The sequence below is a fragment of the Rhamphochromis longiceps genome, linkage group LG16 (genome assembly GCF_057381845.1).
Source record: "Rhamphochromis longiceps isolate RC_006_pf linkage group LG16, R_longiceps_female_GT1.1, whole genome shotgun sequence".
Lineage (NCBI taxonomy): Eukaryota > Metazoa > Chordata > Actinopteri > Cichliformes > Cichlidae > Rhamphochromis > Rhamphochromis longiceps.
This window is the reverse complement of record NC_140572.1, coordinates 7,135,519-7,419,195: the sequence shown is the minus strand read 5'-3', so window position 1 is coordinate 7,419,195 and position 283,677 is coordinate 7,135,519. Positions and strand designations below refer to the sequence as shown.

The 283,677-nt window shown below is 40.3% G+C and overlaps 11 protein-coding genes across 23 annotated transcripts; 4 read left to right on the top strand and 7 right to left on the bottom strand.

The window, feature by feature from the left end:
* Positions 1 to 5,359: 5,359 nt before the first annotated feature.
* On the bottom strand, positions 5,360 to 21,755 carry lonrf2 (LON peptidase N-terminal domain and ring finger 2). The gene is made up of 12 exons (XM_085384114.1): positions 20,092 to 21,755; positions 17,691 to 17,809; positions 16,298 to 16,420; positions 15,564 to 15,722; positions 15,007 to 15,232; positions 9,916 to 10,015; positions 9,688 to 9,802; positions 9,317 to 9,438; positions 9,019 to 9,205; positions 8,794 to 8,928; positions 8,379 to 8,528; positions 5,360 to 7,986 (listed from the first exon to the last, which is right to left on the bottom strand). Exons 1-12 carry the CDS (start codon positions 20,834 to 20,836, stop codon positions 7,828 to 7,830), a joined length of 2,340 nt encoding a protein of 779 aa, XP_085240240.1. The 5' UTR covers positions 20,837 to 21,755; the 3' UTR covers positions 5,360 to 7,827.
* A 41,336-nt stretch (positions 21,756 to 63,091) lies between these two features.
* LOC146650512 (uncharacterized) lies at positions 63,092 to 64,594 on the top strand. The gene is made up of 5 exons (XM_085385441.1): positions 63,092 to 63,230; positions 63,362 to 63,474; positions 63,682 to 63,839; positions 63,930 to 64,062; positions 64,136 to 64,594. Exons 1-5 carry the CDS (start codon positions 63,092 to 63,094, stop codon positions 64,592 to 64,594), a joined length of 1,002 nt encoding a protein of 333 aa, XP_085241567.1.
* On the bottom strand, positions 64,592 to 67,155 carry LOC146650511 (uncharacterized). The gene is made up of 2 exons (XM_085385440.1): positions 66,978 to 67,155; positions 64,592 to 66,353 (listed from the first exon to the last, which is right to left on the bottom strand). The coding sequence occupies exons 1-2, from the start codon at positions 67,097 to 67,099 to the stop codon at positions 65,114 to 65,116; spliced, it is 1,362 nt and encodes a 453-aa protein (XP_085241566.1). The 5' UTR covers positions 67,100 to 67,155; the 3' UTR covers positions 64,592 to 65,113.
* Positions 67,156 to 88,157: 21,002 nt separating this feature from the next.
* Positions 88,158 to 92,198, top strand: nms (neuromedin S). The gene is made up of 7 exons (XM_085385148.1): positions 88,158 to 88,395; positions 90,015 to 90,061; positions 90,464 to 90,520; positions 90,759 to 90,785; positions 90,876 to 90,929; positions 91,363 to 91,437; positions 92,166 to 92,198. Exons 1-7 carry the CDS (start codon positions 88,158 to 88,160, stop codon positions 92,196 to 92,198), a joined length of 531 nt encoding a protein of 176 aa, XP_085241274.1.
* A 314-nt stretch (positions 92,199 to 92,512) lies between these two features.
* pdcl3 (phosducin-like 3) lies at positions 92,513 to 96,865 on the bottom strand. The gene is made up of 6 exons (XM_085385147.1): positions 96,710 to 96,865; positions 95,641 to 95,758; positions 95,402 to 95,492; positions 94,585 to 94,728; positions 93,509 to 93,717; positions 92,513 to 93,082 (listed from the first exon to the last, which is right to left on the bottom strand). The coding sequence occupies exons 1-6, from the start codon at positions 96,713 to 96,715 to the stop codon at positions 92,937 to 92,939; spliced, it is 714 nt and encodes a 237-aa protein (XP_085241273.1). The 5' UTR covers positions 96,716 to 96,865; the 3' UTR covers positions 92,513 to 92,936.
* A 3,844-nt stretch (positions 96,866 to 100,709) lies between these two features.
* Positions 100,710 to 121,367, top strand: tbc1d8 (TBC1 domain family member 8). Of its 2 annotated transcripts, XM_085383428.1 has the most exons (20): positions 100,710 to 101,077; positions 106,709 to 106,819; positions 106,976 to 107,094; positions 107,245 to 107,473; positions 107,692 to 107,932; positions 111,824 to 112,031; positions 113,227 to 113,424; positions 113,755 to 113,904; positions 114,092 to 114,242; positions 115,871 to 116,085; positions 116,214 to 116,331; positions 117,901 to 118,186; positions 118,338 to 118,467; positions 118,686 to 118,784; positions 118,916 to 118,984; positions 119,074 to 119,344; positions 119,452 to 119,517; positions 119,611 to 119,697; positions 119,789 to 119,898; positions 120,091 to 121,367. In XM_085383428.1, exons 1-20 carry the CDS (start codon positions 100,951 to 100,953, stop codon positions 120,481 to 120,483), a joined length of 3,378 nt encoding a protein of 1,125 aa, XP_085239554.1. In that variant the 5' UTR covers positions 100,710 to 100,950; the 3' UTR covers positions 120,484 to 121,367. The 2 variants fall into 2 exon arrangements, with proteins under 2 accessions (XP_085239554.1, XP_085239555.1); XM_085383429.1 differs by lacking the exon at positions 119,611 to 119,697.
* Positions 121,368 to 122,683: 1,316 nt separating this feature from the next.
* On the bottom strand, positions 122,684 to 192,794 carry neb (nebulin). 9 transcript variants are annotated; one of them, XM_085383427.1, is made up of 142 exons: positions 192,700 to 192,794; positions 191,849 to 191,949; positions 191,451 to 191,546; positions 188,677 to 188,721; positions 187,883 to 187,990; positions 187,633 to 187,740; positions 187,411 to 187,515; positions 187,211 to 187,315; positions 186,954 to 187,058; positions 176,251 to 176,355; positions 175,497 to 175,601; positions 175,298 to 175,405; positions 174,730 to 174,846; positions 174,291 to 174,392; positions 174,099 to 174,206; positions 173,904 to 174,008; positions 173,688 to 173,786; positions 173,070 to 173,174; positions 172,856 to 172,963; positions 172,648 to 172,761; positions 172,354 to 172,551; positions 172,092 to 172,199; positions 171,881 to 171,979; positions 171,645 to 171,749; positions 171,366 to 171,473; positions 170,963 to 171,274; positions 170,640 to 170,846; positions 170,436 to 170,540; positions 170,232 to 170,339; positions 169,834 to 170,145; positions 169,497 to 169,703; positions 169,312 to 169,416; positions 169,081 to 169,188; positions 168,678 to 168,989; positions 168,349 to 168,555; positions 168,141 to 168,245; positions 167,872 to 167,979; positions 167,467 to 167,778; positions 167,168 to 167,374; positions 166,956 to 167,060; positions 166,750 to 166,857; positions 166,345 to 166,656; positions 166,058 to 166,264; positions 165,232 to 165,336; positions 164,992 to 165,099; positions 164,581 to 164,892; positions 164,240 to 164,443; positions 164,001 to 164,105; positions 163,798 to 163,905; positions 163,288 to 163,599; positions 162,968 to 163,171; positions 162,719 to 162,823; positions 162,413 to 162,520; positions 162,020 to 162,331; positions 161,712 to 161,915; positions 161,474 to 161,578; positions 161,271 to 161,378; positions 160,766 to 161,077; positions 160,467 to 160,670; positions 160,264 to 160,368; positions 159,843 to 159,950; positions 159,427 to 159,738; positions 159,130 to 159,333; positions 158,925 to 159,029; positions 158,499 to 158,606; positions 158,096 to 158,407; positions 157,790 to 157,993; positions 157,513 to 157,617; positions 157,270 to 157,377; positions 156,840 to 157,151; positions 156,426 to 156,629; positions 156,187 to 156,291; positions 155,965 to 156,072; positions 155,552 to 155,863; positions 155,154 to 155,258; positions 154,967 to 155,065; positions 154,736 to 154,837; positions 154,513 to 154,620; positions 154,102 to 154,413; positions 153,900 to 154,004; positions 153,691 to 153,795; positions 153,500 to 153,604; positions 153,268 to 153,375; positions 153,052 to 153,162; positions 151,190 to 151,387; positions 150,849 to 150,953; positions 150,640 to 150,744; positions 150,444 to 150,548; positions 150,228 to 150,335; positions 150,024 to 150,137; positions 149,653 to 149,850; positions 149,222 to 149,326; positions 148,993 to 149,097; positions 148,761 to 148,868; positions 148,533 to 148,640; positions 148,330 to 148,437; positions 148,099 to 148,203; positions 147,903 to 148,007; positions 147,711 to 147,809; positions 147,509 to 147,613; positions 147,271 to 147,375; positions 147,069 to 147,173; positions 146,759 to 146,863; positions 146,354 to 146,458; positions 146,141 to 146,245; positions 145,903 to 146,007; positions 145,681 to 145,785; positions 144,536 to 144,640; positions 143,166 to 143,267; positions 142,940 to 143,047; positions 142,739 to 142,843; positions 142,534 to 142,638; positions 142,338 to 142,442; positions 142,107 to 142,211; positions 141,884 to 141,994; positions 141,665 to 141,775; positions 141,425 to 141,526; positions 141,150 to 141,254; positions 140,531 to 140,620; positions 139,317 to 139,430; positions 138,917 to 139,021; positions 138,283 to 138,387; positions 137,491 to 137,595; positions 136,682 to 136,792; positions 135,873 to 135,983; positions 134,961 to 135,074; positions 134,172 to 134,276; positions 133,974 to 134,078; positions 130,035 to 130,139; positions 129,499 to 129,591; positions 128,519 to 128,611; positions 127,186 to 127,278; positions 126,569 to 126,661; positions 126,148 to 126,240; positions 125,753 to 125,845; positions 125,047 to 125,139; positions 124,461 to 124,568; positions 123,915 to 124,101; positions 123,660 to 123,752; positions 123,312 to 123,452; positions 123,108 to 123,217; positions 122,684 to 122,867 (listed from the first exon to the last, which is right to left on the bottom strand). In XM_085383427.1, the coding sequence occupies exons 3-142, from the start codon at positions 191,523 to 191,525 to the stop codon at positions 122,694 to 122,696; spliced, it is 19,194 nt and encodes a 6,397-aa protein (XP_085239553.1). In that variant the 5' UTR covers positions 191,526 to 191,546; positions 191,849 to 191,949; positions 192,700 to 192,794; the 3' UTR covers positions 122,684 to 122,693. The 9 variants fall into 9 exon arrangements, with proteins under 9 accessions (XP_085239553.1, XP_085239546.1, XP_085239545.1 ...); XM_085383420.1 differs by lacking the exons at positions 125,753 to 125,845; positions 127,186 to 127,278; positions 128,519 to 128,611; positions 129,499 to 129,591; XM_085383419.1 differs by lacking the exons at positions 127,186 to 127,278; positions 128,519 to 128,611; positions 129,499 to 129,591; positions 188,677 to 188,721.
* An 8,830-nt stretch (positions 192,795 to 201,624) lies between these two features.
* arl5a (ADP-ribosylation factor-like 5A) lies at positions 201,625 to 211,350 on the bottom strand. The gene is made up of 6 exons (XM_085384756.1): positions 210,997 to 211,350; positions 205,022 to 205,082; positions 204,727 to 204,874; positions 204,496 to 204,579; positions 203,912 to 204,063; positions 201,625 to 202,259 (listed from the first exon to the last, which is right to left on the bottom strand). The coding sequence occupies exons 1-6, from the start codon at positions 211,040 to 211,042 to the stop codon at positions 202,211 to 202,213; spliced, it is 540 nt and encodes a 179-aa protein (XP_085240882.1). The 5' UTR covers positions 211,043 to 211,350; the 3' UTR covers positions 201,625 to 202,210.
* A 108-nt stretch (positions 211,351 to 211,458) lies between these two features.
* On the bottom strand, positions 211,459 to 245,508 carry cacnb4a (calcium channel, voltage-dependent, beta 4a subunit). 3 transcript variants are annotated; one of them, XM_085383868.1, is made up of 15 exons: positions 245,363 to 245,508; positions 244,433 to 244,745; positions 242,942 to 243,025; positions 224,082 to 224,201; positions 223,232 to 223,354; positions 221,884 to 222,011; positions 221,069 to 221,148; positions 220,853 to 220,872; positions 219,859 to 219,939; positions 216,605 to 216,663; positions 216,407 to 216,516; positions 216,134 to 216,285; positions 215,664 to 215,759; positions 215,338 to 215,514; positions 211,459 to 213,557 (listed from the first exon to the last, which is right to left on the bottom strand). In XM_085383868.1, exons 2-15 carry the CDS (start codon positions 244,493 to 244,495, stop codon positions 213,294 to 213,296), a joined length of 1,557 nt encoding a protein of 518 aa, XP_085239994.1. In that variant the 5' UTR covers positions 244,496 to 244,745; positions 245,363 to 245,508; the 3' UTR covers positions 211,459 to 213,293. The 3 variants fall into 3 exon arrangements, with proteins under 3 accessions (XP_085239994.1, XP_085239995.1, XP_085239996.1); XM_085383869.1 differs by having other exon boundaries at positions 221,069 to 221,145; XM_085383870.1 differs by lacking the exons at positions 242,942 to 243,025; positions 244,433 to 244,745; positions 245,363 to 245,508 and adding an exon at positions 235,887 to 236,258 and having other exon boundaries at positions 211,461 to 213,557.
* Positions 245,509 to 249,816: 4,308 nt separating this feature from the next.
* Positions 249,817 to 263,884, bottom strand: stam2 (signal transducing adaptor molecule (SH3 domain and ITAM motif) 2). 2 transcript variants are annotated; one of them, XM_085384427.1, is made up of 14 exons: positions 263,724 to 263,884; positions 261,644 to 261,728; positions 261,416 to 261,491; positions 260,897 to 260,992; positions 260,560 to 260,706; positions 258,055 to 258,121; positions 257,610 to 257,808; positions 256,643 to 256,737; positions 256,444 to 256,526; positions 256,270 to 256,357; positions 256,096 to 256,150; positions 255,821 to 255,968; positions 253,808 to 253,986; positions 249,817 to 252,104 (listed from the first exon to the last, which is right to left on the bottom strand). In XM_085384427.1, the coding sequence occupies exons 1-14, from the start codon at positions 263,761 to 263,763 to the stop codon at positions 251,909 to 251,911; spliced, it is 1,554 nt and encodes a 517-aa protein (XP_085240553.1). In that variant the 5' UTR covers positions 263,764 to 263,884; the 3' UTR covers positions 249,817 to 251,908. The 2 variants fall into 2 exon arrangements, with proteins under 2 accessions (XP_085240553.1, XP_085240554.1); XM_085384428.1 differs by having other exon boundaries at positions 249,817 to 252,101.
* Positions 263,885 to 265,919: 2,035 nt separating this feature from the next.
* hacd2 (3-hydroxyacyl-CoA dehydratase 2) lies at positions 265,920 to 275,460 on the top strand. The gene is made up of 7 exons (XM_085384474.1): positions 265,920 to 266,120; positions 267,553 to 267,670; positions 268,517 to 268,535; positions 271,102 to 271,190; positions 271,749 to 271,870; positions 273,311 to 273,489; positions 274,699 to 275,460. The coding sequence occupies exons 1-7, from the start codon at positions 265,996 to 265,998 to the stop codon at positions 274,779 to 274,781; spliced, it is 735 nt and encodes a 244-aa protein (XP_085240600.1). The 5' UTR covers positions 265,920 to 265,995; the 3' UTR covers positions 274,782 to 275,460.
* Positions 275,461 to 283,677: the final 8,217 nt, after the last annotated feature.

The window sequence follows — 283,677 nt, the reverse complement described above, 5'->3', positions numbered from 1 at the left end:
GCACTGCCTGATTTAAATCTCTGCAGGAAATGCCGTGGTGACTTACAACGTAAATGGAAATGCCTTTTAACCTTGCACCATATGCCTCCTCGTAAATCCGACGTGCACCTCCTGAGAAAAAACTAGATGTGAAAAAACATTTTAGTTGTTAGTTTAGCTTCTGACATATGCATTGCATGCAATAATACTTAAATTGTTATAAAACAAAACAAAATAAAACAGAAACATTTTTAAACAATAAAAACTAAGCAAGAAATCTACTCTGGAAACTCACTGATACCAACCAAATAAAAACCAAAATTCAAATTAAATAAAAATAACTAGAAAATACAAAACTAAAATAACTCTTGTGTATATTCAAGATTGCTAGAATGAGGATGCAGTTGATACTAGCATGGCTGATAACCGTTATTGCTGTGCAGAAGCTAGCGCGAAGCTATCAAGTCAGTAGACACAAACTAATCACACATGGTTAGTCCATTTAAGTCCATTTAAGCAGACATAGCCCCATCCTGCATATTTATATTGCTTCTGGCTACTTTGTCCTCTCAACAAAGATGGGGTTATAGTTGTAACATGACTTGAGCAATAATTGAAATCTAACCATGTAAGATGTTTAAAGGGAAACTATCTCTCTGGCATCAACCAGATAGTTTGTTACACAGAACCTACTAACTCCCCTTTGACACTGTTTATAAAAAGGGCCAATATTAACACGTCATCAATGACTATTATGGGTTAAGGCACAGTCCTAGCTGCCAGTAGTCCGTCATGCAAAACATAGCTTTTTGGACCCTTGTGCGAAAAGCAACAACTAATCAGAGCAATCAGATAAATGACAAATCTAGTCAGTAGTTACAATGTAAGTAATTGTAAATGCGTACCTATTGGGAAGTCCTGTTTCATTTAGTAGTTTATTGCCTTCACGCAAACAGTTTTCCTACTTTCTTCTTTTCTTCCAGCTTTTGTTTGTATCCTCCCATTTCTCAGACAGGGATACAGGACAATTAGAGCATGTGAAATGGAAACAGTGATAAATATTTCAGTACTGCTGTCACTGCTCTGCAGACGAGCTGCATTATTTCCTGCTGCCATCCCTCTTACAGTACCTGTCAGCAGCCATGTCGCTTGTTAGCTGCATACTGATAACATATCACATCACGATGATATCAGCATCCTCTTTTACAAGTCATGTTGTATAATTTGTTCTCCAGCATCCCTCTAGACTAATGCTGGATGTGATGTGGATACTAATGTCTGAAGTAAAGGTCTGCTGGTTTACGGCTTCAGTCCAGGCTGAAATGGGTCAACTCAACAATTGATATTACCATGAAAAATGCACTAGAGACAATAAAGAGAAAAATATCCTGTTTGTGGTAGTTCTCTGGGTGAAAATGCACTGCTGGTGGTGAGTGGTTGGACTGCTTCAAGCTAATAGTAAAGCAAAATTAACTCAAACAACCACCCACCACAATCAGTGTATGCAGAAGAGCATCTCTGAATGCACAAGACGTCAAACCTTGAAGGAGATGGGCTACAGCAGCAGAAGGCCGCACTTGGTGCCACTCTTGCCAGCTAAGAACAGGAAACTGAGGCTACACCAAAACAAAAATGTAGCCAGGTTAGTTTTAATTTCTGCTGTGACATTTGGATGGTGGGTGTAAACAACATGAAACCATGGATCCATCCTGCTTTGAGGTCATCAGAAAAGGAAGCAGATGATGGTCTAATGGTGTGGAGGATATTCTCTTTGCACACTTTTGGCCCCTTAATACCAGGAGAGCATCGTTTAAAGGTGATGACCTGTCTGAGTATTATTGGTGATCATGTCCATCCACTTTTTACCACCATGTACTCCTCTGAGGGCTGCTTCCAGTGGGATAATGTGCTATGTCACAAAGCCCAGATGGTCTAACTGATTTCATGAACAAGGCAGAGAGTTCACTGTAGTCAAATGGCCTGAAAAATGACTAGATGTCAATCCAACACAGCACATTTACACATTCACTCATTATAAGTTATATATGATAAATAATTATAAGTATTACCATTTAGCACTTGGAAGAACACACTAGTAGGCTGAAACTTAATGACAAAACTTGGTAGATGCACTGTTGTGTCTTCACGAGCCATAAAACCCAATAATGTCCCAATAATGACAATTTTATTTGCAAGTTTGGATGAGACAATTCAAACTTTTTGTATTTTTAAATTGCAGCACTCTATTTACATCTGTTGTTTTTATCCATCAGCAGCTCTTCAGTCAGTCAGTTCAGTTTCCTGATTCTTGTTCTGCAATTTGTCCCCAGTCTGTTTTCTGCAGCAAATTCACTTTGTCTGTTTGTTTGTTATTTTTGTTCTCTTTTCTATATCCATGTCCATCCCTATGCTACAGTTTTACATTTCTCTGGTAATCCAGATGCTAAAGTTTTGCCTCGCTCACTTTGAACTGTCAATCCACGTACACCAAAAAAAAAAAAGGAAAACAAAGAAAAAAAGAACATCAGTTAGCCCACATGAAACTAAACCACAGGAATCTGGAGTACAAGTTAACATATACAAACATACCTTCAGTATCATGTTTTCCATTGTGAAAAGGGGCACTTTAAATAAAAAAGCAAAAAACACAACTTTGATTGCATCATTATAAGAAAATGAGATTCACAGATTTTTACAACAATTACATTTGGGGGGGAAAGGACTACATGGGAAGGAACATAATGGAGTAGCAAGGACAAAGTATGAAGACATCAGAAGGCAAGAATTGGGTCATATGAGCTGCTGTTTCACATCCTGTTGGGGATAAAAATAATTTTGCACTGTGCCCTAAAACTTATGGTCTTGCCCGCTTGATTGAGTCTTTCCTTTGAAGGTGATGAAGGGGGATGACCCAAAGACATCAAAGTATCAACCGCTGGGTGTGCCCTGCTTTCATGTGTTATCTATAGAAGGGATATTTTGGAGATTCCAGGCTGGACATGTAAATTAGGCTGCTTAGTTTATTCTAGACCTGGAAAATATACTCAGACTCTTCATGAGCCTGCCCAGAGTGACTCATGGAGGGCACCGCTCAGTGTTTGCTGAAGCTCGGCTCCTCAGTGTTTGCCCATTTGCAAGTATTTTCTTTTCGGCTTTCTCTCTTAGATTTTCATAATGCATGTTTATCTCAGATGGTTCTTCACCAAAGAGCTTGTCAGATCGCATCAAAGACGTGTGTCTGTGGGCTTTTTTTTTTAGCAATCTCTTCTCACAAGGTAATTTTCCATGTGTCAGGTTACTCATCTGTATCATCTGTATCTGAGTTATGTCTTGCTACCCAACATAATGATGAAATCAAAAACAGCGCCGTGGAAGGGGAAGTCAGAAGGAGAAGTTTCTAACGACGCGCACGACCGGGCTGAACCTGAAATAACAAACAATACCATTTAATCCCTGTGACAAACACACCCACTGCCACTGATCCACACCTTGGAGGTGGAGGAAGTGGCTTTTGTCACTGGACATTCATGTTTGTATTTCTAATGTCATCGGATGGTACTCACACACAGTGACTCAACAACTGTGGCTGTTAATCAGGTCAAACAGGGACTAAGAGCTGGATTACAGAAAAGGCTTTGATCCTGATATTTTCCTTTTGTGTGTATGTCGCTTTTTAAAAGATCTAAGTTTTAGCCTGAACAGTTTTAACTGTTCAGAAAGTAAAAATGGTTTATAAGATGAGAATAAGAGTAAGAACAAATTGCAATTGTAATAAGCAGGTTTTCCAAGTTTTATTATAGGGTGAGGCATAACCATGAGTCCATTCACGGAGCGTTAGCTATTAAATATCTTTAACACCACTCATCACACTGATATTTTTAAACTGGTCTGTTACACTTTATGTACATAATGGCACACACAAATGTCTGGTTTGCTATCTTTGTGGGGACCTCCCACTGGCATAATGCTTTCCCTACCCTAACCCTAATAATCAAAGATGAATGCCTAACCCTGACTCCTACCCTAAACCTAACCATAACCCGGATGGGTCGAACACTGAGCTAACACTCTGCTTGTGTTTGATCTACCACAGCTTCCTCCTTCATCCTCTGTGCCGTTGAAGTCGTGATGTGTAACTGCATGTCAGCATGTCGATGAATTTGAATTTGCAAGATTTGCCATTTCGTTGCATTCAATGGTAAAAGCAGGATTGACAGTAACTAGTTTTACCTCAGCCTAGGCCTCAGTCCCATTGATTACCTGAAGCAGGACATGTAACTGTTGGCAATGCTAGTATGGCTTCCCACCACTAAAGGCCTGTTGGTGTATGAATGAAAAAGATGGCCGGGGTGGGAAGAAAAAACACCTCGTGCTCTTTGAACCTAGAAAACAGGAGGCAGAAATTACATATCTGGACAAATATCACTAGGCTAAGCATATTTATGTTTTCTGACAGAGAACAGGGGGAACAGCTAATTTTCTTCTAAAATGCTGCACTTTTCTTTTCCTTTAAAGGAATCACTATGTGTGTGTTCAGTCTCTGTATGATGTTTCTTATGTGCACTTTTGATCCCTTTGTCCTGAACATGGCACAAGAGAAAGACTCAATATGAAGTTCATCCACATCTCTTAAAAATACCAAAATCTGTGTGCATACTGTGGTTATTTGTGTGGTTGTAAACGATGCTGTTTATCAGATGGCAGTGCTGTCATGATGCTTTTGCAATGTTGACAAAACGCACTTTGTGTTACATCAAAGACGTGTCAGAACATGATGGATGTTCTACATGGATGTGATGATGATGCTACCATATTCTTCTGCCTCCTCTCAGCTGGAGGCCTGTATGAACTCAATGCACCCATGATTCAGCTCACCTGCTATCTTCCAACAAACACTGCCCCCCTGTGGCGCACAGCTGCTAGAGCCAAGCACATCCACAATTCATTTTGCCCAGTGACAGTCACATCGTACAGACTATATAAATAAAACACCAGTGGAGCCTAAGAGGAGAATGAAACAGGTAGATGCTTGTTGTTTGGATTGAGTGAGCCAAATCTGCAGTCTCACTGAGGGAGGAGGATGTGGATGTGTCAGGCCTCGTTCCCTGTTACAACTAGAAATGGGGATTCTCAGGAACCTACTGGGATAAAGTATAGATAAACTACACCCTCTAAGGTTTTAAATATCAGGGCATAATACAAAAATGATCTTGTTCGTAGGAGTTGAAATTACTGTATATGACAACTGATAATATCAAGCAGAAATTTTTTTTTTTTTTTTTAAAATCACCATTGTAGGCGTACATACACTTCATGCCTATCTACCTTACTTTTACGAGATAACAAACTCAGAAACGGCTACAAAACAGGTGGACACGACTGAATGTGCTTTCCTTTATTTGCAATAAAAAATAGGTATAAGAGCTCCCTTTACAAATACGCCAGGGAAATGCAGCACATTGTGAACACTGCTCCCATGCAGAGAGCACGTGACTGCAGTGGAGTCACAAACATTTGAAGAGGAAACGGCAACACAGAGAGAATATGCATTTATATGCACACTGACAATGTAATTATAGCCACGACCTAATCTGCTTAAAAGTCTGCATAAAGAGACTCAGGACGCTCTTTATTATTGACAACTGCTGAATTCCATCTGTAGGATAAATATATAGAAATCTCCTTTCAGACATTTAAGTAGAATTTTCTCATTTACATTCATTTTCTCACTAAGAAAATCCACACGTGCAAAATCATGTCATGAATTTTTAAAAACCTCCATTGCTCTTGTTTTCTTCCCCCCTTTTTGGCATGCTTCATATGTTATTGCTAACAGACACTGTGAGAGCTTGAAATTGTGGGTAGAAACCCAAATTTAACTACCAGGTACAAAGAAACTCCAATTTAAGGCCAATTTAAAAACAAGACAAACCAAAAAAGACAAACAAAAACTTTAAACATTATGCAAATTTGGGTTACAGGATCAATATTGTGCACCGATTTTAGGATTTTTAAATCAACAACTGTTGATGCCAAGTGCCAACAGAAACAGATCTGTAGCAGCAAAAACGTTTACAAAAGAAGAAAAAAAAAATTAACTCTTTGCAATTGTTCACATCGACATGTCTGTCAGGCATCAGAGATACATAGAAAGTGCTTGGGTGATTTCATATCAACATATCCAACTGCTCATTAGAAAAATCCAGGAATTCCATTACAGTGTGCATGTAAATGAACAGGAAGAGGATGAGAGAGAAAGATTGTTGAAACGTTCCTTAAATAAAACATTAAAAAGGCCTTAGAGTTACAATTATACACAGAAATTCACCCAAATTAAATTTGAACATATACATACACTTAAGGGCATAGCAGAGTGAGAGAAACAAACATAAAAATACACAATCAGCCCCTATAACTACATCAGTCCCAAAGATATGCTACATTTAGGACATTAAAAATAAAATATCCAGATCAGCATTATCAGGATGCATTGTTATCTGCTCTTTCCTAAACGCTAGCACGACTTGAGTGATGGAGGTTTAAGCTTTAGTCTTACGCTCAATCGCTCTTCAGAACTAGTGCAGATGTAGAGTTGCACTTGATCTTACACACCGCAGTGTGTGATGGTTTTTAGTGTTAGCATGAGTGAAATCACAGTCTCAACACAAAGGCTTTCATGGCATTCATTCCTTCCTTTCACACAATCTGAGGTACTGATGCTTATGCACCAGAGTTTCGGCTCAGGAAGATTTCAAGCGAGGCATCAGCTGTTTGTCCGCTTTTTTTTATTTTTTATTTATTTAATCCTTACCAAGTGGGCCGGGCAACCTGGCAGAAACACCTGTATCTGTCTTTTTATTGAAGAGTGGATGGAATCACAACGCTGAATCTGACTCCAGAGTAATTTAACTCCAGGGTAAATGGCCAAATTATAAATGTAATGCACACTGATTTTATTCTGAAAGCTCTGACAGGAAGTGTGGATTTGTATCTCCTCTTTTTTGCCGCCTTTTCGGGGTGTTGGTCTGCCCGAGTTGTTCCTCGTCCACCATGCTGTCTTCTTTAGAAAATAAGCTACACCTTTCATGATAAATACTGCATTGTAGGAGTGCGGTCCTAAATGTCACAAGTGAGCCTTATGAAATCTGTATAATATAAAGAAAACAAAAAGCTGATTCTGTATGTGTAGTCTTGGGGGAGGAAAAATATCTACAACCTACAGCCTGGCCAGTACATTCACATGTGCTGCCATCATGCAGTATTTTTGCATTTTCTTTCTTCACACATCGCTGGGGTTTGTTTGTTTTTGGTTCCCAGTCGTGAATCCTGAAGACTGCACAGCTCTGTTCCCATTTTGTTAAACACTGCTTAAAATGTATAGGAAAAAAATCCTCTTGAACCTGAACACACTGCTTATGTGAGAACAGGTTTTTGTTCCTTCATAAAAAGAGCCCATGTTGACCATAATGAAAGCATTCCTACTCAGCTCGATTGATTTTTCCTCCTACAAGACTGAGAACGCCACATCAAAGATCACTGGTTTAGAAGTGTGTTGTGGTCGGGTTCACTCATGAGTAGTGAAGCTGGTTGGGAGATGCTGGATAAAGAAAGAAAGCAGGAACACCTTCATGCCAGCGCTGTGACCCACCTGATACTCTCAGCAGAACTGACAGGCGTTCGGGAGGGCTACGTGACACAGGAATGAGCATCTGAGAATAAACTGACGCAGGAGAGAATGAACGAGTAAACACGTACAAAGTGAATCAGTCAAGGAGCGACCCGACGAATGACCGAACACGTTTCTGAACTGCATAGATGCCAGAGCGGTTCTTCCAAGCAGCTCCTCCATCACCGTGGCCTCTTGCGAGTGACAAAGATGAGGACTCTTCGGATGGCAATGAGGCGATCCTTGAGGGAGGTCATGGCCAGGATTGTGAGCTGGGCACGGTTTTCCAAGGGAAGAACAGCGAGCAGCCACCAGGACCAGGCTGGACCACTGGGACTGGCCTGTAGTACAACAAAGATTTGTTCAATTTAGAAACAGTTTACACAGATTAGAAAAACCTTCAGTGGTCACATGACTTAGCAAAGCCCTAGTTTTCTAATAGAGTCATTTTATGTGACTTTAGAAGACAACTCTTTGTTTGAAAACACACAGCTCTTCTATTTTGCCATCTGCAGCCAAAACAGTTACTCATGTAGGGTATTAAAAAGCATGCAAACACTGGGAACCTTGCCGAATATGAAATGCACACATCCATTCAAGAGCAAAAAGAATTTTCTGTGACTATTCCTGAGATGTTGCTGATTTTCTTTCTTTCCTGCCATCACAAGGTGTTTATCAAACTGCGCCTTTATTTATAAATGAAAATCCGTGAGTCAACACTGCACTTTCAGACCTGTGGGTCCGGGTCTTTGCTGGGAAGGTGTCCAAAGTGGCTGTGTATCTGACTCTTCATGTTGTCTTTCAGAGATGTGAACCAGCCGTTGGCCTGATCATACACGGAGTCGTGCAGCTTCAGAAGCTCTGTTAGCTCTTCCCCCGCCACCTGATCAGACAGACATATTTTATAAGCGTTTTAGAAAAAACAAACAAACAATGACATGTTTTTTTTCCTTTCATATGAAAGGACTACATTTGCCAGTGGCACACTAGCAGAGACTCAGGTTTGTTTTTCTTTGCACTGTTGAACAGTGACAGGCAAAAACCCCCCCGAGCTCTGCTTTGTGCTACTCTGATTGTCAGTAGTGTGATGTAAAGTGTCTGAAATGGTTCTACTGACAGAACATCAGCACATCGCTCCTCACGCCCACCTTCTTGTCTTCCAGGTACTCAATCTTAGCAGTGTTGTAACCATCTCTCTGGCCGTGGCTGAGGACCTTGAACCGTGACACGCCAATGGTGTCAGCCACTGAACGGCCGTCGGGAAAGAACTTCACGTCTCGCACCTGAAACACAGTATTTCATATCAGCACTCATATGATTTCTATCTGACTGCTCACAGGGACGCACAAGAAAATCTGTGAAGAAAGAAATACCTGCAGCATACAGCCATAGTCAGCAAAGCCTTTGAGCTCATCAGCGATGCACATGCCAAACTGCTTGGTACCAGTTTCCATTGAGCGGCGAATCATCAGGCGGTAGCGTGGCTCAAATACGTGCAGAGGGCAGGGGATGGTGGGGAAGGCCATGGTACACACAAAGATGGGCACTTCCTGGTTTAGACTGCAAGAGACACAGTGAAGAAATTGTTACTTTTTGTGTGTGTGTTTGAATAATCAATAGGTTTTCTAAAACAATCGTGAATGTGTGCACGGGTGTGTTAGTAAAACTGACTTGGAAAGCTCCTTCATCTCCTCTTCATGGATTTTCTTCCTCTCTGCCAGCTCATCTCCTAGGTAATGCTGCAGGACTTCCTCCATCAGCAGGGTCTTGTTGTAGCCCCTGCTAGCTAGATACTGTAAAAATACACAATAGCACATTTTCCTGCACATGAGCATTACAAAGAAAAATATTACCGTCAATTTATTATTAAAGATTTTATTCATTCATTCTTTTCCTGAATAAGTGAAACCTGCATTTTTTTTGTCTAATCGACAGTTCAAAACACCTTCCATCACATGCTACATTAAACATTATGAACACAGAAAAGAAAAACACTAAACAGGAGTCACACTGACATCACTACCCTCTATGAACAAGTGTACCTCAGACAGATTCTCCTTGCACAGAGGACAGTTGGGATTGTGGTCCAGACAGCGTTCCAGACATTTGAGGCAGAAGGTGTGACCACAGGGAGTGGCCACAGGCTCGTAAAACAATCTGGACGACAAATGAGCAAAAGCACCCAGCAGAATGCCAACATGACAAACTTGCACACACTAATTTAACAGGTCTTAAGCTGCAAATGCTGAAACTGAACTGGGTGAGCTTACCTCATGCAGAGTGAACACTCCAGGTCTCCACTGTCCAACAGCTCAGCAGGAACTGATCTCCCTCCACAAGCAGCAGTCGCCTGACGGATCTCCCCCTCATCTGCACAATAAATTATCATCCTCAGCACAAGTTTGAGCAAAGCAAGATTCCTCTTTACCTCAGCAGCACATCAAGTACAAACATTAACGTCTGTATTGTTGGCAAAAGTAGGCTCGGGAGTTTTCTTCAGTAGCGGAATAAAATGATTCATTGAAATAAATCATTTTAATTCATATGGAAAATGCAAAATTTGCTTTTCATTGTTTTCTAACATAACTAAAAGACCAAAACTTATTTCTGTAGAGATGAGAAACTGTTTCTAAATGAGCCGATCAAATTTAATGCCTCATCTACTGAATAAGAACGGCCCCTGGCTGGTAAACAGAACAGCTGCAGTCCACCATCGTCATACCCTCTAGAGCAGCTTCTGCTAACACCAAAACTAAAACATCTTAAGAAGAGAGCAGGGCTCTAGAGTGCGACCAATTTGGTCGCAAATGCGACCAAATTTTTCAGTGGTGCGACTAAAAATAAATATTTGGTCGCACAGGTGCGACCAACTGTTCCGGTAACAAAAAAAAAATCTCTGTAACTCTCCGTGTGGTCAACAACAGACACACATTATGCCCCTATCGTGGACTAAACCAATCAGAGATAGTCAGGGGCGGGACCTCTCTGATTGGCCGTGGTCCAGTTGAAAGTGCAGGTGGAAGAGAGAGGTGAGTAGCTTGAATAAAGCGATATCAATTCATTAACGGATTCCACACAAAGACCTAAACACGGAGCGGACCCAACACATCAGAATCAGCTTCGTCTTTCTCGGCTTTCTCACCCGACGGCCTGAACACGGACACGCTGTCGGAGCTTAGCAATTCTTCGGGTCCGCGCTGTGTTTACGTCTTTTTGCGCTGATTCTGAGCTGCAGGTTTTGTCTCTCTCCAACCAAAATTCACCGAGCCTGCAGCAAAAGAAGCAGCAAACTGCGCTTCACATTTGATCAATGTCGTCATGAATTCCCTCTGACTTTTGCTGTTTTGCTTCCACCACGATAAAAATCACACTTCCTGCACAGCTCTCTCTCTCTCTGTACTTCAGGAACAGTTTCCCGTCTCAAATCTGTTTTCTGCATTATTCATTCGCTTATTACCCACCAGTCTAGCGTTGTTTACAGCGCTTTTTCTTTTTTCACTTAAATGACCTCGGACAAGAAAGCCTAATTTCTGCTGTTCAATACTGAAGAAATTTAAATTTCTTAAAATTATGCAAAATTGCAGAATATTTTTAAGGTTATCTGCTATAAAAAGCCAGACCAGGAAAATCTCCTTCATGTTTTCCTGTGTTTTATTCTCAGTTACTTTCACACAAAGGCATCTGCTGTGATTTTCACAATTCTGATGAAGTCTCATGTGTATCAGTACTGATAAATGATCAGAATTATAATATTTCTGACTGTCTGAGGCTAAATTGAATCAAATCAGGACTTTGAGAACCGGAATTGAATGGATTATAGAAATCAGTGATGATACTCAGCCCTAGTGAGCAGCCTAGGCCTGAGAGAAGTGGATGTACTGTAGCTGTGGGTAATAAGAAAAGATCAAAAGAACTATTGATAACTTTTTTGTTAAGTTAAGGCCTGATCTGTCTGAAATTCATAGCCAGTGCTCTGACACGGTGCCATCAATATTTGAATGCTGAAAAAGCACAGTGTATCCAGAAAACACATTATATGCTGCAGTAAATGCACTGCCCAAGTGTCCCCTCTCCCCACGGCCTTTCAGCAGCAGACAGCAGCAAACAGGTCGTCAGAGGAGGCCAAGATGATGATTAAGTTTTTAACATTTTCTACAATATTGACAAAGCACTTTAAGCACAAGTTTGTTAGTTAATAATTTAGAAATTAATATTGTCTGTATGGACTCCCCCCCCCCCCAAAGAAAGTGCACATGTAAAACTGCGGTGTTAAGCGATGCGGTTGAAAAATTTGAGTGCGCCTAACTTTTGTGCCGGTACGCCTAAATTTTTAAAGTTAGGCGTACCGGTGCGCCCATGTCAAAAAGTTAGTCTAGAGCCCTGGAGAGGGAAAAAAACTCTGTTGTTACCAAGAGCAAACACAATGCACTCCTGCTATATGAAGAACTGAGACAAAGAGACACTTATTTTGAAGCCAATCTCCTCCCAGCAGTAGACAAATCATTAGTGTTAACATGCTGCATGTCTAATGTGTCTTAAATGGTACGCTCAGAGGCAAGTGTTGTGCTGAAACTAATTCTGCAGGACAATCAGACACTGTGAAAATGTTAATGAACTCAAACGTGTAAAACGCTGTGTAGAAAAGAACTGTGCAACAGAAAATACTGTTTAATAGTGATTATATGTCCAAAAAACTCCCTCTGAGGAATTTCTCAGCTGTGGTGCTGTATAATGATTATATAAGCATCCAACCTAATCGTACACACCATAAATCCCATATCATAAAGCTGTCATCAATTCAATATACCCCTGCAAGATGTGGGTGTGTTTTGGGGATATTGCACCAAATATGAGGATTTAATAAAATACCCATCTAGATAAGCTATACTGCATAGTAACGCAGGTATCTGTAGATACATGTGAGCCTCATGGAAGAGCTGTGCGTGGCTGATGAATCTTAATGTTTAAGACCACCACAGCTTTCTAGTCCATTACCTAACGAACCTGATTTGCGTGACCTACATTCTGAACATCCGCTTTTCATTTTCTTGACACAGATCTCGTTTTAAATAGTAACACTACATGCTAATGCTATTTGGAAAATTACATGACTGTGACTCATTTTCCTTTCATTATGCAGCCAAGATTTGGGTAAAATTACGCCCTCGTATTTTGCTGTTACACTTGAAATAGAAAACAGCTTTTCGCAAATTTTCTGGACAGATGTGATGACTAAGGATTTCTCAGTGTACGTTCAAATTTAACACCTCTGCACTGCTCAGAAAAGAGGGAGAAGAAGCAAAATGCCAGCAACCTGCTGTCCTAATCCATGATCAATATAACAATAAGAAAAACATAATGTAACTCATCAGTTTAAATGAACCATTCAGTATCTCACAATGTCAGTGAATACACTAAATTACGAAATTAGATTTTGGTCCTGAGTAGTCAGATTAGCTCAAGTTACTGGAGGCTGAGTCAGAATGCTAAAAACCCAAATAAGGACTCCTTAAGAAACTTTTAGAATCCTTCAATATCTGATCTCTTTCAAAGAAACCAAAGAAATTCTTCAAAACATCATTGCTATTCATGTCTTTATGTATGCAAAAACTGTTCTGTACATCAACTGTGGTTCAAATCATGAAAGGGAGAGCATGTGATGATGCAGCACTGTTTGAGCCAAAGAGCAGCATTTCCACCAACTGAAGAATACACTCATTCTCCGAAAGGAGTAATTCCTGGTACTATGTGTTCCATTTCTTTCGCAACTTTAAGCATCCTAATTGAATATGGAGTGCCAATTAGGGCTGGGCCATATTATACCGTTTACGGTAATACCGGTATAATGTTAGGCAACGATAGGAAAATGAAATATCGCGATAGAATATGAGTAAAACGCGCATGCGCAGTGCCTTTGTTTTCATACGCACATGGCCGATTGTTGAGTGAAACAGATGAACCAGAATTGGTTTGTAAAAAATGGTGCAACTTCAGTGATGTGGAACTGGTTTGGTGTTTGTCCGTCAGATACACAACAAAGCACATTTTTTGCAGAACATGCAAGCGGCTGTCCTTATTGTCGTATTTGTCGGACTAAGATGCTCTTAAATCTGGGAGTAATCTGGGTCCTAAACTCCGTATTCTTCAGGTCAAACAACACTGCAGCATCACTTAGAGTTAAAAACTGTCTAAATTCTTTCATCTTTAATAAAACGATCAGCATTGCTGCTTTACCAGGTGTAACTATGAAGTTTAATTTCCAGGCATCCATGAAAACAAAATTTATTACATTTAACGGAGTTAGAAGTTAGCAGGAAGCTAGCGGAAGTTAGCTCGCTAGTTTCGCTAGTTACCTAAGCATGATATTGCATGTTCTGACTGAGAGATTTCTGAAAAAATTCAAACGTACAGCTCTGCTATCACTTCCAACATAAATGAAGACAGGAAACTAAACAGCAGTGACGTTTGTAGGGTTACTGAAGTTGGGCTAGCTGGTATATAATGATGTGCTACGTGATCGCTAGCGACACAGCTATGTTAGCATAACATAAACAGTGAAGCTGGAGGACGAACACTAACACTTTTCCACTTATAAAAGTTAACGTGAAGGTTCTTCATGGTTAGAGACAAATGCAATCGCATGGCAGGATGCTGTAAACGGACCAAACTTCAGTCAGGAGAACAACTGAGATAATCAATCCACAATATGAGGTCAGTCATTAATATACTGCAACAACATGGGAATAGAGCAGCTGCCAGAGAATTCAACATTAATGAATCAATGGTACAGAAGTGGAGGAAGCAAGAAGAATGAGTTTAATAAAGTTTGATTTATCTGACTGCTTTGTTTCGCTTAATGTGCCTTATAATCCAGTGCACCTTATGGTCCGAAAAATACGTACTGCACACTGCAGTTTAATGTTGCAAAGCACCTCTTTTTAACTTCAGTGGATATTATACATGGTTATGCTCAGGATATTTCAGCCCATTTCTACTGGAAATGCCTTTTGGTTAAACTTTCAGTAAGGAATTTGCATTTGCACTGTTACATTTTTATAAAGCTTTAATGTACATAAAAACCAGCTTCTTGTTTAAGTGAAAATAAATGGAAGGTTGTCTTTTTGCACTAGTAATGTTGTGGAGTTGTATTTTGTCTCGCATCAATTATATCGTCAGTTATATCGTTATCGCAAATTTTCAAATATATATCGTGATAAATATTTTTGGCCATATCGCCCTGCTCTAGTGCCAATGATGATAAAACAACCCTACCACAAATATCTACATTTTACCTTTTTCCACTACAGAGGTTAATGTAAAGAAATAAAATTATATTTAACTGAATTATTTTGGTTTCATACCAGCTCTGAGAAGTTTAGAGGGAGGGCTGAAGGTTGCTGAAAGTTCATCACTCTTGTGTTTCCTCTTAAGGCCACCAGGGGGTGCTGGCAGTGCAGCCAAAACATCAGCCAGGCTCTTTGTGCTGCCCTCCCCTGGAGAAGGGTCCGATTTACCAGCAGACAGAGCACAGAGTCTGGAGGATGAGTCGTCCACTGGAGGGCTTTTAGTCACAGTGAACTCTGAGTCCTGGAAACACAAACACACAGACAGAAAAATACGTTAGCATATCAGGTGGATTAAAAAAAAGAAAAGAAAAAGAATGATTAGTTCAAAAGCGCCTTTGTGGAAGATCATATTCAGAATTATAGAGAGTATTAGATGCTACTACAACAACTCTCACTCGAGTAGTTTTGGGGTTGGTTGCAACAGATGTAGTTGTTAAGACCACTTGTATATACATGTATCAAGATTCAAACACCTTATAAATAGCTACTTTTTTTTCCCCTTCTTCCTTATTCACAAGCGCCAACCGCAGCGAGTACTTTGATTTGGCAGATTCTTATACATATACAGTTACCTGTGAGGAGGATGAGCCTGGTTTCTGTGGAAGTGGCCTCAGGGAACTGAGCAAGGCAGGAGGTTTGATGAGACGCGTAGCCAGGCCTCCTTGCAGAGGGTGCAACGGCGTTGGAAGATCCTCATTCTCAAATACAGAGGAGAACAGCTCGCCCAGGACCTTCAAGGTGAAAGAAAACAGGTGGCTAATTAACAATCGCAAAGAAGTAAGCACAGGAAAATTTACCACAAGAAAGTCACCAAAAACAGGATCAAAGACAGCTGTATACTCATTTGCACTCCCCATTTATATCACTCTCAGGAAAACTGAAGAAAGCAGAAGGCTTTAACTTAAAGCACTTACACTTTCTTAAATCATATTTTGAACAAAATCGATTTTATTCCCATTTCCTTTAAAGGGTAGAGCCATATACAGAGAGGCTTTGTAATGACACTGGCAATAGCAGAATTTACAAATGAGAAACCTTCTTTCAGCTGCAAAACTGAGCATCAGCAAAACTAATTATTCTATCACGTAGTTATGTGGGCAGCGCATGGTTAGCGCCGTTGTCTCACAGCATGATCTCCCTGTGCCAGTTTTCTCCAGGATCCCCAGTTTCCTCTCATGCTCCCAGGACATGCAAGTTTATTTAAAAGCTTATCCGACTATAGTTTGTTAAGAGGTTCTGAGAATTATGACATGTTTTAGTCCGTATCAAATTACATATTTCACACCAACAACTGGTTCTGTCTTACCTTCTGAGCTTCCAGTTTCACTTTGGCCCAGTCGGGCTTTAGTGCCACACACAGGAAATACTCTTGTAAGGCTTCATCTTTCCGGCCTGCTTTACTCAGTGCTGTAGCTTTCAGATAGTGAGCCTAAAAATGACAGAAAACTTGTGTTTGATTTTTGAGGCATGGGCTGTGATAATGACATTTCTAATAATAACAAGATTAAACCAAATGTCCCTCCTTTATGACGTTTTGAAATTTACAGTTTAGAGAATTTGTTACCCAGATACACAACTATTACTGGTACACGCACTGACCCCTTGAATAAAGTAATAAAAAGGAACATTTTTTCCTCCTCGTGACATGCAAATTCTAAAAATGTGACCACACGATAATGTGTGTTGAGTGGATGGACACTGGTCCAGGGTATCTGACTATGGCAGAGAACCTGCATGTCACAGAAGATCAAGAACATCATTGTACCATTATTAGTTTCAGCATCTTTTTATTGCCAGAAATAATGACTGGTAATACAGGAAGCAGAATATTTATTCACGGTTTATTTTTATACAGAGAAGTAGGTTAAGCAAACCATGCCACACACCACAGCATTTATAACCTAAGCTAGTTTGCATTACCTGTTCCTAGATGAGCTTTTAACACACACACACACACACACACACACACACACACACACACACACACACCAAAACTTAAACAACAAATTATATTAAATTATAGACACCAACAGCACAGGGCAGAGACTGCAGTATAATAAAGGTAAAATAAGACTGCACGTCCAATTCATCTTTAAAAACCGTTTTAGTTTAAGTTTATAATGATCTCAATCAGGCTTCAGTTTGAGTTCTGTAAGCTAATAGTTCCACATGTTAATAAGACAAATAGAAAAATGCCATTTTCCAAAATGATTTCTGTGCCCTGCAGTATCTAACAGATGTGCTGCACGTTACTGAAGCCAAACCTCGAACAGGAACCACAAAGTCACAGCCGAATATGTGAGCATTTGTATAATAATTGTGGATTAGCAAATTGCAACAAACATTGAAATACTGCAATCTTGCTGGCTTCTTATCCAGAATTTGCCCATTTGTATTTCATCATAAGAGGCCTGACTGTTTGAAGTGATGCTTGTGACCAAAAAGTTACACAATAACTAATAACAATGAGAATGTATAAAAAGGGACTGACAGCATGAAATGGCAAATATAAGTTTGTTTTTGCAACTTTGGTCACATTTGAGCAGCTGGACTCTCAGTGACAACTACTGAATGCTGCAGCACTTAATATGAAATGTGACCATTATCTTTAGTCTTGGTCTTCATTCTCACTCAGGTACATTTAATTTTGTCCTATAAATCACTTCAAACTTTTCCCCAGTTCAAATTGTTCATCTTACCTCTGTCCACAGGGTTTTTAGCCTGCAGAGACTGCTGGCATCCTGCACTGCCTGGCTGAAATTCTGCATCTCCAGGTGCAACTCAGCCCGCTGATGCAACAGTCTGCCTGAAGAGGGCACTGTATACACAGGGATGAACAGACATCAGTTCATTGGATAGGTCTCCAGGCAATAGACTGTTTTTTCTAGGTCTAGGAGAAGTAGGGCAATAATGTAACATGTGGCATGAGACCAGCTACACGTGTTAGAACACCATGTAACTTATGTTAAAACTCTAATAACTGACATCAGCCACACCAGCGGACATTAACATTTAGTCTCATCTGCTTGGAATGCATGCCTACATAAACACACTGCTTCATGCATCACGTACGCAAATTATGCACTTTACTAATGATCAGATAAAGTACACACTGTACCTAAGTTGGACTTGTCGTGCGTTACTTAACCAAACTGTCATCACTGGTTTCTTTGAGAAGGATGAAAAAGTTCCAGCCTAAAGTATATTTAACCCACTTTGTCTGAATGGCTTTTAGTTGTCAATAAGCAAAATAACACTCGCTGTCATCTAAGATTTCAAAGCGACCTGATAGTTAGTTCATAACATAATATACAAGTTGAACAGGTATTCATAATGAAAGAAAGACATTTGTGGAACAGCTAAAAATGGCACATGGTTGTAAAGAAACAGGAAGAAAAGTTTGCAGAAGTTTAGATGCTCAGTTGCCACCGTCTTCTAGTTTCATTACTAAGTGTGTGTATGTGTACACAACAGAGCCAATGTTTCAGTGCAGAAAAAGCAACGCAGTTTCTACAATATCCGTGCAGCTTAATAAGGGGTTCAGAAACCTGGTGTCTGAACCTCTTTGGCAAACTTTGCCCATAGGATCAGGACAATCAACCAAAGTATGACAGTAAACAAACAAGAGGACCAGCCTATCATCAATGTGTGGGACATAATAGTTGAGGGAAAGTATAGTATAGAAAGAACTACATGGCTCCGTTACCATAAAAACCGCAACTAATAACATTTTTTGAGACTCATCATTTATCTGACTGCATTTTCTCCATCTCTTTACACAGATGGAGACCATTTGCAAAAATGTAAGACTATGCTTTACATGCCATACCCTTGCACACCACACATATCAGGACATATTATCTGCTAAATTTATAATTCAATTACATGCAATCCAAATGACAGATACCAGACAGCCTCCTGCTGTCTTTGTTGGGAAAACACTGGCTGGCAGTGACAAAACTGTGAAAGCACTCTGTCCTCCCATCACCATCACCCAGAGTCATTCACAAGACAGAAGGCATGAATCAGTATTGATCTGGGGAGAGAAATGCCTGAAAGGATGCCACAGGGATGGTGCATAGTCCTTTTATCTGAACTGTGATTTCAGAATTTTCAGCTAAATCAGGCTGATCAGTTTTATAAAATGACATTAAAGTGAGAACAGCAGAGAAAACCAAAGAGGAGTCTGAAAAAAGAATTACAATTAAAAGCTGCTTTAATAAGTAGGCCAGATGTGGGAGGGGAAGGAGGAGTCAGTTTTAACTTTCTGAGGATTCAAACTGTGCAACATGATCTTGCCATGGCCCATGATTAATGAAACACACTGGCTGCCTTTATGTAATGTGCCAACATAACAGAACACTCCGTTTTATAATGTTTAGGACAATTTGTCCTTAAAGTTACCAGAAAAATAAATAAATAAAATAAATGAATAAATAAATAAACATGAAGCAAATGAGGGTGTTAAAATAGGCTGTTGTTTTTCTGTTTAAGTACAATTAATGACCAACTACCGTTCACCCAAACGTTACCCAACACTGCTTATCCAACACCATACATAAGGGGAGGAGTTAAGGGTTATGTCAAACCAGAGACAATACGATGACCTTCTTCTAGAAGGACACTGACCCAACCCGGCCAGACAAATCTGATGAATGTATTCATACAGTAGCGACTGAGCAAATAAAATTTTCAGTTTACATAACGGAGATCACATAACAGTGGAAAAACTAAGTGAGGCATCAGGTCCAGAGAACTACATACAGACGTCCCCTCTGCAGCTCTGTGAAAACAGCACAGCCCTGCCAACTATAAAGAGAAAAGCAGCATTAAACAACCGCTTTGCTGTTTCTTGCGTGCACGGGTAGGCTGTGTACTGCTTTGGTAAAAAGGGACGGCACGTCACGTAACACCACACCTCGGTACAATCCAGATAGGAGGGGGTGGCGCCCCTCATCGGTGACACTGAGAAGTTAAGACTTAAAAAGTAGGTCATTGCACAAAAACATTACACTTTTAATTGCAATCTGTCAAGTTAAACACTGGAATTAGCACAGGGTTATCTCTCGGTGCGCATGTAGTGGCTGTGTGCAGTCTTACCTAGATCCACTGCTCCGTTGTATTTCTCCAGAGCCTTTAAAAGATTCTGCTTTTTCCACGAATCCTCTCCTTCGATCCATAATTTCCTAGCTTTACTCTCAGTTGCAAACAGTTTGTCCAAGAGGCCACTGAGTACAACGTTTATTCTCCGGCCGTTCGGCAGTCCTCCTTTCCTGCTCAGATTTTGTTTGCAGTGTACACAGTTTGTGACAGAGTCGTCATCTGTGCAGCGTTTGCAGAAAGTGTGTCCACACTCCACGGTTGTAGGCTCGTGGAGCAAACACTTGCAGAGATGACAGGAAAACAAGTCCAGGGCTTCATCATCCTCACACTCCCCACTATTTTGAAACCCGTCTTCCCCGCTGCTGCTTTTATTGCTCCCGTTTACAGTGGCGTGGATGCCCAGCTCTTTCTCACGCAGAGTTCGGGCGATGGTTTCCACCAGGAGTTGAAGCTCCTCCGGGCGCAGCTTGCCAAGGCTGGCCGCTGTACAGTACGAGTCCAACGCTTCGGATATCCGCCCGGCACAGGATAGCGAGTCGGCCTTCCTCAAACACAAGCCCCTGTCAGGGTGCTGGAGATCTGCGAGTTGGGAGCTATAGATCTCTACGGCCAAGTTGAAGTCCCCGGCCCGGCTGGCCTCTTCTGCTACCTCCAACATTTCAGGGCAGATCCCCGCAGCTCCTGGATTGGAGAGCGGGTGGACGAACGCTTCGCCCTGGTGAGACCTTAGTCCGGTCTCCATCTTCTTCTCCCGACGGGAAAATCAGACGCTTAGAAGACTATGAGAGTCACTGAGAACATGGCACAAGCACACACATTCCCCACCATAAGAAATCATTTCCCCAGTTATTGCACACTATCTTTAGCGTTTTTAAATGTCAACCCAGACTTCCAGTTGTGTCCAACTCTGTGATGGCCATGAGTCCGATCCATAAGACCTCAACCCAGATAAAACAGGGGGCCTGTGTAGCATGGCTGGTCCTCGATAAGTCCCAGTATCTGATGTAGTTTCACTGCAAACACCTGGAGGTTGAAGGTCGGCGTTATTTATTACAAAAACTTTCAGCGTATCGAGGACGTCATCGCTCCCTTTACAACGCGGAGGTAGTTTTATTTATGTCCCGTCTAAAGACAGAAACTTCTTTAGAAGAAGAAAAAAACCACACACACACAAAATGAATCTACGGCATGTTTAGGTACGAACCGGTGGGTAAAATCCAAGGAGCTTAGTAAATAAGCAGCTTAATTTCCATGGATCGTGCTAACTCGTAGTTATGATGGTAAATGTCCGCAATAAAGGTCAGGTTTCGAGCCACAGAAGTCCCATATAGAGTGGATAAATGCTAGACCCACAAGCTCATCATTTCTCCAAGAAGTCACAGCTGATCGGCCGCGTTTATATAAGAGAGCCCGGGAGCAGTTAAGTCCGGGGAGCCAGCTAACGTTACTACTGGCTAACTGGACAACACATACTGCCACTTCGCAGTTTGTTAAACTCCGGAACTCTTTCCGAACCGATATCCCCCAAAAATGTGCATTTACACGACCTCGAAAGTCATTTCTTCGTCTTTTATGGCGAGGAAACCCAAACAAAAATAAAGCTCTCGCCGAAGGTATCCATCTTGGTTGTTAGCCAGCTAGCTTTGAGCTGCTAAAGGTTCTGCTTTGGGATTTCGCATACAATTCGCCGAAGCAGACGCAAGACCACACGTGACACACGAGACAAGCTCCTATTGGCCCTTTATGTGGCTCACTTATATAACTCAATAATATTGTATAACCTTTGCAGATATCGCTGAATGAGTGTCTGTGTGCGTTACCAAAAAGACACTTCACGTTTTTTAAATTTAAACGAGGTCTCACACATGATATTACAAAAATAGCCTCGAGTAAAACAAGAGAACGCAGCTTTCGGTTCTGGTTGAGTTACTTTATTCACTTTAACTTATAGTTTCATCTGTGGGAGTTGATTCATTGTTTTATGTAATGCTTTATATAAGCAGTGTGTCAAGTCTGGTTTTGGATTTAAAATGCGGACGACATGTTATAGTTAAGATCTATTGCTTAAGCCAAAGGGGAAAAAAGTCTGGTGTACGACCTTATCTTCTGGATCAAGTAAAGCTTTTGTTGTGCTGTTAAATACTCCATAAAGCTGTGACCCAATTTAGGTAATGGGAATCCACACAAGGGTGAATTCTTTTAAACGAAAGAAAGGTTGTACAGACCCTGCTGCTAAGTATGCACAAGGACGCGGCCAAGAGGGTCCCCAACAGCTCTAGGTGCATTGGGTTCAAATTCAAATTAAATTTTTATTTGTCACGTACACAGTCATACACAGTACGATATGCAGTGAAATGCTTAGACAACTGCTCGTGACCTAAAGAAAAAAAAAGGCTATGAATAAGATAGGAAATAAATATGAAAAATTAAAAAGGGTCAATTTAACTAGGAAGGAATAAAATATAAATTAAGGTTAAAAATGAAATAACTGTACAACACAAATTAGAATGAAGGGTAAATTTAACTGGGAAAGAATAAGATAAAATATATAAATTAAAGTTGAAAATAAAATAACTGTACAACAAAATACACAATACACAGTATAGAACTATATAAGAATGTATGAAGAAATATAAATAAATATATACACAATAACAGCAGCTGTACAAGTATTAACTGGAAATGAAGAATATAGTGACCAGTGTTGTGCGATCCACATTATGTCTTGTGCAGTGCAAATATGCTAAAATTGATTTAAGTGATGAAGTGAAAACAATGTCCAGAATGTCCAGTGTGTGTAAGAACTGTATGTGTGGGTCAGTACTGTGTGGTGGTGTGATTGAGAGACCGTATCGCCTGCGGGAAGAAGCTCCTCCTCAGTCTCTCTGTGTTGGTATTCAGGGAGCGGAAGCGCTTCCATGATCTGAACAGAGAGAACAGTCTGTTGTTGGGATGGCTGAGGTCCTTCACGATCTTCCTGGCCTTGGTCCAGCACCGCCTGCTGTAGATTGAGTGCAGGTCAGGGAGCTCGGAGCGGATGGTGCGCTCAGCTGATCGCACAACCCTCTGTAGAGCTCGTCTGTCCTGCATGGTGCTGTTCCCGAACCAGGTTAAGATGTTTCCCGCCAGGATGCTCTCTATGGTGCACGAGTAAAAGTTCCTGAGAACCTTGGAGGGCAGTTGGAAGTCTCTCAAGCGTCTGAGGTGGTAGAGACGCTGACGGGCCTTTTTCACCACGGTGTTGATGTGACAGGACCATGACAGGTCCTGCGTGATGTGAACTCCGAGGTATTTGAAGCTGTCCACTCTCTCCACTGGGCACTCGTTGATGACGGGGGTCTGGTAGTTCCTCTCCTGCTTAGTGCTGAAGTCCACTATCAGCTCCTTTGTCTTACTGACGTTTAGAAGGAGGTTGTTCCTCTGGCACCAGTTCTCCAGATTCCTAATCTCCTTCAGGTAGGCCGTCTCGTTGTTATCAGAGATCAGGCCCACCACGACGGTGTCGTCAGCAAACTTGATGATGACGGTGGAGCTGGTAGTGGCCACACAGTCATATGTGTACAAAGAGTACAGCAGGGGGCTCAGAACACACCCCTGGGGGGCTCCAGTGCTGAGAGTGGTGGAGGCTGAGACATGTCCGCCCATCCTTACTGCCTGTGGTCTGCCAGTTAGGAAGTTGGAGATCCACTGACACATAGATGAGCTGAGTCCCAGATGCTCCAGCTTGGTGGTGAGTGTGGAGGGAATTATGGTGTTAAATGCAGAGCTGTAGTCTATGAAGAGCATTTTAACATAATTCCCCCTTCTAGTGTCCAAGTGAGTGAGTGATGTGTGGAGGAGATGAGAGATGGCATCGTCTGTGGAACGATTTGGACGGTAAGCGAACTGTAGTGGGTCCAGTGTGTCTGGTAGTGAAGAAATGATGAAGTCTCTGACCAGGCGTTCAAAGCACTTCATCACTACTGAGGTGAGGGCTACAGGGCGATAGTCATTGAGAGAAGCAGGGTGGGGTTTCTTCGGGACAGGAACAATGATGGACTCTTTGAAGCATGTGGGGATCACCGACTGAGATAAAGAGATGTTGAATATCTCAGTGAACACAGGAGCTAGCTGGTATGCGCAGTCTCTGAGGATACGACCTGGGATGCCGTCTGGTCCTGCTGCTTTCCTGGTGTTCACTCTCTGGAAGGCTCTCCTTACTTCATGCTCGGAGATGACGAGCACGTTTCCGGTGCTGGCAGTATCTTCCTGTCTGCAGCCGTTAGCGCCGCTAGCACTAGCATTGTTGGAGTCCTTAGCTGCAGCCTCGAAGCGAGCATAGAAAGTGTTCAGCTCGTCTGCCAGAGTCACGGCCGCGTTCATCATACCGGTTGTTGGTGCTTTATAGTCCGTTATTGTCCTTAGTCCCCGCCACAGGCTCCTAGAGTCACTCTGTTGGAGTTGTGACTCTAGGTTTATATAATATATCAAATATATAAAGATAAGCAAAGTTATTTTGTAACCTTTGTTTTGTTTTTACCTTCCTCATACACACAGGGAGAAACGAGGTAAACGATTATCAGTGGATGAGACATATACGAAAAATTAGGTCCTAAGCTTGGTTTGCATTCCAAACACAAATCCACCCTGTCTGCTCCACCTACCAAAATTAAACGACCCAGTTGAAAAACGTGTGCCCCAGTTACCTCCTGCATACCAAATGTAGCATGTCAACATTTATTTCGTTTTTGGTGTGTTGTTGATGGACAGGACTGAGATACAGGGAGTGCAGAATTATTAGGCAAGTTGTATTTTTGAGGAATAATTTTATTATTGAACAACAACCATGTTCTCAATGAACCCAAAAAACTCATTAATATCAAAGCTGAATGTTTTTGGAAGTAGTTTTTAGTTTGTTTTTAGTTTTAGCTATTTTAGGGGGAGATCTGTGTGTGCAGGTGACTATTACTGTGCATAATTATTAGGCAACTTAACAAAAAACAAATATATTCCCATTTCAGTTATTTATTTTTACCAGTGAAACCAATATAACATCTCCACATTTACAAATATACATTTCTGACATTCAAAAACAAAACAAAAACAAATCAGCGACCAATATAGCCACCTTTCTCTGCAAGGACACTCAAAAGCCTGCCATCCATGGTTTCTGTCAGTGTTTTGATCTGTTCACCATCAACATTGCGTGCAGCAGCAACCACAGCCTCCCAGACACTGTTCAGAGAGGTGTACTGTTTTCCCTCCTTGTAAATCTCACATTTGATGATGGACCACAGGTTCTCAATGAGGTTCAGATCAGATGAACAAGGTGGCCATGTCATTAGTTTTTCTTCTTTTATACCCTTTCTTGCCAGCCACGCTGTGGAGTACTTGGACGCGTGTGATGGAGCATTGTCCTGCATGAAAATCATGTTTTTCTTGAAGGATGCAGACTTCTTCCTGTACCACTGCTTGAAGAAGGTGTCTTCCAGAAACTGGCAGTAGGACTGGGAGTTGAGCTTGACTCCATCCTCAACCCGAAAAGGCCCCACAAGCTCATCTTTGATGATACCAGCCCAAACCAGTACTCCACCTCCACCTTGCTGGCGTCTGAGTCGGACTGGAGCTCTCTGCCCTTTACCAATCCAGCCACGGGCCCATCCATCTGGCCCATCAAGACTCACTCTCGTTTCATCAGTCCATAAAACCTTAGAAAAACCAGTCTTGAGATATTTCTTGGCCCAGTCTTGACGTTTCAGCTTGTGTGTCTTGTTCAGTGGTGGTCGTCTTTCAGCCTTTCTTACCTTGGCCATGTCTCTGAGTATTGCACACCTTGTGCTTTTGGGCACTCCAGTGATGTTGCAGCTCTGAAATATGTCCAAACTGGTGGCAAGTGGCATCTTGGCAGCTGCACGCTTGACTTTTCTCAGTTCATGGGCAGTTATTTTGCGCCTTGGTTTTTCCACACGCTTCTTGTGACCCTGTTGACTATTTTGAATGAAACGCTTGATTGTTCGATGATCACGCTTCAGAAGCTTTGCAATTTTGAGACTGCTGCATCCCTCTGCAAGATATCTCACTATTTTTTACTTTTCTGTGCCTGTCAAGTCCTTCTTTTGACCCATTTTGCCAAAGGAAAGGACGTTGCCTAATAATTATGCACACCTGATATAGGGTGTTGATGTCATTAGACCACACCCCTTCTCATTACAGAGATGCACATCACCTAATATGCTTAATTGGTAGTAGGCTTTCGAGCCTATACAGCTTGGAGTAAGACAACATGCATGAAGAGGATGATGTGGACAAAATACTCATTTTCCTAATAATTCTGCACTCCCTGTACTGAACTAAATGTAAAACCTCAACCTTTTTCATTTTTACCTAAACCGTGTGCACAAAACTCTGGAGGGATCTAAATGCTAACGTAGAACCCAGTCAGGACATTTGCTACTGCTGTTTGCTCGTTTTGTTATGGGAGATCATTTTCAGGTTTCAAGTAGCACCATTATACCAACATTTCACATTCTAGACATTGTTTTAGGTGTATTTGACCAAAAGTTTGACTGAAAATTCACATGCAAGCTTTTTTTCAAGGCTGTGGTATTTGCCCGCAAACAATACCTTTCAGCTAGCTAAAACAGAATATTATGCTATCACCGAGCAACATGGCTAATGCCTTTCACACAGCTTTGTCTCAACTCCAAAGAACCACAGAAGTAAAAGCTAATAATAATAATTGAAACAATCTTTGAAAAAATGACTTACCAAGCATGGCAAACAACTCAAATATGTAGAGCAAAATGTTCTGAAAAGGCTTCACTTCAGCTTCGATTGGAGCCGTGCTGGGGGCGGAGTCTGTGAATTTACTCTGTTGGTGTCATAGCCCCTGTAGGAGTTCAGAGTTAAGAGGTCAAGAGTTAATGTTTCCATTGAACACCTCCAGATTTGACCTAGAAACACTCATTTTTAACACTCGATTTTAACTACTATCATTTTACACCTCAGAGTTACATTAAAAGAATGTGACTCTACTTAGAGTAAAATTAACTCTACTTTTGCAAGGAGACTATTAACACCAAAAAATTTAACACTTTTGAAGTTGCTGTGTGGCTAAACATATGAGATTTAAGAGTTTCAGCTCCTTTATTTGTCCTCAGCGTCTTATGTTATGTAGACAGTGAGTTTATCTAATAAAATGAAATGAGATGGGATTATGTTTGTTCAGCTCAGAACACTAAAAACATCTACTTAAAATATTGGTGTCATTCCCAGCCTCCCTGGGAAAGTCTATGCCAGGGTGCTGGAAAGGAGAGTTCGTCCGCTAGTCGAACCTCGGATACAGGAGGAACAATGCGGTTTTCGTCTTGGTCGCGGAACACTGGACCAGCTCTTTATCCTCTCCAGGATACTTGAGGGTGCATGGGAGTTTGCCCAACCAGTCTACATGTGTTTTGTGGACTTGGAGAAGGCATTCGACCGTGTCCCTCGGGGTGTCCTGTGGGAGGTGTTGCGGGAGTATGGGGTGTCTGGCCCATTGCTACGGGCCATTCGATCCCTATACAACCGTTGCAAGAGCTTGGTTCGCATTGCCGGCAATAAGTCGGATTCGTTCCCGGTGGGTGATGGGCTCCGCCAGGGCTGCCCTTTGTCTCCGGTTCTGTTCATAATTTTTATGGACAGGATTTCTAGGCGCAGCCAAGTGGCGGAGGGCTTTCGCTTTGGTGGCCTCAGAATCTCATCTCTGATTTTTGCGGATGATGTGGTTCTGTTGGCTTCATCGGGTGAGGGCCTCCAGCTCGCACTGGAACGGTTCGCAGCTGAGTGTGAAGCAGCGGGAATGAGGATCAGCACCTCCAAATCTGAGGCCATGGTTCACAGCCGTAAAAGGATGGAGTGCCCACTCCGGGTCGGGGATGAGTTCCTGCCCCAAGTGGAGGAGTTCAAGTATCTCGGGGTCTTGTTCGCGAGTGATGGGAGAAGGGAGCCGGAGATCGACAGACGGATTGGGGCTGCAGCTGCAGTAATGCAGACGCTGCACCGGTCCGTCGTGTTGAAGAGGGAGCTGAGTGTAAAAGCGAAGCTCTCAATTTACCGGTCGATCTACGTCCCTACCCTCACCTATGGCCACGAGCTGTGGGTAGTGACCGAAAGAACGAGATCGCGGATACAAGCGGCAGAAATGAGCTTCCTCCGAAGGGTGGCTGGCCTCTCCCTTAGAGATAGGGTGAGAAGTTCGGCCATCCGGGAGGGGCTCAGAGTAGAGCCGCTGCTGCTCCACATCGAAAGGAGCCAGCTGAGGTGGTTCGGGCATCTGACAAGGATGCCCCCTGGGCGCCTCCTGGGTGAGGTGTTCCAGGCATGTCCCACCGGGAGGAGGCCCCGGGGCAGACCCAGGACACGCTGGAGAGATTATATCTCTCGGCTGGCCTGGGAACGCCTTGGTGGTGGGGAGAGGGAGGTCTGGGCCTCTTTGCTTAGGCTGCTGCCCCCGCGACCCGGCCTCGGATAAAGCGGATGAAGATGGATGGATGGATGGATTGGATCAACTGAAGGCTTTTCTGGGAGTTTTTAAGATAAACTGATTATAATTGATCACAGTAGTCCACCTTTTGAAATAAACGCATGGACTAAACATCAGTAGAAATACACAAAAAAATAGTCCCTGTTGGGATTTTAGTGAAACAAACTTAAAGCTGTAAATGTCACATGTGTAGCAACTTTCTGTGATTGCACGTGTCTGATGGGGTATTGTAAAACAAAGGAGACTTTTTAAGAAAATAAATGTCACTCTAGCTTTACACCACTCTTGTCCTTTTTTAAAAAAAAGAAAAAGCAGAAAAGCTTCATGCGAAAACCTGTTTTAAAAACATGTCAGCATATAAGATGTCAGCTATGAAATATTTGCTTTTCATTGTGCAGCCAAGATTAGGGTAAAATTAGATGCCTCCACATTTTTTGTTTAATAACAAGTGTGTTTTTCAGTAATTATCTAGAGCAGGGGCTATCAAAGTTCAAAATCACACATCAGACACACTCAGTACTTGTTTACAGTTTCCTAACCATCAGAAAGACAACAGCTATGTCTGTCAATATTAGAGAAGTTTGCTTCTTGGGTGGTTAAAACAGACAAGAAGAGTTTAAACTGAATACAAAAGCTCCCTTTGTGCCCCAAATATCATAGTATGATCATGCACGAGTGTCCTCGTTTCTCTTCACGCTTGAAATTTTATCAGGAGCTGCTGCTGGGCTTTGGAGCCGTGAATCTAGAAGGAAGTGGCGGTGGATGTTTCCTCAGTGTACATTCAAACTTAACACCTCTGTACTACCTAGAACAGAGGAAAGGGAAGCAGCCAGCTCCCAGCATAAGTATAATAACTCAAAGTGAAATATACAGGGTCAATCTCATGTTAATAAAACCTCCAGAATTGTCTTTTCTTTTTGTGCCCTTTTGCAGTTCTGTTAATCAGTTTTGCATTTACACAGGACAATAGGTATTTGTTTGTGATGTAGGCAGATATCACAGGAAAATGCACAGGTTTCTGTAAAACAGAAGACACCATCTAAAATGCCCTTTATGGTATGAAGACAGGTTGCGCTCAGGTGCTAGTGACCCATAATAAAGGTCCATTCTGAAACCAAAGACTCCCACCAATCATCAAATGTAAACACCTACCACATTCACTTAAATCTTTACTTAAAAGACACATATCTGCACGTGTCTTTCCAGATCACAGTTTCCTGATCTGTAACCAACCATACGATTTATAATCCTTGTCTTTGACCACGTTAGCCCAACATGGATTCAGTACTGTAAATTGGAAAATATGAAGGGACATCATAGGATCATCTTTTTTGTCTGTGTCGGTTCTCAGTCATCCTGGTCATCATTGTCTAAGGAGCTTGGAAAGAAAAGTGTCAACTTAAAGTCCAGACGCTTTTCTTTCCATCTCCTTAGTTCATCTCAGTTAATTTTATTAAATCGGGTTTTCAGACTTACATGCACTTACATACATGCAGATGCTTTTGTCAAAAAGGGGAATTAATGATTACAAGCAAAGTTCCATCCATCCATCCATCTTCAGCCGCTTTATCCGGGGCCGGGTCGCGGGGGCAGCAGCCTAAGCAAAGAGGCCCAGACCTCCCTCTCCCCAGCCACCTCCTCCAGCTTATCCGGGGGAATACCAAGGCGTTCCCAGGCCAGCCGAGAGATATAATCTCTCCAGCGTGTCCTGGGTCTGCCCCGGGGCCTCCTCCCGGTGGGACATGCCTGGAACACCTCACCCAGGAGGCGCCCAGGGGGCATCCTTGTCAGATGCCCGAACCACCTCAGCTGGCTCCTTTCGATGTGGAGCAGCAGCGGCTCTACTCTGAGCCCCTCCCGGATGGCCGAACTTCTCACCCTATCTCTAAAGGAGAGGCCAGCCACCCTTCGGAGGAAGCTCATTTCTGCCGCTTGTATCCGCGATCTCGTTCTTTCGGTCACTACCCACAGCTCGTGGCCATAGGTGAGGGTAGGGACGTAGATCGACCGGTAAATTGAGAGCTTCGCTTTTACACTCAGCTCCCTCTTCAACACGACGGACCGGTGCAGCGTCCGCATTACTGCAGCTGCAGCCCCAATCCGTCTGTCGATCTCCGGCTCCCTTCTCCCATCACTCGCGAACAAGACCCTGAGATACTTGAACTCCTCCACTTGGGGCAGGAACTCATCCCCGACCCGGAGTGGGCACTCCACCCTTTTCCGGCTGAGAACCATGGCCTCAGATTTGGAGGTGCTGATCCTCATTCCCGCTGCTTCACACTCGGCTGCGAACCGTTCCAGTGCGAGCTGGAGGCCCTCACCCGATGAAGCCAACAGAACCACATCATCTGCAAAAATCAGAGATGAGATTCTGAGGCCACCAAAGCGAAAGCCCTCCGCCACTTGGCTGCGCCTAGAAATTCTGTCCATAAAAATTATGAACAGAACCGGAGACAAAGGGCAGCCCTGGCGGAGCCCATCACCCACCGGGAACGAGTCCGACTTATTGCCGGCAATGCGAACCAAGCTCTTGCAACGGTTGTATAGGGATCGAATGGCCCGTAGCAATGGGTCAGACACCCCATACACAGCAAAGTTATAGTCTTATATCCACTAGATCAGGGGTCTGCAACCTTTAACACCCAAAGAGCCATTTGGACCCAGTTTCCACGCAAAAGAAAACACTGGGAGTCACAAATACTTTTTGACATCTAAAATGAAGATAACACTGTATATATTGTTTTTTTACCTTTATGCTTTGTGTGAACAACTAAGGTGTGTTGCTTATGAAATCCATGAAGTGCTACAGAGAAAAATACATTTTATTTATTTAATTAACACATTTTGAACTCTTAAAGAAATATAACAAAAGGAAAGACACCCAGCTGAACTAAAATGATCCATGTAGCAAACAAAAACTGTTGTGAGCCGCCACCCTTATATCGCCTTTGGGCTTTTGAAGCCTTGACCTGACTTTTAAAAAACAACTGGAAAAAAATACTATGCTGCTAAAAAATGAAAAATAGATATTTGCAAAATTCTGCAAGATTTGTATAAAAAATGAGCGTTTTGAAATAATAATGACAGGTTTTAGTTTTCTTCTCCTTAACTACATTTCACTTGCAAACCTTTAACCTTGCTTTTCTCTTATTTTCCTTCTGCGAGGTTTTTCGTGTCTTCTCCTTGCGGAGGTTTGTTTTCCCCACGCGCTCTGACAAAAATGATATGATTGGCTGAGAAGTATCACGTGGGATAACAATACACGTAATTGGCTTGCTTTTTCTGTGCATGTACATTGACTACCGTAAAGACAAAGGAAAAGGCTGTGCAGGTTAAAATGACCTTACCGTAAATACAGAAAGCCTAGGCCCTACAGTATGGCCAACACCTTATGTCCTAAACCCTTCGGTAATCCCAGAGCTCACCTGACGCATAATCTGAGATTCCTAAACAGTCAGTCAGTGACTCAACGAGCCAGAATATAATTTCCAGGCAGTCCCCGCCTTGTCAGGTACACCTCATGTCAGAAGCACACAGTACGAAGAACCTTCGAGCTGTTTTCAGTTCCTCACACTTACACCAGTAAAGTAATGCTTTAAATATAAACAGAAGAAAAATAATGTCAAAAAGGTTCAAACTGATGTCACCAGATAAGCATATTGAGATATTATCTGCATGAATTCTCTTCTAGGTTTCCAGCTACATATTTTGCCTGTTAAATACAAAAAAAGAACCCACGGTTCACGGTCACGTTTTCGGGAATGAGGAAGTCTTAAATTAGCGTTAATAATAAGAAACAAGATAGGAACGTCTTCTAAGAATCAAGTGGTGAGTGTCGCTTTCTCTGTTCAGGATATAGCTGCAGGACACGAAAGGAACATGCGGTTTTTATAAGTTGCTGCTTCATTGATTGTGTCGGTAGGTTTGTAGTGAAAAGGAGACGGAGGGATGAAGCAGTTGGATTATCGAGGCAGGAACATGTGACAGCTTGCTCTGCTGTCCTGGGGGCTGGTCAGATGGCCTGCAGTTAGTCTCCATTCTCAGTGGTACAGTATCCCTTCTTTGTCCCGTGTGTTGCTTTCAGTGACACACAACACAGGCAGGGGACAGACAGAGAGAATAAACACTTGAGCAAACGTGACAGGAAACAGTGGCAGCTTTATTAATGCATATAGGGTGATTTTATATAAGATCATAACTCTAATTCACCGAACGAGCTTAATGAAAGATCTCATTTTACGGAAGACATAGGAAGAAAGAGATCTAAAATAGGTTGTGATTGCTGTGAATGAATTTATGTGCTGTTCCTGTTGACTGGTAACCTTTGCAGGGCCTATCTTGCCTCATGAACGTTGGGATAACGGATCCAAAATAACACTGAAGAAATTGTAAGTGTAGTAGAAGAAAGAGAGTTCGGTATCACGATGTCCTCAAAGCAATGAGTCATCTGTCCTAATCTACCATTTTTATTCTGATGTAAACTGAGTCTAATCGACACAGTGTGTTCCCGTGTTTAGCACAGCTGTCAGACCACGTCCAGTTCATGCAAGCCTTGTATAACTGTTAGTTACCTCTTCCTGTCGTCCCTGCCAAGTGCACCGAGTTCGTCATCACTGGCACGTGGCCCTGATACTATTCAGACCCCCCCACACACACGCGCTCGGCTACTGGCTGCCTGGAACCCACACGCACTCACAGCACCACCTGTCTTCCTGCTCCGGTGTGCTACAGTTTATGTGTGGAGTCAGTAGGGGTGAGCTATGAGAGCGGTGAGCGGCAACACGTGAGGTTCCTTCCGCTGGCCTTCACACATGCAGCAGGCTGTGTGTATGTGTGCGTTTGTGTTATTGGATGGCTTAACCACTTTTAGCCCAACTCCAATACAATAACTGGGGTTCAACAATGAATAGTTATTTACGTTATTATTTTTATAGAAGTATTGTGAGCCCCACCACACCACCACAGAGACACGCGTATTTACGCATACGTGCCTTCCACAAAAGGCGAGGACAAGGAAGAAAAATGACATTTCCTCATTCAGTTTTCGGCTGAACAACACCCTTGAATGATTTGTACAGCGACACAGAAATGGGAAGTCTGCACTAATGATGTTTTCATTTCCGTCTGTTTAGATGGAAAGGTGATTACAGGCACTGTAACAGCAACACTGTAGTTTCTGGCTTCAGTCTAGCAAACCGCACCTTACTCTAGCAGTAACTATGCGGTGTTTTGTTGGTCCTTGAAATGAGCAGGGAAATACTGTACTTTAAAAAGCAATACATATCAAACTGAGGTTTTTTTTTCCTGAGTTATTGATATGATGAACAGTTCAGTACCAAAAACACTGTGATAGTTAGTGTCATGGGACCTTACGTTTCACCGCATGGCACTGTATAAACTCTACTAGTTTCCAGATTTGCTTTGCCTTGCACGCCTTTCATCACCTTGTTAACATAAATGAATTTAACATGTAATATAAAGATAGTAAAAACTTCTGTACAAATAAGTATTTACAGTATAATACATTAGTTTTTAATTCAAATACGTTTTATATTTGACATTATAATAAATTTAAAAGAGATATACTGTATAGAACATGAACTACCAGTAACTGATATGAATGCATTTCCTGATGAGTGCACTTAAGGAGGGCGTTACGTTGCACATGCAGATTTAGATGGATTTCTTTTCCTGTAAAGGGATTCAATTATGCTCTCTGAATGCAGCAAATTAGAGTTATTACAACATTAGATCATATATTTGGATTGGAAAAACTCATCTTAAAACCCTGCAAACAGGATAATACTCACCCATTAAAATATTTAAATCACACTTTCCCTGAACACACAGAAACAGCACAAAGTGACTGACACCATTTAGAAAGATGAGGAAAAATGGAATAAATTAGAAACAATTCAAATGTAAATCACTTTTGTGTGTTAACTGGGTATTATACATAATTACTGTCAGGTTTGAATCCAAACACAAGACTCAAAGCTGGCTGAAATAACCCAAACAAATCTTTATTAAGGCTTAATAATGCAGACAGAGAAACAAAGTCCAACATGCAATAGACAATAGAGAACTGGAAAAACATTGCCTGGTTTGATGAGTCTCGATTGCTATTACAGTGTTTGGATGGTAGGGTAGAAATCGGCTAATAGCGTGGGGGATGTTTCCTTTGCACACTTCACCCTCCTTGGTACAAACTGAGCATTGTTTAAATATCACAGCCCACATGAGTATTGTTGCTGACCATGTCCATCCATCTGTGACCACACTGGTCTCATCTCCTGATGATTGCTTCCAGCAAATTAACACACCAGCTCACAAAAAGCAAATCATCTCAAACTGGTTTCTTGATCATGACAGCGAGTTCACTGTCCTCAAATAGCCTCCACAGTCACCAGCTCGAATCCCCATCATGGGAAAATCACATCATGAATGTGCAGCCGACAAATATCCAGCTACTGTGTGACAGCATCATGTCAATATGGACCAAAATCTTCCATCACCAAGTAGTGCTGGGTGGGTAATGAGTGTATGTACAGGCATCGAGGCTAGTTGGAAACTGGGAATAGGAAGAAAATGAGACGTGGCTAAAAGTCATCAAGACAGTAACAGGGAAGGAAGCAGAACTTAAAGCAGCTTACAAAAGACAACTAACTGTCAAAGTAAAACAGGAAAAGTGAACCGACTAAATACAGAGACACATACGCTGGGGAAGCAGGAATAAACCAAAAACAACCAAACCATAATAATTATAATAAAACTTGCAAAAAAGCCCCAATATAAAAGCATTATAAGATCAATGAAACACAGACAAGACCCAAAATAAATCCATCCCTTAAAAAATAAGACTCAAACCTAAACGGAGCTCCAGATTTAGATGTATTAACTAAGGTTACAAACTCAAAAACACAGCTCATCCCAGGGATCATGACAACTACACTGTTGCCTGTAACGATGGCATACAACCAGAAGCTGTCTGTGTACATGTGTCTTTGAGTATGAAGCAGTGGAGCATATTTTACCACAAGATGGCAGTCTGACCTCTGAGGACGCCAGCTGATTCAGACATAGGCAAAGTTTAGTCTTGTGCATGTTTGGCTGTTCTGATATTGTACATGTTTACAGAGAATGATAAAGACTTATTATTCCAATTGAAAGGTGATCAATAAGTAAATCTATTACCAAATAAAATATTGCAGGCTTTATCATTAACATCATTTGATCAGACTTGAAGTTTCCTACATTCAAAGAAGTCCAGGTTTCCCCTTATATTTTCTCAGACAGATGTATAGAAAGAACATTTTTTAAATATATATATTATCTCACTAATCAAAATCGTCTGAAACACAGTTTACTTACATTCATCAGTTTCCCTATTTCTATTTTTTCCCCACTTTTGTCACGAGTTATGGACATTTTAGCCCTTTTTCTTTGATTCCTGCATCATCCTACCACACCTTCTTTAAATATGATAGCTCTTTGAGACCTCTGATCTTGAATGTTACTGTAAAAAACAAAATTAATTGTTATTATTCTGAGGAAGAGACACATTCATGCACATCAGACAAATTGAGGGCCATTGTCCTTGTTATATATTATTCATGTTTCAACGTCTAGAAAGTATTTCCATTGAGCTTTCACGAACATGTTACTATTTCCATAAATGCATCTTGAGCATAAAAAATATCCCTCCAAAAATATTTCGTTGAGAGAAAGCCAGAGCCCCTGGAAATAGCAAACCCTGAAAGGAAATGAATACATTATGAAATTATTTCATTTTCTTTTGCAATTATAACATATTTATAATAAAAACCCGTTCACAAATAGCACAGGTTTTCTGTTATGCTAATTCTGACTCTGCTCATACAACAAAAAGAAAAAACTACTACTACTGATGTAATGAGTGTTTTTCTATGCTCCTACGATGAACTGTAATAGTGAGTAGTGGATACAGTCATTGAGTTGCCAATAAGCTCTCGCACCAATAAAAATACTCAAACTTTTATTGTGCCGTCTGTTATTGATCGACAGAAATTGCTCACAGTCGATTCTTACCAGACAACATGACTGATTCTGGGAAAGTGCTGTTCCTGATGAGGATGCTGTGAGTCACTGTGCTGTGACTGTGTGTACCAGCAGAACTCCGTCAGTAATGTAATGTCTGAAGCTCTCGGCTGTAACTGTCCTGGTTAAAAACAGCTAATACTTCACCGGATGATTGGGCATGATTAAAGGGAGATGCCTTTGAGGAGGTGACTTTGGCTTTCACATTAGTGAGAGCGGGATCTTGTTACTTCAGTGTTAGCAGCCTTGCACTGGCTCCCTGTGCATCACAGAATCCAATACAAAGAGGCACTGTTAGTATTTAAATCCTTAAATGGTCTTCCACCTTCATATGTGGTAGATAAGCTGTGTCCATGTACTCCTTTAAGACTGCTTGACCGCACAGTGTCATGTTTAAGCTTTAATGGATGAGATTTTTGGGCTTGTTTTTCTGGGATTTGTCCAGGGTCCACAGTTCCATGCTTACAACTTTATGGGAACATTTTGAGGAAGGCCTTTTTTGCTCCGGCATGACTGTGCTCCAGACACACTCCAAAATCTCGTAGAAAAACTGCCCAGAAGAGTGGAAGCTGTTATAGCTGCAATGGATTTAAATAACCCATTGCATCTATAATTGGGTTTAAATTATTGGGTTTAAAAAGATAGGCTTGACCTGGGTTAAAGAGAGAGTGTATCAATTATTAATCCAAAGCACACTACATCACATGGAAACTCAGTACACACAAAACAACAGACACCAAAAATGTGGAAATGAATCATAAAGCAATTATCTCCTATGTGCTTAGCTTTCCCCAAAATTTCCCTGCAGTCAGATTTTTAAGAGAAATTTTAATAAACCAGCCTTTTACAGTTCAGATAAGGCCTTAGTTTTTTTCAGGGAAGGGTGAGCCGCTAGTAGAGATTTGTCATCTTTGTTGGTGCATTGAACAGTTAGTAAGATTCAGCCTAGAGCCAGTCAAGAACTATTGTGTGAAAGGACCGTAGAGTTTTGAATCATGACAGTACAGGCTGGTGACACATCACAGCTAATGCCACTGCACTGTAGCCAATCAACTCTTCCTTTCTGAGCTCCCACTCTCCTTTCATTAATTTATTAAAAAATTCTGCCAGAATGGTAACACGTCTGACTGTCATCAAAGTGAGTTTAACAGGCTATGTGGCACCTGGGCCACAGGATGTGGAAAAATCTGGAAAAGAAGGAAATGCATGCTGAAACACTGAAACTGGAATGCTTTAGGATTCTGAAAAAACAAAAACTATAAGAAAATTGAGCATATCACGATGCATGCTCAATCATCCAGGTAAGGAAATTCCAAAAAGTTTATTCTGTTCATCTGGATGTAGAGTTTTCAGTCAGAGAAACGTTTTGTCTCTCATTCAGGTGACTTCTTCGGTTCCAGCTGACTGCAGGTTTCTCCAACCTAATAAACAGTACATTCTCACAATGACTGAAACTAGCGCCACTGATGAAGAATGGGCTGTCAGGTCAGTTTCATTACAATTAATATGCACATTGATCAAAGACCAGCTGATCAGTTATCGTTGATAAATAGTCTTTGATCACATTATTACACAATTTCATGTACAGTATCCTTCTATTTCTATCAAACAGATGAGGATCAGTGTCACACAGAGTGAGGGAGCTTCCATTATCTTTTGAATTGTCCTCCAGAGTATGTTTCAGCTTCTATAACAAAAGTGCTTTTTATTGAAGCTGTAAGCAAAGTGCTTCATCAGCTGGGCCAATATAGTGTTTATGTGCTAAACAAAGATCTGCTTATTGAAAGTACAAATCACACAGCAGGTTGAAGATTTGTGTGATCGCTAAGTCTGTCAAACTGAACTTCAGCCCCTAACCCCAAAATGGTTGCTGGGATATTACCCAAGCAGAATCAAGATGTTCACACACTTCTTCAATACAATCATCTGCAGAAGCTAGTCCATGACTGGCAGTGTGTTTGGGATCATTCCATACATCCGAATCGCCAAGTAACCTAACCCCACTAACAGCATGCCTTTGGACTGTGGGACGAAGCCAATCAGATGCTTTCAGCCCCCTACCCCAAAATGATTGCTGGGATGTTACATGGTGGTGTTGCATGGTGAATTATTTCCATCAATACCACTGACTGAAATGTAGCCTCAAACCATAACACAGCCTCCAACAATGACAATCTGAACAACATCATGATATATAGGGCACCAAACCTGGATTATAAACAAACATGAGGGTGAAATTGAGAATATGTAGAGAAATATGGAGCGTGTTTAGGTGAAATATTCTTTTGTTGTTTATATGTGGGGTGCTAACCACTTGTTAAAAGTAAAATAAATAGTAAACATTGCATAGCTGTGTAATATTTGTCATAATTTTTTTTTCATTCATCATCTGTTTTTGTTCTAGAGTTTGGTAGCCTGTTCATCAGACTTTCATGAACAGTGAGTTCATGAAAGTCCACATATGTAGCGGTACTGTATGAACACACACACAGAAAGTCTCAGTTTTTTGTTAAGTTTTTTCATCCAGCTGCTGCTGGTATGTGAGGTAGGGCTGCATCTTCTTCCACATGTGCCTCTGTCTCACCAGTGGAGGGTGTCGTGTAGGGCTGCCACAAACGATCATTTTGATAGTCGACTAGTCACCGATTATTTTTGTGATTAGTCGACTAATCAGATCATCATCCATTGGACGTAAAACTACAGCTTATTGCACCAGCAGCATCTGCTCTTATATAACTATCATTAGCTTACAGCTTTAAGTGTTTAAGGTCTGTGCTAACTAAAAATAAAGACAAGATGATAGTTTATTAAATTTTAATGAAATTTGCAGATTGTTTCGGTGAAGCTTAATAAACTCCTTGCTATCTAAAATATAACAGGACACCGGAGTATATTCTGGAGCATCTCACACTTCTGATAATCAGCTGTCTGCTTGATGTTTATTCAGCTGTGTAAAAACTATAACTTTAATCTCAGACAAACCGATTTACTCAGGAACAAATAAAATACTAAAAAAAAAAAAAGCCAAACAATAACATTTTAAGTTATCTAAGTGACTCATATATATTTAACCTGAGTAGCGAAAGACGGCGGTGGGTGTGAAAACGATTTGCGGGGAGTCCGGTGTTCTCACGGCGCTAGTGAGCCTAGCCCCCGGCTCGCTAACGAGCTAGTGGGTAACAGATGTCTCCGAAAACGTCGGAGCGCTTTTGAAAATATGTGGTGTCCTGATAAACTGAGCAGATATTTGAGGTTTACACAGCTACATTCTTGCCTGAAAATATGTTAAACGTTTATTTTGTGACCCAGAAAGAATAATAAGAATAATATTAAAACTAACTAGCTGCCGCCATTGTTGGAAACTGCGCTGGGCCGCGCTATGAATTCTGGGACACAGCTGCTTCTTCTTCTTCTTCGGGGTTTAACGGTAGCTGACATCCTTGTACATGCAATGCTGCCATCTTCTGTTTCAGTCCGTTATTACACTCTTAAATCCTGCTACTTATTCCTGCGTCTTTTGTGATCTTACAAAGCTTCAAACGACGCGTCGACTATTAAATCAGTCGTCGACGATTTTGATAGTCGACGTAATCGTGACTAGTCGACAAATCGTGGCAGCCCTAGTGTCCTGTGACTCATGCTGACTAAGTTGCATTGGTCACTGTGTATTAAATGATGGCATCTGTCAGAGGTGCTGCTCGGCTATTAGAGTGATTTACCAGTGAGAGAGATAATCCCATACAGCTTATGACAAAATTTGATCCGAAGTGATTGATGGCCCTAATCACGACCTTTTGACCTCCCGCCCCTCCCCCCCGGAAGCGTGTAATGAGCGTGACGAATCGCATCCGGAGAAGGGGGGTGGGAAACCCCCCGCGTGTCGAATTGCATCCTGAGAAGGGGGGGTGAACCCCGGAAGCGCGCCATCTGTTGCTTTTTTTTTTTTTTTTTTTGGTGGTTTTTTTTTTTTTTTTTTTTCAAAATCTTTATTTAAACATCAGTACAATACAAAATGGAATTAAGCAGTATTACAATAATGGTGATGTACTTACAGAAGAATTGTATGCATAGATAAACAAATACAAGAACAGCATTCAAAAACAACAATAGAAACATGCTAGGGGGAAAGTAACTAATCAAGCCAAAGAATAAAGTGATTGAAAGATCTTGATTTTTTCACAAACACCAATAGTTTTTATAGCTTTTGGGTTAGTGGAGTTCTTAATAGAGTTAAGATACTGTACAAGTTCAAAGGAGAATACATAGAAAGAGGGATGTCTTCCTAAATATTTGGACTTGTGAATATGAAATTTAGCCATTAAAAGTAACAAGTTAATCATATATCTGTTATCAAAATTGAATTGTTTTTGATTTTTGTGCAGACCAAACAAAACATATTTCCAAAACAGTACAAATCCTTTAAATATATTTTCTGAAATAAAAACACATAAGCTCTGCCAAAAATCTTGTACAAGGTTACAAAACCAAAAAAGATGTGTAGTAGATTCCTTGGAAGTTTTACAAAAGCTACAGCTTGTATCAATGTCTAATTTGAATTTGCTTTGAAGATAATCTTTAGAAGGATAAATTCTGTGTATTAATTTATAAGAAATATCTTTAATTTTGTTGGTAATTAAAAACTGATTAGGGAGTTTCCAAACTTCGTTCCACATAATACCATCTGACAGCCGGTTCCAGAAAAAAATAACATATGGTAGCGTGGTTATGGTACTCTGAAATAAAGCTCTAATCGATTTATTGTTGTTTTTAGATTGCTTAGAAAAGCAAATCTTGCCAACAAAAGTTTGTATGGGAGATGTCAACGGCCTGTGGAATGAAGTGATATTAGGTTGATTCTTAAACAGCATACAAACCCCTGATGGTATTGAGCCAAATACTTTGGTATAATCATGACGATTTATAGCTAAATTGAAGTGTAAACAAAATTCTTCATAGGAGAAAAGCATACCATTTGAGTCAAATAATTGGTTGACTAAAACAATGTCATTCCTAAACCAACTATCTAAGAAGAGAGATTTTCTTTTAAATAAAACATCCTTATTATTCCAGATATAATAACTGTGTGGACTAAAGTTATGCTTGTAAATAAGGGTCCAAGCTAAAAAAGCTTGACGATGAAAAGCAGAGATCTTTAACGGGATTTTATCAATATCAAAATTACAAGTAAGGAAAAATTCAGTGCCACCTAACTTAGAAAACATGAACACAGGTATAGCATTCCAAATGGAAGTAGGATTAGTAATTAGATTCTTCAACCAATTTATTTTGAATGTGTTATTTAAAGTGTTAAAATCTAACACATTAAGTCCTCCGTTGACATAGGAGTTCATAAGAACTGTTTTTTTAATGTAGTGTGTCCTATTTTTCCAGATAAAGTTGAAAATTAACTTATCAACCTCTTTTATAAGCTTTTTATCAAGGTGCAATGCCAATGCAGCGTATGTAAGACGAGAGATGCCTTCTGCTTTAGTTATTAATACTCTGCCTTTTAACGACAAATCTCTTAAGAGCCACTGATTAAATCTGTGTTTGAGTTTCTCTAGAATAGGATAAAAATTTTGAGTTATTCTACTTTCCTGGTTCTTGGTTATTATGACACCTAAATAACGAACTTCTTGTTTAAGTGGAATGTTACACAAAGCTGTTTTCGAGCAGTCTTTTATCGCCATAAGTTCACATTTAGGAATATTCAAGTATAATCCAGAAGCTTTGGAAAATATGGAGATTGAGTCAATAGCAATAGAGATTTGCTGTTCATCTTTTAGGAATAATGTAGTGTCATCCGCTAACTGTGTTATGAGTAAATCTTTGCCAATTAGCGACATACCTTTTACATTGCTTGATTTCATATGGTTAGACAATAGTTGGGCAATTAACAAAAACAGGTATGGAGAAATGGGACAGCCTTGTCTTATCCCTCTTTGTATGTTAAATCTGGGTGAAGTACCGTTTGTTAATTTAATACTGCTGTTACTGTTATGGTATAATGTTTTAATCGCTGTAGAGAAGTAAGAGCCAAAACCATACTTATCCAGAGCTTGAAATATAAATTCATGCTCCACCGTATCGAAGGCCTTGTAGAAGTCTAAAAATAATATGAAACCATTGCAATCTATGAGGTCAGAATAATCCAGAACATCTAAAACCAATCTGATATTGTTAGTTATGTGTCTTTTGGGCATAAAGCCAGATTGTGTTTCATCAATAACAGAGTCAAGAACCATCTTAAGTCTGTTAGCTATAATTAGAGCAAATACTTTATAATCATTATTTAGCAAGCTAATCGGTCTCCAATTATCAATCATTAATAGGTCCTTATTAGGCTTCGGGATCAATGTAGTCAAACCTTGATTCATCGTAGTGGGAAGCTGTTGGTTTCCTATGCTTTCTGCAAATACCTCAAGAAGAAAGGGAGACAACTCTTCAGAGAAAGTTTTATATAATTCAGCAGTAAGACCATCCGTACCTGGAGATTTATTATTTTTCAATAGCCCAATTGCAACTTTGACTTCTTCTAATGAGATGGGTTGATCACATAATATAGATTCTTCTTGGCTGATAGATTTAACATTCAGCGATCCTAAGAGATGATTTGCATCTTCCTGAGAAAATGTAGAACTATAAAGTTCCTTATAGAAATGACTACAATATTTAGAGATTAATCTGTAATCCTCTGTTATAACTCCATTTATCATTAATTTGCTAATATTATTTATACTTGAGTGTTTCTTTTCTAAACTGAAGAAGTAATGGGAGTTACGCTCACCTTCTTCAAGCCATTTAGATCTTGATCTGATAAAAGCGCCTTTTGCTTTGTCTGTGTATAAACGATCTAATTTATCTTGTAATTTAGCAAGGTTCATTTTATCCTCTTCAGTTAAAGTGTCAATTCGTTTATTAGATAACTGTGTGATTTGAGAAATTATATTTTCTTCCTCCAATCTTTTGGATTTTGCATTAAGGCTGCCAATCTTTCTTAAATATTTGCCAATTTCAAATTTTAATAATTCCCAGTTATTACCATATTTTAAATCTTCTTGAGCTATAGACCAAAAGTTTGAGATCAGTTCTTTAAGATCCTTTTTCACATCGTCTTTTTGTAATAATGAGCTATTGAGTTTCCAGTATGTAAATTTAACAACAGAAGAATTAGGTAGAGAAGTTAGATTTATTTTAATATATATGGCTTTATGATCTGTTGCTGGAGAAGGCCAAGCACCTACATCTATGCTATTGCTGTCAAAGCTCTCTGAGACTAACCAAAAGTCTATCCTTGAATGTCTCGAGTTAGAATTGTTGCACCAAGTAAACATTTTGGACTGAGGAAATTTGAATCTCCAAATGTCTGTAAGTTTCAGGCGTACCATAACAGCCTTCAATGTGGTATTAATTCTTTTCAAATGTCCTGGAGGAAATTTATCTAATTCAGCATCCATAATACAGTTAAAGTCTCCACCTAGTAATAATTTTGCATTTGGAAATTTATTTAACCAGCTAGATTTTTTTTTTTTCAATCGTCAAAAATAAATGATCATTTTCTAGCTTCGTGTTAAACCCATATATGTTAGTAACAATTAAGACTAAATCATTATATCTTATGACTTGACATATGTAATGACCTGCAGAATCACATTCTGTATGTAAAACATCCCCATTATATCTGTTTTTTAGGATTGATACCCCAGCTGATCGTTCAGTTCCATGAGATAACCAAATAGAATTTCCCCATTGAGATCGCCAAAAACTAACATCGTCGATAGTAGAGTGAGATTCTTGCAAAAACACAAGGTCAGATTTAAGTTGCTTTGCATAAAGAAAAGTGGCTTTACGTTTTAAGTTGTTACGAAGACCCCTAGCATTAATAGAAACAAAAAACAAAGAACACAAGTTGACAAAGAAAAGATATGTATTAAAAAGTAAATCGAAGATAAACTTTTTAACCTAACACTGAGATCAGCACTAGAATATGAGAATGTTCACAGTATAGAGTAAATATATATAAAAAAAACTTTAGACGCCTAATAAAAGCATAACAAAAAAGGTTTTACCTATTTAACAGTAATTTGGCTTTTTGCTAACACCAAAGAGCAATTTAGACAGCCAACTATTAATATCTACAAATATCAGGCACATCAATATAAAGAACACCTTGTAAACAAACCTGAGAAGAACTAAGGGTCAGGGAATATTGAAGAGTTTATGTGTGAACTTCAGCACCATTTACAAAGCCTCGACCTCCAATAAAGTAAGCAGACTTCCCTTCTTCACGTGCTTTCTTTATAATGGGCCACAGCTTCAGTCTGTTTTCTTTGTCCTCTCTCGTCAGGTCTTCAGTAAACCTCAGATGATTATTTTGAAGGAAAGTATTATTCTTGGCAGCTTTCCACACCGCATCACGAATTCTTCTTGAGATGAACCGGATGATGATCCCTCTGGGTCTCGGGTCATTTTGTTTTGGTTTCCCCACTCGATGAGCGATGTCTAAGACCTCTGAAAACTTTTCCTTCTCCGCAGGTAGAACCGTTTGGCATATCCCAATCGCCTTTGCGCGCACATCTTCCTTCTCCAACTCCGGTACCCCATACAGTCTCAGATTCCAACGGCGGTTGTAGCGTTCAACTTCAGAGATGCGTTCGTCACATTTCTGTGTAAGCGTTTCGTTTTTCTCAACCCTTTTCTCAATGACCATAATCTTATCACTTATGTCCTTTAAATCCGTGCGAACTGTTCCTACCATTTCTTCAATTGCGTCACTTCTGGTGTTGATCAGATTAATCAAAGTGTTGACCGCATCAGCTTTCAGGGAATCGTCATCAGAGTGACTGGTAGACAGTGTTGGTTTTTTAGCCACTGGAGGCTTGGAAGGCGTAACTGGTAGGGGTGGAAATTCTTCTTCAACCATCTGCTGACACTCCATTTCTCTTATGTAGCTATGGTCGCTAGCTAGCATGCTAGTTGCATGTGGTTTGCCCGAGTTACTCAGCCTTTTCTGAGCAGATTTCGACATGTTGTTGTTGCAGAATTTGGTTTCAGGTTTAGCAGGTTTAGTGTGTTGATCTTCAAAAAAGTCTTGAAAGTTACAAAGACGTCAAATAAGCGTTGTAAAAATGCTTTATATCTTTCTAGTGCTGAGAGCTCGAAAAGACACTCCTCATCACGCCACCATCTTGCTCGGCCCGCGCCATCTGTTGCTAAGCGTGTCGAATTGCATCCTGAGAAGGGAGGGGGGAAACCTCCGGAAGCGCGTCATCTGTTGTTGGGAAAAAAAGTTTTTAGAGGGAGGGGGAAACCTCCGGAAGCGCGCCATCTGTTGGAGGAGAATAAAAAAAGCAGAGAGGTGGAGTCCGTCACAATTTCTAAGGCACAGACACAAGATGGATTTCCTTCTGCAGCCCAGCAGCGTTCCTGTGTCCGATGAGATCTGCTCTCCCAAAGAAGAAGGCTTTGAATATGACATATTCAAATACAGCATATTTACTATGGAAGGCCTCGATCCGGACCTTATGACCCTACCGGAAATACTCCGGAAGTGTCTAGTCATTTTCAGACCTGATGCGTCATGTTCCCTAAGCACAGCGGTGATGCAGCAGATGATTCTGTGATGTATAGAGAGACAGAGCGGATGTAATTTTACTTTCTTAAGCTGCACCGGCGTTTGTAATGGAAATAAAGAGTGACTTCCTGTAGAGATTTCAATAGTATTTTATTTTCCTATAATACAGACGCTGTAAAAAACCTTTAAGATACACCATAGCTTGTGATGAAAAGAAGAACTTTCTATCCGCTTGTAACCTACAGGCGGCTAACTATCCCTTAGTGAATACTACTTTTCCTTTTGAGAGACTGAAAAACAAACCATAATTGCAGCGACAGGCGATCTTGTTTCTCTCACACACACACACACACACACACACACACACCCCCCCCCCCCCCCCCCGCGGGCCAAGGAGGAGTTTTTTTCTTCAATACTTTAACAATAAGTTTTCTCAATAGATAGAAAATGTTGATCCGCTGAGGAGTCAACAGCCGATATTATCATTGCTTGTAACCCGGTAAATAATTTCGTACATCTCCCCATAAAACAAGTCTTAGTGGAAAAAAGCTCATATTCGAATAAGTTTATTCCCCTCTGTGGGAAAGAGTTTTTTTCTCAGAGTCAACCATGAGGCGAGTTTTGTCAACAGCAAGAACAAAGCCAGACAACTGTTGCCCATAAGGTAAAACAAATATCTGCCTCTAAGTCGTATTTTACCGTTGCAGAATGTGGAAAACAGACGGCGTTCACAAGAAGGCATTCAAAAAAAGGAAATTGGATACCCCAACTCTCCCAACTGCACACACACACACACACACACACACACACACACACACACACACACACACACACGCTTGCATAGATAAACTCTGAATATAGTAGTGGGACTTCAGCTGTTTATGTAACTTACTATCTTAAGACTTTTGTGTCTACAATAATTAGTTTCCTTGGAACCAGATCCCTACCTGTTAATAATTCTCCACTGTACCCATGGTTCAGAAAATTACAGTCAGCCTGCCAGGGACACGTCACTCAGAGAGCTTTTAGAAACATGAGAGGCATCCATACATTTAGAGCACGGGCCTGTTATCAGAAAAAAGTACAAGCCGGAGTTGAATGGTGTTCAGTTTCACCTTCCTTCCTGTTGCTCTATGACGTAGTTTGAAACAGAAACCACAAGTGAGTCAGTCTCGGGTCGAGGTTAGGATTTCCAAAATCAGAGTTCACACACATGTAGCTCTTGATCATATATGTTCATATGTTAACAGTCTTTTTCTTCCCCTTCTTTATTTCTGTGGGAGTCAGGTGGCAGGAGCTCTGTGGAGGTATTTCATCTCCAAAGGCATTGAGTATCTGGACACTGTGTTTTTCATCCTGAGGAAAAAATTTAACCAGGTCACCTTCCTGCACGTCTACCATCATTGCTCCATGTTCACGCTCTGGTGGATTGGCATCAAGTGGGTGGCAGGAGGACAGTGTGAGTAGCTTACAACACAGCAGACATCAGCTATATGATATATATATGAATTTATCAGCATTGCTGTTGATAAAGCCTTCACCGGCTCTGTAGTTTTGTGGTTTATACTGGGTGAGGGCTGGGAAGAGACACAAATGCCTTGGTGGATGCTTCAGGAAGCTAAACCAAACATGTGGAGCTACTTGTCTATAAACCTTTTATTCACTACTGGTTAATGTATTCATTATTGTTGTTTGTTGAGCTTATTTTTTTTTAATAATATGCATCTGCATATTAACAGCCATGCTAGCAACTCTGTAAAGGTATACCACAGGCAGAGGAGCACTTTGAGCTAAGTGCTAATGCCAACAAGGCAACATGTTGAGAGTAATAGCATTTAATCGCTGAAGTTTACTATTGGGTACAATGTTTATCATGTTCACAGTATGTATTTAGCATGATAACACGCTATCACTTGCTAATTAGTAAACACAGGTGCAGCTATATGTATATTTGCAAGTAGATGATTGTGACTGAGAGTAAACTGAGTCTGAACACTGATGAGGAAGCCAAATGACAAATTTCACTGAAACCCACAAGCATAGTATCGTCATATGTAGCTTGGATAGTTTAATCTGGATTCATGGGCCCCTGGACCTACACTTGTTTGTATCTCCCACCCCCTCAACTATTGTCTTTTTATTGGATACAGACAGCAGGAGTTCAGAGCAACTCAGTTTAAGATTTTTTTTAACTATAGTAAGCAGAACAAAATTAAAAACTTATTGTTTCTTCTACTGCAGCATTCTTTGGTGCACATATGAATGCGATGATCCATGTCCTGATGTACCTGTATTACGGTCTTGCCTCCTGTGGACCTAAGATCCAAAAGTACCTGTGGTGGAAGAAGTATCTGACAATTATCCAGATGGTAGGTTGATTTCCAGGGTGGCTGATTTTGAAATTAAATATACTGATTGTAGGGATCATTTGACTGAAAATCATTCTTCTTGCTATGAAAGAACGGTGAAAACACAATATGGTGCAAAAGCATAACTCTTATTCTCTCTTTGGGGCTCAGATTCAGTTCCATGTCACCATCGGTCACACGGCCTTGTCTCTCTATCTCTAAAGACAGAGCACATATCTGAACTACTGGAACACAGAGGTAAGAGAAATCTGTGGAGATACATGCGAAGGATTAAACTATAAATTAGTTAATATTAGATTATTTCTGCCAAGAAAAATGTTGCCTGAGTTGATGTAGCAGTAATCTTGTTTGCGTTGGCCATGTTTCTTTTGGTTTGTGTTACCTTACCTGCTTTTCTTTCATACTCTCTTTAGGTAATAAAGCCACATCTTTACCATGAAGCTACCTTTGGCTCTGGTGTTTGCACTCACCCTCCCCATCATCAGGGCTCAGGTTCCCCACTGGGGCCCGTGTCCAGAGCCTGCTGTTCAACCCCCCGTCAGCCTTAAACAGGTACCAGTGACGATGCAGACTGTGCAGAATATGCTGAACACATTAGGCGTGAATGTCATGAGATACTTCTTCTCTCGCACAGTTTGAAAAGGAAAAAGCTGACACCACAAACATTATCAGAGATTTCTGTTAAACGAGAATTTATTAATATAAATATTGTTTTCATGTGAAAAAATAATTTAATTTATTAAAAGTACTTTTTATTTATATAGTTTATAATATATTTTTTTTTTTTCAGCATTTCAGCATAATCTTTGTTGTAAGTCAACTCAGTACCCAAAGTATTGTGTAAGTAAAGCTTTTCAGTACCTTTAATAGCATAGAAATGTGCATACATTAGTACAATAACTGAATAAATGAAGACAGACTTTTTCCCAGAGGGGAAACTTGGCAAAACATTGTGTTTAATTACTTCCTCAGCTGGTGTAGAGTAGGTTTTTATAAAACACATACCATATATCAGAGTATGTAGATTTATTCATAGTCTGCCGACCCCCTCTTCTTCTTCTCTGTGTTGGTGTTGTTGTTCGTGTGCGTGTGTGTGCGTGTGTGTGTGCGTGCCTTAGAAGTCAATTAATACATTAGCCATACTTAAAAAACATCTGAATTTCATTTAGAACTGAGATTCTAAGTTGTAAGCAGAAATCTTATGCACAGCCAGAAACATGTTTCCCCACTTTCACAATGCTGAGGTGTCAAATCCACAACCCCCAACAAATGGTTTGTTACATGCGGGTGTGAAGGGCAAGCTTTACTTACACAGCCTCACACACAGTAGATTTTTAAAGTTTTTGGGTACAGGGGTTTAGCCACAGATGCAACATCCACTTTTGATAAAGATCCCTCCACCTGTTTATTTCTTAAGAAATTAAGCATCTTTATTAAGCTCTTATTTATAATTGTCTACACAATAATAGACACCGTGTGCTCTGTGACATTATAGTCTTCTACTGCTGCTTCCATCGGTTTGCATTTTAAACTCCCAGCCTTTCAGTTTGTTATGAACAACTTTATATCACAAAATGTTAGAAATATAAAGTGATCCATGCGACTTTTTTATTTTTTTTATTTTTTTATTTTCTGTTTGATGGAAGGACTTAAGACACGAGTTATTTAAACAATTCTAAATGACAGTGTGATGGCCATAGCACTTTATGCGGGTCAAATGTGTTAAGGATAATGTTTATCAATGTAAAATTGCAAAGAACTTGTGGATAGATTATAACATTTTGTAAACAGTTACCTCAGAAGCTGTACTGGTAGATCTATGTATGTAAGGTAAAACTATCCACAGTACTTCCACTTAAGTAGCTAAACACATAAAGTCACCCTTACCAATAATCCGCTGCTCCTTGAAAAAGTAGCACAAACAGACAACTGACTGAGCAATGATAAGTAGAGCTACCCGAGGCCGATACTCAAGCAGAAGAAAATTAAAAGTTGTTGTTTTTGTGGCTCGAAAAATTAAAGAAAGTATGTTTAATAATTCAACAAGACCCGCACCTTCAACACATGTACATTCAAATTCTGGTACAGGCTCATCATTGCTGCTGTTCAATAGTTTTTATCCGTTTGAAAAAGTCATTTTACGGCTTTAATGTTTCCAGCTGATAAGGAGAATGAGCGCATTTTAAATGAGCGTTCAAAGGCTTTAAACATCTGCTTTGTCTGTAACGACAGTATCAAACTACAGAGCATTGTTTTTACTAAAATTCAACATTTTCAGATGAAAATTTGGCTGCTTTTTGTTTTTTTCACTGTAACACCCACCTCAACGCCATTTTTAGGATATTCTTGGTGATCAGTGTTGGTCAAGTTACTTGAAAAAAGTAATCAGTAATTAATTACTGATTACTCCCCCAAAAAAGTAATCCCGTTACTTTACTGATTACTTATTTTCAAAAGTAATTAATTACTTAGTTACTTAGTTACTTTTTAAAAACACGATTTACAACCTGAAGAGGTGATAAAGTGATAGATCTTTCAGCCCAATTCTACTTTTTCTACATAATCCATCATACAAAATGTAATCAAATGGAAAAGTCTCTTTTTTTAACTTGTTTTATCAGTTTTAATCTTTTAACTTTATGCATCAAGCAAAACATTTAATTATATGCAACATTCTCTGACTTGAATAAATTAGTTTAACATTTAAACCTATTTTCTACACATTCCAGCACATAAAATAAAATATTTTTTGTGTTTTCACTCACTCTTTCAAACAGATGCAAGTAAAACACAGCAGAAAATAAATAAAGTCAAAGACTCAGCGGTCCTTTTGCTCTATTTTCACCTGTAAAGCAGGAGCAGGGTAGGCGGAGGGTTACCCTGGTGTAGGTGTGCTGCGGTCAGTTGAAGAATCCGCGCGAGTGTCTCTGTGAGTTTCCCATCACGTCGTAGCTACTCGGTGCTTGCTCGGAAGTTTAGGGGTTTTTTTCGCTGTAAAAAGAAGTTTTCTTCCCACGCACGATGGACGCTAATGTTTTTGTCACTTTTTATGGAATCAAACTCAAAGTAAGGTCAGTACTTCCACGCTTTAAACGCTGCACGCTCATACTCTCTCCCGCACTCGATATTATCCATTGTTGATCTGCACACAGCTGCTGTCACCAACGTCGCACTTGCTTACGTCACTGTCATGAGACATTCTCGCAAAAAAAATCACGGTTTTAGTAACGCAGTAACGCAGCGTTCCTACGGGAAAGTAACGGTAATCTAATTACCGATTTTGCAATAGTAATCCCTTACTTTACTCGTTACTTGAAAAAAGTAATCAGATTACAGTAACGCGTTATAAGTAACGCGTTACTGCCCATCTCTGTTGGTGATCCCACCTTTTTCATATTTATGCTTCTGGCACTGAGGGTATCTGATACGCATGTTGTCACTGTGTTTGTACTACCAGCTGTGAGGGCTCTGCCTTTGCTTTGAGCAGTCTGTTTTTATTTTGTCTCGTGACTGTGTGTGTGTGTGTGTGTGTTTTTTTTTTTGTTTTTTTTTTCAAACGAGATCCTCGTCAGTTTGATTTTGTTACCACAAACTTTGTGTGAAGTTCACAACAGAGGTAAAGAGATTTAAACACCCCAGTTTAAGGAGGCAGGCAGGCAGGGGTTGGACCACCTGCACAGGACAGGTGAAACAGAGAGTGTCGGGGGAGATGTGCAACAGAAGCAGAGGGGACATTTTACTAGATGATAAATGACAGATTTAGGTGATTAAGGATTTGTTGACAAGATTAAAAGACACGTCCGTCAGAGTTCAACAACATTACAGTTTGATTAAATAAAAAGTTTTTAAACTACACAAGGTTCATTTTCTCCTCTGATAGTAAGCATATTAAACATGTCAAGAAAGAAAGAGTATAAAGAAAAATAGTAAATGTGTGTCTAATTAAACTCTTCCTGTGAACCTTATATCATCCTTTAATATGTTCGGTGTTACAAACTTGAAGAAGCACAGAAAAGATCATCAGACATTAATCTAATCAGTTTTCAGCCTTCATTCATATTGAAAAGTTGAAATATGAATGAAGACCCAAGACCCTGCTAGACCCAAGTGCAGCGTTTAACACCGTTGGCCATAACATTTTATTACAGCTATTATTAAATGGAGAGTCCTCTTCACACACTGAGGTTAATTATGAAGCTCCACAGGCTTCTGTGCAAAGACCAGATTTGTTTACATTATACGTGCTTTAGAAGACATAGCATAGCATACATTTTCACTGCTATGCATAAGATACCCGCTTTTATTGGTTAAACTGCCGGGATGTCTTAGACACATAATGAGCTTTAATTTTCTGCTTCTAAGTTCAGATAGAACTGAGGTTATTGTAACGGGGCGTAAAAATCTTAGAAACACTGTGGCTAACAAGATCCTTACTCTGGATGGCATCGCCTTGAGCCGCCTGTTGTAGTGATTTGGCACATTATAAGTAAAATTGAAACATTGTTTGGTAAAATGCTGGTTACACGTTCTAAGAATGAAAAAATCAGTCTTTCAGAGAAAAAATTAGCAGCCTCCTTTGTAAAACTCTGCGACCAACCGTAGCTGTCTGATTTTCACCATGTCCAACCCTACCAGATTGTGGTATGCCTCAGCTATGGCGTCAAAGACTTTCCTTTCCGATTTCAGTTCGTGCAAGAGAGTTTCCGCCACCATGCAGACTTTGACGTCGTCCATTTTGATGTGGCGAGCAATCAGCAGCCGTTGAATGGATGGAATGAAACGAGGGGTGAGGAGTCTTTTTCTGATGCTGTAATAATTTTCAGCGTAAAAGTCATCCTCCAACACTCGCAAACACTCATGCTGTTTCTGGAGGGGTTGATCGGCCATACAATCGTTGCATGTGTCAGTGAGGTACTTGTTGATTACGAGGTTGACAAGATGATACACCGCGGTTTTCACGGTATCGATGAACAAAGAAGATGCCCAACCGTCAAGCTCGTCCTCTTGCTGCTGCTTTTCCAAGGGGCGATAGTAACCGGACGTGTCAGGTAATATTGTCCCCTCGTCCGCAGAACTTTCCTCCTCCTCCGCAGGGTGGCGCAGGGCTGTAGAGGCCATACTTCTCTCTGTTTTTGAGCTAAAAAAAAAAGGTTTGAAGGAATGAGACGGCGGTCTTCTTTTTAAATAACAGAAGAGGGCGTGGTCTGGAAGTGGGTTGATCTTAAAGGGTGCGGGTAGGTGTGGCAGCTATTTTCAAAAACCGTAGAGTCGGCCACTGCGTCTCTAGCAGCTGTAACTTTGGAAAAGAACGGTAATTCCCATCTGTTGGGCTTGAAATTCTCCATGAAAATGGCATCTTCCAGCCCTTCTGCTCAATCAACCATCAGAGTGACAGAACTTGGTACATATTTGGTACTTGGTACCAGGGATACTGAGCAATCTTTAGTCTCTGAAGATCCAGCCACGAACCCTACATTTGAAGATTGGAGTGAAGTGTCAGAGTGGAGCACACCCCCCTCACCACCACAGCTGTGGACGATGGACATTGACAACGAGGAAGATTTTTTGTATTTCGGCGACTCTCCCGACATTGATGAGGTAGACTGGAAATGGCCACCCTTCCAAGGCCCTGAGAGATTACCGGAACAGCTATGGGATAATGATGAGGACTTACCCTATGTACCCACATAATCGGTGATGAATTGTGAAGTTACAATTCTTTTCTGAAAAAGCATTTTTATTTTTGTATATAAATAAATGTTGATGTTGTGCTATGGGATTGTATGTTTCAATTTTACTTATAATGTGCCAAATCACTACAACAGGTGGCTCAAGGCGATGCCATCCAGAGTAAGGATCTTGTTAGCCACAGTGTTTCTAAGATTTTTACGCCCCGTTACAATAACCTCAGTTCTATCTGAACTTAGAAGCAGAAAATTAAAGCTCATTATGTGTCTAAGACATCCCGGCAGTTTAACCAATAAAAGCGGGTATCTTATGCATAGCAGTGAAAATGTATGCTATGCTATGTCTTCTAAAGCACGTATAATGTAAACAAATCTGGTCTTTGCACAGAAGCCTGTGGAGCTTCATAATTAACCTCAGTGTGTGAAGAGGACTCTCCATTTAATAATAGCTGTAATAAAATGTTATGGCCAACGGTGTTAAACGCTGCACTTGGGTCTAGCAGGGTCTTGGGTCTTCATCCATATTTCAACTTTTCAATATGAATGAAGGCTGAAAACTGATTAGATTAATGTCTGATGATCTTTTCTGTGCTTCTGCAAGTTTGTAACACCGAACATATTAAAGGATGATATAAGGTTCACAGGAAGAGTTTAATTAGACACACATTTACTATTTTTCTTTATACTCTTTCTTTCTTGACATGTTTAATATGCTTACTATCAGAGGAGAAAATGACCCTTGTGTAGTTTAAAAACTTTTTATTTAATCAAACTGTAATGTTGTTGAACTCTGACGGACGTGTCTTTTAATCTTGTCAACAAATCCTTAATCACCTAAATCTGTCATTTATCATCTAGTAAAATGTTCCCTCTGCTTCTGTTGCACATCTCCCCCGACACTCTCTGCTTCACCTGTCCTGTGCAGGTGGTCCAACCCCTGCCTGCCTGCCTCCTTAAACTGGGGTGTTTAAATCTCTTTACCTCTGTTGTGAACTTCACACAAAGTTTGTGGTAACAAAATCAAACTGACGAGGATCTCGTTTGAAAAAAACAAACAAAAAAAAAACACACACACACACACACACACACACACACAGTCACGAGACAAAATAAAAACAGACTGCTCAAAGCAAAGGCAGAGCCCTCACAGCTGGTAGTACAAACACAGTGACAACATGCGTATCAGATACCCTCAGTGCCAGAAGCATAAATATGAAAAAGGTGGGATCACCAAGAATATCCTAAAAATGGCGTTGAGGTGGGTGTTACAGTGAAAAAAACAAAAAGCAGCCAAATTTTCATCTGAAAATGTTGAATTTTAGTAAAAACAATGCTCTGTAGTTTGATACTGTCGTTACAGACAAAGCAGATGTTTAAAGCCTTTGAACGCTCATTTAAAATGCGCTCATTCTCCTTATCAGCTGGAAACATTAAAGCCGTAAAATGACTTTTTCAAACGGATAAAAACTATTGAACAGCAGCAATGATGAGCCTGTACCAGAATTTGAATGTACATGTGTTGAAGGTGCGGGTCTTGTTGAATTATTAAACATACTTTCTTTAATTTTTCGAGCCACAAAAACAACAACTTTTAATTTTCTTCTGCTTGAGTATCGGCCTCGGGTAGCTCTACTTATCATTGCTCAGTCAGTTGTCTGTTTGCGCTACTTTTTCAAGGAGCAGCGGATTATTGGTAAGGGTGACTTTATGTGTTTAGCTACTTAAGTGGAAGTACTGTGGATAGTTTTACCTTACATACATAGATCTACCAGTACAGCTTCTGAGGTAACTGTTTACAAAATGTTATAATCTATCCACAAGTTCTTTGCAATTTTACATTGATAAACATTATCCTTAACACATTTGACCCGCATAAAGTGCTATGGCCATCACACTGTCATTTAGAATTGTTTAAATAACTCGTGTCTTAAGTCCTTCCATCAAACAGAAAATAAAAAAATAAAAAAAATAAAAAAGTCGCATGGATCACTTTATATTTCTAACATTTTGTGATATAAAGTTGTTCATAACAAACTGAAAGGCTGGGAGTTTAAAATGCAAACCGATGGAAGCAGCAGTAGAAGACTATAATGTCACAGAGCACACGGTGTCTATTATTGTGTAGACAATTATAAATAAGAGCTTAATAAAGATGCTTAATTTCTTAAGAAATAAACAGGTGGAGGGATCTTTATCAAAAGTGGATGTTGCATCTGTGGCTAAACCCCTGTACCCAAAAACTTTAAAAATCTACTGTGTGTGAGGCTGTGTAAGTAAAGCTTGCCCTTCACACCCGCATGTAACAAACCATTTGTTGGGGGTTGTGGATTTGACACCTCAGCATTGTGAAAGTGGGGAAACATGTTTCTGGCTGTGCATAAGATTTCTGCTTACAACTTAGAATCTCAGTTCTAAATGAAATTCAGATGTTTTTTAAGTATGGCTAATGTATTAATTGACTTCTAAGGCACGCACACACACACGCACACGAACAACAACACCAACACAGAGAAGAAGAAGAGGGGGTCGGCAGACTATGAATAAATCTACATACTCTGATATATGGTATGTGTTTTATAAAAACCTACTCTACACCAGCTGAGGAAGTAATTAAACACAATGTTTTGCCAAGTTTCCCCTCTGGGAAAAAGTCTGTCTTCATTTATTCAGTTATTGTACTAATGTATGCACATTTCTATGCTATTAAAGGTACTGAAAAGCTTTACTTACACAATACTTTGGGTACTGAGTTGACTTACAACAAAGATTATGCTGAAATGCTGAAAAAAAAAAAATATATTATAAACTATATAAATAAAAAGTACTTTTAATAAATTAAATTATTTTTTCACATGAAAACAATATTTATATTAATAAATTCTCGTTTAACAGAAATCTCTGATAATGTTTGTGGTGTCAGCTTTTTCCTTTTCAAACTGTGCGAGAGAAGAAGTATCTCATGACATTCACGCCTAATGTGTTCAGCATATTCTGCACAGTCTGCATCGTCACTGGTACCTGTTTAAGGCTGACGGGGGGTTGAACAGCAGGCTCTGGACACGGGCCCCAGTGGGGAACCTGAGCCCTGATGATGGGGAGGGTGAGTGCAAACACCAGAGCCAAAGGTAGCTTCATGGTAAAGATGTGGCTTTATTACCTAAAGAGAGTATGAAAGAAAAGCAGGTAAGGTAACACAAACCAAAAGAAACATGGCCAACGCAAACAAGATTACTGCTACATCAACTCAGGCAACATTTTTCTTGGCAGAAATAATCTAATATTAACTAATTTATAGTTTAATCCTTCGCATGTATCTCCACAGATTTCTCTTACCTCTGTGTTCCAGTGGTTCAGATATGTGCTCTGTCTTTAGAGATAGAGAGACAAGGCCGTGTGACCGATGGTGACATGGAACTGAATCTGAGCCCCAAAGAGAGAATAAGAGTTATGCTTTTGCACCATATTGTGTTTTCACCGTTCTTTCATAGCAAGAAGAATGATTTTCAGTCAAATGATCCCTACAATCAGTATATTTAATTTCAAAATCAGCCACCCTGGAAATCAACCTACCATCTGGATAATTGTCAGATACTTCTTCCACCACAGGTACTTTTGGATCTTAGGTCCACAGGAGGCAAGACCGTAATACAGGTACATCAGGACATGGATCATCGCATTCATATGTGCACCAAAGAATGCTGCAGTAGAAGAAACAATAAGTTTTTAATTTTGTTCTGCTTACTATAGTTAAAAAAAATCTTAAACTGAGTTGCTCTGAACTCCTGCTGTCTGTATCCAATAAAAAGACAATAGTTGAGGGGGTGGGAGATACAAACAAGTGTAGGTCCAGGGGCCCATGAATCCAGATTAAACTATCCAAGCTACATATGACGATACTATGCTTGTGGGTTTCAGTGAAATTTGTCATTTGGCTTCCTCATCAGTGTTCAGACTCAGTTTACTCTCAGTCACAATCATCTACTTGCAAATATACATATAGCTGCACCTGTGTTTACTAATTAGCAAGTGATAGCGTGTTATCATGCTAAATACATACTGTGAACATGATAAACATTGTACCCAATAGTAAACTTCAGCGATTAAATGCTATTACTCTCAACATGTTGCCTTGTTGGCATTAGCACTTAGCTCAAAGTGCTCCTCTGCCTGTGGTATACCTTTACAGAGTTGCTAGCATGGCTGTTAATATGCAGATGCATATTATTAAAAAAAATAAGCTCAACAAACAACAATAATGAATACATTAACCAGTAGTGAATAAAAGGTTTATAGACAAGTAGCTCCACATGTTTGGTTTAGCTTCCTGAAGCATCCACCAAGGCATTTGTGTCTCTTCCCAGCCCTCACCCAGTATAAACCACAAAACTACAGAGCCGGTGAAGGCTTTATCAACAGCAATGCTGATAAATTCATATATATATCATATAGCTGATGTCTGCTGTGTTGTAAGCTACTCACACTGTCCTCCTGCCACCCACTTGATGCCAATCCACCAGAGCGTGAACATGGAGCAATGATGGTAGACGTGCAGGAAGGTGACCTGGTTAAATTTTTTCCTCAGGATGAAAAACACAGTGTCCAGATACTCAATGCCTTTGGAGATGAAATACCTCCACAGAGCTCCTGCCACCTGACTCCCACAGAAATAAAGAAGGGGAAGAAAAAGACTGTTAACATATGAACATATATGATCAAGAGCTACATGTGTGTGAACTCTGATTTTGGAAATCCTAACCTCGACCCGAGACTGACTCACTTGTGGTTTCTGTTTCAAACTACGTCATAGAGCAACAGGAAGGAAGGTGAAACTGAACACCATTCAACTCCGGCTTGTACTTTTTTCTGATAACAGGCCCGTGCTCTAAATGTATGGATGCCTCTCATGTTTCTAAAAGCTCTCTGAGTGACGTGTCCCTGGCAGGCTGACTGTAATTTTCTGAACCATGGGTACAGTGGAGAATTATTAACAGGTAGGGATCTGGTTCCAAGGAAACTAATTATTGTAGACACAAAAGTCTTAAGATAGTAAGTTACATAAACAGCTGAAGTCCCACTACTATATTCAGAGTTTATCTATGCAAGCGTGTGTGTGTGTGTGTGTGTGTGTGTGTGTGTGTGTGTGTGTGTGTGTGTGTGTGTGTGTGTGTGTGCAGTTGGGAGAGTTGGGGTATCCAATTTCCTTTTTTTGAATGCCTTCTTGTGAACGCCGTCTGTTTTCCACATTCTGCAACGGTAAAATACGACTTAGAGGCAGATATTTGTTTTACCTTATGGGCAACAGTTGTCTGGCTTTGTTCTTGCTGTTGACAAAACTCGCCTCATGGTTGACTCTGAGAAAAAAACTCTTTCCCACAGAGGGGAATAAACTTATTCGAATATGAGCTTTTTTCCACTAAGACTTGTTTTATGGGGAGATGTACGAAATTATTTACCGGGTTACAAGCAATGATAATATCGGCTGTTGACTCCTCAGCGGATCAACATTTTCTATCTATTGAGAAAACCCATTGTAAAAGTACCCGCGGTGTGTGTGTGTGTGTGTGTGTGTGTGTGTGTGTGTGTGTGTGCCTTCTTGCGAACACCGTCTGTTTTCCGCATTCTGCAACGGTAAAATACGACTTTGAGACGGATATTTGTTTTACCAAATGGACAATTGCTGTTGACAAAACTCGCCTCATGGTTGACTCTTTCCCACAGAGGGGGGTGCTTTAATAAACTTATTCGAATATGAGCTTTTTTCCACTAAGACTTGTTTTATGGGGAGATGTACGAAATTATTTACCGGGTTACAAGCAATGATAATATCGGATGTTGACTCCTCAGCGTCATCATTTTCTATCTATTGAGAAAACTTATTGTTAAAGTATTGAAGAAAAAAACTCCTCCTTGGCCCGCGGGGGTGTGTGTGTGTGTGTGTGTGTGTGTGTGTGTGTGTGTGTGTGTGTGTGTGAAACAAGATCGCCTGTCGCTGCAATTATGGTTTGTTTTTCAGTCTCTCAAAAGGAAAAGTAGTATTCACTAAGGGATAGTTATTCGTTTTTTACACATAGGCAGCCTGTAGGTTACAAGCGGATAGAAAGTTCTTCTTTTCATCACAAGCTATGGTGTATCTTAAAGGTTTTTTACAGCGTCTGTATTATAGGAAAATAAAATACTATTGAAATCTCTACAGGAAGTCACTCTTTATTTCCATTACAAACGCCGGTGCAGCTTAAGAAAGTAAAATTACATCCGCTCTGTCTCTCTATACATCACAGAATCATCTGCTGCATCACCGCTGTGCTTAGGGAACATGACGCATCAGGTCTGAAAATGACTAGACACTTCCGGAGTATTTCCGGTAGGGTCATAAGGTCCGGATCGAGGCCTTCCATAGTAAATATGCTGTATTTGAATATGTCATATTCAAAGCCTTCTTCTTTGGGAGAGCAGATCTCATCGGACACAGGAACGCTGCTGGGCTGCAGAAGGAAATCCATCTTGTGTCTGTGCCTTAGAAATTGTGACGGACTCCACCTCTCTGCTTTTTTATTCTCCTCCAACAGATGGCGCGCTTCCGGAGGTTTCCCCCTCCCTCTAAAAACTTTTTTTCCCAACAACAGATGACGCGCTTCCGGAGGTTTCCCCCTCCCTCTAAAAACTTTTTTTTCCCAACAACAGATGACGCGCTTCCGGAGGTTTCCCCCCCTTCTCAGGATGCAATTCGACACGCGGGGGGTTTCCCACCCCCCTTCTCCGGATGCGATTCGTCACGCTCATTACACGCTTCCGGGGGGGAGGGGCGGGAGGTCAAAAGGTCGTGATTAGGGCCATCAATCACTTCGGATCAAATTTTGTCATAAACTGTATGGGATTATCTCTCTCCAGTGTCTTTAATGCACCGTGAGCAATGTTCCCTCTAAGCTGTGCGTGTGCGCAATTGCACACTGCTGGCACGGCCTCTGCGCACAGAAAATCTGTGTTGCGCACAAAAAAAAAAAAACCTAACCTGAATTGAAATTAAAATTAAAACTTTAACAATTCTGTTTTGCAGTGTGAGTCAGTAAGTGACTGGCTGCTCCCGTATGGGATTAGAACAATGCCACCTTATTCCATAGTTTAGCCAATGATGCGCTTCACAATCATATATACGCAGCCAGTGTTGGGGAGTAACGGAATACATGTACCACCTTTTCCTATTTAAAATACAAAATATGAGTAACTGTATTCCGTTACAGTTACCGTTTAAAAAGGTGGTATTTAGAATACAGTTACTTTGTTGAAATAAATGGATTACACTGTTTCCCTGTTTCATATTGTGGCGGGTCAGGACTGTTTGGTTTTGTTTGACAGCTATGTTCTGTTGTTCCAGGCGGCAGCGTTACGGTTGCCATGGTTACAGGGTGACGCTCTCTCTCTGCGTGTTTCCTGGGTTAGAGAGCGCCTTTTTGTTGTTGTTGTTGTGCTAAGCTAATAGGCAGAATGCTACAGGTATAGCTCTAAAGAATGTAGCATCATAGGCAGTGTAGTCCGTGCTGCAGGGAGAATGGACTGCCATGCCCGTTATGTGTCTGTGAGCGAGGGAGGGAGAAAAAGGAAAAGTCGGAGCTGTCATCGAGCAGAAACGGGAGCTGGGAGCATGTAAATATAATAATAACCACTGCAGCCAAGAAGAGTGCCTGACGAGCCCAGTTGTAAGTAAGCTATTAAGACTCGACTGTACGCTGTGTTCGTGTTTTCCTCCGAAACAATAAGTTCCGTTGGAGCAGCCTTTCAACGCCTCTCTCTGTCTGTAGCAAGCAAAGTTGACCCAGACAACAAAGTAAAGCTATTTTTCGGCTACGAGCCCGACACAGAACCCACCGTTAGTCAGAGGTCCCTTTACTACGGTTCGGAGCCGCGGACCTTCAGTAACAGTAATAAATCACAGCAATAGTACATTCACGTAGTTGTAAGCAGCATGATAATATGTTAAGTAATCCAAAGTATTCAGAATACGTTAATCTCATCGAGTAACGTAACGGAATACGTTACAGAATACATTTTGGGGCACACTCTGACAAGCCAGCGCGCACACAAGCCTACATATTGCTCAACTTAGCAGGTCCCGAAGCTATCCGGTTGTTCAGTCAGACGTCACGGATGACGTTGCAGGTATTTCCGGGTCTAAGTGCTCCTCAAGAAACAACGATGGCGGAGCCAGTGACTTTGTTCACGATTACCTCCTTCTTTAGCGAAGTACCAATTAGGGTTAAAAAGGGTCTTAATTCCTTCAACTCTAGTAAAGTGGTCAGTGTAACCGTTCTCCCAGGCGGAATTATAAAGGGAAGTGTCCAGGCATCCATGAAAAAGAAGATTTACAATGTTGAGGTGAGCTAGGAGTAAGCTAGCTAGCCGACGATTAAACATGAGATATTCTGTATTCTGATGTATTTCATAAAGCACACACACGTACAGCAATGCTATAACAGTGGAAGTAAACGAAGATGAAAATCTACATAACATGGAGGTTTTGGAGAGTTAGTAATGTTAGCCTAGTACCAGTTATATTAGCCTAGTTAACCTGGTACCAGTACACAGAGCAGCGCTGCAAGTGTTTGTTAGAATGTTTAGAATCAGAATCAGAAAGGGTTTTATTGCCAAATGTTGAGCAGGTTTACAACATCAGGAAGGAAGGAACATCATTAGGGTAAGCATTAACTTTCTTTCAATGTAGGTGCATGTTGAGGGTCAGTCAGTCAGGTTCAGCTCCTGTGAGTGCCCGATTGGCAATGATAAGTGCCATCATATGGCGGCATTGTTGATTTGGGTGGAGAAGAATGTGTCTCGCACTGACGTGGAATGTGTGTGGAAGAGGGTAAAATCATGCAAAGCAGAAGAAATTACTGCCAAGAGAGTGTCTGTGATGACACCCTCAACAACACAAGGTCAGTTATTTATTTAAAATTTGCCCTTTGAATTAATTATAATAATTATTTTCTTAACTTTTTAAAAAGCATTGTGTTTTATATGCTAAAATTATTATTTATTCAGATTACTAAAAGCTTTTTTTTTTCAGCTGGAATCGAAAGACCTGTCTCCCAGGAGGACAAGGAATGGGCAGTGGCATCCCTATCGAAATTGCAACGTTTTACTGGGATGGGTTGGATTTTGAGTCCTGAATGCTCTCAGGTACTTTGATATTTACTTTAACATGTGGTATAAATTGTACATGTATGTAAACTCTTGTAAACTACATACAGCAGACTGTTTGCTTCCACTGTCCCCACTTTATTTTTTACATGTATTTTATATACTCTGTACCTGACTTTGTCTATTCTGTGGTCAAAATTTCTTGGTTCCATTAAAACCTTTAAAATCCTTTTGCTTTAAATCTAGGCTAAACCAGCCAAGACATTTGATGAAGTGCTGAGGAACCTGGGATTTCCCCAAGCAGAAGACAAGGCTCGTTATCTCTTGGCATCACTGGCTGTGTCTGACGAAGAGAAGAAACAGATTGAGGAAGCAACAGTTGGGCAAACGAAGAATGCATTGTGGTAAGAAAGTGCTTTGAAATTAATTCTGTTAAGTGTTAAGTAGGAAATTTTAGTTAACTGTGTCTCTTAATTTGTGTTTCTTTATAAAAGGTCAGCATATCGCAAGAAGAGAATCACAGCCAGCAACTTCGGTTTGGTCCTGAGTGCAGTCCAGCGGCGCTCATACCCCCCTTCCTTATTTAAGACTCTGCTTGGACAGTACAACCTGACAGAAGGATCTAAAGTAAGTTGTTAGTAAAAATGGTCTGTGCATCTAAGAATTCCTTTATGACTAAGTTGTATTTTCATCCCCAAAGGCATGTGATTGGGGGATCCTTCATGAGCCAAAGGCCAAGCAGTTGTACACTGACTGTACTGGTGCAGCTATCAAGGAGAGGGGACTGTTTTTATCTAACAGTGGCCTGCTTGGTGGTTCTCCAGATGGGACTGTCTCTAATGAGTGCATCATTGAGGTGAAATGCCCATGGTCAGCCAGAGCCAAAACTGTATTGGAGGCTGCAGAAAGTAAGGACTTTTTCCTACAGCTGGATGAGGCAAGTGGTTCCCTGGTATTAAAAAAGAATCACAACTACTGGCATCAGATCCAGGGCAACCTCTATCTCACAGGGGCGAAAAGCTGTCACTTTATTGTTTGGACTCCATGTGACTTTTTCATCTTGCATGTGGATAGAGAACAAACTTGGGCTGTTAACATTGCAGCGTTGGAAACGTTCTACCGGGAAGTTTTTTTACCCCACATTTTATCGCAGCTTTGAATTCATATCAGCATGAGTAATTTATCAGTCCAAATGTTTATAGTTAATTTTAAAACTATTTGGAAATTGTACATTTTTTGTCATTGTAACTTTGTAAATATATTCAGATAAATTCTTAAATTATATTAATTTTTGATTTGAAAAAATAAAATGTTTTGGACAAACTGTTCCTGAAAATAAAGAGTAACACATGTATCTGGTATTCTTCATTTTAATTGAAAATGCATAGCAAGAAAACTAGGCAGTAATCAGGAAGCTGGAATGGAATGAAAAATGTAACAAGCCATTGATAAAAACAGAGTAAAACATTATACGAATCACAAATGAGACCATTCTCAATTTGAAACTATGCAACTAAGTTGTTTTTATGTTGTAACATCCTGAGTATACACACAAAACAATCCACTTAGGAGTTATAAATAATAAAAGTAAACTTATTCAACAGTTGTGTTTTCTGGTCCACAAGTAGTTAGAAAATGACACAATGTACTTTTACCTCTGAACTCTCACAGGTATAATTTATTCAATTTCACGGAGAATAGGTGTTTGTAAATTTGTAAGACACACACATGCTTTCAAGATCTTATTAATATTTTTTTTTAACTGATATGGGATGTGATGCAAAATTGAGAAAACTTTCAGTCTTTGAATGGAACGCTCTACATGTATTCTTGCACAGGAAATCTTCCTGTTGTTGTTCACTTCCTCTTGTGTGAATTGTCCGTTGGTGAGGAAGGACGGAATGTTCAGTGAGACCCCTTCTGGTAGGATGTCCCGAATTGTGAAGCCCTTATCTGCAATGACCATGTCACCTGGTTGTAGATGTTGCAGTACTCCACAGTCAGCTGTTATGGCCTTATCTGAGGCACTTCCACCGTACAAGTTGCTTACAAAGGTTATTACACCATTAGGAGCCACACCAATTAGAGCCTTTAGTGTGGTCCGTCCTTTGTACTGGCTGTACAAATGACTTTGTGTGTCAAGTCTCTCTGTGTTACAAACAGAAACTTCCGTGCAGTCAAGCACAATCCTGCAGTTAGGAAATGGTTGGAAGCAATCTGGCAGCGATGTTTGATTCTTGGCTCTCGAGGGAATGTTGTTTTCCAGCATGCCAACATACAAAATGTCATACAGTGCACTAACAATTGTTGTAAAAACATTAGTTACTGTGCCTCTGCTGCAGTTAAACCTTATTGAAAGGTCTTCATGACCAAAATTAAGTTTAAGCTTGATCAGGGTTAGAAATAACTGGTCAATTAGGGGCATCATTTGGACAGTCCAATCAGAATGATATTTAAGATCAAATCTGGAAAGAAGCGCTTCTAAAAACAGGACAGAAGCAGCATCGGGCAATCCAGTATAGTACTGGACCCTTTCAGGATTGTCAGATATTTGACTGAATGAGAAAGTCTGCTTCTGCTTCTCTACTTGTTTTTTAAGTTTTTCATTCTCTATTCTTAGCATGTCATTCTGAATCTCTAGCACCAGAAGACTTTGGGAAGAACTTGTGGAACTTGCAGTATCTGTCTGTGTAGCTGCATTGTTGGAATGATGTGGCTCATCTGATATTTCACTCTGATTTTCACCAATAGCTGGGACCTGCTCTTTTTTCTTCTTTTTTCTAACAGGGTTGTGGTCATCTGGGAACTGAAAAGACTTCCTGTCGTTCCATGCAAATCTTGTTGGCCCCGCAGCTTTTCCTTGAGGGAAGTGCCAACTGCAGACTCTTGAGTTGCAGTTTGGGGTGAAGTTTTCACGTCTGTGGAAGTGTTTAAAAAGACAGAGAGAAATTTCAGATCATACGCTAGCCCTCCATTAGTTATGATTAATACAAAAAAAAAAAATAGAGATAAATAATAGAGAGAAGCTTCTTTCATCCAGATGAGAGAAGCTTCAAGAAACTTAAAACTTAAAGAAGTCCAGATGCTTTTCTTACACATCGTTGTACTAATTTGCTTTTAAGCTTACCAGAAAGATAAGTACTGGCAACCTTTGCTAGCTATTTGTTGGTTAGGTCTTTATTTTGGTAATTAACTGGCACATAGGCTGGGGATTGTAATGTATTTTCTTACATAGACATCGCTTTTTGGACGTAATTTTTATTCCTCTGAGCGTCGAAAGCTAACTAAGGTTCATATATATAGCGAAGTGACCCTTAGCTCTCAATCTTTGCTTGGAGAAATAAAAATGACTTCAAAAATGCAACAACGTCTTTGTATTAAAAAAAACACAATAAAATCCATTGTCTATATAAGTACAATTACTCGTAAAAGCCAGTTTGTCTTTTAGTAGCGGGTTTTAATTGTTCATCACTAGCTATATTAGCTAGCCCACTAGCTCTTATCTTACAAATTTATTCATTCACTTACGAGTTGTAACATACCTTATCAACTTCAGCCACTTCCTCTTCTCTCTCTTTTCACAAGGAAACCGGTAAAATGACAGATTAGACTGTTGTTTTGAGCCAGATTGGTTAAAACAACCAGGAACACAGCATTGTGTCATATTGAACACAGGAGCGTTTAGACCCGGAAGTAGGATTCGTCGGATTCGTCGCGTCATCACTGAACAACCGGATTGAACGGGAGCGGTCTTTTGTTTACGCGCCAGAAGTGAGAGAGCCCGGCGATGGAGGACGAGTACTCATTCCTGCAGAATCGAAGGAGGATCCTGAGTGCCTCAAAAGGAAATTCAGAGAAATGTGCAGCCCTCAAACCAATGTCACGATGGAAAGACACAAGTTCAACACGCGGAATCAGAGGACTGGCGAGACTGTTGAATCCTATGTAAGTGATTTACGGATTAAAGCAAAAAGCTGCAGATTTGGTGATCTGAGTGAAGAACTAATAAGAGACAGACTAGCAGAGATGGGCAGTTGTAACGCGTTACTGTAATCTGATTACTTTTTCGAGTAACGAGTAAAGTAAGGGATTACTATTGCAAAAACGGTAATTAGATTACCGTTACTTTCCCGTAGGAACACTGCGTTACTAAAACCGTGATTTTTTGCAAGAATGTCTCACGACAGTGACGTAAGCGAGTGCGCTGTTAGTGACAACAGCTGTGTGCAGATCAACAATGGATCACATATCGATTGTGGGAGAGAGTATGAGCGTGCAGCGTTTAAAGCGTGGAAGTACTGACCTTACTTTGAGTTTGATTCCATAAAAAGTGACAAAAACATTAGCGTCTGTTGTGCGTGGGAAGAAAACTTCTTTTTACAGCGAAAAAAACCCCTAAACTTCCAAGCAAGCACCAAGTGCGCAACGACGTAATGGGAAACTCACAGAGAAAGTCGCGGATTCTTCAACTGACCGCGGCACACCTGCACCAGGGTAAACCTCCGCCTACCGCAGTGCTGCTTAATAGGTGAAAATAGAGCAACAGGACCACTGAGTCTTTGACTTTATTTATGTTCTGCTGTGTTTTACTTGCATCTATTTGAAAGAGTGAGTGTAAACACAAAAAATATTTTATTTTATGTGCTGGAATGTGCAGAAAATAGGTTTAAATGTTAAACTAATTTATTCACCTCAGAGAATGTTGCATATAATTAAATTTTTGCTTGATGCATGAAGTTAAAAGATTAAAACTGATAAAACAAGTTAAAAAAAAGAGATTTTTCCATTTGATTACATTTTGTATGATGGATTATGTAGAAAAAGTAGAATTGGGCTGAAGGATCTATCGCTTTATCACCTATTCAGGTTGTAAATTGTGTTTTTAAAAAGTAACTAAGTAACTAAGTAATTAATTACTTTTGAAAATAAGTAATTAGTAAAGTAACGGGATTACTTTTTGGGGGAAGTAATCAGTAATAAGTTACTGATTACTTTTTTCAAGTAACTTGACCAACACTGCAGACTAGTTTGTGGCATCAACAATGACAATTTAAGGAAAGTGCTACTGCGTGATAGTGATTTAACGCTAGCAAAAGCCATATCTGTCTGCCAGATTCATGAAATGACTGAAGAGTATAATAAAACACTTGCTTTTCCTCAACAATCTGCATCAAATGTTGATGTGCTCCAGCCCACATTTACAAGAAAGCACAGAGGAGATAAAATGAAAATACAAGGAGACAGGTCTGAAACACAGCATGTCACTAACTGTACTAACTGTGGGGGCGCTCATGCTGCAAAAAAGAGCAAATGTCCAGCTTTTGGGCAGCAGTGTCATGCATGCAAAAAGTGGAATCATTTTAAGAAACGGTGCAGAGCTGTTCAGCCTACCCAAAACGTAGCAAGACACAGAAAGTCAGTTCATCATGTGGAACCAGACCAAGCTGATGAGAGCGGAGATGACACATTCTACGTTGATGGTGTAAATCTGCAATATGCAATCCATGCGACTGATGTGCATGTGGAACACAAAGAGGAAGTTTTTGTCACCGTGCAGATTAATGGGATTCCTGTTGAAATGAAGGTGGACACAGGTGCTAAATGTAATGTGCTTCCCAAGAAAACGGTTAACATTATAAGAGCAGATAAAGAAATGAAAGCACACCCCAAGTCCGTTAACCTAGTAGCATTTGGAGGCAGCAAGATTCAAACCTCAGGTGTAATTAAGCTGCAGTGTTTTCTGCATGGGCAGCCACATGTGCTATCATTCTTTGTTATTAATGAAGATGTTCAGCCAATACTTGGACTATGTGCATGCAGAGAAATGGGACTTGTATCATTCAGCAATGACGTCCACCAATTGAGCATGTCTGCAGATGACCTGTCACAACAGCTTATCACAGAATACAGCGACTTATTTTCTGATGAGCTTGGGAGGTTGCCAGTCACCTATCGCATGACACTGAACCCAGATGTGAAACCAGTTGTTCGCCCAGCACATCGCATCCCTTTGGCCATGAAAGACAGGGTCAAGGCAGAGCTGGTCAGGATGGAGAAATTAGGCGTCATTACTCCCGTCTCAGAGCCGACAGACTGGGTGTCTTCCATGGTAGCCACCAACAAGAAGGGCAAAGATGAAATCGGGATATGCATAAATCCTTGAGATTTAAACACTGCTCTGAAAAGACCACACCATCCCATGCGCACAGTAGAAGAAGTGGCTGCAATAATGTCAAATGCTACTGTGTTCTCTGTTTTGGATGCTAAGAACTTTTTTTGGCAGGTGTCATTGGATCAAAAATCATCCATGCTAACCACCTTCAGCACTTGTTTTGGTCGTTTCAGGTTCCTCAGAATGCCTTTTGGTCTTAACGCTGCCAGCGAGGTGTTTCAGAGAGCCATGGAGCAGATATTCGCTGGGTATCCATGTGCCATCATTGTTGATGATATACTCATTGGCGGAAGAACCATGAAAGAACATGACGACAACCTGAGAAAAGTCCTTGATCGTGCCAGAGAAGTAAACCTGCGACTAAACCCATTAAAGTGCAAATTCCGGCTGAATCAGGTCAGTTATGTCGGACACATTTTCACAAGCGAGGGGCTTAAAGCAGACCCTTCCAAAACAGCCACAATCAGAGAGATGCCAGTTCCAACAGATGTCCAAGCCCTGCAGAGGTTCCTGGGGATGGTCAATTATCTTGGAAAATTCATTCCAAACTTCAGCCATCTGTCAGCTCCTCTGCGACAGCTCACACACAAGGACAGCGAGTGGATGTGGGACACACAGCATCAGACTGCGTTCGAAGCACTTAAAGAGCACATGTCTAATCCACCTGTTCTGTCATATTATGATGTCAGCAAACCTGTGACACTAACGTGCGATGCATCACAGTATGTTCTTGGTGCAGCTTGCTTACAGGAAGGGCGACCTGTGGCATATGCTTCACGTACTCTGACAGACACTGAAACCAGATATGCTCAGATAGAAAAGGAGCTGCTGGCTGTTGTTTTCGCATGTACAAAGTTTCATGACTCCATTTATGGCAAGCCTGTGGTCGTAGAAACAGACCATCAGCCACTGGTCACCATACTAAAGAAACCTATTCACGCTGCACCAGCCAGATTACAGAGGATGCTGTTAAGGCTCCAAAAATACAACATCACCCTCACATATAAATGTGGAAAACACATGTATCTGGCTGACACACTGTCTCGTGCTCCCAACAGCTCCACTTTCCAGCAGCCTGAAGAAGAGGACAACTTTGATGTCATGACGGTGAGCTGCACCTCTTCTTCACGCCTGGAGGAACTTAAAGGACACACAGCTGAGGATGAGACACTGCAAGCGCTCAGCTCGTTCATCAAACATGGTTGGCCACAACGACTCCACAACCTTCCCTCAGCAGTTCATCCATATTTTCCTTTCAGGGATGAGCTGATTGTGGATGATGGCATCATTCTTAAAGGTTCCAAAGCCGTGATCCCAAAATCACTGCAAGGAGACTACATCACCATCATGCACAGAGGACATGATGGTAGAAGCTACCAAGCGGAGAGCACGGGGGATCGTCTTCTGGCCGTTCATGTCAAGAGATATTGAACAAACAGTTACTTCCTGCTCGGTGTGTAACAGCACTAAACCTCATCAACAAAAAGAGCCCCTTCATCTGCATGAAGTTCCAGAGCTTCCTTGGTCAACTGTGGCTACAGATATCTTTGAGTGGCACTGTCAGCACTATTTAGTAGTAGTCGACTCATACTCAGGATGGTTTGAGATTGACCTGCTAAAGGATTTGACATGAAAAGACACTTCTCAGTTCATGGTGCTCCACACACTCTGATCTCAGACAATGGCAGGCAGTTTACAAGCCAGCGTTTCAAAGACTTTGCTTCACAGTGGGACTTTCAACATGTCACCAGCAGTCCAGAGTATCCTCAATCCAATGGGCTTGCTGAAAGAGCAGTGCGCAGTGCTAAACAGCTGATGGAGAAATCACACAGAGATGACACTGATGTATTTCTCAACCTGCTGAACCTCAGGAATGTTCCACGTGATGTGAACCTGGGTTCCTCTGCAGAACGACTTCTATCCAGACAGACTCGAACTACGCTCCCAATCACAACAAAACTGCTCAAACCACAACACCTTGAATCTGACAGAGTGAAAGCCCAACTACTCAACAAGAGACTGACTCAGAAGGTCTGTTATGACAGATCCAGCCGACCACTTCCACCTCTCAACGAAGGACAAGTAGTGAGGTTACAGACCCCACAGGGTTATGACCGCACAGGTGTGGTGAAGGAACTTTGTAAAGAACCTAGATCCTACCTGGTACAGTCAGATGGAAACACTTACAGGAGAAATCACAGACACATATTGCCTGTGTCTGAGCCTGTTACTGTTCAGAAAGACACTGATCATCATTATGATGGACTGCAGGTTGTGGGTGAAAACAATGATGTAGAACAGTTTAAAGACAGCACTCATGTTGAGAGCTCTTCTGATGTTTTGCATTCTCCAAGACCTTCCAAGAGTGATGGTGTTTACAGGACACGCTTTGGTCGTGTGTGCAAACCAAATCCAAGATATAGGGATTAATTGGGTACTAGTTAAAACACAGAACATTTTCAGGTTTGATGTTTGAGCCAACAGTAACTGATGTCCACGCTTCAAGTTAAATTCTGTTTGAGGTGATTTTCAATAGTAATCATATTTAACTTTATACAGCAAAATGATATTCTTGTCATGTTTATTTCTTCCATCTGGTTGCAAATTTAAATGTTCCTAAGGGTCAGCGTATGTCACCTTTTATGCTGTGATTATTATTATTCAGTATGCATTAAACTTTATGTCCGGTTGGGGATGTACTAAAGAAGGGGGATGTAGATAACCTGCTGTTAGTTTGGTATTTTGTTCTAATCCGCTTGCCGTACCTCCGTGTAGGTGTGTGTATGTTTTGAGTGGTATAGGCGCCATTCCGTTATTGAATCCAAGCATGTAAGTTCTCTGCTGCTGTGCTGGTTAATAAAACCACGTTAACTGAGATTACTGCTTCATCATTATCATACTGGTGAACATACAACACTTCCCAACACTGTACGCAGCTAATCAACGTCGTTGACGTCCTTATATGCCGACACCGGTGTTTTAGCTTGCAAAGCGGCGTGGCTGATGTGCAGTGAAGCCACGTTAATGACAACTAGTGATGGGCTCTTTTTAGAGAACCGGCCCTTTCGGCTCGGCTCACTAAAAAGAGCCGGCTCTTTCGGCTCCCAACCAGCTCTTCAGGTTGTTTTGTTGCTCTAATTAATTTATTATTAACAACAATATAAAATTATGCACAAAAGGAATTACTAATGTAAATAAAAATGTGGTTTTATTTATATATGTTTATATATAAATTTTTACGGTGGCCCCTAGAGACAAGACACGTACAAACTCCAAAACATATTTCTAGCGTTAACTGAACTTCCAAAACAGCTACCTATATCACTTAAATTACACAATTGAAAGCATGAAAGCATATGTGTATTGTTTGTGTATTTATACACAAGCACTCATATATTCAAATAATAAAAAAAAAAAAGTTAATTTACCTGTTACTACCACACACCAAATCCGGTCTTATGTAGCCACTAGGTAACAAAAGCTCAACACTGCCCCCTAGCATCCTGGAGCACTTCTGTTGTGTTTTGTACGTGTTTTTGACTGTGAAGGTTCTCAGTCAGGTCATCGTAGTCAAAGGAGCTTGCAAAGAAAAGCGTCTGGACTTCTTTAAGATGCTTGAAGACGTTTCACCTCTCATCCGAGAAGCTACTTCAGTTCTAAGGTCAAATGGTGGAGAGTCCCAGATATAAACCTAGTGGGAGTGACCCCCCACAGAGGGACAAAAGGACCCCCTGATGATCCTCTAATCGCCTGAGCCACCTTGACTACGTGTTTTTGAGTTTGTACGTGTTTTGTCTCTAGGGGCCACTGTAAATATACTTTTATTTATTCACTCCACATAAAATGTAATAAATAAATCATATAATACAAAAACTAACTATTTACATTTTCAACTTTTAACTATTTAAATTTTCAGCTTTTTCCTTTTAAACAAATTTAAAGTGAAACAACACAAAACACTGCAAATCACAACACAATTAATTATAAATTAAAATATGAAAACAAAAAGAAGATGCACATTCTCTGTCATATGGACCTGCATGAATAAACTTTCTGAATCCTTTATCATCCGCAAATGAAAATAGTTGTGGATGATTACTATACCTTTCTAATGTGACGTTGTTTTTCCTGGCTCTCTTTCTCTCTCTCTCCCTCCCGCTCTGTTCCTGTGCTACTGCTAGTGTAACTACGCCCCCCCCAGCGCAAAGCACAAGGCTCGCGTGCGGAGTGAAGCGGAAAAAAGTGTGAGAGAGAAAATAAAACACCAACGGCTCGCGTCGCTCTAAGACCCGTTTCGTTCGCGACCGACACATCACTAATTACAGGGTGTACAACCATTGGAGATGTGAGCAGGACCGACGGAACAATTGACGGAAAAAGTGTGGACTTTATACCAGTTTTTAAATTGTGTTGATAGGCCTCGTAAAACCAGAGTTATGATAAAAATATCTGCAATGTTTGGTTTTCTTCCCGAATACTATCGTTGTTTATATTTACTGCGGGAAGAAACGGTAGAAACGGCGTTTTATAAGGAAAGCGCTCAAAGCCCTCTCCGCCTGTGAGCAAAAACAAAAACAAAAAAAACCACCCTAGAAAAATGTACCATGTTGACCAATCAAAAAATGATATGGCAACATGGCATTTAGTTGTTTAGGAAGGGGGGAAATCTTGTGTAGTTAGTGTGTAGTGTAGTCAATAGTTTTGTTGTGTGTGTCAGAACAATGAGGCGACTGCTGAATGTTACAGGTGTTACAGGAGTGATACATCTCCTGTTGTCAGGCCTGCAGGTATCAGACTGTTGTTCTCCTTTATCTCTTAGTGGACAAATTATTTTTTGGAGTGGCACAAATGATTTGTGTGGCATCAGATTTGATGCAGAACATCTGATTGTTCTGTAAATAGTTCAAAATATTTATTTAAAAAACCACGTTGGCTGCAGTTTTAGGTAAACAGCTGCAAAAAACTTTGTTGTTTGCATAACTCAGTTACTTTTTTGAAGAAGTAACTATATAATTAATTGCCCAACATTGGTCATTATATACTGTATTTTGCAGAGAGAGACTTACAGGACTCTCTCCCAGACCAAAGACTCATACTCATAATACAAGTCAGAGCTTTATAAAAAAACAAAACAAACAAAAAAAAAAACCGAAAGAAAGTTGTGTTTTCAAAATTGGAATTCAAGTTATTTTTACTTCCAATAGTGTTAACATACTACACAGGTCATAAACAAGATTATTTTTTTACATTTTCATTGTAAGTGGACTGAAGCAGTTAATTAAAAGTAGTAGTTGATCATTTTAGTAAACCATGTAACTTGCATGGATTAGATGTGACCACGGTGCACACGTCTGCTGTTGCTCACAGTGGTCCGACACATGAAAAATTAGAGGGAACATTGACCGTGAGTTAGGTCAGTGAATTGTGTACTGTTCTGTAACTTGATCAAGTACTTATTCAGATGTTCAGCCACAGCCACTTTGTAAAGGAGGATAATTAGGTTTGTTTTAATTAGGACCACACATGCAATAAAGAATAAACATCGCTGCCCTGTGGTGTTGAAGTAAATGTAAATGTGTGTGAAGCTGAATGGGCGCTGAATCCACAGAGCTGAACCTCCAAACATACAGGTGTTAATGCCTTGCTTTTGCTTTATGTCGTCAAACTCCAATGTTTGTGTAATTTTCTTCATAAGAAAGATGCAAAGCCAGTCAATGAAATAATCCTTTAACACATTAAAGGATATAACAGTTCATATAAACTCACCCTCCACTTTGCAGGCCATATTTTTGTAGTTTGACCTTGGTGGGCCTAGTGTACTATTAAATAGCCAAGTGTAATGTCTTTGTATCACTGTCACGGTCTGGCTGGCAGACCGTGGGGGTGTAGGGAAGGAGGACCCAGGCGCGGCGCTCTGTATGTAAACAGTGCATTTATTTACAGTGTATAAAACTAAACAACAATAAATCCCCGTGCTTTCCCCAGACTCCCGTGTCGTGTCTTCTCCCAGTGTTTGTGCTCTCCGCTCCCGTGTCTCAGCACTCCCCCGTGCTGGCTGCTGTCTGGCACTCCACCCCTCTCCTGGGGACACAATAGAAGCAGCCGTCAGGACACATAGAACCGTGGGCATACACACACTAACCAAGCACAACGGGGTGACTAACGAGAAGTCTCAAGCAATGATCCCAGGTCGGTGGGAGCTCCAAGACTCTCCTAAGTAGCTCCCCCGACGAGGCCTGATCAGCAGCAGGTGTGTGGCTTCAGGCGTGGCCAGTCCGTCAGCAGGGCCACACCCACCAGGCCTGAAGGCGCCCGCAGAAACACATACACACACACACACACAAGCAGGGAGAAAGACAGCAACACCAAATATACATACAATAATAATAATAATATAATTCATAACTGCTCAGGGATCCTGGGTCGCTCAGACCCAGGATCCCTGACAATCACAGCCTTATAAATACCTCCTTTCCTTCTCTGGCTTCAGTGGAAAATGTCATGTGATCAAGAAAAAGGGTTTCGAAAAAGCCAAAGGACCTACATTTTTTGATTAGTTATATACACCCACTTTGCTCGGTACACCTGCTTAGCCACTTGTTGAACAGGTACCTACCGTGGCATGGTGCCTGTTAGGCCGGTCTGACTATTTTAAACCAGCTGATCTACTGGGATTTTCCCACAGAATGGTTCAAAAAGAGAAAGCCTGAGCTTGTAGGAGGACAACAGTAGGTCAAACAACCACTTGTTACAACCAAGGCATGTAGAATGCACAACACATCAAACAACATTTGAAATACAGGGTGGGCCATTTATATGGATACACCGTAATAACATGGGAATGGTTGGTGATATTAAAGTCCTGTTTGTGGCACATTAGTATATGTGAGGGGGCAAACTCCTCAAGATGGGCCGTGACCATGGTGGCCATTTAGAAGTCGGCCATCTTGGATACAACTTTTGTTTCTTCAATAGGAAGAGGGCCATGTGACACATCAAACTTGTTGGTAATGTCACAAGAAAAACAATGGTGTGCTTGGTTTCAACGTAACTTTATTCTGTCATGAGTTATTTACAAGTTTCTGACCACTTATAAAATGTGTTCAATGTGCTGCCCATTGTGTTGGATTGTCAATGCAACCCTCTTCTCCCACTCTTCACACACTGATAGCAACACCACAGGAGAAATGCCAGCACAGGCATCCAGTATCTGTAGTTTCAGGTGCTGCACATCTCGTATCTTCACACCATAGACTATTGCCTTCAGATGACCCCAAAGATAAAAGTCTAAGGGGGTCAGATTAGGAGACCTTGGGGGCCATTCAACTGGCCCACGACGACCAATCCACTTTCCAGGAAACTGTTCATCTCGGAATGCTCGGACCTGGCACCCATAATGTGGTGGTGCACCATCTTGCTGGAAGAACTCAGGGAACGTGCCAGCTTCAGTGCATAAAGAGGGAAACACGTCATCTTGTAGCAATTTCAAATATCCAGTGGCCTTGAGGTTTCCATTGATGAAGAATGGACCCACTATCGTTGTACCCCATATACCACACCAAACCATCACTTTTGTTGTTCCAGCAGTCTTGGAGGGATCCATCCAATGTGGGTTAGTGTCAGACCAATAGCGGTGGTTTTGTTTGTTAACTTCACCATTCACATAAAAGTTTGTCTCATCACTGAACAAAATCTTCTGCGTGAACTGAGGGTCCTGTTCCAATTTTTGTTTTGCCCATTCTGCAAATTCTGTGGCCGATCTGGGTCATCCTCGTTGAGATGCTGCAGTAGCTGGAGTTTGTAAGGGAGCCATTTGTGAGTAGCTAATATCCGCCGAAGGGATGTTCGACTAATGCCAGTCTCCAGTGACATGCGGCGAGTGCTACGCTGTGGGCTCTTGCTGAATGAAGCTAGGACAGCCACTGATGTTTCTTCATTAGTGAGTTTTCTTGCGTCCACATTTTGGCAAATCCAACACTGAACCAGTTTCACGAAACTTAGCAAGCAGTTTGCTAACTGTAGCATGGAAGATGGGTGGTCTCGTAGGGTGTCTTGCATTGAAATCTGCTGCAATGACCCGGTTACTGCGTTCACCAGATATCAACACAATTTAGATCCGCTCCTCACGTGTTAACCTCTTCGACATGTCAATGGCTGTGAACAAAGAGAAACTTTTAAATAACTCATGAAAGAATAAAGTTACGTTGAAACCAAGCACACCATTGTTTTTCTTGTGACATTACCAATAAGTTTGATGTGTCACATGGCCCTCTTCCTATTGAAAAAAAAAAAGTTGTATCCAAGATGGCCGACTTCTAAATGGCCACCATGGTCACCACCCATCTTGAGGAGTTTGCCCCCTCACATATACTAATGTGCCACAAACAGGACTTTAATATCACCAACCATTTCCATGTTATTACGGTGTATCCATATAAATGGCCCACCCTGTACTTGGGGTTCAGCAGCAGATTCTCATTCTGGATACCACGCCGGTCAGCTGAGGCTAAAGTTAGCAAAAGGTCAGTAAAACTGTGCAAAAGAGGGATGGAGGGATGTAAAACCATTCTTCCAAAAATATTAATTAATTTATTTTATTTATTAGTTTGATGATTGGGACTGAGAGTAACATGTCAGTCTCAAGTCTCCCTTACACATGCAGCTGGGTTGAGAACTGCAGACTGTGCATACGATTCGCATCATTTTCATTCTCTTCAAACTCTTTAGCCAGCCTTCAGCCGCACCCTATGGATGGGGCTGTGTCGCTAGAAGAGACCACTACAGACACGATGAAAATGTTTCATCACAGGATAAACGCAATTACCCTCCTTTTAAGGGGACAAGTAGAGCCAAACCATGTGAGCATAACAGAGGACCAGACCCATGGTAGAGGTTACGGTTTATTAAATTCCTTTTTTCTTGTTTTCTGTGTTCAACCACAGAGTTTACAAACTAAAACCAATTGCTTATATTTCATTGTTAGATTCTCATGACAGCTCCATTTAACAGTGACAAGTAGGTCAAAGTTAACACTGTGAGTCCCAGTTTATGCTGCTAGCCAAAGAAAAATAAATATTTTCAGTATTTTGGATTTTATAACTTTTAGAAAATTACTGTAGCTCTGCCATGTCCCTTGAGGTGTCATCAAACATTTCCAGCTTCATGATGTTTTTACCTCTTGTGATAAGAAGTCTCTTAAAATCAAAAGAATAATAGAAACAATAGCAACTTTTGTCTCCTTTCTAAAGCATCAAATCATGTTACTGTGCACATCCTCGAGCAAAATATATATATATGTATAATTTGATCACAGGTCACGAAAAAGTGTTGAGCAATGCCCTTTAAAGTGTATGTGTTTTCAGGTTCCCCGAGGAGCACTTGCGCTGCATCGACCATGTGAGATACGACACTGTGGGTCATTTTAAAGGTAATGCCTGCTGGCGGGGCAAGCTGAGTTATGGGGTTAATAAGGAGAAGAGCATTGATGGGCCTTAACAACAGTGTGATGTGGACTCACTCGTTAATGCCAGTGTGTGGTAAACACCCCAACAGAAAACAATGGAATATCAAGAATCTTTTTTTCTGTTAAACGCTGACTCTGGAGAGGAGCTTCCTGTTGTTCTGGTTGGTTTGAAAGGCAGACAAACAATTTAAAAGATCTTTGGAGCCTCTTAGGCCTACATCTTTATTTCTTTGCAATTACACTTCATCGATAACTAAAAGCAGAAGGGAAGCTCAACAACGGTTTGCAAATTCAGTCTCAATTTGGCAACCATTCTGTTTCACTTTTGTGACCAGCTGATCACACGCAACCAATCCAATCCATTTAGGCATCCAGACATGGTGAAAAGACGGCCTGCTGATGTTTAAACTGAGGATCTTCACGAGGGGAAAAGAGTGATGTAAGTGACACTGAACAAGGTTGGTGCCAGATGAGCTGGTCCATGTATTTCAGAAAATGCTGCTATGCTGGGATCTCATATATATTGTATAACCATTTTTAAGTTGGCCCGAAGGAGAGAAAATATCCATAAGCTGCTGGAAAGGTAACTGAAGCTCAGGATATGCTCTTCTGTATTCTGTTGTTACAAACAGTGTTGGTCAAGGTACTTGAAAAAAGTAATCAGTAACTAATTACTGATTACTTGACCAAAAAAGTAATCCCGTTACTTTACTGATTACTTATTTTCAAAAGTAATTAATTACTTTTAAAAACACGATTTACAACCTGAATAGGTGATAAAGCGATAGATCTGTCAGCCCAATTCTACTTTTTCTGCATAATCCATCATACAAAATGTAATCAAATGGAAAAATCTCCTTTTAAAACTTGTTTTATTAGTTTTAATCTTTTAACTTTATGCATCAAGCAAAAATTTAATTATATGCAACATTCTCTGACTGGAAGAAATTTGTTTAATATTTAAACCTATTTTCTGCACATTCCAGCACATAAAATAAAAATTTTTTTGGTGTGTTTACACTCACTCTTTCAAATAGATGCAGGTAAAACACAGCAGAAAATAAAGTCAAAGACTAGCGGTCCTTTGGCTCTATTTTCACCTGTAAAGCAGGAGTGGGGTAGGCGGAGGTTTACCCTGGTGCAGGTGTGCCGCAGCGGTCAGTGGAAGAATCCGCGAGTTTCTCTGTGAATTTCCCATTACGTCGTTGCGCACTCGTTGCTTGCTTGGAAGTTTAGGGGTTTTTTTCGCTGTAAAAAGAGGTTTTCTTCCCACGCACAACGGATGCTAATGTTTTTGTCACTTTTTATGGAATCAAACCCAAAGTAAGGTCAGTACAGCAGCAGAAGACTGGATGCCACTCACATCAGCTATCATCAGGAACCCGATGAACTTCATATGGGTTCACAAAATTGGACAGTAGATAATTGGATAAGATTGTTCTGATAGATTTCTGCTGTGACATTCTGGTGGTAGGGTCGGATTTTGACATAAACAACATGAACACATGGATCCGTCCTATCTTGAATAGTGAAACATACACAGCACGACGCTTAGATATGGCCCAACTGTGTGATGCTATCATGCCAATAAAGACCAAAATCTCCGTCGAATGTTTCCAGCAACTTATTGAATCTGTATCACAAAGAATTTTGGTAGTTCTGAAGGCCAAAGGAGGTCAAACCTGGCAGTAGCAAAGTGTAACTAACAAAGTAGCCAGTGGGTGTAAACAGAGCACACTGTGAAACTGGCGCAGAAGTCAGCGGACATCTGGTGGGTGGATGAGGTTCACGCTTTGCTCTCCATTCTGCTTTGTTCTTTCTAGTCTCCAAGTGATACAACGCAAGAAGGGTGCTCTGTCTTTGTGCAGTCATACGCAATCAAGCACCCATAACCTTTAGGAGGTTGTAGCGATGTAGCAGCAAATCAAACACATAGCCACACGCGCACACACACAAACAGAGGCAGCAAGCTTGGGTTATCCAATATAAAAGCGTCTCAAGAGATTCATAGTAGTGAAGCAGCTGTTGCAACAAACCAATCAGCCTAAATGCTATACTGGGAACCTCGAGACTGCAGGACACTTCTTCATTGGATCACACCGCCGTGTGCACCCATAGGCAGCAGCTGTACCGTCATGGCACAAACGTCAACCTACGACCACGGGGAGTTACATCACTAGTGTTTGGGATGCTAATGGGCAATTTTTGTTCAGGGAAGCATCATGCGCCATACTGCCATGAGAGTGTGACACAAATATTTCTGTCATGTATGTGACGGGTAGTGTTCAGAAATCTTCGTGTTAGTGCTGAAAATTCAGCTCTGATGTTTGTTAATGGGTGGAACGATAGAGAGCTGCATTTAATTCTCACCTCAGTGAGTGAAAAATCAGATCAGGTGGTGATACAGACGTGAATTCCTCAGAGGCTGAATAGTATCTGTCTCACTTGTTTAATAATATTCAGTGGATCATGTTACTTACGGTTCGCTTTCTACAGGGTAGTGAAGATAACAATAAAAGGTTTGAAAGATGGAAAGAAAATGATGAGCTATAATGTCTCCTGATTCATTGGATTCAGGTTTCAAATATTCTAATCTTGCAAATAGTGGCTGTCAGAATTACACTGTGAAGCTTTTGGTAGCAGCTAGCAGCACTCTGGAGGCCTCCTCTTTACTGTAAGAGTCACACATGAGAACATATTCAGTGAGATTCATATTCTTGAATTGGTTTCACCTTATTCCACCGATGATCAGTTACAACAAAGGCTGAACACAGAGTGACAGCAGGCTGCTGGGGATGGATGGGTGGAAGAAACAGAATAGTTTCAATAATCTCACATAATCGAATAGTTTATGAGGAAAAACATGCTTTTGAGGCTTCAAGTATACAAATAATGCGCAACAGTCACGGTGAACTGGAGTTTCATTTGTTTACAAGAAAGCAGTGATACAGCTTTAGAGATCCTGTGAAATTTTTAATTTTGACTTCCTGGAAGAAGCAATCCGTATTTGTGACCTCATGCTGCAACGTGAATTCATTAATTTTAATGGGTCCGGTGTCGCTGACAAGCATGTCCACATTTGGAAAAACTCCTCAACCCCCTGTAACATGGAAACTGATTTTTTTTTTTTTTTCGGACACGATCTATTCTAAATAAAACTGGCAACAGATAAATAGAAACATGATACCAAACTCATCGAGTTTCTTTAATCAATATGGCCACAAGCACTGAGTTTAAAGGGTTTCTGGACAGACAGAAGAATCCAGTAGCTGAGGGTTTGAAGTGAAGATGTCCTGTGGTGGACAAGGCCTGTGTATATGTCACACAGTGGAAATTTGTATTTATCTTGTATATTGTTTTTATTCTGATTTTTAGTGTTTATTTATGAGTGTTTTATTTGCATGGTTTTATTCTGTTTCTATTGCATGGTTTTTAGTGTTTTATGTGACATGGTTTTTATCCACTGTGGACTGGCTGCACATGGGACAAATTAGCTGATAGGGACCACCTGCTGAGGCAGGGGTGTGTCCAGAGGTGGCCTATCAGCTGTGTAAAGACCTTTTAAAAACAGGCTAGCTGGGCACTGAAAGAGAGAGGCCCCAGACTGGAAGGTTAATGCGAGATGGCCAGTGTGATGCGGCGACCAAGTCCTGACCTCATGGAACGGCAACAGTAAGAGACAACGCGTGTGATTGGCAGCAGGGCAGAGGTTTACCTGCTGATGGACCCATAATGAACATGTGGCCTAATTATAGCAGGGGGGGTTTAGTGAATGTAGAAAATGGTAGTTTTATGGGTTTTAGAATTGTTTTTAGTAGAGAGCAAACATTTTATGTACATTTTAAGGGTGTTTTATTTGTGCTCCCTGGCCTAGTAATAAACTGTTTCTGATCAGACCTGCTCCCTCTCTGTGCCCGTGGTATCTGACTCGCTTGCTCCCCCTTGTATTTTAAAGAATCTTTCTTTTTAGCGTGACATTCTGGCGCGACCGCTTTAGTGTCCGCCGCGCGTTACATTAATGTAACGCGCGGCGGACACTAAAGCGAGTCAGATACCACGGGCACAGAGAGGGAGCAGGTCTGATCAGAAACAGTTTATTACTAGGCCAGGGAGCACAAATAAAACACCCTTAAAATGTACATAAAATGTTTGCTCTCTACTAAAAACAATTCTAAAACCCATAAAACTACCATTTTCTACATTCACTAAACCCCCCCTGCTATAATTAAGCCACATGTTCATTATGGGTCCATCAGCAGGCCAGGAATTCCTCCTTTAGAGCAGAGTCCACGCCAGCCCCGTCTTCAGCAGACAAGAAAGAGCCACCCATCTTCTTGTCCTTCCGCTGGCCCATCACTTCCCAGCCCGGCTTGCGTTCTGCACCCGAATCCATAATGTGACCACCGCCACAGCTCCCCTTGCGTCGGTGTCCTGCAACATAACAAATAGGGGCCAGAACAATGGTCCCAGAAGCGGCCCTGGCTCATGCCATGGTGACCCTCTCCCAATCCAGCTGCACCCAGTAAACAACAGTAGAGACCCTACTCACAAATGCAGGCAGAGGTAAACCTCTGCCCTGCTGCCAATCACACGCGTTGTCTCTTACTGTTGCCGTTCCATGAGGTCAGGACTTGGTCGCCGCATCACACTGGCCATCTCGCATTAACCTTCCAGTCTGGGGCCTCTCTCTTTCAGTGCCCAGCTAGCCTGTTTTTAAAAGGTCTTTACACAGCTGATAGGCCACCTCTGGACACACCCCTGCCTCAGCAGGTGGTCCCTATCAGCTAATTTGTCCCATGTGCAGCCAGTCCACAGTGGATAAAAACCATGTCACATAAAACACTAAAAACCATGCAATAGAAACAGAATAAAACCATGCAAATAAAACACTCATAAATAAACACTAAAAATCAGAATAAAAACAATATACAAGATAAATACAAATTTCCACTGTGTGACATATACCACACAACCAGTGATGAAGACAGTTAAGTAGCTGCATATTTGGGACTTCAGTGAATATTTTTCTAGAAGAACCAGTAGAACCATTTCACACTGTCTGCTTTTCCTGCACTGACACATTTCAATGACATTTCTAATGCTTGAAGTTTGAATTTTCATGTTTGTTACATTTGTGTTTCTGTTCCTCTGTTATTCTGGTATGATATCATTTTTTTGTCCTTTTGAGTTTAGCTCCTACATCAATTTTATACTAATTATCCTCTCCTGCGCTTCTAGTGCCCTTTCTGCCTTGTTTCAGCACATCCTTCTTGCCCTCTTGTGCTCACTCTTCTGCCATTTTTTAAATTTAATTTACTTCCAGCCAAGTTCTTCTCCTTTCCGTGTCTTGCTGTGTAATTATTAAGTGTATATACAGTCCTGTCTTCCACACACCTGTTGTAGGTTAACATTTTGAACTTTATTTTCAGAATGATTAAAATACATGCCTCCTATTTGTCTGCATCATGCAATTAGATGCCCAGGATCATATAAAAAGAAAACCCAAACCTTCTCGTGGTCTATTTCTAGGCGGCAATCATGCCTGCACATGGAGACGATAAGATTATGTGACAAAAATCTATATTTCTTAACATAAAAAAAAAAAACTCCAGTAATGTCAGAACCTGGCCACAACTATATAGAAAAAAAGAGATTATGGCAGACTGAACAAAGAGAGCATCTGACTGGCACATGCAGAACAGAGTCAACGTTGGAGCGCCACAGATCACGAGGGAATTCATTACAGAAAACTTAAAACAACAAATGAGGAGGCTGTTTCTATAGCAACTGGTAAGAGGGGATGCCATTGAGAGAGGGTGGAGGATTGGTGATACTGTGATTGGAGCCAGGTGTGCCAGATAGGTGTGCCAGATGGGCAGCCATAGACCAGCCATGGAGCACAAGCACAAGAGAAAGGATCAGAACTGGAAGCACAGGAGACCACAGACTGAAAAATATGGTTTTGCATCCTAAGCTGCTACATTATAGCTACAGCTCTGCTTTAACAGATATGATTTATCTAATATATCAGTCTCTACTGCTCATTTGGGGTGGCTGTAGCTCAGGTGGCAGAGCAGATCAACCGGTGGTTCGATCCCAGGCTGCTCCAGTCTGCATGCCAAATATCCTTGGGCAAGATCCTAACCCCATGTTGCTCTCTGATGCATCCATCAGAGTGTGGATGTGTATGAATGTTAGATACTTAGCAATTAAGCTTAGAAGTGAATGGGTGTGATTGGGTGAATGAATTAGTTGTATAAAGCGCTTTGAGTGCTCAGACAGAGTAGAAAAGCACTATATAAGAACCAGTCCATTTACCATTTAGGGAAAAACACTACCCACCCAACCCCAAACAGAAAATAAGAACTATCTTCTGACTGTAGCCCACAAATGTAGATTACTGAAAAATGTGATGATCATTATTTTCTGACAGGGTGAAAAGTATGGCCACCTCAGCGAGACTTAATGAAACACCTGTCTGTTAGCACAAAGATGTGTGTGACAGATAAAAGCTGTACCGAACCAGAGAGCAATCACCTTGGCGGTCACCGTGTCAAACCCCAGTATCCTTATTTTATTTTAAAAGTAGTAAAAGGCAATGTTAAAGTTACATAAGTCATCATTTTTGCAAATTTTCTTATTGCTATATCACTGTTTGCTACTCAAAAACTTCATTAGCTTGGTATCATAGTTTTTTGTGTTTCCTTTGAATAGCAAAGGTAAAACTGGTACGTACATACGTGTTACCTAAACTGAAAGTACAAATGAAAAAATAACCATTTATTTCTCATCAGATCCGTCATTGCTGTATGTTTTAAATCAAGCATTTGGTTTTTGCGTAAGTGCCGTGGAATGGAGCATGTCTATTTTTCAAAATGAGAAACAAATCAACTGTTTCTCTGTGATTCAGTCATTCCCATTTCCTTTGTTTTTGTACAAGGCAATCACACAAGATGACCCCTGATTACCAGATCTTCATATACGCACACTTGAAAGATTCAAGAGTAAACAATGTTTGAGTTTATTGCTTTTTCCCCCTTCCCTTTGTTGCATGACAAAGAGGCTCAATCAGCAGGTTGAGTAGACTTTTCATTTGATAATCACTTAAATTATGTTTAAGGTTTAAGCTTTTCAGTCAGGGTTTATGTAAATGCACTGGTACCCACAGTCATGCAAAACAGAATAAAAGCAAAGCTACAGAAAGATAAAAACATATTGCAAAACAGCAAAATATGAATGCACAAAATTAGTATTTGTATCATTGAAAAGTGTCCGTCTTTCTTATGCAGATTTCTTATGAAGACTTTTAAGCAAAAGGTATTAAAAACAATTCAGTTTTATTTATACAGCGCCAATTTACAGCAACAGTCACCTCAAAGGGCTTTATATTGTAAGGTAGACCCTACAATAATACATACAGAGAAAAACCCAACAATCATATGACCCCGTATGAGCAAGCATTTTGGTGACAGTGGGAAGAAAAAACTCCCTTTTAACAGGAAGAAACCTCCAGCAGAACCAGGCTGAGGACAGGGTGGGGCCATCTGCTGCGACCGGTTGGGGTGAGAGATAATCATAGATTATCAAAAAATATTAGATCATTTTTGTCTGTAACCTTTGGTTTAATATATTCCTCTCTGCCTGTCTACAACGAAAGTCTGTCTATCACAGATAACAGATTATCTGCTTCTTGTGGGACAGATTTTTTTCATAAAACCAAAACAATGAATAAAAAGAGGTTAAAAAACACAGCAGAGGTTCAGAATCGGGTGTTAATCACCTGTGAGTTGATCGCTGGAAAAAAAAAAAGGAAAACCAAAACAATGAATAAGAAAAAAATTAAGTGTTTCCAGGGTGTAACAATGCAGATTCACCTTTATTAGTAGGTTTTGGTACAAAATCTGGTGTCAGTGTCAGGGGAAATATGAGTGCAGTGCTCTGCCTCCAGTCTACTCGATCAGAACAGTTAATCCCTGAAAGAATAACATACAGTGTCCACGTCACAGCACCACCTGACACAAGGTGTGCTGCTTAATCTGTTAAATAAAACAACAACGTATGCAGGCTTCAGGTCTATCTATCTATCTATGAATGCTTACTTCAGGAAGCTTTAGCAAGCTTTAACTTGCCCTGTAGCTTCTCATAGGGTTTTCAGTCTAACAGATGCCAGGCCAGTCTTACTTTCTCAGAATAAGATTTAGCTGAAAAATTAGACTTCCCTAGTTGATGAAACTCTTGTGTTCAGAAACTTTTAGAAGCTGCTGAGGCTTCTAAAGGGGTTTGAAACAAGTTAAAGCTCAATTCTTGGTTTTCCCGAAGCAGAGACTCATTCCCTGACATTTCCAGATTATCTTTGAAGTGACAGGAATATTGCAAGTCCAGGGTTGCCAGGATTTAACACAAGTCATTTAGAAATAATGTGTCCTGTAAGAACGTACTACAGCATGTGATAACCCAGCAGAAACAACAACATGCTGTTTTAGGTTGTTTTAAAGCAGAACTTTTTGACTAAAGCAAACATACCATATTACTCAAGCTCATACAAATCTCCTCATATGAAAATTAATCACCGTCCAATCGCATCCCAGTAACATTTACATCAAGACCAGAACAGGAGAGCATGAATCTTCATATTCATTTATAGCTGCAGATCTTTGGAATCACCTGAGAGTGTCCATTTGTTTCTGTATCTTAATTAGGCGATATGTGAGTACCTCATACAGTTATCATTCGTTAATAACGATTTCCCAGCAGGAGTTCACATTAAATGCTGGTAATCTTTTTAACATTTAATGCAGTTTATTGGCTGTTTTTCTTAATCAGATTCACCATCCACTTTCCTTTTCCTGAAGGAGACCAGTCATATCTTTGTTATCAACTTGACGTCAGTCCACGCAGCAAAACAGCCCAATACTCCCAGAGCTCAACATTCCAAGTGCTCTGTATTTTTCCAACTCTACGCCCTGTGAGTGGAGCGAGAGAGAGAGAGGGAGAGAGAGATGGAGGGAGTGCAAGGTGCGTTGGAGATTGCGCAAGCGGGTTTGCTGATGCTCAGATTGGTGTGTTTGTGATTGGCCACCTGAGGAGATGCATGTCAGCCAGCAAAGTTGCGTGCTTTTAAAGTGCTGCGGGCAGAGGGCAATGCATTCAGAACACTCACAGCTGTTAGGAGACGAGACCGGAGAGCAGAGCCACGTCAAGCAGACCTTCCTCAAACACAGAGAGAAAAAAGAAGAAGAAGAAAGTGGAGATATGACTCTGTCAGCTGTGCAACAACTTTTTCTGCTGTGTTTATTCATTTGCTTTGGATGTTGGAGCACAACAGGTGGGTGAAGCATGATACTGAGTCAGATACATGTAAACCAGCACCATCGTCAAGGTGCATGAGTTGTTTTTGGCAGCTAAAATTAATCATGCTCTAAAAGTTGTTTTCAGTGGTGATCGCTTATAAGCAAAGTGTAATTTTGAGTGCATTTTTTAAGGTTTTATATCTTTATGAATGCGCCTGTAAGTTATGAAGCCAGTCGTACATTTAGTGTAAGTTTTTAAAATAATTATTTATGGTATACTAATCCTGATGCAAGAAGTGGAAAATTCCAGCTCACTATATAACAAATAGGCTTCATCACTGGTTTCAGGAAATAAGGAATATCTGAGTCATAGTTGTAGGACTATTTCAGCTTGCACTTAAACTCTCAGTATATGTTAAAAAAAAAAGCAATGCATAGGTGGATTCAGAGGCAATTAAAGAGGGACTAACACCACAATGTAACACAACGTAGCCAACATTGAAATGGTTAATAAGTTCTAACTCAATCATTCATTGTCACTGAATGATTTATCAGTGCTGTATAGATCCATAATGAGCTAATAAATATAGGTTGATGTGCTTTGTACTCAAAGATGCAGTATCTTGCGCAGTCTTTTTAATTAATAAGACTTCTTCACTGGATATTTTAAACAAAAGTATAAAATTGGTATGTAGTGAATGGATTGTGATGTAATGAATGGTGACTGGTGATACACCAAGATGTGATAGGCATAATGTATGATTCTGATTAATAATAATTCTTCATAAATTCCCCTATAGGTGATGTTAGCTCAAGGTTATCCCACTTTTTTAAAAAAAGTCATAATGTGTGCAAGTGCAAAAACTGGTACAATATGTACAGTCTTACTCCAGTCTGGGTGCTCTGCTCAGACTGGGGAAATCTTTTATAAATGACTCATTGTAAGAGAAAAAAATGCATTTATTATTAAAATTTAGTACCAGTAGAATTATATCAATCTAAAACGTACTCTATTACAAGTACCGATCCCCTATTAAAATGATTTATCAAATAAATTTCCCTTCTAAATGAAGGAGTGTGATACCTGGATGGAAAGCATTTACCTGACCTCATATTAAAATGTTGCGCTCTGTTTTAACTCTGAAACGCACAGTGACGTAAGCACATCTATGCAGACAGCAACATGTTAACATGGAGAAAATTGTAAATGAAATGATACAGAACCAGTGGATGTCGGTCCAAATAGGTTTTTTTAATGAGATCTCTGAAATTCATAACACTATCTCCAACCTGTATGTTATTATTCTGAAATGTTTCTTTGACAGCTTAAAGATGCTTATTGAGGAAAGCTTGAACGTTTTCAGCATGTCGTTCGATAACAGTCACTCATGAGCAGCCCGAGCCTCACAGTCATATGTAGTATTGCATCAAACATACACCAGCAGCCTCCTCATATTAGAGGCATAATAATAATATGAAATTTGAACACATAAAAATACAATAAATGACGATACAGGACTTCTAAATTATTATTTTGGACTACATATGCATGACATCGTGGTATCAGTCCAATTACAATATTACATTTATTGAATTATGCTGCCCTACTATAAAAAGATCGATAAGTATTAACATTATGTGTATCTTTATCCAGATGCCAGTCCTCTTGATCAGTGGGAAGACGGCATAGTGTTACAAAAGGTAGTGAGACTCTTCATTTACAATCATCCCTCCATCACTGAGGCATTTTTCAAAGTCTCTACAATTTTTGTTTTTGCTGTTGTTATTTTCCTCCTAACTTAGTGGATGATCCACTCATTCTGGTCTACATTTCTTGTGTAATTAGCACTACTTATTGCCAGTTTGATGAACAGTGTCATCTGCACTCAGCCACACATTCGGTGCTTTGAGCAACTCTGTGACAAGAAATATACAGACACTTAGAAGTTTGAGTACAAATGTTCTATTTTACTTTCAAACAGTGTTGATGTTGTGTTTTATGGGAAAATAAGAAGTAAGAATAGAAAAATCACTGGTCAAAGGTATTATGTTGCATTCACTGCCAGCTTTCAAGCTGTAAATAAGTGTACTGTTTGTCTGCAGGTGCGAGGGATCAGAAGTGATGATTTGAGTGGTGTCTTGCGGAGAGACCAGAATGAGGTAGGCAAAAAGTTATGGAGTGGGCAGGTGAGCCACCGAGTCAACAGGAAGACAACATGACATGATACCACAATACCCAAAGGAAGTAACAGAGCTGGAATCATTGTGTGCTCTCTTACGTTTTGCTGAATTATTGCTGTTTTGCCTGTTTACTGTATTCAAGAGTCAATGGAGGCAGGATAGAGTGTGAGAACTTTAATTCTGTTATTAATGCCTAATTGTTTTCCTTCCCCCACAGGAGCAGGTTCAGAATGTCTTCAAAAGAGTAGGTTTTCTTCCCTAGTTGTCTTTACACTTTTCCATCATTTCTGCTGTTTGTTCAGCACCAGCTCACTGATTCTGCTCCCCCCCCCAGTTCCTGTTTCATTACTCCAAAGCACGCAACTCTGTTGGAGCTGTACAAAAAGAGGTGAGCAAATGAGCAAACCAATCAAACTTAGTGTCTGATGTTTCCATTTATTTGTCATTTTCGAGAGTTATTGCTTTAATTTAATGCAGTGCTTAAACTGCTTTTGGTCATTTCAATTGGCAGCATGGGTGGAAAAGGAGAACACAAAACATCTGCTTTGAGGCTTTCAGGTTGATTATGAATTTTTATTCAAAACCTGTTGAAGTGAACGAATCTAAAGACTCTTTTTTTCACCCCCGAAAACGGCATACAAACCTAAGTAAGTTTCAGTTTCAGAGCTGGCCATTTGGATGCTGTCGGCTCGCTCGCAGAGCTGATACAGCATGACAGCAGGTGGCAAATGCGACTTTAAATACTGAAATCTGGAGCGAAATTCTGGTCTTTTGGCCTACTCAGCAGATCCTCATGAAGCTCTCTCCCTTTCTTCCTCCAGTCTCATTCAGTTCACCCTCTCATGCGACTTTCACCAAAGCTTTCCCAGAGGAGAAAGAAGAAGGTGGTACTTTTGGTGAGAACACAGATCTGAATGCTTTTAACTGATTTTTTTACTTGGAGATTTCAGAGCAGGGTTATGAATGAAGCGGATAGAAAAACTGCAGACATTTGAGGTCATCTCTCAAGCTTAGGGACTTTTAAAGCTTCCTACTTAACAATTGGAGGTAGTAAACTGTTTTTGGCTGGTGAGCCATTCACGTTAATCAGTGTTTGCAAGCTGAAGGGGTTTTGAGCTGCTCAAGCAGGAACTGTTTATTGCTCCCATAATTCATTTCATCTCACTAAAAAATGTCTAAGTAGGCAAAACAATACAGTTAAGAAACTAGATTAAAATTTGGGGAAATAAATGTTTTTGGCACAGCACACATGAAAAAGTTGCCCAAACTGTCCTTTAGCCCCTCTAAAATTGACTCCATACACTTCAGAGATATAATAAATGCTAAAACTATGGCGCTAAAGTGAAAATGTGCATTTTTTCCATTATTAAGACTAAAAACAGCAGAAACATTTTCATCTCTTCTCTGCACATACAGCAGACATTCTCGAAAACACACACACGCACACACCCCATACTTTCCACTCATTTCTCTTCTGCCTATAAAGACTTAACCTTTTCAGGTAGTGAAGAAGTAGTGAACCAGTGATTAAGAATTAGCCAGCATGTATCACTTTTAATTGCATTACTACTCAGGTTCAATGTAGTGACTGACTCTTTCTCTTCATCTCCTGCTAATTAAACAGAAGATTCGAGGTCTGCCAGAGGGGATGTTGTAAAAGGAAACAAACAAACACACACGTATCAGAAGAAGAGCAGCTGGCAGATCCACCTGCGGACATCACACTCAAAATCAACTGATGGACCACGCAACAGCATCTGTAACTTTTTTGTTAACAGAAACAATTTGATTGTATAGCTGGAAAAAAACTGAAGTGTGTTGCTAAAGCTGCCGTGTGTCTTGTTGCTTGCAAATGCAAAAAAATAAATAAAAAATTGGTGTCATTGGACGGAAACTGTCACCAAGCAAATTTGGCAGATTGTTACACAAGACATGAGTATCTAAAACAAAACAACACAAAACCGTCACTGATCGCTGTGGCAAAGAGGTGAACTCACATTTAATTTACCAGAATTAAATGTACATGTACATTTTGTGACATAATTATCATGAAACAGTATTAAAAAAAAGTTAAAACTCGTCTGTGATGCTTTTGTGAGGACGTAGTTGATACAGTTCAATGTTTATTCAAATTACAAAACAGTTGTTGTTTCCCCTGCTGAAATGTACTGTAGGATGATCATAATGCAGGTTTGACACTTTCCAGCAGCCCAGTGGCCTGTCCAAATACAGGACTGATCCAGTATAAGAGCGCCACCTACATGGTTACAACACACAACGCACATGCTGACAAAGGAGAAGCCGCCCCCTCTGCTCGGTTTTAAGGTCTTCGCAGTGTTTTCCATGTAGCTGTCACACGGCTTTTGTGGTTGAAGTTACAGGTGTTTACTTTTTTTTAATCCTCATCCTCTGAGTCACTGTCTTTTCGTGTAGGAAGTGAACTTCTTATCGATGACATTAACTTGTCTTCGATTTGTTTCTTGGGGTTTTCCTCCAGGTCTGTCTTCACGGCTCCAGTTTCTGATAACCTCCACTCCAGCTCTGATTGGGACACACAACATGAATTATAGACACTTCAATCGCATAACATGAGGTATAGCCGATGCAATATCGCTCAACAGATTGACAAACTGCAGCGTCCAAAGTTACATGCAATACACTGAGATGTACTGAAAATAAATTCATAACTCTCAAACGAGCTTTAGTGACTTAATAGAATTCTAACAGTACCTATCATTAAAACCAAACTGCCTGACTAAAAGTGCAACTGCTGAAAAATGAAAACATGACAAAACAAATTTCAGATTAAATGCCAACACCTGTGTACCTACTTCCTGATATTTTCCAGTTTAAAACAACACAAAACGATCATTGTATCCACTCAGAGATAGGTCTGTCAGGCCTACAGTCAGTTAGTTAGTTTTGTGCTTAAAAAATGTTCGGTTTTGTCAGCAAGTCGCCTCTTACCTTCAACTTTCAGGTTCATGCCCCCAAAGACCAGAGGACCGATGAACTGGGCCTTCATCTCGCCCTCAAAGTAAACAAAGATGGTGGGCAGGTTGTGGTCGGGGTAGTTGGGGATGCAGGTGGTGGAGATGGACTTGAGGAACTTGGTCTGAGGGAACTTCCTGGCTAATGTGCTCAGGTGCTGGTTGATGAGGGTGCACAGAGGGATGCTGGTAAGGGAGATGAATGGAGAGAAAACATCAGACTGACCTGTTGGTGGTAAACTTTGTGACAACAGTTGCTCATTTTTAATGTAATGTCAGTTAATGTTAATGTCAGTAATTGTTTCCTGCCCCAAGTGAATGTGTGTGGAATATGAAATAGACAGCATCAGATCAGCAGTACTGAATGGTTATACCAATACGAATCACATTTAGGCACAGTACTGGGGACGTGAGCCACAACGATGGCCCAATGGCATTAATTATTTGGCCAGTTAGTTAATTACAAAATCTCCAGATTGCCATTGGCTAACTGATCCCTTCTTATTTTATCCAAACTACAAAACACAAAAACAGATATTCAAACAGCAACCAAGTGCATGAAGAAAAGAAAAAAAATACTCATATCTAAGCAGAAGCATATAAAGAATGGAAATAACACATTATCAAATAAATTTGAGGTAATTTAACAAATCAAAGAATTTAATTTTAAGAATTACAAGACATTGTATTTTAAACAGCAACGGTTTGCAGTTTACCTGCTCAAAATACCAGGATCACCTCCAACCATGAAGTGTTCTGGACTTAGAACAGCTTTTCACATCACCAAAAATAAATTCTCTCTAACTTTGAGAGTAGATTTGTTTGAGATTTTGTTCAATAGCATTTTAATTGCTGCAATATATAAAACTGGACAAACATAATCCGACTGTTCAATTAAAACATTTTAATGATAACAGCAACCTGGAAGTGCTAAGTCTATTCAAAGAAAAAGCATGTAAAATAACTGAGATTAATGGTAAATATACCCTTATAAACACGAAATGAAAAACTTCACTCGATATTTTCCTCATTCATGCTTACTGGATGACCTACCCCTGCTTGTAGAGGTGCAGCACCACCCAGATGCCATCTCCAGCCTTGTTGACCTCTTTGACGTAGTCCTGTCCAGAGATTTCTGCCACCTCACCGAACACATTCTTCATCTGGGTTGCTTTCCATTCGGCAAGACGCTTCTGTCTGCAAGGAGACGCAGCCTAAAATGGTAAATGGCCTGTATTTATATAGCGCTTTACTAGTCCCTAAGGACCCCAAAGCGCTTTACATATCCAGTCATCCACCCATTCACACACACATTCACACACTGGTGATGGCAAGCTACATTGTAGCCACAGCCACCCTGGGGCGCACTGACAGAGGCGAGGCTGCCGGACACTGGCGCCACCAGGCCCTCTGACCACCACCAGTAGGCAACGGGTGAAGTGTCTTGCCCAAGGACACAACGACCAAGACTGTCCAAGCCGGGGCTCGAACCGGCAACCTTCCGATTACAAGGCGAACTCCTAACTCTTGAGCCACGATCGCCCCCTACATCAGTACCCCGACAAACTCACATGACTATCAATCCACAATAAAAGTTTAAGACAGAGATTTTCTTCTCTAGCAAAAATGTTTTCTTTTTCATGACCAACAGAAAATACTAAGTATACTTTTAACTACCACATTCTAGTTAAAATCAGCTTTTCCCAAGATAATTTAACAGTACCTCACCAAAAAAATAACAGATCAAGAGGTCTAATGGGTGCAAGCAGAAGGTGTAAACAAACAGGCAACTAACCACCAGCATAAAGCTGAAATTATTTATTCTTGTTCCACTCTACTTGAGTTGTGCTCCAGTTGTTGTATTGTTTACCTATACATCTCAATGGCTGCTTCATCTTCCTCACTGAACTCATCTTCATTTTCCTCTAGCTCTTCCAACGTCATGTCCTCATATGTTTTAACTGATCAGAGAAAAAAAACCCATTAACATATCAAATAATACATCTGAATATTTCATGTGCATTTAACTGGTATTTGCAAACTATGTTAGGTTGGATAAAAATTTGCCTTTTGCAGTTTAAGCTACAAAGAATGACTGATCTCTCTTACCAACAGACTGCTGTTGGAGGGCCAGCTCCTCCTCTTCATCCTCCTTAGGTGTCTCCTTGGGAGGAAGAATTCCTTTCTTTCTCAGAATATCATTCCACTCTGTATCTTCATTTGGGTCCTAAAGAGAAAAGAAAAAGGTTTCTTTTAATCTGGGTTTTCATGTGATGTGAAAAAACAACATGACATTTCCAAGGTCAGTCTTTGTGCAAACAAATTACTTCCACGAGTTAACTTGATCTAACAAATAAGCTAAGATAGTGCTATGGACTAAGATAAGGCATGTGCACTCTATGGGTCTGGATGTGTTTTATAGTTGCTTAAAGTGAATGTATAAGAGCTCTGCTATACTCCTATTTGATCACAAACTGAGTGGATTTGTTTGCAGATCATATTTTATGGGCACTCATTGGGATCATTTTCTGCGAAAGAAAAGCCTCATGATCCGTGAAACGTCCCTACTAGATTGGTCAATAGATCCCCTTTGATGTGACTTAGCAAGCTGATACCCAGCTTTGGGTGACTGCTTATCTTTATAGCCAATGTTAGAATGAGTGAATCCAGATAACGGAAACACAGCCCTGGGTATGTTGAACTCGCTTCGTAGTATAGGCTCCAGGTCGTTATAAAGTTAACATCAAAACATTATTTGTTATTTACCCTTTTAATAAACACTTATTAAACTCAAATAAACTATAAACATTTTTAAAAGACTACAGGTCACTGGATTTATCAGTGGTTAAAAGTTTTTACATTTTCTTTTATCGTTTCCACAAAATATTTTAGCAAATCTACTACCATATAAAAGTCTTCGTGTGCCAACGTTTATTTTTAGTTTGACAGTAATCGTCTCAACTCTGGTCCAAGACTATTCCGAGACCTTTTAACTGGTTTGAAGTGTTACAGGGCTAGCTTGCTAGCTAAGTGTAAAGCTATTGAGTGCTCAGAGACACTGCTGGCTAAATATCTAGAAAATTAAGTCGTCACGTTACACGGCTTTAAATGACATTAAGTATTCTCATTCACAGCCGGTACGCTGTGACTTTTAACAAACTAAAGAAGGTTTACCAACCTGCATTTTGACTGATAAGAGTTCTCTGAAATCACACCACTGTTCCCCTCCCAGACGCGGAAATAGAAGGAGCGCAGCCAAATCGATTCCGACAGGAAACAAAAACCTGTGACTGTTTCACATGCGCACAAAAAATACCCAGCATTAAAATAGCCCCCTGTAACTATCTATATAATGTCTCAAACATTTACTGAACTAATTTTTTTTTACTGTGGTATAAAAACAAAAATTCCTGATTTTAGAAGGACTGGGAAAAAAACGCTTCACGGGGAGGACAATAATAACAGAGACACCAAGTTCCTGTTGAGGCGCAATATGCCCATATAAGGAATGAGAGCGGAGCATTCCATTTGTGGCTGCTGAGAGCGAATCCAAACAGGTGCCGCGCGCGCGCGCGCGCGCACACACACACACACACACACACACACACACACACACACACACACACACACACACACACACACAAAGAGTACAATATTTACTGTGGGATGTAAAAAGGGCACACAACGCAAAGCCTCTCAAGTGTAGGCAAGGCAAGGCAGGGCAAGTTTATTTGTATAGCACAATTCAACAACAAGGTGATTCAAAGTGCTTTACAGAGACATTAGAAACAAAAACAAATAAAAAGCATGATTTAAAATTAATTAAAACAAGCAAACAAACAAACTAATTAACAAACAAACAAAACAGTATATAAAATCAAAACAGATAAAATCAAAACAGATAAAATCAAAACAGATAAAATCAGTAGTTAAATGTAAGTTTTGAAATTTAAGCTTAAAAGTGTGGATTTGGTGCTTTATTCAAATGCAGCTGAGAACAGGTGAGTCTTCAACCTGGATTTAAATAAACTGAGTGTTTCAGCTGATCTGAGGCTTTCTGGGAGTTTGTTCCAGATATAAGGAGCATAAAAGCTGAATGCAGCTTCTCTGTGTCTGGTTCTGACTCTGGGAACTGATAAAAGACCAGATCCAGATGACCTGAGGGATCTGGAAGGTTCATACTGGGTCAGGAGGTCACTGATGTATTTTGGTCCTAAACCATTCAGAGCTTTATAGACCAGCATCAGAACTTTGAAGTCTATCCTCTGACGGACAGGCAGCCAGTGTAAAGACCTCAGAGCTGGACTGATGTGGTCCACTTTTTTTGGTCTTAGTGAGGACTGAGCAGCAGAGTTCTGAATGAGCTGTAGTTGTCTGACTGATTTTTTAGGTAGACCTGTAGCACATTACTAAAAAATTAGTGAATAGGTTATTAGCGATTCATATACGGATAGGTGCCACGTTATGCACACAATAACAGTAAGTACTGGTGTACATATTTTTTTATTCACAGATTTTCATAGATGTTTGCATGAAACTGGTAACACAGTGAGATCCTTCCGCTTGACCGCGGTCATTTTGTTTACTTAACTTCCTCTTTTTCTTCTTCCCCTTCTTCCTCAGCTTTACACCACTGCCATCCATCCGAGCTCAAAAATAATCACATGTGACTATATATGAATATAGATATATTCTTTTTGCTGGTCTGTCACTGTTAAAGGAGGGCGGAAAGCGAACTACTCAAAGCCCCAGATTCACCCTATAGGCTATCATTTTATTTATAATTTTATTTTGGGAGCTTCATTAATGTCAACATTGCCTGTCAAGTTGCACCATTAAAATATCCCAAAATTGAAGGTGTGGTGTTTAACAGATGTGCCTTAGAAAAAAAAGGCCCCAGGTTTGATCACAGGAAACCCCTTTGGGCTTACCTCAGGAAGGGCTTCCGGTATAAGGACAAAAAAAGAGAGTCCCCAGTCAAAACATGTCGAGCGACCCCTTGTGAATAAAGGAGCCGAAGTTTTATTTTCAAATGAATGGGTTGGTTTATTGGCCCCTTAAAAAAATCTGTGTTTAATCGAGTTATCATAAAGGTCGTTTGTGCTGTGGGGGTGGTTCGCTTCAAGCACATTCTGCCCACAAAAGAGTTATTTTTATGTCATATACTCTGTTAATTTTAGAGGTTTAGAGTTATTTAGATCTGTTGTGAAACTGTTCATTCAAACGCCCACCGCTGCAACAGGTTTTGTTCATCCCGGGCAACCTACAGTTAACCTTAAGCCAAGGATCCAGCAGATTGTTTGATAAAACAAGTACAAAGCGCAATCGCAGTCTGCAGTGACACAGAACAGGAGTGAAACTTTGCGTGGTTCAGTTTCAACCCACACTGTGGGAGTGTCAGAGAGCGTGGGTTTTAATGGAAGCAGGTGTGAAGTGCACCTGCCGGTGGATCTGTCGGGATAATATATCCTATATTATCTCTCTATGTGTTCCTTATTACACATTTCCAGTGTTTATCATCCAGGTCCTATACAGGATACAGGATACATTACAAGTCCTATAACATAAAAAGCTGTTTTCCACTCCACTGACAGTCTTTCAGTGTGTCACTTTTCACAGAAACTCTTTTTTTTTTACAGACCTGAGGGCTGTTTCACGCGAAGGTCCAATCACAGAACGGTCACTGGCTCACTACCGGAACTGGCGGAAGGGAAAGTTGGTGAAATGCGGAACAGGACAAAATAAAGTGAAGAGCTCTCACTCTGACCCCGTTTTTCACAAACTGTGCGCTTTTTTTTAAAACTTATTAATCAAAGTACAAGTGTTATAGCTGTGTAAGTTACTAACAAACCACAACTACTTTCCAGCTTTTACCTGACCACCATTCACAAGTTAGACTCTGCAGAACACGTTACAGTCATTTTCACTTATTTATTAGCTCTTTGGCTCAAAATCTGCTGCGGCTGATCTCAGTAAATCTAAGTTTCCTCTCTCATGTGGAAACTTATGCAACAATTGGCAGATGTGGTTAAAAGAGTTGCAGGAGAGCCAAAGATCAAATCCAAAGCAGACTGTTTTCATAAGAATCTACTGTAGCGGGTTAATTTATTATTTTTAAATTACAGTAAGTTTTTCCTGTTGAAATTGTTGAATGTTGAAATTTGACATTATTTTATATTAAATATTGAAGTTACATGGCACAGCTGGCTAAATAAAGGTGGGAGGTGAGTTTAATTCTGTTAAACTGTTTTTATTGTTTCTTTGACTGGATCGTGTGAGTTTGAAGAGGAAAACATGTGACTGAGAATATTCTGCATAATAATGGTTTTTCTTTTTTTTAAAGCAACATTTTGGCTGTGGCTATAGTGGCTAAGTTCAAAATTATTCCACAAACGTCACATCGACAGCTGCACATTAACAAATACTCTAAAGCAGGGATGTCACACTCATTTTACATCATGGCACACATACAGCTCAGTTTGAGCTGAAGTGAAAAATTTAAAAAAGTAGTGCAGTTTCAACAGTACATCTGAGTTTTTCTACATGATAAAAAAAAAAATGCTGCTCTTGAAGCTAAATGAAAGAAATTTGTCAGTTTGGCTCTTTCGGCTTAAATTGTAATAAATAAATGTGTAAAATTACACCAAAGGTTCTGGTAACTAATTCCTGTAAATATAAAACAGTTTCTAAAAAAGTTTCTGTTAATTCACAGAAATTATTATTATTGTTACTTTTTTAAACTTTGTTTTTGTTTTTGTTTTTTTTCAAAAAAAACAAACAGAAAACTACAGAAATGTCTATAGTAGAAAAAAAGCTGGACATTCTGTGTCATTTGTTTTTCTATGAATTATTTACCTTGTGTAGTGTGAATGACCATGAGAGGGTCTTTATGAGTAGGAAAAGCTGTAAAATCTGTGAAAATACAATTAAAAGTGAAAATATCTATGCTCTCCTTCTTTCTTCCAAAGCCATCCAATGGGCCGGATTAGGGTCTGTCCCGGGCCCATTCTGGCCCACGGGCCTTCTGTTTGACACCCCTGCTCTAAAAAGACCACTGTGGTCCATGAGTTATATTTTTATGTTGTTTCATTTTCAATCGTAACCGCTCCGCTCTGTATGTAAAGCTACGGGAAGTCGATTCAGCCACCGAGTGAGTCATCGTCTCTTATAGGCGATCTGTGAGTCGTGTGTACAGCTGCTGTGTGTCTGGTGTGTGGGAGCAGACGCGGGGCGAGGAAGTCCGAAACCTGCAGCTGTCAGGAGCGCAGGATGGCCATGGATAAAGCCGAAAACCCGCCGCTGTAGGAGCGATCGGGCCACCCCCGAGCCGAAAAACAGGCAGGTAAAGTTTATACTTCCCCTCTGTTGCAGAGACCGAGTCGGCAGAGGGCTCACTCCGGTCCCTCCCTGTTAGAAGAAATGTGGCTAAACCCCGATGAAGTTCTGCTCAAAAATGTGCTGAAACTCTGGGTGACCGAGAGGAGCAACGACTTCTTCCTGCTGCAGAGGAGGAGAGGCCACGGCGAGTCCAACAGCAGGATCACAGGTAAACAATAAAACAGTCAGCTACTGGAGCAACAACACCAAACAAAGGGGAGGCCATGCTGCCAGCACAGGCACACACACAGGGAGAGGGACAGGTAAAAGCACGGGTGTGTGGCAGATAAAACAGGTACAAGCATGGACAAAGAATGGCAACAGGCGGGGTCACAGGTAAACAACTGGGTGTCCAAAGAAGGGGTGTGTTCAGGACGGTTCTCTACAAAGAAAGATCAGTGTACACGTAGATCTGTTAAATCAAAGTTCAGCACATGCCTGGATTATAGCAGCCACGAGCAATCAGGAATGCCCCCGAGCCGCATACCTGTAACTCACACCTGCTCAAACTCTGCATCCTCTGAAGGGGACGTTAAACTACACCCACGAAACGTGCGGTTAACTCATGTTTACCACCAGACCACAAACGCATCCATTTAAAACAGAGCACTTGTGTTACATTCGGACAAAGACAAATGCCTCACAAGACTCTCACAAATCGCACGAACTGCGATCTGTGAGAGTCTTGTGCACGAACTTGTGAATCAGACTTAACCTGTCAAACAGTGAAAGGACAGAAAAGAAACTGGGGCAAACAAACAAACTGATTCTGATGTATGATTCTTTCTTACGTGATTTTTTTTTTTTTTTATCCGAGCATTTGCTAAATGTCTTTGCTATAAAACATAAAACACACGTTTGTTTCAGTGTTTGTCAGTATTGTACAGATCACAGTTGGATAACCCATTTCCTGCTATTCCTGGCGCAGTATTCTTTGAATTCTTGTGGTGACAATAACCATAAACATCACAAGAGCATTGTTGGCTGTTTTTAAAATTTCTTTTTTTATTGGACTTGTGTTCTAACCTGTTATGAAAAATTCCCCAAACAAAAGCCAGCTGAATTTGAACTCTGACCTATCACTGTAATTTCCTGTAGGAAACAGGCTTTGTTATGCTGTAGGGTCCTATTGTGTTAGCTGTTACAGAGGTGGCATCGTGCTGCTGTGACACTGCTGTCCTTTCTATTCTTTAGTGATTTTTCTATAAATTTCTGACCCCACACTTGTTGCAGCGGCTGCAGCTTGGCCTGTTTTCTGCCTCCTCCGTCTGGTTTCCTCTGTGTGTGTATTGCGTCTGTGTAACAGGCTTTGCAGGCGCACTGGACGCTTTTTTTTTTTTTACATTAGTTGATGTTAATTACATTAAAGCGAGCATGTGCCTCATCCACTGTCTCCTTTTTACGATCTGTCTTCTTGCTTGTGGAGCTCTTCTCATAAAACGGAATAAGTGGGACTTCCTGGCTGGAGTTTACTTTGTGTTTGTTCCTGCTGTTCCCATAGAGAGAAGACAGAGGGTCAAAGGGTCAAGTCCTGCTCTCACGTCGTTTACCATTAACTAATTCAGGAACTGTAGAAAAAAAGCCACGCGGCAGAGTCTGTTTAGTGGCTCAGATTGGATTTGCTTCATGTTTCCACCTATTAATTAAATAGAAAGGCGAGTTGTGCATGTGGTCTCAGAACTCAGCTGTACAAACGCACTCTTCTGCTCTTATCACCGGTGACTACACTCTTCCAGCTGGATTTCTGAGAAGGGCTGGGTAACATCTGCAGCTGATCAGCCCGTTCACATGTTTCTATTTCAAACTAATGCCTCTCTCGTGTTGTTTTTAGTGTTTCCTCATCCGATCAGCGAGCCTCAGTTCACCACTCCAGCCTGAGCACAAGAAAATGATGTCCCGTTTATTAATTTTGATGCATTCAAGAGCAGACAGAGATCACGGCGTCGTGGATGTGAAAGCAGACGTCTGTTTTGCTTTGCTGCGAGCCTCCTAAAGGTCGCCTGCAGTCATCATGTCTCCACAGCAGTATTCCCCTACAATGTGACCGTTAGCAGAGAGAGGCAATGATTCACCGTGGCTCCGTTTTATTTTCTGGAAGCTTCACCAGTGTAAACCCCGCCTGGGTTTGTGGTGACAGATGGATAGTTTTGTGTTGCCAGGCTGCCGGATTTGCAGCTTCAGGCAGGTCAAGTTTGAAGCTAAGATGTGGTTTACATTTGGCTGATCGTCAGAGCTGTCTGCTGGAAAAGACTTATCTTTATATTTCTACCCCCTCATCTGCTGAGCGTTTCACCAATATGGGCTCTAAAGGGCTCATGAGCTGATGTGCGGCCTGAATTTGATTATTATTAATCAATTAACATAAAAACAACATCGTTTCTGAATGTTTCTCATGTCCATTGAAATACTTTGTGGATTTATGACTCTCTTTGGCACAGTCATGAGGCCTCATGGCAGGTTTTACAGGCTGACAAGCCTGAAGTTGTTGAACTATACTGAACCTCTTATAAGCAAGCATGCGAGTTCCTTTTCTGTTCATGCAGATTTGTTTTTGTGTCTGCGTGTGTGTACCAAACCAGAGAAGACACTGCTAAACACAGAGATAGAGATCTGGTTGCCCTCATCTTTTTCAGTCATAGCTTTGAAAAGCAGGGCTGTGCTCAGCTCGGGTGGGCTGATCTCACTTATAATGGCGTCTTTGAAAGATAAAAATTCTTTAATAGATTAAAGCAAAGCTGGGTTGTAAAACGTGAAAGTACCTTAAGGGGAAAAGTCCCAAACTTTGTCTTCTAATAAACCTTTTAAAAGTATTAGAGAAAAGTTAGACTAAGGGGCTTTGGGGTACTATGAGCCAGACATATTGGATTTGATGGCTGTGTTGACCTATTACAAATGAAATGCATCCATTTGGTCCTAGTTGCTGAAAGTGTCATTTTTAATGTCGACTGTCCTTAGTTGACTATGGTTAAGTGCGCCTGCAGGCCTGCAGAGAGGATGTGGCTACACAGCTCTGTGCGTATCTTATCACGATCAATACTTTGCATTAGTCCCTGTATCCAGAGGTTTTGTGCGATTTCCATACGTGTTATTTTGGTTATAGTATTCTAAATGGGTTTGATAGCCATCAGTGTGGGTTGTTGAAAATGTGAAACCTTAAGGAACCTATTTTTTTTATTATGTTTCAAACTCTTATGATGGGTGTGGTACTGCTCCTGAAGCAATTCAAACTTATAACCCAGTTTTTCATACAAACCAGGTTCTGTGAGTCTTTATTTTTATTGCATTGTCATTATCTATTTTCAAATTGAAGAATGTGTGTAGCTACTCTCTAAGACCTCTGGAGTTCTCTTAGGTCATTTGCTATGTTTATAATGGCGATTAAGCTATCACTTTCTTATTTATCATAATGATTTTATTGTTTTCTACTCTTTCAAAGTTTGATGGACTTCTTGATTTCAAGTCAGAATATTGTCTGCCTCAGTGTGTGCTTTTTGCACAGAGGAAATACAGAATAAAAGTGGCACCAAGAGTGTAGTTATTTGGAGAGCATGATGCAGATTAGCTATGGTTCAGGAAGATGAAAACCTGATGACAGTAGCCCTATTGAGACCCGATGAAAGCTTCAGGCAGGACGTGGAACCATGTGTGCCTGGTCTGTTTCTATTTGCCTGACGACTGCAATGCACGGAGTCATTCAAATTTATGAGGGTTCGGGGCTCAATTTTAGCTTCAAGAACATCTGTGGAGTTGATTGCAACTGTGGAGATGCAGATTTCCTGCCGGATTTTGGTATTAAAACTGAACTGAGCAACTGTTTCAGTCGTCTGCTGAAGAGATGGGTGGATATTACATGCCTGATTACATTCGAAGTCCCTCTGTTTTTAAATGAGACTCATCAAAACCGTAATAAGGTTGGCTTCGACCTCTCTGCTGTGCTGGATGTGTCTTAAGTGGTAGTTTTTGCTGCTCTATTTGTCTCTTTATTGTGATTATGCCTTTGAGGGAAGCTAATCTGCATGCTGCCTGAAAAGTTTCCATTGGAACCAACTACGGTTTCCTCATCATCTGAGCCATATTTTATAATAGGCAAACACGTGTAGTGCTTCTCATAGACAGCAGACATGATAGGCTTTATGATAACTCATCTAAAGCATACTAGCGGAATTAAAATCAACAAAATATTGGAGTTAAAAGCAGTACCAGAATTTAAAAATATGCAGTGCATGCAGTAATGTGCAAATGTTTTAAACCGTCCCTCATTTCTTCATATTTTTCTAGAAAAATGAGAAATGGGTGGAGTGATCATTGAAACACATGGGAACACAGTATATAAGGTAAAAACAGAGTTTGTACACATGCAACTCTTCGATAGACTTTCTTGAATTTTCTTTAAGTAGTCTTCAAAGCTCTTCTTTAGACGTTGGCTGCCTTTTGTTCAGTTCTCTGCTTCAATAATGTTGAGGTCCAGACTGTGGGGAGGCCCATTGTGTGTTTTTCTGCACACTGCACTGTCAGTGTGTTCGGGATCATCGTCATGCTGATAATGAAGCTCTTGGCAGTCAGTTTTTTTCCAGATTGATGCTTTCAAACTTTAAGTTGGTTCTTTGCCAAGTTGTTTGTCACGTGTATACACAACATTTGTTCATCCTTTGTGTTAAATGCCCTTTTTGCATTTGAATGATTAATCCATAAGGTCAGCATTAAACGGATTAAGAAACAAGCAAAAAAAACCCCAAAACAAAACAACTTCCCTCCTGAAAAGGGTCAGGCAGAATGACTGGACTGAAAATAAGTTAAAAGCAGCAAATATCCAAAGAAAAACTTTAAAAGACCTTTAGAAAGCTTTGAGAACTATTGCTCAAGAAGAACATTTTTAAGAAAGAGGGGTGGCTCAAGACTTCTACACCATGCTGTACAAGCAGAGCAAGTGCAGGCACATTACTAAAAGGCTGTGTAAACATATAGGTCATTTGATGGCTTTTGAAAGACTCCATGGGAAAAGGCATTAATTGCTCTGGTGCTAATACTGAACTGACAGAAGTTGGCCAAAAAAGATGAAAATGCTACATTTTCATCATTAATATTACCAATGTTAATGATTATCAAGAAATAAAAAAATAAAACCCTTTGTAATTCTAAAATAAAACAAAAATATAAATTAAAGGAAAGTGGATGGAGTGAAATCATGCGATGGAAAACCGTCAGTTAGGCTTATTGTGTATCCTGAAATTGGACACTGAAAAGTCCCTGCCATATGCAGTGAGTGTAATCTGAGATAAAGACCAGAGATGTATAAAACTCACCAGTCTTGTCCTCTTGGTGTTGGAAACAGCCTCTCTGGATGTTTCCAGTTTCTCCTTCTGTCATGCAGAAGTGAAATATTGCTGTCTGTTCGAGAGCTCTTCAACCCCGTCTCACTCCGCTGACAGGGAGACTGAAGAGTGGCATTAGTACACTTGTGAGATTGTGTTTTTCTGGTTGTTGTAGTTGAGGTTTATGTGATATTCAGTGATTATTTAAGCAATAGATGTGTTAGATCTTCTCAGCGTGTATGTGTCCATCACCTGCTGCTTCACTGCTGTGAGAGTTTAAAAGGCTGCAGACAGTATTTGAGCTCTTTCGCTATTTCTTATGTCCACTGATGGCTACTTTGGGGTTCATTATGGCTGCAGCAGGTTGCAGTATTTTTGCTAAATAATTCAGAGATAAGAACAAAATATTAACACTCACCAGGAAATGACTTTTCACACGGCAGAATTCCCACTGATTACTGATTGTCTGTGCTTTGCCATCTCTGCAGGGCTCCTGGTGGGGGCGCTTGACAATGTTCTGGACTCCACTGCCAGGGTCACTCCCTTTCGCATCCTCCTCCAAGTTCCCGGCTCCCAGGTCAGCTGGATCATTGCCAGTGGTGAGCTGAACCCTTATGCCTTTTTTTTGTTTTGTTTTCATCTGTGTGCCTGTTGTGATTTGCAGCCTTGGGAGATTCCTGCATACTCGGTTGCCTTACCTTGACTCATTTGACCGGCCGGAGATGTTAAATTCTCTCATTCTTTGCTTTCATCAGGAGCTGCCATAGAAGAGGTGAACAAGCACTGGGACTGGCTGCTCCACAACCTGCTTCACTCTCTGTCTGTGTTTGAGAACAAGGAGGATGTTGCCAGCTTCGTCAAAGGAAAAGTCAAGGTCTGTAAATTGCCGGCATAGTCATAAAAACTCAGAGAGGATGAGTTTTAGATTGAAAGATGTGATTTTCTCAAAGATTTTTAAACGATGTGGTTGTGAGCCCATTTAAAAGTAGGCTGAAGTAATGACTCCAGCTTTTGTCTTCTGCAGGGCCTTATCGCCGAGGAGGTTCAGGGACGCCAGGCGGCCCAGGAGGATGACCCGGGGAAGTTCAGGGAGGCGCTCCGGAAGTTTGAGGTTCACTTTGGCCTCCCCTCGTCAGAGAAACTGGTGACGTACTACTCCTGCTGCTGCTGGAAGGGCCGGGTGCCTCGGCAGGGCTTTCTCTACCTCAGCATCAACCACATGGCCTTCTACTCCTTCCTGCTGGGGAAGGAAGGTCTGTACTCCAAAGTGAGAGCTCTCATTTTCGATCTAAAAGACTGCACTTGTTCATCAAATTGGTAATAACGGTACTCAGACTTTGGCATTTGGAGAAACTCACATTCTCTTTTAACAGTATTAGAAAAGCTTGCTGTGTAAACTATAGTGAGTGCGAGGTGGCTCTAAGCTCATACACTCAGTGGGATTTTATTCTCTTCTTCCTTCCCCCTTCAGTCAAGTTTGTGATTCCCTGGGCAGAGGTAACACGGTTGGAGCGGGTCTCCACCGCTTTAATGCCGGAGGCAATTCGGGTCACCACACGGCAGCGGCAAAGGGAGTTCTCCATGTTCTTGAACCTGGACGAGGCATTCGGAGTCATAGGTCAGCTGGCTGACATTGCCCTGAGGCGGCTGCTGGACAGCAAAGGCCTAGAGCTGGACCGAGTGCTGCAGCAGCCCGCACGCATCACCAAAAGGTCAGTGCCGGTTCAGGTGTGTGCTAACAATACAAACAGACAGTGAGTTTCTTAATGTGAGATTAAGCAACATTAGGAATAAAACAAAGTTATCCACAGAAAGAAGTTCAAACCTTTGCTCACTTCACTCTAATCCTCCCAAAAAGTTAGCAAAGAACTCATGTTGAATACCTGTGGTAAACACTGTTGCTGTACTGCTTTTTTAGTCAGGTCCTTGTAGATTGGGGTGGGCAACTCCAGGCCTCAAGGGCCGCTGTCCTGCAGGTTTTAGATCTCACCCTGGGTCAACACACCTGAATTACACGATTAGTTCGTTACCAAGCCTCTGGAGAACTTCAGGACATGTTGAAGAGGTCATTTAACCATTTGAATCAGCTGTGTTGGATCAAGGACACATCTAAAATCTGCATGATACCAGCCCTCGAGGCCTGGAATTGCCCACCCCTGTTGTAGATCCTTTCAGGCACGAGTCATTCAAATATTGCAATTATGCTTCTCTCATAAGCCTTTGGTGAGTCAGCCTGAAACTCACTACTTCCCTTTTTACACACAGCAGTATTACTATGTAGATTCCTGCCTGTGCTAACCCACTGAGTCAGGAACTCGGTTACTCGCTTCACTCACAGTCTCACTGCTTTGCTAGTCCAGCATGAAGGCTGCTGAGCTCAAAGCATCACAGAGCCCACGCAGATCTGCTCAGTATGATGGAGCAAGCGGAAAATTTAAGCTAACACAGCCTCCCTGACACACCTGCTCGGGATGCTGCAGTATTAACAGTATTACTGAAGAATAAGAAATAAGTAGGTTTTATAGGGTAAAAATAATGGAATTAAAAAGAAAAGTCTGCTTAGGCGTTAACCCTGCCGTTTCACAGCACAAGTTCAGTATCACAGGAACAGTGTGACACAGCTCCACTCCTGTAGCACTGCTGGTGCAGCGGTTTTTGTGGTGGGTGTGTGCATGTGTGTGTTTGTGTGCGTGCATGGCAGGGGGCAGCTTTCCAAAGCAACAACAAACATGGCGACAGAAGTTGTGCCGTGTTCTTTTGTGTATCTGTGTTGTTGTGTTTTTTTGTAATGCAGGCATACACTTTGTTTATTTTTCTAAAAAAAGAAAGAAAGAAACAAAACCCAAACAAACCTCAAAACCATTACAGGAAGTCAGGTTCAAAGCTTTATCTAAAAAAAAAATGTGATGTGGTGTGTTATCCCGACTGGATAACACACCACATCACAGTAGTTGCTTTATATGTGTGTGTCCATGCATGTGTTTGAAGAAGAAGCGGAGGAAGGAATAGAGCTTGAAAGTACAGAGGGTCCAGAACGGGCAGGATGATGAATAGCAAAAGAGGAACTGAACGTGTGGTGATGAGACTGAAATCACAAGTGGCAGATGAAGGCAGCCAAATTCACAAAGAGAAAAAGAAATGGGACTTCCCATGGACGTTAGTATTAACATACTTCTTTGCTGGGATCCTCTCTTCCTCATTCATAGCCCACTCATAAAAACATCTGCAGTAATTCAGTTTCTATTCTATTTGGACTCTTTCTATATATATTATGAGAGGTCACATAAATCTGCACGCCAGTCGCTGTGCTGTGTTTCACATTTGAATGGTAAAAATGGTAAATGGCCTGTATTTATATAGCGCTTTATTACTCCCTAAGGACTCCAAAGCGCTTTACATATCCAGTCATCCACACATTCACACACTGGTGATGGCAAGCTACATTGTAGCCACAGCCACCCTGGGGCGCACTGACAGAGGCGAGGCTGCCGGACACTGGCGCCACCGGGCCCTCTGACCACCACCAGTAGGCAACGGGTGAAGTGTCTTGCCCAAGGACACAACGGCCGAGACTGTCCAAGCCGGGGCTCGAACCAGCAACCTTCCGATTACAAGACGAACTCCCAACTCTTGAGCCACGATCGCCCCTAATGCACATGACTAATGCACATGTCTCAGGATGTGAGAAGTAAGCCTCTAAACATCCAAATAACAGGGCAGAATGTTAAAAATGATGCTCGCGCTTTAAACAAATGTAGTGTAAAGTGAAAGGATTGTGTTATAGCATATATACAGACAACGAACAGTTATTGTCTGTTGCATTTTAGTCGTGCTGAGGGGTCTTCTTTTTCAGATGGGAAATAAAAACATTTGGGTCAAAATAGAGGACAAAGAGCTGTGTTTAAAATTGAATTGATCTCCTCAGGGCACAACCAGCCTGTCTCTTGGCAGTTTAGAGGTTGGAGGCAGAAACTCACTTCAAATCTGTTTTGCATCTTCAAGAAGAAAGCCTACGTTTCTGCGAAAGGAGTTAAAAAGCAAAAATAGATTTCTTGCTTTTGCGAAAGGGTGACCAGACATCCCTGAAATACAACGCAAGCGCTCTCACCGCAGCTCTGAGGTCGGTTTGTTTTACCGACCAGATGGAGGTGCTTGTCACTGAAGCGTGGAAGTGTAAGACGACTCTCCTACAGACACATGTTCGATAGACCTGCTTCACACCAACATCTTTAACGTGGAAGAGCACAGTCGAATTTGAATTTCGGATTTTCTTTAATCCACACAGGGTCAAAAGTACACAGACAGCCTCTAACATACGTGGCGCTGAAGGTTCTACAATGTCTTTTAACTTCACAAGGCTGAAGCCTATTAATTTCTCATTGGTGAAGTCACTATTGACAAGTTATTCAAGCTTGACCGAAACTTGCAGCTGCCCACATGGACAAGCCAAATGAATTCTGGGGAAAGTTTTGTGGTCAAATGAGACAAAGATTGAGCTATTTGGCCACAGAAAATGTGTTTGTGCCACCACATGTGGAGCATGGTGGTGGTAGCATCATTCACTGGGGCTGTTGTTGCTACCCGTGGTCCTTGTGCACAAGGTGGATAGAATAATGCAGAAGGAGGACTTCCTCCCAATTATTTAACTTCAACAGCTAGACGGTTGAAACTTGGACACAGTTTAGTGTTGAAGTATGACAGTGATACCTAACATGCATCAAAACTGGTTTTTGAACTGACGCAGTGGGCTAACGTTAATTTCGATGCTTCAGGAATGGGTTTCCTGGCCTGTCCAGTCATTACACTCTGCAAAAAGAACAGTTCAAAGAAATCATTAAAATTACAACCACATTCATGATGAGTATATTTAAAATTCTGGCCTCAACTGTTCTGTTATATTTATTTACAGAGCCTTAAGTGATGTGATTTGTCATGTCTGTCATTGGTAAATGCAGCTTAAATAGAAAACATGAAGAGCATTTGCACTGGGAAAGGATAAACGGTGAGGAAACAAGGGCGCTTCTCTTGTCTTGGAAAATTATAGGGTGGGATTGAAAGCTCTGCAATAAACTCTGCCGAGCAGCACTGCACTTAAGTGTTCTATTCTTGCACTGCAGTCGATTATCACGCACATAGCAAGGCCGTGCTACAGCTCCTCTTTGTCTTCGTTTAATGTGACGTTGACACAGTCGTGCATCATTGAGCGCAGCGCGTTTGTTCAGTGTTGAGCGTCACTGTTGCTGTTGCCGTTCACTGGCACAGCTTCTGTACTCCATTTCAAACAGCTGATACGGTTTTGGTATTTTGGAAGCTGTTAATATACAAGTTTAAGGGCTTTAAGGACCAGAGCTTTATTCTGTAGAGATTTATCTGTTTGCCAGAAATGTGAAGATTTGATTTCCCAGCCAGACTAAGAACTGTTTATATGTCCCTGTGTGTAGTTTTAGTGAAAGTGAATGAGACGTAAATATTTTTTGTCCTTTTGGACCCGTTTCCTCACTGACTGAAGTTTTTGTAATGTCATTTGCTTTTGCTTTCACTCCCCCACCTGTCTCAAACTGCCTCATTGTCTGACTCTTTCTCTAACGATCTCCCCCTCCCAGGATCCTAGAGGAGCAGGCTATTAGGGAATATGTTCTGGCTCTGTTTCGACTCCCACGGAGTGAAAACCTCTATGAGGTGGCCTCCTGTTCAGTTTGGACACCACACGCCCGCTGCCACACAGCCGGGACTCTCTACACCACCGACAGTTATCTGTGTTTCTCCAGCCGAGAGGAAGGCAACCTCATCCTGCTCATACCCCTCTCAGAGGTACAGTACTTGCCATTTAGCACATTATTAGAGCTATTACATACTTCCCTCCCTGACATTTATAACTGTGGCCTGCAGATGGCTCTCATAAAGTACAAAAGTTCAAGTTAAATCTTTAAGTGTCTCATAAAACAATAAACATAATGGACAGCAATCCAGGTTAAAATGCATTGTAAATGCAGCCATGTGGCTAATTAAAAGACTGCAGGTGTCTACAGGAGGTGACAGAAGGCCCAAAAACCTTTGGTCCCATGTCATGTGACAGTTAGTCGTGACTACCTGAACATAAATGCACTTGTTAATGAAAAGTCTGGCTTCATCTTTGCTGTCCCTATAAGACAGCTTTCACAGGGAGTCTTTGTTTATTCTGTCTGCCGTGGTTAACCGGTAACATGTGGACTGATTTCATGTGGTTGATCACGTGGCGCCCTGCAGAAGGAAATGAAAACACACTGTATACACTTTGTTAGCTCTGTCAGGAATGTAAAGGAAGTGGCTTTAGTAGCACTTGTCTCTTTGACACAAATTAACAGCCAGATTGCAAACTGTAAAAAAAACATGAAGGTGAAAAAGACAAACTTTAAGCATTTTGGGGGAATTCAGTCTTTTAGATCCTAGTTTGTAATAAAGTCTTTGCAGTTCATTGTGAAAGGAAGAGAGTATCAATTCAATTCAATTCAATTTTATTTATATAGCGCCAAATCACAACAAAAGTCGCCTCAAGGCGCTTCATAGATACAGAGAAAAACCCAACAATCATATGACCCCCTATGAGCAAGCACTTTGGCGACAGTGGGAAGGAAAAACTCCCTTTTAACAGGAAGAAACCTCCGGCAGAACCAGGCTCAGGGAGGGGCGGGGCCATCTGCTGCGACCGGTTGGGATGAGAATTAGCCGGTGGTTCAATCTGTTCAGTCATTCATACTTTCTAATCCTGTGTTTTCTATTGAAGCATTGTCTTTCACAAACCTAACCTACCCCTCTGCTCCTCCTGATTCTGCATACTTCGTACGTGGCTGCAGTGTTGTTAGTAATTTCAGCCTCTTGGATTCCCACTTTTGAAGATGTTTCTCTTCTTTCGATTCCAGCTTGAGCAGCAGGAGCCAGTCTGCATTCCTGCTCTGTTTTTGCACAAAGAACAACTGTGTGTGTGTTATGATGCGTTACCACTTCTTTTGGCCATTTTTGTCACCAGGTTTTGTCCATAGAGAAAGCAGACAGCACCAGCGCGCTGCCCAACCCTGTCATAGTGAGTATTCGGACTAAAAAGGCCTTCCAGCTGATTGAGCTGAACGACAGAGACGAGCTGGTTGAGAACATGAACTCCAGACTTCGAGCGCTGCAGTGGAAACGGTCCATGTTCCGCAGCAGGAAAGAGGGCAAGAGGAGCGTGGTGAGTGGGATGTTTAATTGGGTGGGACCTGCCATTTATACGGATAATGGAAAATGAAACAATGCAACAACACAACAGAAAGAACTAGTCAGTAATGTTCAGTACACTGGGTTGTTACCAAAATCATAAAGACAAACGGTTGCTAGAAGCACTTTATGATGTTCTCTCTAATCAAAGTTAAAATGCCATATGTGGAACTGGAAACATTTCCTGTATGACGGCTAAGGGAAGTACTGCAAGCACTGTTCAGCTCTAATTTCAAAGGGATCCAGTCAGAGAAATATTGTTTGTAATTACTGACGTTTCTTTTGTTCCTCACATTTTCCACAGAGCTCCCCAACACCTTACTACACCTTCTATTATGACACTGGGTACTCTGATGAAGAAGAGATAGAGGAGCATGTCCTGCGCAACACTGTCAACAGTGAAGCTCTCATGACGGCCTTCCACCAAAATCAACCAGGAACCAACAGCAACAAGGTGGGAGGAGTCTGAGACACTGTTCATCTAAACCTGTAACTTGATATATAAATAACCAATCGAATGAATTCAGAGTCACTTCAGATCTGATTTAAAAGGCTCGTCTCTCCCTAAGAGTTAGAAAAGAACAATATCCATCAGCTGAATGTAGTAAGTCAGGATCAGGAAATGTGTGTATTTGTGTCAGAGCACGAATCAGGTGAAGGAGCGGCTGTGGGAGGATCATTTCTCTGAGTTCGGACGTGGCGTCCACATGTTTCGCACAGAGAAGATCCAAAAGCTTGTGGCCATGGGGATACCAGAGTCACTGCGAGGGGAGCTGTGGATGATATTTTCAGGTATATAAATATATATGTGTATACAGTTGTGGTAATAAGTTTACATAGCCTGGAAGAAGTTATGCTTTTTTGTTTGTTTTGTCCATTTTTCAGAAATAATGATAATACAAAAACGTTACTTTCACTCACGGTCAGTAGTTGGGTTAAATCATTTATGCACAGCTCTGTTTTCCCTTTTTAAATCATAAAGACAACAGAAACAAGACCCTGATCAAAAGTTTACATACCCTGGAAGTTTTGGCTTGATAGCATAGGACCACGCAGATAGCATCAATATCACTGAGCTACTGTAAAGAGAACAGGAAGTAGAGGCATTTTGCATTTTGTATGGACAGCTTTATCATCTGAGAAAATAAAGTACCTCATCCATAACTACCACAAAAGACTTCAAACTGTCATCAATGTTAGAGGAGGGAAAACACTATAAGAACTATTTCAAATATCTTAATAACAGACCGCTGCACACGGTCTGTGCTGCACAAGTGAAGCATCGTGTTGGTTCAAGGAGGCCATGCACTCTTCTGATACCCATCAACACGTCAAATTAGCAGAAGTTAATTAGGCTGTTTTAGCCTGCACGCAATTGTGGCACATCTGCAAAACTGGAACATATTTCCTACATGCTATGTGAAAATTGGGGTGTGTATACATATACATACCCCAATGTTTCAATTTTTGTATTGAAAATTATGCAGTTTAATGTGTCATTGTACTCTGAAATAAAAGAAATCATGGAATTAATTTATTGACCAAAATGTAATCTAAACTTTTGACTCATCAAAGTCGCCACCTTTGGCAGATATAACTGCCGTGGTGTTCTTTCTACAACAGGAATATTGTTCAGAAAGTTCCTCTCATATCTGTCGCAGATGTTCTCATTGATGTGCGGCACTTGTAGGTTGCTTTGCTTCCCCTCTTGTGTCCAGTTCATCCCAAACCAGCTCGATGGGGTTTAAGTGCTGTCTGCTCCATGTTTTCAAGCTTATCATCTTGTACTTTTTACCAGAGGTAATTCTGGCCTAGCTTGGACTCATGTTTTGGGTCATTATCTTGCTTTCGGATGAACCCCTGCCCAACTAGGCTCATACCAGAGGGTATTGCATGGCGCTGCAGAACGCTGTGGTTAATTATGAGCGATACACTGATGTATCTGCTGAGTAAAAACACAGATGTGGTAGGCCAGCACACACAAAACAAGAAGACACACTTTGAGATTAAATCTAAGTCTCACTGTGGTCCTGGCCCCAGCAGGCAATGAATCACTGTAAGGGTCCCCACAAGTATGGAATTACAGGTGTGTGTGTGTCTGTGTTTAAACCCAACCTGGGCTTCACATCCTCTTCTCTGCATCTGTTGTTCCTCAGGCAATGGCACTCTTTCAGTCAGTCAGATTTTATTTTGGTGTGTGGTCTGTTCCTCTGCTCATTCTCACTTCCTTTTATCCAAACATAGTTCCTGTGTGCCGCAAAGAATAACTAAAAATGAAACCAATCGAAGGTAAAAGGCACAGGTGTGCAGAATAATTTTAACCTGGGATTTTTCTTATAGCATATATATATATATCGTTGGGGAACAAAACTGGGTAGCAGGTCATTCTCCATTCTCTAATTCCTGTGTGGTTTGTGCAGATGCATCCTCTGACCTAGGGTCCCATGAGGGCTACTACGCCAGCTTGGTGCAGAAATCAATGGGCCATAACAACCTGGCCACAGAGGAGATCGAACGGGACCTGCACCGCTCACTGCCAGACCATCCCGCTTTCCAAAACCCAACGGGCATTGCTGCACTCAGGCGCGTCCTCACTGCGTATGCTCACCGCAACCCAAAGATCGGATACTGTCAGGTAAGCAGCAGTATTAGTCATTTTTGTAATGGTGGCACTTATAGTGTAATACTAGAACCACTCATGTGATTCAAGTGTTCATCCTGACTTTAAGATGCATGTGTGAATTTTGCTTTCTCTCTCACTAGTCTATGAACATCCTGGCATCGGTGCTGCTGCTGTATGCTAAAGAGGAAGATGCCTTCTGGCTGCTGGTGGCCGTGTGTGAAAGAATGCTGCCCGACTACTTCAATCGCAGGGTCATAGGTAAAGAGCCCAGAAGCTTTATTTGCTTGCAGCCACGCTTTTAAAAAAAGCACATAAGTGGTTACTGTGTTGCTGCTGTTACTGTGGTGCATGTACCGTTTCTGAGACAGGCTTTCAGAATCCGGTTGTTCAGTGATGACGCGACGAATCCTACTTCCGGGTCTAAAGTAGTCTGCGTTTAATATGGCTTTTGTGTTGTTAACATGTTTAATGTTATGTATTTTCTTCTATTTGATCTCAAAAAGCTCCTAAAACAGTCAGTGATCACTGTTGACCTCCCTCGGCTTTTATTACCGCTAATCATTTATTTAAGCTCAGTTTTTAAAACCTTAGGATGTAACTACAGCCCAGCCCATGCAGCAGTATATGAATGACTAACCTCGTATTGTGGATGGATTATCTCAGTTGTTCTCCTGGCTGAAGTTTGGTCCTTTTACAGCATCCTGCCATGCGATTACATTTGTTCCTGACCACCGAGAACACTCACATTAACTTTTATCGAGTGGAAAAAAAGTTAGCTTGTTTATGTTATGCTAACATAGCTGTGTCGCTAGCGGTCACGTAGCACATCATTATATACCAGCTAGCCCAACTTCAGTAACCCTACAAACGTCACTGCTGTTTAGTTTTCTGTCTTCATTTATGCTGGAAGTGATAGCAGAGCTGTACGTTTTAATTTGTTTCCAAAACCCTGCAGTCAGGGCATGCTATATTGTATTTAGATAGAAGCTAGCGAGCTAACTCCCTGCTAACTTCTAACTCCGTTAAATGTCATAAATTCCGTTTTCATGGATGCCTGGATGTTAAACTCAATTGTTACACCTGGTAGAGCAGAACGCTGATCATTTTATTAAAGATGAAAGACTTTAGACAGTTTTTCAACTCTCAGTAATCCCATAGTGATCGTTTGATATATGGACCTGCAGCGGAGTTTAGACCCAGACACGGCTAGTGACGTCAGACTGAACAACCGGATAGGAATTATTTCCTGTGTTTGCAAAGGTGTTTATTTTTGCCCTGCGTGTTGCATTTGTAGCAATTTCCTTTTCCTTTTAATGTCCACATGTTTGTGGGCGTCACTTATTTTTGAAAGAACAGTGATTGTGGTCTGAGACTCTGTAGAAGCATAGATTCACAACATTACTTAAAAAAAAAAATTAAAGTAAACAGTTTCCACGTTTCAAAAGAGGCAAAAAATCCCCACAAAAACCATTGATATATTTATTCTGGCAACAACCTGCCTCTAGTTAAAACACGGAAACCACATTAACATTACTTATCTTTACAGAACACAGCAGCTATTTAGCAAAGAGAAGTAAAGCCTTACTATAAAAATCTTTTGTGGAACTGCAGAATAGCACAGACTGAATAGCATGTTTATGCTGCCATCTAGTGGTCAGAATGATGAAAAAGCCATATATTAAGGAAAAATGGGCATCAAACAGGTCAGACTTATGAGAATCATAACACGTCTTGAATATATTTAACTTGGAGAAAAATTTGGACAGGCTTACATCCAAGGCCGTTCTTTGCCCCAACACTGTCTGACTCCACCGCCCTCTCCTGCAGGCGCTCAGGTGGACCAGTCTGTGTTCGAGGAGCTCATCAGGGAGCGTCTGCCAGAGCTGGCTGAACAGATTCCAGACCTTTCCACCCTCTCCTCTGTGTCCCTGTCTTGGTTCCTCACCCTGTTCCTGAGCGTCCTGCCGTTCCACAGCGCCGTCTGCGTGGTCGACTGCTTCTTCTTCCACGGAATCAAAGCCATCTTCCAGCTTGGTCTGGCTGTGCTGGAGGCCAATGCTGCGGAGCTTTCGTCCAGCACAGATGACGGGCAGGCGCTTATGATTCTCACAGGGTAAGTTTGCAGCTTGCTGGTAAAGCAAAACTCAAAGCATTGTGCCACTGATTGACATGAATGCTTTGTGCTTTTGTCTGCATTGTATGGTTTATAATTGTATGTGCACGGGTGGAATTTAACACCTCGTTGGCTTTCCTATGATTCCCAGTTTTCTGGACCAGGTTGGAAATGTAGAGTGCCCCGGTTTTCCGTCCTCCTCGCCTGCTGCAGAGGAAACTAGCTGCAGTGTCGCTAAGAGGCACACAAACATCACTGACCTCATCAATGACTCCTATATCGTAAGAGATGCACATTTTTTGCCTGATATTTGCCTTAAATAATTAGTTTGTGCACATTGTGCACCAGCTCCTTTACTTGTTTTCTTTCGCTTCCTTTTGTTAGATAAGTGAGCTTTTCACCTCTGGCTTATTCAACTACATTTTCGCCCTTCTTCATAATCCTCATTTAGTCATCACAGTTCATGAGATATCTTTCATGCTGTGCTCTCTGACCTCAGAAATTCGGAGACCTGACAGTGCGGCAGATTGAGCAGCTCCGCTGTCGGCACAGAATCCAGGTGCTCCAGGCACACGAAGACACCACCAAAGAAAATGCGGTGAGAAGACTGACACAGAATCTCAAACATCTTTAAAGCTGCTCAAAAGAAGCTTGAAGGACACAACAGTATTACACATACCCAGCTCTCAGCTGTTTACAATGCTCCCTTTTTTTTATGCGCCTTTACAGTTGAGACTGGTGTCGCCAGATGTTTCCATCCCTGCAGAGAACTTGGCCGACATCTACGATCTCTTCAAGGTTATTTTCCTTCCTTGCTGGCAGACTAATTGATGTGCGAAAGAGACCTTAAATCATTTTGTTTTCCTCTGTCCTCCTCCTCCCTGCAGACGGAGCACTTCATCACTCTGTACTGGGGGGACAGCAGCGCGGCGGCGGCGGCAGAGGCAGCAGCGTGGCACTACTGTGACTCGAATCGCTCCTTTATAGAACGGCAGTATCGGCTGGACCGACCTCAGTTTAAAAGCCTGTACGGGCTGCTGGTGCCGTGGCCCGATGTCTCCAACCAGCACACCGACACGCTGGCCAACCGCACCTTCACCCTCCTGGACCAGGACTGCGACAACCTGGTTACCTTTAGAGACTTTGCCAGCTGGCTGGGTAGGTAGAGGGAGGACAGGCGGGGAAATGGAAAATGCATAAAGCTGAAATAAAAAGAAGTTTCACTTTGCTCTGTCTCCTCATGTTTTTTCTGTTTTTTTTTCCAGACACGCTGTACTTTGGGGAGCTGAATGAGAAAATAAGGCTGCTTTACTGCCTTCACATCCCTCCAGGTTATTCATTATGTGAATACGATGACGAGTTATTGAGCTCTACTCTCATGTCGGCGATTTATTGATTCCTTTTGCGTTTGTTCGCATCTGCAGCTCTGACAGAAACTGAAGATGACCCCTCGGTTATGAAGAGCCCCCTGCTGTCCACAAACAGACCTCTCTATGTTAATCTGCCCCCTCGTCAGTGCAAACACGCTCCCTCGTCACGTTATTGCACTTATCAGGGGGATTTACTTGTGAGGCTGAAGAACTCTCTCTCTTGTTGTTTTAGGTGATGACAGTGAAGTGACAGATTACCAGGATCAGCTGAAGCAGATGCTCCAGGATCTGGCCACAGAGAAGGAGAAAGATGTGGAGAAGCCTCTGCCTCTCATGAACCAGGTATAGGAGTCGCATGCTCTCACCTTTCTTGTGTAAATTCAGAGTTTTGTTGTTTTTTTGTTTTTTTTTAGATGTATGAAAAAAGTCAGATTTCTGACAAAAAGTCAAGACAAAAATATGTATTCTGCGTTAAATAATCAGACAAACATGCAGAAGTTTGTTGATTAACTCTCTTTGTTCCTTCTTGTGCAGTCGGAGTTCATCCAGTTCTGTAAAACGCTCTACAGCATGTTCCACCCGGAGGAGAACGAGCTCTTCCAGGCTATCGCCACAGTCACCAGTCTCGTGCTGCAGATCGGCGAGGTCGGCCATCGCGGTAAAATCGCCGGATCAGAGGCCAACAGCCAGGAGGGCTTGACGGCGGCGGGCGGGGTCGACGCCCGCAGAGGCAGCAGGAGTTCGGCGACAGCGGACAACGAGTGGACGGTGAGCTACGCTCAGATCCTGGCCTCACTGCTCACGGAGCAGGCGCTGGTGAACTTCTTCGAGAAGCCTCTGGATTTGTCGGCCAAGATCACACAAGCCAAGGAGAGTCAGTATCAACAGCGGGCGGGTTTGCTCACTCTGCAGCGAGCGAGCAGCTGACTCGAACGTGAACAGCAGGCTGCGAGCTGCAGCAGTGTCGTGTGATGCTGAAGAGCCTTAATGTAACCTGTGATATTTGTCGTGCTGATAACACGACTGCTGGGTTTCTTTCTAAGCCCTCAAACTGCTCTGACCTCTGACTGAGGACAGAAAGATGTTTTCTGTGAACATTTTTGAGAAGAAAAATGTTCCGGCCAATTCCAGTGGTTGACTCACTGGATCCGGGCATACGATTTTTCATTTAGTCCATTCTGGGCCATGGGAAACTTTACTTATTACCTTCTTGTGTCACCAAAAGGATGCCTGCAGCTCAGCTGTGTTTCAGTCCAATGATTTGTCACCACTTTGTTGTGTTTTAAAGTGTTTACTGGCTGTGAAGATAACGCTCTACGCTTCGTCTCACTCACTTTCTCATCAGAAATCTGCCTTATTTAAGTTTTACCTGTAAACCTTGCGATCAATGATTCAGCATTAAGGACAAATCTAGCATATGTACGGATAGTGTTTTTTTTTTAATGACTAATTTTATTACTTCTATTTCGTTAACATTAAATGTTTTCGAACACACGCTCTCTGATTAAAGATATTTTTGAAAGCTTTTTCAGAATACTGGAAAAATAAATCAGCGTTTAATGAAAGCAGGAAAAAAGATGACACATTTTAAATAAAAATGTTGGAGGAAAATCACTTCTGTTTTCACTTCTTATTAAGCAAAATTAGACTGGCAGCAGCAGGATTCACATCATTGTTCAGCCTCAGACTTTTATTTATTTTTTTAAAATGTTTTCAGTGTTGGGAGATTATTGGTTCACTGCCGTGCTTTGCCTTTCACCCAATAGTGCTGGATTTTTTATAACTACAAAAATGTTTATCAGCCCATAAAAATAAATCCAAGTTTTCTTTGATCTTTACTCATTTTTCTCAGCTCCTCAGTCCTCCTGCCTGTGACCAGGACTCGAGTCGTTTTTACCCTCGATGTATGAAAGACGCGTGACACAGCTGGAACATACAAACCAAGAAGCTATTGCTTTGTATTCATACATCTTGAGTTTTTAATATGATCAACAGACTGATGATCAAGCTTTCAGCTCCAAGGTGAAGTGTGTAGGATTTAAAAAACACAAACAAACTGTGAAATGAAATGAGCTCTGCTATTAACACATCCTCATCTGAGATAATAAACCACAGCTGTAATAGGCAATAAGGAAACAATGGACATGATGAAGCTGTAACCACACAAATATTTAATCTAAAATTCCTGCTCCAAAGCAAACACGTCTCATTTAGTCATTTCCCCGTTTCCTCCCCCGTCTTTTCGGCCTGCCACCTCCTCAGAGGGGAGGGATTAATGCAAGGGGAGGAAGTGAGGAAAAGAATGAAGGATGTAAGAACCGATAATTGAGAAGGGCTCGTGTCTAGACTGTTTTGTATTTGGCTCGGGGAACTTCTACCGTTCGACTGGTGCAGTGAAAAGAGTTTTTAGCAGTGATCTAATGAAAGAGTCTGAAATGAAGAGGAGGAGGCAGAGCGGTGCAGGAACTTGGTGTGCTTTATTAGCTACTGATTGAAGGTAGAGGACGTGCTTTAGCCAGGACCTAAATAATCGGGAGAAACAAAACACACATTTTACTAGTGGCCAGCCTTCGTTATAAAGGAGGGAAAACTGAGGCTTGGCGCAGAGAGCTTCTCATGATTTCATCATGGAGGAGGTAGATGGTGACTTACTCCTTTCTAACGTTCATATTTTCTCTACATGGACTCTCCGTTAAAAGGGTTACATGAAACTTTTCGAGCCCGTTGTGTTTCAGAGAAAATACGTTGGACAAAAAAATGATAAATAACGTAAATGAAATGTTTGAAATGTACAAAATCAAAGGGCCAGTTTGTGTGTTAGCCTCGCTTTTCCAGGACAGGAACAGAATAGTTAAAACAATCTAACACGTTGTCATTCGTAGTAGGCACATTATGTATAATCAGATCTATTTATATGGGTCATGGCATGAAGCTAATATCACATCCACAGGGAGCGGGGGCAGCAGCATATTAATGATGACAGACTCCACGAGAATCACAATACAAGTAAAATACAAGTACAGACACTACAAGCTACACATTGCACTAAGCCACAGCTGTGATCACAGGAAGACCGATGAGTTTGCCCTGTGGATGCATCGCGCCCACTACGGAGGGACCGTGGGCGGGCTCTGTCTTTAGATTGCTTCAACGTAGTTGGCTGGCAGCATGCCGGTCTTGCCGGTACGCTGAACAGTACCGTACATCCAGCCTTCGTCGATGGACTGCACGTTGACGATGACGTCGCCGTCCTTGAAGGACACCTCGTCACTGTCGGCTGCGGTGTAGTCATACATGGCACGCACGGTTTTCTGAAGGAAAGAGATGGACACACTTGACAAACAAGCAGAAATTTTAAATTCAGCTTCTTTTCTTCAGGCCATAAAATAATGTAACTGATGTACTAAAATAATGATAATCCCACTGAACGTTTCAAACCTGCTTTACCTGACCACACCAAGCATCACCTGTAGCATCACTCCCCACAGGAGAAAAGTTAAACCATGTAAAGCGAATGGAGTGTATGTACAATATAAATATATGTTACTAACCCCGGTAGTAGAGGGGTGTGAGGGAATGGAAGAGACTGTGGTCTGCTGGGTGGCCACTGAAGATGACCTCTGCTGCAGCTCCACGGTCTTCACAGTAGCATGCTGGTAGCCTGAAGATGTTAAAATAACAAACAGATTAAGTAGAGGGGAAATTATTCTTCACTCTCAAGTGTATTTGTTGCTGTTTAGTCTGATGAGGGTTACCAATAGAGGAGGTCATGAAGCCATTGCTGTAGAGGGACATGTGGTGGTCAGCATCCTGGGACACCTCAGACTTCTCATCAGCCACGCCGCTCAAAGCGCTGGTGGAGCGGGAGTGCTCCTTGCTGCGACGCTGAGCTTGTACTGTCAGAACAGCATTAAGACATTATTTCAAATGCGTATTATTTATTTAACTATCAGTGACACACCTGCTTCACACACGAGAAGCAATACATAATCCTTTGCCAGTCACTTAGCTTCCCTGACATTTAATGATAACTTTGAATAAATCCATCGGGAGCATAACTAAAGCTTTGGCTCTCTGAATCGATCCTCTAGAATTTCAATCACCTGACATCATGTGCAGACTCCTGGACTGGATGTTGTCCTCAGCGGGGTCGTAGTCAAACACAGAGCCGGGGTTTGTGCGCCACACACGCAGATCTGAGGAGATGAATAGATCAGCCGATAACAGTCCGTATTACAGTTTTGCTTCAGGTATGTCTCTCCAGAATGTAATTTTGAGGTATTTTGTCTTTCAGTTTTATTTATTTTTTGCTAACAAGCTAACAACTCCTAAAGCTTAGTGCTTGCTGTTGTCGTTACCAGTGATGGTCTCCTGGTCGTGCTCTATGGCACGTCTCCTCTCCATCTCCACCACGCGCCTCTGGATGCCACGGTAGCTGATGTCGCTGAAGTCCTGCGTGTTCTTCTTCACACGCTCTGTCACAATATCAGTGGTGGTGGGAGTGAAGCTGCCCTTGCTCTTCTCAAAGTCCTCGTGGTATCTCACCTGAAGTGCACAAATACAGTAAGTGAAGCTGCAGGGCGGATGGACCCATTTTGCACGAGCCAACCAAACTGGCATCGATGCCAGCCTCCACTTTAACTACTTAAAATACTAAAATGTGTTGTCTGTCTTTTTTCTCTATACCAAACCCATTATTTCTCCATTATTGAATCAATTCTAATTTTAGTTTGTCTTTGTGTAGCAACATTGTTTAAGACTGGCGACCAGATTCTTGTTTTGAATCATTTTGAGATGATGAGGTGTCAAAGAGTACTGAAGCCTTACTCTTCAAGTAGTCAAGTAACAACGAAAGCACTTTTCCACTTAGAACAGAAATTAATCAAACAAGCACAAAAACTTACCCCAGAAATGATACGCTGAGTCTCCCTGACGCGCCTCATCTCAGGTGTGTCCAGAACAAAGGCGGCTTTGCCCTGGACCTGCTTGCGGAAGCTGTCAGAGTACAGAACCTAGAAATGACAGATCAAAAGTAGTAAGGATCTAAAATATTTCACACTCCCAAACCATCATTCAATAGCTGTTAGCATCCACAGCACAAGAGGTGTGGTCAGAGAGACTTAATGCCAAGAGGACACAGGCAGCTGCTGGGATGAGCTATGGCACTACTGGGATGAATTAGCAGGGAGACTTTTATTAAGTGGGCGAATTATTAAAAGGAAATAAAGTTATTTTCCAATCTTCAGTGGGAGACCGAAAGGAATAAGATCAAGTGGGAAAACAGCAGGAGAGATTAGCAGTGATGATGTGCACAGGCACACCACAGCTGGAGGTATTAAACATATTTTAAAAAAAAGAGAGAGTGCAGTCAGGTGAATTAATACGATTAACAAGAGCCAGGGGGACACATCAGAGTTAGAGAAGGGTTAAAAAGAGGTAGGAGTAGAACATTTCTTCAGCAGAACATGTTCTACAGGTTCTGAAAGGTACCGAGCTAATGTTTTCTTGGTTCCTTTTCACCCGCTCCATCTCTGGAGTAAACACCACAGGCGTTCCCTTGGCTGAACTGTCTTTATACAACACCTACAGGGCAGAAGCACAGCACCCCGAGGGGCCAATCAGAAACTCAAACATACAGACCACGCACACCTATAGGACTGCTTTCATTGACAAGGAGGAGTTTTCTGGAAATATCTGAGATTGATTAAACTCAGAGAGGTCATTTCTTTAGTTGGTGGCATTTTTTTGGTATATTATTTTGGTATATTTAAGCAGCGTCTGAGAAATTGGTCCTATAGAGTGATCCATCCTGGTAGCTCCTGCTGAGCAGCCAGGATCTCTGCTGTACGTGGAGACAAACATCCCTAATGCTTTAGCAGGAGATTTAGCTGTGAAGTGGAAATTAAGAGCAGCACACAGCAGCTTAATGTGAAGAAAGATGAGCTGCAGGTTAGAAGATAGTAGACTCACAGACCAAAAAGGAAGATTTTATTCAGTTTAGGGGACTGATGATTGAGGATTAAAATAATAAAGAGAAAAAGGCAAGGGTGTAAATTAGATGGATGGGCAGTCTGGGCCCTGGATGGAGCTTGATGAGATGAGCAAGAGATGATGAGGAAGGGGGAAGTGTATGATAGGCATTATTATAGGACTCTACTGTTCACAGTTAGGAGCAAACGTGGTACGGTTCCACTACCGAGCTGATGTGCTTCTGGGTTTCTTTGACTCGCTTCACTTCAGGGAGATCCGGTATAGCTGTTCCTCGACCCAGAGAGTCCTTGTATTTTATCTAACCAAATAAAATTTGGGGATTCGTGCAGAGAAAGTACAAAAAAAAGTAAGTAACAGATCAATAACAGAAAAACACGCAGACAAAAAGCCACAAGCGGCACCAAAAATCACAGCAGAGACAGAACATGAAATTAAACACACATCGTTCCCTAAAAAATAAAGAAGCAGGTTTATGTTAGACACACACAACAACTACTGGGAAGATCTACTGGAGGCTAAGGAGAATTGTTATAGCACTGTTTGAGGTGGAGGGATGAACGGATGCAAATCGGAGACTAGGGGTTCACTGCAGTGGAGTACCGTGCTAATATTTTGCTGATTGCGTTTAACTCTCTCCATTTCTGGCGTCTCTGATATTGATGTGCCTCCTCCCACGCCTTCTTTGTATTGATGCTTTGAATAAAACAGCACAAAAAAGTCAATTATTGTTGTAACACACTCAAAAGATGATTAGTTTTCAATTTAGGAGGGAAGGAAGGAATTTCAAAAAATTAAAAAAGACAGAAAAATTCCAAAGCGGAGTAATAAGGAAAAGGGAGGGTATTTTTGTCTCGTAAAAGGAAATGACGTATGGAACATGGTTAGGATGTAGGAGGGGAAAACCAGCGCTAAATACAGGAAAGGTAAAGTTTTCTAGATAAGTAAGATGAGATCAGAGGGCGTTTGGGGGGAGTTATTATAAGGAAGTCATATTAGGGTCACTGCAGTCTTTTTCCTCTACCAGGCTGATATTCTTCTGGGTTTCTCGGACCCGCTTCACCTCAGGCAGATCTGGTATGGCTGTGCCTTGACCCACAGAGTCCTTGTACTGTATCTGCCCATTGCACAAGTTACACAGGTGCAAAATCAGACGGTGACAAACAAAAGCACAGTTTGTACTGTAGACACATACACAGGCAGCTATTCATAAAAACAACATGAACACCTGAAATGAGAGGATACTGATTTCCAGACATATTTATGTATATTTAAAGGGACTAATGTAAAAATATGCAGGTTGTTTTCAGCGTGAGTGATGTTTAGTTTAGTTTATTACTTCAGGGTTCACATGAAATTAACAATGAGTTATTACGCAAGCTCTAAAAGTCCCCTGTGGATGATAAACTGTGAATTATTTTACAGTGGAAACAAGAAAAGTCCTCTAATGAGTTATAAAAATGAAATATTAGCACGAGGACAGATATCTGTAAAAAGAAAGTTGAATGTAAAATCATTATTTGAAGAGATTAGATGTGATGGCAGGTCTGGTTTTATTCTTTGATGCTAGAGGAGGAGGAAATATGGAGGGAGGAGTGGCTGAGGAGTAATGAGGTAGGGCAGGGTCACTCTGTTGAGTACCGTGCTGACGTTGCGCTGGTTGCGTTTAACCCTCTCCATCTCAGGGGTCTCGGGCAAAGCTGTTCCTCCTCCCAAATCCTCTTTGTACTTAATCTTACACGGACGAGGAATCAAAGCATAAACGAGTGGTTAGCCTCACCGAGCGCTAATTTACTTATCTTGCACCTTTGGGAGCACACGTCAACAAAAGCACACAGAATGAGACAAACATCTATACAAACATTTAACAAAGAACGCACACATTTCAGGTGTTGACTTCAGAACAACTGAAATGAAAAGGTTACTGATCATATCGGTTTTCAGACGCAGGTGCATGTGGGTGATGCTTAGTTTAGTTTATCACTTCAAGGTTCAGATGAAATTAATTATGAGTCTGTTAAGTCCTCACAGTCCCCTGTGGGCGATAAGATTCAAAGTATTTCACAGTGGAAACACCATCTGTTTACACTATATCACCAAAAGTATGTGGATACACAAATAATACAACCGTGTTTTGTTGAGACTGCATTTTAAAAGCATGGACATTCATGTGTTGCATTTACTGTTGTGTTTGCAGGGATTTGCTCCACATCAGCCACAAGACTCTTAATAAGTTCAAACGCTGAGCCTGCATGATGAGGTCTGGGTTCTGTCAGGGTCCAAATATAAAAGGCTTTTTTTCATGTACCCAATTCTGTTAAGTCCTCTAAAACAGCGGTCCCCAACCTTTTTTGCGCCACGGACCGGTTTATGCCAGACAATATTTTCATGGACCGGCCTTTAAGGTGTCGCGGATAAATACAACAAAATAAAACTAGCACCGGTACCGAAAAAAAGAAGATTTATTCATAACACACGTGAAAAGACCCAGGAAAACAGAGTTAACGATAAAAACGATAACAAAATAACGCTGAAAACCGATAAAAACCCTGAAAACCATACATTTCACACCTGAGCCTCAACTCTCGCGGCCTGGTACCAAACGACTCACGGACCGGTACCGGTCCGAGGCCCGGGGGTTGGGGACCGCTGATCTAAAATGAACAAATGTGAACTAACAGTTCCAAACAAAGGCACAATAAAGTCTCCACATACTTTTGGTCATCTAGTTCTTAGCATCTAGGGATTCTTTCTGGGCTCCAAAAAGATTCTTTAATAAATCTAAACAATTAAATAATTAGAATGAAAAACAGGTTTTTGTAAAAACAAAAACAGTTGAATATATAATTATTATTTGGAGAGATTAGATGTGATGGCAGGTCTGGTTTTACTCTTTGATGCTAGAGGAGGAGGAAATATGGAGGGAGGAGTGGCTGAGGAGTAATGAGGTAGGGCAGGTCACTCTGTTGAGTACCGTGCTGACGTTGCGCTGGTTGCGTTTAACCCTCTCCATCTCAGGGGTCTCGGGCAAAGCTGTTCCTCCTCCCAAATCCTCTTTGTACTTAATCTTACACGGACGAGGAATCAAAGCATAAACGAGTGGTTAGCCTCACCGAGCGCTAATTTACTTATCTTGCACCTTTGGGAGCACACGTCAACAAAAGCACACAGAATGAGACAAACATCTATACAAACATTTAACAAAGAACGCACACATTTCAGGTGTTGACTTCAGAACAACTAAAATGAAAAGGTTACTGATCATATCGGTTTTCAGACGCAGGTGCATGTGGGTGATGCTTAGTTTAGTTTATCACTTCAAGGTTCAGATGAAATTAATTATGAGTCTGTTAAGTCCTCACAGTCCCCTGTGGGCGATAAGATTCAAAGTATTTCACAGTGGAAACACCATCTGTTTACACTATATCACCAAAAGTATGTGGATACACAAATAATACAACCGTGTTTTGTTGAGACTGCATTTTAAAAGCATGGACATTCATGTGTTGCATTTACTGTTGTGTTTGCAGGGATTTGCTCCACATCAACCACAAGACTCTTAATAAGTTCAAACGCTGAGCCTGCATGATGAGGTCTGGGTTCTGTCAGGGTCCAAATATAAAAGGCTTTTTTTCATGTACCCAAGTCTGTTAAGTCCTGTAAAATGAACAAATGTGAACTAACAGCCCCAAACAAAGGCACAATAAAGTCTCCACATACTTTTGGTCATCTAGTTCTTAGCATCTAGGGATTCTTTCTGGGCTCCAAAAAAAAATTAGAATGAAAAACAGGTTTCTGCAAAAAACAAAAACAGTTGAATATATAATTATTATTTGGAGAGATTAGATGTGATGGCAGGTCTGGTTTTACTCTTTGATGCTAGAGGAGGAGGAAATATGGAGGGAGGAGTGGCTGAGGAGTAATGAGGTAGGGCAGGGTCACTCTGTTGAGTACCGTGCTGACGTTGCGCTGGTTGCGTTTAACCCTCTCCATCTCAGGGGTCTCGGGCAAAGCTGTTCCTCCTCCCAAATCCTCTTTGTACTTAATCTTACACGGACGAGGAATCAAAGCATAAACGAGTGGTTAGCCTCACCGAGCGCTAATTTACTTATCTTGCACCTTTGGGAGCACACGTCAACAAACACACAGAATGAGACAAAATCTATACAAACATTTAAAAAATAAAGCACACGCATTTTGCCTGATTACAACACTTTGAGCAAAGCGTTTCACACCACAACGTCTGCACTAAGAGTTTTAAGTAAAGGTTAAAGTATAGAACCAAGGGTTAAGAGTTAGTTACACAAATTAAAAACTGCTTGTTTTGCAAAGTTAAAAAAAATAAAATAATTTGCTCTAAATAAAGAAGGGCTGCATATCAAGGTTTGTTAAAAAATGTGGAACGCCAAACCCAAAAAAATTAATTCAAAGAATTATGTAAAAAATGTGATATTAGAAAAAGTTAAGAAAAAATATTACGGAGTAGATACCAAGCTGAAATTCTTTGTATTCTCTTTAACACGCAGCATTTCAGGAGTGTCCTTTACAGTAGACACTTTGCCCTTTATGTTTTTAAGGTCAGCCTGGTATTGAAGCTACAAGGAGAAAAACAAAAGTGCAGTTAAGATGTTTCACAATGAAAAAGAGGTCAAGTCTTCACGTATATCCCTGATTAAGGCACAAAACTAACTGGAGTAGAACATTAAAACAGTACATACAAACAGAGGCGCCTCCAGAATTTTTTCATAGGGGTGGCCATGTGGGGGCCACAACTAAAAAAATGGGGTAGCACAGCAAAAACAGAATTTCCCGTTTTATTATGCAGTTGTGAAATATACAGTGGGGCAAAAAAGTATTTAGTCAGCCACCGATTGTGCAAGTTCCCCCACTTAAAATGATGACAGAGGTCAGTAATTTGCACCAGAGGTACACTTCAACTGTGAGAGACAGAATGTGAAAAAAAAATCCATGAATCCACATGGTAGGATTTGTAAAGAATTTATTTGTAAATCAGGGTGGAAAATAAGTATTTGTTCACCTCAAACAAGGAAAATCTCTGGCTCTCACAGACCTGTAACGTCTTCTGTAAGAAGCTTTTCTGTCCCCCACTCGTTACCTGTATGAATGGCACCTGTTTGAACTCATCATCTGTATAAAAGACACCTGTCCACAGCCTCAAACAGTCAGACTCCAAACTCCGCCATGGCCAAGACCAAAGAGCTTTCGAAGGACACCAGGAAAAGTATTGTAGACCTGCACCAGACTGGGAAGAGTGAATCTACAATAGGCAAGCAGCTTGGTGTGAAATAATCAACTGTGGGAGCAATCATCAGAAAATGGAAGACATACAAGACCACTGATCATCTCCCTCGATCTGGGGCTCCACGCAAGATCTCATCCCGTGGGGTCAAAATGATCATGAGAACGGTGAGCAAAGATCCCAGAACCACACGGGGGGACCTGGTGAATGACCTGCAGAGAGCTGGGACCAAAGTAACAAAGGTCACCATCAGTAACACACTACAACGGCAGGGAATCAAATCCCGCAGTGCCAGACGTGTCCCGCTGCTGAAGCCAGTGCATGTCCAGGCCCGTCTGAAGTTTGCCAGAGAGCACATGGATGATACAGCAGAGGATTGGGAGAATGTCATGTGGTCAGATGAAACCAAAGTAGAACTTTTTGGTATAAACTCAACTCGTCGTGTTTGGAGGAAGAAGAATACTGAGTTGCATCCCAAGAACACCATACCTACTGTGAAGCATGGGGGTGGAAACATCATGCTATGGGGCTGTTTTTCTGCCAAGGGGACAGGACGACTGATCCGTGTTAAGGACAGAATAAATGGGGCCATGTATCGTGAGATTTTGAGCCAAAACCTCCTTCCATCAGTGAGAACTTTGAAGATGAAACGAGGCTGGGTCTTCCAACATGACAATGATCCAAAACACACCGCCCGGGCAACAAAGGAGTGGCTCCGTAAGAAGCATTTGAAAGTCCTGGAGTGGCCTAGCCAGTCTCCAGACCTCAACCCCATAGAAAATCTGTGGCGGGAGTTGAAAGTCCGTGTTGCTCGGCGACAGCCCCAAAACATCACTGCTCTCGAGAAGATCTGCATGGAGGAATGGGCCAAAATACCAGCTACTGTGTGTGCAAACCAGGGCCCTGTGCTTCGTACGTCGCTTACTACATCCAAGATCAAATGAAACATCCAAGACCAAACCATCGCGCTAACCGTGAGCGCGCTAATCCGGTTCCCCGAACACACCTGCTGTTGACGATTAGTACAGCTGGACGCAGTAATGTGACATCACTGGGTGTCGTAAAAGGGGCTACGCATCGATAGTAGAAACATTGATCGGCAACCCTCTGATTGGTCGGCGAAAATGTCGACGGAGCGCGCTCGGCTTGGTATTTTTCGGCAGCAGAGCAAGAACTCTTGAGTGAGGGATTTCAGGAGTTTCAGAGTTTAATCAGAACGCAAGGGAACACTGCAAAGGCTGCAAAAGCAAGGAGAGAGGGCTGGCAGAAAGTTGCTGACAAATTAAACTCGTAAGTAATTTAATAATAACAATAATAATGGAGTGGGTTTATATAGCGCTTTTCAAGGCACCCAAAGCGCTTTACAATGCCACTATTCATTCACTCCCACATTCACACACTGGTGGAGGCAGCTACAGTTGTAGCCACAGCTGCCCTGGGGCAGACTGACAGAAGCCAGGCTGCCATATCGCGCCATCGGCCCCTCTGGCCAACACCAGTAGGCGGTAGGGTAGATTTATCATATCACACTATATTATCCAATATTATATTACATTATATTATATTATAATATGTTATATTATATCCCCTTTCACATTAGAGCCACAACAGGACCCACTAGAACATGGGAACAAGTAAAAGTGAAATATAAGAATATGCTACAGAATGGTAATATTTATCACTTATATTGCTTTTCGTCTCTTGGAAAGAGACCCTGAAATAATCTGTTTGTTTATAACAGCAACCAAGAAAAGGGCAGAGCAACAAAAGACAGGTGGTGGTCCTGCACCCCCTCGTCAACAAGTTGGTTAAGTAAATAATATCCTCACGGGAAAATCGATATCTCTCTATGAGCACACTGTCGCGCTGAGCTAAAGGATCCTGTCTGTCCCGCAATATACGCTGAATTCTGGAAACTCTCCTTATCAATCTTGCACCTTCCGCAATGGGTGGCTCGCGTATACGGACAGGACATGGCTGCGACAGGCTTCCCAAATCCACCTTCGCTTTTATAGCCGTGGTCTCTCATCTTGATTACACGAAGTAATTTACAATTGCTACTCTGAAATATGAATTACATCTGTAATAATCACATACATGTAATAGAATGTTAATAGTACATTTCCCTTTTTTAGGGAATGACCTGTATCTATCTGTGTGAAATCAATAAATGGATCAGGTGCTGCATTGTCTTTAGTTACATTGATGTTATTTATTTATGGTGAAACAGTGGTGGAATATCGCTGTTGCTTTCGTATGAATGACGCGGGCATACCTGCGTGGCCGCGATCTAATCCTGTTTACATAAAGTAAACCTGCTCCCGAGCAGGTTTACGCTTACGGCTCTGTTGCTATGACAGCAAGTCCCGGATGGGCTTCGGGGAACCGAACGATCCAGGATCACGCGAAATCGTCAACAATCTCATCCAGCTAACTCACTTAGCGCGGTACGAAGAACGGGCCCCAGGTAAAGACCTATAGTAAACGTTTGACCTCTGTTATTGCCAACAAAGGTTATGTTACAAAGTATTGAGTTGTATTTTTGTTATTGACCAAATACTTATTTTCCACCCTGATTTACCAATAAATTCTTTACAAATCCTACCATGTGGATTCATGGATTTTTTTTTCACATTCTGTCTCTCACAGTTGAAGTGTACCTCTGGTGCAAATTACTGACCTCTGTCATCATTTTAGGTGGGGGAACTTGCACAATCGGTGGCTGACTAAATACTTTTTTGCCCCACTGTAGGTTACTTGAAAAATATGGCAAATAACATAGAAGGAAAAGAATAATTATGCCTAGCTTAGGTCTCTGTGAAAACCAAATAATATTATGAAATCCATAATAATCTGTTTTAAACAGGATTAAATGAGTAAATATATGGTGTCTTCCTCTCTTTTGTGCCCATGTTTATTAGAATTATTACCAACATTGGACAATCTTGCTGGGTGGGGGCATTCGGTGGGGGGGCAGCAAATTTTGAAGTGTGGCTAGTGGCCCCCTGTGGCCCCCCCTTGGTGGCGCCCCTGCAAACATATAAAGTACTGGAAATATAATTTTACAGCAGCTATAAAGACGCACATAGAGACACAAGATGCTGAAAGAACCTCAGTCAGGACGTGCTGACCTGTCCGGACGCGGCGTAACTCCTCGTGTGTTACTTACAGTGCTGAAGTTCTTTTGGTTCTCGCGGACTCGCTGCATCTCTGGAGTATCCAGGACTGGTACATAGTGAGACATGGTCTTCTCAGCCTCCTCTTTGTATTTTTTCTGTTTGGATGATAATACAATTTGTGATTTTTTTTATATATGCTAATGATTTATCCTGATGAGAGTGGTGGCTGGGTCAGTTCAGTAACCTACCTGGCTGACGATGTTCTTCATCTGCTGAGCATGGATGATGTCAGGGGTATCGATGACAGTTGTGTAGCTGGCTCTGTCCATCTCAGCGGTCTGCTTGTACTTAGACTGGAAAAGAAAAACAGCCAGTCAGCACTGATCATAAATGCAGCGGAAAATATTAACAGATGTTCCTTTTAACACCGGACGTGTGCTCATAGTTTCACCAAACGTTAGTTTTATTTATTGTACCATTCTAGCCTAGTTCTTGTCTTCTGAGTTTTTGATGCCTGTTTTTATGTTCGTGAATACAAATTGACCTGAGCTGTCATTTTGTATTTACTCAAGTTCTTTCTTTGACTTTGTTATTTGTGTTTACTTCCTTCACTGTTCCCTTGTATCTGTGTGCTGTCTCTATATTTAGCATTTGTCTTTTAGTTAGTTCCCATTTTCCTCAAAGCTTGATTTTTCTTTGTGCATTATGTAAGTTTACTTCCAATGTTGTCATTGTGCTGACTTTTTTCACCCGTGTCTCATTCCCCACATGTCTCCCCTTCCCTAATCAGCCTCAGCCTAGTGTGAAGAAATAGCCCTCTCATCAGCCCAGTCTTACTCTGTCTAGTCTAAATGTTCGACTTTTGTTACTCTTGGAATCTTTTCAGTCCAAATTAACCTGCAATCACTCTGATTTTTTTTGTCTTTTACATAAATAATTAATTCATAATACCTTCATTTCATATCAGGGGCCTGCAGCTCACATTCTGGAAATCACTGCTCCAAGAAAGCGATGCAAAAAACATTTAAGATTCAGACCTGACTGAGGATCTCCGTGGCATTCCTGGCTCTCATAAAGTCTGGGGTGTCTGTAGCCAAAGCCAGCATTCCCTTGCCCTTGATCTCCTGCTCCAGAGACTTTTTGTACTCTCTCTGTAAACACCAAAAGTTAAAATTTTTACACATGATAATGTTACTCTAAAAAAAACACAAAACGGGGTTTCTACTCATTCATACTGAAGAGGGCTGCAAAACCAGAAATCATGAGGGGTCAGAGAATAGAGAAAGTTAGCAGAATCTACGTAACGGATGTGGTAACAAGACTGAGTGTGAAGCTTGACACAGAACTGAAAATAAAACAACAGCAGTCAGCAGTTAGAGACATGACATAAAATAGACTATTTCTACTTCTTCAGTTTGTTCATTAAGTCATCATACATCTATCTTGCAATCTACAAATCAACCTCAAATGCACTCAGAGTATATCTTTTCAAAAACAACACTACCAACAACAACAAAACAATTAAGAGATCTGCAAGCACCGGGATCACTTATGAAAAAAGATAAAGTCATTAAAATTCTATAAAAATTCAACATTGCATGTTTGACTTGAAAAACAAGAGAAGAGAAGATATGCTTTGGGTACAACTGAGGCTGATTTTTGTAGGATTCATAACACACAAATAAATATGAGTACAAGTGAAAATCATGGCAAAATTAAATAGGGTGCAGATGAAGGTTAGGTTATGGTCATGAAACACAAAATACAATGATGGGAAATTAGTGACATAAGAAAGCAGGGACAAGAGGACGAGTGAACCCAACAGTCTCACTTTTAGTGCAATGGTGAAGCTTAGTTAAGAGGGGATAGGATTCATGAAGAGCGAGATTGTTGGAAGTCATTCGGATGAGAGCGTGATGTTGTTCGCATCACCTCTCGGTCAGTCGTACCTCACACAGGATTTGAGTGGCATTTCTTGCTCTCAAAAGCTCCGGAGTTTCCTCCAGTACAGTTAGACCTTTACCCTTCACCCCCTCCTCTAGATCCTTCCTGTACTCTTTCTACAGGATGGAAGAAGAACAGAGAGACTGCAGAGAAGGGCACACAGGCAGGCCAGGCCAAAGCACACAGACAGACAAACGATACAGTCGGCAAGTTCTGCTGCTTGCCTTTAAAAAGCTCAAAGTCACCAAGTCTTTCCAAGTTACGCAGAGACACATTCACTGCTTTTATGTATTATCATTACAATCGGTGATATTGTTACAGAGAAAACTGGAGACGTTGGTGATTTTGGCAGGATTCTAATGAAAAAACAAGTTGAAACACATTTAATCAGAAAGAGCAGAAACAAAATCTTCATTAAAACAACAAGGAAATCAACAAGATGGGAATTCACATCAGCATTTCACCCTGTTGTTTCACACAAATGATTACATGCATGCAGTCTTGTCACATAAAGTTGGTGGTAAGCTACTACTTGGTGAAGGACTGTAAAATGAAGATCTATTCAATATTAGTTGAGTACTTTACTGCTAGGAAGACACATGATGGCTGGAGGATGGGTAGGTCATTATTATTCTGTAGACAATCATGCAAAAGTTAATAATAAACTAATAATACTGCAAAAGACAAACTGGGAAGGGCTAAAAAAAGTGGTGAAAAGAAAAAGAGACCGATTGTGATGTTGTCTTAGTACGATTATGAAGCTTGGGTGAGGTAAATAGGAGACACCATCAGATGTAAGTTGTCCTTTAGTTACCTCACTGGCTATTTTGGTGGCGTGTCTGACATGAATCATGGCAGGGGTGACCTCCAAGCCTGAGAGGTTCTTTCCCCTCATGTACTCCTCAAAGTCCTTCCTATAGTCTTTCTATTGGTCACAGAGATAACACAAGGGACAGACAGAGCTCAGATAACCACATGCAAGCAGTGCTGGTTCACAATGCAGCTCCCTTCATTCTTGTTTGCACCATTCTGCTCATGATAGCACCCATAACTGTATATCTGATGTCTGTAAATGTGTCTGAGTGCATGTGTGGAGGTGTAAGAGGTGTTTGTTGTGAAAAAGGAACTACACTAGGATATCGTATTGTAATTAAAATCTATAAAGCAGGCTCCAGGAAAGAGGCCAAACACATACTTTACTTTGACATCTTCACAGGAAAATAACCTGTCATAGCATTAAGTGAACAATACAGAAGTTTCCGGGTGAGTTTCCTTTCAGCGCATTTTACACTGCCACAGTATTACAATAGGACGACTGTAAAGAGCTACTGATGTGAATTTTCTGCAATTTAAAACATTTTGTGACTATAAAATTACTGAATTGCAGTTTTGGTGTAATAAAGTTACTAAAGGCATTGTAAAATGTTTTTCCATACTTTAGAATCATTCTGTAAGCATAACATAAACAATGGCTTTGCATCCAACTAGCAACAAGAGGCAACACAATACAAGTTAATATAGCGCTTAAGGAGGCACTAAAGATTTTAAGAGAGGTCTGCAATGGGAAAACGTACTGCATCTGTGCGTACTTCATTGGCAGAGGTTAACAGAAGGCTTATTTACCTGACTCTGCATGTGCTGAGCCTCCTTAGCAGTCACATATGTGGGTGTCTCAAAGTCCAGCATAGGTTTGCCCTTCTCCTTCTCATACTTCTCCTTGTATTTCACCTGTAACGACCCACACAAACATACTCAACTGTCTGCAAAGGAAAGACACACTGTGGGGATATCACATGGTTTCCATTCATTTCTGTACGCTGGGAAAATCAAACAGAAAAGCTGTAAGGTGTATCCATCCAGTAAGATTCAAGACAAGTTAAATTACTGTAATTAATGTAAATGAGAACAGAAAAGAAAAGCTTGCACGGCTCTTCACTGCGACTGATTATGCAATCAAGGTATTTAACAGTGACTTGATATGAGAAATGACTCCCTGGAAAGAAAACTATAATACCAAATATGCTATATCATAAACAATTACAAAATGAGTATTTTTTGTTTTTATTTTATTTTTTATTTTTTTAAAATATCAATTTTAACAGCATTTTTAAAACACCCCATTAAAATTGTTACAGTATAATAAACATAGAAAGTATTATCAATTCAGTTCAATTCAATTTTATTTATATAGCGCCAAATCACAGCAACAGTCGCCTCAAGGCGCTTTATACTGTAAGGTAGACCCTAAAAATATACATACAGAGAAAAACCCAACAACAAACCCAACAATCAACCTGTGAGCAAGCACTTTGGCGACAGTGGGAAGGAAAACTGTCTGACACAGTTGAAACCCACAATAGTGTTTTTTTTACTGTGTCGAGTGCTCGTTGCCCCACGGGAGTATGAACCACTTACGTTACTTTGAAGTTCAGAAGCCTCCTTGTGATGGAGCTGTTCGGGTGTGTCGGGAATCATGTGGTAGTGACCCTTACTCTCCTCAAATTTCTTCTTGTAGCAGTACTATGGGGGATTCCCAGTAAAGTAAGGCAGCTCAGTACAGCGAATCATTACTTAGCAGAAAATCCTCATAGTTTATGATAGAAAGAAACATAATAGCATTTAAACATAAGGGTTTTTAAAGTTATGTTAAAATAATTGTCAATCTACAAAAGGCAGGAAGAGGAAGTCGGTGTTAAGTGAACATTAATAAAAGACTAGTTTTGTTTGAACTACGGAGGAAAAAAAGTCACTGAAAAGGTTAAGAAGTAGAGGTTATAGAGGGTGATAGTATTCGGGGTCAAAGGTCAAAAGTGAGATGGGTAAAGATCACTACCAGATGAGGTCAGAGAATGATGGATGTCTTTTATGATGGAGCTTAGTGCATAAATCCATGAGATGGTCAGCAGTTTGCTACATTTTGCCGATTGTTACTGTGAGGTGATGGAAACAGAGTTCAGCACACTGTGCAACGAAACCAAACTCGCTCGCTGCAGCTTCCTGTTTGGGAATGTGAGAGGGTTAAAGGTTAATAGTCACACAGGCAGCTTACGTCGCTGGACAGCTTGCTGGTGCTCGTGATGTGCTTCATGGACAGGGACTCAGCCATGTCGGTCACAGGTTTGTGGATCTTCTTCAGGTCACCCTTGTACTTCACCTGTGTGTTATATTGACAGCAGTCACATTAATTAGACACTATGGTAATATATAATGGGCGATATTTGTTTGAAATGGTGAATTTCACAGAAATGTAAAGAATTACTAGGATACATTTAGTTTGTCTCTGTTCTAGTAACAACACCAGGATGCCAAAATCAGATATTGCTTTACTCCCATAGATAAACCAATCAGACAAACTATACAAAAGTATAACAACTGTGGAAAAAATGAATGATTTTTTTGGCCTATGATAAAAACGGTGTGAAGTGATGATAAGATACGCGAGCACCCACCTCACTGGCCAGCACACTGGCTTCCTTGAGAGTCTTGTAAATCTTACTTTCCTTCAGGTCATATTGAGGTTTCTTTCCTTTCATCTCCTTATCAAACTTCTCCTTGTACTTCACCTGTTCATTAGCGTAGGATATGTGTACAAGTTAGTTTATGTATTGACTGAGAGGAAACCAACATCAGCCGACGTCTCCATCATAGTAAAAAACAACTGAAGGACAACAGTTTTTGGATTTGATTAGTGACTCAGATTCCTCGCAGATAGTTTTATAAAAGCTTTGCACAGGCTCTGCGCCACATTTTAAGTATTTAATTTGTTTTTTCTTTCATAAATATGTTGAGCAGTAATGAAAAGTGTGTAATAGATTGGTTGCAAATGTAAAACTGATTCTGATGCATTTATTAACTTTAAAGTTGATCAAACTGATCAGACAAGATGCTTTGTACTGTAAACATAAGCAAATAAAGCATCCTGTAATTCACATAAACACAAACATGAACTTCATATATAATAAAATATATATGGAAAAGGTAAGGCGGTGTGGTTGTGGACGCAGGTCAGGTGTGGTTTGGCTCCACAGGTCAAACCACTTTAGAGTGAAGGCAGAACACAGGAACACGTTTGAAAAGGTGTGCTATAAAAACATGTGTATATCTAACAGGAATTGTGGCTAACTTTTCACTACTGTAACCGTATTCCAAACTTTTAGGAGGGCCTACACCACCCCTTAGGATTGCGATGAAAATGGAGCACAGCACGGTGAACTACTGGACATACACATGTTTTTAAGAACAATTCAAGTTCATTTTTAGAAAAGCCTTTTGTCACATTCAGAAACAAACAGACATGGAGACTTAAAGGGAAATAATGGGAAAAATCTGAAAAGACAGTTTAAATAAACACATAGTATTAGCGCCAGGCAGCTAATGCAGTAACGCTGTTCTCTATGCTTAGCAATGAGGCACATCTTGTAATGGAAATATAAAAAAAGCAGAGGGTGGACACTGCAAAGAAAAGAAAGAGCAAATCAAATAGGAACTTTGTAAGATTTGATTTGTGAATCAATATTTTCTCAAAAGTTCCAGATGTTTATCTTAAAGGCTCAGTGAACCCTGTATTCAGCCAGTCTGTGGGTCAGCAGGAAGGGGGACAGAGAGACAGAGAGGACAGACAAGCAGCAGCAGTCCGTCAGTTTTAGGGCATAAACCTCCTTACATCACTAGTCACCGCACTCATTTTCTTAATGTGGCGCATCAGGGGGGTATCATAGGAAGCTGCTCCATGGAGGGAGGGCTTATCCTCCACCTACAAAGCGCAGTGAGATGGAGGGATGAGAACACACAGACTAGGATGTTATGGAAGTAGACAGAAGAGGAAAGAGATTAAGGTTGAGAAGAAGAGTTATAGTATTGAAGGATGGAGGAAGAGGAGGACAGGTATAAGGATGGTGGTGGGACATGTACAATGGTATGGTTAAACATCTATATCTACTTTCATGGAGTAACATGGATTATAATGCAGGATGGCAGAGGAAGCGCAGTGGAAGAGCTGCTAGTTGTATCATTAGGCCAACACGACTGCTGCTAAGCATCTACCACAGCACTACTAGTCTGCTAATATTAGCTTGTGGAAGCTGATCTGACAGTTAAAATCCAGGCAGCTGATCTTTCCAACTGGCTGCCACCTAAATAAATAATTAAATGAATGAATAAATGAATAAATGAATAAACAAGGGAAGCCTTTTCTATGAGATGACAATCGTTGCGACCCAGTGGCAAAGGAACCCGACTGTCCAGGGCTGGATGAGACAGGTGAGCAAATTCATTTAGTGTACCTGGCTTGTCAGCTTGGACACCTCAGTTGCCAAAGCGATATCTGGGCGGTGGGCTAGAGAGCCTCCACGGCTGGCCTCTTCACGTGCTTTCTCACGGTAGCCAATCTGATGGGCACAAGACCCGACAAGAGTCAGTTGATCATGTAGAAACTACAGTACAGGGATGGGTACTATAGGGATGCTCCTTTTTTCTCTTCTTTTGTCTTGAGTTGAGCCTTTAAACACATTTACATGTACTGAGCTGGTGAGTCAGTATCAGTGTACTTCATGGTTACCTGACTGATGAGTTTAGCAGCCTGGGTAGCCTTCTTTATGTCAGGACGGTCGACTACAGTAGTGTAGTGCAGGCTGGCTTTGGCATCTTTCTTGTAGGCCACCTGTCCAGTTGGACAAAATTGGAAATGCAATATAGTAAACCTGACTTCCACATCCACAGACAACTATGAAAAGCTGAAAAAATTACCCCCAAGTCCAACTACCCCAACTGTTTTAGCCCATTTGTGGAAATGACTCACATTGCTCTGATTTTTGGCCACGTCCATGGCATGCTGAACATCAGGCGGCACAATCATGTGGTTATATATGGACTTGCCCTTTTCCTTCTCAAACTTTTCTTTGTACACTTTCTAAAAAGATAGAACAGCACATCAAGCCCAGCTGCAAACAAACAGTCCAGGGTTACACGCTGGCTGAGCTCATTTTGTGAAACGCATGTAATAGTAAGACAGTCATACCCCGCTGACAAGTTTGTTGACTGTCCTGCTGTGGGCAGTATCACGAGTGTCGGGCAGGGTGGTGAATGAGCCGGACTGCATTTCCTTCTTACTGGCCTCCTTGTATTTGCTCTGATGAACAATAAAATAAAGAATAAAAACATTTAAAAACTCATAAGTTTTACCTAAGGGTATACTATATATACCCTATAGTACAGTTAATTTTTTGCTGAACAGTTCTTACCTCTGAGGCCAGAACACGCACAGCCTTGGCATGGAGAATTTGAGGAGTGTCCAGGACAGGCATGTAGTGTCCCTTTTCCTTCTCATACTTCTGTTTATATTTCACCTGGGATGGGCAAAAGAAAAAAGAAGCAGTTTAGGACATTAAACATCACATTCTTAAGCATCACTATCTGGCCTTTAGTAGTTTTAACTAAATATGGTGTCTCTAATAAAGAATGGGGAAACTTACCTCACTGGCCATTTCAGCATTCTTCATGCACAGTAAGGTTAACTTGTCATCGACCACAGGTATCACGCAGCCCTTCATGATCTCTTTGTCGTACTTGTACTCAACCTGTTGGTAAAATATGGCGGTGAAAAAAAGAGAGCAACAGTGCTGCATGTTGCTAAAATGACACACATTAAAATAAGAGGTCCCAACTCACATCGCTCTGCTGCAAGGAGTTCTTGGCAGCATTGACAAAGTCGGGCCTGTCCGCTGTCCAGATCCACTGGTTCTTGGTTGCTTCATACTTCTTCTTGTAGTCAAGCTAGAAATATAGCAAAATAAAACAGAATCAAAAACTGGATGTTAGCACAAATTTGGGTTTAAAAATGTCATTTGAAAATTCTGGCACTCGAGATGCTCACATTGGTGATGTTCTTGTAGGCCTCCTTAGCGGCACGGATCTCGTGAGCTTCGGGGTCAATGTTGATGTGGGCCTTGCTCTTTTCATACACCTCTTTGTACTTCAGCTGCAAGACACATAAAATATACAAAAGTACATTTTGTATTTTGGTTTCCTGTGCCAGTGTATGAAAGAATATTTTAAAAGTGCAGTGCAGACTTACATTGCTGGTGATCTCCTTGACCTTCTTCATGTGTTGTTGGTGTGGAGTGTCATAAGGTAAGGTGTAAGCCTTTGCCTTGGTCTTGTTATACTCCATCTTGTAGATGATCTAAGCAGATGTAGATAGTAACAGGTGAAATTTAAACACAAAAAAACCCACTGCTTCTTCACAAGTTCTTGTAAAAATCTAAACATAATAATAAAAACCTTGCAAACCCAACACTTACATCACTGATCTTCTTGCTGCGTTTGTGGGCCTCATACTCAGGAGTCTCCAGAACAGAGGTGAACTTGTCCTTGGCACGTTCATACTGCTCTCTATACTTCCACTGATAGAACAAGGATAATGTGAAAACAAAAGAAAGTTAGCATCATGCAATGAAATTGCTGCTGTATTAATTTGCTTGTCTTTATGAATTTTTTTGTTGTTGTTGTCTTTATGAATATAACAAGCAACTTCTAAAGTGGTAGAAAAACTGTCCAAGAAAACATCGAAAAAGTCTTGCAGACACTATACATGTACAACCCTACTGCAGATTTTAAAAAAAGTCCTATTTCAGCTTCTTAAGAGTCAGTTGAGATGATAGCGCTAATTTTAAAACATCGCTAGCGTTATAGCATATTATAGCTAATTTTAAGGAAAAATTAATTACTTTTTTTTTTCTTGGATAGCTTTTAAACACTATCGGAGCAAGTTGGCTAGCATGTAGTTATAATTAAATCAATATGCAACATCGACTGAGTGAAACAAAGCAATGGAAAAGCTTATAGGCATGCTCGATGAGAGACGTGCACGTGCACAGAGGGATGCATTATTCATGTGACAATAAAGACAGTTAAATGCCTTACCACCATCATGAAAGTCTGCAGTGCCCACATGGTTTAAGATGTTGTATGTATGTATGTATGTATGTATATATATATATATATATATATATATATATATATATATATATATATATAGAGAGATATATGTATATATATATATATATATATATATATATATATATATATATATATATATATATATATATATATAGAGAGAGAGAGAGAGAGAGATATATATATATATTATATATATATATATATATATATATATATATATATATATATAGATATATATATATAGATATATAGATATATATTTGATTTATATATATATAGTTTAACATAAGAGAAGACTCTGTGATTGCTATTTTGGTCAAAACTAACAAATTCCAGGAGAAGCTATAATGTACTAAATTTTACTGCATTTCTTTAGATACCAAATTGCTCAAAGGCAGTTGGGCAAACAGTGTTAAAGCTTCGGTAATGAATTGCCCATGAAGAAAAGCAAATGAGCGATGGAGGGATTAGAGCATGGAAGAAGGATGGACTATGTGGGAGTTAAAGCCACTTTTAAATGGAATGACTGGATGGAAAGATTTTCTGCAGGATGGGGATTTTATGTGATAAGACCTTGTCCACAAACAGCAGGGAGGAACAAAGTCACCTCCATCTATGACTTGAGTCTTATGATATATAACACATGGTCTATTTTGTGCCTGTTTGTGGACAGAGATCAAAGTTATCATGCTTCCCTTCTCTCTTTGTTTACCTTACTGCCCATAGTGGTCTGGTAAAGGGCTGTGAGGATGTCAGGGCGGAGTAGCTCATTGCAGCCACCCTTTAGTAGATCCTTTGCTCTGGATTTATACATTTTCTGTCCACATACACAATGACATACACACACACACACACACACACACACACACACACACACACACACACACACACACACACACACACACACACACAGCATGCCATAGTTGAGGACACAAAAGGAAAACAGCAGTAACATGGGGGAGGACTGGAGAAGAACTCCGGATCCAAGTGTGACGATGGTGCTGTCTGTCCTTATCTGTGCCCTCAGAGTGACAGGGATGATCATCTACAGCGAGTGTGAGACGATCGGCTCAGTGGATTGAATTGTTACTGTGCTAGTGATTAAACTGTCATTTCTGATGGAGCAGATGAAGGACAACACTGCATAACACTCAGCATTCCAGCTGCTGTTTGAGTGGCAGTTCAACAGCAACCTGTGTGGGACAAAATGAAGAAACTGATACAAAAGGGAAATAATTTTTTTTGAGTTGGGAGCTCTATAAATGCCATGCGATGTCCACCATCAGCAGTCCTGCTGACAACCTCATGCACCGGTGTCAGGGCTCTTCGGGGACCAGACCGGAGGTGGCAGGCCGGTGGTACAACGTGACCAGGGCGTTTACCTGGCTCATCTTCCTGTTCTCCCTGGCCAGTTGATATCTAGGATCATCTGTAGTTATGGTGAACTTATCCTTGGTCTTCTCATAGTCTGCTCTGTAAGCCCTCTGCTCAAAGTGTCAGAAGGTAGTTAAAAAGGAGTCCCCAGAGAACAAAATGTTTCATCTCGCGTCATGTGGATGAAACATTTTAAGAATTTAAGGAAGGTAAAAACTGACTGATGTAAAGAACAAAGGGAAACATTTTAAACACTTGACTTTAAGGGTAAACACAAAAACAGTCAGTGATAAACAGTGTAGGCAATTATAAAATACTACAGTGAATTCCTGTTTTTTTTTTTTTACCTCCACGCTGAGAGTCCAATAGAGAAGCACAGAAAAATAGAAATGTGGTTAACTGTTTCATTTGATTTACAAATGCGTTAACAAACTAAATCCAATTTTTATTTATTGCTGGAGGTTAAAGAATGACGGGACTCACATCGTTTATGAGAACGGAGGCTTGCTTGGCGGCTTGGAAGAATGGAGTGTCGCTGGTATACTTGAAGTTGCCTCTGTTCTTCTCAAAGGAGGCTTTGTACAGTCTCTGCAGACAAACAATACAACTTTTATTAAGAAAATACAGAAACTATACCTCGATACTGCAAATCATAAACAGGTGCCATATAAATAAAAATGAAGCTTAATGTCACTGATGCTTTACCTCACTGTAGAGCGTCTTGTTCCTCTCAGCCTGCACCAGCTCAGGTGTGTCCCATACAAAGCAGCCAATACCCTTCAGCCAATCCAGGTCCTCCTTATACTTGACCTAAAAAAAACACATAAAATGAGATTAAATTAAATTGAAATGTTGTGTAGTGTCTCAGTGCTCATTGTACTGAATACTCTTTAATGAACTGTAAACATTTTACCACACGGTGAATAAAGTCACGAGTACTCACGTCACTAACGTTACCGCTGACAATCTTGCTGAAGAAGAGTTCGGGACGATCGGGGATGGACTTCCAGGTCCCCAGAGAGCTAATATACTTCTCTCTGTATTTAACCTGATAAGAGAGGAAAAAAACAGTAGATGGAGATGCAAAAGCTCAAAACATGTACATTTATAAAGACATTTATAGTTAACAATGAGCCAGATCATTTCAACTCCCGACCTCGCTAATGTCATCAGTGACCCTGCGATGGTAAGTGATGTCCAGAGCATCCTTGACTGTGTGGTAGTGTCCCTTGGAAAGCTCAAAGGTTTCTTTGTAGCGCAGCTGAAGAAACGAAGGAGAAAACGTGTCATATACATTCATCAAACACACATAATGTGATTTATAGCATCTACAATTTCACACTGACTTGTACAGTATTTGTGGTAAAAGGGTAAAATCAGATAAACAGATAAAGAATATTTATATTTTGACATGGGATAAAATTCACTATTAGTTAATGAAATCTCTTAAATTTGACCGTTTTCAGTGGAAAAATTATTAACAAACAGTCTGACTCCTATAATTCCTGAATGCATAACAGTTTCAAACTAAATCACAAGTTTCCTAAATGAGCAAACTCACATCACTGGACTGCAGGTAGGACTTCTTGGCACGGATCAGGAGAGGTGTGTCAGCAATGGCAGTGTACCGGTGTTTCATCTTCTCATACTGTTCTTTGTATTTGTTCTAAGGGAAGAAACGATTGAGACAACACCTTAGAAATTGGCTTCAGAGGAGACTGCAATTGCTGTAATTTCAATTATTTTGGCAAAGTATAAGAGTATATAGAAAGCAGCTACAGTAAATAGTGTAAACAAAATAAAATACAAACAATTTTAGGTTGAGGTTTCAGTGACAGCGGCATTAAATGAGAACGAAGGATCAGACTTACATCACTGTAGAACACTTTCATTTTTCTAGCATGGCCCATATTTGGAGTATTGATTTCTGGAGTGAAATGAGCTCTTTGTTTGGCAGCCAGATCTACGTACTGGTACTGTAGCAGAAGGGAAAAAATATTGATTAGATTATCAGGAAAGACACACACATACATATAATAGATTCAGTTATTCATGCTGTTTATTTGAGCTTGCCTGGTTAACCAGCTGCTGGGCCCACTTGACTCTCCGAATGTCCACAGAGTCTGCAGTTGTGGTGACTTTGGCCATGTCCTCCTTGCTCTGAGCTTTGTAGATCAGCTGGAAAGAAACAGAGCGAATGTCAAAACGTGTGGCTTTTGTTTTTTAGAATATACTGCAAGCTCATTTTTGTTTGGAAAGCAGATCACATGAAGCTATAATACGATGAAGCACATTTAGGAAACCAACTCACGTTGCTCATGTGCGTCTTCAGCTCAGTCACACGCTTATACTCAGGCGTGTCCAGGACCACAGAGAATTTAGCAAGGTTCTTCTTAGCCTCCACTGGATAGCTCACCTATAAGAGAGAAAAAATAGTTTATATGAATGATGCAGATGCCTGAATATGCATTGGAAAGGAAAAATAGGAATCCATTCTATCCAAAAAGACGTACCCTGAATTTGGTGACGTCGCGGACACGGACCATCTCTGGGGTGTTATACAAGAAGCAGCCAATGCCTCTCAGCCACATCAGGTCCTCTTTGTATTTCAGCTAAAAACACAAAACAATTAAAAAAATTATTTTAAAAAACATCTTCAAACTCCACCTTGTAGAGGTTTTGTTTTAATTTTATTCTTTACATACGTCGCTGGTGATCTCATTGACGTGGTGGTAGTGCATGAGCTCAGGCGTTATGGGCAACGATATCAGCTGGCCTCTGCTGTTGTAGTATTTCTCTTTGTAGCACAACTAGGGTAAGAAGGGAACAAAAAAAGTCCATCTTACAGCATGAATTTTTTAAAAAAAGGACATGAATGTTGTAATCTGTGGGTGCCCGTACGTCACTGAGGTGCTCCTGGTTCATCTTGACTTGTTTAATATCAGGAGTGTCATAGGTTGTGTGGATCTTGTCCTTTTGCTTGTGGTAAGTCTCACGATACAGACGCTGGAGGAGCAAGAAACACATGCACAGCACTGTTTTATGCAGCATTTAACATCCATCACAAGGAAATGAAATATTAATCTAAAACAGTGGGTCTGGCTTAAGTATAACAGCTGTGTGTCATCTTACTTCATTGATGATCTTGTTAGCCTTCCTTGCAGTGACAAAGTTGACACCCTCTGGGTGAAGAGTGTAGCCTTTAGCCTTCACCATCTCATAGGCCTCCTTGTATTTCACCTGCAAGGATAAAAACAAAAGTGTGTCATTCAGAGACATCAAATTACCGTAAAAATAAAAAAGTTCTGATCTGCCCAAGCGTGTGTTTGACTTACATTGCTGGAGACAACAGTGTTCAACTTGACCTGCTTGATGAGGGGGGTGTCATGAGGCAGTGAATAACCGGTTGGCATGAAGCTCTTGTTAGCTTCTTTGTACCAGTTCTAAGAGAAGTCAACACACATGATGAGAGATGTTGTTAAAAATTTTAAATATTGATACTATACAATATATGATAATAATTGTTAAACAATCACACTGAATATGAAGGAACGTTATCTTACATCACTCTGGATGTAGTTGGCCAGACGGGCTCTTTCTGTTTCAATGGTAACAGCAGGAGCGGTGTTGGTGCCCTTGATATTGGCGTTGTAATCATAGCGGTAGTGCAGCTGGGAAAACAAATGGAAAAAAAAGATGAGATTTGCGATCTTACTTCTTTTCGTTTGTAATGTACAAAGAGAGTGTTAACAAACTACTGAGCTAGCATGAATCTAAGACAATAAAATCCCTTACGTCACTCAGGTTCTGAGCGTTCTGCTTGGCGGTCTCGTACACTGGAGTCTCCGTCACCACTGAATATTCTTTGAAAGCATCTTTGCCTTTGGCTCTGTACTTGTTCTAGAATCAAAAATGAAGCATAGCAATCATTTGTTAGGACAAAATCCTTATAAAGGAGATGAACTAAAGTTAGAAACTTAAAACAATGAAGAGGATGGAGAATGAGTGTGTTGCTTGGGCTAACCTCACTCTGAAGATTATCAGCGTTCTTGACACGGAGGATCTCTGGCGTGTCCCAGGCATAGCAACCAATACCTTTGAGCCAGTTCAGATCATCCTTGTAGAAGATCTGGGGAGAGGTAAAATGTTGTGGCTGAAATTAGTTTCAGTGCATAGGATTCAAGAATGTAGCTATTTGATTTCTTTTACATACAATAAGGCAACAAAACATCCTGACCTTTCATATTTTTTAAGAAATAAACAAAAAAGGAATAGAAAAAAACTCAGTGTGGTTTAACTGATTTTCAATATTCTCACAAAAATGAAAAACAAAAACAAATAAAATAAGAAAAAATATAAAATGTAAACATATAGGATCATAGCACAGAGAATGATAGAGCTGACAAAATAAGCAATAACAAGCACAGAATATCAAAGCTGAGGACTGCTACTTACGTCGCTGAGCTGTTCATTGACTTTGCGTGCCTGCACGTACACCTGCATGTCAGGCATGCAAATCCACTGGTGCAGATACTTGCGGTAGTTGATCTCGCTGACGGCATTCTGGGTACTACGGGCAGACAGGATATCCAACATGTCTGGGGGGATGTGGTTCTTGGCCTTGGTTTTCTCATAGTTCTCCTTGTACAGACGCTGCAATGATGGAAAAACAGATGGTTCTTTCAGTTGTCATATGCACAATAAAATCTACACAGGGATGCATGTTTTTGTAATATAGAGCTAATCAAACAACACAGCCGCTCTATTGCTCATCAAGAGAAATGTCAATATGTGGAAGGTGTAAGGGCAAAACAAATGGAGCTTACATCTAGGACGAGTTTTCCAGCTTTGACGCAACGAGCAGTTCCAGGATCGTCCTCCAGTGACTTGGGCAGGCTGTAGAGAGATTTGAACTTCTCGTAGTCCTCCTTGTACTTCACCTGAACGGGAGAGAGGATTCATATTGCCTTGTAAAGATCAGAAATTGAACATCATCATAACAATAATATGAAATAAAAATTGAAACGTACATTGCTGAGAATAATCTTCTGCTGTTTAGCGTGCTGCAAGGCGTTTGCGTCATGTGGAATCTGGTAACTCTTCGCTTTGATTTTGTCCCAGGTAGAAGTGTAGTTTTTCTGTTGATAGAAAAAGCCAGAACGTCACCATAAACATGTCATTTACAGATATCTATCACTTCTTATCAGTGACAGGAGGACAGACATTTTTACTGGATCTCCACTTACGTTGCTGAAAATGTATTTGAAGTTTTGGCATCTGACGTAATCGTGGGTATCCAGAACCGTGGTGTAGATGTGCTTCTCCTTTTGATAAGTCTCTCTGTAGTTGAGCTGTCAGTGATGAATGTTTCATTAATCCACTCAGTATGAGTTCAAAACTGAAACACTAATTTTGTAGTTTTTAAAAGTGCAGCTCACTCACCTCACTGGCCCAGGTGTGGCCCAGGACAGCAGTCACATAAGACGGGGTGTCTGTCACAATGGAGTAATTGTTGAACTCCTTCTTGGCGTTCTCTCTGTATTTAAGCTATACGGGAGCATATTATATAAGTACATTATCAAACACAAATAGAAAAAATCCAAATCCCCATAAACACACACACAATTCAGGAATCACATGTTTTTACTCACATCACTTTGCAGGTCATAGGACTTCTTGGCACGAAGAATCTCTGGTGTGTCCCAAACGTAGCAACCAATACCCTTCATCCAGTTCAGGTCATCCTTATAGAACACCTATCAAATGACAATAAACCCAGACAACATTATATATTTGCTTGCAGATAGAAACATCTATTAATGTGGGACGTGTAATAACATTTCTGGCGTTTATATAAATACAAAGATAAAAGATTTTGTATAATGTCTAGATAATGCTTCATGTAATACTTCATGTAATACAAGTTTGTACGGGATCTCGCACAACAATCAGGCACAACCAGGCGGCAGACGTGCACAGAAGGAGGACCTACATCACTGAGGATTTCGTTGGTCTTGCGGGCACGGATGGCGTCCTCCTGTTCAGGGTGGCAAGTCCACTGGTGCAGGTAGGTGCGGTAAAGAACATCACTCAGCATGTCCTGGCACCGCTTAGCTACCTGGTTAGCGATGATGTCGGATGGGATGTGGATTTTGGTTTTGGTTTGATTGTAGTCCTTCTGGTAGACCCTCTGTTTAGACACACACGATAGAAACTTACTGATTAGCGATGCAAAAGAGATTAATTTGAAATAAAGTTTACACGTATTAAAAAATAAGTTCAATCCACAAGGGTAACTAAAACACTTTGATAAACAAATAAACGGTCAGAATACATATCTATTGACCTTAGGATGAGTTAGAAACAATAATAATTAATTACCAATTTACACAACCGCCCCCTTCTCTATTCTTATATGCAGTCTATGATCTCAAAAATAAAATTAATACATTGAGACTTATTGATTCTATATACTTGTAATACACATATAGTGGCATCTAACATATTTTATTAATCACCATGTTTTTCTTTCAGCTACTCCCTTTAGGTATCGTCACAGCGGATCATCTGACTCCATCTTACCTTGTCCCCAGTATCCTCCTCTGTCACACCGACTTACTGCATGTCCTCCCTCACTACAACATGAACCTCCTCTGAGGTCTTCCTCTTTTCCTCCTGCTCGGCAGCTCCATCATATGTACTGTCCCTTATCGGCACGTAGCCAAACCATCTCAGCCTTGCCTCTCTAATTCGACACCAAACTACTCGACTAGAGCTGTTCTTCTAATATACTCATTTTTTTTCCATCTATCCATCAGCGTCACCATTCTCCAAATCCTACATCACAGCAGGCCTCACTGCTGTCTTGTAAACCTTCCCTTTCAGTCTTGCTGCTATCCTTCTGTCTAATGTGTTTTATTACCTCTGCTGAGGAGGTTATGTTTCAGACATATAGCACAACTTGTGACAGACAGACAGACAGACAGACAGACAGACAGACAGACAGACAGACAGACAGACAGACAGACAGACAGACAGACAGACAGACAGACAGACAGACAGACAGACAGACAGACAGACAGACAGACAGATAGATAGATAGATAGATAGATAGATAGATAGATAGATAGATAGATAGATAGATAGATAGATAGATAGATAGATAGATAGATAGATAGATAGATAGATAGATAGATAGATAGATAGATAGATAGATAGAATTTTATTTCGGACATGCAAATATAATTGAAATAACAAGAGAAAAAACAACTTAAAAATCATCAAGTTTTCATGTATTTTTGTAGAAGCTCTTTTATTTTAAAACTTTGCATAAAAATTCTGCTGCCTTTGTTTGTATTGTCAACATTTAGGAAATTATACTGTTGTATCTGGATTCTGAATATTACATTAAAATTTGTATCCAGTTATCACGTCACATTTGAGCTCTGACCTCACTTTTACATTTCACATCTGCCTTTCTTGCAGGTGGGCCCCAAAATGTGTTATATCTTTTAATGATATAATATGTATTATATAGTACTATGAGTATCATAGTATTATATAATAACTTCATATTGTTCCTACATAATGTTTATACAGTCAAAACATCAACATCTGTCATGCTCCCTTTATTTGTATTTTACTGCACTACAAAGTTCTCATAGTATATTTAAAAACAACAAAGAAAACCAAATTATTAGATACAAAACACAACATTGTTTCCTTAACAGTAAATACTGTCCAGAGAGTGAGCTGCCTCTTTGAGTGCCTGTTGTTACTAATGGTTTCTTATTTCTCAGTGCATTGTGTAGTGGTGTAGTTTTTTATACTGTACTATATTTTGTAGTATCTCACCAGTGCCTTGTTCTTTTCCTGGTCTCCACAGCGCATCACTTCAGGGAAGTCCACCAGGGTTCCAGCCATGTAGTGACCTTTGGCCTTTTCGTGGGTATCCTTGTACTTGACCTAATGGTGTTTAGAATGATAAAAATTGCAGTAGTGCAAGAATAAAATATATCATGTTATTAGATTTAATTTTATCACAGTTCTAAAGAAATATAAGACACTCACATCACTAGCAATGTCCCTGCTCTTCTTGGAGATGACCAGTGGGATGTATTCATGGTTCAGCTGGTAGCTTGAAGCCTTCGACTCGTCCCAGTTTGATTTGTAGAGTTTCTAAAACCACAAAAGGTATGTGCAAAGTTTAAGAAAAGCCTGGCACAATACATGTATATAACACAGAACTTACAATAAATAAATTAGAAATCTAGAAAGGATTTGATTATTATTTTTACGTTACCTCACTGATGATCTTAGCCACCTCCCTGCTATGGGCCAGTTGAGGAGTATCATCTGAGCCAATATAATGACCCTTTTCTGCATTGAAAGTCTCTTTGTACTTCAACTATTAGAGAAAAAATAACTTTTTTTCAGATCATTGCTCACCGGTTTTCCGATCGAGAGTCATTTTAAATATTAGATTTTGCATACATCACTCAGGTTGGCAGCATTAATCTTTGCCAAAACTATCTCTGGCCGGTCCACAACCAGGGTGAATCTTCCAAAACCTTCTTGGGCAGTCTTCTTGTAAAGTCTCTGTAAATAAAACAGAGCAGTGAGGCAAGACACAATGACACAACATGTGATTAAAAAAACCAACTGAAAAAGAGGCTGAATGTCATGTAATGCAGTAAACATACATCATTGAGAATCTCCTGGGCCTTCTTGACCTTCACATGTTCAACAGAGTCAGCTGCTACCCAGCCACAGCCTCGGAGCCATTCCAGATCTGACTTATAGACGTGCTAGAGATCGAAAGCAAGATGCATGTTAGGAAGTCAAGACAGACGTTTCTGTCAGATTATTATGTCAATATGATTAATAGTTACAAATGTGCTTTACATCGCTTTGCAGATCATAGGCTTTGCGAGCCTGGATAACATCGTTGGAGTCTGGCATGCACGTCCACTGGTGCAGGCGAGTTCTGTAGTTGTCGTCGTTGACTTGGATCTGGCATTTCTTAGCCAGTTCAAACTGCAGCATGTCCACTGGCAGGTTGAACTTGGTCTTGGACTTGTTGAAGTCCTTCTTGTACAGAGCATCGCTGGCGATCTTGGCTGAGTTCAGAGCCAGCATGAGCAGAGGGTCGTCTTGGACGCTGAGAGCACCAATGTGGTGACCGACCTGCTTACGGTATCCCTCCAGGTATTTATGCTACAAGACAGGCAAAAAAAAAAAGAAAGAACTTATTTTTACCACATTATTAAGTTGTCAGTTAAATCAAACCTGATTAAATTTTATCCTACTACTTACTTTGCTTTGCACTTTAGTTGTCTGGATGCACTGCTTGATTGGTACAGCATCTGGAGGCATGAAGTATCCTGTAGCTTTGACCTTATCCCATTCTTTGGTGTACAGTTTCTACAAAAGATAATGTATCACTTATTTTGCTAATAATAAAGCAGGAACTGCACAAGGCTGAAATTTGCTGAGTTAAAATATGCAGAAAATGCATCATATATGCCATCAGTCTTACCGGGTGAACATTCTTCGCCACTTCTCTGGCTGTGGCAAGAGATGGTGTGTCCACCAATGAGTACTTGGTCTTGTCCTGGTGCCAGGCCTCACGATATTTAGCCTGAGCAACGTGGGAGATCAAAATTCAGCTACCTGGAATTTGCCACTAGCACTATTTTGCCACACGGTTCACATTAAGAACAAAAAGTCAAAACCAAGCAGCATTTTGATGACAGGCAATCATCCCCACCTCATTCAGGACTTCAGCAGCATTCCTGGCACGGACTAAGTCAATTCTGTCAGCTGGAACCATGAATTGCTGTGTATCCAACTTGATCCGATAGCCTCTCTATACAAGAAAGAAATGGAAGAAACTATTCAGTGTGCATACACATACTTTTTATTTGTTTTTAAGTCTTAGTGAGGTACAAACTTACATCAGCCAGGATCTTCTGCGCATGCTTCACCTTCAACACCTCTACGGACTCATGTGGCATCCATCCACATCCACGTATCCACTCCATATCAGCTTTGTAAACAGCCTGAGAAAAGAAAGCAGGCAGATAATTTATGCAACTGTACACTATAGGACAAAAGTTGAAACATTGTTACTGGATGAACTGGACTGAAGAGTGAAAACAATAGTATTAGAGGAAAAACTGTAATGTATTTTATCCACTGTAAAAACAGTAAAAAGTGTATTTGGCTGCCGAATGAGTAAAACGAGTAAAAGGATTTACATTTAATAAATGTTTATGATCTGTTCTCTACTTTCTGACTACACTGACACTATTGATTGGTAGAATACTACCCACATGTGCAACTATAAACTTACATCACTCTGGAGATCGTAGGCCTTTCTGGCCTGAACCACATCATTGGAGTCTGGCAGGCACGTCCACTGGTGCAGGTGAGTTCTGTAGTTGAAGTCGTTGACTTGGATCTGGCATTTCTTGGCCAGTTCCAGATTGAGCATGTCCACTGGCAGGTGGAACTTGGTCTTGGACTTGTTGAAGTCCTTCTTGTACAGAACATCACTGGCGATCTTGCCTGAGTTCAGAGCCAGCACGATTAGAGGGTCGTCCTGGACACTGAGAGCCCCAATGTGGTGACCGACCTGTTTTCGGTATCCCGTCTTGTACTTGTACTAAAGGGAGCAGAAATTAAAGGTTAATGCAAGTAGGACTAGACGTAGTCAGCAAGTAGATCATTTCTTAATGTTAATTTTGTTTTGTTTTTTTAACTTACATCACTGATAATATCTCTGGAAGCTTTAGCCTTTAGCACAGAGATAGCATCCTCCTTGATATGGTAGGCTCCTGCTTTCTGGTCATCCCATGCCTTTGTGTACAATTTCTGCACAGAACAAGAAATAAAGTTTTTAAAAAATCAACAAATAAATCAACAAAAATTGTGCGTCTGCACAGACAAGTTAAAAAGTAAACACTGGTAAAGTAAACACAAACGTACATTGCTGATATTAACAGCGTTGGCCTTGGCGAGTTCAAAGGTGGGGGTGTCGGGTGGCACATGAATGGTGAGCTTGTCTTTATCCCAGACTTCCCTATATTTTCTCTGTCAGAGATAAAAAAAAAAAAAAAAAAACATTAACTGCTTCATCTTATCCACTTGAATAGATATTTTTATCAAATATTTGGGTTTCACAATTTAAAAAAAAATCCAAGAAACTACAGAAAGATGTTACTCACATCACTGAGGTTTTCAGCATTTTGCTTGGACAAGACAATAGCTGGGAGGTCAACGACACTGGTGAACTTGACCGTACTTGGGTGTTGGCGGTAGAGCCTTTCATTGAGGACAGTCTGGGCATGCTTCACTTTGACGACATCTATACAGTCCTGAGGTGACCAGCCGCATCCCCTGAGCCACTCCAGATCAGCTTTGTACACAGCCTACAAACACAAAAATCAGTTTGAACCTAATTAAATACAGAATTTGTTCATGTATGGTTTGAATTTGACAAACTGTGGGATGACTCAAAATGGATGTAAAAAGGTCTATTTAATCAGTTAGAGACAGATAGAGGCTTAAATGTTCTGAAAATAATTGAACAATCGATTAAAATCCAAAAAGTGCTTTCTACAACAATAGCATGTACTTACATCACTCTGCAAATCATAGACTTTTCTAGCCTGCACAACATCATTGGAGTCTGGCAGGCACGTCCACTGGTGCAGGTGAGTTCTGTAGTTGAAGTCGTTGACTTGGATCTGGCATTTCTTGGCCAGTTCCAGATTGAGCATATCTACTGGGAGGTGGAACTTGGTCTTGGTCTTGTTAAAGTCTTTCTTATAGACATTGTCGCTGGCAATCTTCCCTGCATTAGCGGCCAGCATAATTAGTGGATCATCTTTCACACTGAGAGCACCGATGTGATGGCCACACTGCTTGCGGAAACCAGCCTTGTATTTGTACTGGAAATATGGATAGAAATAATGCATCAGTTTCAAAATAAATTCAAAAATAACCCTACATTTACTGTGGTGAAGCAACAAAAAGACAAACTGGAGCAAGTGGGAAACATAAACTTACATCACTGATGATGTTTCTGGAAGCCTTGGCTGATATAACAGAGATTGCATCCTTGGGAAGGTAGTAGCCTTTGTTGATCATTTCCATATAGCCTTCACGATAAAATTTCTGGAGATAAAAGAATAATGCTTTTAGGGTCTCATGTTCTATACACTGTAATACAAAGAGCAGTACCTATGAAAACATAATCATTTGTACCATGCTAACATGTTGTAAAACCTATGCAAGAAGAGACTGTATTACCAGACTGGTGTTGAGTTTATTCTGCTGGGCCAAGATGATCTCTGGGGTGTCAGGCATTACATGAATGTTGGTCTTATCATTCTCCCAGGCAGCAATGTAGGCTTTCTGTAAAAAGCAGATTAATATACTCAGTATACATAAAATGACTCAAAGCCCTACAAAATAAAAAGTTAGTGTCATTGGTGTGACACAACAAGAACCTCATATACTTTTGATGCACTACTTTTAAAGACCTGGCTCCCACAGAACAATAATGGATAAGATGTGCTATCTGTACCTTGTCCATAACCTGGGCATTGGCCTGAGCAAGGGCATATGGCATGTCAGCTGTATTAGCAGTGAACTTGAAGTTGCTGGGATGCTGACGATACTTTCTCTCACTCAGAATCTCTGCCGCTTTCTTGGCTTTCTCCACATCAATTGAACCAATTGGCACCCATCCCATTCCCTTGATCCATTCCATGTCAGCCTTATACACAGCCTGCAAGCCGAAGGAGAAGAAGAACCACAGGTCACAGCTACAGATAAGCCACAGAAGACAGAGACTGGAGCTAATATTCAGCAAAAAGTGATAAGTGCTCACATCACTCTGCAGGTCATAAGCCTTTCTGGCCTGAACCACATCATTGGAGTCTGGCAGGCACGTCCAGTTGTGCAGGTGAGTTCTGTAGTTGAAGTCGTTGACTTGGATCTGGCATTTCTTGGCCAGTTCCAGATTGAGCATGTCCACTGGCAGGTGGAACTTGGTCTTGGACTTGTTGAAGTCCTTCTTGTACAAAACATCACTGGCGATCTTGCCCGAATTCAAAGCCAACACGATTAGAGGGTCGTCCTGGACACTGAGAGCCCCAATGTGGTGACCGACCTGTTTTCGGTATCCCGTCTTGTACTTATACTGTGTGGCGAGCAGGAAGGAAATCAAAGTTAAGACAATAAATTTAAGCAAATAAAGTCAATAACAGAGAAGGAAAAACAATGTCACCTACATCGCTGATGATTTCTCTTCCATGTTTGGCAGCAACGACAGAGACAGCATCGGGCTTGAGGTCATAGCCCTTTCGGAAAATATCCTCAACGGCTTCCTTGTATATTTTCTGAAGGAAAGAGAAAATAAATAGTTACATTTAATCTGGGAATTCTCAAGCTAATTTTAGCAAGTCATATGTTAGCAAGTACACAGAGGACAAACTACTATTCCCTTCAATATGCCACTCTTGTTTTTTTTTTATAAACTTTTCAAGAATCACATATTTATATTTGATAATAATCATTGAATCATTTCAAATGCAAAAATACAAATTGAGACATAGGAGAATATTTTTATCTGCACATGAAGAAAAAAAACCCCTAAAAAAATCAATTTTATCTACTTGGATTTTATTGTCCTAATCATTTGTGCAGACAAAAAGTACCTGGCTGATGTTGTAAGCATTAGCTTTGGCAAGCAACAGCTCAGGGGTGTCAGGGGGCACATGGACCTTAATCTTTTCAGCATCCCAAGCAGCAACGTAGGTTCTCTGTGGTGGGAAACACAAAAGACAGAATGAAACAGAAAGTGCAAACAAGAGGACTTAACAGAAGGCAAATCAATGGAATTACAAATATATTACACTTTACCTTGTTCATGATATCAGCATTTGTTTTGGCTAAGACTAAAGGCATGGAGGTCATGTCTGTCTTATATTTCAGTGTGTCAGGTCTCTGCTTATAGAGGCGGTCGCTGAGGATTTTTGCAGCGTTCTTGGCCTTCAGCACGTCCAGTGATCCAATGGGGATCCATCCAACACCAACAACCTCATCCAAGTCAGCTTTGTATACAGCCTAGAAAAGTATACATGAATTCGAACATCAGAACACAAGAATAGTGACAAAATCAGCAGCATGGTTCACTGAGTATCCCGCAAAAGGACTTACGTCACTCTGGAGATCGTAGGCCTTTCTGGCCTGAACCACATCATTGGAGTCTGGCAGGCACGTCCAGTTGTGCAGGTGAGTTCTGTAGTTGAAGTCGTTGACTTGGATCTGGCATTTCTTGGCCAGTTCCAGATTGAGCATGTCCACTGGCAGGTGGAACTTGGTCTTGGACTTGTTGAAGTCCTTCTTGTACAGAGCATCACTGGCAATCTTGGCTGAGTTCAGAGCCAGCATGACAAGGGGGTCGTCGTGGATGCTGCGAGCGCCGATGTGGTGACCAACTTGCTTACGGTATCCTGTCTTGTACTTGTACTGGATAAAATTAGCCGAAAAAAAATTTATGTTACAAGTAGAACAATGCTTAAATTATGTTAAAGTGTCAGTAAACAGACACTTGGTACAGTATGACCACTTACGTCACTGATGATTTCCCTGGAGGCCTTAGCAGCCTTTACAGAGATTGCATCCACAGGGAGGAAATAGCCTTTCTTGATAGTTTCTTCATATCCTTGTCTGTATAGTTTCTGCAAAATAAGACATATGCACATTTTTTTAACTAAACTTCAACCTTTACTTTAACTTTCAATGTTCTAGTTTTGGCACCTAATTATAAAGTGATAAGGTTTGCTTAAGGGATCATATTCGCCAAGTCTACTGTAAGAATATCAGTGTGCTAGTAACTCAAGCCAAAGCATTCTGAATGAAGCTTAATGTCTTAATGAGTACACTTAACTCCTAACAGGTATTTTCCATTTTTTTGAAATTATTATAAATATTGAAAATATTTTGAAAGTATTCTTGTTGACATAATAAATCATGCTCTGAAATGATACTAACTTTGCTCATGGTTATTGCATTTTGTTGTGAGAGGACGATCTCAGGAGTGTCAGGTTTAATGTGCAGCGTGGTCTTGTCCTTCTCCCATGCTTCAGTGTAGAGGCGCTGGAAAAAACACAAATAATGCAGCGTTAATTAATGATTCTGACAAAAGTGATAACCAGATAGAAATGGCTTTGAAAGTCTTTAATGAAGAATTCTACCTTGTTCATGGTTAGGGCGTTATTCTTTGCCAGCACAAGATTCATGGCATCTACTGGGCTGGTAAATGGAACTTTGCTGGGATGCTGGCGGTACTTCGTTTCACTCAAAACTTCTGCAGCCTTCTTAGCTTTCTCCACATCAAGCGAGCCAATGGGGACCCAACCCAGGCCCTGGAGCCACTTCAGGTCAGCTTTGTAGACAGCCTGACATACACGGCAGAACAGCCTTGTGATATACTTTTAGTAGCACAAACACAGAATTAAAAAGCAATAAAAAGAATCATGAAAACAACTATTACATCACTCTGCAGGTCATATGCATGTCTGGCCTGGACCACATCATTGGAGTCTGGCAGGCACGTCCACTGGTGCAGGTGAGTTCTGTAGTTGAAGTCGTTGACTTGGATCTGGCATTTCTTGGCCAGTTCCAGATTGAGCATGTCCACTGGCAGGTGGAACTTGGTCTTGGACTTGTTGAAGTCCTTCTTGTACAGAGCATCGCTGGCAATCTTGGCTGAGTTCAGAGCCAGCATGACGAGGGGGTCGTCCTGGATGCTGCGAGCACCGATGTGGTGACCGACCTGCTTACGGTATCCTGTCTTGTACTTGTACTGGATGAAAAATAAAATATTATCATCAATATCTTTGAACAGTTTTATACATTGTGTATGATGAATTTTATTGATTATTATTTTCTTATACATTTACATATTACCAAGCCCTTTACAGTGCCGTATCAAATCTATTATACCTATATCGCACTATTATTTATTCTTATGTAAATAATTCAGATTAAAGACACACATCACTGGCAATGTCCCTGGAAGCTCTCGCCGCAATGACGGAAATGGCATCATTGCGCAGATCATAGCCCTTCTTCTTGGAGTCTTCATATGCCTGCTTGTACTTTTTCTGTAAGGAAACACAATGATCCAACAGATGGAAGTTATATGCATTTAAAATTCATAAGTGATGTGAGTCTTTCTACACCACAAATGCCTACATACCACACTGTAGTTAACGTTGTTTGCTTTGGCCAGAAGGACATCCATAGCATCGGGCATGAGATGGATCTTTGTCTTCTCGTTCTCCCAAGCTTCAATGTATGCTTTCTGCAGTAACAAAAACAGATAATGAGCAACTGTTTACATTACTACTTGTAAATGTATATATACATTTTATAATAACTTAATTTAAATACAACATCCAGTATGGCTGACGTAGATTTCAAATGGGATTTCATACCTTGTTCATAACCTGAGCATTGGCCTTAGCCAGTACTATGGGCATGTCTTCAGTGGATATTTTAAACTTGTAGTTGCTCGGGTGCTGACGATACTTTCTCTCACTCAGGATCTCACCAGCTTTCTTCACCTTCTCAACATCTAATGAACCTATTGGCACCCAACCAATACCCTGCAAAATCTTCAGATCCTCCTTGTACACAGCCTTGAGGAAAAAAGGATTTATTATGATTAAAAATATTCTAAAACTGGAAAATATATTTATTAATTAACATGATTATTTTACACCACTGAAATTCAAAGACTCACATCACTCTGCAGGTCATATGCATGTCTGGCCTGGACCACATCATTGGAGTCTGGCAGGCACGTCCACTGGTGCAGGTGAGTTCTGTAGTTGAAGTCGTTGACTTGGATCTGGCATTTCTTGGCCAGTTCCAGATTGAGCATGTCCACTGGCAGGTGGAACCTGGTCTTGGACTTGTTGAAGTCCTTCTTGTACAGAGCATCACTGGCAATCTTGGCTGAGTTCAGAGCCAGCATGAGCAGAGGGTCGTCCTGGATGCTGCGAGCACCGATGTGGTGACCGACCTGTTTACGGTATCCTGTCTTGTACTTGTACTGTGAAAATAATGATTGGAGTTAGCGGGGTCTGATATTTAAATATAAAAGTTTATCATTGTTCAGATCCAGTGAGCTTACATCACTGGCAATGTCCCTGGAAGCTCTTGCTGCAATGATGGATATGGCGTCATTTCGCATATCGTAGCCCTTCTTCTTGGAATCTTCATATGCCTGCTTGTACTTTTTCTGTTCATGATCACAAAAAACAGATTTTAAACATGTAATAAAAACAAAAAATAATAGTGTTCAGAATCATGAATACTTAAATACCTGCCTTGACATCTTATCAAGATATTAATGCAATAAATTCAATGATCTGAATTAATTATTCAAAACAAATGTTTAAATTGCTTAAACAGTAAAACGTTTTAATTTCCTACATACCACACTGTAGTTAACATTGTTTGCTTTAGCCAGAAGGACATCCATAGCATCGGGCATGACATGGATCTTTGTCTTCACGTTCTCCCAGGCTTCAATGTATGCTTTCTGTAATCATGGAAAAATGTAAACACTATCAACCATGAAGCTGTGCACAGAATCATTTCTTTACCATGTCAGCATTAGTACTTCACCAGAGTCATTCTGTATTAGTTATACTTTGCTGCATTTTGAGTGTTATTGAATTTTTACCTTGTTCATAACCTGAGCATTGGCCTTAGCCAGTGCTATGGGCATGTCTTCAGTGGATATTTTAAAACCATATTTGCTCGGGTGCTGACGATACTTTCTCTCACTCAGGATCTCACCAGCTTTCTTCACCTTCTCAACATCTAATGAACCTATTGGCACCCAACCAATACCCTGCAAAATCTTCAGATCCTCCTTGTACACAGCCTAGAAAAAAAGAAAGAAAGTGTTGTGGCAAAAGTTGGCAGATATACAAAAAACTATATGTAGAAATATAGAATATAGAAACTGTATATATATATAAATTATAAATATATACACACATCACTCTGCAGGTCATATGCATGTCTGGCCTGGACCACATCATTGGAGTCTGGCAGGCACGTCCACTGGTGCAGGTGAGTTCTGTAGTTGAAGTCGTTGACTTGGATCTGGCATTTCTTGGCCAGTTCCAGATTGAGCATGTCCACTGGCAGGTGGAACCTGGTCTTGGACTTGTTGAAGTCCTTCTTGTACAGAGCATCACTGGCAATCTTGGCTGAGTTCAGAGCCAGCATGAGCAGAGGGTCGTCCTGGATGCTGCGAGCACCGATGTGGTGACCGACCTGTTTACGGTATCCTGTCTTGTACTTGTACTGGATGAAAAATAAAATTATATCATCACTGCCTTTAAACAGTTTTATACATGCTGTACAATGGGTTTTATTATTTAAAAAAATTCATGTATGCATTAATAAGCCCTATAAATCAATATCAAAACTAATATATTTGCACTATTATTATGATACAATTAGTATATTTTTTTATGTAAATAATTCAGATTAAAGACACACATCACTGGCAATGTCCCTGGAAGCTCTCGCCGCAATGACGGAAATGGCATCATTGCGCAGATCATAGCCCTTCTTCTTGGAGTCTTCATATGCCTGCTTGTACTTTTTCTGTAAGGAAACACAATGATCCAACAGATGGAAGTTATATACATTTAAAATTCATAAGTGATGTGAGTCTTTCTACACCACAAATGCCTACATACCACACTGTAGTTAACATTGTTTGCTTTAGCCAGAAGGACATCCATAGCATCGGGCATGAGATGGATCTTTGTCTTCTCGTTCTCCCAGGCTTCAATGTATGCTTTCTGCAGTAACAAAAATGAAAAAAAAAAAAAGACAAAAAGTACTTACATTGTGACCTCTGTGTGAATTTTACAATAACTTAATTTACATACAACATCCAGTATGGCTGACGTAGATTTCAAATGGGATTTCATACCTTGTTCATAACCTGAGCATTGGCCTTAGCCAGTGCTATGGGCATGTCTTCAATGGATATTTTAAACTTGTAGTTGCTCGGTTGCTGACGATACTTTCTCTCACTCAGGATCTCACCAGCTTTCTTCACCTTCTCAACATCTAATGAACCTATTGGCACCCAACCAATACCCTGCAGCATCTTCAGATCCTCCTTGTACACAGCCTGGAAGAAAAAACAAAAACCAAGAATGATTTGCAATGATTGAATCTGGTGGACAACAAAAACGATATATAGTAAAAAAACACGAGTCCTGCAATATAATAATATTTTCATAATATAAATTATTAAAATATACTCACATCACTTTGTATGTTATACGCATGTCTGGCCTGGACCACATCATTGGAGTCTGGCAGGCATGTCCAGTTGTGCAGTCGGGTGATGTAGTTGAAATGGTTGACTTGAATCTGGTTCTTCTTGGCCAGTTCAAAGGCCATCATGTCCACTGGCAGGTGGAACTTGGTCTTGGACTTGTTGAAGTCCTTCTTGTACAGAGCATCACTGGCAATCTTGGCTGAATTCAGAGCCAGCATGAGCAGAGGGTCATCCTGGATGCTGCGAGCACCGATGTGGTGACCCACTTGCTTACGGTATCCTGTCTTGTACTTGTACTAAAAAAGCAATAGTGTGACGTTTAGTCACCAAACAGCATATTAGAATAAATGTTCACATAAAGCAATACAGCAAAGAGAATATAAACTGACACTTACATCACTAGCAATTGTAGTGGAAGCTTTAGCAGCTTGGACGGCAATGGCATCGCTACGAAGATTATGGCCCTTCTTCTTGGATAGTTCATGATCCAACTTGTACAGTTTCTATAGCAAGAAATAATGTCAACAAGGAAACCATGTCTACCTTCAAATGGACATGCTAATAGTATTAGTGTAATTGTTTCCCTAACTGTCATCCATATCATTACAGACAGGAAACTGCATATTATACGATACCTCACTGTAGTTCTTCCTGTTTTCCCGTGCCAGAACAATGTCCATTGCATCAGGCATGACATGGATTGAAGTCTTGTCTTTTTCCCAGGCTTTGATGTAGGATTGCTAAAGAAGCAAAATGTAATTATCGGCTTCACATAAAGTAAAGAGAAAGTACTTTTCAGTTATATTCATGACCAGTGTTGGGAAGGTTACTTTTAAAATGTAACTACAGATTACAGATTACATGCCCCAAAATGTATTTTGTAACGTATTCCGTTACGTTACTCAATGAGAGTAAAGTATTCTGATTACTTTGGATTACTTAATATATTATCATGCTTTTTACAACTACATGAATGAACTATTGCTGTGTTACTATTACTGAAGGTTACTCGCCATACCAATACCAACTAGATTTTTAAATCTTGATATAAAATGAGTAACAGTAGGTGGACATTAGGTAAGGCTGCACTTATTGCAGCGATCTTGTATAGAAAACTGTTCCGCGCATATATAAAACAGGTCCGCGGCTCCGAACCGTAGTAAATGGTAACATGTGCCGCGAGATTGAGACACGGGCATTAGAGGCTCTTAATGCGTGTTTTGTTTGGGTTTCCACCGGCGTGGAATTACCAGAAATATAGAGTTCATAGTCTTATGAAACAGGAAAAGACTGCCGTGTAATCCATTCATTTCAACAAAGTAACTGTATTCTGAATACCACCTTTTTAAACGGTAACTGTAACAGAATACAGTTACTCATATTTTGTATTTTAAATACGTAACGGCGGTACATGTATTCGGTTACTCCCCAACACTGTTCATGACAGATTCTCTTCTGTACCTTATCCATAATCTGGTTGTTGGTAGTGGCCAGTGTCAAGTCCATAGAGTGCATATCTTTGGTGAATTTGAAGTTGGTAGGAGGCTGACGATACAGTTTCTCATTGAGGGCCTTCCCTGCTGATTTTACTTTCTCAACATCCAGCGATCCAATAGGGACCCATCCTATTCCTTTGATGTAGTGCTCATACTCACTCTTGTACTGGTTCTGCGGGGAATACACAAATGTTTATTTCACAGTGGTAGCAATTGTGTAAAATTGTTATCTGTTCAAACTTTTACACATACATCACTGGCAATAAACTGCATGTTACGAGCAAGTTCCAGGTTCATGGCATCAGGCAGGAGAGCATTAGTGTGCTGAATGTGTCTGTATCCAGCCATAGTCTGAGCAGCAGAAGCCTGCTTGGCATGGACCACACTGAGCATGTCCACTGGGGAGTGATACTTCAGCTTGGCCTTGTGGTAGTCCTTCTTGTAGTTCTTGTCACTCTGCATCTTTGCCAACTCCATGTAGTGAACCAGCAGAGGATCGTCCTGGAGGCTGCGGAAGCCAACATGGTGGCCTCTCGCCTTCTCATAAGCCAATTTGTACTTGTACTGTAATAATAAATACACACTTGGTCAGCATGTGTGATGGGCTGTAGGAAATAAACCCCTTGACTTGCTACATTTACTTTATTTTCTACTTACGTTGCTGGCAATGGTGGTGCCAGCCTTGGCAGCCAGAATGGGGATAGCATCTGCTTTGAGGTTGTAGCCTTTATTAGCCATCTCCACAACACCAGCTTTGTAAAGTTTCTGAAATTACATATGACTAAGGTAAGTGATTTGCATTATTAACAGCCTAATAAATAACAAGACTCAGCAGGTTTATTAATTTGACGGATTCCCCTTACATTGCTCATATTGAGGGCATTAGCCTTTGCAAGGAGAATCTCAGGAGCATCTGGCATAATATGAACAGTCAGTTTGTCCTTTTCCCATGCAGCAGTGTATGCTTTCTGCAAGAAAAAATCATTAGAAAAATCAAATAATAGTGTCAGTTCTGAACAATGTTTTTGACAATATTGTGTGGCTTTGTTCTCCAATTAAAGTTAAAAGATTTCACCTTGTTCATGATCTGATTGTTGGCAGTAGCCAGAGTCAAGTCCATGGAGTCCATCAGCTTGCTGTACTTGAGGTTGGATGGATGAGTGCGGTATTTCTTTTCACTAAGAATTTGACCGCCAACTTTAGCAGTCTCAACTGAAAGTGATCCAATAGGGACCCATCCTATTCCTTTGATGTAGTGCTCATACTCACTCTTGTACTGGTTCTGAGGGGAATACACAATTGTTTTTTCACAGCTATGCACAATAAGGGCAGTAACTGTGTAAAATTGTTATCTATTCAAATTGTTATACATACATCACTGGCAATAAACTGCATGTTACGAGCAAGTTCCAGGTTTATGGCATCAGGCAGGAGAGCATTAGTGTGCTGAATGTGTCTGTATCCAGTCATAGTCTGAGCAGCAGAAGCCTGCTTGGCATGGACCACACTGAGCATGTCCACTGGGGTGTGATACTTCAGCTTGGCCTTGTGGTAGTCCTTCTTGTAGTTCTTGTCACTCTGCATCTTTGCCACTTGCATGTAGTGAACCAGCAGAGGATCATCCTGGAGGCTGCGGAAGCCAACGTGGTGGCCTCTCGCCTTCTCATAAGCCAATTTGTACTTGTACTGTAACAATAAATGTGCACTTGGTCAGCATCTGTAATGGGCTGTAGGAAATAAACTCCTTAACTTGCTAGATTTGCTTTATTGTCTACTTACGTTGCTGGCAATGGTGGTGCCAGCCTTGGCAGCCAGAATGGGGATAGCATCTGCTTTGAGGTTGTAGCCTTTATTAGCCATCTCCACAACACCAGCTTTGTAAAGTTTCTGTGAAAACATATACAATGACAGAAAGGTCACGCTACAGTTAAGGATCATACATATATTATATAGCCATGGCTTACAGCATAATGGTTAGATAAGATATAGATGTTAAATCATATAAATAATTGAATAAATAATAATAAATATAATTTGTAATGCCTTACATTGCTCATGTTCAGAGCATTAGCCTTCGCCAGCAGAATCTCAGGAGCGTCTGGCATGACATGGGTGGTCACTTTGTCCTTCTCCCAGGCTGCGGTGTATGCTTTCTGTAGGTCAAGAAATCAGTGAAAGGGGTCAATCACAATTTTTATCACAAACAAGACTATCTCTATTTTGAGACCCTATACAACACATCTGAAAATACTGCACCTTGTTCATGATCTGGTTGTTGGCACTAGCCAAAGCCAAGTCCATGGAGTCCATCAGTTTGCTAAACTTGAAATTTGATGGATGAGTGCGGTACTTATTTTCACTCTGAATCTGACCGCCAACCTTGGCAGTTTCAACAGCAAGCGAGCCAATAGGGACCCATCCAGTGCCTTTGACAAAGTTATTCCAGTCAGATTTGTAATCATTCTGGAAAAAAAAGTCATGACGCAAATTAGTTCCAAAGTAAAGATAAATGATCTTTTGTAGTTCAAATCTGGTTTTTATTATTTTTTTAAAATGGCATACATATGACTATCTTTGCTACTTACATCACTTGACTGGAGGTTCATGGTTCGACACAGCCGCAGGTGCATGTTGTCAGGGAGAAGCAAGTAGCTGTGAGGGATCTTCTTGTATCCAGCCATTGTCTGAACAGCAGAAGCCTGCTTGGCATGAGCCACACTGAGCATGTCCACTGGGGTATGATACTTCAGCTTGGCCTTGTGGTAGTCCTTCTTGTAGTTCTTGTCACTCTGCATCTTTGCCAACTCCATGTAGTGAACCAGCAGAGGATCGTCCTGGAGGCTGCGGAAGCCAACATGGTGACCTCTCGCCTTCTCATAATCTTTTTTGTACTGGACCTAAAGAAAAAAAAAAGAAAAAGTGATGTGTTGATTCTTTCTTTTTTACAGTTAAATTTAGTTAAATTTATTACATGCATTTATTACATACATTGCTGGCAATATGCCTGCCGTGCTTGGCATGCAGGATGGGAATAGCATCAGGCTTCATGTCATATCCCTTGGCAATGTCTTCCACCCACTTGTGCCTGTAATGACTCTGCAAATAAACAGCAAAGTGTTACAACAACTTTTTGCACAACTATGCTCATATACACCTTGAACCTCAGGAAATTGCTATTGCTTCAACTTGCATATTCAGTTAAATAATTTGTGCTCTAACCTCGCTAATAGTCTGGGCATTAAACTTAGCCTGGAGAAACTCGGGGCAGTCAGATGGCAGATGGTAGGTGTGCATGAACTTCTCTCCAGAAGCTTTGTATGTAGTCTAGTCAGAAAAAAGAAACAACAGTGAATGTTTAAAGAATCTCTACATAAGTATCTTCTGTTAAGAAAAGGGATTCTTACGATGTCCATCTGTTTAGTGTTGGCCATAGCCAGAGTCATGTTCATGGCATCGGTCTTGCTTGTATATTTGAAATTACTGGGGTGCTGGCGGTAATTTCTTTCATCCAGTGCAGCTTTAGCGGTTTTGGCTTTTTCAACATCCAGAGAACCAATAGGGACCCATCCTATACCTTTAGAGTAGCTGTTGTAATCTGACTTGTAGACATTCTGTGGGTATTTAGAGAAAATCTAAATTAATCAAAGGTCATAATCAAATATATACATATATGTAATGCTATATATGTTGTTCCAGGATGAGACCAATATATAAAGATAATAAGATGAAAAGAATACACACGTCACTCTGAATCTCCATCATGTTGCGACACAGCCGCAGGTGCATGTTGTCAGGAAGAAGCAAGAAGCTGTGGGGGATCTTCTTGTATCCAGCCATTGTCTGAACAGCAGAAGCCTGCTTGGCATGAGCCACACTGAGCATATCCACTGGGGTGTGATACTTCAGCTTGGCCTTGTGGTAGTCCTTCTTGTAGTTCTTGTCACTCTGCATCTTTGCCACTTGCATATAGTGAACCAGCAGAGGATCATCCTGGAGGCTGCGGAAGCCAACGTGGTGGCCCTTTTCTTTCTCATAGGCCAGCTTATACTTGTACTGTATTAAATAAAATGCAATATAAGTAATATTATTAAATGCATTAACATTTAAAAATTATTATGAAAAGCATAATTCCAGCTTACATTGCTGGCAATGTTTCTTGAAGTTTTGGCTGCTACGATGGGAATGGAATCCTCTTTCATGTGATGTCCTTTGAGCAGATCTTGGCGGTGAGAATAAGTGTAATAATTCTAAACAAAAAGATAATCAGCGATATTGTTACAAAAACATTCACAATTAAATTTCTTTGTATGTTTCATATGTGCTTAAATCAATCTGCAGCTAACCTGGCTGATGTTGGCAGCATTGTATCTGGCTTGCAGAAATTGGGGGGCATCAGGAGGGAGATTGTAAGTGTGCATGAACTTCTCTCCGCTGGCTTTGTACTCTTTCTGTGTAATTACAGTGAAGGCAAGAATTTATTTCTTCTCTGAAAAGGACTAAATTTTAGATATGTAGCATAAGTCATTATTTTGTTTTGTCCTTCTCACCACATTCATGATCTTAGCATTGGTCTTAGCCAGCTCCATGCTCATGGAGTCAGTAGCACTGGTGAACTTGATGGTTTGAGGGTGCTGTCTGTACTTTTTCTCATTCAGAGCTGCTGCTGCCGTTTTGGCTTTTTCAACCTCCAGAGAACCAATTGGAACCCAGCCAATACCCTTGACCGAGGTCTCATAATCCATCTTGTAGTTGTGCTGAGAAATAGAAAAAAACCCAGAAAACAAGAAACTATTGTCAGACCAAATACCATTTTTAGAGAGTCCATACGGTTTATATTGCCATTAAGTCACAAGCATTGTTAATAACATACATCGCTGGAATTGTAGTTCATGGTGCGAGCAAGTTGCAGACCCATAGCATCAGGGAGAAGAAAGTATTTATGGTGGTGCTGCTTGTAGCCAATGTAGGTCTGCACTGCTGAAGCATGTTTAGCCTGAACCACACTGAGCATGTCCACTGGGGTGTGATACTTCAGCTTGGCCTTGTGGTAGTCCTTCTTGTAGTTCTTGTCACTCTGCATTCTGGCCACCTCCATGTAGTGAACCAGCAGAGGATCGTCCTGGAGGCTGCGGAAGCCAACATGGTGGCCTCTCGCCTTCTCATAAGCCTTTTTGTACTGGACCTAGGAGTTAAAGCACATGGAGCTTCCCTAGTTTTTTATATGTAACAATTATTTAAAAAGTGCAGCAAATTTGGTCTTTCAGAAAACTTACATCACTGGCAGCATGTCTGGCAGCTTTGGCAGCAACAATAGGGATGGCATCAGGCTTCAGGTCATAACCCTTAGCAATCAGCTCCTGCCAAGCAAACTTGTAGTAATTCTGAAATCACATAAAACATATAAACAATGTTTAAGGCATGTATCCATTATAGCTTTACGCAAACATGAACAGATGCACACACATACTGTGGCGATATACAGTTATATAAGTTTTAAAAGTGAGTTGAAAAAATATTTTATTTATTTAGCTTTTTTTATGTGCATTCGTCACCTTGCTGATGTTGTAGGCATTGCACTTGGCCTGAAGGAACTCTGGGACATCCGGGGGCAGAGAGTACTTCTGATGGATCTCCTCTAGACCTCGCTTGTAGAACAGCTATAAAAGAATAAATGTAACAGAGCAGAAATTAAAAGAAAGTAAGAGCAAACAAGAATCTTCCTAAAAGGGATCTTGGAAAAATGCAGAAGGAATTCGTTCTCCAGTATGAACAGTGACACTTGACTCACATCGCTCCTCTGAAGCTGGTTGACTTTGGCCTGCATCATGATGGGGTGGTCGTCGATAGATGTGAATGGGATCTTGTCTGGGTGTGTTCTGTATTTTTTCTGAAGGAAAAGAGTAAATAAATATTATTATTTTAATGACCTATCAGCTCTGAAATATGCATTTTGTTATTACCATGAGAGCAGATGTAAAGAAGCCATGTTGCACACATACCTCATTGAGGATCTCTGCAGCTTTCTTAGCCTTTTCCACTTCCAATGAGCCATATGGGACCCATGGAGTACCTTTGGTGTAGCTGTTGTAGTCAGCCTTATACTCATTCTTTGGTGCAGAGAAACACACAAAACCAAAACAAATGTTGATGAATATTTAAGCCCACAATAGCACATCAGGACATGTTTTCATATTATGATGAAAAAAGCAGAACTTTAGCAAAACTGAGCAGTTGGAGTCTCTAAAGTCTGTTTGGACTTACATCACTCTGGATAACGTTGGCTTTCTTGGCCAGATCCAGCAGGACGCTGTCAGGTGGAAGGAAATAGTTGGTGCTGATGCTCCTGTAACCAGCCATGCTGGAAATTGCCTGGGATTTCTTAGCCAAGGTGACTGACAACATATCCAGTGGTGTATGATACTTGGTCTTTACTTTTTCATAGTCTTTTTTGTATTCACGCTGTGAAGATATAAACAAGAGATTACTCAGTTGCCCTTCTTTTTAACCCCCATAAATTAATATTTATTAAAAATATGACATCAACTAATAACTTACATCACTCTGGATTTTGGCCAGATGGACAGAGTGCAGCATCTTCGGATCGTCGTTAATACTGAGGGCTCCAACCATCTTTCCCTTGTTCTTCTCATACTCCTTTTTATATTTAACCTAGTAATGAACAGAATTTATCATGGATTAGAATACATAACAGGTACTGCAGGTAATTTATCTGTTGAAGCAGTTGTTGAAGTAGGATACTTACATCACTGATGGCGTTTGTGTGAGCACGGGCAGCAAGGATTGAGATGGTATCCCCTTTGATCTCAAACTTTTTCGCTTTGGTTTTCTCCCAATCATACTTATAGCAGTTCTGCAAGAAGAAAGTGTGCCATTCAGGAAATTGAAATCGACAGTATGAGAAATCAAAGCTGATACGAGTTAAATTTTAGAGATATGCAAATATCGCAGTTACTTACATCACTGAGGTTAAAAGCGTTAACTCTGGACTGAATGAAGAAGGGGTAGTCTGGGGGTAGACTGTTCTTCATTTTTATTTCCTCGTACTTTGCCTTGTAGTTTAACTGCAGAAGAACAAAATGGTAATATTATTGTGTCAGTACTGCTCAGGGTATATTTTCTGATAAGCTGTTATTTGACTTTCTGTCACTGGAGGGCAGTAGTGTGCTATCAGGGCTCAGAGATGGTGACAGTTGCTTTCTCCACCTCCCCAACCCCTGTCTGATCACAGGGTTTATTCTGGGCCAACTGAATGCTTGTTTCTATTTATACTACAGAGAAATGGCTCTCCAGTTTCCATGGCGCCCATAGAAAGACAGCTGGGCTTCATAGATGATTGAGCAAATTTAAAGGTGATCTGCATATCTAGGAGAATTGGATTGACACAAGCTGGTGATTGCAAGAATTCCAGGCCATAAATGGACACCGAGAAAACAAAATAGTCACATTAATGTTACTATTATATGCAGGTATCACCTAAATGTTCAGTGCGTGTTTGTTAGCTTTACTGTACCAGTTTAAATTCTAGACTTTCCTACATTAGCACCAAGAGGAAGTGGTCCAAAAAAGGTACATACGTCACTTAGCTGTTTGGCGTTGATGGCGGCTTGAACTTGAACTGGTGAATCCACCACTTGTGTAAATTTCACTGTGTCTGGATGTTGCCGGTAAACTTTCTGAAAACCAAAGGATCAAAACAAAAATAATAATTGTCCATATACATATAAGAAATCCAAAAAGAACCTGGATCCATTTTATTGCAAAGAACAGTTTTATAATCAGCGACTACTCACATCGTTGCATTGATGAAGTTTCTTCCCAGCTTCGTATTCAGGCGTAAGTGTTTGAGGAAAGAAGCATCTAGTTTTAATGTCTTCATAATCAGATTTATATAGTTGCTGTGAAATACAAAAAGTAAATATTGTGTTATGAGGAAAGGCTTGATGAGGAATATATTAATACATGCTCAAATTTTTTAATGCACAAACCTCATTTTTCATTTCCTCGACTTTCTGGCAGTGAAGCATATAAAGGTCCTCATAGCTTCCAATGTAGTGGCCCTTCACCTCATTTTCATACTTATTTTTGTAATGTGCCTAAAAGAAAATCAAAACGTGTGTTAAAAGAGAAACATAAGTGGTTCATATTCAAAGAAATTTTAACTCAACGAGCTCTCTTACATCAGAGAACTGCTTAAGTACTGAGTCCATCTGAAACTTGGGCGTGTCACAGTAGTTGATGCTGAAACCCCTGGATTTCTCATAGCTAGCCTTATATACTTTCTGGAAAGGAAATGGCAAAAACAAAACAAAGTCAAACAACGATAAAAAAAATATATGAGCAGCTACATACATACTTGTGGTACAGGAAAAACTACAGGAGAGTAATTGCAAACAACAAGCAAACACTATGTATTTCACTTCCACTTATCCAATTCAGGGTCGTGGGGAGGGGCTGGACTCTATCCCAACAATAACAGGGCAATTGGCCCGGTAATTTAAGCAATAATTAAACAACCGCCTAAGATTTTATAATTTAGTTTTCCTGAAAAGGCAAAAGGTCTATCTTTTGTCACAGAAGAAAAATAAACTTTCTGCACAGGGCTTTTTAAACACCTACATCACTGAGGATAGTGCCAGCATATCTGAGCTGCCTCAATAGAGGATTCTCTGTGGCGGGGAGCGTGTTGTAGTCAGACTGTGCTTTTTTCTTCTCATACTCCTTCTTGTATTGGACCTAAAGACAGAAACAGATCACTGTGAGTAAAAAAAGAGAGGAAAGTGTGATAATGAGGTGTGTTCACATGGTTCAAAATGATGGCACAGTTGGTTGGCCAGCTAAGAAGTGTGTCTTTCGCATTTCTTGAAAACGATGCATGTTTCCCCTGTGTGTGAACGTGTGGGTGGCTATGAGGTGCAGAGCAACTGAAAAGCTTTGTCACACAGACTCGCATTTTATTCCTGCGTGCTAGTAAAGTAATGTGCATGGTGACAGTAAACCAAATGTGGATCTCTCAGTCATGCAGTGTGGGCACAATACAGTGTATCCCTGCGTCAGAGTGGACTGAGTCTCTTGACTCACACACTGCTCTGAGACATGGGTCAACTCTCTGTCGTGTCTTCCGCATGAGATCGGGCCTATAAAAATACTGTGTTACCTTTGTGTTTATGCGTGTTTTCGCGCTTACCTCACTAGCAGCAATACGAGCCTTCTTGTTTGCATCATAAGTGGGTGTTTCTGTTTGCATGAAATAAATTTGGTCTTTTGTATCCTCATAATGTTGCGTGTATCTTCTCTGAAAGGAAAACACACAACAGTTATGTACAGAAAAAGGACAAAGAAAAGCAGAAATCTGAAATCCTTTCCTTTAAATAGTGAATTCTTACGTCGCTGAGGTTCTCCATTGCCACCCTGGCAGTCGCCACGTCGAAGTAAGGAGTCTCACACCACTGACCCTTTACATTTTTATTGTAATCTTCCTTGTACTTAAGCTGTGAGGAAAAGATGGCAATTAACATAAGAAGGTTTTTTTTTTATTAAAGGACAAATGAATAAATCTCATATGTTTATATAAACACATTAGGAATGATTGGAATTCCTGTCATTGTTAGCCTCTCCCACCCAGCTTAGTGTTGCTACTAATATCAGAGAGCAGGTGGACTGATCCCTTTCTCAGGGTTGGTTGGTGTCTGGGGCTCCTGCTTCAGTGCTTACACTGTGCAAGGCCCAGTTTTCTGACTCTAAAATAAGCAAAGATATTTATTACTCCCATGTCTAGTTAGGGGATGAACACTGTTAATCCTAGAAAAGTTGATGAGTCTAGCGAAAACAGATGCACTATACAGATAGATGGATAGACTATACAATGGATTAAATAATTGTGTACTGGTCTCATATTGAATTTATGGTATTTTGGATTTTGATCTAAACTAAAACTGCACTGCCCCAATCACTGCTCACTGTCTGTAGTGCATACTCCTCTACTCTTATTAACTGAAAGCACTGAACATTGCTTTCAGTAAGAGTTTGTGGACTTAAATATCTGATCTATGTATATTTCTAGCTTAATGACAAGAAAAATTCATCAGTATATCTACCTCAGTCATATTGGTTTTTGTTTGATTTAAAATTGTTACTTACATCACTGCGCTGTTGGGACACTCTCTTGGCCAGCTCCAATTCAGGAGGATCAGGCAAGGAAGTATACTTAGCCTTGCGCTCATGGTGGCCCTTCTTATAGTGAACCTGTCAATCACAACAGGAGTTAACATTTACTAAGACGCTCAATTCGTCAACATCAATACCTGACTTTCATGCACAGTTTGCCTCTACCTAAATAGACTGGTAATTTCCATGCATCGGGAAAAAAGTTTAACAACACAGAACCCAAGAGGAAGGAGACGTACAGATAACAGCTGTAATAAGAGCTTGACCTGATATAGCACCATGCACGATATATAATTTTCAATATTAGGTATTTACCGATATAATCAAATTAAAACATTAAGAGATGGAGGAAACACCCTCCAACGATATTACGAGTTTTGAGTCTTTTCTATCTTATCACCAGAGGGCGCTCTGCAACTTCCTTGTTAGCAACGTGTTTGGAACAGCACAATCACACCAACCAGCTGATCTGAGCAGAGCGTAAGGTTTTGTTACGCGACTTGTCATGGCACTAAAATATTATTATCTTTAAACTGCAGTCACATATTATCTTAATAACAACTCATATGTAACAACACACAACGAATGTTGGAGAAAATTTTTTCCTGTGTCTGAAAGAAAAAAATACTGGCCGATTCTTAAATCTTGGTCATCACCAAGTATCATCGTCACTGATAGAGGATAAGGTCAAAAAGTATCAGATCGATACTTTGTGATCCTATCTGTACGGAAGAGGATTAGTACGGGAGAGGATTAGGGCAACCGGGGGGGGGGGAGCGGGCATGTCTTTTTTTCTTCTTTTCTAGAATTCTGATGTAACCCACCTAAAATCTGCCTCATGAAAATGAACTGCTGTTCCCCAAGAATGTCAGTAGGTGGCACTATGAGATTGTTTAGTGCTTGTGAACTTGAGTTGAGAACTATAGAGAAGGAGAATAGCGCTAAGGCTACGTATGCTGGTCGGAGCTACTCACAGAGTTTTTCCTTAACCTTTTTCTTGAACAAGGATTGTGTGTGAAGACACAAATTGGATTTTACTTTTCCGCTTGTTGGGAAACGCGGACACTTTTTGTTGATGCTGATGTACCTCTGTTTTTGTGTTTTTTGTTCATTTCCGGTTGGTTTTTTTGTTGGAGTCTAAAGTTGCGAGCCAGGATTCCGGATCCCCAGCTGCGATGCAGGAAAGATTTCCAGCCTACTTAGAAGTGACAACTGCGTTACTTCTTGACAGATAAGCTTATGAGATCTCAGAACAATACACTACCCGGGTAGTACTACTAACATTAACACTATACACACACACTCACACACCTGAACTGAAAAGACTGAAAAGAACTCTGAACACTGAACTCTGAACTCTAAAACTGAATACACAGACTGACAAATATGGACAATTGGAACTGTTGTGAACTGTTGAATGACTGTTTTTGGTTTTGTTTTGAATAAATGTTGACTGTTCTTTTAGCTGTGTGTCATTCGCTCCTTAGTCGATTCCTAGAGGCCATAAGCCTAAGATCCTAACTTTCTCTACATTCAGTAGTGGTAAAGTATCGTGTGTTACATAGTACCTTTTCGTGGCGAGCCAGCCAGGAGCGATTAAGACACAGCTAATATTGAAATTATAGCATTCTGCAATAGCATAGTTAATTTTGAGATTGTGATTTATTGTGATAAGCTTTCAACTAAGACAACATTGAAAAGAGATGGATTTGGTACAGAATTACGGGGTGGATTTTAAACGGTCCATCAGTATTACTGGAGTTACTAGTTTCGATTCTGATGCTGATATTATTGCTTCCTTAGAGAAGTATGGGGTGGTAACAAGGATTCTGAGGGTCCCAAATGCACAACCAGATTGTGGGGAAACTGTTATTGCTGAGTTTGAGTCAGAGATTACAATGGGGGATAACGAGTCAGATTTTCCCCTTGAGATTGAAAATGTGACCAACAAGAATGTAAAATGGCAGGCTAGTCGCATTGAAATGCCAGCACTCCATCAAACTCCAGACCCTGTTTTGGCTGACTCAAGTGATGAAAGTGTTGACAGTTATTCTGACCACAGTACTACACCCTTGATAAAGACAGAAAAGTTAAAGTACAACCACAGACGGCCCCTTACATCCCAGCCAGTCACCCATTCAACTAAATCTCAGACTTGTAGAGTTGTTAAACCAAAGACTACTCCAACCAGACTTCCAGTGGTGACAGATGAAGTAACAAACCCACCAGAGATACAGCGTATAGTAGTGGAACATGTAATCAGAAATGACTCTGTCGCTACACATGGCCAATCCAAATGGTTACGCTCATTCTCAGGCCGTGTGCCAAAAACCCCCGGAGAAGTGGATTTTGAAACGTGGTGTTTACATGTTGAACTAATGTTCAATGATGGCACTCCAGTTGACATTCAGCGGAGGAAAATACTAGAGAGTCTTCTTCCCCCAGCATCAGATGTTGTGAAGCAACTTAGTTATTCAGCACATCCACGAGAATATGTCAGGCTGTTAGATTCTGCATATGGTCTTGTGGAGGATGGTGAGGAGATATTTGCAAGGTTCCTGAACACAAATCAAAATCCAGGTGAGAAAGCTTCTGATTACCTACAGAGGCTGCAAGCTCTCCTTAACACTGCTGTAAGCAGGAATGGTGTGATTCCAGCAGATGCAAGTCGACATTTGCTAAAGCAGTTCAAACGGGGTTGCTGGGACCATAACTTGGTCCTGCAACTGGAACTAAAGAAAGAGACCACGCCTGAGTTTGCAGAGCTTCTGCTAGAGCTGAGGACTGAAGAGGACAGAAGGGCTTCTAAGCTGGACCGGATGCAACGTCATTTTGGGCCTACCAAGATAAAACCAATTGCACACATGCATTCTGTCCCTGACTTCCCACATCACACTGACCCAAGTGCAAGTGTATTGCAGGCCTATATCTCTGAAACTGAGAGTCTAAAGAAGCAGGTTGCAGAACTGCAATTGCAACTGATGACAAAACCATCTAAAAAGCAAAGAAAGCGACAAGTTAAAGCAATGGAAACAACACAAGAGCCACCCGTACCTGTAATTGAAACTCTGGTACACCAAATTCCACCACGAACCCAAGTGAGAGCTGAGCCCAAGGCTTGGTTCTGTTTTAGGTGCGGTGAAGACGGCCACATAGCCAGGAACTGTGAAAATGCTATAAACAAGGCTGTGGTTGATCAAAAGTACAAAGAACTAAAAGCCAGACAGGAAGAATGGAAAGCCCAGCAGCAGGGTCAAGCTTTAAACTGGAGCAGGTTCCGGTAAGGGGACATACGGGAACCAAGAACATTCACAATAGTCCCAAGTCAGAACAGAGATGTCAAAGTAAACAACAACATGCTGAATCCATTCCGAATCACCTTCCAAATAGATTAGTTGGATCAAGATCTCTTGCAGAGGTTAAGATTGGGGAACTATCACATGGTTGCCTCATTGATTCAGGGTCTCAGGTTACCACAATTTCAAAATCATTTCAGTTGACCCACTTACCTTCTCATCCTCTTTTGCCATTAAATGATCTGTTAGAGGTTGAAGGTGCTGCAGGCCAAATTGTCCCTTATCTTGGGTACATTGAAGTTGACATCACTTTCCCACAGAGTTTCACGGGGAAGGACAAAGTTGTAACTATTCTAGCTTTAATTGTCCCAGATCACAGAGCAAATTCGGAAATTCCAGTCCTCATTGGTACAAATGCCCTTGACGTCTTGTATGAGGACTTCAATGAGCAAATGACCATTCCTGAGCATTGTGCTTACGCCCCTCTCATTAGACATTTGCATGCTATCTACAGAAGTAAAACAAAAACTGATAGTTTTGTGGGGACAGTCAAGTCACAATGTAAAACCAACTTAGTAATTCCAGCTGGTCAGAAAATAGCCTTAAATGGTCGTGTCAGAAATGTCTGTGCAGGCCCTGGATCCACTCTTCTAGTCGAACCCCACAGCCAGTCCAGCCTACCAGGTGGCTTGATATTTTCCAGCTATGTAATGTCAAAGCCACGACAGACATCCTTCAAAGTTCCCATTCTCCTAAAAAATGAGACAACGCATGATATCATTCTGCCAGCTCACCGTCCTTTGGCAGCGATATCTGTCCCACTTTCAGTTTCTCCTGCGAGGTCTGAATGTATGAATCGAACTGGAAGTTCAGAGCAGAAACATGCTCAGTGTTACACCACCCACGAAGTACAACCAAGTGACAAAATCCAGTTCGATTTTGGTGACTCACCCCTGTCAAACGAGTGGAAAGACAGGATCGCCGAGAAGCTGAATTCCGTGTCTGATGTTTTTGCTAGGGGTGAACTTGATTATGGTCACACCACAGTGGTGAGACATAAGATTCGGCTCTCTGATCCAACGCCTTTTAAACAAAGGCCAAGGCCCATTCATCCCTCTGATTATGAAGCTGTCCGCCTTCATTTGGAGCAGCTGTGCAACAGCAACATTATTAGAGAGTCCGAGAGTCCATTTGCTTCACCAATTGTAGTTGTGAAAAAGAAAAATGGGCAGATCCGCCTTTGTGTGGATTACAGAAAGTTGAACAACCAGACGATCAAAGACGCTTATGCCTTGCCCAATATAGAAGAGGCATTTACAGCTCTGTCAGGATCCAAATGGTTTTCTGTTATGGATTTAAAGTCTGGATATTACCAGGTAGAGGTGGAAGAAGAGGATAAACACAAGACGGCTTTTGTCACACCCATGGGGTTTTGGGAATTCAACAGGATGCCCCAAGGAGTCACTAATGCTCCAAGCACTTTTCAAAGAGTTATGGAGAAATGCATGGGCTCCATGAACCTCAAGGAAGTACTGGTCTTTCTTGATGATCTTATAGTGTTCTCCAATACTTTGGAGGAACATGAAGAAAGGCTCCTGCGAGTTCTGAACAGACTAAAAGAATTTGGTCTCAAACTTTCACCTGAGAAATGTCACTTTTTCCAAAAGTCAGTGAGGTATTTAGGACACATTGTCTCAGAACAGGGAGTGAAGACTGATCCTGATAAAATATCTGCCCTCACCACATGGCCCAGACCCACAAACCTGTCAGAACTGAAGTCATTTTTAGGCTTCACTGGCTATTATCGCAGGTTTGTCAAAGACTATTCTAAAATTGCTAGGCCATTGAATGATTTGACAGCTGGTTATGTCCCTGCCAGGAAGCTGAAACACCACAAATCACCGTCAAACGGCGACTTGAACAGTCCTTTTAATGAGAAATGGACTCCCTCATGTGAGGAAGCTTTCACGACCCTCATTGAGAAGTTGACATCTGCACCAGTGCTTGGGTTTGCTGACCCCAGAAAAGCCTATGTTTTACACACCGATGCCAGTTCACATGGACTTGGTGCAGCCCTATACCAGGAAGAAGATGGTCGGTTAAGAGTCATTGCCTATGCTAGCAGAGGGCTGTCTAACTGTGAAAGAAGGTACCCCACTCACAAACTTGAATTTCTTGCGTTGAAGTGGGCAGTTACTGACAAGTTTGCTGATTATTTGTATGGAGCTGACTTCACTGTCATGACTGACAATAACCCACTGACCTACGTGTTAACATCTGCTAAACTTGATGCAACTGGACATCGATGGCTTGCTGCTTTGTCGAATTTCAATTTCAACATACAGTACAGAGCCGGAAAAAGAAATCAGGATGCGGATGGATTATCGAGACGGCCGCATGTTTCTGTTGAAACTGATGACAGTACAACTGCTGAGGATGAGAGAGTAAAGCAATTCATTGCAAAGTTTACGGAAGAGGGAAATAGTGCAACATTTCCAAAGGATGCTCTAAAAGCTGTATGCGAGAAGCACCAAGTACACATATCTCCTGACACTACTTACCACTACTGCTACTACTTACCTGCTGCAGTGGAGTGTTTGGCAGTGGATGCAAGTGCGATACCTGACGAGTTTGTTCAAGCCGACATTCTGACTGGTACTAGCACTCTTCCTCAACTCTCCCAACAAGATTGGGCTGCAGAACAAAGGCGTGACCCTATAATAAGCAGAGTCATAGACCTTGTCCATACAGGAAAACGCCTTTCCTATCGTCTTAGGCAAAAGGAGGAAAGGGAAGTCCAACTCATGTTAAGAGTACAGGATCAGTTGTCCCTAATAGATAATGTCTTGTACCGGAAACGAGTGAGCCAGGGCCAGACTCTTTTTCAACTAGTGCTTCCGAAGGAGTACAGGGAAGTAGCTCTTGAAAGTCTTCATGATGCAGTAGGTCACATGGGATTGGAAAGAACTGTTGACCTTGTGAGAACACGTTTCTTTTGGCCCCGAATGTTCCTAGATGTTGAAATGAAAATCAGAACATGTGAAAGGTGCATCCGCCGCAAGGCTAGAGCTGAGAAATCTGCCCCACTGGTAAATATTAAAACCAGTCGACCACTTGAGTTGGTGTGCATGGACTATTTGTCTCTAGAACCTGATAGCCGAGGAACAAAGAATATTCTGGTGATAACGGATCACTTTACGAAGTTTGCTGTTGCAGTGCCAACTCCAGACCAGAAGGAAAAGACCGTTGCCAAGGCCCTGTGGGACAAATTCATCATTCACTATGGCATACCAGAGCGGTTGCATAGTGATCAGGGCCGTAATTTTGAATCTGCAGTCATCAAAAACTTATGCCAAATGTTAGGCATAAAAAAATCAAGAACAACCCCCTATCATCCCCGTGGTAATCCAGTAGAACGGTTTAACCGTACACTGCTAGGGATGCTTGGAACACTCCAAGAAGACGACAAACTAAAATGGCGTGATCATGTGCAGCCATTGGCTCACGCCTACAATTGCACAAAAAATGACACAACTGGGTATTCACCCTATCAGCTCATGTTTGGGAGACAGCCAAATCTTCCAATTGATGTGGCTTTTGGACTTAATGTGAGTAGGCAGGACAGTGTAACTCACAGTGAATATGTGAAGAAGCTCAGGGAAAGCCTACAGGAAAGTTACAAACTTGCTGTGGAATATAGCGAGAAAACTGCCCTACGCAATAAGTCAAGATATGATCTAAAAGTGAGAGAATCCACCTTGGAGGTTGGAGATCGTGTTCTTGTCAAGAATGTTGGAATACGAGGGAAACACAAACTAGCTGACAGATGGAGTCAGACGGTCTACAAAGTTGTAAAACAGCTCAATGACTCTCCTGTATATGTTGTTGCTCCACTCAAGTCAGATGGGCCTGAGAGGACACTGCATAGAGACTTACTGTTACCGTGTGGGTTTCTGTCATGCTCAGCGCCAATCGAACCCAGTCATGGAAGCCAAGAGAAAGAGACACCCAAAGGCGACACCTCCAAAGAGAATCCATTTTCTGAAGTTGAAGGAGACTATCATTATCTGGGTGATAATGACATTGTGGATTATGACTTTCCAGTAGTTTACGAAGAAGTCAATTACCCGGCTTTCATTACTGTCAGTGAAATCCCCAAAGCAACTGAGTCTGTGTCAGAACAAAGTGTGGACCGGGACGAGTCTGATCTAAACCCTGCAGTAAAGGAGTTTCATTCTGCACCCGTGGAGCTGGATGAGGGCGATGGTTCACTTCAAGGTTCTAGTGGAAATGACATTGGAAATGACCCTCCAATGAAAGAAACAGGTGTTATTGTTAATGAGGAATATTCATCTGTTCATGATTCATGTGCTGATATAGATCCAGCTACAGAAAATGATGTTGAACCTTTGGAAAAGGTTATTGACGTAACTCAGGAGCAGTACCAAACTGAAACAACCGGGTTGTCGGATGGAAAAGAGGGGAGTGATAGATATGGATTGGAGGCAGAAGTTGCTAAAGATGAAAAACCTCCAGAAACAAGAGAAATCAGGCGGTCAACTAGGAACAGGACTGAACCTAGCAGACTAACCTACAACACCTTGGGAAATCCCTTAACATTAGTGATGCATTCTCTTTTAAACAGTCTTGATCAGGTTTTTTCACGTGCCCTTGACTCAAACCCTTCCCCATGTGTTGGTAGAGTAAAAACCATTTAAAGTGACTGCTGTCATGCAGGGATGCATGCCCATTTAGGGGGGGAGGGATGTAACCCACCTAAAATCTGCCTCATGAAAATGAACTGCTGTTCCCCAAGAATGTCAGTAGGTGGCACTATGAGATTGTTTAGTGCTTGTGAACTTGAGTTGAGAACTATAGAGAAGGAGAATAGCGCTAAGGCTACGTATGCTGGTCGGAGCTACTCACAGAGTTTTTCCTTAACCTTTTTCTTGAACAAGGATTGTGTGTGAAGACACAAATTGGATTTTACTTTTCCGCTTGTTGGGAAACGCGGACACTTTTTGTTGATGCTGATGTACCTCTGTTTTTGTGTTTTTTGTTCATTTCCGGTTGGTTTTTTTGTTGGAGTCTAAAGTTGCGAGCCAGGATTCCGGATCCCCAGCTGCGATGCAGGAAAGATTTCCAGCCTACTTAGAAGTGACAACTGCGTTACTTCTTGACAGATAAGCTTATGAGATCTCAGAACAATACACTACCCGGGTAGTACTACTAACATTAACACTATACACACACACTCACACACCTGAACTGAAAAGACTGAAAAGAACTCTGAACACTGAACTCTGAACTCTAAAACTGAATACACAGACTGACAAATATGGACAATTGGAACTGTTGTGAACTGTTGAATGACTGTTTTTGGTTTTGTTTTGAATAAATGTTGACTGTTCTTTTAGCTGTGTGTCATTCGCTCCTTAGTCGATTCCTAGAGGCCATAAGCCTAAGATCCTAACTTTCTCTACATTCAGTAGTGGTAAAGTATCGTGTGTTACACTGAGATTAAAGTCAGAATTCTGTGAAAAAAGTCAGAATTCTAAGAAGAAAAGTGAGAATGCTGACTTTATTCTCAGGATTCTGTGAAAAAAGTCAGAATTCTAAGAAAAAAAGTCAGAATTCTGAGGGGAAAAAAGTCAGAATTCTGAGAAAAAAAGTCAAAATTCTGTGAAAAAAGTCAGAATTCTAAGGAAAAAAGTCAGAATTCTGAGAAAAAAAGTCAAAATTCTGAGGAAAAAGTCAGAATTCTGAGGGGAAAAAAACAGAATTCTGACTAATCTCAGAATTCTAAGAAAAAAGTCAGAATTCTAAGAAAAAATGATTCTGTGAAAAAAGTCAGAATTCTAAGAAAAAAAGTCAGAATTCTGAGAAAAAAAGTCAAGATTCTGAGAAAAAAAAGTCAGAATTCTGAGGGGGAAAAACAGAATTCTGACTAATCTCAGAATTCTAAGAAAAAAGTCAGAATTCTGAGATTAAAGTCAGAATTCTAAGAGAGGGGGGGGGAGCGGGCATGTCTTTTTTTCTTCTTTTCTAGAATTCTGAGATTAAAGTTGGAATTCTGAGAAAAAACTCAGAATTCTGAGATTAAAGTCAGAATTCTAAGAGAAAAGTCAGAATTCTGTGAAAAAAGTCAGAATTCTAAGAAGAAAAGTGAGAATGCTGACTTTAATCTCAGAATTCTGTGAAAAAAAGTCAGAATTCTGAGAAAAAAAGTCAAAATTCTGAGAAAAAAGTCAGAATTCTGAGGGGGAAAAAACGGAATTCTGACTAATCTCAGAATTCTAAGAAAAAAGTCAGAATTCTAAGAAAAAATGATTCTGTGAAAAAAGTCAGAATTCTAAGAAAAAAAGTCAGAATTCTGAGAAAAAAAGTCAAGATTCTGAGAAAAAAAGTCAGAATTCTGAGGGGGAAAAACAGAATTCTGACTAATCTCAGAATTCTAAGAAAAAAAGTCAGAATTCTAAGAAAAAATAATTCTGTGAAAAAAGTCAGAATTCTGACTAATCTCAGAATTCTGACTTTAATCTCAGAATTCCGAGAAAAAAGTCAGAATTCCGAGAAAAAAGTCAGAATTCTGCGAAAAAAAATCAGAATTCTGACTAATCTCAGAATTCTAAGAAAAAAGTCAGAATTCTAAGAAAAAAGTCAGAATTCTAAGAAAAAAAAATTCTGAGAAAAAAGTTAGAATTCCAAGAAAAAAGTCAAAATTCTGAGAAAATATTCAGAATTCGGAGAAAAAAAGTCAGAATTCTGAGGTTAATCTCAGAATTCTGACATTTTCCTCAGAATTCTGGAAAAGAAAAAAAAAATGATGTGCCCACTTTTTTTCCCCAGTGACCCTAGTCCTCTTCTGTATATCTCATATCAGTTGGGCTCTAATTGTAAATTGTCCTAAATGTAAGTTAAACTGTGATGTATGACACATCCGAGTCAGCACAAACAAGTGGACACTGAGAGGAACATTTCAACATCTTTACACACACCATACGTGTTTTGTAATTAACAGTGTGGTAATTGTCAATTGTCTTGTAACACTACAAGAAATAACACTAGTAACTGTCTAAAATAGAAAGCTCTAGGTGGTGTAATTCTATGTTATAATTTGCGTAATTTTATTTGTCTGTATAAAATGTTTTTGTTCTTTCAAAAAGCAATTTAATGATGCAGAGATAGTTAAAATGTATAGATTTGAAGAATTAACAACTTATAATATAGTATATATCATATTATAAGACATATCAAAACAGACACATTAAAGCAGAGGCTGGCTCAATACAGTGTTTTGTTTTTTGCAGATATAATAACCACAAACACACATTGAAAGTCTGAATAACACGACAGATATAGATAATAAATTTTACTTACATCACTAAGGACCTCCTGAGCCTTGGCCACCCTACGGAGCTCAGGACTGTCACTGTAGGGGTAGTACATGGTCTTATCTTCATCCCAGGCCTCGGTATAAAGTTTCTGAACAAGGTGTAACGTTATCACTTACTACGTGAATATAAAACATTTTAACAGATATTATAGAATTGTTAAATTATGCAATTATGTAATTTGGAATTTTTTTTAAAACTTTGGACTTAAAAGTCAGCCCTTGAATGCTACACTGGACTTACTTTGCTGTAGTTAGCAGCATTCTTCACAGCCTGAACCAGCTCAGGAGCATCAGGAGGCAGCAGGTACCTGTCCTTGGTCTCATCCCACTTCTGTCTGTACAGAACCTATAAGAGATAACAACAGCATTTGTGTTATACAATCAGCATTAACGTCATATTTATTCATTCTCTTTGTATGTTGGGAGATTTGGGTAACTTACCTTGCTGATCAGCTCAGATACATGCTTGACGTGGGCAATCTCTCTTGCTTCACCGTCGTACAAGCTGGTTGTCCGAGCTTTGTTTCCCTCCATACGGTATTTAACCTGAAGATAATGCATGTTATTTCAAATTATTCCTCAGTAAAGCAAGATCCAATCATATTTGAGACCAGAGGCATATTTTTATGTTTTATAGTGTATTCATCATATCTTAAAGAGTACCTCGCTAAGCTGCTCCTGGGCCTTCCTGATACGAATCATTTCAGGCGTATCAGTAACGATGGCAGGCGGTGTCCCTTTGGACATTTCATAAGCCTGGCGATACTTATTCTGTCAGGGACAACGGTCATAAAATTTAAGTAAGTAATTAATGTCATACAAAGCAGGAAAACAACCAACAAGTAAAAGCAAGTAAAAAGTCAAATAAATGTGTATATATACATGCAAATAAAAACTCAAACTTGTTTCTTACGTGGCTGAACTGCTCCAGCATCTTCTGGCTATGGGCCAGGTATGGAGTCATGAACTTGGAAGTATCCACCTTGACCTTCTTCCTTACTTTCCTGGTGGGCAAGCCAGACTGGGAGAGGACAGAAGAATACAATTAAAGACCAAACTAACACATGGATCTCGTTTTATTGATTACGGTAGGGGGAATTGCCAGGAAGGAAAACGACAGGGAAAGCAAAAGGACTGGTGATACTTTCAAAAAGCAAACTTCTAGATATTTAATTACACTTCAATGCAAATGTGTCGACTGGACAATGATCTGATATTTTCAATATGAAGCAGGATTCCCACTGCTCTAATTACTCACCTCGAGTTAGTGAAATTATTTAATCATCAATGATTTATTCTATTTGGACAATGGAGATTTTGTATACTAAGGTTACGCCTGCTGAAATGTAAATGAATGAAAGACAAACCCAAGGCAAGCACTTACACCTACATTTTAAATGACTTGCATGCAACACAACATTGAGCAGCACATATCCACAAAGGTTACACTACCATATTATATTTGTTGGCCAGCAAAGCTGCAGGAAACCAAATTACAAAAGCCATGTGTTGTCTTAGTAAAAATGTTGAATCTTAACATATTTAACTTATTATTTAGCTCTAAAAACCTGCCAAAGCCAAACAAGACAGCACATTATCTATACTCTATATACACATGCAGGAAAGAAGGGGGATGCACCATAAGCCATGGGAGACAAGGGTCTCCTGCCCTGCTTGAACCGTTGTGCCTGGGAGGAGGTGTTTTACCTGTAAGAACTGAGTCTTGTGCTCAGTGACAGTCGTCGTTGAAATCTGCTCAACATATTACAAATATAGGAAACACTCTGGTTTTTCAAAATTTCCAGGACAGATTATGGGAGAAACAGCAAAATATTTGTTTGGATTGAGGGTGATTTTTCCACAGCTCTGGCATTCATCAATTACTGCCACTGCCACTTTCAGCACTACGAGTAAGAAATCACTCTACACTGTATCGTGTTAGCAGCTGTTCTAGCAAATGCCCCCAGGCAGGCTAATAAGTAGAAACAGAGAAGGTTGTCATCGGGGATTTTTGGTGTAACCTACTTATCACCGGTCCACTCAAATAGAGTCACCTAAAGGAGGGGCAAAATTTCCAAAGGTGAAAATAGTATGGCTGCTGTCTAATTAAGCTTATTTTAAACAGAGGATAAAGAAGCATTAATATTCTATGTGAGCCCGAACAGCCTGAATCTTTGATCGTCTGACCAAGTCTAAAAACACTGCATACTCACATGACAACTGTTCTATTCTTATTTGTTATTTCATATACAAATGCTTTTGTTATCAGTTGCTACAGGACACAACAGTACACAAGCTGTTTGGACAGCTTTGTAATCTCCACGGCTGTTCACACATAGGTCTTATGGGTTTAAAGCACTGATTCAGCCAAACAACAAAACAAGAAAAAAACAAGAAAAAAGCCCCACAATTTAGCTCTAACAAAATCAATTTATACAGGATGTTTTTATTCTGTTAGCTCGGATTTTGAAATATCTCACCAAAGAGCGTTCTACCTTCAACTTAATATAATGCGGGGGTGCTGTATTTAGTTTCTGAGGCTTACATATAAATACACTAAATAAAAGAAAAGTCCCACTCACCTCAGTTAATTTAGAATTTAGAGGGTTTTCTTTTAACTTTTTGTAAAAATGCAAATGTGAATTTTTAAATGTAATTTCTAGTGACGACTTAGTCACTGACAGCCTCTCACATACATCCCCATCCAGGAATAGCACTTCTAATTTCTAACTTCCTTCTTCTTAGGATGAAGAGCGTTTACATAACATAAGGTTGAACATTAAGAGACAAGAGACCTTAAAATTTAGGTTAAATGAAAGAAAAGCCAGAGCTGAGAAAGAACATCTCAATCGTTTTTATCAACATTCGTAAGCGGCTTCAGTATATGAATCTCTCAGACAGGAGAGAACCATAGGTGTAGATGAACCACTGTAACTAAGCATCCCTACAGTTCAATGCAAAAACACTCCTTGTCTGCAGGCCACATTCTTCCACGCATCCACCTCCCATAAGCGAATTTCTAGCACTGTGATATTAACCTGTTCCAGCCTATCAGGGGCTGATTTACAGCACAGTGGCCCGTCTAATTTTCTCCCCTCCCTTTCCTCCTTCCTCCACTCTCTGCCAACGTGCTCCAGAAGTCCATTTCTAAATTTGCCTGAATGCCAGATAGAGAACTGTACACTTTGCTCCTTAATGACCTGAGAATTGAAGTCATTTTTTTTTTCCTTTTTAGCGTTTATTATTATTATGATATAGAAACAAGTAAGAAATTTGAAAAGAAATAACTTAAATAATGAGTTTTTCAATGTTTATGTATTATGTATTAAACTAATCATATGTTTTATGTCTGACCTGGACAGCACTATGTTTCTCCCCATTCTGTAAATTAAATACGAAGCCATCTTACATTTTATTGAAAACAATGCATCTTTTCTCCGCAGTACAGATGAAAGTTCTAGTGAAATCAGAGTGTATTGATTTTGAGTGTAATTATCTTTCCTACCTCCCAAACGATTTACATCTCTTCACAAAAGGTAGTAAATCTGTTTGAAACAGTTGATATGTTATATGGGAGTTAAATGATTTTTTAAAAAATGTTTGCTTGGTTTGGATATTCTGACAACCAAGAGCAGTCATTCAGACTCCCCTATAAGATATCAGCAATATTAAGTTTGAACAAATACCAGGCTAACTTTAATCCTAGTTCACCAGGAAATATGGGATTAAATGTTAGCCTTCTGCTTTCACTCTTCCATCAGACACTGTCACAGAGAATGTAAAGGGACAAAAGGGACTCTAAAAGCAGCAAAACTGTGATGAAATCATGGGGGATGTGAGCACTCAATCTGGAGAAATATTTCACATGGGAAAATAGTAACTTCCAGAAACTGGCACACCCCCAAACTGCATGTAATCCAATCTTTGCGTGTCTATCATACACAGGAGGGACGCTATGGGGATTTAGGTGCAAATAGATCATTGCAATATATATTCCTCCTCAAGCAGTGTAGTGAAATCAAATGCTGGGATCTATGGAAAAAAGTCACTTTACATGTCAGACTTGTACGATTACATCTGCTTTACATGTGTTGCTGTCTGGCATATGTCAAAGGCTCAAGTAAAGGTATTTGCAATGCCAAAAGGACACAAATAAAATGCAACATTATATAATTAATAGAACTATTTTTCCATAATTGACTGTTAAGGGCAATCCAGGCCATCAGAAGGAGTCCATCTGAAACAGGATATACCAGCAGTCATGTATGTCTCCCTCCATGAACTGCTGACTGTAAGAGGTATCGTCACTAACCAAACTATTCATAGGGCCTTCCACTGGACTTGGAGATCCCACACTTAAATGTATTAAATGATATCACAGCTGAAGTTCTATTATCCAGATCAAAAGCCAAAATATAAAAAATGCAACAAGAGTACTTTAGGATTTAGTTACATGTGCAATTAAAAAGGGATCCACTTACCCTTTCCACAACCTCCTCCTCCTCCTCCTCCTCCTCCTCCTCATATTCTTCATATTCCTCTACAATTTCTGTCATTTTGAGACGATTTGAGAGATTCTACACAAAACACAGATCACATTTTCAGGTATGCGTTACTCTGAGGGAGTAATATATATATATACATATATATATAAATTAAAAAAAAAAACACCACAGTGTAGTGAAACATAAATGTTCTACGTGTTCTTTCAAAATAAAATCAAAAATTTTAAATGGGATATAATGGGACTTAGAGAAGATAGGACGGCTACACCAGGGATATTTCAACCCTCCTCTTTTTGTATATGTAATATTTATGTAAACATATATATAAACTATAACAGCAGCATATTGGCGTTTAAACAATGTCCTTGCCATACCAGCAAAGGTGTCTCGCAGTAATCTCTGACAGTAAGGAAGCTTCACTTTCCATCCAACAGGGCCTCAAACTGACAGTCCAACTCTGTGATTTGCCCAATTCCTAAACAAAACAATAACACAATGTGTAAAACACTTTACAACTTATTCAATGAATAATTAAACAGGGAGATCTGCAGAGTTTACTGTAATAGGTGAGACACTGACTAATTTTAATAGGCATCTGATTTTTGAATATGTGACTGCCACCCTTCCTCCCTTATGTGCTACAACACAGTTCAAAGGACTGTGCCTCCTGGCTGAAGGTTGGCGACAGCTGTCCAACAGCGCTCCAGCTATTTGACATGTAAGCTAATGCCACAGCCTGATTGGCTGACTCTGTTTAGCAAATGGAGATGCAATACCTTCTGAGGCTGCAGGTTAAATATAGGATTGCATACTAACTACCTTTTTTAGTACATGGATGCTCTCCCTTTGTATTAATATATCTATATTTTCTCTGCAAAAGAACTAAAGAAATCGCCAGAATCATAGAGGTAGAAGGATGAAAAAGCCAGAAAGCTTCAGAGACTATGGAAAGAAAACAAAAAGATTCAGACTCCTGCTGAAATTTCAGATACATCCAAAAGATGGCCTTGTCTCAAGTGACTTGGAGAGTCTTGTAGTTCTGGATTGTTTGGTTACTCCTTCAATGTGTAAAAGATTGTTCACACTCCTTATTCCTCAGCAGGGTATTCTTGGATCCAGATGGCAGCCAAGGATGGAAAATATGGATCTCCAAGCAGATGGAAAGCCATGCAGGGTGCAGACAACATGGATATTTGTTGTTTTTTGTATCCTTTCCTTTGCTTACCGGTTATGTTAAAGTTTATTGGTCTCCCAAGCCACCAAAGCCTCCCCAGCTTCCCTCCAGAGAAACGCTGGGCGACAGCACACAGCTGCGGTTTCTACCCAGGTTATCATGTGGCTGACACAGCCAATCACAGAGAACTGCTCTCGAGTTTCAAAATCTAAATATACCTATCTGATCCTTTCAGAAAAGAGCACCTGTTGAGGGTAATGCATCAGCGGTACAGTTATGAGGAAGGCAGTGGGCACTGGCAGTGGGGTCTCAGGAACACAAAAGTAAAGCCAGACTGTGACAGTGCTACCCAGTGCGAATGGCTTTGTGACAGACGTAATGTTGACAAGCAGCAATTTTCTGTAAAAGATATGGAAGTATGTATGACCAAGGCGTGAGCCGGCGAGGAGAAGGCTAGCTTAAAGCAGAGCATGGTTCTCAGTGTCAGATCTGTTGAGGTCATCCATCAGCTGATCCTGAGCTGACTACATCCTGTTAAGAACCAAGTCAACATCAAGCTGAGGATACAAACCAAGAAATGAGCATATGCCTCCAAAAAGTACAAATTAAAAATGAATAGCTACTCGAAGGTGTTGCTACTACACCACCAATGCCCCTTGAATCAGAAATAAGCCTCTTAGAAATTAAAATGTCTAAGAAAGACTTGATTAATGTATTGAAATTATGACTGAGAACATCTAAATAATATATTTTTAAATGATTTTTTTGCATTGCAATCCTTTAAAATACATCTTTCCTGTTTTACTGCCATGAAAACAGTTTTAGGATTTTTAAATTCATTGTATTCCTCACTGTCACATGTTTTTGTGCACATCAAATGAAGACATTTTCAAAACATGAACAACCATAAAAGTGCAAAATATTGCAATTCCTATTGCTGAAAATACATTTTAAACCTTGTTTGGAAGTTTGAATTAATGCTTAAACTGTAAGCTGTAATGGCCAATTCACCAGCTGCCCACTGCTTTCTATTAAGTTAAAAACACCAAGAGAAGAAATCAATATTTCTGCCATCACAGGGGCAGCTCTAGATGTCCTCCTTTTTCATTCTATAAAACAGAGTAATATAGTTTAGCACCTCAAAGGTGAAGCAGCTGGTACTTTTTTTAACAGTGAATTTCCAGGCCGGTACAGCAGAACACTCAGGTGTCGTGTGAGCCACATGCAACAAAAAAGAAAAAAGCATTTTGCTATTATAAATAAATCAAGAACTATTTCTGGACCTCAACCATACAGCTGAGGTCCAGTGGTAGCTATAATTAACACAGCAATTCACTGTAAATGTATAGAAGACCAAGAAGTACCCTGCATTTTCTGTTCAGATGATGTGCCTCTATCGCTCTGGTATTTTATATCATTACTCTCACTCACTGCACCAGGAGCAGGGTGCTACCCGAGGACGAGATGGACAGCAGCAGCTGAATATCTCCTCTCTCGCTCAGTGTGCCTCTCTCGAAAGTGGTGGTGACCCTCCATTCTCTTATGAACTGGATGCTTGCTGCTTGGTCCTCATTGCCAACATCACTGCCACTAAAACAAAACAACAACTTGAGTGAGCTCACTTTTCCAGTTACCCCAAGAGATATCTACCCATGGTATATACAGGATCTGATGAGGACAGATAAAAATATTCTAGGCCTTATATTTCAGTTCCAAGTTCTGATTTTTTTTTACTTTTTTTAAAATTTTGGATATTTCTTGCTTGTCCCCATAGAGTGAAATATATTGCTCCTGAGAAGAATGAAAAACAAAATATAGTTATTAAATATAGTTTCTTATTGATTTTCTAAATCTAACAACAAACAACTGTTTTAATAGTTGCAGTTTCTTTTGGAAGCGTGTGCACTATTTAAATTTCAGATTTTATGGTGCATCGAAGATAATTATGATTCTGCCATCCCAGTGCCAAAGACACCCAAGGAGGTGGCTATGTGATGCATAGTCATTGGACAAAAACGACTGATGACCAGTGAAACCAGAACACAACAGCTGCAAGACAGACAGCTACAACACAAACACTGCCAAGGGTCAATGATAAACCACCAGCACCTAGGATAAGTATGAAGCCCAGTGAGGTAAGAGCTTAAAATTAAACTAGATGGTCAGTCATAGAGGGACTTTGCCAAAAAGATGCAGGTGATATCACAAATAATAACCTATCAAAATGTATAAATGATGATATATATACCCTACTTTTTCTAGCTCTATAAGACACATGCAATAAGCTGGTTGGTTCTTGTAAGCAAGAGCTGGACTGATTTAATAATAAAATTTTTATTCTTTTTTGATGATTGAACAGTCAATATTAGCATCATTGTTGTGAAGACACTCACTGACCACCTGTTCAACTGCTCATTAACACAAATGTCTAATTAGCCGTTCACGTGGTAGTAACAAGTACTGAGACATATAGACATGGTAGAAACGACCTGCTGAAATACAAAGAGAGCATCAGAATTAAGAAGAAAGGTGCCAGATAGGCTGATCTGTGTATTTCAGAAACTGTGATCTACTGGGATTTCCCCACACAACCATTCAGGGTCCATAGAGAATGGTCTAAAACAGAGAAGATATGTAGTGAGCTGCAGTTTTCTGTGAAAAAATGTCTCTCTAATGCCAGACGTTAAAGAGTAACGCTCAGTCTGCTTCAAACTGATAAAAAGGTAGTAGTACCTCAATTACCAGTCTTTATAATCAAATTATGCATAAGAGCATCTCTGAACACACAGTGCCTTCAAGCAGCTGGACTAAAACAGCAGAAGACTACATCGGGTGGAGCTCCTGTGAGCGAAGAACAGGAAGGGGAGGCTACATTTTGCAGAGGCTCACCAAAGCAAGACAAAAGAAGAATGGAAAAATATTGTCCGATGAGCCTCAATTTCTGGTGTATTAGAATTTGGTTTAAAGAACATGAAAACATGTCTCCATCCTGCCTTAAATAGATAGTTCAGGCTGACACACTTTGGGCCCCCTACCTGAGTGTTGCTGCTGACCATGTCCATCTTGATGTTTCGCGCAGGATAATGTGTCTTTTCACAAAACTCAGATAATCTCAAATTGGTTTCTTGAATATTGCAGTATGCTCACTGTACTCAAATGGCCTCCACATTCACCAGATCTCAGTCCATCGGAGCTCCTTCGAATGTGGTGGAACTGCAGATTTGCATCATGGATCCACAGCTGACAAATCTGCAGCAGCTGTGTGATGCTGTGATGTTAATATTGACAAAACCTCTGCGGAATTTTTCAGCACCTTGTTGAATCAATGCCACAAAGAATTAAGACAGTTTTGAAGACCTAAGTTGATCCAACCCAGTACCTGTAAAATGTACCAGCTTTCAAACACACTTCTGCGGGAATTGCAGTGGCTGGCACATACTCAAAATAAAGTGAGGACACTGGTCTGTTATTCTGCACTGTGTATTTATGAAATGTTTAGTGCTGTCTACACTATTTATTGGTATTTTGGTGAAAGGGCTTTATTTTGAGTTGACATGCCCACCACAATAAAATCTGCTTTTAATGAAACATGTACAGTCTGACAATATGAGAAGCTATAGACCAAAGTCACCTCTGCGTGAGCTTTAATAACAATGACACATCTGTTGAAACATTTGCATCATTAAATAAACAAATCAGCATAGGTATGAGAAAAGTGAAAGAGTATGCAAAGCACATGAGTCCATGTCTCTAAATTTTCCTAATTTTATTATATATACAGGGAGTGCAGAATTATTAGGCAAATGAGTATTTTGTCCACATCATCCTCTTCATGCATGTTGTCTTACTCCAAGCTGTATAGGCTGGAAAGCCTACTACCAATTAAGCATATTAGGTGATGTGCATCTCTGTAATGAGAAGGGGTGTGGTCTAATGACATCAACACCCTATATCAGGTGTGCATAATTATTAGGCAACGTCCTTTCCTTTGGCAAAATGGGTCAAAAGAAGGACTTGACAGGCACAGAAAAGTCAAAAATAGTGAGATATCTTGCAGAGGGATGCAGCAGTCTCAAAATTGCAAAGCTTCTGAAGCGTGATCATCGAACAATCAAGCGTTTCATTAGTGATGGCCAAATGAAGCTTTCCGAAGCACTGAAGCTTGTATTGAAAAACGGTTCATTACTCGAAGCTTTTCAACACAGTCCTCTCCGGTGACATCTGGTGGTGAAAATTTTGAAGAGCAGCTTGAATCTGCAAAATAAAACGGACTGCTCAATTATCACTGCTCACTCAAGAGTGGAGTTCTCTCTGATATTGGGCCACCGTTCCGTTGCTTTGAACATGTAATTGGTTTTGTTTTCTCGATTGGGGGGCTGAAAAAAATGTAATGCGTATCTGCGTAATACATTTTGATCAATAAACTTTCCCTATTTAAACATGCACTATGGTGTGGCCTTTCTTTGCTCATAACTCCTTGATGTTGGTAAATACAATAAGTGAGCAATATATATAATATACATATGAGAATGCACAGCACATTATGGAGTATGCCCCTGCTGTGAAGTCCTGCCTCCATCTACTTGTCGTTTAATCACTGGACAGCTGGACAGGTTCATACAAAATATTAGATGAGGCCAATTCCTATACATATTTTTGACCTAGGGGTGGGATTGATTGTGAACTGGAAAGGGAAAATGCTTAGGGAGCTGAGTACGGCTGCATCGTTACTGATTTGTAGAATCATTTTGATTCGATACAGGATCCGATTCAATTTGATTGGAATCTGGAAAGTTTTGCCTCAGTCAGAAATATTACAATTCTGATCATTTAACAGTATATATCCATAATTTCGTATCTATTAAAAGAAAGCTGACACATGTGAGACTTAATTAGAGATGTAAACAGAGAGTTATGAAACCTGCAGCTGCAGAAGCCAGCGAAAAAAAAGAGGCAAACACAGCGCGGACCCGACGACACATCAAAATCTGACTCTGACGCGTCGGGTCCGCGCTCTGTGTTCACGTTTGTATGCAGAATCCGTAAACCTGCTCCCAGTTACTGTTTTAGCTGTATGGTGTTTGACGACATGTTGTGAGGTTTAACCTGAGATGCTGGCGTTTCAGGCATAATAACGTTAATTTACAAATCGACACGGGATTTTAATGAATCAATATCACTTTATTCAATTTAGCATGGATTGTAATCAGAAAAGCGATAATCAAAACCCACCCCTAATCAAGAACTTGCAAAGTAAAAACATGATCTATGTCAGGTAGCCCTTTTGTTATTTACATTTAAAAAGAGGATTAGTGTTACTGTGCGCTGGCTGAGTCTGTTTCTTTTCTTAGAAATAGTTTCTCCTGCCCTGGAGAAAATCCACTTGCATGGAACAGAAGAGGCTGTGGAGTGCAGGAACTACACTGCAAGCTGGTAGATATGCAGGTATTCCTGGGTCCTGCAGACTATCACCTAAAAACAATAAACAAAATGATTTTCTAAACTGTAGCAATGTAATGTACGTATAGTGTCAAATACATTGTTGTAGTCTTCATTAGCTTTAATTCACATGGAAGTGTTCCTAAAGTCATATGCTGTAATGATATTTACATTATGAAAACATGATTTTGGACATTTCAAGTTTTTCACTTCGGCAGATAAAATGAATTGAGCAAAATCAACTCAAAATATTCCCACACGCCAGAACGTCCTCTCTTCCTCGCTGGCTCCATATCTGTCAGTGGAATGATCACCTCTTCGCTCTCTGTCACCATCAACACACTCCACGAATCCCGTGGATGATTCACTTCCTTATATCCGTTTGAATCAGGTACCGAAGCAGTTACGTGCGTAATGAAGCTTCGGACGTCACTGGTCACGTGACTTTTGCCAAACGAAGCAAGCCTCGACACAGTGCTTCTGAACCAGTGTGTTGTTTTTTTCGACACACGCTCCGGAGCGTCAGCTTCAAGCGGGCCATCACTACGTTTCATTCAAAATAGTCAACAGGGTCGCAAGAAGCGTGTGGAAAAACCAAGGCGCAAAATAACTGCCCATGAACTGAGAAAAGTCAAGCGTGCAGCTGCCAAGATGCCACTTGCCACCAGTTTGGCCATATTTCAGAGCTGCAACATCACTGGAGTGCCCAAAAGCACAAGGTGTGCAATACTCAGAGACATGGCCAAGGTAAGAAAGGCTGAAAGACGACCACCACTGAACAAGACACACAAGCTGAAACGTCAAGACTGGGCCAAGAAATATCTCAAGACTGGTTTTTCTAAGGTTTTATGGACTGATGAAATGAGAGTGAGTCTTGATGGGCCCGTGGCTGGATTGGTAAAGGGCAGAGAGCTCCAGTCCGACTCAGATGCCAGCAAGGTGGAGGTGGATGGAGTCAAGCTCAACTCCCAGTCCTACTGCCAGTTTCTGGAAGACACCTTCTTCAAGCAGTGGTACAGGAAGAAGTCTGCATCCTTCAAGAAAAACATGATTTTCATGCAGGACAATGCTCCATCACATGCGTCCAAGTACTCCACAGCGTGGCTGGCAAGAAAGGGTATAAAAGAAGAAAAACTAATGACATGGCCACCTTGTTCACCTGATCTGAACCCCATTGAGAACCTGTGGTCCATCATCAAATGTGAGATTTACAAGGAGGGAAAACAGTACACCTCTCTGAACAGTGTCTGGGAGGCTGTGGTTGCTGCTGCACGCAATGTTGATGGTGAACAGATCAAAACACTGACAGAATCCATGGATGGCAGGCTTTTGAGTGTCCTTGCAAAGAAAGGTGGCTATATAGTTTTTGAATGTCAGAAATGTATATTTGTGAATGTGGAGATGTTATATTGGTGTCACTGGTAAAAATAAATAATTGAAATGGGAATATATTTGTTTTTTGTTAAGTTGCCTAATAATTCTGCACTATAATAGTCACCTGTACACACAGATATCCCCCTAAAATAGCTAAAACTAAAAACAAACTAAGAACTACTTCCAAAAACATTCAGCTTTGATATTAATGAGTTTTTTGGGTTCATTGAGAACATGGTTGTTGTTCAATAATAAAATTATTCCTCAAAAATACAACTTTCCTAATAATTCTGCACTCCCTGTATATCCAGAGGTTAAAGCAGGACAGAACGATCCAGAATGACATTCCAGCTTTTCCGCTTAATGCATAATCAAATAGGTGAGTTAAATTTCAGTGTGCTGCAGCCTGGTGTTGTTTCCAGTTGAAGGCATGGAAAATGTAGTCAGTAAATTACAAGCAAACATTATCCCACTGTCTTGCTGACACTGTCAACACAATATAATGCCTGTTATTCATTCAAGGTGCAGGTGAACATAAAGTTGGGATTGTGGAACTTCAACATATAGTGAACATAAAGAGAGCAACTGTGCTTAAAGTGCCGTCTCCCAGGGAAGAAAAAAAAATAGTGATGGCCACCAGTGCTACTTCCTAGTAGATGCGCCTATGGAGTAAATTAGAAAATGCTATGTTATTTTCAAAAAAGCTGACTTCTGACCTTGAGGTTGAGGTCATTGAGATTCAAACTCACAGGGATTTTTAGTAGCTGGACCTATGGTATGAATTTCAAAATCCTATGTCGCCTCATTCTCAAGTTCTTGCATTTACAAACTTGGGTGTCCAGGCTGCCTGCCCCCCTGGCAGAGTGACAATAATACCGCATGAGCTATTGGCTGAGGGGTAAAAACATCTGAGAGTCAGAGAAAGACGTCAGTAAGTCAATGAGAGGACAGGAGAGGAATTTATATATCCAAAAATATATATACCAGCTTCTAAAGTGCGGCATCCCTGAAAAAGCTAGAAAACCACTGGGATAAATAAATGTAAAATCTGCCACGACAGTAGATTTAATATCTTCTTACATGTTGATAAATTGTGCTGTCTAAATCTATAAAGAGTAAAAGTAAAATTCAGAGTCAACAGAGCACGGGTCAGCAGATCACAGCATGCTCACAAATAAAACACATTTACGGGAACAAAGAATATAAATTATTGTTAGAAGTTATTCTTTTTCACATGCTGTACTCCTTCACCTGATCTAAGGGTTTAACTCCTAAGTACAGCTCGTGTCTAGTGAATATGAAGTGTCTGTGTTTATTTTTAGATTTTACTACATTTGCAAATACTTTCCATTGTGCAGGTCATGTTGGACTTCACTGCAATTAAATTGGTCAAGACTTACCATACAGAAAAGCATCTTACTGCTCTTTGGTTTCGCTCCAAGAAAGACTATTTAGTCTCTTTTGAAGAACAGATTAGAATAAAAACAAGTGAAGAAGTGCAGAGCTGGGTGAATTAGAAAAAAGTGGAATTACTACTTCTGGTGACACTTTCAGGACTTGTTATAGCAGTATTTGCAAACTCGTGGAATGACTAATGCTTTAAATCACCTCAATGTGACCTCAGCGCTACAGATATCCAAACATTTATTTAAATGTCCGAGCCAAAAAGATAATCAAGTCAAACCATGGCAAGAAATTTGGGAGTCAGTTGAGGTCAGATGTCAAATTAAACCAATGGAAGAGGAATGGAAACCCTATAACATAGACTGGCTTTGGTTTCTGTTGGTTTTAATTTTTCTGTTTCAGTTGTGACAACCCTGCCATGCAGTCCTTACACAACTGTGTCTTTTCCTCTTAATCAGGCACTGTGTGCTGCCTACATTTTATACCTGGTCCCTTCTTCTCTTTCTGAATCCCTCTGCCTTCCTACACTTTGGCTGTCTCTTCACTGTACTTCTGTAGGTGCTCGTCATCGTCCCTGAAAAGCTTCAGGGACCACAAGCTCGTGTGACGCATTCTGCCCCCTAAAGGACTAAAAAAAGAAAACGTCCAGTCACACTCACAGCATTCAATATGGTTCACAGATGTCTCTGGAAAAAGCAGATTCAAAAGAGTCGCCAGAAAGAAATACTCATTCATGACACAATGCAATTCACCTGAAACAAATAAAAAGACTTTATTTCAGTGATTATTAACAAGGACTGAAAGGAAGAGGGCACACTGTGATTCTACCCTCCCCTCTGCATGTTTCAGTCGTCATCAACCATAATCGCTTGAACATTCTGCTGCAGGCACCAAGTTTGAAGAGAATACTGGACTGTTCACACAGAGAGGCAATTAAAAACCACCGCAGCCAGTTCGGTAATACTGCAAGGCCACCATGGGCTAGACTCACACGTAGCTCAAGAATAAGTCCATGTAGAGTTCCAAGGCAGATACGTTGCTGACCTCTGTGTTTTGTTCAAAGGAAAACCGTGCAGAAATTTCATTTTAAATAATTTGAGTCTCTTTGTTGTTCAACGTCCTTCTGGAAAGGTAATGTTTTTTTTTTGTTCTCAGTTCAGATGACTTTTGTAAAATAAATTATTACAGAAGTACATAAAGTTCTGGCAGCGGTCTGTCCATGTCAGTTTCACAAGGAAGAGGAGAGGGCCATCCATCAACTGACCTTACCCCCATCCTCATTTTCATATCTGGAGGCAAAAATAAGAGAGAAGGGGCACACTCCTAATGAACGTTTTCAAAGTCATCATCTCACACGCAGCCGTGACATCATCCACTCAAGACCCTGGCACAACCTACAGGTTAAAAAAGAAAGAAAGACATTGGTGGAAGAGAGTGGGAGAGAAAAACAAAGAGAAAAGCATTAAGATAAAAAATTTTATACCGTACAAGAACAAAAGTTTAAGGGAAACTAATTGCTAATACTCTGGGCCTGTTACTGGTGTTATTTAGTAAAAGAATATGAAAAAATATTTAAAGTAATCACAAAATACTAAGTCTGCTAAATTTCACCCTTAATAAGCATCTCTTATTTTGCACCTGATGTGGCTCTGTGGTAGGTGTTGCTAGGAGTATTCAAGTGCATAACTGGCATGAACTGAAAAGAACTGAGCACCAGCGCCAAAGCTTTGGCTCTGTCCTATAAGTCATCATTAAGCCCCCATCCCAAATCTTTACAGCCAAGTCACACATATCGTGGCGATCGTGGCTCAAGAGTTGGGAGTTCGTCTTGTAATCGGAAGGTTGCTGGTTCGAGCCCCGGCTCAGACAGTCTCGGTCGCTGTGTCCTTGGGCAAGACACTTCACCCGTTGCCTACTGGTGGTGGTCAGAGGGCCCGGTGGCGCCAGTGTCCGGCAGCCTCGCCTGTCAGTGCGCCCCAGGGTGGCTGTGGCTACAATGTAGCTGCCATCACCAGTGTTTGAATGTGCGTGTGAATGGGTGGATGACTGGATATGTAAAGCGCTTTGGAGTCCTTAGGGACTAGTAAAGCGCAATACAAATACAGGCCACTTACATATTTCCGCAATAATACTGGTATCTTGATAAAACAGATGTTTTGTGTATTATTATAGGTAGCTAATTTATTTTATACAGTTGGCTGATGGGTTTGTAGTCTTTCATCAAATTTGTACACAGAGATCTTTCCATAATTAACATGATGAAAGCTCTAGGGTGCACAAAAGCCTCTGCATGTTTTTTCAGTAGTACATATACGCGGTTCTGCTACAGCTCGGCTTTAACTTTCTATTATCAGATCTGTGACACTATATTAATACGTTTGCCAGCAGTTAAAGGGACTTATTGCTGCAATTTATAAATACCTGCCGTGTCAAACAGCATGCAGGGAAAAGGAAATAGAAAAAAGAAGGACCACTGAGTGCATTTATGCACAAAACAGTAACTTCGTTAACGTACAAATGGGTTGAGGCTTGAAGCTAAATAATGTTTTGTGTCCTCCAAAAAGACACTGTTAGGCTTCCTGAGCTGTCAGATTTATCCACATACAGCCCCCAGCTATTTCTAACTGAAGAGAAACATATTGATTCTACTTTAGCTGACTCTCATTGATCTGAATTGCTGTTTCTGGAGAGAATCACATGCATGAAAGCTGCGCTTGTAATACTGTGGCTGGTACATTATTTGCTTCCTCATTGGGTCTGCTTTGTTTATGACTGGCTAATTTGTGCAGCTTTTGGTAGAAGGAGAGTCATTTCTCAAATGAACAGGCTGCCTCTTTGTTAATAAATGAGAGCAATGTTAGTAGATCACCCTCACAACTTTCCACTCCCTCCAGTGCAATTTGGAGATTTTAGCTTCATGTTAATTTGCCCTGCTTAGTAAGTCTGACCCTTCATCACATTTTCCCTGCATAAAAGCAAATACTATATAATTATTTAATGCATACGTAAATTAAATTTTCCTCATATAACAAGTTTATATCCTCACCCCTCTCCTGTGAGGGCACAACAGGCCTGGATGTGCCACTGGTGGTCTTTGACGGAGGTAAGCTGGAGGCTCTGGGAGATCTCAGCCACAGACATGCATCCTTTCACATCCTGCTTATTGGCAAAGATCAACAGTCCTGCCTTTCTCAAGTCCTGGAGGCCAGAGAAGAAACATCAACAGAGAAGCCAAGATAAGGAAACATTTGTTTGCTTTATGTGTATTTTTAACACTGTGATGAGTTAACAGTACAGACAAAATCTCATTTACTGAAAAATGACTGATAGCATCAACTCAGAAAGACATTTCATATTCAGTGTACATACAATGAACCAGAAAACAATAATATTGCTACACACTTAAGTATATTTTCAGTAATATTTGAAATTTAAAAATGAAGCACCTTGAGATCAAGTTAATTTCTACTAGATTCTGACATGTGACAGAGCCTCATAAATAATGACTGCTGCATGGGACACATGGTTTCCATTATTTCATACAACAATCCATTAATGTTAATTTGAATATATCTAATAAAATTACGTTATAATTATAAGGATCTTTGTCACTTTTTAAACGGTACTCACTTCATGTGCTAGCATTCTGTAGAGTTCTTCTTTGGTTACTGAGATCCTTTCTCTATCCGTGCTGTCAACCACCACAATTACAAACTAGTCGTAGAAGAAAGGGAGAAATAATGGACAAGTAATTAAATAACAACCCCTGCCAAACCACAGGCACAGTCATACATAACAGCACTGTAAGGGGAAGTTTTCAGAGTTTTCTTTCATTTAGTCAGAGTGAACATAATCTCATACCTCTGTGTTTGTGTAGTATGTATTCCACGATGACCTAAGAGACTCCTGGCCTCCGATGTCCCACATCAAAAAATGAGTGTTGTTGACGACTATCTCCTCCACATTGCTCCCAATTGTTGGGGATGTGTGTACCACCTCATTCATTGAACTATTAACATAAAAACAATCTTTAGGTTCTGTTGACAAGCAACATTTACAGAATAGCCACGACTATTTTTAATAAATTATATGACTTGAGGAAAAAAAAAAGGAAATATAAAGACGCTTACTGTACAAGTCAGATTTGGATACTTACAACTGATAAAGAATTGTGGTCTTGCCAGCATTGTCCAGGCCCACAATAATAACCTTGTGCTCTGAAAGGCAAAAAGACAAAGAAATCACAGACTAACAGGGACATCAATATCTGGGTTTAATTGCTAAGGACTAACTGATGTATGGCTCTTATGTAAACAAAGTGGTTGCTTCAAAAAGATGTCTGAATTGAGAGAATCAAACAATGAACTTTTTACTAATCCATACCGTCCTTTGGTACAAATTGTGTAGCTTCACACATCTAGCATCAGTGGGACATTGTGATGCTGCGAACAGTGTACCTTCACAGCTACAGATGAGTTAGTGGGCGGTTTAAAGCAAGCTTGTAGAGTCAGGCTGCAGCCATCAGCGGCTGTGGATATAACATACAGACGTATCTTTCTAATGCACAAAAAAGCTTTAGTGAAAAAGATAAACAAGAAGTGACAGCTGGGATCGATTTCCATCTTGCTGCTGATACAAACAGAAGGCAAGAAGTCCAATAGCAGACACAAGCATAAGTCAAAGGTAAGGTTTTAACTTTAGCCTAGAGTGAAGGAACAAAGCGCTGATTATTATTTTCTTAAAAAAAAAAAAAAAAAAAAATTATGAAAAAAATGATGTTCCAATATTGCTGGTTGGTATAAGAGTACATTTGGTATACTGGTCATAATTTCTTGAATAACAGGAATTTTTCAATTTCTATTATCTAGATGTATGGCTTAACTAGAGCCTGACCAGTAGTATTTGCTGATATACTGGTACCAGTATTTATAATGGCCAATAAACGACAAAAAAAAAAAAGTAAAGAAGGGACAAGAGAAACATCATTCAACCGTGTTATGAGTGTTGATGTGAGGGCTGCAACAAGTAGTAAACTAAAAATATTTGAATATTTAAATAGAGTTTTATAAAACCATGTAAATGTTTATTAGGAACAACAACATACTACAGCACGTCCTTGGGCCAGTATCAACTGCACTGTCTGCCATAACTGCACTAAATAGTAATGTGGCCCTAGAATGAAGGACAGAACAAGGGTAAATGTAAGGTGAATAAGATTATTATAATAAGTAAGTGAATAAGAAGAAAACTGGGGCAGAGACTTTAAAAAGCATGACGGCACAGAAAAATGTTGAATACAGACTGGGTAAAGCTTTCACATTTTTACATTATTATGAATATTATTGTGAAAGTTGTTCTAGAATTTGTCGATGCAGTTTTCTGCAGAATAATGAACCTCTGTTCATTTTTACTTCTGAGAAACTCACTGCTCTACTCAGTTAAGTTACTGGCCTGTCACCAGTTAACCTAGTTAGTTACCTAATAAAATCCTCCAGTTGTTTCTTTTTTAGTAATGCTTACTTTTATGAAACATTTGATGTCTTCTATGTTCTATTATTAATAAAATATGAAGTCATGAGATTTGCAAATCATTTTCTATTTACATTTTACAAAATTAAGTAACTTATCTCTATAAGAGAGCGAGATGAGGACTGAGGAGGAACAAAGACTGGTTGATGTCATTAGAAAAAAAACTAGTACATGACAGAAAAAGCATGCACTACCTTCTATTTGTATTAAGCTGAGCTTAACAGACTTATCTTCGTGTTTTGTTTATAGAAAAACTTGCGTCACAGGACAAATACACAAAGCCTGCATTAAGTCTCTCTTTCCTATGACTGTCTCCGGCGACAGTCATAGCAAAGAGATGAAGTACTGTTGAAATATGGGGAAAGCCAAAAACTGCACTTCCTCCACTTCCGTAACATTGATTCATTAGTGTTGAATTCTCTCGCAGCTGCTCTATTCCCATGTTGTTGCAGTATATTGATAACTAACCTCGTATTGTGGATGAATAATATCAATAGTTCTCCTGACTGAAGTTTGGCCCGTGTATAGCATCCTGCTATGCGATTTCATTTGTCCCTGACCACCAGAATCCCTCACGTTAACTTTTATCGAGTGGAAAAAAAGTTGGCGTTCATCCTCCAGCTTCACTGTGCTAATGTTATGCTAACATAGCTGTGTCGCTAGCAATCACGTAGCACAACATTATATACCAGGTAGTCCAACTTCAGTAACCCTGCAAACACCACTGCTGTTTAGTTTTCTGTCTGCATTTATGTTGGAAGTGGTAGCAGAGCTGTACGTTTGAATTAGTTTCAAAAATCTCTCAGTCAGAACATGGTATGTCATGTTTAGGTGGAAACTAGCGAGCTAACTTCCTGTTAACTTCTAACTCCGTTAAATTTAATAAATTCTGTTTTCATGGATGCCTGGATGTTAAACTTAATTGTTACACCTGGTAAAGCAGCATCGCTGATGATTTAATTAAAGATGAAAGAATTTAGACCGTTTTTAACTCTTAGTGTTCGTTTGACTTTGGGACCTGAAATGGACGGAGTTTTGGACCCAGACTACTCCGCGAAGCTCCTCACTACGGCAGCCGTAATGCTCTGACAATCCATCAAGCAGTGCAGCTTAACAAAGTTGTACTAAAACATTTTTTAACAGATTTCTGCACGCCAAAATCGGTTCGAGGTCAGTAAGCACAACCAGAATTCATACATAAGGCGCACTCTCGATTTTTGAGAAAATTAAAGGATTTTAAGTGTGCCTTATAGTGTGGGAAATACCTTATACAGAAGAAAAGAATATATCGTGATATATATCGTTACCGCACGTGCTTCAAATTATACTGTGATATGGATTTTAGGCCATATCGCCCAGCCCTACTGCAGCTCTTCCAACTACAGCATTATCTGTACAAGCTAGTCAAGTTCGAAAACCCTGTTATAGTTTTGTTTATGTAAATGTAGATGGAAAACCCAACCTGTGTTACTCTGAATAAACTGCTATCATGAGATAAAACAGCCACTTAAAAGCTATAACATTTCATTTAAACTGGATACATAGACAAATATCAGCCTGTCGGTTGAGACCTATTGGCTCTTAAGTTTTAAATACTCCTATGCCTTTTAGCACATATGATCTATAATCTGTTATGCTGAAGAACACAGAACATAAAAAGCGTTCATTTGCTTACACTAGAGAAGGTGAAAATAATTTGTGTGCTCTGGAATATTTTTTGGAAGACAGCGAAGAAAGGAATGCCTATTATATCATATTATTGTATCTAGATCTATTACCACACTCGGTTTTTGCATGGATCCCCAAACTAACCTTTGACAAAACAACTTGTAATTCAAGGAAATCATAAAAAGTCCATAATCAGTGTGTAATCATGTACAGCTAAGCCTTCAGCTAACAAAACTAAACCTCAAAACTGAGGAAGCGAAAACTTTTGCAAACAGATCTGTGCAAGGTGAAAAATGAGCTTTATATGTGCATTCTACCACACACAAAAATGTCATGTCATGTCAACATGCCATGTATGTTAATGTGCTTCTGTTCTTCCACTGGGTTGTCTCAGTCAGCTGGGTAAATGGTAAGACTTCTGAGATTTGGAAGCGCAGCTCTGAGGCTACATCCAGGGATGACAATAAAAGCTTTTCAGGCTTCAGGGACAGGATGGGTACAAGAAAATAAGAGCATAATTTAGAATTGAACAAATGGCAAATGTCTGGTCCTGTGACTCAGATGCATTATTATAGTATTGTCTGGCCACAAAACAGCTTATATGCATCTTAACATTACTCCTACATGTTTCTGGCCGTCAGGCAGGTAATTAAAACACTACTCCTTACAGGGATTACTTTTTTGTGTAGGGGAGACCGGGGATAGTTGTAACGTGGGTCAGTTGTAACACTTCCAATTTCTCCAATCAGGGCTAAGTTTCAAATGATGTGACTCATCCTGTGCATGCCCAATTCAGTTCTGCTATCACATGTGAAAAATCAGCACATTTGTCAAACACAGACAATTTAACACGAAAAAAAGTAATTTGTATGCCAAAAAGTTTTTCTACTTTATTTCAATTTCTAATAGCATTATTTGCTTTTCAGTTAAACTCATCAAACTTAAATTGTGTTATTTGTATGTCTATGGGGATATATTCTGTGTAGGTCTTTAGTGCTAATGTTTTAGCCGTTGGCTGTAATGTTAGCTAGTTCATGGCTATAGGAGTCTGGGTCAGTTGTAACAGCAACAGTCTGGGTTAGTTGTAACAATAATGCAGATGTTACAACTTACCACACTATTACTTTAACTTATATTAAACAAGTTGGGGCAACGACATCAGCAGAGAGAGGTTCACTGGTCGCATTTATATATGCGGTTAATGCCATTGGCAACACAATTCCTCCACTGTTTGTGTTCCCACACATACATTATGCAGACCACTGTGTCAGAGATGGACCAGTAGGAAGTACTGGTAGTGGAAATAAATCAGGATGGGTGCAAGAAACAGATTTCCTCATCTTTCTGAAGCACTTTGCAAACCACACCAAGGTAAGCCATGATAAAAAGTAATGGAATTGCGATGCTGGTGAACAACTACATTTTTTCAGCTTCATTGTTATGTTCAAAATTGGTGCAAGAGTTGTAGGTTATGATGCCCACTCAGCCAATGAGGCCAACCTCGAGGAAGACCAACCAAAATTAATGAAATATTCAGTTGCAGAAAATTCCATAACTTGTCTTTTTTGGGGGGGTTGGAATATGTTCAAAAGCTAGATTTCTGCATTCTGTCACACACACACAGAGCTACATAAATGGCTCTAAGTGCATTCATGTGTTGAATAAACAAAGATTACATGTTTTGTTAGTACCCTTATTTCATTGTGTTACATTTCACCCCAGGATATGTTACAACTAACCCAGACTATGGGGTTAATTGTAACATTTCACTCTTTGTGTTTGAGACCATACCATGCAATGGGTATTGGGAAATTGTGCTGCAGAGAAAATAGCTGCACTATTTTATAGCCGAGACATGCAAATACTTTGCATTACATTTTGAATCCACTACCTTAAAAGAGCTCCAATTTACAGACAGAAATGTCAAAAATGTTACAACTATCCCCGGTCTCCCCTACATGACGACATTCTCTAACACATCAGTGTAAAGTCTCCCATATGTGTTGAGTTAACTTGAGTTAGAGTGAAGCTAGGTGACTGCAAAGACCTGTTTTATGTTATGATTCACATTATTTTCATACACATTAAAGTATTTAATGATCCTTTGTGCCCCTACAGAAGAGACCACACCCATCTGGTTAGACCTGTTTTATCGCAGGATAAGTGTGATCACTCAGAACATATGTATTTGCTGTGATCCTTCCCTCTAAGTGGACAAGCGAACCCACACAACTCACCAACGAAACGGTTCCCAACAGAGCTGCTGGATCCCCTTACTCTAGGTGTCAAGGGTTCAGATTCTTCCTTTAATTTGTCACCTATCAGAAAACTCCTGACACTAATCTGATAAGATTAAGTAATCACACTGGCAGTACAAAGTCAGTGTGATTCAGTCTAAAGTCAATCGCCTTGTTAACTGGAGAATTTTGCTGATGTAGCTGACTTCTGTGTGCTCTGTTGGTGTAGCCATCTCCAGTCTCAATGCCGGTGTCAACCCGGACTGAACACAGCATCACACTGTACCTCGGGGTTCAGGTTACAGAGGTTTCGCAAGGACCTGTTTACGGATTCAAGATCACTAGCCAGGAATCTACTTGGTTTTGCCTATCTGCGCTCTAGAACCCGAGAGCATAAATAATCTAACACAAAGTTAATTCAGAAATGGAGCGCCATGTTCGCAGAAAAACTATCATCTTTGCCGGTCCATTGGTGAAATGCTGACCATATCGTTAAATATAAACGGTAAACCATGAGGTAACTTTTAAATTCACCGACAATACCAATAATGAAACAGTAAACGTCCCGTTAGGGACAGAAACTGGTTACACGGCTAATTATGAGAGAATAGACCAGCGGGCCTTCTCTGACCACGGAGCCCCCTTAGCTCCTACACCTTCGACAGTTTCATGATGAATGCCGCAGCACCATTCTTACCTTGGTGGTTAAAAAGCCTCCATAACTTTGTAAATAGTATTCCCATGGCTGACGGTGATGAATTTCGATGCCAGCTTGTAATAGTTCGATGTACCTTAGCTAGCCAGCCTTGTTGTTCAGTCCTGCCAACTTCAACTAGCTAGCTAACTTGCTAACTACAACGACGATGACCTGTCAAAGCATTCAAATACAACTGCCATACTTATATGAACTGACTTCTACTCTACATGACCTACGAGGTGAAAATGTAGGTCCGACGACTGATTTACTGTATGAAACAAAACCGAAAACGCTTAACACTGTCACTTGCTAGTTCGTATCAGCTGGCTGTTGTGAAGTACCCTGCGCTGTCAATCTTGCGCATGCGTGTCTAGTATCTTATGGAGCGCTATAAGGAAGGAAAAGCATTTATTATATTATATTATATGATATGAAAACTTCATACACAACAGGTTTAATAATTATTAAAAACAGTAACAGGTAAATTATTTTTTATGAATATTTCTATAAGCAAAAAACAAAAACACCCCACTGGTATCCATACAACAGCATAACAGCAGTTTATTTCATTACAGTTGTAAAATGACAGTGCACACAAATTCTAATCAATGCATCATTCTCTCACAGGCAGTATTCAAATCTTTTAAATCACTGCTTATGCTCCACTGTTTTGAAACTACAACAATAAAAGCTACTGTGTAAGGAAAATAAGAATGGAAGCCTGCTCGTCAAACTTCCCTCTCCAGAATCACAGCACAATGAGATCTCTGGTCTATGACCTGAAATAAAACTGAGCTTTTCAATATCTAAATATTAAAATACAATATACAAGGATGTCATGTAAAAGGTAATGCTATTTAATCCCATATTAGCTGGTAGCGTACATATAAATTGAAAGATGGGGGAGAACTGGCTGCTCAACATTTCCATAAAAGTAGCATGTAAATGACACTATTAACAAAGGCAGTGCAGTCCTGCCCAAGTGCTTTTAGACAGCTTCTTACTTATCAGTAGTCTTTAATAAAACTCAAGGAGAATACACAGAAAAGCTGTAAATGACAATATAGAAGAGGTGCATGTTAAATTGCTACTCAAGGAAAGTGTTTAGTGTTACTTTATTTTATAAAACCTTTTACTAATATATTTCTTTGTCTGATGGTTGGAGGGTGTAAGCAAGGCTTTTATATAAAATGACATAAATGGAATGTAATTTATTGTTCTGGAAATTGAACCTTACACAAATTAAAATTTCTTTCCTTTGATTATTTTTCAGTGTATTATATATGGAAGCCCTCAATATAAATCACTCACAAAAACCCAAAGTCTTGCTTATTCCATGTCCTACGAAACCCATGACAGACAACAGCAGTTAATTGACGCATGGCATGTGAGAAATGCGCTGTTGTGACCATTTTAAAGACTTCTGTGCTGGAAAAACAGCTTCTTTTTTTTTTTTCAAGAAACAAAATCATAAAATCACAAAAATAACATAACTCTCAGAATCACACTCCCATCAGGGGTGAGAACATAAACGCTACACTTCTAGGTCTAATTGACCTCTCATTCCTGAGGTTGTGGAGCTTTGAAATGTATTAGTATCTGCATGATTTTTCTCCTTTTCTGTCATATGATTTATGACAAAAACAGCGTTTAAAAAGAAAGGGAACGGGAAGCTACTGCATGAACCCTGAATTAGCCATTCATGTCACTTTAAAACAATAGTTGTAAAACTCAGGATTCTGGAGCAAGCTTTACAGGACTTATCACACACATCAAGGACAGCGGCACATTAAAGATGCATTAAACTCTCCTTCTACCATCTCCTGGACCCGTGCAAACAAGTTCTGCGCTGATCATCACTGCTGGATGCTGTCTGGCACTGGCCTGAGTCAGATGGTCCCTGTAATTACAGTCCTACCTGCATGCTACAGTAACAGCTGAGACAGCGGGAATGGTCCAGAAGGGCCTAGTTTACTTCACTCACATGTCATACTGGTGACATATTCAAAAAATGTCCAACTTTCCCTCTTAAATATAACTTTACTGATCTTGTGCTACTTTCATATCCAGTACCTTGTTCACATCAAAGCAAGAGCAGGATTCTTATTTTTGGGTTCAAATGCTCATTTGTCAGGAGCCAAGGCCAAAGTAGATATGAGGTACTACACAAAATAAAAGGTGGTTTCAGTCCTCGTGAATGTAAGAGATTTATCATGTAATAGCAAACTTTCCCCTTGTGTTCACGGTGGTCGCTTGAAGAGACACAGGCCTATACTTTGTTAACAGCAGGCCACAGCTCAGAGCCGGTGCCTGGAGTCCTGGCTATAGCCTCCCGGGGATCCTCGGTTACGGTGGGGCTTATAAGAGTCCTGGTAGGGGTCCTGGTAGTCCTCCTCCACCAGAGGAGAGTGGTCCCTGCTGTGCTGTGAGCCTGAGGAGAGACGGTTGCGATTCTTCCGTGCCCGCTCGTTATGGCAGTTCTCATCGGCAGGCACTAGACTGCGACGTTCAACGGGCGAATGGTCTGTCGTCGTGTGGTTGCTGTTCCGGTTTCTTTGGGCCTGTTTGAGAGAAGTAATGCTGATTTCAAACTGCGTTTTGCTTTGTTAACACTCGAACAGAATCAACATAACTATGCATTTTTAATATGTTTGCATTAGAGTCCAACAGATTTATCAGTGGGCTGGTATTATCGGTCCATATCAGATATTTGATGATTGAAAAATCCAAGAAGTAAAGATGGGAGAAACACCCTTCAACACTTCAATAGTTAGTGCTGAGATTTTATAGTTTGTCCACCAGAGGGCACTTTGCAACTAATCTGAATGGAGCCAGACAGAGTGTAAACGAGTAAATAAAAAAATAAAATCATATCAAATAAAATTGTTTGTTACTCATGGTTATTTTGAGTCTTCTTCATTGGTGTCCCCGTGAAATATATCACTGTAGATACCAAAAGGTTGATTCTGTTCATCTGGACGTAGCGTTTTCAATGGGGCAAACGTTTCGTCATTCATCCAAGTGACTTCTTCTTCTTGATCAATGGTCATGAGAATTTGCATATTAATGATTAAGGAACTGACCTCACAGCCTACTGTTCATTAAGTGGTCTAGGTTCTGTTTTTGTGCAAATGTACTGTTTAATGATGATGTGGAAACAAAAGCCAAATGACTCACCTACGTTCAAAAAACACTAGAATCTGTGTAAAAAACATGCCAGCTGCTCTGGAGTCATGAATCAAAGTTTAAAGTATTTGGCTCCAACTTGAAGCAGATTGCCTAAAGGCTAGAGAGTACTGCAGAGATGAGAGTCTACAGGCAAGGTAAAGGCTCTGGTAGAGGTTCTTTGCAGTTTATGGACATCATATCTGCTAATAAGGTGGATATAAGATAATATTCATATCTGTATTTCAGTGCCATCAGTGAGTCATCTCATCCAAAATCAGTGCCAACATACAGCTAAACTCAAAGAATTATCATCAGACAATAAGAACGAGGAGTTCTGACCCCCACAGAGCCCTGATCCCATAGCCTTGGATTATATTACACAGAAGAATGAAGCCGATTCTTGGAACAAAAACAAACTACCTGCCAAGTACTCGGAAAAATACGTACACCTAGGAGGTCAGTTTGTCCTAAACACAAGTGTGATGTTTCACATGCACTTTTTCACAGAACTTTAAGTTCTTTTACAACTTTAGTTATTAAAGGTTCTATAGTTTCTTCACTTACAGTATTGAGGAAGTTACAATTACAATAGATTAAAATGTAAAAAGTTTTAAAATAGTGTTAAACCCCATTTCACTGTTAAACCATCTTGTAAGTAGGTACCAAAAATTATATTTACTTTATTTCACTATACCCTAACTACTACTAACCTTTAGGTGCCTGGGCTATACTGGGGATTTGGGTAGATAATGGACTCATCTGTTGTCCACTAAAACCTGCTGTGGATATTTTTCCAGCATTGAAAATGTGACAACAAACCATTATAACTCACTCTAAGCATTCAAGGCTTCTGATCTACATCAGTAAAGGAGCTGCAAGCTTTTTACTTTAAAGACAGCAGGAGGGCCTTTGTTTCTCGAAAGATTTTAGTGTGGCTTTCATCTTGTTGCTAGAACATTTTACTGCTAATACCATGCACCTCAGCTATGGCTTTAGGGCATAGTGCATTATCAAACGCTGAGTATTCACACACTGAAATGATCCAAATTTCCTTCTATCCGGCAGGTTGGTAAATCGAAGTCATACATGACTGAAATCTGGGATTCTGTAAAACAACAATGAGAAGAAAAGAAACCCGGGACAGTTTTTTGCTCTTTAACTTCAGAAATTCACCTGAATGGCAGCAGGATACGGGGAGAGAGCAGTGGAGCCCAGATTGCGTCCCAGGAGGGGGTTGAGCGGCATGGAAAGCGAAGTGTGCGTCGCACGCCAGTACGCCTCCAGGTACTCTGCCAGGTGTTCACAAGCATCTTCAAGCTGGTTCTCATCCAAAATAATATCAAACATCTCCTAAGGTTGGAAAAGAAGAGAGGAAGGTGTAATCTGCTGCTGCATTTGGATTTCTTTTCACCACTTGTGATTACATCATGAAACCTAACTTAAGGGAAGCAACAGCTTCTAAGTTAATTTAAAAAAAAAAAGGGGTGATGATTACTCACAGAAGGACACTGTGCTAGTTTCTCTGCTGCAACAAGCTGCACATTCAAATGTTTGCTTTGAGACTTCCCTCTTGATTTGATCAGCCTCTGCAAGACCTGTGGGTGACACAAAAACAGTCTAAAAATTAAGAAACTAGAAGACGAGTCGTAGCAGGCCCATGGAAATTGGACTCTGTTACATGTAGGTTTGTGACAAGAGATTCTTTTCTAGAAAATCCAGCCAACACAAGCAATGGCACGCCTGTCACTGCTCCAAACTCACATTACAGTCAAGACTATGACTTTCTCTCACTGCCTGAAGGGTTTCTTGGTATTTCACAGCTTACACTGACACTTGGCATGTTGTCAAGTACAACACAATAAAGTTTTTTGTCATTGTTTTTAAATAATATCAGTTTAAAAAAAATTAACATAATATATAGTATCCTGTTAGGCTAATGTAATTAAGTAACTTAAGCTTTTAATCTCACCTTAGGCGAGGACACCTTAACATGGACGATAATGGGTGCTAATGAAGTCTTGATGAGCTGCGCTGGGTGGTTAATGGTGTCAGCATCCAAAACCACCAGCTGTAAAGACCTGGCCAGCTCAAAGATCCTCTCTATTTCACTCTGGACCTCAGCTACAAAAAGTAAAGAATGTACGGCAGAGCAAATATGAATAAGAAACAATATGCAACATATTTACGCTCCACATCACCTATAAGACATGCGCATCATTGAGTGAGTTTCCTGTAGCTTTACCAAGGCTGGAGCGGGTGTTGGATCTCTCAATGATGGCCCTCTTACTGGGGTTGTTTAGTACTGACCTCTTGGCCAACGATATGTCAGCTGTTACCCTCGTGATGGATATCCTGGAACAAAAACTGTACGCGTCACACAGAGCACGGCCAGCACCTCGATGCAGTATATGACAGACTCTGCTTCGCTTTCACTGCTCACCTCCCATCGAACCTGTGCTTCAGGAAGTCAAACAGCGCTTTCTGCATCATGTCGGTGACCTGCAGCAATGGGGAGCGCAGAAGGCGGCGCAAACAACATGGACATGGGGAAAAGAGGAAGAAGAGAAGAATAGATTAAAACATTAATCTAATTAAAGGCAGGGGGAATAGGGAAGGCTGTCAAACTTGTTACTGTCACGGTCCCCGAGTCTTGCACCTCCCTGAGCCTGGTTCTCCGGGAGGTTTCTTCCTGTTAAAAGGGAGTTTTTCCTTCCTTTCCCACAGACACCAAGCGCTTGCAGATAGGGGGCGTTGTTTGATTGTTGGAGTTTTCTCTGTCTTATTGTAGGGTTTTGCCTTACAATATAAAGCACCTTTCTGTGTTCGCCTGTCTTGTCTTCTTGTCCTCCTCTGTGCCAAGTAAATTCTATTACCCTGTTCTGTTGTGTCCCACTTCCTGTTTTATTTTGGTAATGGTTGTCCTCTGCATCTTGCAGTGAGTGTTACTTCCCCTGTCTCATATGCTATTGTCTTCAGCTGTGTTTAGAGCTGCACCTGTTTCCTGGTCATGCACCACTTCTCGTCTATATATTATGTCAGTCTCCTCTTGTCCTATTTTACATTGTTTGCATAGTTGTGTGTTCTCTAGCATTGTTTTCCATGTCCTATAACTACCCTGCACTGCTATTTAAAGCACTTTGAGTGATCAAGCAGAGTAGAAAAGTGCTATATAAGAATCAGGCTATTTACCATTTGCTAACCAGTAGTTAATCTCTGAACTTCAGCATTAAAAGGCTCGCTTTAAGTTTAACTTCAGCATCCACTTGTCTGCCTTTGAGTCTGCAAAATTATCCACTACCCACACAGCACACCCAATGGCAGTACCAAGCAAGCAAAAGGTGGCTATAGAGGCTCATAACATGAGCAATTTTATGCAGCTATGGAGCAGAGCAGGCAGTAAAAGAAGCTAGCCCCCCATTATTCATTCTGATGGTCAGTCTCTGGCTGAGCCACATTTTTACATTACACACTTGACCAAGCTATAGTCTACCCTGTGAAAAGCTTTTTTTTTTTCCCATCCTGGCTGATGAACGTGGGTCACATTAAATAAAGCGATCAAAAGCTTCAGTGAGCGATGTCGCAAAGACGAGTGCACAGGTGATAAATTTGGGGCAATCCCTCGGTGTAGCTTTGAATATATAGGCTTGGCTGGTGAACATGCTTGCAGCTCTGAGGCCTTGAACTGAAACAGAAGTTTAAGTTCACAAAGTTACCCTCAAAGACATACACTTATACTTCCCAAGGTCTTTGACTCAGAAAAGAAATACATGGATTCGTGAATAAAATCAGGCAAAGGCGACTATTCGATTGTGCCAGTTGTCGCTCTAAATTGGTCAAAGTACACTGACAGTCACATTGGGTTGACAGGGGCTTCATGGCCATTGGGCTGTAACACAAAGCAGTTGTAAGGAATAAATAGTCCTATTAAAATGTCAAAATACATAAATGCTCTACTCACATTTGAGGTTCTTATTTAAATTTACTTAAAGGGACAGGTGAGGAAAAAGAAACATTTTCCGTAGTGCTCTTTATCCATCTATATTACCACTTTTGAAGATATTTAGTCTCCCCTAAAGACTATGAAGTGTACATATGCCATGACGAGAGGTCACACTTGTGTAACTGTGTAAGCTGTTCCATAGTTTTGGAGCTGAGGTGCTGAGGTGTGAGTCCCCCTTTAGATGGGTGCCAAGAAAATCCTTATCTGTGGACCTTAAAAACTGGTTTGGAGAATAGGGGTGAAGTAGATCAACAACACAGAGCCTCACCTCATTTAATAATGGGGTGATATGGGAAGATTTATGAGAGTGAGTTAAAAGCCTTGCAGTAGCATTTCGGGGAGATGTGAGGTCATTAATAGATGCTTTAGACAGACATGAAAACAGTGCATTACAATAATACAAGTTGCCTGTATTTTATGTCACAGTAGTAGATAGTAGACAAGAAAGTTGGCTGTGAACGAGGGGCAATGACACATAGGAAATGGGCGGAATCAAACCCAGACCTCTGCCGTGCATATGGATCACTTACTCAACCAAATGAGTTTTAATTTTTTAAAGGAATTTTCAAAGTGCATCTTTTTGTGCAACAGTACAACTGCACAGAGCTTCATGCAACCTTGAAATATTGCATGTGACACCTATTAATTACCACGTGATTACATGTTAACTCTGTGGCACTGGCAAAATAAATAAATAAATAATATTATTGCTCACACATAAAAAAAACAAAAAAAACCTGTAGGGTACTGCATGAACAGATAAACTACAGGTTTGGGACATGAAAAGTATCTCAAGGCATGGTACACATTATTTTATGTTTCTAATTTCAAGCGATGCTCCACTTTTTCAGACTGATGCAGTTTAACCAGAAGGTTGTTACCACGGCAACACCAGGATGGGAGACAAGGACTGTGATTCCATGACAACTGACTTCAGCACTCCCACCTTCCACAGCATCCTTGGCCTCCTTTATGCTTTGCACTGTCGTTCCAACCAATTATCAACGAGCAGTTTGGATTTGGATGCTGTTACCCCGGGAACGCTCATCGCAGAATGAATTAACTGGGATTGAAATTCAGTAACTTACAACATGATGTAATATTCATGTAAGGCATGAGTCTGCATGGCCCATATGGACGCATGTTAAGGCAACTCGCCCTGCTGAGTTCTTTATCCAATAGATTTAAATTCCCGTTCCTGTCCAATAAAGATTGCAGACATGGTCTGAGGTAATACTTGGTTGCCTTCTTTGTTCATTCTGACTGATGAAGACACACTGCTGTCGAAATGTCAGCCTGATTGCACAATTAAAAGCTGTGAATTCATCAGCATGCTCCAGCCCCTTCTGTCCTTTCAAAGTTTGCTCACACTGGGAAGCACCCAATACAGTATTCTGCTGTAAAACGAATGTCACGCCACAGTCTTAGATTAAGGATGTCCTCACTAAGTAACAGTGAATTTGAATGAAGAGCACTATCAGACTTGTTATTTCCAAAGTGTTACTTGTTTTTAATAGGATCCCATAAGGATACTGAAGAATCTGCGTCTAGAACAAAGGACTTCTGAGTGGTCTCTTTCACCAGGACTAGTGAATTCATCCTTCATGATAAAAACGACTCATTTATTTGTTCATCTTTTGTGGAGGAAAAAAAAGGCAGAGTCAGCCTGCTGGAGGAGCAGCAGTCTTTCTTACCTCATAACCTTTCAGGGAGGGTCCCACCAGGACAACTGGCCTCATGGAGGGAACCACGTCATATGGCGGAACATGCTCAGCCTGGAGGTCCAGAAACACAGAGATAAAGTCAAGCTCTAATATTTTTAGCATTTGTTTCCTAAAGTCTGAAAGCAACCCAGAACTCTCCCAGTGTGTCTGAGTGTAAGTGGAGAAATGCTTTAACCAGTGCCAGCACCAATCCAGAGAAAGATGTTGAAATCAAAGATTTTAAACAACTTCTGCTTCGTCAAAACTGTGAATTAAAGATTAAATAGTAGTAAACACTGATGATGCAAAACCTGCTCTGAAGTTCACAACCTTAACTGGATGGTTGGGAATTTTTCCTTCCCACTGTTGGGTTTTTCTCTCTATGTATTATTGTAGGGTCTACCTTACAATATAAAGCACCTTAAGGTGACTGTTGTTGTGATTTGGTGCTGTAAAAAAAAAAGAGAAAAAAAGGAAGAAGAAGGTAGAAACTGATAAACTAACATATTATAATTAATACGATTAAATGACTAAGAATGCGGTGAATCAATTTAATGGTCGTATTAATTGTTTATGTAAACAAGGGAAGATCAAGATAAAAGAAAATATAAGATAAAAGACAAAGAACAGAGAGAACAGTGTCTGTAACGAGGAGGCGTCCTCTTCATTTGAGATGCAGTCAAGCAATTTCTTCCACTTTTTTAAGAAAGTCTTGGATCTTATGCAGGAGTGGTTGGTGTGTATTTGATCACACTGTCTCCAGCATGGCCGATGTGACTGGCATCATTTGCTCATAGCATAAGGTTCCAACACACTTTAATGTTAAATAAAAAGTTTGCCAAAATTACAGAGTAATCTCCACCGTCCATATATGTACGCAATGTATAGATCTGGTCTTTTGTTTTAAAGGGACACAAAGCCTTTTTCTAATAACTGACAGTTCACCTTTAATTACATAAATAAGCAAATAAGCTGTCACACTCACCACTTTCTGTTTCTGCTTTCCTGAAAAAGAAGAGAAATGTGTAGTAAGTGCACACATTTCTATCAGCTATGTTAAAGCCTTATTTTACTACAAAAGGTTAAAAAAAGATGCTCCTACTGATACACAGATATAACTGCAAAGCAGAAGACAAGACCATCCCTTGTGAATCTAACAGTAGCATTTGCTATTATAAATAACCGGATCTGTGCAACCAACCTGCAGAGTTTGGGTTTGGTTTGAACGTTCCTGACACCATCTCTCCCAGACTGGAGGAGGAATTCCCACTGGATTTACTGCTGGATGGATAACACCGGATAGAAAGAGCAGTGTTACTGTAAAAGCTAATGGGATGATTTCATCTGTCACCACCACCGCCCACGAATAAACTCACTATCTCCTACAGTCATAAACTGCATATTATACTATGTTCTTGGATTTAAATAACATCAAAGAACTGGTGAATCAGTGATGTGTCTGTAAAGTAAGGCAGACTTCTACTGAAAGATATAAATACATACAAGACAAAAGCGATTGCATTAATCAACGACTGGCGTGCAGTTTGTCGATTGTTCTTTCACTGTAAATATATATGACCTAAATATGTCATCATTTTTCTTTCTGTACTATTGTGATTACATGGCTTTGTGATAGAAATCACAAAGTACCTCACAGTGACAAGTGCTTTTTTTGTATTTTATGGTAACTGCGAAAGGATAATAGTACTCAGCACCATTAATCGTCTCGGTGACTACAACCCAGCATCCCATCTGATGGAAAATTCTGTGGTGGCTCTGATCCAGGTATACCTCCGAGAGCCTGGACCACACAGCACAACTTGGATTTCATCCACCTGACATCCTGCTTATCTGCCAGCCTCTACTCATCCCTAAAGTGGCTCGCTCTCAGTACAATCCCAAACCCTTCAAACTCTCTTTATCCCCTTTGATCCATGTCTCTTCTCTGCAATATCTGTTGCTGCTGCTGACGCCTTCGCTCTGCCGCACTCATCCAGCCCTCCTCCTCCTGCTCACCCAGGGAAGCGTCCTCTCTTCTGTTCCTGTTGAAGGCGGATGTTCTCCAGCTTCAGTGGGCTGGGAATGAACCCAATGTCACAGCCCTCTTTCACCAGGCGTCCAATCCACCAGTCATTGTTGTATTTCTGAAAAACAGAACGAGAAAAGTCTCAGCGACAAAATCCCAGAATTTAAATTAGTCCTTAAGAGTAATCCATTGTAATTAAGTGAATTTCCTCTGTATCGGTATGCAATACAGCGAAACAGCTTCCACATTACAAATATCTCTGTCCATAAAGATACCTTTATCACTGTTCATGCTGTAATTACAAATAACAGTGTTCAGTAGACTAACACAAATATTTCAGAACGCTGTGTACTAATAATACAAAGTACAGACAGGATCCTTTTTTTATTGGCTGGCTGGATTTCAGTCAGGGCAAACAAATAAAGAACGGTCAAACTGACCTTAAAGCAGACTGCTATTTCTGCTTTTACAGGCGTCTATGATGAGACACATTAGTGAGCCCTGCACCACACCAACTGTACAAAACCAGAACATCAACTCATCCGGCTCATGATCCAACTTAAGTCACAGGTTGATGTTTTGTGTGTCCAGACAGAAAGTTGTATTGATTTGCTTTAACTAGTTGTTGTGAGAAGCCTCACAAACAATCATATCAGGACATATTAATGGAGTTTAACTCAAATCTAAGGAGTGGCAATTTTTGTGGAAATGGAAAAGCGCAGGTAAAGATGATAGAGAGTGTATTTACTCCAAGGCCTTGTTCAGACTATCAGCTTAGATATGTTTTTTGCCCCCACATACAATAGAATCACAGCAAACTACGCTCCTGCTCCTGGATTCAAACTCTTAACAGCTTAACAGGAAGCAATGTATGAAACTGGGAAGAACAACAGCCTGTGCACACACAGCAAAAAAAACAAACAACTTGTTTGCAGGCACTTTGGGGGAAACCTATGTGATGGAAAGCTGCATCTTAATCATGGCTATATAGCTACAGATGCTCAGGTTGTTACCATGACAACCCATACAGATACATTAATGAAATCTGGACGCACATTCAGTCTGTTAACTTAAAAGCTACATTTTGAGCATAGCTCTTTTTATGAATATCAGATTAACTTGTGACTCTTTTCTTGGCTCTTGCAATGAAAAAAAAAAAAAACAGAGATAGGTCACAAGCTCCATGATGGGAAAAGTTGTTACACAGAGAGTAGCAAAATAGCTAACATGAAACTCTTTGTTTAGTTAAAAAAACACTTTCTCCTGTGGTTAAAAACTAAACTGTGCAGGCTGAATTGAATCCCCCCCCTACAGTGCCACACCGCAACTGAATTGCACCTCTTTGATGTGGAGGAAGTCCTTGGCATCAAAAGATACAGCCGTGCCAGCCACGGGAACATCCTCATCCAGCGCACCACAGTAACTGACATTGGTCTTCACTGCAAACGCAACTGCTTTAGTCTGCAAGACAGAAAGGAGGGACGAGTTTTTGTAGCAATAACCATGTATATTAGCAGTGAATAATTTGGTTCAGACAATCACAGAATGTGACATTTTGTACAGCACCAGCGTGCCCATCGTGCTCCAGCATCACACATGCAGAACGAATGGCCTGCAGTGAGGGGTGGGCACTGCTGAAGAGAAGCTATTTTAGACCTCCTGACAACAGTGGCTGGAAGACAGCATCAGTAGTGATCACACCACATCTACAGCAGGTAGCAGGGAAGCCTCATACCAAGGCCATAAAACCAAAGTATTATTATTATTATTATTATTATTATTATTATTATCATCATCATCATCTGCTCCTGCGCAGTGAATGAAGTGATCAAATTGAGTGATCTTAATGCTTAACTGTTTAATTTCACCATTATTTCCTAAACTGATGCAGTAATAAGTGTCACGGGTGTTTTCCTAATGTTAAAGGCTACATTTCACTGAAGTACTTAATTGCATTGTTGTGTTTGTTTCATGTAACTTATTTACGGTGTGAATGTTGGCACACGGTGTCACTTTTACAATGTTGAAAACTGTAAAAGTTCAGAAACAGTATGGCAACCTTTACACAGCCATTAACACAGATTAGCAGGGCAACCAGTGATGCAAAATCCTTTTTTTTTTTTTTTTATGTGATATACAGCCAGTTATGGTGCTCTGTTACCCATAAACAGCTCCTAGTGAAACTGACCTTTGCTCTCTCAAGCTGAACAGTGGCCTGCTGCTCCCTCTCCTGCCGGCCGCCCTCCTTCTCCTCCTCCAGGGACACATCTGAATCAGATGGTCGGCTTGTGTAGGAATCAGCTGAGCCCTGAAGAAAAAGAGTACACAAAACGTGGAAACAAGCCAATAGCACAATAGATGCAGGTACTAAGGATAAATAACCACATGGTGACATAACTTTCTTTATGCCCTCCAGATTAAATGTGACATCTTTGTTGTGCAATTTCATGTGTCCTGCACAGACAGATGCAGGGCTTGGCAAGAGCCTATTTCTTAAAAATATAGAGACAAAGAGATTTTTATGGAAACCCAGGTGTGTGTGTGTGTGTGTGTGTGTGTGTGTGTGTGTGTGTGTGTGGGGGGTGTCATATGTGATTAGTTGAATTACTTTCCATGCAAGATCAAAGGCTGACCCATTCTAAGATGACGGTTGCATGAATAGCTGAAAAGATTCAGAAGCTATTTTTTATTTCAAAGGATGAAATCGAAACAGACCACGGCAGACCGAATACAAATGTCAAAAATCTTTTATTCCCTTGAAAAAAGGCTCATTACTATCACAGTAACATAATTTCAAGTAAAAGTGACAAAAAAAAAAGGACATTTGAATAATATGATGTTCATCTCTTATTTTCTTAGGGGTAACGCACTATTTAAGTCATAAGTATTGTTTTAAAGGAATAGTAAACAAATGCTCCCACCCACCATCCTTCTCAGATTTGGAGGAGAAAACTAAAACAACCTTAAGTCATGCTTTTTGTTAAAAGAAATATAACATTCAATTTATGAAATATAATACATCACTTATTTTGCTTTATATGGTTCATAGGCTCCCCCCCTTTTATCAGGCCAATGGTAGGTCCAATTCAGGTGCATAATCCTAGCTATAGTGGCCACTTTAGCATCAGACAAGGCTGGCTGCCATAAATCTGTGTTGAGTATAGGCTGTCAATTAACTGTCTACCTCAGCTGTCAATATAGCAGGTGTTCATATCTATTTACTCTGAAACTTTTCACTCTTTGTGAAAAGAGTCTGATGAGTCAGTGAAGCTCACTTCTGTCAGATGAGAGTTAGAAACTGAGGATATCCTGAAATTTTCTGTTGGTAAGTGCAGGCTTTGCTGCTGTTAGCCTCTGTTAGCTACTGTTAGCTACTGTTAGCCCTCATTAGCCGCTGTTAGCCTCTGTTAGCTGCTGTTAGTAAAAGTTTCACATGATGTGAGAATGTAATCAAACTGTCTATCACAGGGAAAGTGTGAGTTTATACATTGTCTGTGTAAAGTTTACTTTAAGACAGACATGAGAACAGTACTAGGTCTCTTATCTTAATTCTGACAGGTAAGTTCAAGTTAAAATATTTCTTGAAACTAATTTATTTTAGTTTTTTTCTGTAACTTTTCTAATTTTATTAATGTCCACATTTTTGCTCCATACTGTGTTTTTCCTATACAGACACCAGGAAAAGTAGAAATTGTGCATGGTAAATATAAGGTTTGGGGGATTAATCGATAGAGACAGTTGAGAGAGGCGCCAAGTACAGGAAGAGATAGCAAGGTCAGTTGGTTAGCTCAACCAAGGGATTCCCTCCTTGGGGCATCAGTACCAATGTGGTATTTTTGTGTCGCCCCTTTTACCATATTTGGGTTTGTGGAGAGTTTCAGGCTAATTCTTGTCTGGCATTATTCTTAAGTATGTGTGCCTGTATATAAATATAAAGTCTGCTTCAGGCTGAAGATCAGTTTGATCACATGTCATAACTGTCACTCTGCAGCAGAGTCAGTGTTGGGCATTTTAACTGCTGGGCTAGAGGAGCAGTAAAAACACCCACCCACTTATTCAAGGCAGATAAAATGATTGTGAACTACAACAAGAGCAAGATTCTGACCAACTAGCTGAAAAAAAAATGTGTCAACATAATTTGAAACAACAGTCAATGCTCAGCTGGGAAGCACATTTTCCCACAGCAGAGAATTATTACAACATCATTGCACTCAACAGGCTCCAGGCATCAAATACAGTGAGCTGCCCATCCTGCAGTGAGGGAAGCACACTGCAGGATATTTTGCACAGCTGATATTTTGTCCTCCCTTATGGTATTAAGAAGGATTAAGAAGGAATAATTACTGAAGCAATTTGCAAACTTGATTTGGTGGGAGAGAACATTTCACTTGTGTGAAGCAAGTTCTGTGGGAGGAAAAAAGTGCTTTTGAGTTCATAGACACAGCAAATAAATTGCCAGCTGGCTTGGTGAAACAGATCGCATCTGTGTTGCTGTTACAGTAGCAATAAAGGCAAAGAATGGCAAAATGGTGTTTTGCACCAAAGAGCTTATGGATAAGTTCAATTTAAATGGAAACTGGGGCTGATGTTCTTGTAACAGCCATGCACTAAACAATAAATCTTTTTGGGTGCCAGACCTCACCAGTATCCTGACTAGAGTCATTACAAGGTTCCACCAAGAGCCTGTCGCTACTACTGCTAATCAACACCAGCAAAGCTCTAGTAATACAAAGGATGGTTTGGACACCCCACCAATAAAAGGCATCCTATCCATTGTGACTTACATCTGTGATTCACTGGGAATGTGTGGTTTTCCAGCAAAAGGATCGTCTAAGATCTATGCAGGCCATAGCACAGCTAGCATGATTTAATTCTTGATAAGCAGTGGTCCAATTCAATGCACAGTTGATTTGAAGTTGCCCAGTCTCCAGTTTGTTCCTGTTACCTGTCTGCTTACTTGTTGGCTACCCTGCAAGCCTCTGTGCCACACTTCTGGGAATAAACCATTTAAAACTATTCCTGCCTTCCTGAATATTTAAGGTGACTATATCAGCTTAATGCTATAGGCTCATGAGAGTGAAACAAAAAGAACACACTTCTTGCACATGAGTTGGGATAATGGACCTGGAATACAAACCCATCAGTCATAACAAGTGCTTTCAGCCACAGTGTACAAGGCCTCTATTTTCAAACAGGGCTGACTTATAGTTTGCTTACACTGTCAACTCACAGCAGTAATGCAAATCTTGGCTCTGAGGACGTCACCTTTGGCTGACCGGTACTGTTACTGTTTGTAATGCCATGTGGGAGAACTGGCAACAGTTCAATTTGCTACAACTGCACCATGGCAGAACAGAGTGCTTGAACACTGTGAAATCTTTTAATTATAGTGGTAATATAGTTTTTGAATACACTGAATTTTATGCAGTTGAAAAATGCATTGGTGAAAAAGTGTTTATTTTGAGTTAAAAACAGACTAGTTAACAATTACAGGGACAAATAGAGGAGTTACTAAACATTAAAAATACCAATATGTGACCAAAAACAGACACTCACACACTCCAGAGATATGGAGGTTATTAGGTTACATGGTTGTTATTGATTATCTGTAGGTGTGAATGTTTCTCTAACTCTCTGTGTTAGCCCTGGGACAGACTGGTGACCAGTCCAGTTCATACCCCACCTTTCACCCTATGGCAGCTGGTTAAGCCCCCCTCCCCTGAGCTCTATAAGCGGAAGCAAATGGACAGATGGATGCTCCTGTTGATGCGCCAGGGACCAGTATTGGGCAGTTTCCAGGGTTTTTAACTTGGACCAGTGAGCAACCAGTCAGCCTTGCATACAACCCAGTCTACGCATGTGTAACATGCACACATGCGCAGCCACTAACACGGCGTTAGTGTAGACGCTCTTCACTGTAAGAGACAATGTAGAAGGGGCCTGTAACAGCAAACCTAATCAGACACCTGAATTATAACCTACCCAACTGAACATGGACATTTTGAGTTAAAAAGGCAAAGTAGCCAAGGCTAAAGCTAGCAGCCTCTGTATGAGCAAAGAATCAAAGCAGGCGAGAGGAAAATTATGGACACAAGTAAAACAGAGAAAAAGTCAATGTCCTGTTATGTGATGATTCAATAAAATGACTATATGTTACAATCCCTTATAGTGCATTCCTTCAAATGGAGAAAGTCTTGAGGGATGGCTACTATGAGGAAAGGCAACCCGGAAACTTTACCAGCGGGACACGTCGTTGTGTGCCTCAAATTCACAGGGTGTTTCGGTCTTTTATCATAAGCTATTCTGCCATTTTTTAGTTTCTTTTTACCTTCCTTGGTTAGGTTTAGGGATTAGAAATCTGATCTAGATTATAATATTAAATATTTGGGACACTTCATCAGTAGTGGATGTAGATCCCATGAGATTATAAACATTACTAGAAATTGTTTATTTATAGAGGAAATTGTTACTTTAGCAACAAAACTATTAGAACCAAACCTTAGAACCATTTTGAATGCTGATATAATCCATGCAGTTTTAAAGTCTTGCGATAATTGAAATCAACTTTAATTTTGATAATGCTTTACAGTAACTGCCTAATTAAGCAATCAGAGGCATTTTCAAGATACTACTGCGACTGAGAAATGCTTCAAGGACTATTTTATATAAACAGCCACAGCATTTTAAAATCCTGTGTCGTCACTGTGGATAAAATAGTGATGTTCTAAACCAAAAAAGTCCAATAAATGGCCAAAGCAACATACTGTAACTTTGCCTTAGCAGACTTGAACAGTACTTGAGATCACAGCTAATATGTTGTTAAATTGAGAAGAAAACATTTACTGAGCAAAATATCAGTCAGTTACCCTCCTTTGGTCTTTGAAAAGCTTCCGAAAACAATCCAAACCCATACAGTAATCAAAATTATTGTAGGTGCAGATGAATAATTACATAAGCATGGACACTGGACACGTGTCTTACTAGCAGGAAAGGTCTAACTCAGTGCACTGTATTAGACTGCATAGAGTCTCTGGGGTTCAAATGTTAATTTCTGCTAATCAGTGCTTTCCATTCAGGGTAGAGGCAATGTACTATGTTCTGTGGCCTGCAGGCTGCTGTGCACACCCTTCTCTCCAGGGTCATGAGCCAGTTATTCTCCTTGTCACCAGCATTAAATAAGGGAAATGGCTGAATGATGAGACGGAACATAGCTGCTAAAATAGTTGCCACCAGCAATGTCAATATCATTTATGATTCACTGGCCTCACAGTTCATGTAACCCACCTGCCTGCAGGCATTAATAAATCTCTTTATTTGCAAATCTGACTGCTTGTATCTGTCACTTGGACTATAGTTACAGGAACAAAGCACTACAGACATTCAGTTAACGCGTACTGTGAAAATGTTATGCAATATCTGAAAAGACGACTATGCTACCAAACCACGTGGTATGATGTAATGTATAATGAAGGAGTAATGACGTAATGCATGAATGTATTCATTCATTTTAATGACTTCTTTTCTTTCATATCGCTGTTCATCAATCAAAGCAGCTCATTTCCCACCATGTGACACATGAAACAACATGTGTCCTGATTAACATCAAAACAAATGAAGAAATATATGATAGCAAAACAAAATCCTTAAAACGTGTCCATCCATCCATCCATCCTCCCTCTTCCACCATATCCCAGCTACCATAGGGCGAGAGGCTAACACAGAAAGACAGACAACCATTCACACTCACATTCACCCCTATGAGCAATTTAGAATCACCATTTAACCTAAGCCCACTAACAGCATGTTTTTGGATGGTGGGAGGATGTCAGAGTACCCAGAGAGAACCCACGCAAAAACAGGGACAACATGCAAACTCCACAGAGAAAGGCCCCGCCCAGGTGGAGTTAAATATCTTCTTTCTAAACAGTTAAACAGTATTGTGCCCCGGAGTCGTCATGCCATCCATCCACTCAAAACAGAACAAAACTCAGAATATCATGTTCCTGTGTGTGCCAGAAATAAAGTCACAGAGAACAAACTAACACTCCGATTCTGTCTGTCAGCTTCATTCAGACACCATGATATTTAATAACTGGGGAAACTGTGAAAGCAGATGTCAGGAGATGATGAATGATTGAAAAAAAGGCCGATAATTAATACAATAAAACACAATACCTCATTTCAGTCTTAATACACGCTAATATTCATGTGAATGTGCTCAGTTACACCAGTTTAAATACAGACATGCCTTGTTGCTTCATACCAGTATGTCTCCAGCTCATCAACTCAGGCGGATTCAGCATTCAGTTCTGCCGAGTAGCCAGCTGGTGGATGTTCAGAGTCCTGCAGTTTCGGCTAAATGGGCTGAAAAACTGGACTTTAGCATAAATGTTTACCTAGCAGATGACAGGACAGTCTGTTCCCCCATGGATGCTGCCAGACGCTCTATTTAAAACAACCTATCCATGCAGGACAAGGACTGAAGAAGGAGGGTGCAGCTATGCCATATTATAAAAAGAGCATCATTTGTCTCATCTTAAAATGTCATATGTGGTGAAGAAAGACTTTTTGAGCAAATGTCAGAAAATAGTTTGTTTTGGGAATATCTTACTATCGTTGAAATATTACAACTAGATGCCAAACGCACACCGCTATTCCAGTTTCATCTTAAAATATGTGAAAGCTGTGATTCTTCACATATATATGACAACGATGGTGCAAAGCTGCAGGCAGCATGACACATGCTTATAAACCCTTGACTTCTGACTAAGGCGTGATGCACTGCTTCGAGGCCGTCGTCATCAAGATCATCTGGCATGACAAACAGAACTCTCGCTGCATGTGTATGTATGATATTACATATGTGTTATGTAATATAACACATGTGTAATTATGTTTTATATTAATGTAATTAACGTACGTTAATGTAATTATTAACATGCTAATAATTGCACGTTAATAATTACATTGCACAGCATCTTGGTCAACTGAGGTTGTTTCAAATATGCTATATAAATAAACTTGGAATTGTCATGGTTTGCTAATGGGAGTGACTGATAATTCACTCCCATTGTCTTTCAGAATAATTCAGAATTGTCTTTCCAAACTTTTCCATCAAATGCATTTTTTTTTGTTATGCATTCATCTCTTGATATGTTTCATCTATCCATTTTCTGCTAATTCCTTTTCCAATTTAGGCAGTCTAACCCAGCCGTCTCAGGGTAAAAGCTCACAAACCCATACCACGTGGACACGTCAGTAGAGATACAGAACAGAACCATTCGAGCTAATGTTCATTTCTAAGGTTAGAATCACCAACCAACTTACCATGCATGTCTTTGCCCTGTTGGAGGGAGTCAGAGTACAAGGAGAGAACCCATGTGGCACATGGAGAACATGCAAACTTGACACAGAAAGGCTGAGCGGTGGATTCAGAATCGGGATATTCTTGCTGTGAGGGAACAGTGCTCACTACCGTGCCACCCTCTTTATGCTCACTTACTCCAGGAGGCAAGGAGGCTCACCCAACTGTTGTCAGGGATCGACTCGGGGGACAGTGGCAGATGGGGAGTTTGACTGGGTCAGTACACCTGAGAAACTTTGATGCAGGTTTGCTATGGTGAGCTCATGGAGGACACAAATCTCGCATGGAGCAGTAGACAAAATCTTGTTTGGATACTGATTTCTTCATATTTGTTTCTCTTATATTTCCATCCTGTCTGTCACTTGTGAAGCAGTTTGAAATGCATTCGATTATTTTTTAAAGTGCCTTAATTTTTTTAGTTGAATGTCTTTGTCCCCCATTTGCAACCTTTCAAAGAGATTATGAAAAGATGTGTTCCTATCCTGAATATGGCCTTTTTGGGAGCTTGAAGCATGGGTTTGGTGACTATCACTCCCACTGGACATCAAAAATTAAATGAAAATGTGTAACAGGGCAAAATGTGTAACAGGGCATTGGTACTAGAATAAGTCTTTGAAGTCAACCTGCCAGGCTGGACAGTGTGGATTAATGTCTTTGTCCAGGGCTTGCAGGCGTCTCCGCTAATGATCCATTCAGAGCCATGGGAGTCTTTGGTTGGTACAAATAACTGTTATTTACTGCCTCATTACAAATGAAATCTATAGCTGGAAGAGTGGAGAAAAAGAAATAAAACCACCACACAGCTGCCCACTGCAGAGTATCACCTGATGTATGTTTTTTTCTTTTAAAATAACAAACTACATCTTTTTGTAACACAGAATAATGTACATTTTATCTTCAACATGGAGGCTGGCTTTGTTTATAACATGAACCTATTGTTTTAAACAGTAGCTTTACTTTTACATTATATTATAATGTAAAATAACAGTTTATTTTTCATACCCTTGTGCACGTTTATTGGAAGCAATCATCTCAAAAGTAAGAATAAAAATCCAGTTGTTACTAGTAGTAGTGTTTTAAAATCAGGCCATATTACCTCAGATCCCTACATCTGCCACTTTACAAACCTGAAGTTATTAATGCATGACAAAGACGTCAGTCAACACAAGGCATGTCTAAAATTACTGTCATGCACATTACACAAGCAAAGACTCCTACCCCCCGCTTTTCGTTTCTGCACAAACTGTGGCTCATTATCGAAGTGTCAAGTGGCCGGTCTTGAGTCCGTCATGCCACACTCTAACCTTATCTGTCCAGATGCCGAAGCTCAGTCCGTTCTCCCATCTCCAATCATCTTCCTCCCCTGACCTATGTGACTATCAGTCCCAGACTGTAAGACGAAAAGCATTCCCTCCTCAGCACACTCAGCTGGCACCAACACTGCATCCAGTAGCTTTAAGGGATAAACGTCTCTAAGTTCTTTGAAAACCTGGCCCACTTTGGGCCTTTAGCTCCTTGTGTACTCACTCTGTTAGATATACCTGTTCACTTGCTCATGAATGCAAATATCTGAGCAGCCAATTCAATGCATTTAGATGTCATCATAAATATCTTGTTGAAGTTAACTGAATTGAGCATGGCATGATTGTTGGTCGCAGTCTATGGGATTTTCCTACAAAACCATTCAATTCAATTTTATTTCTACAGCGCCAAATCACAACAACAGTCGCCTCAAGGCGCTTTATATTGTAAGGTAGACCCTACAATAATACATACAGAGAAAAAAACCCCAACAATGATATGACCCCCTATGAGCAAGCACTTTGGCGACAGTGGGAAGGAAAAACTCCCTTTTAACAGGAAGAAACCTCCGGCAGAACCAGACTCAGGGAGGGGCGGGGCCATCTGCTACGACCGGTTGGGGAGAGAGAAGGAAGACAGGATAAAACACATGCTGTGGAAAAGAGCCAGAGATTAATAACAAGTATGATTCAGCGCAGGGTTTTGGGTATACACCTCTTGGGTTTACAGAGCATGGCCAAAAAAAGAGAAAATAGAGTATCGCCCTCAGTACCATCTCAGCACCCTTTAAATGCCAGAGTTTGCTGTACATTTTGCTTTTGCTTCCAACAGGATGTGTCCTGTCACAAAGTTCAAATAATTTCAAACAGGCTACTTTACCATGAGTAAGTTCACTGTACTTAAACAGCCAAAAAGCCAATAGATCTCAATCCATGATGTATGCGGTGGAATGGGTGATTTGTTGACAGCGACTGCAAAAACTGTTTGATACTGCGATGTCAAACTGGACCAAAATCCATGAGCAAAGTTTCCAATACCTTTTTGAACCTGCCCCACAAAGAATTAAAACAACTCTGAAGACGAAAAATGGATGAAACCTTTGAGTACCAAGGGGTCCAGTGAGTGTATAATGGAAAGACTTGGTTTAGAAATAAACAGTGTCTTCTTCAGGCGCTGCTTCCACGTTTGCACTACTATTTGCAATAGTAAAACTACTATGAGCCAGCGCAGAAGGTTTACTGGGCTTTGTGTTTTTCATAATACCTGTTATAAAGGTGAGTCATGCAGTGAACAATACTGTATGTTTGCAGAAGGGTAGAAAGTGGTTTACATCACTACCAGAAGCTAGGGAAGGACAGTGACTCTGCAAAAAAAGAATAATACTCATATGGAAGTTTCCACCAACTATGACTCTAAATATTACATCATCAGATAAAAATGGATCAAGGCCACAAAACGGAAAGTCCTGCATGTTCTGCTAAACATTTTTAAAATGGACCAAAAAGCTGCTTTCTGGGTAGTCTTGGGTAAAACACTTGTTCTGGATTTTTAATTTGGAGTGTTAATTTTACTTGACTAACATTTCTAGTGAAACTGTCCGAGGGCTGGAAAATGTTGAGCTTTGGAAAAGAAGGAGTAATCGTCAAAAAAAAAAAAAAAAAAAAAAAAAGGTGGGAAGGTCATAAACGCCAAACACAGAATATATTCGTGTGTCAAACAATGTCACTCCAAAACTCTTACTGAAAATAAGTCACACAAGAGAGCCTGCAGTTTAATGTATGCTGGAAATGAAATGAATGACAAGTCTGTGTGACATTCCTGGCTTTAAAAAAACAAAACAAGCTAAAGATAAGTGCTGATAGCAAACCACAGGGTCAGTAAGGTCAAAGGTGTGTTCTGTGACGCTGCCAGTACAGCTAAATATGGAACAATGTGGAACACAGCAGCCCAACAGAGTGCATGAACAAGTTCTCCAGGTTTGATTTAATAGTACTTATTAAAGTACACAGAACCAAAGGCTGCCTGTATTGACAGAAATACTCATTGACTGATTCACTGTAATTGACCAGCAGGATCAAACGTAGTGTGTTTTTGACTTAGTAGTAATGAAGGACTGAATGGATCCAGTTTTATCCTGTATGAGACAGTTTCTAGAGAGTACTGGGATTTTCCCGAATCCATTTCCCGAGCAGTCTCACATGGGAGTAAACTGTCTTCAGGCTCATTAGTTATTCTGACGTATAATAATAATAAAAAATAAACATGTTATTTCTGGATCTTGCTGTACTATCAGCTAAGAGAGTAACTAAATTAAGAGAGTTATTTTGGGCACTCAGAGCTTTTGAGTGTAAGGCCTGAAATTTGAGTTTTTGGAAATAACTCCCAATGCAGGAAAGAAACAACAGCAAAGAGAAGCTACTAATACCACACCACCTACAAAACTTGGCACATAAAAATGAACACATTTTTCAAAGTCGCAACAAACAACAACGCAAACACAGAAGATCTCTCTGTATACGCTGCAGACAGGACAGAACATGCTAACTCTACTTTTTAGTCTTTATGAGGCAGCCGGTATCTCAGGTGGACTTATGGAAAGGTTCTGACAGATTCTGCCTCAGTGGGATTCCCTCCCTCCTCCCCACCCGGCAGCAGTTTCTATATTCCTTGCCTTTGTAAGCATTTTTCTCTGCTTCTGCAGATTTTTCTTGCTGTCTGCCTCTTTGTATTAAAGGTGCCTACGCACACTTATCTGTGGCAAAGATGAGAATTCCCTTAATGGCAACGTGTTTCTCGAACATAAAGGCATTCATGCTGCGAGTGACGAATGTAACAGTTGGCACGCATCAGCACATCAGCATCACGCAGATGGCCGTAGTGAATGCTGATTATGTTTGTTGGCCTTTTCAATAAACCATGATGATGTACAGTGGGGTTTGATAAAGGTGGAGGCACACAGGAATCATGCAGACGTGCTCACAATGCTCATAAACAGAGGCAAACAGCATGCATACCGGCCAGTCAGCCATACATGGTAAAGACAATACTTTTCAGCTTTGCAGACAGCCGGCCCAGACAGGAGGAGAACTGGCGTCCAAGCTGATAGTATCAGTGAGAAAACTGTATTTTTCTTTTTGACCGGTTGAGGAGACATGCACACAAATGCACACTCACACACACACACCTTCCTCTAACTCCCCCGAGGTGAGTGCACGCTCAGCCCACTCAAGTCTCAACGCATTCTGTGGGAGTTTATGTATGGATCAAGCAGCCACGACGGAACAGAACAGCGTGGTTTACAAGTGCCAGACGCCACTCTCCACTCACCGCCTCCGAGTCTTCAAATCCATGAAGGTACAAGTTATCGTACATGGAGGAGTGAGGTTCCCAAAAATGAGCTCTTCAGTGCAAAAATAGTTCGAAACGGCTCAAGATCAACCTGTTCTGGAGAGGATGGATGATGAGGATAGGGGAGTGACAGAGAGCACCAGCAGTCTCTTCCTCCACATGAAGGTAGATGAAAAAGAACCCAGATCACAGAAGAACAACAGATTTATAAAAGAAAAGGGAAAAAAGCTGGAGTCCAGTCTTCTCCTAATGCTGAATTAGATGTTACTGCTCCCAGGTCAAACAAGTGTTGTTTCCCATTATAAGGCAAGCTTGGCTATCCCCAGAGGCTGAGCAGACCTGGCATTTCATCTGCCTTCCAAGCTGAGATTGCACGAGCCAATCCCTTCCCCAGCACTGGTTGATGACAGACGTGAGATGCAGGCTGCCGATTGGCCGATGCAGGCTCCAGTCAGCCCGGCTGGCTGTGAATAAGGAAGAGAGAAGAGAAAGAGGCGGGGGCGTCTGCAGCCTGAGAGCATCATTAACCAGCAAGCCGTGTCAATCCTGTCCTTGTATGTGAGCATGAGGTAATCTTTCACACTAAACACCGACATTTAATTTGCACATGCAGAACGGCAGCAAAGGCAAACAGCTGAGTGATGATACTTAGAACGAGAGGCAGACTCGATGCGATCGAGCCGCTGCTCCGCTACAAGGAGCGCCCGCATCTTTACAGCTTCATGAACACACCGGAGCCGTAAAAATCAATCTGTAAATATCTGCTACAGGGAGAGTGATGGCAGAGGAGATCAATCAAGAAAAGCTAGAGAACTTCAAATCTACAGTTTGACACCTTTCATGGACAGCATCTGTTGCTATTATAACTACTTTACATGTGAAACAACAGTGCATTTAAAAAATATAGATTCCTATTTTAACCATCCCATAATTACCGCAGGATGTTAAGCTACAAATTAGATAAAGACTTTGAATTCATTGCTGTACAAAAGGTTTTCATTTGTGCAGCTGAAAGACTGTTTATTTTCAGAGTAAACACCTCAGAAATACAAACATACATGAAAATCATTAATAAGGTAAATTACAGTATTTGTTTTGCAATTCATATTTCCCTCCTTTGGCTTTGAGCTTTAAAAGAAATTCTTGATACTATTCACAATAATAATATAAATTTCCCTGTTAAAAATACACAGACACACACACGTTACACAAACTCAGCAATGATCCTACTCAAACAAGTTTGGCACTGGGACGTTGCCATTTGTTTGGCATAGTAGAGCAACAGCACCCTCTCTTGATCCGATAATGCATCTTCATCAACATCGCCACGCTTTTTTCCTTTTCCTTTTTTTTAAGCTTGCTCAGAACAAGCTCTTCCCAAAACATCAGATTTTTTTGTGTCTATCCTGCACGTATTTTAGTGGAGGCACAGAGCCGGGTGCTACATCCTCATCATTCATTTAGATATTGCTCTGTGTCTTTATTCTGCACAGCAGCTCCCAGAAGACCCCCTCTGGCCCGTGTGGAACAGTAGATCAAAGGGAGACCTTTCAGAATAAAGGTCATTTTATTCAGGCTGAAGCTGCATGAAATATCACATATAAGGGTGCTTTTTTTTTTTTTTTTTAAAGAAAGAGAGAAATAAAGAAAGATGGGAAGCAAAACAGAAAGAGCACAAAGGGTGAAATATGCTTCTGGAGAAAAGTGGGTCCGAGCTGCCACGTAGATCTGGTGGTATAATTAGATATCACGTGTAACACGACAGCTCGAGCAATATTACCTTACTGAAAATAAACACATACGCACACAGGCTGCAAAAATGACAAGAAACTGAACTAATAATGGAACAAAGTGGATAAGAGAGGCACAAAGAGTTTGTGTTCTTACTCATATCTCGAGCTGTCACTGTCATCCATTTGAGTTCAGTTAGATCCTTTAAAAATCAGAAAACCTATCAGGGTAGAAACAGGTTGAACATGTGAGAACTCGTTTAGGCGTTTTATGTCTCCAACACACGCTGTGCCCAATCAAGAGACAAAATGTAACATCCCAGAGAAACAAAGTGCAAGAAATGTCAGACAAGCCAGAAAGGAACTTTAGTTTCTCAGCTAGAAAGGCACTCCAACTTGCTCCCACTCCTTTTGCCATTTTCTAAATTAAGCATGCAATCATTTCCAACTGATAACAAAGTACCTTTCATTTGTAATTTATGAGATTGTCTCCATCATCTACTCAGGAGGTGCTGACAAACTAGCGTGCAATACCAGCTGCGAGCGACGGCAGCGGTGGCTTGGCCCATCAAGTAATTCACAAATTAAAGGCTGTTGAGTTTAGCCATGTGACCTACATAAGGCGGATTAGCAGTGTGAAGTCTCTTCCTTATCACTTTGCAAGCTGCAAGCTGAAAGATGAGGTTAAAGAGTTGCCTCTGTTTGATGTATCGTGAGTCGGCAAGGCAAATTAAATTTCCGGGACGGCATTATAGGTTTATCATTCTCACAATGAATTCAATCAATTAACTCTGCGAGCCTTACATTCATTCATGATTCCAAGATTTATTCATGTAAAGCAACGGAACAGATTTAGAGAATGAAAACACGACGATCCAGGACGTGAATGTGAGATAAGAAATTAATTCAGGCGACGTAACAGAGGCAGTCAGGAAATTCGGCTGTGACTAAGAGGTCATTTTCTGCTGAGAACATCTATTGGTCCACCAAAATTCATCACTGTACTCTTGTTGTGTCCTCAGGACATCTCAAAATAAAAGGTCTGCTACGTGTGAAACCCCTTTTCTTCCCGTCATTTGGATGTCAGCATCAACTGAATTAACTGTAAGTAAGAGACAGCTAGAGTAGGAATTAACTTGACCTAGGCTTATTAATTCCAACACCAAGAAAAAAAGATCATCTGTGCCTTCACCTTTGAACCATGATAAACATAAATTGCTTGGTTTGGGGTTTTTAAATATATACATATATGTTTATGTCTGTGTTATCAAGACAGACTGGTTTTAATAAGCTCAGAGTTCCCCAAATGACAATTATTCTGCTTTGAATAATTTAATTCAACATTATTTATATGGTGCCAAATCACAACAAGAGTTGCCTCAAGGCACTTTATATTGTAGATTAAAAACCCCACATACAGAGAAAACAACAACAATGAGATGACTCCCTGTGAGCAAGCACTTGGCGACAGTGAAGGAAAAACTCCCTTCTAACAGGAAGAAACCTCCAGCAGAACCAGGCTCAGGGAGGGGCGGGGCCATCTGCTGCAACCGGTTGTTGGTGCTTTTTACTCATTTTTTGTTAGACAGCATAAACCCTAAATTAAATTACATACATATACTTGCTGTTAGCAGCACTGTAAAATTATTCCCACTCATAGCACCTATCTTTAATACATATGTGTAGAGAAGTGTCTATGTTATAAGTAGTAGATTCCGGTAGAACTGAAAGACTAAAAAAAAAACAACGAAGATAATGAGAGCTGTACACAATGTAAATGTGGGACCTTTGAAGGAGATGATCTTTCTTGTCATTTGCTACATATATATTGTTTCATATTAATATGAATTCAGGAATTCCTGATAAAATCCCAACCATAGTTCAGAACTGCTGAATGGCCTACCCGAGTACAGACCCAGCTAACCTCAAGAGTTCAGAACCCCTGTTTGAAGGGGGAGTTAACATTTCTTATTAAGAGGTCAATGCATTTAACAATTGCAAAGACCTCCAAAGATGCAAACCAGCAGCTAGTCTTAAAAACAAAACATAATTAGATGCATGAGGGTCAAATAGAGCCAGCCGAAGAAAGAGGTGCGATGAATACAGACAGCTGCAAAACGATTTTGAACAGACAAAAGAACCTGAAACTGTGTACAGAGACAAAAACTGAACAGAAACAGATGACAAATTAGCATAAGGAGATAGAAAATTCACATTACAAGAATTGCTACAAAAATGCTAAGTGACCAGAGAGAAGTGCAAACTGGTTGCAAACAGATGCAAATCCAAACAGACAATAAAAAAGCTGAATGTTTCGTCTTCTGTGTCTATCTGCATCTTTAAGTTGTTGCTATGGAGGAAAGGTTAAAGGCCTTTTTACAAGTCTGTCTTATAAATAATCCTTTCATGGACCTTAAAGCCTGGCTCAGGATTCGATCAGGTATCCACTCGCCAACAGCACACATAAACATCTGTGTGTAGGTGCTCTGCGTACCATCTGGGAGAATCAGTTTTTTACCATCTCGGCAGCAGATCTGTTCGGTATCACATGCAGTGACTCAGACTCGTCATCCATATCTCCTGGAACATAATGTCCCTGTATTGTGACACAGCCGTCCATTGGAGCAAACAATTAATTTAAGTCATTTTCTCTCATTTTTCTTTGTAAGACAAGCACCAGAGGTCATTCAGAAGACGGCAGACCCCACCTCGCCTTGCCCTGATCCCTGTGGTCTCCTAGTTAAATGCACTATTTTCTGCCAATCTTTGGTTATTACACAGATGAAAAATTTTGTATTTGTGCTCCTACTGGTTTGAAGTGGGTGAAGAGCAATATTTATATTGCATTCTGGTGACAGTTGGATTGCTGTTTGCTTATGCTGCCAACACAACCTGTCATATCTTGTTAAACCACACCCACACAGTAAAATGAACATTATTCTTTCTTTTTTTCCAATCGTAATGTCATTGTAAAGTGAAATACTGCAAGGTTACGAGTGATGTAATGTTACTTCAAAGTAATTTACAGTAAATTACTGACATCTGGTATCACCATCATTTTACTGTACTGTACAACGTGATCTGTCTTTGGAACCACAAAAAATGATCAGACAGTAAATGGCTGCACTGAACTGTGACACTGCAACTTTTTTGGTCTTTCTTGGACTCTTAACATCACATAGCCACATTTGAACTGGCCTAAGATCACAATTTGCAACAGAAAAGGCTAATATTTAAAAACCAAATTTTGAAAACGATACAAAAATTGGTATTCGCATGGATCACGCCTAATCCTTTTCTCCCTCGTTGCAGAGCTGAACAAACTAACATTAATAACTCCAGAGTCCAGGGAAGATTTATAATGTTGACCATGATTCTGTAATGTCCACAAATGATCTGTAGAGGAGGAACGTTCAATAAAAACATTCGATATCTACCTCGGCTGCTGTAAAGAATGCCTTCATCTCACTTTTTTCTCCTTTCATTGAGTTTTTGCTGTAAAATAAATAAAAAAAAACTGTTACCTTCTTGTGAAAAGAAAGGAGGCGGCGCAGTTTTCTGCTAATCAACCTTGTCAGCTTGACCCCTGTTGTTGTTGAAGGCTGTTACTATGGATACACGTGGGCATCAAAGAGAGAGAGCCCACTCCTTCTCTTCTTACCTGATGACGATCACACCGGTGATGACACAAATCACAGCGGGGGCGTTACAGAAATCTCTGAGTGTGTAATAAGTAAATGGAGTGGGCAAGAGCTTTCATTTCATTCCACTGTCCTTGTGCTTTACTTTTTGCCTCTCCTTCTTTTTGTCTACTCTTTCTTTCTTTGAGGTCTGTCTGCAAAACTGTCTTTTCCACCTTCTTCACTTCCTGTGAGTCATATTATTACTCCAGTGTCAAGCAGTAGGCATTCACTAATTAATGGATGATGTTTACACTGAACACAAACTGCATTCATTAGTGTGCTGCTCAATAAAATACAGATCTTATATTTTATTTACATTGCTAATCATCTGGTGTTATGCTCAGTTTTGTTCAAATGGAATTATGTACAAAAAGATGATTTCTGTGACTAATGAAGGGCTACACCATCATAACTGACATCTGATGATTCAGTTCTTTCTCCAACTTGATTTGGCCTGATTTACTGTATCTCCAAAGAGCACGTGTGACCAAGTTTGTTTGAGGTCAGGTTTGAAAGCATGAAAAAGGGAGAGAAAGAGTGGGGCTTTGGGACAAAGGTAGTCACAGATGAACTATTCTTGTATCTTTGTATGGCCTCTGCAGCCTTGGTTCCCTTGGTAACTTGTCAGCAGGATGTCAAAGTCCATGGTAAGCACTGTAAAGTAGTCTGGCGCAAGCACATTATGAATTAAAGAAGGGACTTAAGAAATTGAATTTTGTTTTCACTGTGACATATACAAAAGAGGCGGTGCATCCAAACAGTGTTGCCTGGCGCTGCTCCCGTGACTCGTGAAAGTTTGGTAGATGACTCAAAAGCAGGTCAGTTAGCTAAATTCCCAAGTGAGACCAAATCAAGGCCATCTATTCCCTGGACTACAGCAGAACATCTTCTAGACTGACAACATGTTATCTGCTGCCACAATGTTTTCTCTTCACATTGGAGCCAAACCCATATGAGTCTAACCAAAAGTTATGTAATGATGGATTGAGGTCAGAAATCAACAGTGGTCCAGAGATGAGCTCTCAAACACACTTCATTCCACCAGGGAAATCTTCAAACAGCAAGTGTTCACCACTCACTGTCAGAGCTGGGGTTTGCATCAATTATTAGTCTTAAGTGCTTCATAGTGTTGTTTATAGCTCTTTAACTCCTTTCCAAAGGACCTGGTAGGCTATTAAGACACAATTAGGATGTTTGCTAAGACCATTAATCTCTGGCTCTCTTCCACAGTGTCTTTTGTCCCGTCTCCCTCCCCTTACCCCTAAACCAGTTGCAGCAGATGGTGACCCCTGAGGTTTCTTCCTGTTAAAAGAGAGTTGTTCCTTCCTTTTTCCTAATCTGACAGTTGGGGTTTTCTCTGTATTATTGTAGGGTTTTTTCATTACAATATCAAGCACCTCAAGGCAACTGTTGTTGTGATTTGGTGCTATATGAATAAAACTGAATTGAATTGAACTGAGTTGCTGCCTAAACTAAAGACGCTTGTCATATGTGTTGTAGCCAGGTGCAGCGCTACATGGTGAAGCTTTCATCAGTATTAACCAGATCTATGCCTCGACGAAGCAGAAATGCAGTCAGGTTTATGCTTGACCTCTAAAAGTTCAAGTTCGTCATGTCCTACCTGTCTGAGGATGAAGCTGGTGGAAGTGGTGCTGCCATCGGACCTCTTCAGTCGACTGCGTCTGGAGTAAGTCCCCCTGTTAGCCTAATGAAGGCAAAACAGACCCGCGAATGAACTCTGCTCTTTTATTTTATATTTGTGATTGTATTTTTGTTGGCCCTTCCCTTTATTTATCCCCCTCTCCTCTACAGGACAAACCCAAGGGCACCTTCCTTTCAGTAACCCCGTTAAAACCAGCATCTCAGTCTCTCTGGTTAAAGTGACGTTGATGCCAACCAGCTGTCTCTTGTCTGCTGTGATGACCTGATTATAAGAAGCCGGTCTTTTAATGCTTTCTCGGACTGTCACACTAAGGTCTATGATAAGTGCAGCTTTGCGTGAACACTGCCCCGATGTACGGATTCAGTTTTTTCTGACCTATTTTCACACACAAGCAATTTGTTTAAGTGCAGCGAGGGCATACTTCACTTGAGCAGGAAATGAGGTGAAATATAGTAAATGGTTGCAGCGCTTGGCTCTTATGACACTCTTGCGCCTGGTATCATATCCCTTTGTGACAGCAGAGGGAGGAATATCACTTTCAGTGATCCCATCTTAATTTTAAATTGCAGGCATGGCCAAACTATAACTTCAGAAAATCACAACACAAAGCAAAAGTGCCTTTGCTGTGTATAACGGTCTCTAACGAGGCCACTTTGCTGAGTTCTGTATTTACACACATTCTGTAGTAGATAATGTTTTATTTGCCTGATTAATGTACTGAATGTTCAAAAATTTCCCCCCACCCGGAGTAAAATCCTTAAAGTTAGTGACGTCAGCAGTTCAAAAACACAAAGAAATGTGATTCAAGCCCGAGCCTGAACCATCCTGAGCAGGATGAATTTCTGACCACAACTATTAGGCTACATAGTCTTGGGAAAATTAATTATTTCATTGATTATTATGCTTCATAATATCTGATTCCTATCTGATTCTTTCCTGGTAATCAAATAGCAGCACTCCCATTCATTACATCTAAGTGCGCACACAGTTACATTAACAATCTGCAAATGTTGTAACATTGAAAAAATATGGGAGGGGGTAAAGTACCTCCCTTCTCTGGAAAAGTTTTTTAAACTACCTCATGCATCACGAGCTGGGCTCCGTCATAAAGTGCTTAATAATTGAGCACCTAATTTCATTCCTTTTTGAATAAATCAAATTCACGCCACGCTGCAGATCCCGTGCAGTCTCAGTTTGACTAATAACACCTCGAGGACTAGTTGAAGATAATGAATGCATCCTCACCAAGACAACGAGCAGGATGACTTTTTTTTCCTTCCAATTATTATTATTATTATTATTATTAGGTATGTCATCGTAGTGTGGAGTAAGGGGGCTTCATTATCCCCCCGTGCATATTTGCATATATTTTAAGATTTGTCTTCATCATTAAAACATTTGCTACAGATTCTCGCTGTTTCACGTCATGGTTTTTTTTTCCTTTTCTACCTGAAACACGGGCTTCTGCATCCCCTCTGCTATCCCGTGACGGGTGTAGATGTGCCGGGACATCTCAGCCAGTTCGTCGGTCCAAGGCGGAGGCTGGCGCTCGGTGCCACTCCACTGGAAGTGCCGCTCCTCGGGCGGCGGACAGTGAACCGCCGGCTCCAGCTTTACTCCGATTCACGCCAGCAGAAGAGAAAAGACTTGGACGGCAGCTCGGACGTGTCCTCCTGCAGATCTTTACGGAGTGGACAGGGCACGTACATCAGATGTAGCCCTCCTCTTCCTCCCACACGCATCACACAGGGTTACAGGAGTGCTGCGTTCAAGGACGAAGTAGAACTTGAGAATTTCGTACACTCAGCGTGTGTCATTTGGAGGGCAGCCGTCAAAAGTCAAACTCAATTAGATAATATATTTAAAAACATTCACACTTGTGTTTATGTCACATGTAAAAAAAACAACATTTTTTATAGCCTACTTTATATATGATATTCAACTTAACTCTATCCTCCACAGCCAGTGTTGGGAAGGTTACTTTTAAAATGTATTCCATTACAGAATACAGAATACATGCCCCAAAATGTATTCTGTAACGTATTCCGTTACGTTACTCAATGACAGTAACGTATTCTGAATACTTTGGATTACTTAATATATTATCATGCTTTTTACAACAACGTGAATGTACTATTGCTGTGTGATTTATTACTGTTACTGAAGGTCCGCGACTCCGAACTGTAGTAAAGGGACCTCTGACTAATACGGCGGGGTCCCTGTCGGCTCGTAGCCGAAAAATAGCTTTACTTTGTTGTGTGGGTCAACTCTGCTTGCGAGAGACAGAGAGAGGCGTTGAAAGACTGCTCCAACAGAACTTATTGTTTTCGGAGGAAAACACGAACACAGTGTACAGTCGAGCCTTAATAGCTTACTTACAACTGGGCTCGTCAGGCTGTCTTCTTGGCTGCAGTGGTTATTATTATATTTACATGTTTCCAGCGCCAGTTTTTGCTCGATGACAACTCGTACCTTTCCACTCCCCTTTTTCTCCCTCCTCGCGCTCACAGACACATAACGTGTATGGCAGTCCATTCTCCCTGCAACACGGACTACACTGCCCGTGATGCTACATTCTTTAGAGCTATGCTTGTAGCATTCTGCCTGTTAGCTTAGCACAACAACAACAACGAAAAGGCGCTCTCTCACCCAGGAAACACTAAGTCGCAGAGAGAGAGAGAGAGAGAGCGTTGCCCTGTAACCATGGCAACCGTAACGCTGCTGCCTGGAACAACAGAACGTAGCTGTCAAACAAAACCCAAACAGTCCTGACTCGCGACAAAATGAAACAGGAAAGTACCGCAGTGTAATCCATTTATTTCAACAAAGTAACTGTATTCTGAATACCACCTTTTTAAACGGTAACTGTAACGGAATACAGTTACTAATATTTTGTATTTTAAATACGTAACGGCGGTACATGTATTCCGTTACTCCCCAACACTGTCTACAGCAGGGACGTCAGCCTCATTTTACTTCCTGGGCCACATACAGATCATTTTCATCTTAATTAGTCAGTGGGCCGAACAAGCGAAACTTCCTTTTCTCTTGGTGTGAAGATGTTTAACTACACATTTAATCTAGTTTTATATACATAAAAAAAGAAGTGCAGTTCTAACAGCAAGTCTGGTTCGTCTACACGATAAATAAATGCTTTTGTAGTAAATGAAAGGAATCACAAATAAATAAATGTGCCGTAAACAGGTGCGGATCTAGAAGGGTGGCATGGGGTGGCAAGTGCCACCCTAAAATAATAATAATAATAATAATGGATTGGATTTATATAGCGCTTTTCAAGGCACCCAAAGCGCTTTACAATGCCACTATTCATTCACTCTCGCATTCACACACTGGTGGAGGCAAACTATGGTTGTAGCCACAGCTGCCCTGGGGAAGACTGACAGAAGCGAGGCTGCCATATCGCGCCATCAGCCAGCGATGATCCCTTGCCACCCCAAGTGCCACCCTAGTTTTGCATATGACAGTGTTGTTTATTAAAATAAGATAGCATTAACAGTTTGAGCGTAGTTGCAGTCAACAGCGAATATAAATGCTAAAACTTAATATATTGCATAGTGTTTCCCCCCCCTGCACCATTAACAAATGGTTCAACCCATAGCAGGACCTGCTTTTTTCTTGTTTTCAGTAGCAAGCAATGTTTATGATCGTGCCAGAGCACATTTTGAACAACACCATGGGAATTTTGGATTTTACACAGGTGGTTGGATGTTAAACTCTGGAAATGGAAGGAAGATGAGTGTTATTAACCCTCTGTGGTCCACGGACACGCTGCACCTCCAAATCACATGACTGATATAAGCTGACATAGCAACAAGCTGCATTCAGCCCACTTTGAAAGTTCGGACTTCAAAGTTTTTTAATTTTAATTACAGGCCAGTAAATCCAGAGTTATGATAATATATATGAGCCACGCTTTTTTCTAAATACTGTCATCACGTTTGTGTGCGTGTGTTTTAAGCATTTTCTAAGGACAGCGCGAAAACAGTAAAGAAAGGAAAAAAGCCACCTCTTTCCTATCGGTGGAAAAATGTACCATGTTGCCCAATTTAAAAAAAAGTCAACACGTGGGATTTGGTTGTTTAGGAAGAGGGAAAAGTTTTAGGAGTGAAGGTAACAGCAGCGAGACAGAGCGAGCGAGTGAGAGAGAGAGAGAGAGAAATTTTGATGTGGGAGATTTGTGACGTTTAGTGTGGAGTGTATACTTAGTGTGTTGTGTTGTCTTGTGTAGTTGTTCTGTTATGTAGTCGTTTTGTTTTGTGTGTCAGTGAGGGCACTAATGAATGTCACAAAGGCACATTTGCAACGTAAACACTGTTACTAAGTAGAAAACCAGCGGAGTGATACACCTCCTGTTGTCAGGCCTGCAGGTTTATCCCTGTGCTCTTCTGTCTTTTGGTGGACAAACTTTTTTTTTTTTTTACTGACACACATCATTTGTGGGGCATCTTATTGCGACACCTGATTGTTCTCTCATTTTAGTTTCAGTAATATTTTTAAATGGTTGTACAAAATGAAAAAAACGGCAGGTGTATTGGCTGCATTTTTAGATAAATAGTTGTATATGTTTACAAAATGTACAATTTATATTTGCATTTCAAGTTATAAAAATTTACTCAACATGTCTGTGTTTTTTTTTTTTTACAGTAAAAAATACTACTAGGAGCTTAAGTTCTTTGTGTGATTTCAGATCAGTAATACTAATGCAGTATGTCAGTCAAAACAACTACATTCAGTTGAGCTGAATGTAGTTGTTTTTTGCCTGTAAAAAGGCAATTACAAGAAAATGGAACAAGATAGACCCACCATCACAGGACGAATGGATCAAAATTATAGATGAAATACAAACTATGGAACAATTGACCTACAGAATAAGAACTCAGGAAGATCAATACCATAAAAAGTGGGAGAAATGGACTGAGTACATAAACCCAACAGGTTAAAGACCAACATATTGATAATGAGAAATGATCAAACTGTAGAAACAAGGAGATCCAACATGTTTTTTTGTTATCCTACCTGTTGTATTTATCTTTTTGTTGTTGTTGTTGTTGTTTTGTTGTTACCCCCCTACCCCATGTATAATGTTTAAAGAAAAACAATAAAAAGAAAGTAAAATAAATAAATAAATAAATTCAGTTGAAAAGAGTTCTGAAAAGAAAAAATAAAATTAAACAATCTGAGGGTGAAATACAAACGTAAACTCAAAAGGAGTCAAAAATGGCCGGTTGTATTTTAGACCTCAGTGGGTTAATCCAACAAATCATGAAAAATTAGGTTTACATTTTTGTTCATGACAGTGCAGATTTCTGACATTTTGTGTAATTTAAGCTGTAACAATGTGATTGTTTTATAACAAAAAACAGTGAAACTTAAGTTAGACTTGTGTTTGTAAATGAAGCACCTCATGTTGTGTAACTTTCTGGATTTTATACTTATTGGCTACATATTTATTTATCATACAGGCTATACAGTACATAAGGTCAAAACTCACATGTTTTATGTAACTAAAGTGTGTAATTATGTGGGCAACAGCCAATAATTAAGTTATAGACTTTATTTATATGAAAAACTTGTATACTTACTGCATTTGAATCATTTTAACCATATGTAACCACCTGCATGAGTGGGTTTTTTTTTTTTTTTTGGGGGGGGGGGGGGGTTTCGATTTAGCCACCCCATTTGATTTCTTTGCCACCCTCATGCCACCCTAAGAAAATTTCTCAAGATCCGCCCCTGGCCGTAAATTACTGTTCAGACTCTCTTGCAAGTCCAAAATCTATGCCCTCCTTCACATTATTTCAAAGCTGTTCAGTGGGCCGGATTTGAATCTTTGCTGACCGATCCTGGTCCCTAGGCCTTATGTTTCACACCACTGCTCTACAGATTTAATTTCACTCTGATTTCTCAGATTGGTCCATACTTTGATGCCAGGTTCTTTATCAACTTTTCAGAAGCTTGCGTTTTACAAATGGTCATTTTTGTGATCTATCTGACCCACAGACAAGCAACAAAATGAAGGTGGCTGCAGTAAAGTACTGATAGAGCACCCTCATAAGGTATATAAAACCACAGTAACCTCCATAAAGATCGACCACGGTCCTACTTATTATTTATTCTTATTTACCGTTTATTATGGCACACTGCTAGAATGACTCAGTCATGAATATTCAAGTGTGTTTTCTCCAAATGTTTTCATGAGAAGTGGTAACTGTAAACAGGTAAAATTATATGCTAAACTAAAATATTCCAATAAACACATTTGCAGCCCTACGTAATCACTTTCCACCAGTTTCGTGCCGCATTCTTCACTTAAAAACAGGCCAATTTTCAACTCAAAAATATCTCACGAGGACAAACAACAGATGAGGGAATCTTCTCAACCATCCTCAGCAGACCAAGGCACCAGCTGTGCTGTTTTCAGACAATCTCGAAAACATTTATTCACACTCCCACGTATCCTGGAAGAGCAGGCAAGAATCTGACTTTGCAACTGAAGAACAGTTTTACCTGCACTTTGCTACCCATAACCATCTCTAGCATTCACATAACCTCCAGTGTATCCAATAGAAAGAAAAAAAGAAGCTATAAAAAGGCCAAGTGCAATTAATAAATCATGTCTTCTGGGTAGAGCATATTATTGGATTGCACGTGTCATGCAGATGAGGATGTGTGCAGGGAATAGCAGAGGCTAATTACTGTAGGTGGACAGTTTCTATTTTAATCACCCTTCTCTTAATTGTACAAATGTAATTACTTCAACAGCTTCAGAGGAATCGGCGCTAAAAGAACAAAATCAACTTCCACACACGCCGTTTCTCTTATTTCAAAGTATATTTATTGAAGAATATTATACAGTTTGCTCTGTTACAAAAGCAGTTTTAAAATCCTGGATGACACAACGTTTCCTGGGATATTTCAAATATAAACAATTATACACGTCCAGAGGATTCAGAGACAGAAGTCGCTTCCCAACGTTGTGTTTGATTTCTACAGAAGAACAAGGCATTCAGTGGTAAAATAAAATGTTTACAAAGCTAAGGTGCAATGCCAAAGTCACTGACAAATCCAGATATTTTACATCTAATATACACTGCCTTTAACATTAGAGGTGCTTAACAGAAATTGAGTTCTGGCTAAAGTTAGAAGTGTGGAGTTACTGCAGCAGCCCAAAAGACTGTATGAGAGCTCTTAATTTAAGTGGAGGGAAAAACATCTATTTCTTCAGTTTGACTAAAGATTTTTTTGTGTATTTAAAAAAAAAATTTTGTCGTTTACATTTTGCCAAGAAAATAAAAGTAAAAGCAGAAGCCCAGTAAAAATAATTACCCACTTTTTTCATGTCTCCACACACACACATATATATATATATATCAAAGTACAGGCAATGCTGATGACAATTATGACGTTTTAGTACATACACATTAAAGAATGTGCTGTGGATTTGCATAAAACATAGAAGAGACAGAATGATGTTAGAACCATGAAGAGATGCAGCATTTTACCAGACTACCAAACCCATTCAGACGTTTATCTATTATCCATTCACTCAAACCTTTGAAAATCAGTGTCGCTTTACATTGACAACGAACCTCTTCTTGGGAAAGTATTCAAACACACACAAACATGGAGAAAAAAAAAACAAATGTGCACACACACATACACATAATTAAATATGTCAAATGTAATCATAGAATGCACAAGGCAAAGAGTCTATGGGAACGTCATTTCTGAATTATTTACAATGTTAACATATCTGACAATTGAGAAATAGAGTTTGCACTTCTAAATTCTGTTAGAGACACTGATCAGCTACAGCGTTGGTGGCTGGTGATGAGAACAGTGAAATGGGAGATCTGGCCTTTTAAGTACCTGCACATGTTTGTGCTGAAGAGAGCACCTGAGCTGGAACTCACGAATTCAGTCTTTGCAGATGAATAAACTACATCAGCTGAGTGTTGCAATCAAGATGATGATCAGGATAAACGGCTCATACCTTCATATGAATCCACTTGCAGACTTAAACAAGAAAAACAAACAAACCAGTAACTGTTCCATTTTCCTTGCCTACATTACAACATATGATTGTGTTTTTATTCACATTTACTCTACATGCTTGCAGGCTGTTTAATTTTTTTGCTGGCTTTCTCAGCGATCCCTCTCAGGAAAGAGATTTTGATAGCCACACTTGTGCACAAGACTTGGACGCTGCTTGCATTTCACTCTCAGAGCTACAAGGAATACTTTACTCGATTTTATTCCAACTTGAGCACGTTATCGCACCGTCGATGTATTAGGCTTTAAGGGCTGCCAAAATGCTGCGTCTGCAGACAAGGTTGTGTGAACAGATCATAAACAAAGAAGAAAATAACATTTTATCTCATCTAGGCTAGTGTGGACTAATCCTCTTTAACCAATAAGAAGACTCGCAGTTCAATTCCGAAACAGCATGGTGTTGATGTATTATTTGTAATATGCTAATTTCCTAAACAAATTAGACAATGACGGCTTGTTGCATGGTCCTGTACAGCAAAACCAACTCTTCTTCGTGCCGACTGATGATGTTTGAGAAAACCAGCATTGCTTTGAGTCACCCATGATAAACGAGGAGACTAAGAAAACTCTCGGTGCCGTGTTAAGCCTCACATACAGTAGCCGAGTTTTGACTTGGATGCATAGCAGACCTGCGTTACATACACGCATCAGTTATTTCAGCTTTCCAGGGGGTGTCCTGTTCGGCTTGACAGGCACAAAAAAACTAAACAAAACAAAAAACAAAAAGCCAAAGGAATTTTCCTAAAGCAATAACCTGACACACACATGCGTGCTAGGTAAACCAAATGAACACACAACTAGCAACTGAAATATCTGAAGGGTGCATCTTCTCAGGTCTGCCCTGTGTTAGTTTTACAGAAGAGGCTGCTGATAATATGCTGCCTGCTGCTGCTGCTGCTGAGGAGCCTGGTGAGGGGGAGCTGCTACAGGATAGGACACAGGAGGCATGCTGGAGTTGTGGTAGGCTGACATATCCATGGTCATGCCTGCCTGAGGTGGGTAAGGAGCTCCTGTGGCTTGGCTCATGTACGGAGCGTTCAAACCACTGCTGTGAAATAAATCCACAAGTGACATTTAGGTCAACAAATTCATGAATCTATCATTTCAATACATCCTCTAGAGAAATATGATTGGTAGGTAATATGATTTTGTTAGTAGTGATCAAATTCGGTTTTCTAAAAGAGTGTTTCCATAGTAACACATTGGTGTGAAAAAGTGTTTTTCCTCTTCCTGATTTCCTGTTTTTTTGTGTGTGTGTGTATTTGTCACACTTAAATGTTTCAGATCATCAAACAAATTTAAATATTAGATAAAGATAACACAAGTAAACACAAAATGCAGTTTCTAAATTAAAGTGTTTATGAACACCCAGGCCTGATTGCTGCTACACCTTTCCTCAATGAAGAAATCACTTAAATAGGACCTGCCCGATCAAAGCGGAGTAGACCAAAAGATCCTCAAAAGCTAGACATCATGCCACGATCCAATAAGAACAACATAATCTCAGTCTACAAAAGGTTACAGAGACATTTCTAAAGCTGTGGGACTCCAGCAAACCACAGTGAGAGTCATTATCCACAAATTGCGAAAACATGGAACAGCGGTGAAACTTCCCAGGAGGTACCGGCTGACCAAAATTACCCCAAGAGCGCAGTGACGACTCAGCCAAGAGATCACAGCAGACCCCTGAACAACATCCAAAGAACTGCATGCCTGCAAGTTCATGACTCCACCATAATAAAGAGACTGGGCAAAAATGGCCTGCAAACCACTGCTGAGCCAAAGGAACCTAAAGGCTCGTCTCAGGTTTGACAGAAAAGATAAAGACTTGGGGATTTTGATGATCCCCAAAGACTTCTAATAAAATACTCCGTTGACTGGCGAGACAAAAGATGAACTTTTTGGAAGGTGTGTGTCCCGTTACATCTGGCGTGAAAGTAATACAGCATTTCAGAAAAGGAACATCATACAGTAAAATATGGAGGTGGTAGTGTCATGGTCTGGGGCTGTTTAGTGCCTCAGGACCTGGAAGACTAGAAAACACCCTGAAGAGAATGTTCAGCCATCTGTTTGTGATCTCAGGCTGAAGCTCACTTGGGTTCTGCAGCAGGACAATGACCCAAAACAAACCAGCAAGCCCACCTCTGCATGGATTACGAAAACAAAATGAAGACTTGGATTTAGGTCAGGATTTAAGTCCTCACCTGAATCTGATTGAGATGCTGTGGCATGACCTCAAAAACGTGGTTCATGCTGAATTACAACAATTCCGCAAAGATGAATGGGCTAAAATTTCTCCATGGGGCTGTAAAACCGCTAATGGTGGCCCAACCCGTTATTAGGATTAGGGGGCAATCACTTTTTCACACAGGGTCATCATAACTTTGTTTTTTTCCCCCTTAATAATAAACACCATCATTTAGAAACTCCATTGTGTTTACTTATGTTATCTTTGTTTAAATGTAAATTTGTTTGATGATCTGAAACATTTAAGTGTGACAAACATACAAGAGAAAGGAAATCAGGAAGAGGGCAAACGCTTCTTCACACCACTGTATATTTATGAGAGAAGAAAAGCGTATCACAAGTTTTTGTTATTTTCCCTTGTGATGTGACGGCTATGTCAGTGACAATTACACTGTTCATTATGATGTACAAATTAAAATGTTTTTGGTGATTTGGAGACACATCAAGTGATTAAAAATCTGACTTTCAACGTCCTCGTTAAAAGGGTGGAGGTGTTATTCTTACCTCATGTAGGGCGGCTGAGCAGTTTGGCTGTTGGGTAAGGTGTTGGGTGGAGCTGAGACATTTGGCGGTAGTGAGTGTAGAGGTCCAGGCTGGTCGCTGGGCAGATTGTAGGGCTGTGCAGAGGGGATCTGAGGCATGGATGGGGGAAGATAAGGGGGTGCCGCTGGTCCAAGGTAGCCCTGAGAAGAGCAGGAGAGGAGCGTGCTGATAAGTGAATGCACTGAAAGGATGTAACAGAGTTTGGCAGTGAACTTATTTCCCAGTAAATATAGAACAGAGCCAGAAAAACTGGTTGACCACTCCCAGCAGGTGCTGCTTGGTTTGTTTTGGCGTTTATACTGACCTGTTACTACACCTATGCTGCAGCTGCCGGCACGCTACGATACTGCGGTTTGTAGTATTTATTAGTGAATATTTAACAGTTTATAAATTGTAACATCCAAATCTAAGCCACCAGACATGAGGAAGGTAAATTAGGAGAAGGGTTGCTCACAATGTATTCATATCTACATGTAAATTAGATTTTCCAGTTTTATCTTGTGTTGGTAACTCCTTTGAACTGGCCACCTCCTGACTGTCACAGTGCTAACAGTTCTCCCTTTGCCTATTTAGTATAACACGTGGTTAATATGGGTAGCTTATTTTTTTAAATAAACAGCTAGTTCTCGCAATATGCTTACTGTAGAGTTAGTAGTGTTAGTGTGATGGGTATAAAGCAGTCTTGTAACACATTCCTATTGCTCTGGTTGCATTTTGTTTAAACAGACAGCTGAAAAATTGGCATGAGTTAGTCCTCGACTAGCCCTGTTTAAGTCAACTTGTAGTCATTTAGATCTTTCAGACCACTAACCACCCCCCCAAAAGAAAAAGAAAATCCTTCATGTTATATAAACTGATGCTGTGTTGTTTTTGCTCCAACCAAAACCTATAGCAGTGTGATTATGGGACATCTGTACCTAGAAATCTGTATAAGCTACTTGAAATTAATGCAAACAAATTACAAATGAAGAGAACTGCGCAAGAATTGTATAATCCAAATCTCTATGATGACAATTTCCTTATCTTTTGAATTTATTCAAGACATATAATGAAGCTATTTTTAGTTTCACCACCCTTTAAGCTCTAGTTGGAGACTGCTACATCCAGAAACTACAACCTTCATTGTCTGAGATGCTACAAACATCCTCAGTCAGTAGCAGGTCACCAGCAGCTGCCCCAAATAATGAGATTTGGTGAGCTATGTTACACAAATAGCCAGCCTCTAGAGAAACGTGCACCAACAGAGATATTCAAAGAACAAATACCAATAATATAAAAAACAGTTATACAATTACAAATTAAATAATATTGGAAAACAGAGTTGAGTTTACATAATCTTCAGACAGAAGACCTGCTGTGTTCAGTCTTTATTCAGCATACAGAAATGATGCTGATAAAACACTCGTTTTAAATTATTAACAGTTTCAGAATTTTTTGTCATTTTAAATTTTTGTTTTTAACCAAGTCCCCGTTACTGCAGGTGCAATAAAATCCTGACAGTTGGAAAAAGGAAAATAATAAGTTGCAAGGAGCTCTGGTGTTTGCCTGCTATGCGAAGTGGACAGTTTTCTAAATCTCCAGGGAAAGACTGTGACATTAATCACCACCAAGAAAACAGCATCTGCTGAGAAAGCTCCGGCGGCCTGTGACGCTCTCCAGGGAAGAAAAAAAAAAAATGCTGACTGAATATCAAGCCATCAGGACTAGTCTAAGATTAGTAACTAGTTTAGAGGCAAAACATGTGTGAATGAGACATGTTAGAGACATCCTTAAAACATGTATGATTGAGCTCTGCGTCCTGCTGATTCTCCATATGTTTACATACACAAACAATATTTTGCCAACAGCCATTGTTTATTTTTTCTATTCGGCTTGCTATCTAAACATCACGGATGTATACAAGGTTTCAGCTTCGACGTCATTTACGACTGAGAGTCACTCTTAGCAATCAGAGCCACGTAAGACTATTCTGACCTGCATGCCCACAGCAGAGCTGGCTGGAGGATACTGTGACTGCATCTTGGAGTAGGCCGAGTAGTATGGAGCCTCATTCATGAGCTTGTTGTAAAGCTCCAGTGCCTCCAAAACCTTCACATTCAACTCTGATAACTCTGAGTGATTCCTGCAACACACACAAACAAACATTAGTCCCAAGTACTGGATGAAGAACCTTTTGCATTTGCTATGCATATCGTGATTATGATCAATCTGATTAATAATAGAGAAATGTTATATAATTAACACATTACCTGTCAATCTCCTGCAGCTTCTCATCAATCAGTGGGTTCATCTGTGCACATGCACCTGTTTACATCCACGGAGAGAAAAGGAGAAATGAGGTTAGAAAGCAAAAGCACGGCTCACACTGACTGCAGCTGACAGCGACAGTTTGACTAGATTTAGAGTGGCATTAAAGTTTTTACCCTCCAGCTGGATCAGCTCTAGGGAGTCAGGAGTGGAATCTGCAGGATCTGTATTCTGCAGCAGTGCCAGCGTTCGGTCCATCTTTGTCTGCAGAAAGACGTGAGCGGATACGTGTTGGTAAAATAACTGAGAGATGGATTTGCAAATGAAGAATCGCTGAGGAAATGTGCTACCTCGTCAATGAAGACGGGCTCAGGCTCTATTTTGGTTTCCAGGCTTGTCTCTTCTGGAGTCGCCGGGTTATCAACATAAGTAACTATGAAAGAAAAAGTTCAATTACATTAGCAGCTCTAGAAATAATTTGATTAGAAATAAAATCAATATGCTCAACAGGAGGTACAAACAAGAGTCTGTCCTTAAGGAGCTACCAACCTGGCTCTGGCTCTGCATTCAGATTGGTTGTGACAAAGTTGGAGGGGAAAAGCCCAACTCCTCTGTGGTTCTCTCCTTTCCACCAGTTTGGATCACTGTAAACGGAAACATAAAACCAAAGTCAAAGAGCAGCTGAGAGAAAGCCATACTTAGCGTCTGGCTAAGCTTCATACCAGTCAGAACCATTACAACAAGAAGTCTAAAAATTCTCGCCCTGATGTGGTCTTTGGCAGCTCCAGAAAAGGCGGTTATGGTGAGTTTTCAGAGCTCTTGGTATGAAAAAGTATTTTGACGTTTGCCTAGTTTTACTTGCAGAACAGAATTTACAGATCATTTAAGTCCTAAAAATAATATCTCATATTAAAAATATTCACACTTCTGGATGAATCTCCAACAGGCAAACAAACCTTGTAACATTATTATCACTGACAGATGTTACTATTGCACTGCATGTACTTTGAACCACACTGATTAAATTTCTGTTTCAAAACAGAGAATAAAGCAGGATTTTGGGTTTGTCTGCATCTGTTGAGGTGTCGTGCTCATTCCAGAGTGGGATGGGTTGTTCTCCTCCTGACACTTTCTGAATGACCTCATATTTTATTTAGACATTACATCAATTTTTGGGTTATTACTGAAATTACAAGGCAGGGATGGTATTTATATTCAACATCCATGAAGATATAGCAACATGACTGTCTGATCTTAAAGGTCGTGCATACTCTGGGACTTTCAGTGGTAAAGTATAGATCAAAGCTAATGGCTGAATGCGCCCTCTAACCTGACAGACCTGTCCCCTTCTCTGGATAATGAACATTTTCAGTTTTAGCTACGTAAACAACTCATCTGCAGTAAACTCATTTTTGCACATCCAGATCTTCATTCAATGTCGGTAAAACGGTGCTATCTATTGGTTGGGAGGATATAGCAGAGCTGATTCATGACAGGAAGTGTTATAAAATATTACCTGTCATCCAACACTAGGATAAGTTCTCCAGCTTTGAAGGTCAGCTCGTTGTCTTCAGCTGCTTCAAAGTCGTACAGCGCACGCACCTTCCGAGCCTCCTGCCCCCCACCGCCATTAGTATAGTTTGGAGGGTCAGAGGTCATGGTCATGGGGCGTGTCTCTGCCTGCTGCTTCTGCTCCTGTAAGGACAGCTCGATAGCTGAAGAAAATAAACAAGAGAAGTGGAAATGAAGAAAGGGTATTTAGCACAGACAGACTTGGCACACATTCCAGATTCATTTAATTTTCAAAATGCAAATGGCTCTAAGGCAGGTGCTCCAATCACATTTTCAGCCACGGAGAATCAATTTAAAGGTTTTCACATGTATTTTTATCAGATTACTTTCTATGAAATCTGTGTAGAGCTTTTGGATTTAAAAAAATGAATGGAATACACTAACTTTACCTTTGGCAAGATCGTCATCATCCACTGGTTTGCTTGCAGTTGATGGGTTGGCCTTTGTGCTGGAACCCTGTGGTCAGTATAGAAAGACAAGGTCAGATCAGAGTGCAGAATAAGTGCACCTGAGGGAGAATGAAGCACAAAGACTTTAAATGAAAAACCAAAATGTTTTTAAAAACACGGTGCCACCTGGAGTTCATGCTGGGTATCACATATTGTTCAGAAATGTGTCTCTAGCCTTTAGACACAAATACTCCCAGGAGCAGTCTCGTTAATTATTTTATGTCCAGAAGCTAAACAATAGAAACGGGAAAAATGAAAACCGGTTCATTACAGCTTGAGTTTGTGCGGCCAAATCCAAACTGACAATAAGTAAATAAATAAACAGGTAAACGCTGCCACAGCTTGAGTCACGCTGCCTGCTGCTTTTTTCCCCTTAGCTGACAGAGATTAAATGTCATACCTGCTGCCGCATGAGCCACCTGCTCTCCACTGAGACACATTTGCCAGCCTATCCCGAAAAAGGAAATGCAGCGCACCATCATCAGAGCCAAATGGAGCACAGCCAGTGATAACAAAGCCAGGATGAGAAAGCAAATAAAATCGAAGGGATTTTAGACTACTGATATTAGGGCTGCAGCTATCAACTACTTCAGTATGTTTCATCCATGATGAACAACAAAAAACAAACAAACAAACCCTTTGTATTTACGTGTCATACTCAATTTTATTTTTTAAAGAAAACATTTTCCTAAATGCAAAGATATCTCTAAATCTCAAGTAGAGTCAAAGCCATAACATTTACCTTTACTCTGTCTTCCTCAAAGGCTTTATGAGTTTGTGTACATGTGTTTCTGCTTGTTTACGTTTGCAGTGAATGAGAGTTTGTGTCTTTACAGACACAAACTCTCATTCACTGCAAACTTTAGAGGAGAATGTGGTGGCTTCTATGAAGAGAAGTGAGCATATCAGCATTCTGATGTTTGCCCTCTTCTTTGTTGCACAGTTTTTGAGCTCCTGAAAACAAGACGTTATGATGGTGTAGACGTTAATTAATATTAACAATAATTCACTGTCCAACCTAACAACCCTCAGATCAGTGGCTCAGAGTTTTACTGGGCCATGTATATTTTTATAGGCTTGGAAAAAAAGATGTAATTTTTTTTTTTTTTTTTAAAATATTAACGCAACCCCCCCCCCAAAAAAACAGTATTTTACATCATTTCAATTTCAAATCTCAAAAATTGTATGAAAATCTTAATAAATAATAAACATGGTCTAGTACACCTCATGTCCCCCTTTAGACTCACCCCTGTAAAATGGGACGGCTGCTCAGCAAGCTGTATAATTTAAACATGTTTCAGACTAAGTTAACAGTTCAACTGCATGTGCTCGTCGCAGTGTGTAAACAGACTCTGGCTCCACATTAAACTGCACCAGCTTCATCATCACTGCTGCTGTTGTGTTATCAGTGTGCGTGCGCTTAATATCAAACTTTTTATTCACACGCTGCTCCTTAAAAAAGTTTGTATTGCAGGTCTGCTTGTAGTCTTATGGCGTTTCCATTGTAACAATGGTGCGCCACAGAGCCGTGCCTTAAACCAACCATCGAAGCAAAGAATGTGTGTCGAGAATTTTTTTTCATCAAATTATTCGAAATACTTAAATCAGCGCAGCCCTAACTCACATCACTGCCATTCGTTGTTTATTATTTAATGCTCTGAGTTGTCTATTGTGCGGAAAAGGATGTGTTGCACATTTACATTTCTACTGAAGGCTACAATAGTTATCCCCTCAGTGGCAGCTTTATTAGCGTTAAAGTCTTCAAGTATGTCAGATGCTTTATGAGAAACTGATGTCAAAGTCCAGTTTTATCTGTGGCACATACAGATTTGTTGCGTAACAAAAAACACACACACATTAAGCAGCAGAACAGAAACTAGAAAGCAGCTCTTACCATTACCAAGTCAGACTCTATGACATAAACCTCCAAAGAATTATGTGAAATATGTGAAGAGGAAATTCCACTCTAAGCTCCTCTCATATATACACTCTCCAAAACAGACAAACTCCACCCAGCCTGAACCTTCACAATCACTACACTAGCCTGAGGTCAAATCATGGCTACAATTCCAGCCTCAGCACGCTAGTGAACCCTACTGGATGTGGGATGTATATTACTAGCTTAAAAGAAGAAACTATTTCCAAGTAGAAAAAAGAAGGTAGATTGTGTGGTCACTATAAAACACAATGTAAAATGTTTATATTGTGATGTGAAATATTGTTTAACAGAACATCAGCTTATGTAAAATCTGATACTTTACAAAAAGAGGCCTTTATTTATGCTGCAAATACAGTATACTTACACTTTGTTTATCTGTTATACTGGCATCAAGTATGACAAAGAATTATAAAATAAAAACTCAGTTGCAGCTGCTGCAAAGTAAAGACTGTATAAGACTTCTAAATGACTTTGTTACATTTCTCAGAATCATCATGTCAATATACCTGTGAGGATGGGGATGGGAAGCTGACACCCTCCTCTTTCAGAGACTTGATGGTGGCCCCAATCAGGCTCAACTGTGGATCTTTCTGAAAGTCCTCTGCCCACTCAACCATCAGAGCCTTTAGCTTTTCACATACCTTAGGGTGTGCCTAAAGAAGACATGAAAACAAACAGCTATGGAGTCTGGCATTGGTTAAGATTTTAACTGTAACATTAAACTTAAAGTTCCTCTGAGTTTGAAGGACTACATGGACAAGAAATTCTCTGGATAAGATTCCACCCCAAAAAAGGAAGAAAAAAAGAAAAAAAAAGAAACGCAAACCAGGTAAGTTTTCATACCTTGTTAAGAATGCTCTTCACTTCACTGGAAAACTCCCTTGAGCAGATTTCCAGGTGGAATATTTTGCCACAGTTTGATACACAAGCACCCAGCAACTGCAAGCCAAGACAGTGAAATAAGTATCGCAGTAAAAAGACAGCCACTCATTATTTACAGCACATTTTAACAGCAGGTGAGTTTAGAGGTGGGATTTGATGACAACAGTCTGAAATTATCTCAGTAATTTAAAGACAGAAATCTAAGAATAGAGCAGGTCATGTGACAGTATTAGCTCACAATGACTCAGACAAACAGGTCTCACAGTCCTCATTTCATTTAAATAATACTGGCGTGGAAAGGGTCTACTTTCCTGTATCCTTTTAAAGGAAATGGGTTTGCAGCCCAAATGCCAGTAAACTGTACTTCTAACCCCAAAACTAGAGAGGTGTTTGACCCAATCTATTGATTTATTAAACATTTGCAGTTATTTGTAATGGCATTTTTATACAATAAATTAAATAGTAAAGCAACAAACTTACATTAAGAGCCTGCATCGCCACATGAGGCACTTTGTGGTTGACTCTCTTCATAATGGATCTTAAGCTGTCCTTTGGTCTGCAACAGAAGGGAACACAGCCTGTGGATTGGGGGTACTGCTGATGTCGTCAAGTATGAAACACTTTCAAATTAAGTGTCCGGGGCCACTGGGCTGCTCAAATCAAAATGTGCCATTAATATTCAACGGAAGATGGCTCTTTCAAGCTTACCCATTGGCTGTTGTTCCAATCTTATCACAGATGTCCATGATAAGTGCCCAGTCATCTGTTGTGTTGTTTTCATTGGTTGCCTTCTCTGGAAATATGTAAAATGCGGATTTAGTGCATATGCTCCAGTGAGAAAATAACTCCAATGGCATTGTGGCTGCTTATCTCCAAAGAAAATGTGGGAAGACATGCCAAATGCATGGTGTAATATAAAAATGAGCCGCAAGCCCTTAACTGGCACATTGTACATCTAATTTATGTTATACTGTCACCTATCGAACTCAAAATGAGAGTGGAAGAGTTCTATAAGCCAACTACATGTTGCTGTTTTTATTGTGCAACCTGTTCCTAACGGCCTATTGTGACAAGACACTTAGAAATCCCATGTAAATATTTAAGTACTTTAAACTGTGACCCGTTCAGCAGCTGACAAGCTAAAAGAAAAGCCTCATTAACAACTGAACTGCATTATCTTCTGAGTTAAAAGAAAAATCACAACATAAACTATATTGATGTTAAGTGGTGTTCTGACATGCAAAGTGACCTGCCACTGTTTCATAATATGCTGGTAGCAAATTACTTGTATGACGTTTCCGACTCATAGTGTCACTCCCATGACTCTCTAGTGCAATAGTGCTCTATTGTATGGTCATACAAGGACTATAGTGTTGCACAGTCAGATAAAGCTGTTCAGCCAGGAAGTGTCTATGAAAATTTACATAGGATAAGCCTAGGAAAACACATAGGATAGCTGACAAATTAAAGGGAAACACGATATAAAATGTCTTAGAAAGGTGCTGGGTCATTAGAAAGGCTTGGCATGGATTTTCCAAGACTCTAGACCTCAACTACAGGAAAACAACACCCTTTAAAAATAAATAAATAACATACATATCCCCTTATTTTATGTTTTAAAAATGGTGGTAGAAAGTGAGGTTTAACACACTGGTCCAAAATCTTCCATAAATGTTCAACTGGGTTAGGAGCTCACGAGTGTGAAGTCCATATTATTTAACTCATATACCTTATAGATAACCCGTTTGTCATGTGGGAAGAGACTATTCATCAGAACAGGAAGGTCATAGGACATCAGCGATTATTGCGAACAACTTACATTTGTTTTCACTGACAGTTCTCGCTAAAGGGACATGCTGACCCAAACAATGCCAGCAGAAGACTGCCACAATATGTTAAATCAGCAGGATTATCGCCATGCTGGGGTGAAACATTCAGAGTTTTCCTTTAATTTTACACCCATCTGAATACAGACAGATAACAACCAAACCCGAAAGGCCAGAGAGTGATTGATTAATTAGTCTTGACCAAGCTTTTCTAATTAATCATCAGCCGGAGAGAAAAAAGGTTTCAACAACTGTAATCATTAATGACTCATTACTATATTATTTTCACATTTAACTATCCAATGACGTATCAACTCCAAATACTGAAAACAGGCATCACTAACAATTGCAGCCCACGGACACATCTTCAATCCACTTCTTTTTTTGTCTAACCAATACACCAAAATGTAAACCTCATTTAGTTTCTACATAAAACAAAGGAAAACACCAAATCCTCCCAAGTGAGACGTCAAGTGAACCGCAATGGGGATTTCACTGTTTTCGAGCATCAACAAAGTATACGCTTCAACGAAAACAGAAAAAAGATAAAGGAGATTTAAACGAATGGTATTTGTGTGATAAAGTAGATAAAAATAGAACCATAAACGTATTTTGAGTTGATTTGGGATCAGCTGATCTTGTAATGGCGGTTATCCTGTGAGTTTATATGAATCACCAAGTTTTTTTTCTTACAAAGCAATCGCTGATACTAACAAATGAACTGGAAACTTAATAAAAGAGGTCGACAACACATCGATATGTCAGGTACAAACTAGCAAAGGCTAGCAGGACTGGTATATGGTGTTGTAACAAAAATTGGCAGCCCTAAAGTAACTTATCACGTAGCGCTAGCGAATAAACAACTCGAGCTAAGCTAGCATTAGCCTCTAGTGTGACTGGCCCTATCGTTAGCTTCTGGCTGTGACACACTCAAAGGGCCAAAGAGACAACAATTCACTTACCAACATCTTGGTCAAATGGATTTTGGGAAAATAAAGGCATGTTAACTATTTATAAAGAGGCAGACTTTGTGATGAAAAAAAGTACGTGCGTTCTTCAAGCTAAACCTAAACAAATATCGCTTCCTCGTCCATCTAACTCTCACCAGTTGCTCTTCCGGAAATTTGGCTGTCTCCAATAATGCCTGTTTACAAAAAATAAAAATAAGAAATAAAAATACTAAGCAACTGAGTCTGTAGCACCTTTTCCTTTAATTGTGGTTTTTTTTTTTTTTTTTTTTTTTTTACATTTTTACTTAGTGGAAATATAGCGCTGTGGCATTACATATACTTAAGCAATTAAGGGTGACACCTTTTTTATGGTTAAAGAGAAACACTGGCATCTAGTGGGGTAATAATGGATGTGGGCTCAGCATTGTTGCCCCAATGATACATCCACAAAGTATTAGCTTTTAGGTAAATAAATTATTATATATCACCACAATTTTTCTACACGGGTCCTCATATTTATTTAAAAATTCAACAGTGCAGTGGTCCTTAGCAAAAAGGGGAAACTGGTATTTTTAAGAGTCACTATGGTGAAACGTTATTAACTGGGCATTACCTTCAGGCATTTCTTTTTAATGCAGATTTCACTAGCATCAAAAACCAAAATCATCTTCTTGTACAGTCAATTGTGACTCTTCAGTTTCAATGACAGTGACATAGAATTCTTTAAAAGTGCAGAAGCCATCATAAGAGCCGTTTTATTGTAGAGTATGGTTCCCTAAAGCATAAGCACAGGTGTCTATCTAGATGTAGTTCAGGTCAGTTTAACCTCTTAAGAATGGAATAGAACACAATATAAAAGAATGTAATAAAAAAATAGTTTATTGTTACTGAAAACGGTAAAATGCATTAAGTGGTTGGTGGAGTATTTTTTTACACAACTAATTAAAAAAAATAGCTAAATATTACAAAGAGTAAATATATGTAAAAAGCATAGGTGTATATACAAAGCTGGTATATACAAAGTTAAAATTAAATAAAAACTTGGTATTGTAGTAGTGTAATGAAAAATGTATTTCAAAATGACAAATTTGACAAGAACGATTTTGAAAGTTACACAAGAGCTATGTTGATTTTGTATGTTGATTTAGAGTCCAAATGACCTTGGGGAAGAATCTGCTCATGAGTCTGGTGATCTGTGTTTTGAATGACCTATTATTAGTGGGGGCAACAGGTCAAACAGGAGGAATAGAGAATTGAGGAACTAACTTGAATTTGATGATATATTTTGGCTGTGGATCTGTTAGTGTGTATTTGTGGTGTTTGCCAAGCGCAATAAGCAAAAATCATTGTTGGGCTTGTTTGTAGATTTGTCCACTATCAGTTTCACAATCAATTGCTTGGTTGTTTGTGAGAAAATTACTTGCCATTTTTAAAGCAAATTAGTTTCCCCGGTTCTTAAAAGCTGGCCCAACTCTATTATTAGGTTTCTGACTGCTGGTGAAATGTTCAGTATTCCTGAAAATATGTAATAGAATAGAATAGGCCTTTACTGTCCTTGTACATATACAAAGAAGCTGTGGTAATTATGTTCAAAGAAATAAATGCCTAAAACAATAAATAAATAAATGTATGTAAGAATAAGTACGCAAGTAAATAAAAATAAATATAAAGTAAATAAAAATAAAGTAAATAAGATTAAATCAAATCAGAAGGAGAACAATAAACTGGGGGTTTATTAAAGGTTGAATACACTCAGAAGCAATACATAAATAAATAAATATTTTAAACATTGGGTCCTCCATAACGATACTTTCATTGCTGATTAGAAATTCCAAGTCAGAACAATCAAATATTCTGTGCCACTTATTTGCCGCAGAAAATTATTCATTATTTAGAAAACGAATAAGGCAATGTGAAGAAACACAAACCAGGCCCCTGAAACAGGGTGGCACAAACCGCCACCTGCAGTCACAGGACCTGACGATGATAACTCAGTGATCCTGCACACTTTGCGGGCAGTAATTTAGTTAAATAAGGCAAATAAAAATATTTTAAAATAATAAACTTAAATAAGAGAATAAATACATATATTTTTGATGTTTAAAAAATGAATATTTATTTAATTGTTTTTATTTATTTATTTTTAAACTACGCTTCTCAAAACGAAGACGGAAGTGAGGTGGAGCGAACATCCCGTTTCAGTACGACACTTCCTGGTGTGGCCCATGTTCCTTTCCTGACACCCGCCGTCGTTCAGGAGCGGAGACCGTTGATAGTTGCAGTTATGTCGGCAGCTGCTTCGGGAACCAGCAAGGCGGCCCACGGCGATGTGGCTGCGAAGAGAAAGAAGGGACCCGGTGCCCTGGCCACGGCATATCTCGTCATTTACAACGTTGTTATGACAGCGGGGTACGTAGCGTGTTTCCTCGTGCTAATGCTGCTGGGTGGTGGATGATAGAAATGTCTCTGGTGGTGCTGATGGGCTGTGCTAAATAATGGGCGAAGGAGTTCCCCATTGTAGTGTTACAGCGTTAATATTCTTCCAGTTTTTTGCAGTTATTAATGTCATAAACATGCCTAAGCGCGCTAAGGAGAAGCACAACTTTGGACGTTGTTCCTCCTGCATCCAACGGCTTACAAAGATTAACATTAGAGGAGCAACAGACAGCCACCTGGCGTGGACATTAATTGTGACTGACGGGACGCTACTCCATACAGTACAGGAATATTATGACAGATATTCATTGTGTGCGGGGTTTTTTTTAGTTGTTTTATGTCAGAAAGTGCGGATTCACGCATTGGACATGCTGTTTTGTTGGATTACTGAGATTGATTTTTGTTTATTTAGCACCCGCTCAAATGAATGAGAGAGAATTATGAAAATGAAAGAAAGATTATCGTAAATGTTACCAAAACCACATGTGATAGTTTATAATATTAAAATAAAGTAATCTTTTTAAGGACTGAAAAGACAATTCGGTGATTTAAATGAGATTTTTTTTAAACCTACAAATGAGTTGTTGTTGTTGTTTTTTAAAGTGTATGTTTGGAGAAAGAATACGATTGTGATGGAGGTTGTTGTTTTGCATTTTTAATAATGCAAACATATTTTCTTAGCTTTTCAAATGGTAGTTATCTTGAACCGTGTACACAGTAATCCTTTTGCAGATTTTATTGCTCTGATTTTCAGACTGTTGCACAATTGAATGGTGACTTGTTTGCTGACTGTTCCAACCAGTTAGGCCACATTTACCCTCCTCAGTATTGACGGCCTGTACAGTGCTTGCTTTGTGCTGAGCACTTAGGGTGTTTTTTCGCAGGCACGGTTTTGCATATTCAGCCACAGCCGCTAAGCAGACCTGCTCAGTTTCTGCCTAACTGGCCCCAGAGTTGATATCAAATGCAGCCAAGACGGAGATTAAGAGTCATTAAAACCAGAGTGTGAAATGAAACTTTCTCTGAATTAATCTTAACTACATTATTTTTATTTAGTTCGCGTCTGACATTTCCAGCTCAGGGACCAATCCTTGAAATGAGGAAAAATATATACAAAGAATGGTAGCACAAGGTGGTCCAGCACCACCACTAAGCACCCAGTAATAAGACCTCTTAAATATTTTTTTTCTATAACTTGTTACCTGTGTGTGTGTGTTGTGTTTGTCTGTGTGCACATGTTTGCCAAAAGATGCAAAAATCGCAGCTGTTTTAATGGCTGCTTTTGACTGTATGTCACATAAACTACAGACGCATCATAAGATGTTTATTTCTACAGCAAGATCATCTGGTAGGCCTTGTTTTTCATTTATGAAGTGACCGCATTGCATTTTCCTCTACTGTTTAGGTGGCTGGTGATAGCTGTGGGTTTGGTTCGAGCTTACCTGGCCAGAGGAAGCTACCATGGGCTGTATTACTCCATAGAGAAACCTCTGAAGTTCTTTCAGACTGGAGCTGTTCTCGAGGTGAGATAACCACTAAAGGTGTGGCATAACTGATAAAAACTGAGCATGCAGCAGGTGTATGGTCTGTTGAATATGTGGTATTATTTCAGAGGTCACTACTATTGCTCATATCAGCACACACTATCAGTTTTGTATGTAGAGACTAGTAATGAGGAAAAAAACCATTTTATTAATCCAGCATTAGCCTTTTGACACATATAGGGCAAACTAATAATGGACAGTGTCTAACAGTGTCTTTGATTCTCTTCAGAGTTTGGTATGCCCTGATAACTGATAACTTAACATGCCTCTCCGTACCATGTTGAAGCCACACAGTTAATGACTTAAAGATTTTAGTTTCTATTTTAAGATCCTAAAATTATAGTTTGGTGCAAACTACAAATGAATATCATTTTCTAATGTTTTTCAACACTAGGTTAAAAAATGTATGTAGACATTCTTTTAGCCTTACATGTGTTTAGAGTGGTCATGCTAACACACATACTGACCCAGATGTGTGTAGTGAGTGTTAGAGGTGTTGCAGTGATGCTGTCCATACGCACTGTATACTTAAAGTCAATATATTCCATTCATCAAATGACACATGCACTACCGACCTCAGCTTAGTTAGGTGATCAAAAATAGGACCAATGATTTTTGACTTGGTTCAGTGACTCTCAGCATTTTGTTTCAATAGAATATATAATGTATTAACGGGGTAGGTATTTGGAACATTTTTTATAGGAAATCTTCGAGTTCTTCTGCGTATAAACTGGACCAACAGTAGCTAGAGTTAAAAATGTGTCCGTGTACTTTATTCCAGAAACAGATTGAGTCAATTTCTATGATCATTTTCCTCTTTTACAGATACTGCACTGTGCTGTAGGTGAGTTTCTCCTCAGACTGCACCTTCCCTCACTTACACTTGCTTCGTGTCACCAGTGAAGCACAGATTAGATTTAGATCCATCCATTCAGTCATCCTTTTAGGTAAAGCTTCCTCACCAAGTACCCAGGACTAAAGTTTTATATATCTTCAAAGGGTAATGTGCAGAAATGCTTAAAAACAGCTGTTTAATTTGATTAAGCTTCTTTTTTTTAAACAAGGAAGGGAAATTCTTGAACGACCTTTGTTTGTGAGGCAGTGTTAACCTAATGTGGGTTTGTTTGATGGTGGGAAAAGCCCGAGTTCCTGGAGAAAACCCACACAAGCACAGCGAGAGAACACTGTCTGCACACAGAAGAAGCTCCCAGGCGTTAGTCCTTACCACTGAGCCACACGCTGCCCACTGAAACACAGTTATAAATACAGAAGCAAATACAGTGGCTTGCAAAAGTATTCGGGCCCCTTGAACTTTTTCACATATTTCCTCTTCCATATTGTAAGCTAGGTACCCGTGTCAGAAATGGAGTACATTGATTGTTTGTATTTTATAAATTTGATCATGCCTTAAACCCATGGCACATAAATATGTGTATTCAGCGTTTAATATGGTGTAAGTATTTTAGGCAGCTCTCTGATTTTATCCCCAAAAGAGGGAACATCCTCTGGGAGACTGTTTGGTGTGCTTCCCATTAGACCAGTTCCAGATAGTCCAGATCCAGCGAGCATTAAAACTCTTCTAGTGACTCAAATTTACTTCACTTTTTCTCAGTATGACCTTCAGTTACCTCTGCTACAGGGTGAAATATGTTAAAGATGCTGGAGAAATCGAGTATCAGATGTTTGTTGTTTACATTCCGAACAGAATATGAAGTAACCTTGATGGCTGTTTAGTTAATGACACATTTGGGTGGTTTTAAATTTGTAGTTGGCTCGTTTCTTTTCTAAACCAGTGCTATTTATTCCAGAGGTTTGAAAAATGTAGTTTAATTTGTGAAATCTTTGACCTTCACAACCAAGTTAACTCATCTTTACTGGAACACAGACACCCAGTTGCACCTTGTTGTTTGATCCTCAAACACGTCAGTTATTATAACGTCATTTTTTTTACTGGGCAACGCATGTTTGCAGATCTCATATTGACAAATCGGATAACAAAGCTTGATATCTCAGTTTACAGTTTTGACAGAAGACATAATTATGAGTCGTGAAATCGCATTTGTAGATGTAAGTCAGATGTAAATATGTACAGACAAACAAAACCTTTTCACATCTGAAGTGTGTACAAAAAAAGAGGGCAGAGAAGCTGTTTGCTTACGTGGCGTTAATGTGATGAGGAGAGTGGCTGTGGCCCGGTTGGCCACGGTTGTAATGCACAAACCTTTCTCTCCGTTATCTGGGATTTGAAGCTAAAGCTAACTGACCTTTCATACTGTAAACAGGCTACCCGAGGCTGCTGTCCACATACACACACACACTGCATCATCATTTATAACTGTCCTATATGTGGATATGTTACTCACAAAGTCTCTCATCAGCATCTTTCTCAAATGTACTACTTTAAAAATTACATTATTATGATTATTATTATTAGCAATTTTAAATTTTAGTGAAAAGCTACATTTAGACTGTGAATGGAAGCTTAGTCCCACCATAACAACACATGACCCTTGAGGTTCCTAGGAACTCCCACAAAGGTGGTTAGACATTGTGGCAAGTGTTTACATGTCTGTCTGTCACTCTGTGGACACATTTTGTTAGTGTGGTAAAGTCATAACTGTGCAAGGTACCGCCACAAAGCTTTGCAGATGTGTAGCTGAGGCCAAAATGAACGTGGGCTCAAATATAGTTGTGCTCTGATCTATGATTGCAGGGCCGAATATTGATTTAAAGGAGCACAGATGTTAATAAATGGTTCATTGTTTGGTATGGACCTTTGTTTGTGTTACACATTTGTAACTAAGTTGTATACAAAGTATACAAAAATATAATAAAAGTGCTTAATATTTCCTTATAGCAGTTTAAGCCCTTACGTGCTACATACTGCTAGTAAAAAACAAAACAAAACTATACATCAGGACAGGTGTAACACGTTTAATATTCAGAATTAAACTGAATTAACTATTGAAAACAACATATTCTTTCTTCGTCTTTTTTTCTTCTTTTTTTGTCATCACTTAGGACAGATTCATCTATTTTCTTTCTTTCTTTCGATCAAACTTTACTGGAATTGTCACTGGGCAAACAGAGCTCTTGGTGACTGCCATGCATTTGACCCGTACAGAGGAGCAGCTAAAACATGTGAAGTGTGAGTTAACACAGTGTACATGCAGAGCGTCTGCAGGCTTTCAAGGTTAACCTGTCTATAGCTGATGGACGGCAGCTGGTGCATTGCAGAAATGTTCCGCGCTTTACAATTAATGTTCTGAAAGTGACTGTGTAGACATGAATAGATTTTCTGTATAGCTGAAAGGGTGTACCAAAGAGAGGACAGTTTTAGTCAGCTGTACTAAAACCAGTAGTCTTGCATGCTTATATGTTCAGTGTTTGTGTGTTGCCTCATCTCCCAGGAATCGTACCATCCTCTGTGGTCCTGACTGGATTCCAGGTCATGTCCCGGGTCTTCCTCACGTGGGCTGTCACGCACAGTGTCAGAGAGGTACAGCGAGTTTCTTTCCTTTTGCTACTTGTGTAAACTGAACTTGAATTACACCGTCCTTCTACATTGTTTCATTCACTTAAATTCAAAATTGACCAGCTGATCTACTGTTTGCCCTGTTTGTAGCTTGAAGAGGAGTAAACGAGTAAGTAACATTACAGTTTTGCTGTAAGGCTGCAGGAATGAATCGACAGCATCTGTCTAATCTCTGATGGGTTTTATTTCCTGTTTGTCTGAATGATGATGCACTGACATTTCTCTCAAACTGTTCTCTCTTCCCCTTTACGTGAATGCATTTCTAGGGTGTATTTAGAAGAGTGAATTAATGCATAGTGCGCTTGTCTCTTTAACATAAAATGTACGTTGTTTTTAAAATAATATTTAAGGATAGTGAATGTTGGCCTGCAGTGTGATCTGAGCATCTGAAACAAACAGCATGGTTCTGTGAGGGGGGAAAGTCAAGTTTGGCCTACAGCAGAGTAACTACTGTAACATGATGCAAGGCCGTCTGTTCGCCTGTTCTCCCTCCATCATCCTTCTTTTTCTGTGTGTGCGCAGGTTCAAAGTGAGGACAGTGTACTGCTGTTTGTCACAGCCTGGACTGTCACAGAGATTATCCGCTACTCCTTCTACACCTTCAGCCTGCTCAATCACCTGCCATACCTCATCAAATGGGCTAGGTAAGAAATAATTAAAGAGTATTTTCATCCAATGGAGGACTGAAAGTGCTAAAAGTAAGAATAAAAGATGAAATAATAAACAACAACCTGAACTAAAGTAATAAAAAAGGCATTAATAATTTCTTTAAATTCTTAATATTTAATCTGCTTCCTGTGTTTAAATATATTTTCATCATCATCTTAAGAATTACATGATTAATGATTTTTAAAAAAAATATATTTATTTATGTTTTGCTTTGCATATTTTATTTCATTTTTCTTAACTTGTTTCTCTTTGTTTGCTTATGTTTATTTGTCCTTTTTTTTTGCATATTATCAAAATGATAATATGCAAATTCAAATTTATTGAATTGCATTGTGGCTCAACCTTTTACCTGTTAGTTGATCGATGCAAAGATAAACAGAAATGGCTGACTGGAGTCAGGTCCTTAGAGAACAAAGCCACCAAGCTGCTAATAATGCTTTCAGTCAGGACAAATTTCAATCTGTTAATAATTACATAAAAAATGCAATAAAAATAGACTCCTTGGGTGTTCCACTGTTAGTTCTCAGCCTGTTTTCCAAACAAAATAATAAATGTAATTAATGTAATTAAAGGAAAATAATTGATTAATGTTTTTGTTTACTTGACCTCTTTTCAAACCTAATTCAATCCTTTATGAATGAAAATCTTAAGGTCGTATTGCGTGAAAAGAGGATGCTAAAGCAGTAAGGAGTCGCTGTTCATCACATTACGTCAAACACTGCCAAATTATTTCGTCGATGTCATCAAACATGCAGAAAAGCTTGTGCTTCAACAATTAAAACACAAGCCTCTCTCTGTCTGCATCTACAACCAAGGCAACAGTGGTTAAGAGCCTCCCTCCCCGAGGTCTTTGTTGCTAGGAAGCAAATGGGACCATTGCTATATTGGTGTTCAACTCTGAGTTTGACGTGAGCCCTGAGAGACAGAAATTTGTTGTGCATTTGTGGAAAATTCATTGTAGGATCACGGAAGACAGTTGCTGGGTTTGGAGTGCAAGTTATAGAAGAGACAGATGAAGAGTTTTCTCTCTGTAGAAGACAACATCTTCATTGTGTGCACGTGTCATATTTAATTGCAAACTTTGCTTCTTTCTGTTTAAAACATGTGATTGCTTAACACTTCAATGATTTAGGATCTTTTTGAGTTGCATTTTTTGCACCTGCTGTTGCTTTATGTTTGTGTCACAGTATATATTTAAATCATGTCAATGATTTCTGCGTGATTTCAGATTTAATACTCTAAATGCTGCTTTGCATTATTACTCTTAATGTTTTCTATCACCTCTTACTTAGTGTTTTAGGGAATGATTTACTACGATACTGCTTCCTGTTACTAAAACAGCAAATAAACGATAAAGTGATGAGGCTAATTGTTTCTTTCCCTTCCCCTCTCATTAATAAACCTCTGTACTGTAGGTACACCTTCTTCATCGTGTTGTATCCCATGGGAGTGACTGGGGAACTGCTGACTATCTATGCAGCGCTGCCATACGTGCAGAAGACAGGCCTGTACTCTGTTACCTTACCCAACAAGTACAACTTCTCTTTCGACTACTACACCTTCCTCATCCTCATCATGATTTCCTACATTCCCCGTAAGTCAAAGGCGAGACTTTCCATTCTACCTTGTGTAGTGAAATAGCCCATTGTTCATTTGCAGGGTTTTTTTTTTTTGCATCAGAAACTGATCAATAAATGCCATTTTAGACATTTAGTTTTGAAAAATATTTGCAGACTCCTAATCAAACATGCAGAGCTCCCTGTGGGAGGATTCTCAGTCACATCTTCAGATGGCTTTTTGCATGTTGCAAAGCATTTCTCACTCTCATAACTTCATTTAGAGGCTTTTACTTTTTCACTTAGGAGATGTAGTACTAAAGTGCTAAATTAAAAAAGAAATCAAAAAAAGTGTTCCCTTTTCTTTTGAACAGGGAAGGCAGTTTTGCCCTTAAAACACTAGAAATCTGCTTATGTATGCGAATTGCACTTAAGGATTCACTACTGTTGGTTGGTGACTGCTATGAGCTGAGTGCTGCTTGTTTGTGGCCACCCTAATATTTACACATTTCACAACAGAGAGCCTGTAAAACTGAGAAAAGAACTAAACATGGCATGAAAAGTTAGGAAATGGTTGGATATTTCTTTGTTGCAATAATACTTCTTGGCAATAAATCTGATGTTGCCATGTTTAAGTTGAAGGTTTCGGGGCTGCAGCTACCAAATAGGATGTTGATGAGTGAGAAGTGATGGACTTATGTTATCAACCTTGTCAACAACAGTGAAAGGGATTTTGGTCCTAGTTGTCTCTGACAGCCCGGTTATTTACGATCTCTATCTGAAGAAAATGTTTTTTGTATCCTAGCAACAATAAGTGCTGAGAGAAGGGTGCTGAAAATGAGGTCATGGCTGCTTTCAGCTGCCTGTGGACACAGACCCATAATGACATAAGCTATTACATAATTAGTGGGGTTTTTAAAAGAAAAAATAAACGCGCATATCAAAGGCATAATTACAATATTATGCACTCAGTGGTCACATTATTAGATATGCATGTGGAATCTATTGCAACTGGTTATAGTTTTCCCCTTTTTTGTGGTATTGTAGGAAATGTGTAGATAGAAAGTTGGTTCATATTTTGTTGTTGTTGTTTAGTGGTCTGTGTGTAATTTCTCAGTGGTGAACGTGTTCTCTTAAGCACTCAACATCTGCACTTTGACTTAACTGTAACTTGAATAGGAGTTGGTGCACTGATCAGCATTTATTGGAGAATGTATTAATTTGTTCTTTCCCCCTGCCTCTCCCAGTCTTTCCCCAGCTCTACTTCCACATGATCCGGCAGAGGAAGAAGGTGCTGGGTCACATAGAGGACTACGGCAAAGTGGAGTGAGCCCAGCGGCATTCAGCAAGATTCAAACGAGGGGGGAGAAAATGAAAAAAGAAACCAAAACATCAAATAAACGAGGAACAAAATTACGCTTATTGGAAACCCGACCAGGTTTAAACTGCCAGAACTGACCTGGCAGACGGTCCAATTATCAAGTAACTTTCTTTAATACAGCCGTTGTTTTGGTTGTACACAAAGAACTGGTGTTATCTTTTTGTTTTGTTTTTTCTCTTTTATATTATTCATATTATTCATTATTATTTTGTTTAGTCAGAGAGCTTGCAGCTGTGAAGGATCTGTATTTTGACTTGGGTACAGTCGAGCGGCTGTCTGAGCAGTGAGCAGAGCTCCATCACGTAAAGCTTGATTCGAATTATACAGTGATATAATTCATACCTCTCCCCGCTTCCCTTCCCCTCTTTTTAAATGAAACTTAAAAAAAAAAAGTAGAGTAGATTTGTTGCCTCCCCACGACTCGTTTTTTGGTTTCTTTTAAGACGCTTTGCTTTAGAAAGAACGATGTGAAGTCTAGTACTGAAAATTGGTGTCTGTAGGATTTGCAGGTACAGTGTTCGTTGCTGCAAACTGTGGTCCAGATGTTTGTGTTCTGTCATTTATTTTATTTAAAGGTTTGATTACATTCCTGATTTAGTTCAATAAACCTTTCATTCCATGCTTGCATGCTTGGGTTTTCCTGTCCATTTTATTCCTCTCAGCCGTTGTTTGCTTGTTTGTGGTTGTGGAGTCTGCCTCAGCTTAGTTTATGTTTACTCTCTAAAAGCTTTAAAAGTTTCCTGGCTTTTCAAGTGATGACTGTGAGCCGTGTCCTTTGATTTCTTCATTGTTTGATGTCCAGGTGGTTCAGACACTAATTCCTGTGACTAGACAAGTCCTGTTTTTGTTTTTTTTCCTGTGCACATCCATCATTTTTCTGCCTTTTGTTTCTTTAATCTGTTGGATGTTTATAGCATTGTTAGCTTCATTTAAATTATACTTTAAGCGTCAAGATTAAAGCATTCCTGCTCCTTTAAGCTCCTAGTGTGTACCCCACCTCTTACAAACACAGTCCGTGTGTCTTAAAGGGGATGTTTTAAAAAGAAAACACTTACAAAGAAGTTATTTTGGCATAAGATACGGGACACTTAAGCAAAAAATAAAAAGAGCAGATAGCACAATCTGTAGTAGCAACAGTGTTTTGGGATGAAATAAGCTTTGATAATGTAAAACTGCATTGTAGCCTAAATATGTGTTGGAGTTTTCACTTTTATTTAAAAAAATCCAGATTGGGGTCTGTGTAGTTTGGTAAATACGCTTGGTGGTTATTATTTATGTAGAGGATTGTAAACTAAAGTACTTTTTTATGTGACAGCTACATGGCATTACAGGAGTAATGATTTTCTCCTGTGGGGTTTTTTTTTTTTTTTTGGACACAACGTTACATTTGAGCATTATGATCCTGAATGCTTGATATTTTCGTTGGACTCAGGTGACTCCGTAACACCAGGCTCGAGATTACCTTTGAGTTAAAACATAATGCTTGCAGTAACTGCCTTTAAGCACCTCATCAGCAAAGCAGTATCAGCAAAAAAGAAATAAGTATTTAAATAAAAACTTCTTTTTTGTCATATCTCTGGTGATAACTAGCCATGCACAGATTTGTTGGTTTCACAGTATCTGAGATTTCTGCCTCCATCACAGTGCATTAGAGGTACTTTGGAGTTTTGTTGTGGTTCCCAGAGAAATGTCACAGAAGCAAAAAAAAAAAAAAAAGACAAGTTTCCAAGTTATTCTGAATCAGTAATTGATGATAGGTTTTTAAATACACACAGAACCACCCATAGTGCGATGCAGCCCTTAATAAGTTACATGCATGTTTTATAATTCACAGGAAAAAATGCTCCCTTGGTCACACCATGTGGTTTTTGATTTATTGCCCTGATTACTTTTGGAAGTCTGTAGTTAAAATAAAACTTGAGGCTGAAATCTCAGAAACAACTATCTCTTAATTTGAAGGGATTTGTGTACATCATGCTCCATTATGCTGTTTCTTCTAAAAGTCAGTGTCACGGATTACAAACAACACAAATTATGCTGCTAAAGTTCAGCTTGCTGTCACGATCCTAAACCACTCCTTTATCCTAGCGATGTAAGCACCGAGTGGCTGTAATGTCAAAACCAGCCTTTGTTCTCCTTTTATTCCCCACATTATTCTCCTGAAATGATAGAGCATGATCAGGAACATTTGTTGGACATGTCTTGCAGAAGCACAAGTGCAGCTTGCTGTAAAACTGCATGAAAGAGGAGATCTGGCTGTCTGCAGGAATGATGATCTATGTTATTAATCTCAGTTTAGAAAAGAAAGAAAAGACACAATACAGAAGCATGGTGTGTTACTCCAGAATTGGTTTTCCTGAATAAAGTTTTGATACAAATGTTTTGCATGGGGCCAGCAGACTTTGTGCAGGTGTGAATAACAAGTATATATTTACAATAAAGCTACAATATGAGAATCATATTTGCTATTTTCATGTATAAATGCATAAACATGACTACCATGCACCTGTACACAAATAGCCCTAATGGACCATTGATGGTGCCTGTGAATTATAATGCCCTTCTCATAATTTTGGGGGGGAAATGGCTTGTTTTGTGTGTGCGTATGTGTGTTCGCGCGCCTTAATGTACCAGTGACTCACTCATACACTATGTAGGTGGGAACATTGTCTGTTGTATAATATAGCAGCATTGGACGGCTTTACCAGCTAAATACAAGCCAAAACCAAGTTGCCCATTAGCCTGACGCTGTAATGAAAATGGACGGGGTGCATGAAGCTGGGCAGGATAAGCACTAATCAGCGTGACCGCCTCCCTCATTTGCGCTGCTGTTAACATATCATGCCTTTGGACGTGACGTCTGTGGTGCAAATACTTTGCAGGCTTGGGCCCAATCGAAATGAACTGAAAAGTAAGCCTGCTGACACTGTGCACTACTGTCAGTGTGATCTAATGATACATAACATGCAAATATAAAGATGTGCTGTACACAAATAAAAAGCTATATTTATATGACGAGGAAGTGAGTGCAGAGTAAACAGGGGCATTTGTATTATTAAGAATGAAACTACAGACAGCTTAAAATAAAAGAAAGTTGTTGTTTTTTTAAATATAACACATGGACAAAATTTGCAAAATGCTCTCATACTGGATAAATGTTATAATGACCCGTGGGTCTGTCTGTAGGAGGCACGTCTGCTATGGACTCGTTCAGTAACTAAACAGGAAGATTTTACAAAGATCGAACAATATCGAACCATAGAGGCTGCAATATTCTGTTAAGTTATGAAGAGCTGAAACCTAGAGCCCCAACTTTGTTGTTGTTGTTTGTTTTTTAGTAAATTTCAGACTTTCCTAGTGAACTGCAAAATCTCTCAAACCTTACAGCCCCAGCTGGTTAGTGTAAGATATCTGTTAAAAGCAAACAGAAAAAACTGGTATTTCTATATATACAGTCAGGGTAAAAACAAAAGTACAAACTCCACATAAGGGCAAAATGGTCCTTACCAGATCTAAAAAAATAAGTAAATACAACCTCACATGACATTTTACAACATGTGATTATTTCTTTCTTTTACAAAAAGCCAGGTTACAGAAGCAGTGTGTGAAAACCAAAGTAAACTTTTAAAGCTTCAGCAGGAATTAAGAGGTAAGTAGCAGGTACTGCTAAGCAAATGCACTTAATTAACAGATCATAATTTCACAGCTTGCAGCTCTGAAGCATTCAGGTGTGTGCCAACACAATGTCAGTTTGTGAAATGCTGTGCAACCTTCAGAGGGCTGTGAATGAACGAATGCCTGCAGATTTCAATGCACTGAAGCGACATTGTAAAAAGAGAGAGGGCCAAAATTCCTCCGCAATCATGTGAGAGACTGATAAAGCCATACAGCAAACCAATCATTCAACTTGGTGCTGCTTAAAGTGTTGTACGAGGTGTTGATGGGGAGCAGTTAGTTTTCCACACAAAGCTTCTGCTTGGCTTAGTTTCTGTTAAATAACTAATGACATAATGTAACATTATAATATATAATGTTTTGTAGTTTATCTGACATTATATTTACCTTTCAGACCTGGTAAGGACCACACGATTTTTTATTATGTCCTGGAAAAAAACACAATAACAACAACAACAAAAACTTTCTGCAAGATGTGTATGTAAATACCATCACTTAGCAACAGCAAAGGGCCCTGTCAACTGCTACAAGTGTTAAAATTGTTGATGACAGCTGAATACGAAATGTTTTCTTTTACATCAACATCATCAGAAATATCAGCTTTAACGATCCCCTATACTTACATCTTTCTCTGAAGGTACACATTTTAGCCAATACAACCAAAACCTAAGTACTGATACTTGCTTGCCCATAATAACACACTTTAACCTACTAAGACCCGAACTTTTTCATGGCATGAAATTTTAATATCTCTTTGCTATTTGGGCTGATTGAGACCTGATGAATGGAAAAACAAAGAATGATCTTTTTACCTGATGTAGTTTCTGAGAAAAATTATATCCACCTGAGGACATTTGTTTTAAATTTCGATAGAACATTATAAAGTCACAATTAAGTAATGATGTGCAAAACTCTTTATTTGGTGTCTGAACACAGCAGCGTTTTTCCTGAGTACAAAAACAAAATGAGAAACAACAATTGTGCAGCTTTGAAGTGCTGCTAACAGTTGCAGGAAGACGTACGCCTGCAACAAAGTCAAAAAACGTAAAAGATTTCAGAACATTGCATGAAACACGAAACATGTCAGGTGGCAGTGTAATGTCCTCGTGAGTGGATATCAGGCCCTTGTATAGCAAAATTAAGTATGTCCACATATGCGATGTCCACATATGTGGATGCCAGGTCCTAGGAGGTTAAGACTGTCTAATGTTATTCTATCTAATGCAAGCTTCACAAAGACTGGCTGGGATTTAAAACCTCATATCTGAAATACTCTAGTAAGTGAGTGTGAACTTAATTTATTGGATAAACCGATAGTATCTCTGACTGTATATGTAGGGCTGTGTGTTTGTGTGTGTGCGTGTGTTCGTACAGGTGAGACTGTAAAGGCTGCTCTCTACACCAGGATGAGTCACACAACACTGCAGTCCTCCTCATTTTCTCCTTTGCGAGGAAAAGAGAGACAGAGAAACCAGCGCAGACTGAATTCTCCTCCTGTGGGTGAGGGCCTCTTCACCGTGGTGTCACTTCTTCACGACACAGTATCTTTGTGTTTCGCCCTCTTACGTCGTTCTGCGTCTTTACTCAATTCACCCGACACATCCCCTGTGAGTCTGAAATAACTGACGTTATTTTAGACAACAGCGAATGGTTTATGTGGGCGTTATGATGTTCAGCAAAGCATCAGCACAGCACATAATAACCGATTCAGTGGATCAGTGCTGCTGCTCACCGAGGCTGGTTTTCTGCTGCCTCAAACGCTGCCTCTAATTGAAACAGGGTTGAGTTTTGATTATTCCTCTTTGTGCTGCTGAACAAGCCGTGGCAGTAATTCAGTGCACCGGGATCAGGTTAGAGTCATCCCTCTGCTAGCTGCATGTCCTGGGTGACTCATTTCTCTCTCGTTTCTTTCTCATCACACTTACTTTTGTCCGTCTCTATTGGAAATTCACACACATGAGGACTTCACTGATTTTTCCCCTTAAACATGATAGTGCCTTCTCACTGTCTATTTGGTGGCTGAGAATGGAGTCATAAAGTATCAAAAGATCCCAATTGAATTTGCACAGTTGTCATGGTGAAACTGAAACTACCTGAATACTTGAAAGGCTGTTTTGGCTTACAAGTTGAGTTGTGCTTTTCAGTTCAGATTTAATTGGCTATGATATAACATCGGAAGAGCTGCCAGTGAGGGTGAGAGGTGAGAGTTAAAAAAGAAAGAAAGAAAAGAAAGAGAAAAGCAAGTAAAAGTTCTGCATGTAAAATATCTCAGTAACTACTCTGGATTTAAATGAAAGACAAAAACACACCCGTCCATTAATTTTCTTAATCATTAATCCAGTTGAGGGTCACAGGGTTATTGGAGCCTTGAAACAATAGTTTTTCATTTAAAAAAAAATTGTTTCTTAGTATGAGTGTGGCTACGTCTTCGCCCACACTATGTAAAATGTTCAGTTTCACGCTCAGGCGATGGCAGTAGTGTTCTGTGTCACATCAGCCACAAACACAAATGTGTGTGTGTGTGGTTGTAATCACTGTGAAACGAATGTGGATATTCTAACTGTAGCCACGATTTAACTGCAACTTCTCGGTTATTTGTTTGCTCTTCAGAGGATTAAGAGCATTGCTAATTTCATTTCAAATTAAGACATTTGGCTTTAACTGGAACAATCGATAATGTTGGATGACTCAGCCAGGGTAACTTGGAGTTGAAAGCTCTGTAATATCAGATAAAATAACAGGGAACATTGACACGCACAGGCTGTGGAAATTTGTAAATCAAAATGATTCAAATGCACTGGCCACAGTTTGCACAAACTTGGCTTGATTTGTATTCGTATAAAGAAGCAGCCACTAGCAAACAGTTCTGTGCTTGAAGGCCCTGCTGTGAGAAGGGTTAGCAGAGTTTCCAGTTTTTAACTGATTGGGATGCTTTTCAGCAACATCTTAGCCAACCCGGACAACAGCGAAAAATATGTTTGCATTTTTTTCTGAAGTAAAAGCAAAACTACCTGACACAAGCCCCTTTGCATGAAGAAGGGCATCTGGCAATTTTTACCCCAAAATGTAAGCAATATAAAGCATTAGTTATGCACATTATATTCCATCTTTTAAGCCAGAGATTTAATTTTAATTCAGTGTTTTAGTGACCTTATACTTGTTAAGAGAAGTTCTTATTGTTCCTAAGTTGATCATGTATTTCATAGGTAAAAATACACTATGTAAAATATGAAAGCCATTCCTCACACACTTTGTATAGATTGGACTCTGTTTCATACCATTTCAATTAAAAGTCTGTCTAAATGCCTATAGAGGAGAGACGTCTAAAACTGATGGCAATAGAATTCCTATGTAGATGCAGATGGACTGCAGGGAGAGTTGGGAGAAAATAAGAGAGACTCTGGCTGCAGGTATGGAGCAGGGGGAGAGAATAGGAATGAAAACCCTAATGGGAATGGGAGCATACATGAGAGGGAGGCAAGGTAGTTGGACTAGCGGTGGTTAATCTGGTTGACTTTAAATGTCAAGGTGGGTGCTGAGGACAAATGAAGAAAAGAGTCCAAGCTGGATGGGGAGGAGACTGAGGAGTCAGGAGTGAAGAATAGGAGTGATTTGTACCAGTGGGAGTGAGAGGGAGTTAGTTATCCAGCTAGACGAGTTGGGGAGGGTGCCACTGATGAAAAGGCAGGTAGAGCTGGAAGCAGCTGGGACAAAGATGCTGAGATTTGGGCTGGGAGCAATGCGGATGGGCAGGATTAGTAGGTTAAACAAGGATATTGAAGATGGTGAAGCAAAAAGGAAAAGAGAAAGGCCAAAGAGGAGATTTGTGTATGGGCTGAGAGAGGATGTGAAGAGGAGGGGTAGAGATAAATGATCAGAAGCGAGATATCCAGGGCTAATAATGAGCACCTGTTATGGGGTAAATAGCAATCACATGAAATACAGTTTGGGTGTCCGCATACATTTTGGGCATGAAATGCAGGTGTGGTAGGATGGTTTTCTCTGAAATGTGGTGAAGCTGAATGACACAGCACGTGCAGTACACGTTCATGAATGCAATTCTGAGAAGGTGAGAAAAAAAAGGAGATCAGCAATAGTCCCTAAATAAACCCACAAATACAGGCTCTTTGCAGGAACTGAATATGGTTGCTTTTCTCTCTGTGCTGTGCTAGGTGTGTGCAAGAGAGCAACAAGGAAGCAGAACAAGGAGTCATAAGACAAGTTGAGAAAATCAGTTGCACAACTCGGATTGAGATTATTTTGTATCAGATTTATATCTGAGTCTCTTTTCATTTGATGAGGACAGCGCTGAATAGAATCCACTGTTCTCTCCGTTAACAGCGAAAGAATTCCAGAAAGGGCAAAGGGAATTCAGCTGGAGGTGAGCCGGTCACAGCAAACACATGAGGCTCCCTGTCACATGCTCCCAGTACATTCATTAACACACAGTGTTCTTTTCCCCATGTGTAAATGGCAGCAGAGACATTTGCAGGCTTTAAAGTGGAAGAGCTGAAAGACAACAGGGCATACCTGTGCGGTAAAATGAAGGGCAGACAGTAATGTCAGGATGATATAAAGAAAATCCCATTACAAGTGGATCAAATCCACTGTGAGCCGGTAAATGACTAAATCTGTTAACTAAACAATATTTAGGCTGTAGAACAAAAACGCTTCACAATAAAAGCCATGACTTAAAACAAAATCAGACTGGACCAAAATATAAATAAAGAAAAATACATTATTTATGTAATGAGCATGTACTTCGGTCTAGAAAAGGACAATTTTACTTTTTTGAGCAAGAACAATGTGAGGATATGAGTGAAGTTGTTTTAAAGAGAATTCTGGCAACATCGGCGGTCATGTTGAAACGCCTCTGGGAACTTTTACAGTTAAGTTGAAGTATAAGTTACATTTGAATGTAATTGTCACCGAGAAACAAAAACCACATGTATTGAATCACCAGTCAAATCTCATTAAACATAAAGGGCTTATGAAGATTGGTTGCCGCCCCCCTAAACAAGGTTTTAAAACCTCTTTCTGTTAAACCCCTTTAGTGCTCTCTGTCCTGACTAATGTCTCTCAACCTGCTATAGATCGCGGGCAGCTGGAGATGAACAAATCTCTGTGTTACTGGAGTAGGGGGACGCAGTTTGGAACTGGCAACCTGCTG

Bases quoted from the DNA above. Each gene is read 5' to 3' on its own strand.
- lonrf2 (XM_085384114.1), bottom strand. From the start codon at position 20,836: ATGGAGACCGGACTAAGGTCTCACCAGGGCGAAGCGTTCGTCCACCCG. The intron at 15,233-15,563 runs GTAACTGTATAT...TTGTGTTTCCAG, and splicing joins CAGGCTCATCCTCCTCACAG to GACTCAGAGTTCACTGTGAC. The intron at 9,206-9,316 runs GTCAGTTTTACT...TGTCTCTTGCAG, and splicing joins GAGATGAAGGAGCTTTCCAA to TCTAAACCAGGAAGTGCCCA.
- LOC146650512 (XM_085385441.1), top strand. From the start codon at position 63,092: ATGGCGGCATTGTTGATTTGGGTGGAGAAGAATGTGTCTCGCACTGAC. The intron at 63,475-63,681 runs GTACTTTGATAT...CTTTAAATCTAG, and splicing joins TGAGTCCTGAATGCTCTCAG to GCTAAACCAGCCAAGACATT. The intron at 64,063-64,135 runs GTAAGTTGTTAG...TCATCCCCAAAG, and splicing joins ACCTGACAGAAGGATCTAAA to GCATGTGATTGGGGGATCCT.
- LOC146650511 (XM_085385440.1), bottom strand. From the start codon at position 67,099: ATGACACAATGCTGTGTTCCTGGTTGTTTTAACCAATCTGGCTCAAAA. The intron at 66,354-66,977 runs GTATGTTACAAC...ACACTTCCACAG, and splicing joins AAGTGGCTGAAGTTGATAAG to ACGTGAAAACTTCACCCCAA.
- nms (XM_085385148.1), top strand. From the start codon at position 88,158: ATGCATGTCAGCCAGCAAAGTTGCGTGCTTTTAAAGTGCTGCGGGCAG. The intron at 90,521-90,758 runs GTAGGCAAAAAG...CTTCCCCCACAG, and splicing joins TGCGGAGAGACCAGAATGAG to GAGCAGGTTCAGAATGTCTT. The intron at 90,930-91,362 runs GTGAGCAAATGA...TTCTTCCTCCAG, and splicing joins TTGGAGCTGTACAAAAAGAG to TCTCATTCAGTTCACCCTCT.
- pdcl3 (XM_085385147.1), bottom strand. The intron at 95,493-95,640 runs GTAAGAGAGATC...TTCTCTGATCAG, and splicing joins CCTCCAACAGCAGTCTGTTG to TTAAAACATATGAGGACATG. The intron at 94,729-95,401 runs GTAAACAATACA...GTCTCCTTGCAG, and splicing joins GCAGCCATTGAGATGTATAG to ACAGAAGCGTCTTGCCGAAT.
- tbc1d8 (XM_085383428.1), top strand. From the start codon at position 100,951: ATGTGGCTAAACCCCGATGAAGTTCTGCTCAAAAATGTGCTGAAACTC. The intron at 106,820-106,975 runs GTGAGCTGAACC...TGCTTTCATCAG, and splicing joins CAGCTGGATCATTGCCAGTG to GAGCTGCCATAGAAGAGGTG. The intron at 118,785-118,915 runs GTGAGAAGACTG...GCGCCTTTACAG, and splicing joins ACACCACCAAAGAAAATGCG to TTGAGACTGGTGTCGCCAGA.
- neb (XM_085383427.1), bottom strand. From the start codon at position 191,525: ATGACAGAAATTGTAGAGGAATATGAAGAATATGAGGAGGAGGAGGAG. The intron at 153,163-153,267 runs GTGAGTGTCTTA...AAACACCATTAG, and splicing joins GCAGGGACATTGCTAGTGAT to GTCAAGTACAAGGATACCCA. The intron at 143,048-143,165 runs GTAAGTGTTGGG...ACATCTGCTTAG, and splicing joins GCAGCAAGAAGATCAGTGAT to ATCATCTACAAGATGGAGTA.
- arl5a (XM_085384756.1), bottom strand. From the start codon at position 211,042: ATGGGAATACTATTTACAAAGTTATGGAGGCTTTTTAACCACCAAG. The intron at 204,580-204,726 runs GTATGAGATTAT...TTCTACGACTAG, and splicing joins CATACTACACAAACACAGAG to TTTGTAATTGTGGTGGTTGA. The intron at 202,260-203,911 runs GTGAGGATATAA...TTTAACCTGTAG, and splicing joins TGTGCCCTCACAGGAGAGGG to GTTGTGCCAGGGTCTTGAGT.
- cacnb4a (XM_085383868.1), bottom strand. From the start codon at position 244,495: ATGTCCCGGCACATCTACACCCGTCACGGGATAGCAGAGGGGATGCAG. The intron at 219,940-220,852 runs GTGAGTGTGACA...CTGGACCTCCAG, and splicing joins GAAAGCAGAAACAGAAAGTG to GCTGAGCATGTTCCGCCATA. The intron at 216,517-216,604 runs GTGAGCAGTGAA...TTTTTGTTCCAG, and splicing joins AAGCACAGGTTCGATGGGAG to GATATCCATCACGAGGGTAA.
- stam2 (XM_085384427.1), bottom strand. From the start codon at position 263,763: ATGCCTTTATTTTCCCAAAATCCATTTGACCAAGATGTTG. The intron at 261,492-261,643 runs GTAAGCTTGAAA...CTTCTGTTGCAG, and splicing joins ATTGGAACAACAGCCAATGG to ACCAAAGGACAGCTTAAGAT. The intron at 258,122-260,559 runs GTATATTGACAT...TACTGACCACAG, and splicing joins TCCCATCCCCATCCTCACAG to GGTTCCAGCACAAAGGCCAA.
- hacd2 (XM_085384474.1), top strand. From the start codon at position 265,996: ATGTCGGCAGCTGCTTCGGGAACCAGCAAGGCGGCCCACGGCGATGTG. The intron at 266,121-267,552 runs GTACGTAGCGTG...TCTACTGTTTAG, and splicing joins AACGTTGTTATGACAGCGGG to GTGGCTGGTGATAGCTGTGG. The intron at 271,871-273,310 runs GTAAGAAATAAT...TCTGTACTGTAG, and splicing joins TACCTCATCAAATGGGCTAG to GTACACCTTCTTCATCGTGT.